The 288,358-nt window shown below is 36.0% G+C and overlaps 1 protein-coding gene and 1 long non-coding RNA gene across 12 annotated transcripts; one reads left to right on the top strand and one right to left on the bottom strand.

Moving 5' to 3' along the window:
• Positions 1-72,098: 72,098 nt before the first annotated feature.
• Positions 72,099-213,260, top strand: LOC111557341 (syncytin-1-like). Of its 9 annotated transcripts, none has more exons than XR_006594162.1 (7): positions 181,766-181,953; positions 196,599-196,811; positions 196,915-197,105; positions 203,121-203,310; positions 206,558-206,799; positions 207,199-207,435; positions 213,203-213,260. XR_006594162.1 is itself a non-coding variant. In XM_045052307.1 (5 exons), the coding sequence occupies exon 5, from the start codon at positions 203,471-203,473 to the stop codon at positions 205,208-205,210; it is 1,740 nt and encodes a 579-aa protein (XP_044908242.1). In that variant the 5' UTR covers positions 72,099-72,168; positions 107,682-107,774; positions 196,599-196,811; positions 196,915-197,105; positions 203,121-203,470; the 3' UTR covers positions 205,211-205,601. The 9 variants fall into 9 exon arrangements, 6 of the variants coding, with proteins under 6 accessions (XP_044908242.1, XP_044908240.1, XP_044908241.1 ...); XR_006594163.1 differs by having other exon boundaries at positions 206,543-206,799; XR_006594161.1 differs by having other exon boundaries at positions 203,121-203,422.
• On the bottom strand, positions 138,654-154,094 carry LOC109497444. Of its 3 annotated transcripts, XR_002740456.2 has the most exons (4): positions 153,989-154,094; positions 150,730-150,790; positions 141,001-141,041; positions 138,654-140,325 (listed from the first exon to the last, which is right to left on the bottom strand). It is a non-coding gene; the product is annotated as an uncharacterized LOC109497444 (long non-coding RNA). The 3 variants fall into 3 exon arrangements; XR_006594164.1 differs by having other exon boundaries at positions 138,654-141,041; XR_006594165.1 differs by lacking the exon at positions 150,730-150,790 and having other exon boundaries at positions 138,654-141,041.
• Positions 213,261-288,358: the final 75,098 nt, after the last annotated feature.

The raw sequence follows: 288,358 nt of genomic DNA, 5'->3' as shown, positions 1-288,358 counted from the left end.
TAGGCTTGCAATAAACCATCACTTTGCCAAGATTATACCATTTTTCTCTAATGTAGAGAGTCATGGTAAAGAAAGTTTGGTGAATTCAAGAAACAGTGTCATCAAACTACTTCACCCTAATTCAGTTATTTACTTCTGTTAGTCAAGGAATCTCCCTGGGCAGTACGAAGATACAATAACACAATCACTGCACTTAGTTTTATACACTCCATGAAATAAGTATCCTTGCACTATAATATTAACCTCAAATATTTAAAAATTATATTAGTTGTCTAATAATGAGATGGTAGATTAATAAGTAGTCAACATCCATTTTTGAAAAACTTTCAGTTACGTTAGGAGGTACTTGCTAGATACCTTAGGTTTGGGTGTTAGTGGGTGTTGTCGGCAGTTTCTACCGTGACTGCCAGTGATCGACATCTCCTGATATTTACTTGTGCCATTGTGCAATCTCTTCCCCCTGAGGGTAGGCTGGACTTAGTGGCACAGTTCTAATGATTAAAATATGGAAGAAAATATGGTGTGTCCCTACTGAGACAGGGTTACAAAAAGACTGCGGGGCTTCTCTCTTGGGTGCTCAGTCTCTCTCTTATTACTCATTCTTGGGAAGCAAAGCTCTCATATTATGAGCCATGCTATGGGGAGGCCTATATAGTGAGAAAATGAAGTCTGGCCAACAGCCAGAGACAAACTTCAGCTTGCAAACAACATGGAAATGAACTTGGAATTGGATTCCTCAACCCCTGTTGATTCCCGAGAGAACTGCAGCCCTGCTGACCACTTAACTACAGGTCCTGAGAGAGAAACTATGCCAGAACCATCCAGTTAAGGCCCTCCTGGATTCCTGACCCTCACAAACAGAGATAATAATAAATGTTTGTTATTTTTAAGCGGCTAAATTTTGGGATCATGTGTCATGCAGCAATAGATAATTAACAAGAGTACCATGTGCTATGGCATTATCTTGAATATTGAAAATATTAATCAGATGGCAGCTTATGAGATATCAGTTGTCTAATAAGACAGTATCTTAAGAGTCAACATTAGCTACTATAATTACCTTGTTAGATTTGAAAAATCCTTAGTCTATTTAAAGGAATGCTTGATAAATATCTTGGACTTTAGAGCTATTTGGAAAGCATAACAACTCATCGATCTACAACTTCCCACCAAATTCCCATAGGTATTAAAATACTGTCATATGCCAGAGCAAAAGGGCATCAACCTCTACCTGATACTAAGAAATTGTAGTAATGATTTTATTTAGGCCCATATTTGGGGAACAAATAGATTCAGGCCTTAAAACAGCATATCTATGAGAAAAGGGTCTTAATTTGGGTGTCAATGGGTTGATTGCTTTAAAGACAATATTATCCTCTGTATTTTTGTGGTGGGCCCATTTATATTCAATTTATACTTAATTATCCTTCAAGATTAAGGAGAGTTGCTTTAAAAATGTTTTTATATTATGTAATCCCATTTCTAATTTCCTGTAAGCAATCATGTAGAGAAAGAATTTTGTAACTAAGCGATATGCTACTATTTAGAAATGCTTATCAGATTACATATATTCAAATCAATCATATATTAAATCATATATTACATATATGAATCAATCATATATTCAAAATGAAAACTGAGGTTTTCAGTTCATAAATGATATTTGATCAGTGATAAATCAGCTGTAACAGCCAAAGATTTATATAGATAATGGTAAATATTTTGCTTTGTCATTTCTTTCAAATATTGTATTGCTTTATTTTGGTATGAGTTTGACTAATGCCAGGCAAAGATACACACTCATTTTAGAACTATAAATGCTGATATCCCAATTCAATACGTGACTTAAAAAAAGGAATGTAACTTTAATATCAACTATATCATTTCATGAGTTCTTCACAAAACAGTGGCATCTAGTGGTCTATAAAAATCCTCCTTCTAGAAATCCTTTCTATCTTGTCTTTGCTATTAGTTTGAATCTGGCACAAGTTGCCTATAGCTGGTTCAATTGCTAGTGAGGTTCACTAGGATTTCCTGCTGCACAGATTCAAACCTTCATAATATTAAAAGGATCTTTTATTTAGTAGTTGTATATATAACCTAATGTCCACAATGCTGTTCTTACTAAAGAACCTACTCTAATATAGGTCTTTATATGTAGATGGTGCTAATACTCATTACTCCTTAACTGCTACAAAAATAAATTGCTTTTGAGACAACAAAAGGATACCTTAGAACAAAAGGCTATAAAAAGATTCACTTTTGGAGGCAATAAAATTTGTCTGTTTATCTCTAAAGCAGAAAAGAGTAATGTAAGCTATTTTATCACCATGTGGTATTAATAGTATGGATATGCTTTCACCTTGTGCCTAGAAGTCTGGAAATGAGACCCCAACATATTCGTGTTTTAAAGTTTCTTAAATAATGCTCATTAGAAGAAGGATATTGACATTATTTTTATTTATTATGACCAACCAATCATGGCACGCACCAGTTTGGTTTAGGAAAGAAAAAGAGAATACTATAACTTATATGTAAATGTATTAGTAACAACAGTATATATTTTTCTATCAAAGTGATACTTGTATATATATTTATCTGCATGATCCGTAGAAGATAACGTGAGTCTGCTTAAAAGCTATAAATACTTTATTTAAAGCAAGACTTCATTTTTTAGGTATTTCATTTTGTTTGATAGTATTCTTGTCACTCATATGAACATTACATGTAAAACTCAGATGTCACTGTCACCGTACTCCAATCCTAAAAATGATTTTAAATAATCCTAACTGGAAAGGAACTCAGAGGTGTGTTTGATGGCAATTAAACAAATTCATATTCACATCTAGTTCCACATTTACTGCATGAAACAAGAGGAACTCTGTAATATTCTATTTCTTGATCTGGAGGCTTGTTGCATGTTATAAATGCAATGTGCCCTAGACTTGTAATTTGCATGTGCATGTTAGGCATAAAATGTATATTACATGTAAATAACATTTACATTAAAAAAACTGGGGGATGCAGAAGTTGAATTTTTAGAAAGTTCTAGGCACTGTAAGTACTATTTGAAACTTGCAGGCCTAATGGCAAATTTTTTATTGAAAGAATTATATTCTCTTTTAAAAACATCAATTTTTTCCTATCAGTGTAATTTAAACAGATTCTTAATACAGTTGACCCTTGAACAACGTGGGTTTGAACTGCATGGGTGCACATATATGTGGATGTTTTGCAGTCCTATAAATGTATTTTCTCTCTTATGATTCTCTTGATATCTCCTTTATTGTAGGAGTACAGTATATAATACGACATATAATACAATATAATCTACTGTTTATGTTATTGGTAAGGCCTCTGGTTAACAGCAGGCTATTAGTGGTTAAGTGTTTGAGGAGTCAAAAGTTACACATGGATTTTCCACCCTAACCCACATGTTGTTCAAAGGTCAACTGTATTTATCTTTATACTTTCCTTATAGAGAATAAGTCAGTTATTTATATGAAAAGTAATTTGTAGATCTTTTAACATTAACCTATCCCTAGAACTGAGAATTATTCATTTGGTTAACTAATATCAAATCAAAGTTTGAGGTTTTAAATTACTTAGTTGGGCTCATTATTTCTTGAGGTAACTTTAAGGCAAGTAATTACTCAGTAGTAGCCTACAATAACATTTAATGCCAAAACAAGTTTTCTAACAGTGGTATTTTATTTGTAGATCTGTGTAGATCTCACAACTAATTCACATGAAAATATTTTTCTCTTAATTGGTTCTAAAAATAGGAGGAACAGAAATGAAATAAGGCATTGCTGCAGGAATTCAAACCAGAAACTGTACAAGGTAAAGTATTACTTTATGATTATATATTAAGAAGTCATGTAATTCAGTTTAGTCATTAACATTATAAACATAAAACAGACTAGAAACAATATAGTATCAGGTAGTTTCTAACTTGAGAAAAATAATTTTGGAAATGACTCAGAAACTCTGAGCTGTAAATACGCATAAAATAATGAGCTGATGGTCTGAAATGTCTATTTTCGTAACATTCCACAATTATAAGCCAATTATTAATTTTAGATTCATTTTTTATATACAACTAAGAGATTGTACTGCTTGCTACATGACTTTTTTTCTTCTTATTAAAAAATTATCTAAAATTACCCCAAAGTATTGAAGCCCAGGTGGTACCTCTTGCTGAGAGAAACCATCAATTCCATTGGTGTTAAGGAGACATTAACCATCTACTCTGCTGATGCAGTTATGGGGGGTTTATCAAAAACTTTTCACGTGTCTCCTCAGAGTTTCCTGGCCTTGGCAAACTTTCAGACCCTGGGCTGCTTGCTCCAGCATAGTCACTACTGCAAACTGTGGGATCTGTTTCCCCCAGAGGGGGCCTGGGGGAGCCTCTGGTTCCCCCAGAGGCTGCCACAGAGACTAAGGAATACAACATGGAGGCACAGGGTAAGTTCTTCTCATGGGGCAAATGTGACTAACGGTTGGCAAGGGATACAAAGACAGCAGATGATTTCCTCCTCTTTATTCTTCTTGCCACTGGACTACTCCATCACATAGGCTTTCCATACATGTCCTTTCAAGGCTTGTCAAATAGTGGCAGCCAGCATAGCCATACATCACCTTTTATTCTCTTTCCAATTCTCTTTGCTCACTTCCTTTTTCTCTCACTCTTGGGGTCCTGGGATTGTACTCCCAATTAACTAACATGTTAATATACAGGTATTGTCTCAGGATCTTTTCTTTTTTTTTCTAAAGAACCCAAACCAAGATAGGAATTCTTTGAGTTCAAGCTATATAAGGAAATACTATGTTACTAATATAATCCATAAACTATCCCTAATAGTGAAATGGGATATCTTTAGTTCTAATATATAACTAACTACATTTAAATTGCAACCTCTACTTTCTCCAAATACACCTTCATATAGTTAGCATTTATTGAACTAGGAGGAATAGAGAATATTTTTGTTTTGATGGTGGTGGAGAGATACTAGTTCAGTTTTGAACATTTAAACTTGGGGTGACTATTGGACATCCAAGTAGAGTTACAGAAAAGGCTGTTGGTTTTGAGTCTGGATTGCAGAAGAGAGGTCCAGGATGGAGATACAAATGTGAGAATCTTAGCATATTGAGGTATTCTTTCTTTCTTTCTTTTTTTCCTTTCTATTTAAATCTAAGTTAACATATAATGTAGTATTGGTTTCATTAGAAGATCTTAGTGATTCATTACTTACAACCCCCAGTGCTTACCCCAACAAGTGCCCTCCTTAAGGACTAAGACTAATAAATGGAGAAGATCCCAAAGGACTAAGCTCTAGAAAACTCTCACATTTTAAGTCAGGAAATGGAGAGAAAACAGTAAAGAGACTGAGGTATTGTCCAGAGAGGTAGGGAATAACCCAGAGAGTGTCATGTTTTAGATGCTAAGACAAAAAAGAATGTTTAAAAGGAAAGAAACTCAGCTAATGAGTTCAATGACAGTAAAGCAAGGGGACAAAAAAGACTGAGAATACAGATTGAATATTCGAATGTGAAGTATGACAATGAACAGGAGATTTTGCAGTGAAGGGGATAAAGAGTTGATTAGAATATGTTCAGGAGAGTATGAGAGGAGGAAGAGTAGCTATATAGACAACTCATTCAAAGAAATTTGGTATGAATGGGACAAAAGGAATAGGATGTAAGCAGGAGGCCATGGTGTTATTGGAGGGATTTTTCAAAAATAATTTTGAGAAAATAGTATTGTTATATATACTAAAGGGAATGACTCAAAAGAGAAGTAAAAATGGATGATTCAAGGGAGAAAGATCAATATCTTTGAGGATGTGAGAGGAGATGGCATCCAGAGGACAAGTGAATCCTGGCCCACAATAACATAATAGACAGTTCACCCCCAGTAATAGGTATGAATACAACGAAGCAGATAAATTTGTACTTTACAGTTGGAAGCCTATACTCAACCTTTTCTAGTTGCCTTTATTTTCCTAATGAGATAAAGTCTAACCATTACCTGAGAGTGAGGATTAAAAAAGAAATGTTAAAAGTTTGAGAACAGAGCAGAAAGTACAAGAAATATCTAGGTGAGTAAGAGAATGAATGGTTTATGGATTTACAGTATATTAATCAGCAGTGTTAAGGATGATTCAGGTTATGATCATGAATTTAAAATGATACAAAGAAGTATGACTGGATGTTTTTCTCTAGTTATGCTCAGCTATGGATGCAATTACATGCAAGGAATATGCAGGTAATTGGTTTTAACTAGGGTTATGGCTTAGCCATACAAACAAAATTAGAAAGGGATAGGGAATTGGGCATATAGACAAAAAAGTAACTATGATTGAACATAAGATTTAAGCTAGGCAAACAGAAAGGACATAGGGAAGGTGGGAGAGAAAGAGGGTTGTATGCTCAATACATTGTAGGTACTCGTGAAAGCAAATAATTTGGGAGTTTAGGAACGGTCAGGAAGGATTTGGGGTAGTATTGAAGAGAAGGGTAAAGACTTCATACAAGTTGTTATTATTGGTACTGACAAGGTCATAGTAGCAAGTGGCTGAAGAGGATCAAAGGATCATTTGTAGGAGGTCCAGGAATTAAAAGACCATGGAACTAAAAGGATCATCTATATGGATATTGTGATCAACAAAAAATTTAATAGGAGTAATGTTGGAGAACATGGCAATGATCAAAAGAGCCAGTGATCCTTGAGGCACTGTGTGGCTCAATCCGTTAAGCATCCAGGTCACGATCCCAGGATTCATGAGATGGAGCCCTGGCTCAGGCTTTTCGCTGACAACACAAAGCCTGCTTTGAATTCTCTACTGCCCACCCCCACCCATCTCTCTGTCTCTCTGTCTCTCTGTCTCTCTCTCTCTCTCCCTCCCCTGGGAGCTCCACAGATGTGTGCTCGCTCTCTCTCTCTCTCTCTCTCTCTCTCACTAACTTAAAAAAACAAAGGAGCCAGTGATCCTTATTGAAAGAATAAGGGGTGGGGGGATGACCTGACCCTGAGAGTTACAGATAGATGCCTATAGCAAGGACAGGTAACAGGAGATACAAACTAATATATATTTGAAAGCTGGAGACTTATAGGGAACAGAAAAGGAGAATGGACTGGAAGTAGCTACGAGAAACTGGAAGGATGCCTATTACTTCTCTAGGCCCAATTTAAGAAGAGAGTGGAAGTGAAAACAGCCACCATTTGAGAAGTAAGTAAAGTCCTCAGGTTTCCATTACAGCTGGATGGTTCAATGAAGGTTCACAGAAGGGACTGAGGCTATAGAAGATTTTGTTAATAACCTACCATGAACTTCAGTGGCCACAGTGAGAAGAGATGGGAAGAGTGGAATATGAGGTCAGAAAAGACACCAGGCATTATACTCTAAATACTCTAGGAACCTTGTGTTTCTTCCGGTGTTTGACATCAACTGGTATAAGAGAATTAGAATTTAGTCTTAATATTTCCAAGGCAGAGAGTGGCAAGACTGTGAGTAGGAATTGGGGGTCTTATGAGGAATAGGACTCATACTGGACCCTCACTTTTCTCCTGCCAGAGAAAAGCACAGATTTTTGCAGGTTAGAGTCTCTCTCCCAGGGCAATCATTCCCTCTTGATTTCTGTGGGAGGAAGATTCCTGCCTGGTGAGAAGACAGTCCTATTATGAGCACAGGTCATTTAGCATCCTTTGACTGCAAATAGAAGAATGATCTTTCTTCAATCACATGGGTGCCTCCTTGACTTCTCTCATGGAAAGGAAGGGGGCTCAGGGAAAGAACACCATATTCACAAGAAAACCAGGAAGTTGTTTGTGTCATGAGTTTAACAAGTTTTACTTTTCTGTATTTCATAGTCATTATTTTTGTATGCAAAAGTCTAGCAAGTTGGGTGGCAGCTCTCTTTTTTTCATCCCTGGAGAACTTTATTATGATTGTAGAAAGTACACTACAATAAAATTATGATTTAATAAAAATTCAGAGTATCTTTTGGAATTTATTATACCATGATTATAATTTCAATTAGTTTTGACTGCACTTTTAATAAATGTATCTATTGGAGTCAACTTTCACTTTTGAAATTGATATTAAGTACCCATTATACACTAATCACGGGCCCACAAACTGCAATACATTGAAGGAACTCACAGTCTAATAAGATTACACTTTAAAAGATAATTTAATTTCCCTATGACATATTGGAGCTATGTACAAGAGTCTGTGGGGGTGGAGAGGTAAGATAGGTAACTCAATTTGAGATAATTTATTCGAATCTTTATAACAATGGTTCTCACAGTTTTTTGCCCTGGCACATTCGACAGTTGCAACACGTTCTCTGAGGTAGTGGCTTTCTATTACAATGAATTTCAGTTAAGTGTGTGAAATTATGTGTCATTTGAAAGGCAAAGGATCAGAATCTCCAAGTGGAGAGGGGCCATGGATAGTTGGTAAAGCCTTTGCCTCTCAGATCAATATCCTCTACTTTGGAGACAGTTTTCTCCCAACCTATGAGAATACTGCTTTGTAGGATAAGTAGTCTTAGAATTGGTCAAGAGTATTTTAGAGGTGTGGTTTGTGGAAAAAAATAGGAAAAGCTGGAGGTGGTGGGGGGCACAGATTGGGAGAGGCCTGTAGAAAGACATGAGATATGAGAAATATGCAGAGAATACAATATAACATGCCTTAAGTTGCATGGGTAAGAAGGTTTGGAATAATTTTTCTGAAAGTTATCAGGGATTATTGATGATTTTAAAGCAATGGCAGGATATAATTAGGCATAAATTCTCAAAAGCACACCTGGTCATAAAGGACAATTTCAAGAATGTTTAGAGAAGACATTGGAAGACCAGTTGAAGATATTGTCCATTCAAGCAAATAACAATAAAGGACTAATGAAAAGCAGTGGTAATAGAAATGGAGAAGGAGCAATGGATTTGAAAACATATAGGAAAACAATTGAGGAAGTTATGGCTTAGGTGTATGGTCAGTGAAGAGAGAGGCAGGGTAAATTCGTATTTTTTGAAGATCTACTAGGTGTTTCATGTTAGGCACTTTAAATATGTTACCGTTTGCTCACACAGATCTGAGAACTTAGTGCTGCACCATTTTGACAGAAGAGAAAATTGAAAATCATTTTTTTCGTGCCAAAGATTATCAATTAAGTAGCGGGAAAGCTAGAATTAAGCCAGATTGTTTTGGTTTCAAATTACACTCTTTTCCCCATGAAATGATAATTCCTCCAAAATTAAAAAAAAAACAATAAGACTAGCAGATTTCTAACCTGACCAGTTTGGATAAATGGTGGAGCCATTAATAAAAGTATCCACTATCGGGCAGAGGTAAAATATAATGTGTGCAGTTTTGCAAAGGATGAGTTTGAGGCACCTGTGACTTACCCAATCAGATATATATAATGAAGGCATTTGTACGTGCAACTCCGAAGATCAAAAGATACATACTGTGAATGTAGATATACAGAGTTATTCATCTGAGATTTCAGTGAAAGGGCATAAAATGATAAGAAAAAGAGACCCGGACAGAAATTTGGAGAACACCACCCTTTGACAGAGGCAAAGAGACCCACAAAGGAGACCAAGACTAATCAAATAGGTTGGAGGGCAATCAAAAGAAATTATTATCTTCATAAATAGTAAGAGAGAAAAGAGTTTCAGGAGGATTTAATTGTTGACAGGGACAAAAGGCAATAGTACCTTCAAGAAGGGTAGGGATCAAAATATTTTCTTTGGCATTAGAAATTAGGTCATCAGTGGCCCTAATGAGAAGCAGTTCATTGGAAAGATGGAAGTAAAAAATGAGTATTAGAATTTATTAGGACTACTCTTCCAAAACCAGTAAACACAGTGTGGATAATAATTGGATGTTAGAATATATGGTGTTGTTATACGTTACAGGAGGGATACTCATCAGAGATCATGCTTCCATAACACCTAATTAAATACATTAAACAAACCAGAAAAAAAGAAAAAGATAGATATTCAAAAGAAAAATGGGCAAAGAACAAGAGCTAACAATTCACAAAAAAGATTTTTAAATTTCAAGAAAGCAATTTGAATCTTTTCGGTAAGTAAAACATTGCAAAGTAAACCACAATGAGTTTCTCATTGTTGGCAAACAAATTAATAGAAATGTTAAAAACAGTAAGAACCTAACAATGAGATGTAAGATTGTATAACTTTCTCAGAGGGCATTTGGGCAATATGTATAGAAATGCAAATTTCCAAAGGTAAATTTACTTTGATTCAGATATTTAACTTTTAGCAATTTTTCTTAAATATAAGCCTATTCACATAAATGTGAAAAAATATTTAGCTGTGAGATTTTACTTACCATATATTTATATTAATAAAATTATTATAATTAGAATATCATTGCTTTAATAATGCTGATGAATTAGTGGATCTAGGCATTGATCATCAACGGCTGTTAACATTAGAAGAAGACAATACAATATTATGTACCATCTGAGGGCAACACACCATACCACCTATGAAATATTATTGCCAAAACATGAAACCTGAAATCTGGATCAAAGTACCAATTTCTAGGAAATACAATGGTAGAGGTATATGTCAAATAACACCAGTGATGATGCAATCTGCAAAATCCAGGAGAGGACAAATAATATAGATGCACTGACTTATATTTTCTTGTTCTTCCCCCTCCCCCCTCCCAACAAATAAATTGCAAGGAAATAAAATAAGAGAGGGAGTAGAATGTATTGATTGAGAGAAACTTACCATTTGCACTGCATGGATCTTATCTGAATGTTGATTCAAATAATCTGAAGAGGGAGAGGGAGGTAGGGGAGGAGAGGATATCAAGGGTTTTTGAACACTGCTTGAATATTTGATATTTGATATTATGAAGAATTATTTTAATTTTTGAGGTGAAATAATGGCATTGCAGTTATGTCAAAAAAAAGTAGAGTGGGGAATGGTGAGGGTAGAGATGAAATATGAGTGATCATAAGTTGATAATTGTTGAATTTGGGTCATGGACACATGGTGGTTCATTAAACCAATTTTGCTTAAAAACACCTACCCTTTTTAATAATATGGTTTTGATTATTTATGGCATATCCATGAGATAAAGTAATATGCAGATATTAAAATCTCCTTTATATTATATAGAATGTATAATAATATTCAGGCATTCAAATGTTCATAAAATATTAATAAATGTAGAAAAGTTATAAAGCAGCATTCAGAGAATTAACCCAGTGACACACACAGAATGGAAATAAAGATCCCCCAATTAGTAGTAATTATTTCTGAAAAAAAAATCTTGATTGTGAAGGGAAAAGTTTTTGGAGGAAAATATAGGGTCATGGGACATTTTATATTTTTAGATAAGAGAACCTTATATATTATTTATAGTTAATTTGATCAGGGACTTACTATTTATCAGACCTTGTGCTGGCACTTTATAAACTTATGAAGCATCTGTGAGATAACTATATTTATTTTTAAGAGAATCCAAGTTTATAAATTTTGAGACATTTGCCTAAATTAACTAGCTGAAAAGAGAGCTAGGATTCAAACCTGCAGTTTGACTCAAAAGCCTTCATGTTTAACCATTGCCTCCTGAGAGAGTCAGGAGCGGCAGAGACTAAAGGTCCTAGAGGGAAAAAACAAATGGATGAAGGGAGAGATCTGAATACTTACACACACACACACACACACACACACACACGCGCGCGCGCGCGCGCGCGCGCGCGCGCGCTCGCGGAGGAGGCCCTTCCATAGTAGAGGTGAAGTCATCTTTGCAGCTGAATGAGCATTAGTGCATTAGCAGAGATTTGTCAACTGGGGGGGGCGGTTCCTGGATTCTCAAAGTGAGCCTCTTTCTTTTTTGGGATCTTAAAGACAAATCAAACCTCTCAGTTCCTTGTTTTCCAGCACTACAACAAGAGTGTATGGATTTCGGTGGCAATGAAACACATTTTACCGGAAATGAAGTTGGTTTTCTCAAGCCTGTATCTTGCCAAAATGTCAGTGGCTGTTCATACAAAGTGGCAGTTGCGTTCTTTTTCTTGAATTGTGGGGAGCAGATGCATTTTTACCTAGGACCCCCTGCCTTGGGTTTGTTAAAGTTTTGCACTTAGGGTTTTGTGGAATTGAGAGCCTAATTGATTTCATTCTTTTTTCAGTGCAGGTTCATTGATATTGTGGCATGTATTAGAACTTGATTTCTTTTTATGGCTGAAGAATATTCCATTATTGTTGAAAATAACTATGTTTATTTTTTACATTTTTAATGTTTATTTATTTTTGAGGTGGGGGGAGGGTCAGAGAGAGAGAAAGAGAGAGAGAGAGAGAGAGAGGGAGACACAGAATCCAAAGCAGGCTCTATGTTCTGAGTTGTCAGCACAGATCCCAACACAGGGCTGGAACTCACAAACCGTGAGAACATGACCTGAGCTGAAGTCAGAAGCTTAACTGACTGAGCCACCCAGGCGCATTATATTATAATTATAGAACCAGACTTACAAGACTATGCACTGCTAATGAGACATTTATATCCATAAATGTTTTTAAAAGAAACAGATTTGGGCTTCCTTGATATTCTGAGATTTATTTAACTGGACTTTGAAAGCTGTGTGACAATAGAGTCTTTCTAAGGCTACTGTCTCTATGAGATAGATAAATTATTACCCTGGTATTTTTAAATGTCTTTTCCAAAGGTAAGTTGCCACTTGTCAGTTTTGCTTCTGAAAAATAAAATTACAACTTATTCACATACACAAAAAAGTGGGGTTCCAATCTGACCAGAAGATTTGTTTTTGCAAACAAAAAGTCTGACATAGGTTTTTCAAGTGGTTTAAAATTTTAGTTTATAAACCATCTTTTCCTTCTGTAGAAAATATTATGTTCCCGTATACTAAATACTGACAGATATTACAGATTCTGCATTTTCTATTCTGTTCAATTGATCCATCTGTCCATATACAATATCACACTCTACTACTTACTGTGCCTTTATTTTGCATTTTGATATTCATCTGCAAAACAAATATTGAGAGTCTACTATGTACATGGCATAATGTTTAAATATTCAAAATTTAAATATTTAAATAAATATGTAAATATTCATGGTTAATAAAACATAGACATTCATATCACCAGCCCTCATGAAGTCCAGGGATCCACAACATTTTTCCATAAAGAGATAGTAAATATTCCAGGTTTTGCAATTAATTCTGTCCCCGTTGCAACTATTCAACTCTGCCATTGTAGCCGCAATAGTCCAAACAACATATGAATTAAGAATGGGGCTGTTTTCTGACACAAGTTTATTTATAAAAACAGGCAGGGGACTGGATTTAGCCTGAGAGCCTTGTTCTAGGTTGGCAAGGCAATTCTCTGTATGATGAATTGTTAATAGTGGAAAAAACATTGTGGAGATGGCAATAGGAATTGAAGAGATTCTACATTTTGTTTTTATGTGGCTCTAGTCTCCTGTTGTTTGGGATTGAGACAGAGTGACGTATGTCTTTGTTTGCCCCAGCCAGTGCAAGTTTATGCTTCTTACCTTGGAGTAATAAACACAGTTCCCCTTTTCACCCTTTGGAATTTCCCAATTAGGATGGTAAACCGTATGGTTATCCTAAGTTTAGGAGCTAGAACAATGATCTCCCTCAATAGGAAAAGGAATCAGATGTCTATTAAGGCAAAATGATGGCAAGAACATAGAAAGGATGTAGAAAAGTTTCCTTACTGGAGAAGGTTTTCCAGAGGGCATATTAAGAAAGGATTGGGAAGGAGGACAATTCTTCTTATCTAATGGCGTCTTAGTTCAGGATGCTGTAACAAAGTACAATAGACTGGGTGGCTTATAAATAACAGAAATTTATTTCTCACAGTTCTGGAGTCCTGAAGTCCAAGAGCAGGGTGCCAGCATGGTTAGGATTCAGTGAGAACCCTCTTCCAGGATGTAGACTGCTGCCTTCTTGCTGTGTCCTTATGTGGTAGAAAGACTGAGAGCTACTTCCAGGGCCACTTCTTAGAAGGGCACTCATCCCATTCGTGATCTAATTACCTCCTAACTCCCCGCCTCCAAATATTATCTCACTGAGGATTTGATTTCAACATATGAATTTTGGGGAGGACACAAACTTCCAGTCCATAACAAATGGGGTGCATTAAAACGGAAAGAAATGGTTGGAGGATGGAATGTGAAGAAACAAGAAGAGTAAAGGAACAGAGTCTGGGGGATGCATTAAAGATACACTGATTTTTTGGATCATTATTACAGATTATTGATAACCTGTGTCTACCTTTAAAAAATCCATCCTAAAGACTTGCCTCATCCTTACTCTGAAACCAAGGCAAGTGTTCTTCTGGCAAAAGTTCATAGAGGAAGGAGCAATAGAATAAAAGAGTTTATTCCCAGAATATTTGCATTCCTATTTGCCAAATGTAGTTACTTTTCAGAAAACAGCTAGAGTTGAGACAAACATTCAAATTTAGAATTTTTATCCATACCAGGTATTTAAAGCTACACCCATTGTAAGTGTCTCCTGTTCATTTTTAGGGTAAATATTTTCTCTCTAGCTGCTGCTTCTGCTCTGCCGGCAACATGAGAGCTCTCCTTGGTAAGGTTTTCCTCTTATTCCGTCAGGCAGGATTAGCCATTCTATCTTCTGAGCTCCCCTAGGACACTGTGTCCATACATAGACTTAGGAATCGATTGACTATGAAGAGCATGATGCTTAAGTTTCAAGGTGAGCCCCTTGGGAGCCAGGGGGAGGACCTTCCCACATGCTCATGTGGTTATATGTTTTTGTGAAATTGGCAAATATACGGTTTTTTAAAACTTTAATTGAATAAATCATCTTTTTTCACTCTACCTTCTCCTACTTTGCACTTCTCTAGTATCCATGGTTCAGGGGAAGCTGCAGGCATTTCTGGGATCTGGCTAAGGGGACAGGTTAAGAATGGGGTTATAGTGAAGAACTTCAAAGTCACTTCCAAGTGCAGTTCTGTTATCATTATCCTAGCAGCTCCATGTGGAAAAAGCTTCTAGCTGTTTCCTGTGTGGGCTCACAAGCCTTGTGAAACACTCCAAAAGTGCAGATCAGAAACTATATGGTAATATGTAGGTGTCTTTCAGTCAAGTGTATTTATGTGGAAGATAAAGAATGATCAATACAGGGTCTGCCTCAGTGGCAGAGAGCCACCTCTGCTGACACCATCCTCGGAATAGCCTGCATCAAATGGTTGAGGCAGAGTGGCCTCAATATCGGACCTTTACTGGCCACGGGTCAGGTTGATAGAGTCAACTGAAGGCCTGCTTTGCAATTCCACTTATTCCTTGGCCCAATTCTGCTTTGTATCTTTCCCTTTAACTTATTAATCTCTAATAAATATCTACTCCAATCTCTGCCTCAGCATTTACTTCTGGATAATCCAACTGTGGCAATAATCTTAGGAAAATTCTGTTGAAAGATAATTTCCAGAAAATAGGAAAACGGAGCACCTGGGTGGCTCAGTTGGTTAAGCGGCGGATTTCAGCTCAGATCATGATCTCACAGTTGGTGAGATTGAGCCCCATATTGGGCTCTGCACCGAGAGCTCAGAGCTTAGAACCTGCTTCAGATTCTGTGTCTCCTTCTCTCTCTCTCTGCCCCTCCCCAGCTCGCACTCTGTCTCTCAAAAATAAATGCTAAAAAAAATTAAAAGAAGATGGTAAAATGTCTCTGATACAGATATAAAAGTAAACATACACTGAAGAATGTATTTTATTCATGATATGAGAAAGAGGCTACAAGTGACTCAAAGTAAAGTCAAAACAGTGTAAATTAATATGTAATAAAGTGGTGTCGAGATGAATTGCAAATGGAGACAAAACTAGCTTTTTCACAGCATGAAGGAAATGAATTAAATCACTTCAGGAAGAGACAGAATGTGAAATTATCAGCTACCTACAATTTATTTGAAAGATTGCAAAATATCTCAAAGACAATGAACAGGACTGGAATCTGATAACCTAGAAGACTGTAGTATGGAAGATGCATAGTTTCCTGTTGAAACACACACACACACACATACACACACACACATACACACACATCTTATTTGCAAGAGTACTTTCCATCCTACTTCCGTTTTACGATCAAAAGAAGTAACAGGTAAAGTTTAGCAAGTTCTGTTGGGATTTCAGCACACACACGGATTAAAAATACTTTTTAGAAACTCCCAAACAATAATGAAATTAATAAAAATTCAACAAAACTTTAAATAGCTGTAAATGAGTATTATTAAAAATTAAACACAGTATTAGTCTAATATTTGCTTCATTATTCAAACAAAGCTTTCTAACTGAATCATAAACCCAAGCCAGCTCATTTGAGCAATAGAAAAATATTATGATTAAATTTAGTGCCTTGTAACTATAAATTCTGAATTACATGTTGACTAAAATAGAAAATAAGCAACAATCTATGATAATACTGTCAATATGTTGGTGACACCTAGGAAGGTGGCTTACAAATATATAAAATTATGTTTGAATAGTCATCTCTTTGGGGCCCAATTCATTTGTTTCTTGCAATAGTGTTATAAATTCAGAAATGAGATCAGGTTCTGGTCTCTCATTTTCAAGTTCAATTTTAAAAGTATAAATTTTGCCATAATTGGGGCGCCTGGGTGGCGCAGTCGGTTAAGCGTCCGACTTCAGCCAGGTCACAATCTCGCGGTCCGTGAGTTCGAGCCCCGCGTCAGGCTCTGGGCTGATGGCTCAGAGCCTGGAGCCTGTTTCCGATTCTGTGTCCCCCTCTCTCTCTGCCCCTCCCCTGTTCATGCTCTGTCTCTCTCTGTCCCAAAAATAAATAAACGTTGAAAAAAAAAATTTTGCCATAATTAAAACTATTAGAAAAAAATATAAAGTCTTCAGAAATTTGTGGACTTTAAAATTGAATTTTGTTAGGTGGGCAATTATTCATTGTGGGTGTTTGATTAATATTTTGTAATGATAATGCTTAAATTTTCCAATTCAAATGTTTGAAGTGCGACAATAGATTTTAAATGATTGATGTCCTTTTAAACGTGTTTAACACTTTTAACGGTGCTGTTTATTCCTCACAATCCAGTGATGTGTATGGGTGGTTATTTGTACAATTCTTTCACTTTGAATGGAAGAATAGAGTTCTTTGTATTCAACAAGATATTTGGAAGCCTGTTCTAAAGATATAAAATTGCTCTCAGAAAACACTAAGAGAAAACAGGCTGTATTGTTCTTCCTCAAAGAGCACAAAAGGCAATCAAACAAGTGAACTAGAATGTGGTAATTATTGAGAATGTTGATGGTACCCTTAAGATTAAGCCACAGAAGATAAATGCTTTTCTGGGATGAATTTTCTGAAAAATCTATTAAGTGGGGTGGGAAGAGGATGACAAACTTCTGCTTCTACCTTGCATGAAACAATCCATTTGTGTAATTTACCAAATCATATTTCTTGATCTTACTTATAGAACATGGACATAAAATTGATTACTGGGGAGATAACAAATAGACATGAGAAAAAAAAAACAAAACAGGTAAAATGAAGATAATAAAGGCGCCATTTCCAGAAGAGCTCCAGCATTCCAGGATTGGAAGAGATAGAAACATATGAATTCCATTTAGTTTGCAAGGCAGCCTCCGACCATGAAGATGAATTAAAGACTCAGGAAACTAATGTCCTTGATGTTAATTCCCTTATAGTTGTCTTTCTTTCAGAAACTCCTTGGAGATCAGATGGATAAGACCTAATCTTTATTTCACGTTTCTGTAACTCTAAAATAAATTTCTCTCTGCTGCTTCTCAGATACTGACAATAAATCAATAATGTAAATACCGAGAATGCTAGACTTTGAAACAAAAGAAACAAAGCAAAAGCCTTTAAAATATATATATTAATCTAGAATAATCAGTACCTTAATGGCTAAACAATCCCATTACAATTTATATTTCTGGTTTTAGAGTAGGGGAGAACTTGCTGGCATGTGAAGTACCCTTGCAAGGGTCTCACATGATACATTTTTGTTGACTGACTCTATTATTGATGAAAACATCAAGGCAGCTCTTCACTAGGTTGGGATATAAAATGCTGTGACTATTTTAAATTGCCCTCATTCTTTTTAGTTTTCCAACGCTCCTACTTTTGACAAAACCAGGAGCTATAGCATGAATGCCTATGTACTCCTCAAAATTCCTATGTTTAAATCCTAACCCCCAAGATGATAGTATTAGTTGGTACCTTTGGAAGGAGATTAGGTCATGAGAGTGGAGTCTCATGAGTGGGATTAGCGCCCTCATAATAAATTGAGGCCTCAGAGAGTTTGCTGGTTCCCTCTACCATGTGGAGATACAGCAAAAGTCAATAGTCTACAACCCAGAAGAGGGCCCTCACTAGAACCTGATCCTGCTGATACCCTCATCTTGGACTTTCAACCTCCAGAAATGTGAGAAATAAAACTCTGATGTTTAGAAGCTACCCAGTGTCTGATATTTTTGTTAGAGAAGTCCAAATAGACCGAGACAGCAAGATATTTCCAGTTTATTTTACTTTAAGTTTCTTTCTTTATTTAGACAGAGAGCGAGCAGGGGGAGGGGCAGAGAGAGGGGGAGAGAGAATCCCAAGCAGACTCTGTGCTGTCAGTGCAGGTCTCAAACTCATGAACCGTGAGTTCATGACCTGAGCTAAAATCAAGAGTTAGATGTTTAACTGACTGAGCCACTCAGGCACCCCTCCAGCTTTAAATTATAGAAACAGCCATAACATAATCCCACTCTTTAAAACAGAAGAAGAATAAATTTTAGCAATTACTTCATACTTGTAGAAACCCTGTTTAGATGTCCCTCCTTTAATAAAAAAACATGTATTACCTTTAATCATCTAGTTCATACTACCTACCAGTTATGATTATTAACATGACCCATGACTTGAGAATAAGTATATGAGTATTAAGACTGTTCTTAGGTTAACACATATGCATACTTATCATAAGCAAAGTGAACTCTACTCTTTCATGTGACATAGTCATAAAGCCGGTTTATTATGTGGACTCCCACCACCACTTTAAAGTTATTCATTGGGACCATTTCCCCCCTTGCACATGGACACAGACTTGAACTGAACTATGACTTGACTGACTTCTGTTGGTTTTTGGTTATTGAAATCCCTTATGGGCATTTTCCCATTTCAATTCCAAACTTGATTTTATTTATTTATTTATTTTTAACATTTATTTATTTTTGAGAGACAGAGGCATAGCATGAGTGGGGGAGGGGCAGAGAGAGAGGGAGACATGGAATCCAAAGCAGGCTCCAGGCTCTGAGCTGACAGCACAGAGCCCAATGCGGGGCTCAAACCCACGAACCATGAGACCATGACCTGAGCTGAAGTCGGATGCTTAACTGACTGAGCCACCCAGGCACCCCAATTCCAAACTTGATTTAAAATTGAGATTTCTTCTTTTCCTTTGGCTGATTTCTTATCATCTTACTGCCATCTCTGCTGCAAATAACACCACTTCTCTCACTGAAGTATTATTATTATTGTTATTGTTATTATTATTTTAGCATCTCTTCTGTACTGGTCACTGTGGTAGGCAAACCAGACACAAATGGTTACCTCTTTCAAGGAGCTTACAGTCTGATCAGAGGAGAAAGATAATGAATATTTAAACAGACAAATATAAATGAATAAATGAGCTTTGAGCTCTCTGTAGGGGCAGCCAAAATCTGATGGTGATCTCAGCAGGTATTCCCATCCCAGTTTCCTGGAAGAAGCAATGCTGTTTACTCCCCATACTACAACTAAAACTGAGCTCTGAAATTGAAGTTTGACAGAAGGCTTAGAATAGCTTGAGTGCATCATGTGGAGTAAACAACCTCCTGCAATGAGGGGTGAATCTTAGAACCTATGGGACAAAAACTATGCACAGAGTACCTACCTACAGAGCGAAGGTCGGTTTCCCCAGTGTGAAGCTGCAGGCATTCCTAAATTTTCCAACATAGGCCCAACTGCCCACTAAACCAGAATGCAATGCCTGCCTGGAATCATGGATAGTAGGTCTAGCCTCTTTCTTCCAGGTAACATATTCTCATCATTGTGAAATTATCAAGACACACATAATGATTGATACACATCCAAAACTCAGGCTCTTCAGCTTTTAATTACACTATTCTTAGGACAAAGCTTACTCACTCCAAGTAGCCCCTCTCTAAATCTGGTGCAATTCCTTATTGTAATATTTGCTCTGTTATGAATAGAAAAGAACCCTCCTGTGCATTCATATTACAGATTTAGACCAATCTATCCTTTGAGGAAATTCCTGGGTGAAAACACAAAGATATCCCAAGAATAAATCACAATCTTCACATGTAAGTCAACCTAACTCCAAATTTGAGTAGGAAGTGTCTTCTAAATATTCAGGGACACACTTGATTTACATTTAGATGTGAAGTCAAAGCATGTGATTGGAAATGAGCTCACCGATTATCAGAACTTGTAAGAACAATGCATAGGGAATTGTTTCATCATACCCTGTCTGTTGACTATCATCAAAGGATTGTTTTTAAGAACAAAATAAATAATTTCCCCAAAGGTATTTCAGTATTCACTGTAAAAAGCAAGAACTGCTTATGAATTCTTCCAAACACAATTTTTCCAGTTCAGATCCATCCAATTTAATCCACCTGATTAAACATATTTGACTCTACACACAACTGAGACAGTTAAGGCCTGAATTCTTGTATTTTTATATTTGTGCTCTAGCATCTAGACAGTGCCTGGCTTCAGTATTTCATCAAAGCCTGAGTGAAGAAATGAAAGAATTATCCATAAGTTAAACTACTCCATAGTCTCATGACAAGGGTCAATTATTTAACCAAGGGCTCAATTTCTTTACCTATACATATTCAATACAATACTAACTGTTTGATAAGTTGTCATTGTAAGTGAGAGCTAGTGTTATTAGTATTGTTGCTTCCAGTGAATGAAATTAATCAGAATAGAAGCAGATTCATACATAGTGGGTTCCAGTCAGACAACAGAGAATCGGGCTGGAGAAAGTGTCCAGGAATCAGTGCAGGTCATGACTCGCGGTCCGTGAGTTCGAGCCCCGCGTCAGGCTCTGGGCTGATGGCTCAGAGCCTGGAGCCTGTTTCGGAGTCTGTGTCTCCCTCTCTCTGACCCTCCCCTGTTCATGCTCTGTCTCTCTCTGTCTCAAAAATAAACGTTAAAAAATTAAAAACAAAACAAAACAAAACAAAACAAAAACCTCTAGTCAGCAAACTCCCACAGACAAGATGGCAAGTCCTAAATGTGACTCTACTGATTCAGTAGGAAACATTGTGGCCAATGATATCCATACATGCTCTCTGTTAGGGAGTCTTAACTATTTTTTATAATTGTACAGCAATAGGTTCATCTTTTATGTTAGCAGACCAAAGACGTATTAGAGAGTCATTTGAGGGTGGCCTTATAGTAAGACTTTCACTTGCAAACAAGTGAAGCATCAGTTACCAGGTCTGTCATAATCTTTCTAAATTTCAGATCGTCTTTTCAGGCCAAGTTTAGTGCACTTATGAAATTTCACAGATGGTAATATGTTAGTGATAGATGAATGCTTTTAAAAACACATGTTGACAAGGAGAACATTTCTTTATGTCAAATATATTGTAGCTTCTTCTTCCTCCTACCTCATTCCAGTTTCCTCTTGGGAATGTCCTGTAAACATCTAGGATAAAAATGGATGTCTGGGTGATGGTTACACACCAGTGTTAGTGTATTTAATACCACTGAATGGTACGCTTAAAATGGTTGCATTGGCAAGTTTTATGTTATGTGTATTTTACAATTTAAAGAAACTATGTGCTGAAATAGTAGATTCCTGGGTAAGTATGATTGTACTAAATAACGAAGCTCAATTTATTTTTATTTCTTAAATACTGGATCGGTTCACTAGTTCTATAGAGGGGTAGAGGAATAATAGAGACCATCAACCAGCTTTGGCCTCACAAGATTAAGCAGTTGGGCCTTTTCTCTGTTTTTAGAGCTAACCCGGGTCCTTGAATTGCTGCATTCCTCTGGCTGAGATGGAGTGCTACTTTACATGAAGAGTTTGAAGATCTATGAAATTTTTGGTTGTTATATGCTAAAACAACCCAAACAGATTTAAATGCCAATATATTTGCTCATCAACAGATGTAGAGACCAGGTTGAATTGACATTTTTGAACACAAAGAAAAATTTTTCCTTTAGTGGAAAACTATGGATTTCTACATTCTAGAGGACACCTCTTTGGGTTATCTTATTCTAATTCTATGGAAGTGATTTTGCAACTGTGTATAGATAACTTATAACAATGCAAAATAATTCTGATCTGTAGTCACAGAAATTCTTTCCTGTCTGAGAAGAGGTTCAACTGATTCCACTCCTTCTTCCCCATCTTGTGGAAAAACCAGCTTGCATTCATTTGCCTATTTGTTTCAATATTCCTTATCTATACATGTGTCTAAGCTTTGGATTCTCATCAGACTGAGTTATAACATCTGCCAGGATTTCTCATTGACTACAAGTTAAATAAAACCCTTAACACTTGTTCAATTTTATATCTATAGGAGAATAATGATTTTATCTTTTTTGAAAATTAGGTGTTAAGAAGAACAAATGAATAAGTTTGTTTTCCTTTTTAAAGGGGAGAAAACAAGGAACTTTTTAAGTTTGTCATTTATCTAGCCTTGTGTACCAGTTAGGAAAATATTCACATCAGGAAGTTGATTCTGTAATAAAGATTATGTTACTGACTGAATCTTATCTATAGTGACCAAGTTTTCTCAAATTTAAATTTACTTCTGGAGCCCCTTTATAGTTAAAAATTTATACTATGGCTCATCTGTTACTAAAATTCCAAAAGATTTTATAAAATGAACCATAAGTACCATTTTATTATTATTTTTTTCTACAGAAAATTCCACAGCAAATAAACTACCTGAAGAAAACGTGTGGGGAGCAGATTTTGACAGGAGCTGGTTAACCAAAATTCAAACTATTTCCAATAAATTATAATTAGTGTCATTCTAAATAAAATATGATGTTCCCTTTCTCATATAAACATTTATGGATGGTATGAGAGTTTGTGGGTCTCAGTGTTCAGTGAGCAGAAGCTCATGGGGAGACATTTTTTAAATCACTTTTTAGAAATATAATTTATTTTCAAATTGGCTAACATACAGCATGTACAGTATGCTCTTAGCTTCAACAATGTCTGTAATAAACACTTTTAGGATAAATTAAATATTTATTTACAAATGTAAAAAAAAAGCCAAGGTACTATTGACTATGTCAAGAAGTAAAAATCTACATTATGTGTTTTTGTACAGCAGCTAGAAAACCGTGTACCTGAATATCTTGGGAAATATTTAAAGGCTGGCAAAGGCTTCTAAACATGTCTAGTCACAGTATGCTTTTAGCATGCTACAGCCATCAACATGGCTGGAGGGGCGCCTGGGTGGCTCAGTTGGTTGGGCGTCCGACTTCGGCTCAGGTCATGATCTCGTGGTCTGTGAGTTCCACCCCCCGTCGGGCTCTGTGGTGACAGCTCAGAGCCTGGAGCCTTTTTCAGATTCTGTATCTCCCTCTGTCTCTGACCTTCCCCCATTCATGCTCTGTCTCTCTCTGTCTCAAAAATGAATAAATGTTAAAAAAAAAAAAAAAGACGGCTGGAGACGTTGACTGAGGTAGTAAATATTGAAGATAGTCTACAGTGAACTTGATCATCATCTGTGCCATAGGAAGAACCCTTGCCAGGTCCCTTCATTCTCCCGATTTCATCAAGATAGGTATATTAGGGTTCTCTAGGGAAACAGAACCATTCAGATTTAGATATAAATACCCACATACATAAACTAGTACACACACATATATGTCATGTGCATATTTCTATCAGAAGATTTCTTATAAGAAATTGACTTACATGCTTACAGAGGCTGATAAGCCTTGAGATGTTCAAGTTGAGTCCCAAAAGAGCTGATGGATGTGGTTCCAATCTGAAGGCTGGCAGGCTGGCAGGCTGGAGCCCCAGGAAGAGCCAATATTTCAGTTAGTGTCTGAAGCAGGAAAGAACTGATGTTCCAGTTCAGGGCAATTAGGCCAAGTTAGTTCTTTCCTCCTCAAAGTAGGCTCAGCCTTTTTTTTTTTATTTGGGTTCTCAGCTGACTAGATGAGACCCACCCACATTGAGGAGGGCAATCCCTTTTATTCAGGCTACCAATTCAAATGTGAATCTCATCTAGAAACAGGGTAATGTTTAACCAAATGTCTGGACATTCTTGGCCCAGTCAGGTTGACACAGAAAATTAACCATCCTAGTAGTTTAGCATGGCTCAGGGCCTGAGAGAATTTGTGTTAATGAAATAGCTTAAAAGCATAAAGTGGAAGAAAAATCAAAATGACTGTACTAAAGCTTCAGCGAAGCTCGGTTTTAAACTAAGTAACCTTTTTCTTCTCTTCCACAAACCTCCCATCCTCCCTTCTTAGCCCTTTGCTTAAGAAACCAGGTGACCAAGGAGGCTCTCCACTCATAAGCAATTCCTGTCAAACCCGCTAGACCTTGAATTTCCCTCTGACTTTCCAGCCCTTTCCTGCAGGTGGGCTTGCAGTTTTGAAGCCCTTAGCCTGCTACAACCTCCTTTACCTGGGAAAGCAATAAAACTATTATTCTTCTCTGCACCCAAATTCTGTCTTTCGTGTTAACATATTGTGGCTCCCGAGCACAGAGGTCAGTTTTCAACAACGTTAACACACCTATTGGTTCCCAGATTCTGCCTCCCCAAATGAAACAGTTCTAGAATAATCACTTGCACACAGTTTTCCCAGAATTATCTTCTGGATATTCTAACATGCTTTGATGGCCTGGGCTTGGAGGGTATGTAGGATCGGCTGTTTGTAAACGTACATTTGATTTTGAGTGTAGAAAGTCATGTTTGCTTTCCTGTTACTCCAGAGTCTCTGGGATCTCTTATTTCAATGATTTCAGAAAACATGGACAAATAAAATAGTACTTCAGCTGTAAAATTATGTGAAGAGAGTAAGAAACACACATTTCCTCATATAAATGGAGAATTGGGACAAAAGGACATAAAATAGAATATATTGATGTCCGTGTTTATATATTTATAAACATGGATGAAAGAATGACAATATTTATATTACATCTCAATATTATTGATAGCATCTAGGAACTTTTCATAAATTGACTCATTTAATTCTCATAATAACTCTGTTTGGCAGGTTTTGTCATTCCTGGTTCATAGATAAAGCAGATTAGAGGAAGCACGGTTGGAATTGCTACCCGGCTCTGTTCAATTTCAAAAACATCCTGTTCTTCCCATTTCATCAAGTAGCCTCATTGCATCTACAGATTCTGTCTTCTCTCACTTTTTCCTCTTTGTCAAAACATCACATTTGGAAAGCACGTAAAAGCTGAATATTAATGTGTTTGTTACCTTTTCAATGTTTCCTAATCATGCAAACTATTCTTTAATTTGGAACATTTAACAAAGGAATGTATATCATCTTTAGGCTATGTATGTGTGTATATCAGAAGCGTTGTTGGTAAACTTGGTGGTTGTGAATAGAACCCAGCCACCAATAGATTAACTGGTGAAATTAAGACTCTTGACTTAAAAGCTGAGGAGAACTTGTATCCATGGTGACTCCACGAATGTGCCAACACCTGGCAAAGCTCCCTCGGAAACATCTTGTCAGCTTCTTTCAGAAACACACATAAAAAAGAGAAACAGGATAACGAGAAATCCATTGAAAAGCAACTCGTGAGTAATAGAAAAATTAAGAAAACACAATTAAACACATATTTGTTTCCCATGTGCAAGTCTCAGAGGAAGCAAAGATGAACAAAATAGGATCCTTGCCCTCAGAGAGCTAGTATTTTTATAGGGAGAGAGAAGTATGTATAGAAATCACAGTACACATCAACAGTCGTGGGAACTGTAAACAAAAACAAGTGCAAAAGGTTTGTTGAACTTGGATTGGGATGTGAATGAATGGTAATATTTCTGAGGGGGCGTTGACAGGTGAGGGCAATGAGAAATAATGTGATTAACTGCCCTGAGCCTGAGGTAGATATGAGTCGGTCAGGAATGTCACATGATATGATTGAACCTGAGCCACCACTCCGCCTGTTGCCTGGCATGTTTAAGAGTTTTAAAGTAATTTATTCTGCAATATCAAGGGCCTTCGTGTGGTTGATCTCAATGGATGTATTTCAGTTATTATTCTGATATGTCAGCATAAATCAGGGCTATAGATCATTTCCTGCATTTAGATAGGCTTAGTTCCTTTAGATTTGTTGACTCAATTTATATCTAAAAAGGTTTCTTTTCTTTTCTTTTCTTTTCTTTTTTAAGTTTATTTGAGAGAAAGAGAGGGAGAATGTGAGCAGGGGATGGGAAGAGAGGCAGGGAGAGAGAGAATCCCAAGTGTGGAGCCCTACGCAGGGCTCTATCCCATAGCCTGTGAGATCATGACCTGAGTCAAAATCAAGAGTCAGATGCTTAACTGACGGAGCCATCCAGGTGCCCCTAAACAGTCTTCTCTTATCTGTAAATACTTTCCAGTTTCTGTGTCCATCATGTCTCCTCTGAGCTCCAGTGTCACCACTAAGAGCTTCTAGAAGGAAAAAAAAGTCATTATATCTGAAACTGAAAATAATGTTCTTTCTCCTCCTCTCTCATTATAAACCTGGGATTATTCCAGTGCCCTTTTTCAAAGAAAATGCCATGATCACAGACAACTGGTTGCTAAAATCAGATATTCAGGAATCATCCTTAATACCTCTCTTTCCTCAACACCAGCAGGTCGAGTACATCCAGACTCATGTTAATATTCCTTCTAATTATCCCTCAAACCCGTATCTTCTCTCTCTCCCTCATTCACTATTCCTTAGCCACACTGGCCTCTCCTGGTGTCCACAACATACATTCCTTCTTCCTTCCTTGAGGATTTGGCATGTGCAGTATCTAACATTTGGCATTTTCTATCACGTCTATCCCACAATTAAAAATCACTCTTGATTTCAGACCACAGCTCAACTACAAATTTCTTGATGATGACATTTATAATATTCCTCATTAGATCTTTTTCTTCTCAGTTATATCTTATCATGAACTTACTTCATACATTTATCACAATTGTAAATACCAATTTCATAATTATTAACTTGGTTCATTAATCACCACCAGACTGTAAGTTACCTGAAAACAGGGAATATCTGTTTTGTACTAATACATAATAAAATTTAAATAGATACTTGATGAATGAATGTCAGAAAAAAATTAACAAATGAACAAGAGGCAGGGAGGCTGGAAATAAAGCAGTAATCTATGCTTATATTAATGTAGAAAGAGTTGGGTTTGAATAAATAGTATAGTTTTGAAGAACTATAAAATGCAAACAGTAAAATGCAAAGTTATAGTTTATAGTTATAAAAACTATAAAATGCAAAAAGTAAAAAATGCAAACATGATTATTTTTTGGATGCAGGGATTTAGGGAAAGAGAAGGATCAAGGAGAACTCCTAAATTTCAGGGTTGTTTTTATTCATTGCCTGTTTAGTGTAAGAAGTGCTTGGGGCTGAGGACAGACCAGGAAACCCCAACAGAAAAAGGATGGGGACAGCATCAGAGGAGAACCAAGTAAGGAAAAAAAGCTGAGGGAAGAGAACATTTTATGACAATATAAATATCCTGTTCCTTATCAAAATTCTAATTTATATGATATAGACTTGTGGGTTACTATTTTATTCAAAGGGTTATAGTGCATTAATATCATTTATTTTGAGGCCCCAATTGTTCCAAACATGAGCAGGGGGAGTCATTTCTTTTGGCTTCTGTGCCCTTTTAACAATTCCCCGTTACTCTGTGAGCATTTCCTTTCTCTCTGGCACAGCAATGTGTTCCAGAATCATCTTGTGCTTTTTTTCTTCAGCCTTGTTGAAATTAACCTTCTTTCTTTTTGTTTTTCTTTTCTTTTTTCTTTTTTTCTTTTTATAAGGAGTCCTGGTTTCTCTCAGTAGAGAATGGTATTAGAAATCAAAATCTTGGTGCTAGTTATACACACACACCCTCACATATGCGCTGTATAGATATATATATGTACGTATAAACACACATTTGTATTTATAGCTAGCTCGCTACCTACCTATCTAAAACCATGAGTTAATACTGATAATCTCCAATTTCTATGTAACACATAGGATTCCTTCTAGTTTTCTTCCTTTTTATACCTCTTCACTAACAGTGAGAAGTCGGACTCTCATTATTCTTAATATAATTATTAATATTATCAATCTCCCTGTATGTAACTCCTGGTCTATATATAATCTGCCACTTTCACCACTGTTCCTGCACAAACAGCTTCCTTTTCCCTACTGGGATTGTGATACTCTTTACCAGGCCCATTTCTGCATGGAAGTCCTCCCAATCTCTCTTGGGTTCTGACACCCTGAGCTGGCCCTCCTCATTCTGCTCTGGCTCCCACATTCACTGTCAGGGTACCTCTTAGCACAGATGACCTCCCTATTCTATAAGGAATCTGATATACTCCATACTGGCCCTGCTGCCCCCTGTGTGTATACTCTTCATGCCTCACTGGGGCTCGAACCCCTCCCAAGGACCAGAGCCCACATTGGTCAGACTCATCTAGTATGTTTTGGACAGAAATGTAGACAGAGGGTATGTAGACAGACTACATACTCTGTAAGCCTACTTTTTACAATATACGATTAACATTTCCTACATTATAAAATGCCCCTCTACTATGTGAATTTTATATTTCATTTTGTTAATGTCCCTATCTTTTATAGGATATTCTTTTTCTACCATGGGAATTATTGACTATATTTGAGAATATAAATGTGATTTTATAAAGACTATGTAATCCAGTGCATTACACCTGTTTTCTCATTCCTTTAGGAAGACAAATGTGCTTTAAGTAAAAATATTTGGTTTGATTCCCAGCTTTGCTGTGTGATCCTCAATTCCCAGGATCTCAGTTTCTCCTCTTAAAATGAAGACGTTCAATTCATTTTTGCATCAGGGACTTGGTGCTAGTTGTTTCCTCTGCTTGGATCACCCTAACCCTCAAATTTATTTACTCTGGCCTGTCAGGTCTCAATTCTCTGAAAAATTGGCATTTGAACAGGGATTTTTCTTTACTTCCTTTCTGTGGTGCTGAAAGCCTCAAGTCAGCTGGGAACATCATTTCATTCTTTGCTTGGCAACCTTTCCCTCATTTAGTGCCCTCCTGAAGATCCCTCCAATTTTCTCCTCACAATGCTACAGGTAACAATGTGTCTGGTATACAATAAGAACTTAATAAAACTTGGCTTTCTGAGTTGGTACTGACGGAGATGGCAAATGACATTAAACAAAAAAAAAAAAACAGCAATTCTGTAAGGACAATTCTGTATTAGCTTAATAAACAACATTGACTAAAATGTTTTGTTAGAACGAATAGTTGAAAATGGTAATGATGGCTCAGGTGATGCCAAATACCAAAAACACCCTGAAGAAAATATTGTAGTATTTGGGCTACCTAAAAATATCTAACATATAGGTCTCCTAATGTGTCTAACATATAGGACCTCCTTTAGGTCTTCTAAGTCTTCTCATAGAGAATTAGGCCTTAAAATCTCAAGTTTTCCATAAACCACAAGTATGCTAGATTGCAGAAATGTTGAAAACACACCTCTTTTCTAACTGTATTTCTCTACCTCTTACTGCCTGCTATTCATACACGTGCTATGTTCCTATTTAGAGTTTTTTTCTCCTCATCAACTCAACTCAGCATAGCCATGATAACCACAAATCTACCTCATGGCATTATTTCAGCTTTTTTTCCCACTGATAACAGCTTCATTTTCCCCATATGTTTTCAATTCAAAGTTCTGTGCAGGACAATATGACTGCCCCAGCTATCTGTGAGAAAATGCCTTAGGGCTCTGTCACACCTATTTGTGGCCTGGGGGAAATGTCACCTGGTTTATACCAATAGAGGCTGGACAGGGTGCAGTGTTGTTTAGAAAGGACAATGGTCTAGAGAGGCATAAATGGATTTGTCTACTCGAATTTCAACAATATTAGCAACAACAAAAACAGAAACAATTGCAAAGTGGAAGCACATTAATATCACAGTTATAGAGGAGATTCAGATTATATAATTTGCTAAAAAGCAACTGGACAGAGTCAAACATTGGTATTGTGATGAGTTTGATTCTTCATTTATAAAATGTTTAAGAGGGGCACCTGGGTGGCTCAGTTGGTTGAGCATCCGACTTCAGCTCAGGTCATGATCTCACAGTCCGTTAGTTTGGGCCCCACTTCGGGCTCTGTGCTGACAGCTCAGAGCCTGGAGCCTGCTTCGAATTCTGGGTCTCCCTCTCTCTCTCTCTGCCCCTCCCCCACTCATGCTCTGTCTCTGTCTCTCTCTCTCTCTCTGTCAAAAATAAATAATAAACATTCAAAATCAAATAAAATGTATAAGTTATTTTAAATGCTCTCAAGTATAGAAAGTTGCTTATACTCTGTAAAATCTTATTCATTTCAAGGACAGGATTATATGATTTGAATTTCTAGATTTTGTTTTTCAAGTTTGGATTAAAATCATCCCTGCTATATCTGGTTAACAATACCAATCTAGACCTCCTAAATTTTCCCTGAGAGAATATCTCTTACCCATCTGAAAATAGTTATTTGTGTATAAAATTTATAAATATTATTCACCTTACCATGTTGAGTATTATAAGTTATAGAAGTTAGGCAAAATCCTGATATTTGTTTGTATTTACAAAATAAATACAGGTAAATAATATTTTGTAATTCTAACAAGAATATCACTGAGTTATTTTTCTGAGGGAGAGAGAGAGAGAGAGAGAGAGAGAGAGAGAAAGGAAAGGATGGGGGTTAGAATGAATGGGGTGTAGGGAAAGAGAGACGGGGAGAGGACAGGGAGAGACAGAGAGAGGGAAGGAGAACAGGGAGAGGGAGGGAGAGAGAGGGAGAGGGAGGGAGACAGGGGGAGGGAGAGAGGGAGAGAGAGGGAGGGAGAGAGGGAGAGAGAGAATAAAGTACTAGGCTTAAGTGGAAAACAGTTGTTTTTCAACATGCATTTCAACAAATATTTCTTAAGGTTTTTAAATGTGCCTTGAGTTTTACTAAGCATACTAGTAAGGCATATTTCATCAATTAGGTACATATAACTAAAATCTTTATATATAAATCTAGTGAAAAATCAGGAGATATAATGATATTATGCATATGATGACTAGTTGGAGTGGACATTTCCTAATTGTGTATTTACCATGTTTTCCTATAGATTTCAATGTCTTAGAAGTTATCTCCTTGAGTATGTCAGTATTCCAAAATGACCTCTAGATTAGACAGCTAGAGATGTGGAGACAGGTGTCTGGCTTGAAAACACAGTATCAAGTAAACAACAAAGACGGTCTTCCAGAAGACTGCTCGAAGTCACCCAAAATTCATACACACATCCTGCTTTATGCATGCCCTAATCCAATTCTGGTTCAGCTTCTAGAAGACACTAAATTGCCAGTGTGGTCACTGGCTTTTGGTTGGGTTCTAAGATGACTTTGCCTTACCTGGTTTTACTCTAGTATTTAACAAATGGATTCACCCCATGCCCTTATGAAGGAAAATCGAGGGGCTTTAATCTCCCAGTATGAAGGAGAATTTATCACATGTTTTAAGTGCATTGCAGACTGCTTCAATTAAGCCTACTTATTTGTTTTTTTCTTTTTTAAAGCACCTATTTATTAGTTGTGTTCTGGGGTCAAACAGAAAATAAGAAAGGGTCTTTCATATTCTTTCCTCCATTATTTCCTTTTTTCTTGAGATAAGACACTCCTACTGCAGGCTTGTAGACCTTCTGATGCAGGAAACACTTGCCCTGGAGGAGGTGGCCAAGCCAGATGCGGTCGAAGGACCACAACACTGGCTGTCAACAAGGACAACTCTGCTAAGGCAAATGCTGAAATCCCTTCCCTAATAGCAGGCTTCTTTACTAAAATCATAAAAGAAACAGAGGTAAAATTATTTGCTTCTGATTATAGCTACTTTTTTTCCTTTAATAAGGATGTCAAAAGACCACCTCTCCCTATACCCCTTGTATGAATCTGGAAGACCCAAATGACCCCTTGCCCAGCCTGTGACAGGACACAAATCCTAATGAAAAGTAAGCATAGACCTCTTGATATCAGTTGAAAAAGAACAGAAATAATGGACAGACACTGATACTGTTGTTCATGACAGGAGAACTATGTGAGGAATTAGAGTACGTATTTCAGGGGTGCCTGGGTGGCTCAGTCGATTAAGCGTCCGACTTCGGCTCAGGTCATGATCTCACGGTCCGTGAGTTCGAGCCCCGCATCGGGCTCTGTGCTGACAGCTCAGAGCCTGGAGCCTGTTTCAGATTCTGTGTCTCCCTCTCTCTCTGACCCTCCTCTGTTCATGCTCTGTCCCTCTCTGTCTCAAAAATAAAATAAGCATTAAAAAAATTTTTTTGTAGGTATTTCAGCCTGAAACAAAGTTAGTCCAAGACGGGACAGTACAAGATCAATGCCAATATGCTTTAGAATGTGAAAACCAGAATAGCCAGTTTTATTTTTATAAGTGCAATGGAAACAACTGATGCCATATTGGATATTAAAGAAAAGTAGAAGGCATGAATGAGAAATTTTCAAAGAACTCAAAAAGAGTAAAGAGGTTGGCTGGGATGATGGCAGAGTAGAAGGACCCTAAACTCACCTTGTCCCATGAATATAACTAGACAGCACCACATCAGCATAAATAACCCAGAAAATGACCTGGAGACTGACAGAACAAACACCACAACTAAAGGCAGGGAAGAGGCCACATTGAAGAAGGGTGAAGATTCCCTCTGGGAGTGAAATGGACTGTCGCTGTCCTTGGTGGGGAGGGAGCTGGCAGAACACAGGCTTTTACACAGGGGAGCCCACTGGCAAGGAGGACAAATCTCCATAATATTTGCCTTTGAAAATGAGAGGCACCGAAATATCTCTCATGAGTTCTTAAAACCATGAAGTCCAGAATTTAAAAAATCAGCTGGCTCATCTCTGGGAGAGTTGGGATGGCATTAGGAAGTGGAGCTCCTACCCTTAAAGAGACCTCAGGACAAAAAGCCCATGCAGAAATAGCATAGAACACCAGAGGCAGACAGGAGGGATCCTGATTTGCTTATCTCAGAGAGTGTGGCCTAGAGAGACAGGGAACGTGGAGAGGTCCTTCCAGGAAAGAAGGAGCTGGCAGGCATCACTTCTCTGCCCCTCCCCTGTGGGAACGAGATACTCCTTACCTAACTTGTTTGCATCAAGCCCTGCCTGCCCCTAACCATGGACTTTAGCAGATCTACCTTTCCCAGTCACACTCCTTCATTCCTGAAGCTGTGTGCTCCTCCAGAAGACCAGCAAAAACCCTGCCAACACCACATCTTCTGACCTACACATTGTGCTGGATCTCTGTGCTCTGTCTGGTGGCAAAGGCAGGTCTCATTTCATTAGCAGACCACTGCACACCTTGCTGCCCATCATAGTCAAAGAAAGTCTCTGCAGAAAAATGGACTGAAGGAAAAAGAGGCCAAGACTCAACAGCAGAGCCCATGCAACACGCATAGGAGAGACTTCCTGAAGTGTCAGTCCCTGAGGAACACAGGACACTGCATTGCAGGGCACTACAGGACCTCTTCATCCTAAGACTGTTATCATTAAGACCAAGAGAAGAAACAGACACAGAAAGTCAGATGAAATGGAGAGACAGAGAAACATCTTCCAAATGAAAGAACAAGACCAAACCACAGCAAGAGACCAAAACAAAGTGGATGTAAGTAATATGCCTGATAGAGAATTTAAGTAATGATCATAAAGATAGTCAGTAGATTGGAGAAAAAAGTGGAGGACATCAGTGAGACTCTGAGCACACAGATAAAAGAAGAGCCAATCAGAGATCAAGAATACAATAAGTGCAATTAAAAATACACTCAATGGCACAAATAGCAGGCTAGATAAAGTAGAAGAACGAATTAATGACCTGGAAGACAGAGTGCTGGAAAGTAACCAAGCTGAGCAAAGGACAGGAAAGAAAATTCTTTAAATTTAAAATAGTTTTAGGGAACTCACTGATTCCATCAAGTGTAGTAACATTCACACTCTAGAGATCTCAGAAGAGAGAGATAAGGGAACAGAATATTTATTTGAGGAAATAATAGCTGAAAACTTCCCTAATCTGGAGAAGAAAATGGATATCCAGATCCAGGAGACACAGATATCCCTCCAAAAGTTCAACCCAAGGAGGTCCACAGCAAGACACATAGTAATTACAATGGCAAAAAAATTAGTGATAAAGCAGCAAGAGAAAAGAAGACAGTTACCTACAAGAGGAAGCCCCATAAGGCTACTTTTCAGCAGAAACTTTGCAGGCCAGAAGAGACTGGCATGACATATTCCAAGTGCTGACTGGGAAATATCTTCAGCCAAGAATGCTCTATCCAGCAAGGCTATCATTCAGAATAGGAGAAATAAAGAGTTTCTCAGAAAAATATAAATGAAAGGAGTTCATGACCACTAAAGCAACCCTACAAGAAATATTAAAGGGGACTCTGAGTGGAAAGGAAGAACATAAGTGAGAATATGAAAAATAAAGGCACAAAAGCAGTAAAATATATATATTTCTGTAAAAATCATTCAAGGGATTCATAAAATAAAAATATGTTTATGACCCCATTTACATAAAACATGGGGAAGAGAGGAGTAAAGAATGGATTTAAATTTAAGTGACTATCAACTTAATATAGACTTAATATAGACTTGCAAATATGCAAGAAATAGAGAAAGGAATCCAAGTATATCACTAAAGAAAACCAACAAACCATGAAAGAGAGCAAGAGAAGGATCAGCGAAAATCTATAGAAACAACCACAACCCTAGTAACAAAACAGCAATAAATACATATCTACCAATAATTACTTTGAACATAAATGGACTAAATGGTACCATCAAAATACAAAAGATGAAAGAATGGATACAAAAAAAACAAGACCCACCTAGACGCTGCCTATAAGAGACTACTTTCAGACCAAAAGACACTTGCAGATTGAAAGTGCAGGGATAGAAAAATACCTAACATGCAAATGGATGCCAAAAGAAAGTCATACCATCATTTCTGACCACAACACTATGAAACTAGAACTCAACCACAAGAAAAAGTCTGGAAAAAGCACAAATACATGGAGGTTAAACAACATGCTATTAAACAATGAATCAGTCAACCAAGAATTCAAAGAAAAAATAAAAAATTGCATGAAAACAAATGAAAATTAGAGCACAAATGTCCAAAATCTTTGGAATGCAGCAAAAGTGGTTCCAAGAGATAAGTTTATAGCAATACAGGCCTTCATTCAAGGAGAAAGAAAAATCTCAAATAAACAACCTAACCTTAAACCTAAAGGAGCTAGAAAAAGAACAACAAACAAAACCCAAACCTAGCAGAAGGAAAAAAAAAAAATAAATGTTATAGCAGAAGTAAATGATATAGAAACTAAAATAACAATAGTATCAATCAATGAAACCTGGATCTGGTTCTTTGAAAATATCAGCAAAATTGATCAACCTCTAGCAAGACTCATTAAAAGAAAAAAGACAGAGGACCTAAATAAACAAAATTACTGATGAAAAAGGAGAATTAACAACCAACACCACAGAAATACAAGCAATTATAAGAGAATATTATGAAAACCAATATGCCAACAAATTGTACAACTTAGAAGAAATGGATAAATTCCTAGAAACATATAACTCACTAAGTTAAAGCAGGAAGAAACAGAGAGTTTGAACAGAACAATTACCAGCAATGAAATTCAATCTGTAATTAAAAAAAAAAAAAAAAAAAACCTTCTAAAAAACAAAATCCAGCCCCAGATGACCTCACAGGTTAATCCTATCAAACATTTAAAGAAGAGTTAATACCCATTCTTTTCAAACTATTCCAAAGAACAAAAGAGGAAGGAACACTTTCAATTTCATTCTATGAGACCAGTATCACACTGAGACCAAAACCTGATAAAGATACCATGCATGCAAAAAAAGAAAAAAAAAAAAAAAAAAAAAGAACTATAACAGTATCTCTCATGAATATAGATGTAAAAATCCTCAACAGAATATTAGCAAACCACATACAAAAATATATTCAAAAATTATACACCATGATCAAGTGAGATTTATTCCTGGGATGCAACGGTGACTCAGTATTTGAAAAACAATCAATGTGATATGCCACATCAATATGAGAAAGGATAAAAACTACATGATCATTTCAATAGTTGTAGAAAAAGCATTTGACAAAGTACTAGATCCATTCACAATAAAAACCCTCAACAAACCTAAACAAAGTTTTAGAGAGAACATACTTCAATATAATAAAGTCCTTATGTGAAATATCCACAACCAACACATATTTAATGGGATAAAAACTGAAAGTGTTTCCCTGAACATGATAAGGATGTCCACTCTCACCACTTCTATTTAACATAGTCCAGGAAGTCCTGGTCACAGCAATTAGACAACGAAAAGAAATAAAAGGTATTCAAATTGATAAGGGAGAATTAAAACTTTCACTGTATGCAGATGACATGATATTATATATAGCAAACAATAAAGACTCCACTAAGAAACTACCAGCACTGATAATTCAGTAAAGTCACAAGACATAAAATCAATGTACAGAAATCTGTTGCATTGTATAGAAATCTGTTGCATTCCTATACAATAACAATAAAACACCAGAAAGTGAAATTAAGAAAACAATTCCATTTACAATTGCACCAAAACCAATAAAATATGTAGGAATAAATTAAACCAAAGAAATGAGAGACCTGTACTCTGAAAACTGTAAAACACTGATGAAAGAAATTAAAGACGACACAAAGAAATATAAAGACATTCCATGCTCATGGGAAGAACAAATATTGTTCAAGTGTCTATACTATCCAAATCAACCTACAGATTTAATGTAATTCTTATCAAAATACCCGCTGTGTTTTTTTATAGAATACAAACAATCCTAATTTTTTTAATGTTTATTTTTAAGAGAGAGAGAGCATGTAGGCAGGGGAGGGGCAGAGAGAGAGTGGGGAAGAGGATCTGAAGGGAGCTCTGTGCTGACAGCAGAGAGCCCAATATAGGGATCGAACTCACAAACCACAAGATAATGACCTGAGGAGAGGTCAGACTCTCAACTGACTGAACCACTCAGGCAACCCTAGAATTTGTTTGGAACCACAAAAGACCCCAAATAGCCAAAGAAATTTTGAAAAAGAAAAACAAAACTTGAGGTATCACAATTCCAGATTTCAAGTTATATTACAAAATAGTAGTAATTAAAATGGTGTGGTACTGGCATAAAAAGAGACACATAGTTCAATAGAACAGAAAACCCAGAAATAAGTTCACAACTATATGGTCAATTAATCTTTTGACAAAGGAAGGAAGAATGAATATACAATGACAAAAAGATAGTCTCTTTAGCAAATAGTATTGGGAAAACTGGACAGCCACATGCAAAAGAATGAAACTGGACCACTTTCTTACATCATACACAAAAATAAATTCAAAATGACTGAAACATCTAAATGTGAAACCCGAAACCATTTTAAAAATCCCTGAAGAGAGGATAGGCAGTAATTTCTCTGACATCAGCTGTAGCAACATTTTTCTATATGTATCTCCTGAGGCAAAGGAAGCAAAAGCAAAAATAAACCCTTGGGACTACATCAAAATAAAAAGCTTCTGTGGGGAGCCTGGGTGGCTCAGTCGGTTGAGCATCTGAATCTTGATTTCAGCTAAGGTCATGATCCCATGGTTATTGAACTGAGCCTGAGCCCCATGTGGGGCTCTGTGTTGACAGCACAGACCCTACTTGGGATTCTCTTTCTCCACCCCTCCCTTACTTGTGTGCACGCTGGCTCTCTCTCTCTCTCTCTCAAAAAAAAAAAAAAAAAAGTAAACTTAAAAAAAACAAACAGCAACAACCAAAAAACCTCTGCACATCAAAGGAAATGATCAACAAAACTAAAAGATAGTCTACTGAGTAGGAGAAGATATTTGCAAATGACATATCTGATAAAGGGTTAGTATCCAAAATATATAAAGAACTTCTACAATGACTCAAAAACCAAATAATCCACTTTAAAAATGGGCAGAAGATATGAATAGACATTTCTCTAAAGTAGACATCCAATGGCCAACAGACACATGAAAAGATGGTCAACATCACTCATTATCAGGGAAATGCATATGAGATGCAATGAGATGTCATTTCACACCTGTCAGAATGGCTAAAATCAAAATATCAAAAATAGAACTACCCTATGATCCAGAAATTGCATTACTGGGTATTTACCCAAAGAATATAAGAACACTAAAAAACAAACAAACAAAAAAAACCCCAAAAAACAAACAAACAAAAAAACCAAAAAAGAATATAAGAACACTAATTCAATGGGATACATGTAGCCCTATGTTTATTATAGCATTATTTACAACAGCCAAATTATGGAAGCAGCTCGAGAGTCCATTGATGAATGCATAAAGGAGATGTAGTATATATATACAATGGAATATTATTCAGCCATAAAAAAGAATGAAATCTTGCCATTTGCAATGATGTTGATGGAGCTAGACAGGGCTAAACGAAGTAAAATAAGTTACTGAAAGATGAATACCATTTGATCTCACTCATTTGTGGAATTTGAGAAACAAAACAAGCAAGCAAAGGGGAAAATTAGAGAGAGACAAACCAAGAAACATAGTCTTAACTATAGAGAACAAACTGATGGTTACCAGAGGGAGATGCATGGGGGGATGATTGGAAATAGGGGATGGGGATTAAGGAGTGCACCGGTCATGATGGGGGGAAAAAAAAGTGAGAGGATTAATGGGCTCTGAGCAAGGGCCAAAGACAATGTTTGCCAAGTAAACCCTGTGATCTTGAGCACATTAAAACTCTCAACATCTTGAAAAAATAGAATAAAATCAATGTGTAGATAGTAACAACAATAATAACTAAGAAGAATAAAGAAATGAAAATAATAGGAGAAATGGGGGAGACCCAGGGGATGAGATCGGTGTGTAACAGGAACTACAGAAACGAAGGGCAGAGTTCACAAAGTGGCAACTTCTACGTAAGACACAAAGGCAGAAGACTTTTCTGAGATGGAGAAAGATTTGAGTATTCAGATTTGTGGGATGAGGAGAACCCAGGCAATAAAGTTAACAAAAGCCCAAGACTTAATATACTTGGGGGAAGTTTTAGAATCTTAAAGGTGAATTGACAGACCCACAAAAAATACACATCAGGTGAAATGGTTATCTACAAATGACAAAACAAAACCAGAAATTGCTCTACAGCAATAAACACTAAAAATCGGTGGAGCAAAACCTTCACAGTTTTGAGAGAGTGTTATTTTGATACAAGATACAGATAACCATACAGTTTTCTGCTATGCGCGCTCCTTACTTTTGACTTTGTGACCTGTTAACATCTGCTATTACATTCTTATATTTTCAAGAATCCTTGTTATGTATATATGTGTCTAAAACCTTGTATTTTTATTAGAATAAATATTGAGGTATAGTTTCCTTATAACAAAGTTCAGGTATTTAAATGTACATTTGTCGAGTTTTGGTGAACAAATGCCTTTTGTTGGTAGTGGATGGTGCTCTCACTTGATGCCTGTGTTTTGCATTCCAGCAGCCTCAGGGCAGAGAAAGTGTGGGCAATGTTGGAAGCATAAAACAAAAGTTATTAAGAGTTTCCAGTTATCTCATTCCTACTTCCTTCTCTTCAGCAAAATAACCAGAGTATCTGCACCCTCCTCAGGAAGGCAGCCACTTATAACGTGTTTATTGTGCTTTAAAATTTTTTAATTTTTATTTATTTTTGAGAAACAGAGACAGAGTGTGAGCGAGGAAGGGGCAGAGAGAGAAGGAGACACCGAATCTGAAGCAGGTTCCAAGCTCCAAGCTGTCAGCACAGAGCCTGCCACAGGGCTCGAACTCAGGAGCCGTAAGATCATGACCTGAGCCGAAGTCAGAGGCCTAATGACTCAGCCACCCGGCTCCCCAGCTTTATTGTGCTTTAGTGAGGTCAATACCACCAGCAGCAAAACATAATGCCAACATATGCAGGCAAGGTAGTTAATTCTGTGTGTGTGTGTGTGTGTGTGTGTGTGTGTGTGTGTGTGTGTATGAGAAAGAGAACATTTTACCAATTATCTTACTGAAAATTTGTCTGTTATGGGTTGAGTTCGGAATATGCATTGGAATTTATATGTAATACTCTTTGGTTATAACTCTGTACCAGTGATCTTGGCAGTTGCTTTGTTTGCCATCATTAAGAAAAGGGATTGTAAGCTTGTGGTTTATACTATTTTGAATAAATTAAGTTTTCTAAGCTCAAAATACCTTGATTACAACCCTAAGGAGAGGACCCAGCTAAGTTATATTTGGACTCCTGATCTACAGAAAATGTACAATAATACACGTACGGTGTTTTAATCTATAAAGTTTGTGTTAATTTATTACTAAGAAAAAATAATATAGTGGGCATCCTCTGTGTGTTCCTGTGTTTAGTGGAAATGAGCCTAGAGTCCCCCTAGTAAGAAGAATGATGGAAAGAGTATCCAATGGAAAAAGGACAGTCTTTTTAACAAATCGTTCAGGGAGAACTGGACAGCAACGTGCAGAAAAATGAAACTAGACCACTTTCTTACACCATACAGACAAATAAACTCAAAATGGATGAAAGACCTAAATGTGAGACAGGAAACCATCAAAATCCTAGAGGAGCAAACAGGCAGCAACCTCTTTGACCTCAGTCGCAGCAATTTCTTGCTTGATACATCTCCAAAGACAAGTGAAATAAAAGCAAAAATGAACTATTGGGACCTCATCAAGATAAAAAGTTTCTGCACTGCAAAGGAAACAATCAACAAAGCTAAAAGTCAACTGATGGAATGGGAAAATATATTTGCAAATGACCAATCAGATAAAGGGTTAGTATCCAAAATCTTTAAAGAACTTACCAAACTCCACATAAATAATCCAGTGAAGAAAAGGGCAGAAGACATGCATAGACACTTTCCCAAAGAAGACATCCAGATGTCTTCTTTGTGGCCCACAACCACATGAAAAGATGCTCAACATCACTCATCATCAGGGAAACATAAATCAAAACCACAATGAGATACCACTTCACACTAGTCAACATGGCTAAAATTAACAATCAGGAAACAACAGATGATGGCAAAGATGTGGAGAAATGGGAACCCTCTTGAACTATTGGCAGGAATGAAAACTGGTGCAGCCGCTCTGGAAAACAGTGTGGATGTTCCTCAAATTGAAAATAGAACTACCTACAACCCAGCAATAGCACTCCTAGGTATTTATCCAAAGAATACAGGAGTGCTGATGCATAGGGGCACAGCACATGTACCCCAATGTTTATAACAGCACTTTCAACAATAGCCAAATGATGGAAAAAGCCTAAATGTCCATCAACTGATGAATAATTGATGAAGAAGATGTGGTTTATATATATATAACGGAATACTACTTGGCAATGAGAAAGAATGAAATCCTGCCATTTGCAGCAACATGGATGGAACTGGAAGGTATTATGCTGAGTGAAATAAGTCAGTCAGAGAAAGACAGATACCATATTTTCACTCATATGTGGAACTTGAGAAACTTAACAGAAGACAATGGGGGAAGGCAGGGGAAATGACAGTTACAAACAGAGAGGGAGGGAGGCAAACCATAAGAGACTCTTAAATACAGAGAACAAACTGAGGGGGGATGGAGAATGGGGGAGAGGGAAAAATGGGTAATGGGCATTGAGGAGGGCACTTGCTGGGATGAGCACTGGGTATTGTAAGTAAACGATGAACCACGGGAATCCATCCCCAAAACCAAGAGCACACTGGATACACTGTATGTTAGCCAACTTGACAATAAATTTTATTTTTAAGAAAGTGGGAAAAAAAAGAATGATGGGTTAAGATTGATGTATCAAATAGAATGTAGGACCTAGAAGAGAAATTAAACATTTTTGAAAATTGAAAGGAAAGGAAAATGGAAAATAAAAACTAGAATGAAAAATAAAACCCCAAGCTACATTATTAAATAAAGAAAGAGCTTTAGGACAGAGCTAGACCCTTTCACCTTTTACCGTATTTTATCACTTCTTTCTATGTTTTTTTTTTTTTTTTTTTTGACACATCCCAGCTGTCTTTGAGAGCCTTTACCCATACAGGGCCCATGATATCTACCTTATAATTTCACTAAAACTATAGTTTGTGGACTTATTTTTCTTTTTTTGGCTTGTTTTCATGTGGAAAAGGAAAGATATGTTGACTTATTACAGATACATGCTTATATGACATTCTGAAATCTTTTGGATACCTCCTCCCTTTTACCTTGAAAGATCACGAAATATTTTGCCTTTTAGAATTTCAGGCATTAGCTATTTCTTCTCTGAGGTTTTGGAGCTCAAAGTTCTACACCATTTAAAATATAATTTCTAAAATAAGTAATAAAATTGTTTAAAAATGAGCTGAGGATAATATTCTTAAAATTTTTGAATATAGATGGAGGTTCATTACATTTTTTTTCTATTTATATAAAACCTTTATACTTACAAAACAAAGAAATTGGAAACTATAGTTATGTTGCTCATGTGCAGCAGTGCATTATCTCTCAAAATGTTTAACAGGAGTTGTAATAATAATCAGGAATATTTTAAAATCAGTTACAACATAAAAAAAAGGCTTAGTCTAGATGACATCTTAGTCTTTTCCAGCTTGAGAATTTTGTTATATAAAAAAAATTTTTTTTAATTTAAAATAAGCTCTAGGGGCGTTTGGGTGGCCCAGCTGGTTAAGCATCCGACTCTTGATTTTGGCTCAGGTCATGATCTCATGGTTCCTGAGTTCAAGCCACACTTTGGACTCTGCACTGAGCAGGGAGCCTTTTTGGGATTCTCTCACTCTCACTCCCCACCGCCCAACCCCCCTCTCTGCCCCTCCCCCACATGTGCTCTCTCAAAATAAATAAACATTAAAAAAAATAAAATAAATTTAACTCTGATTTCAGAATAGCTAGTTCAAGTCAATGTTTTTTAACAACTTCTGCTTTCAAGTTTATAGCAACTTTAATGAAAGTTTATTGCATTTTCTTGAAAATAGGAACTACAGTGTCATTTGAATGAGGACAAATACATAAAATGTTACAGAATCAAAATCCAGTGAACATCTTTATTTCACTAACAATAACAGTGAGCAGAGATTTCAGGCCTCCCTTGATATTTGACATCCCAAATGCTACTTTGCCACCTAGTGGTTGATTCTGAATCTTTCTTTGGAAAAAAAAATCAAATTTTTTTTCTTTTTTATACCACAACATATTTACTACAGTCATATTTAGGATGAAATGATTCAGTTTATATTTTTGTACTGTATCTGGGTCAGCAAATATCTAAAATATTTCTGTTGAACATCAAACTGGTGCAACTTAAAATTCTTACCTTAAATGTTCCTTTGAAAAAAGTCTCTTGCTAGCTATCCTTATTTGAAGGATTAAAATAATCAAAACAATTATACTGTCTTCAAACTGACCTCTAGAGATTGGTAAAATCATATCCCCCATAGAGATATAAAAATAAACATGTTCATTTTATTTAACCTAATGACGAAACTGGTAAAATCTAACAACTAGTTCAAAGGAAAAATAGAAACACAGACACATTTATCATTCATTGCCTTGCTGTGCAACTGGAGGTAAACCTAGCTTCTTCTGTAGTGGAGGAGGGAAGTCATTCTATCCTCTTCCAGATAGACACAATTTGCATGTCTACAGACAATAATCATTTTGTATTGTTATCAGCTATCTACAATTTATAGAGTTGTAAAATAGCCTCCAGGGAATCAGATCAGATGTGAGCTACAGACATGCATGTTTTCCACTGAAAACAAAACTTTCCTTATACGTTATAGAAGTTCTGTTTTATAGATTTCTGCACTTTAGCTGACTGTGGCAATCTGTATTGTTTCAAATACAGCTTCATTATTTGAAACTAGAATCAGCAACTGGACACAGATAACAAGGAATGCCCAGTTTCTATTTCTATTGCTTGATGGACATGAAGTCTATAGCCAGTCACCTTCTCCCCCAGCGCCTGGAGTTTTAGTGAGCCCCCCATTGTTTCTGATGCAGGTGGAGAACCATTAGTCTAGAGCAGGACTTTCACTCTGGCTGAACATTAAAATCACCCACAGAACTTAAAGGATTTTAAGAGTTAGATGACTGGAAACATGGGACCTGGGAGAAATTCTGGGATGAAAGGTAGTGTTTGCAGAAAGGGAAATGTAAAAATGGTAACAATTATCATTTATGAAGCAGGAGTTAAAATACTAGAACCATCTGTGTGCTTTGAAAACATTTTGTTACTTAATCATCATAAACCACAACAAGGTTGGTGTAGAAAAACAATATATACATGTACAGGGTCATGTAGGGATGTTACCAACAGAGAAATAGGACCTTTTGGACCCTATCTCTAATTACATTCATATTAATCAAGTTCGTAAGATTTACATAAAAGCCAAAAGCCAATTTATTAATCCAAGATGGAAATGTTCTCAAAGAGGACCAGATTTGTTTTTGTGCAATGTGATCCAAGTGTTTTCTTAACTATAGGCATGGTACATGAGAAAGCAAATGATACTCACAAGTTCCTTAAAGAATGTGGATTCTGATGAATTGAATATCTAAAACATCAAGCCACATCCCACAATAATGGTGATTTTGCTGGAGATTGAACTATTGGCATCCTTTGTTTACATTGTATCAGTCTCTACATCCAGGGCATACTCACTGACTAGAGCCTGTAAGGGACCACAGCTAAACCATCCAATGGCCATGAGAAGCATGTTTCTCAAAACCAGATGCACATTAAAATCATCTGGAAGAGTTTTTGTTGTTGTTTTGTTTGCTTTTTGTTTTGTTTTTAAAAACCTCAATGTCCAGAATCCATGTCCAGAGATTTTAAGTTGAAGTAGGCCCCAGACATTAGTTTTGTTAAAATTTCCCCACGTGATTACCCACGTGCATCACTGGGTTGCAAACCCCTAACCCGGTTCTCAACCTTGGATAAATATTAGACCAATGATTCCCATAGCCTGCATCAGAAACACCTAGGGACTCATTAAAACACATATTGCTGGGGCACCTGGGTGGCTCAGTCAGTTCAGTGCCCAACTCTGGCTCAGGTCATGATCTCATGATTCATGGGTTCAAGCCCCACATTGGTCTCTATGCTGACAGCTCAGAGCCTGGGGCCTGCTTCAGATTCTGTTTCTCCCTCTCTGTACCCCATCCCCTGCTTGTGCTCTCTCTCTCTCTCAAAAATAAATGTTAAAATTTTTTTTTTAAAACCACATATTGCTGAATTTGCATTTTTAAAAGTTTATTCTGAGAGAGCGAGCGAGAACGCGCATAAGCACACGAGCTGGGTGTAGGGGGCAGTGCAGAAAGGGAGAGAGCTGTCAGCCCAGATCCCCACACGGAGCTTGATCCCATGAACCATGAGATCATGACCTGAACAGAAATCAAGAATTGGATGCTTCATGGACTGAGATACCCAGGTGCCCCTAAATTTACATTTTAACCACTTCCCATGTGATAATGAAGCAGTTGGTGCAGGAATACTCTGAGAACTACTACTTAAATAATGCCAGGATCAGCTTTTAAAACCATTGCTTTACAATTAAAGTTTTACTTTTAATCTACTTAAAACAAGGCTAAGTTATTGTTGCCTCACATTTAGGGTAGTTAAAGTAAACTATAACTTAGGGACTGTTTCTTTCCAACTGCCGGCGTCTAAGCCACACGTAGCTTAGTTATGTTCTACCAGTTCAGGAGGCCCACCTCCATCCCATTCAGACCCCTGGAGACCACTGACCTGATTACTGGGCCTGTGCAAGTGTCAGACAGGTGACCTTTGATGTCAAGGAGCCTGAAATCTCTACCCCCAGTCGTGTCAACCCCCAGTCGTGTCACCTTTTTTTTTTTTTTTTAACGTTTATTTATTTTTGAGACAGAGAGAGACAGAGCATGAACGGGGGAGGGGCAGAGAGAAAGGGAGACACAGAATCCGAAACAGGTTCCAGGCTCTGAGCGGTCAGCCCAGAGCCCGATGCGGGGCTCGAACTCACAGACCGCGAGATTGTGACCTGAGTTTAAGTCGGACGCTTAACCGACTGAGCCACCCAGGCGCCCCAACACCCCCACCTTTTGAACATGCAACATACAAAGCATCATGATCTACTGCGCCTGAAGGCATCAACAATTTCACCACATTTAACCTCCCCCTTTGTAGCTTATGGTCACCTTGCCCATGCTCTCCCTAAGACCCCGCCCCCCTCTTTTATCCTGCAGAGGAAGGGACACTCTTTTCATATCTCCTCATTTGGCTGCCTTGTGAATTAAACTTCTTTCTCTGCTGCAAACCTGCTATCAGTGTTTGGCTTTGCTGTGCATCAGGCACATGGGCCCTTGTTTGTTGGAGTTTTGCTACAGTTTTCCTTTATCACACTGCTTTAAACTTCTAAGGCTGACTAAAACCAATTTTAAAAAACTATGGTAAAATAACATACTTCACAAGATTTTTGTGATTCCTGACAAAGAAAAAATGTATGGGTATGTGTGCTCATGTGCATTTTTTTAAAATTATTTTAAATGTTTATTTTTGAGATAGAAAGAGACAGAGTGCAAAGCGGGGAGGGGCAGAGAGAGAGGAGCCACAGAATTCGAAGTAGGCTCCAGGCTCAGAGCTGTGCTGTCAGCACACAGCCCCATGCAGGACTGAACCCACTAACTATGAAATCATGACCTGAGCTGAAGTCAGATGCTTAACTGACTGAGCCACCCAGGTGCCTCTGTGTATTCTTTTTTTAACCACACAAAGGGATTATATTCATTACATATATTTATATTTATATAAATTAATATATATAAATTATATTTATATGTGTATATATATATATAAATATTTATTTTTGAGACAGGGAGAGAGAGAGACAGAGCATGAGCAGGAGATGGGCAGAAAGCAAGGGAGACACAGAATCTGAAGCAGGCTCCAGGCTCTGAGCTGTCAGCACGAGGCCCAGTGTGGGTGTTGAACCCATGGAAGATCATGACCTGAGCCAAAATTGGTCACTCAACCAACTGAGCCACCCAGGTGCCCCTCACTGTAAATTTTTGATGCTATTTTTCTAGTAGTAAAAGTTACTTACATAACTTGACAACACAAGACCGAGTACATCTTTTCAAGATTGTTTTGTGCCATAGGAAAAGTAAACCTGGGATTATGAAGTTCCAGCAAATGAGCTACAGTGGATAAATTTTAGTGCAAATTGTTGCAGCCACAGGGTTTAGGAGACTTAATAAGAATGATAATTCATGTAAAAACTTGTTACACTAAGCAGGCTATGGCCAAATTACATTATTGATATTTAATATTGTTCTACAGTTATTCTATTTTGTAGATGGCTCTTAAAAAGTTTAATAGGTATTTATTAAGGAAAATATAGCTTAGCCCTGACTTGGTTAACAAGTTGTTTGTCTTTGAGCTAGTCATTCAACCTCTCTAGGCTTTATTTGCAAGTTTGAGTGTCTTTCTGTTTACATATATGCATACATATATATCTATATATATATCTATATATATATCTATATATATACACACACACATACATTCATTTATAACATATATATTCATTGATAATATGTATTCTTAAAATATAATATAAATATCAAAGAATATTTGCTTAAAATTATAAAATATAGGGGCACCTAGGTGGCTCAGTCGGTTAAGGGTCTGACTTCAGCTCAGGTCATGATCTTCTGGTTTGTGAGTTTGAGCCCCATGTCAGGCTTTGTGCTGAGAGCTCAGAGCCTGGAGCCTGCTTCAGATTCTGTGTCTCTCTCTCTTTCTTCCCCTCCCCTGCTCATGTTCTGTCTCTCAAAAATAAACAAACATTGGGGCACTTGAGTGGCTCAGTCAGTTAAGCATCTGACTTTGGCTCAGGTCATGATCTCACAGTTCATGAGTTCAAGCCTCGCATTGGGTTCTGTGCTGACAGCTCAGAGCCTGGAGCCCATTTTGGATTCTGTGTCTCCCTCTCTCTCTGCTTTTCCCCCACTCATGCTCTGTCTCTCTCTTTCAAAAATAAATAAAAACATTGAAAAATAAAGAAATAATAAACATTTAAAAATTTAAAAAATATAAAGAATGTGATGAACACCTGTATTCTACCATCCAGCTTATGAAAATTTTTTACTAACTTCTTTAAAATTTCCATGTGTCCCTATGTAATCCCATACTTTTTCTGCTCAGAGGAAGCATTACCATGAATTTCGTGATTATCATTCCCTTGAGTGTGTTCATAGTTTTTTCACATATGATCAACAATATGTTTATTTTAGCATGCTTCGAGCATTACTTAGATGTATTCATATCATATGCTTTCTCCTTGGTGATGGGCAATTTCTTTACTGTAACCTTGGGAAAGCAGATTTTATATATAATATACTGATTAATCCTCAGTACCCCATTAGACTTCCTACCTTTTTTTTAAAATTTTTTTTCAACGTTTATTTATTTTTGGGACAGAGAGAGACAGAGCATGAACGGGGGAGGGGCAGAGAGAGAGGGAGACACAGAATCGGAAACAGGCTCCAGGCTCTGAGCCATCAGCCCAGAGCCCGACGCGGGGCTCGAACTCACGGACCGCGAGATCGTGACCTGGCTGAGGTCGGACGCTTAACCGACTGCGCCACCCAGGCGTCCCATAGACTTCCTACCTTGAATGGTATTCTGTTTTACTTCTTAGATCAGTGAAACTAGAGTTCAATTTACTTTGGCCGATATTCTCAAGGTAAAAATGGTCCACTGTTTATTGGTTTCTGATTTCCTACTTTAACTTTAGATTTTGGTCTTGATTATCCTTCAATTTCTTGTTAGTTCCTCATTGAATTTAAAAATGGGTTTTCAGTATTTTATCCATAGTTTTAGTAGTTTAGCCAAAGACTGTATTAGGCAATTGTGACAAAATCAAATTAGTTATGGTTCCTGACTTCTAGGATATTTGATCTAGACTCTCAAAAGACAGTCATGTAAAGAAACACTCAAAATATTAATTGAAAAATATGTAGTTACCTTCCATCTTCAGACACAAACTAGAATCAAAGCAAGCAAGCAAAAAGAGATAATAAGGATTAGAGGAGCACCTGGGTGGTTCAGTTAAGTGTCTGACTCTTGATTTCAGCTCAGGTCATCTCATGGTGCATGAGATCAAGCCACACATCAGGCTCTGTGCTGACAGTCTGGAGCCTGCTTGGGATTCTCTCTCCCTCTCTCTCTTCTTCTCCCCAATTTATGCTCGCTCTCTCTCTCAAAATAAATAAAAGTAAAAAAAATAATAAGGATTAGGATGTAAATTAATAGAGAATAGAAAAATAGTAGAGGAAAAAAATCAACAAAATCAAATGTTGATTCTTTGAAAAAAGGTCACACAAAAAATAAACCTTTAGCTAGACTGATAGAAAAAAAAAGGAGAAGACTGTAATTACTAGAAACAGGAATAAAAGAGGTTGACTGCTTTCAAAAACAGACTAACAGTTCCTCAGAAGTTAAAAATTAGAGTTTATGGAACCTAGCATTTCTACTTCTATGTGTATACTCAAGAGAAATGAAAACAAGTATTCAAATACTTGTACATGCACATTTAGATCTGCACTATTCGTAACAGCCCCACAATGGCAACAACTTAAATGTCCATAACTGATTAATGGGAAAAAATTTATGGCATATCCATACAATGGAATAATATTATTCAGCAATTTAAAAAATGAAGTATTGATACATGCAACAACATGGGTGAACCCATGGGTGAAAGCATTTGCTAAGTGAAAGAGGAGAGCCACAAACCACGTTTTAAAATTCTATTTGCATTACATATCCTGAAGAGGCAAATCTATGAAGGCCTAAAAGTAGAGTAGAGTAGTGATTATCTAGGCCTGGGTTGGGAAGTTGTGGGAAATGGTGGGCTGACTGTAAAAGGATATAAGATTCCTTTATGGTGTGATCAAAATATTCTAAAACTGGTTGTAGTGATTGTTGAACAACATCGTGAATATAGTAAACACCATTGAAAGTACACTTTGAAAGGGTGAATTGTACGGCATGTGAAATATACATCAATGAAGTTGCAAATGAATGCTGAAATCACCAAGGCTCAATTTCAAATGAGATATTTGTAGGTATTTAGCACCCAATCTCAGCAGAGAAGTCAACTTCATCCATAGCTATCAGATTAAATGACAAATTTTAAATAGACATATGGGGATGCTATGTGAATCATAGATGCTTAAGGGAATAACATCAGAATTTATTTCAAAACTCCACTTTGTTATTAGTTGTGGTAATTCAGATAAATTTAGTAACTTTGAAACCTGCTTACCTAATTTGTAATATAAAAATGATTTGTTTGTGAACATTTAATAAGTCAAATCATAGAAAGACCTTAGCCTAGTGGCAGGGGATAGCTTAATATTGTGAGGAATTATTAATTTCCTTGCCTCATTTATCAAATTAGTATAGACTCTGTTTTAGTGAATATAGAGGTAAGAAAAACGTCCTGGGTATATTTTCTAGCATACTCACTTGTACACAAAATACAGCTTGCTGGGAATTCACATCTTTTAAGTCATACTTGATCGCATAGAAAACACTAACAAAGCATTTTCAACCACAAAGGAAAGATGTGTCTAAATATTTACTTTCTACTCATTGGCCCATCCTTCTGTGTATGTTTTTTTCCTTTTGAACCTTGCTCTCAAACAGAGAACATTAAGGGCAGACAGCTGTTTTCCATTCTAGCAACCACCTTCTACAGCTCTTCTTTGCTATTTGAACCTATTACCCTGCGGCTGTGATGTGCCTCTTTCCCTGGAAGCACTTCAGGTACCTTTGCCTGACATGTTAGGCAGCAGCGAAGCAAAGAAACAAGGTGGCCTTAATGGTTGACTTAATGGTGTGTTAAGTGTTCATTTCTGCTGAACTGAACACAGGCTTTGGTGTGAGTGTCTAGTTTTATTGGAACGCTGTCAAACAACCTGCAAAGAGCATTACATTTTGAAGAAATCTGTGATTTGAGTGGAGTGTGAGGAAAACAGCTCAAGGGATAGGCTTAAGGTGATCACAGTCAATAAGACTAGAATACGTATTTCCTCAGCCTCCGTGCATTAAAAAAAATTTTTTAATGTTTATTTTTGACAGAGAGAGAGAGAGAGCAAGAGCGAGATCAAATAGGGGAGGAGCAGAGAGAGAGGGAGACACGGAATCTGAAGCAGGCTCCAGGCTCTGAGCTGTCAGCACAGAGCCTGCTGTGGGGCTCAAACCCAGGTAACATGAGATCATGACTTGAGCTGAAGTTGGACGCTTAACCAACTGAGCCACCCAGGCGCCCCTCCATGTATTTTTTTTAAATGTAAGCATGTGTCAGATATTTTGCCTTGAAATAATTATTTTCTTCCCCTGAATTAACATATCTAGAAAAAAAAGGTATCTAGAAATACTGGATAGCTTATTTTGCTTTGCCTCTCCATTGGAAAAAATCTGGTAATTATAAATATTTACTTTCAATTATTTTAAAACACTTAATAAGAGAGGAAAGCTATATTAATTTAGCATCTATGAGATGCCTTTAAATATTTCAAGTTCAAAATAAAATTTAAGAGTCTTAGTGTGTGAAATATATTACAAAAAGGTCCATTTTATGAGAATAATATTTAGATGAATAAGCAAGTCATGATCATTTTAGACAAGCATCCTTATCTTTGAAAACAGACTGATATATTAGTGAAATGATAACTTTAGGACTTATTTGTAATATTTGAGCAAAGAGGAAAAAAACAAGACGAATATGAGCTTGTTGAAGAGTATTAGCAATGACCTTGTTGTTATTACATATTATGGTTGATAGAAGATTAACTAAGAAAAAAAATTTTGCCATATTTTTGCTCATATCCTTACAACAAATTTCAATAATTAAAAGTCAGAACTGTCCTGTATAATTATCAAGTGAGAAGTATAAATTAAAAACACATGATTATATGCATATCTGATATATTTTTTCACTTGAAAATCTCTAATCATCTATTAAAATCCCAAAAGTTTATATATTATACCTCAAAGATTCTAAAAATATAAAAGTGTAATGGTAAATATTCTGTTCAATTATCTGATCAGAGGATTTGTATTTTATACAGAGATCTCCGTGAATAATCACTCCCTCCTCCTCAGAGGCAGGTGGAATCCTTCTCACTTTCCAGGAAACTTTCTGAAGTTGGTCAAAATTCCCAGAGAGATTCTGGGGTCCTGGAGAAGTTCTGGAATTTATTAAAATTCCAGAAAGAGTCAGGGGTTGTTATACTGGGAGTCCACAACGGGTGGCTGTCATTGTGGGACTCACAAAGCCTTGAACTAAGTACACAGCATATACCACTGGGGGACTTGGAAAAATAAATTGACAAAAAACTTGGACTGTTTTGACCATCAAAATCAAAATCTAAGTAGGTCCAGGTCAGACTATTAAAAGCCATCAGGATGTCTTTCACGACAAAGAAACCTCATGAGAGGAATAATTGACTACTGTTAATGGGAATCTCTGAAGCCACAGCTACAAGATCGATGTGCATGGGTCAAGCACCAAAAAGCTGTTAGAGCACTGGCTACCTAACTCTGAAATTCTCTTGCTAGGATAAGTTGGTCACAGAATGAGTTAGATTGACATGAGGTCACTCACCAACATCAAGAAAATTTCCATGCATCAAGTTATACTGTAAAACACCACAAAATCCCCAACCTGACACCACATCCCCGTAAGGTATTAATTTGACTCTGAGAGATCTAAGCCTTAGGTAAAGAAATGGGATGCTCACATTTCAAATAACTGAGTGCTCCACCTTCTGACCTATTTTATGTCTGGTAACTGTGGTGACAGAAGCTACAGATGACTGCAAAAAATGGCAAAATCCTACAAACACAACCTGGAATTATAAAATTATGGGGAATGTTCCAATTAGACAAGATCATTCACTTAAAAAGTGCACTTGAAAGCAGGGGTTCTGAAATCAAGAAACAGAATGGGATACCTATTTTATTTATTTATTTTTTTTATTTTTTTTAATTTTTTTTTCAACGTTTATTTATTTTTGGGGCAGAGAGAGACAGAGCATGAACGGGGGAGGGGCAGAGAGAGAGGGAGACACAGAATCAGAAACAGCCTCCAGACTCTGAGCCGTCAGCCCAGAGCCTGACGCGGGGCTCGAACTCACGGAGCGCGAGATCGTGACCTGGCTGAAGTCGGACGCTTAACCAACTGCGCCACCCAGGCGCCCCGGGATACCTATTTTAACTGACATGCAGAAGCCTCAAAAAGTCTTTAAAATTACAAAATGGCTTCATGGAAAGCTTCATCACAAAAGACTAAAAAAGAGGTAGACGTAAGAGGCACCCAAAACAAAAGACTATAAAACTGATGTGATTCTGACTACTCTCCATCCTCTTTTACTTGAGTACTCAGTCAACTTTCCTCTATCTGAATTGCCTTTCTACTCTGAAGAGACCATAAGACCATAAACCAAAGACAACCAACTCACTGGACTTAAAATAGTAATAGCTCCAAGGCAAGAAAAATGAAAATAGTTGGTCATCCCTCATTATACCGACCTAGGGGCCCATTATGAAAACCCTGGCCCCCCAAATTGGTGTCTCAATTGTAATCAGTACTGGAAAGAAATTGACCTCAAAGGTTTTGTCAACTCCTTTCACGCACACTCAAAATGCTGCCATATCTACCCTCAAAAGATGGCCTCCATATGGGCCACTCCAGAGTTGAAGGGATGCTGAGGAATTCCAAGTAGTCTTCTACCACTTAGTCCCATAAAAAGACAAGGGGAAACTAAAATTAAAATTAATAGAGAACTTTGCCAAATTCTGGTAGATACCAGGCTGCACTGTCTACTTAAATCCCACTTACTGAGGGACCTGCAGATGGGATCCTGGGGAAACGGGCTTCTGCCAAGCAAAGGGTAAGAATTCTTACTACAGTTGGCTCTCATGGATCTCCTCAGTGCCTGGTCAAGAAAGGAAGTGATAAAGCTAATCTGTATATGGGGACCCACAAAATGGACGTTGCCTCAGTAGCACGACCCACAACACAAACATAAACCTAAGGCAGCCTGCACTTCGTGAAAACACCAGTCAAGGAAACGTAACATACCCCACTCACAATCCACCAACTCATTTTTAACCAGCTTACCTTACCCTAGAGAATAGGACCTGCTAGCTTTATAAGGAAATTCCCCACCTCCTACTCTGTTTCTGTGTTGCCTCCTCTAATAGTCCAGAAAACTCTGCACTTGCTCAAAATCCCCCAAGAAGAGTGCTCCACTGCTTGTGAGGCACATAACTCTCCCCATCCACAGACTGTTTCTCCTCAAATAAAGAACATCAAACTCATTACTGAATTGTTTTAGGATTTTCATTTGACAGAAAGTAACATTTCAACATTTCATGTTGTCCCTTCCCAAACTACACTCTCAATTTGGTTTTGGGGGTGCCCGTTGTTTTTCAATCTTTTCTCTCCCAGGGAGAGTTGTTGCCATCTTGTCTCATTTGTGTCCTGAGAACTTGGCTTGACTTTCTGATTCCCTGGGACATAAAGGTTTCTTTCTCTTGCATATGCAGCAGCCTACCTGTCAGGTTGGGGGCCCAAATATAGGTCCAGACAGAAATGTGGACTGTACCCCATTTGTAGCTAGTGTCCTAGAAGCTGTTGCTAGCTCTAAGGGGAGTTATCTTTATTTATTTTGGCTATCTTTGGGAGTGGCTCTGGATCTTGAGAGGATAGTAACTTTTGCACCCGCTTTGGGGATGCCTCTTTAGTTCATGGGGTCACTCAGTGTTGCCAGGAATATTTACTATTTGTATCTGCTAAAACCTGAGAAGATATTTGAAAGGATTTTAAAAATTAGTATGGCTAAAATATCCTTGACATACAGTATTAGATAAAGGATTTTTTTAATTTATTTTTTATTTATTTTTGGGACAGAGGGAGACAAGGCATGAACGGGGGAGGGGCAGAGAGAGAGGGAGACACAGAATTGGAAACAGGCTCCAGGCTCTGAGCCATCAGCCCAGAGCCTGACGCGGGGCTCGAACTCACAGACCGCGAGATCGTGACCTGGCTGAAGTCGGACGCTTAACCGACTGCGCCACCCAGGCACCCCGATAAAGGATTTTTTAAAGTAGCTTTATGATCAGAAGTTGGCTAAATTGGAAACTGATATTCAGTGCTTGATAAGAACTTTTTAGCCTTCTTTCCTAACTTAAATCAAACTATGTACCCACAGGGTAAGAAAAACATTCTAAATATAGAACATAATAATCTTCTGATCTTTATGTTAGTTGAAGATCTTCCTGAAATACAGAAGCAAATTGAAGATAATATAGTTGGGTGAATGGGTTGATACCTTGAAATCACTGAAATTATAATCCAGTTCCTTGAGGAATTAGAAATAGCTGTCCTTTTCTTTATAGGACCAGAAGTGTGGCTTCAGCAACAACACAAAGTCCACAATTTGACCAATCCACAATTCTCCCCTATTCATTTCCTAAGGCCTCAAACTCTGGCCTTAGGAAGCAAAAACCTTTCTTGGAGGAGCTTGCATTCTTTCTCTGTGACTTGGTGATGTAAATGTTCTTCCTGGTCTTCTCTAGGAACTGAGGACCATCTCTTTGAAATACAAACTTCAGGGAGGTAATTTTTATCTTAGATTTAGAAACCAAGCAAATGAAGAATCTTAAAAGTTTTATCCACAAATAGTGAAAGATCTAAACATCTGAGCATGTTAACATATTCCATCTGCCAAGAACACAATTTGGATCCAATTGTTCTTTTATACATTAGTGAGTTTTGCATTATTGTTCCTGTCTCATGGCTAAAAACTTTAAAGTTAAAACCATAAGATGTCTTTGTATCTTTCTGTATGTTTACATCTATTTACGTACAACATAAATATGCAATTTTTTTCTACCTCCAGGGGTATTTGTAAAGAGCTCTACTCAGGTTCACATGATGTAGAATAATCTTCAATGAATGAAAGGTAGTTTAAATTTGTTGATTTAACTAAAGTAGGCATGTCTTTTTGAGTTATCAGCATTAAACATACTACTTTTATTCTACCTAGGATTACCAAAAGTAAAATAACTTCATGCTATTTCTGTTACACAATCGTCAGCAAGAAAGATTATCTGTTTAGTGCCTCATAAAATTTTCATGAACAACCAAAATGTAATTGTTAAGAAGCAGCAAATTAAATAGATGTGAGTTTATAAATAAACTTTCAACAATAATTATACTTTATCAACTTAAAAATAATTTCCACAACTTTTGGTAACTTGAATTCTTAAAGCTAGATGCTGGATATTCACTGACTAGATGATTTCCAAGTTAAAAAAATAGTTAAACATTAATCACTGAATATTTATCCACTTTTCCTTTTACAAAAGAACTAAAGATATTTGGGTGTATTAGTAAACATATTTTGTGCCACATTGAAAAATTTACGATGAGAAAGAATGTACTTCTAGAAATTATGAAATATATTTATAAATTTCCCAGTCTATGATTGTTTACCTCTCAGAATCCATAATTTCTAGTGGAAACTAAGAGTGAAGAACTCTCATTAATATGTGTAATTACACCTATTAGAAATAATAAAGGTGTAAGAAAACAATCGTGTGTAAAAAGTAGCTAAGGAAAGTAGACTTTTTTTTTTTTTTTTACATAAGGAAAGTTGTGGTGGACATGTTTTGCTGTTGTTTGCTTTTGGTAAAGGAAAAAAAGAAAGAAAGTAATTTTGTCTTAAAGTGAAATGATTGTTACAGAATGAGGAAAAAAAGGAAAAAAAACAAGACATATCTGAATAGGTATAAAAAATTATAAGTTTGTGGAAAAGGAATCTTGGGAAATGAATTGTATGTGTCATAAAACTGGCTAAGATTGGAATGGATTTAAGTTTTTTAAAAATGAGTTTTAATATAAAAATACACTATTCTTTGTTAAAAGGGAAAAGGTTTTTAGACTATTGGACTGCTCTTAATAATAAATTGTAAGTAAAGCTTTTTGTTTAGCTTTTAAGTAATCTGCTTAGACAGCAAAGATGTTGTGTCTTACCAAAATAATTTACTGTGCTTCATGTTGTCTTTATTAGGACTTTAGTAACTTACAAAAGCCCAGTCTTCTCAATATTAAAAGAGCTACGTTTTTTCACATTATGTAAACTTCTGTATTTGTTTTTAAAATCTTCTATGGTCACTTTGGTTAAATAATTATTATTTTACAATCATTTGTGGTCCTATTTAGTCGAATGATCAAACCTTTTGATATTTTGACTACTTCCCCAAATCAAATTCCAAATGGATTCCTTTTGCCATTGAAATCACTTAGGTTTCCCAGAGGATCCCTTGAAAGTCTGAAGGGATTTGTCTCTCATGTTGGGAAAGAGAGATGTTAAACTAATTAATTTGTTTTGTTCAATTACATAGGAAACATTGTCAAATAAGAAGTGATGCTTAAACCTTCTTAGGCTATGTTTGTATTTATTAACATAAGTATTCCAGAAATTGTGCAACATTTCTAAAAATATGATATGTTGGTATGTTATCAGTCATAATTCCAGTTATTGTCCTAAAAGGTTTTGTCACAAGTAACCAAATTTTCTTGTCATTTACATCATGACAAACTCTCCTCAGATCTTTAAGCCATGGCCATTTTTAAGTCTTTTGTCATTTACAGTTACTGTTTTACACTGATGCTTTTGCAAAAGAGAGATTCTGGAAAAGGACCCTACTGAGTGCACTTGACCACTGACACCACTGTCAGATTACAAGACGTCAAAGAACCCTGGGTGTAGATTTCCCAACTGAAGAAGGCCCCACCTTACACCTGATCCTGGGAAAATGCTGGAGGCCTCAAAATCTAATTGACTAGGGAAAAAAGTAGCTGCCATCAAAGTAGACTGTTTTTTCCCAAGGTGTCCTAGCAAGAGGATCCAGAAGCTTTCCTTCCTTTCCTCCTTCCCTTGCTGACCATCCTTTTCTTCTGTTTTTAATGCTCTACTGCTCATCTCTGTGGCTTATTTATTTTGTAACTGGAAGTTTGTATCTCTTAATCTTCTTGATTTCACCCACCTCTCTACCCACCACCCCTCTGGCAACCAACAGTTTGTTTTCTGTGTTTAAGAGTCTGTTTTGTGCTTTGTTTCGGTTTTTAGATTCTACGTGTAAGTGAAATCACATGGTACTCATCTTTCTCTGACTTACTTCACTTTGTATTATACCCTCTAGGTCCATCCACATTGTTGCAAATGGGACTATCTCATCCTTTTTTTATGGCTGATTCATATTCCATTGTAGATATATACCAAATCTTATTTATCCATTCACCTTTCAATGGACACTTGGGTTGCTTCTATATTTCGGCTATTGTGAATAATCCTTTAATAAACTCAGTGGTGCATATATCTTTTGGAAATAGTGATTTTCTTTGATTAAGTACCCAGTAGTGGAATTGCTGTATCATATGGTGATTCTAATTTTAAGTTTTTGAGGACCCTCCATACTGTTTTCCACGGTGGCTGAACTAATTTACATTCCTACCAAAAGTACACAAGGGTTGCTTTATCTCCATATCCTTACCAATACTGGTGGTCTTTTTGATTCTAGTCAGTCTGACATGTGTAAGATAGTACCTCATTGTGGTTTTGATTTGTATTTCTCTGGTGGTTAGCAATGTTGAGCATCTTTTCACATGTCTATTGCCATCTGTAGTATGTCTTCTTTGGAAAAATGTCTATTCAGGTCTCCTGCTCATTTTCTAATCAGATTGGTTCTCCTGGTGCTGAATTGTATAAGTTCTTTATGTATTTTGGATGCTAACCCCTTATTGCGTGTATCACTTACAAATTTCTCTCATTCACTAGGTTGACAGTTTCCTTTGCTGTGCAAAAGAATTTTATTTTGGTATAGTCCCAATAGTTTATTTTTGCTCTTGTTGCCCTTGTCCTAGATGACATATCTAGAAAAATGTCGTTACAGCCAATGTCAAACAAATTTCTGCCTATGTTCTCTTCTAGGAGTTTTGTGGTTTCAGGTCTCACATTTAGGTCTTTAATCCATTTTGAGTTTATATTGTGTATGGTGTAAAAAAAAGTGGTTCAGTTTTCCTAACACCATTTGTTGAAGAGACCTTTTCCCATTGCATATTTTTGTTTCCTTGGTCATAAATCGACTACGTAAGTGTAGGCTGATTTCTGGGCTCTGTTGGTCTGTGTGCCTGTTTCTGTGATAGTAACATACTGTTTCGATTACTACATCTTTGTAGTATATTTTTAAATCTGGGATTGTGGTATCTCAAAGCTTTGTTCTTCTTTGTCAGGATTGCTTTGGCTATTTGAAGTCTTTCATGGTTCCATACGAACTTTAGTATTATTTGTTTGAGTTCTGTGAAAAATGCTATTGGTATTTTGATATGAATTCACTAAATCTATATTGCTTTTGGGTAATGTGAATATTTTGACAATATTCTTCCAGCCCATGAACACAAAGTATCTTTTCATTTGTTTGTGTCATCTTCAATTTCTTTCATAAACATTTTATGGTTTTCAGAGTACAGGTCTTTCACCTCCTTTGTTAAGTTTATTCCTAGGTACTTCCTTTTCTTAAATATTTCACAGTGAAGAGCTTTAGGACTCTCTTGGACACCTTTTTCTTTGCCCTGGCCTGAAAAGATAATGCCATTGTTCACATATCTCAGACCATTGCGGAAGAGAGTAATCCAAGCTACAATGGACTTGGATTTGTTATGATGCTGGTGGTCCTGTAGCTCTTCGTACCCAACATAAACTTCTTCCTGATTTCCAATGCTTCAGTTTCTCTGGAAAAAGCTTCCCAGGTATATACTTCTGGGTAAGTATAGATACAGTTACATAAAATACATAAAGAGGGGGAATGGCTTAACTACCTCTCCTGCCTTCAGGATAATTTCTTTTGTGATTGGAGCTGGTTTGGGTCATGGGGACCTTGGCTCAAGAGTTCTCCAAACCATGGGAATTGTTTTGTTGCTAATAATTATTATTGGTTCCCTGATACACTGAGTTCTCTCAAAAGTTTTAAATTCATGTGGCAGCCATTGACCAGCTGACAGATGTCTCCTCTGACTGGAACAACAGAAAGGAACAGAAAAATGTAAGTGGCTCCAAGAATAGGAGGCTGACATAATCTCTTCGAATAATAAACTAAGACCCAATGAAGCAATGGTAATGGAGAGTCACATTAAGACTGATCAAAAGAGAGAACTGTTGAAATAACTTTTTAGGCCCAAGATGGAATCGTTCTTGCCTGGGGTGCCACATCAGCAAAATGAAACTTATATGACCTTATTGTACCTATTGCTTCTCTTGATAAGACAGTAAATTCAGCAGCCAATCCCCAAATAACAAGCCAATTCTGTGGCCTCTCATCCCAAAGATTGACTATGTGACTCCAGCCAATCAGATGTTTTCTTTTTGTATCTTCCTTGTTATTTATTTTTTTGAGAGAAAGAGAGACAGAGAGAGAGAGAGAGAGAGAGACAGAGAGAGAGAGAGACAGAGAGACAGAGAGAGACAGAGCAAGCAAGCATGAGTTGGGGAGAAGAGCAGAGGGGGAGAGAGAGAATCTTAAGCAGGCTCCATACTCAGTGCAGATCTCAATGCAGGGCTTGATCCCAGGACCTTGGGATCATGACCTGAGCCAAAAATCAAGCATTGGACACTCAACCAACTGATCCACCAAGGCACCCCTCTTTATTCTTTATCCTAGAAAAGCCTCCTGCCTTCCACCCTATTTTGTAGTTTTAGGGAAAGGAGACTGCTTACTTCATGAAGTATTAAAATATTTTGTGTCACATACACTTTGTCTTTAGTCATTTTTTAACAAAGCTAACTTATTAATTTATATGAGAATAAAACAAACACATATAATGCATCATTGTAAACCTGTCTCAGATCACATTCCGTGCACCAATGCTTATGACCACTCTCCATATCTGTGTGATGTTCACAGTGAATGTGGTGGAGTCAGTGAATAATTAATTAAAGTAACTACATGCTAGCATCTCATATTAGTACACAATCTGTCAGCACTTGCACTTGCTGGTCAAACAAACATTTTCCACGAGATTTTACTGAACGATTTTAGTTAGCCTTTACCCCCAAATTCAATGATTTTGGAATAGTTATTCTGATATCATTATTTTTGATGAGGTAGCTGATTACACATGACATGGGATGTATTCCAGTCTCTTCAGAGCAATTCAATTATTAAGAGCATTATAAAGCTTTTCACACAGGAATTATTTCTGTCCTAATGAAAATTAAAAGAGAATCCTTTGTGGTACTATGCAATTGCCTTCTTGTTGAAGAATGTCTAGGAATGACATCTTAATGACTTGCAAGCATGAAAGTATACAAACTCCAAATCATAATTTGTATTTAAATCCATTGACTGAATTTAAGGAACATTCCATGAGGCATACAACCTAATAACATAAGCACGACACATTTTAGCATTCATGTGCAAAAATTATAAATATGCACTCGCATTTAATAGAGCAATATGTGAATTATATACCATTCAAAATGTTTATAAACATTATAGGACTATCTCCCAGAAATGTCAAATCGTAGAGTTTAATTGTCAGGTAATTAGACCTAAACTATCCTAGGAGGGAAGCTAAATGTTTTCTCTGCAGCCCAGGTAACAATCTGAACTCTGTGAAATCTGTGCACATTGCACATACATGTGCATGTGCACATTGTGAGTAGGAAACATGGTTTGTGACAAAAATAAAGTAGTAGAACAGTCCTGCCACCCATTAACAACAAAATTTGGGTGTTGGGGTGCCTTGGTGGTTCAGTCGGTTAAGTGTCTGACTTAGCTTAGGTCATGATCTCAGTTTGTGGGTTCGAGACCCGCTTCGAGCTCTGCTGATAGCTCAGCGCCTGGAGCCTGTTTCAGTTTCTGTGTCTCCCTCTCTTTCTGCCTCTTCCCTGCTTGCACTCTGTCTCTCTCTTTCAAAAATAAACATGAAAAAAAATTTTTAAAGAAAAAAGTAACAACAAAATGTGGGTGTGTTTGCCTGGCCCCTTTCTTTGTGGAGACAGCACTACCAAACATCAAGACTTGGAAAATAACTATTTTCCCTACCAATAATGTTTTGAGAGTAGTTTTTCCAGTACTGTTGACACAATAGAGTCACTAAAAAGGACCAGGCCAACTAACCAATATATATTCTTTTTCAGTCTTGATCTAACTTCTATTGCCGAGTCAGGAAGATGTCAGCTTTTTTTTTCCTTCATTGTGAATAATTTAGGTTTTAAGAAATTTCAGTCATCCTTAATAAGGTGAATTCACAATGTAACAATAACAACCTGAAAAGATTACCTTAGAATTCATTTGACCTCACGTGTCCAGTAAATAGCTTGGCTTCAAACGTTACCCAGTGTGTGGTGCCACTAAAAAATCTCTGGATAAAAAAAAATGAAATTCCCTGAAATTTTTCTAAATCAAGGATACTTTATTACTATTCAGAAGAAGCTCAAATTTATTATTTTGGTATAGTTTATGATGAATCATTATTTTATTTATTATTAATAATTTTTAGTGAATCATTATTCAAATGTTACCCTAGTTTTTACCTAAAATTTTCTTTGCTTGGTATTATCATTCTTAACATTTTACTTATTATGAAAATACATGTCTATTAATAGAGTGTACTGCATTCACAGTGGAAGTGCCTACCTTCTTGTCTACAAGTACAGTGCAATTTTTAGCATTGTTTTGTCTAGAGTAACACAATAAGTCAACCCTAATTACTTAAAATTAAAAAAAATTTTTTTTTCAATGTTTATTTATTTTTGGGGCAGAGAGAGACAGAGCATGAACGGGGGAGGGACAGAGAGAGAGGGAGACACATAATCGGAAACAGGCTCCAGGCTCTGAGCCATCAGCCCAGAGCCCGACGCGGGGCTCGAACTCACGGACCGCGAGATCGTGACCTGGCTGAAGTCGGATACTTAACCGACTGCGCCACCCAGGCGCCCCAAAATTTCAACAGCAATGTTGTAGTTTGCATTTGTAGCTTATAATTTAAAATTACTCAGAGTGGCCACTAGATAGCAGTATAAGTCTTTGGACTCAATATGAAATACAACCTGAATAATTTTTAAGTTCTAGGTTTCATAATAGCTTTCACTAAATCTTGCCAAAAGGAAAAATCTGAGGCATATTACAGTATCAAGTATTTCTGAGTTATGTTCTACCTTGGGTTGGTATTTTCCTTCGTGAAATTAAACAATTATCTGGTAAATTTTAATTATGGCTAATGACTTCAATTTATTTCATTTTACTTATTTACTAAATATAAAGGTAGGATGTATTTATTACTGGAAAGGATACTCAACAATGTAGCCAGAAACTAAGTTGATATTCTTTAATATACACTACACTTTCAGGGCTGTCATTAAATCACATAAATTAAAATACATCGCTCATTTTAAAAATGTGTGAGTATCCTGGGGCACCTGGGTGGCTCAGTCGGTCAAGCATCCGGCTTTGGCTCAGGTCATGATCTCATGGTTTGTGAGTTCGAGCCCTGTGTTGGGCTCTGTGCTGACAGCTCAGAGCCTGGAGCCTGCTTCGGATTCTGTGTCTGTCTCCTTCTCTCTCTGACCCTGCCCCATTCCTTCTGTCTCTCAAAAATAAAATAGATGTTAAAAAAAATGTGTGAGTATGCATGTCCCAATTTTTAACTTATGCATATATTGAAATACAGAGCCTGAGACTTTTGATCCAATGACAGATAAAAGTCACTTTCCCCAAATCCCATAAAAATGATCAAAGAAACACAAATGAGCGGTATCCACGGCATTGCTGGAAAACTTAAGAGGATGTCACATGAGTGTGATAGAAGCATTGAGTTTTTCAGATGGAACTCAATGGAAATATTTTTAAAGGAGAAAGTATATATGTGCTCTGAGAAATCCAAGAACAGCAAAGAAACAGAGGCACCAGAGAAGTGAACGGACCATTCTCTCCAGCAATCACAGAGAAAGCTTGGTGTGGCAGCATGAATGGCAACTATGACAAATAAGAGAATTTAGAAACCACAGGACCATGTTGGTACACAGCTTTGTGCAATGAGTGTCTGGCTGTGGTGTTTACTTACAGATTAAAGCTGGCAAAATTTTCTCTACATTAAACAAATGAAGTGCCTTATAAAATCCTACTGTGGGTATCAGGGCTTGAAAGACATTCTGGTTATATTTAAAGTACTTCAAGACCACCACCACCACAAGTATTTAAGAAATAAAATGATTTCTTGTAACAGGAAGGTAAAGTCCCAGAGTTTAACAGGGAGATTATTCTGTAGCTGGAAGAACCGTGTTCTGTGTCAAGGAAGGCCGCAGTTTGTACTTTTGTGAGTGACAACGCTGAAGGAATAGAGGTTTCTTTAAAAGGCCAATATGATTAAGCAAAGGGAGTAAGTCCTTTATAGAAACTCTTCATGAGAGGTGCTATGCTTCAAAATGGCTTTATTTCTTGAAATACAGGATTACATTTTTCCTTTACAAACAGTTTTAAGACCTTGATTTAACAGCTTAACTATTCAGCACTATCATATTTAACATAAGAAAGAACTTTTGCTTAATTGCTTTGTCAAAAAATTTAGGTACTCCAAGAGGTTACCAAAATTTTCACGTTAGATAAAATTTTGGAAACTTACTATGTATCAAGCACTATCTTAAAGAGTTCTTCAGATTCATTTAAAAATTATTAAAAAACTCCATCGACGTAGGTAGTATACTATCACCACAAGAGGCCTCAGTAAATTCTTAGTGAGTTCCAATCCATACATGTCAGTTTCCCAATCCATGTCGATACTATGTGTGGTAGACAGAATAATAGTCCCCCGCTAAAGACGTCTATGTCCTAGTCCCCAGAACCTGTAAACATGTTACATTACATGGTAAAGAGGAATTAGATGAAATTAAGTTTGTTAACCAGCTGACTTTAAAACAGGGAGATTATCCTGGATTTTCCAGTTGACATGAATGTAATCACAAACGTTCTTAACAGAAGTGGGAGGCAGAGGAGAACCAAGAGAAGACAGCATAAGGACTCAGTCCAGTACTGCTACTTCGGAGACAGAACAAAGGGCCACAAACCTTAGAACATGGGTGACCTCTAGTAGCTGCAAAAGGCATCCAAATTCTCCCCTAGATCCTCCAGAAGGAGCACAGCCCTGACCACAACTTGGTTTTTGTCAGTGAGACCCATTTTGGATTTCTTAACTATACCTTTGCAAGGTAATCCATTTGTATTGTTTTAAACCACCCAGTTTGTGGGAATTTGTTATAGCAGCAATTAAAAACAACCTATTATACTGTCATTTTTCTCTCTCACAGACGACAAATTATCAAGTGTGTTAACACACCTCAGAAATGCCTTCCACCATCCTCCATGAGTCTGAGTTTTCCTATCAAGCTTTTACTTCCCTAAAGTCCTGAGTCTTCCCCGAAGATTTCAACTGAGTCAGGGCTTCCTGAAGTAGACCAATGAATCACAAGTATCCATGAGAAATTTAAGAATCCTGCTCTCTAGACACTGGTAACAACTATTGCTCTTCCATTTACTGGGCTCAAGTTTGACCTTCTGACTATATTAGCATCCACCATTCTAAAAAGTCTGCCCACCTATTGTGATCACAAAGTACAAAGCACCATTTATCTGGGCTGCTGGATTTTCTTGGGTTGACAGCCAAACGCAGCCACTTGGCACCCCCCAGGGTCATCAAAATTACATGTACCAAAATCATTGAGCCTAACTGTTGCCTGTTTTTATTTGAGCGCCAAGTTTGGTTAAATATCGTATTATTCCTTTTTAGAAAAGAAATTGGAAAACAAGTGACTAAATGGAAGAAACATTAGACAGAGAACGGGGGGATATGATCTGGTCCTGATTCTGTCCTAAGAGGTCTGTCATCCCTGGTGGTTATTTCATCTTTTTAAGTTACAGTTTCCTCAAGTGAAAGACAGTATGATTGGACACGAGCAGTCCTGAAACTTTTAGCCATAAAATCCTTTCTTCAGAAATCACAGGCAGATGGAACAGAGAAAAGTTAGATTCTCTGGTTGAAGGAAGGAAGGACTGGCTTGCCCTGAAACCCACTCCCTATACATTCCCTCGTGCCTGTTGCCTGGGGACCCCCAGGGCACGGCGAACACCATTTGAGAAATCACTGCATTACTGACTCTGTCCAAGTTCTTCCATGGAACAGAGCTCACGATGCACATGTGGTGAAATGGAAAGATACACAAGTTCCATTTCATTATATCGCCACCTAAGAGTAAGAATTTCATTCTTTAAAATTTTTTTAAATAAATAAAATAAATAAAATAAACATTTATTTGTTTATTTAAAGAATTTCATTCTTTAAAATTTTTTTTTAATGTTTATTTATTTTTAATGTTTATTTATAGACAGAGCATGAGCAGGGGAGGGGCAGAGAGACAGGGAGACACAGAATCGGAAGCAGGCTCCAGGCTCTGAGCTGTCAGCACAGAGCCCGATGCGGGGCTCGAACTCATGGACCGTGAGATCATGACCTGAGCCGAAGTCTGATGTTTAACTGACTGAGCCACCCAGGTGCCCCAGAATTTCATTATTTAAATAATTAAGTGAACAATGTAGTACAAATATTTTAGAAGGTATTTCTTTCAGAACCAGGTAGAATATCCTCTAGAAGGAACTGAATTTCAAGTAGAGCTTCAGAATTGAAAATCTAAATATAAAATATAGAAATGTAATAGGAGACTTATGAAGTCAAGCACACATAGCAGGTGATTAACTTCAAAAACAAAACTACATTCCTTTCGGAACCTTTATGTAACTGTAGATAGCAAATGCTCCTTACTTAACTCCCTGAACCACCAACATGAAGTTTTTCCTGTTGCTCATGGGTAGGACTTCTTAGTGCAGATTCTGACCCCACATTTGAGAAATTATAAATTTACAGATTTGTAGATTGTAAAAATCTTTGTCTTTAAATGGTCCAGATTTTAACACAGAGAACAAACATTTCCTCATTTGTTAGTACTATGAACATCATTTGTTGTGTGTATTTCCTCCTACTGTAATAACACAATAGTAAAAGGAATCTTTTTTTAAAAAATTTTTTAATGTTGATTTACTTTTGAGAGAGAGAGGGAGAGAGAGAGAGAGAGAGAGAGAGAGAGAGAGAGAGAGAGAGCGCACACGAGCAGGGGAGGAGCAGAGAGAGAGGGAGACACAGAATCCAAAACAGGCCTCAGGCTCCAAGCTGTCAGCACAGAGCCCCACACAGGGCTCGAACTCACAAACCGTGAGATCATGACCTGAGCCGAATCCGGACACTCAACCAATTAAGCCACCCAGGCGCCCTGTGAGAGGAATCTTGTGTAACTCTAAAGAAGGATTATTTAGAAGAGCCTAGGATTATTTAGAACCACAAACTAGTTAGTTATAAAAACATCACTTTGAATAAGTGACTGTATCTACATCTGTATGCTTTATCTTACAATCCCAAGGTCTGTAAATTTATTATGGAATTCTAGGCTTAAATGCATATATATACACACATACATGGCTTAGTTCTTTTGGTATTTGTAGGTAATGTGTAATATTTTCTAAAAATCGTATGCCTGTTAGACTAGCTCCATAAATGAGACATTTAAGAATTATGCCCTCTAGGCACTGCTCACTTTTAAGAACTCCATTCTTCCATGTGTGGGCCTGAAGTATAACCTTATGAATATATTAGCTTTAAGACTCAAGAACATCCATGGAATATGTGTATGTTTGGAGTAGAATACCCATTGCACACTGAATTCTTGTGCAAGTTAGTTTTAGTCATGTTAGACAATAAACATGAAGAGATTAACTAGCTGCTTAAATATTTTGAAACTTAATTGGATTTTCAAGAAGATAATACTTTTAGGTAAAAATGCAGAGAACATGGAAGAATATATCAAGACTTAGGGTAACCTAAAAGAAGGAGTTAAACATGTATACACCAGCCCACATCTTTCCGATCTTAAAAGTTCTTCAATCTGTGATGGTGCCCAATGTACAATAACACAACTTGAGTCTTTTAAAGGTCTGATTTCCCTTTTTCTCAGCCAAAAATACTGTCAGCAAGAACTTTGAGCCTTCAGAAGTTGTCTGAACCACAGTAAGGATCTTCTTGATGTCTTGGGCAAATACAGAAAGAGATGGGTCATCTTTTAAGACATTTAATATGTATTTGAGTATTAAATAGCTCCTGTTTAAAAGCTACACAATATGTACTCTTTATTTTGAATTGTTTGCATTATATTAGAGATTTTGAATCAAGTGTCATTAAAATAATTTGTAAAGTAGCTGTATATATATTTGAATATGTGTAAAAAGTTATATAGAGGATGGGAGAGGTACAAACTTGCCATCCTGGAAGAATTGGCAACTCACTACTCAGTGGTTTAGTTCCATGGATGGCACCTAAAGAGGCTGATGAAGATTAATTATGCTACGATTTCTACATATTTCCTATTAGAATAAAAAAGATTTCTGAAAAGAAATTGTCCTTTTTGTGATTATTTAGCTGAAACTCAATGGGAAAGAAAACAGAAGTATCTTATACCTGGAGTCATGGGTCTGCTTTGTATGAATCTCTAGCCAGTAGCAGCAATTTAAACTATTTTTTTCTTGTGTACAACATATTGTCAAGATCATCCTGCTGTGAGAACAATGAAAAGATATAAATGGAGAGAGATTTTGCCATTGGTGTTGTGCTTCCTGCTCATGTATCTGCATTTTAAATGCCTGCCAGTGCCTTTGAGTAAAAATATAACTAAAGCAAGACAAACAGGTCAGGAAACTGACCTACTTTCTTCATCTTTCTGCTTAACAGTGTATAGCAAGGCTTAAGAAAGTGAATCAAGGTAGTTTTAAAAATTTGAAAGTTGTAGGAACAAAGAAGAGGTACTCTAGCCTTAGCCACCATCCCTGGAAAACACACACACACACACACACACACACACACACACACACACACACACAACTATTTACATAAGACCCTGGGCAACATTTTGAATGGTGACAATTTGTGAATAATTTTCCCAAAATAATTTATTTGATTATGTCTATTTGAATGGAGAATGATTTTCATAGCAAAACTAATTACTGGTTGTTTTTCTTAATTATAGTATATATTACCAAGTTTTATCCATTTAACAAAATTTCTTAAAAGACTAATACAGGACACTGATTACCTATTAACTCATCACACAGTCTTTGCCCCCCAAGAAATTTTTGACATGGTTACCAAAAATACAGTTGCAGTCCCTACATGCTGAGATGTGTGTATTAACAGAATTCTGCAAACACTAGGAGACCATCAGTGGTAATATTTGAGTTCAGGTCTGAAGGTCTGAACTGACCAGTTTTCAAGCATTTAAATTAAGGGAACAGAACAGGCAACGTGATGGGCAATACGTTCAGTGCAGCAATGACACAGAGCACAGGACTATACAGGATGATGGGAGAAAAAACTAGATATGTGTGAGTAGGAAAGACTGAGTTTTGTAATACAGAAAAATAAACTGCTACATTATGTGTATGTAATACACACACATACATACACCTTTAGTCATTCACCTGTAACTCCTGGTTGTGGTAGGGAGTGGCTCTGGTAGGCTTGATTTTTTGGGGTCTTACGTGATGGAAGCTTCTTCATCTTTAACACATAACTTCTAAAAAATCCACGGGCATCAACATACAGCTGGAAGTCTGGCCTAGAAATGGTTTATATTGCCTCTGCCCACATTTTCTTGGCCAGAACTCAGTGACCTGGCCATGTTTTATTGCCAGGGAGGCTTGGCAGTGGAGTCTAGCTGTCTTCCCAGGATGAATGGAAAAATGATAGATTCCTGGTTCGTCTTTGCCACAGACCTGACATGCTATACTAGTGGAGACTGGTGATTTTTTCATGTGGGGAATCTCACAGTCGGATATGCTACTTACGAAGCTCACTTGAATATAGTAGGAAATATACCCTAGAACAGGATAAGACTTGTAAGGGTGAAGCTACTTCATGAAAGCTGGTGATTAGAACACGAAGACAGTGGCAGCCTCACAGGAAAATAGAGGCAAAGTATACAAAATATTCCTGAGATATAATCAACTGGATTTAGTGACTGACTAGAGACTGAACGGAGGTACAGAAATGGGTGGAAAATGAGCATTTTAGTGAGAGAATGTATTGATGGTGGTACTAAAGTCAGGAGCATGTCAGGTGAAGCAGGATCATATATGAAAAAGAGGAGCACAGTTTTAGAAATGGTAAGTTGTTAGTATTTGCAGGACAACTGAGTGGAAATTTCCAGTGGAAGAACAAAGTCATAGATCTGAATCTTAGAGGAATACAGGAGCATGCTTTTTGTGGGCATGGCAATCAAACAATCTATAGTAATGAGACCAGAAGCAAACACCAAGGAGATGTCGTGGAGCAAAAGAAGACGAATTTTGCAAATTCTAGTTCTCCTACATCTGAAAAATTAAAAATAGAACTTTCCCTGTTGGCAATAACAACATCATCTTTCTCACTCAGTTGCTGTACAGATTAAATCAATCACATGATGGCATTTAAAAGACTAGTCTCGCGTCTGACAAATGGGAAGAATTTAGTAAATGGAAGGAGCTTTAACTATAACACAAATAAGAATGATAATCACCAGTTGATTCTGAGTGCCTTTGACCATTGTGTGGGAAGAGAGAGAGCTCTACTTCCCTTCACACCTGCCTCTGCTTTTACAGATTCTGCTCCATTCTACAAGCAATGCTTTTCCTTACAGGCTACGTAAATTGTTCTGCTAGAATTTCTCTGAAACTAAAGGAAGCTGCCCCTTGCACCGATTGCAGATTCTACACAATTATTCTTCACAGTGCCGTACCTAGTGTTTGGGATTGTAATAGCCTCTCAGAATTCTAATAATGTTCTTTACCAAGTGATTGTGTTTTTTAATGGGCCAACCATGGGCAAAGCAATGAAAATTAAAGTAAAAATCAAAGCCACAAACCTAAGACAAATGTAGCAAAAGTTTTTATGGTGGTAGGAACAATAACAGTTTTCATACTGATGTATCATATCCCTCTGCCTTTGATTTGATTCCTGTGGGTGTTTAGTTAATACGGAAACAACAAACATTTTATCTCTTTTCTTGAATTTTGCTATTAGAATGACAACTATTAATGTATTTCCTGTTCTCCTAGGCTCTTCTCAGTTAAAAAAAAAAAAAGAATAGAGCTGTTTTATCATATGAGGTAACACATAAAAAGAACTAAGTTCATTTTAAGGTGCTATTCAAATTTCAGTTATTATTTTATCATTTAAGTGAATCACAGCTAGATTCATTTAAGCCAGTGCTCGTGATTTTGCCAATCTATTCAGAAGTTTCTGGTGGGTGTAAGGACTATGCCCTCAGGAACTTGTCAGCAGGGAAATAAACGGAAGGGCCTCTAACTTGAACATTATGTCAAGAGCCTGATGTGAAACAGTCAGGAAACCAACTTAGAAGCACAGCTTGACCCTGTAAGCACAGCAAGGCAAGAGGAAAGTTAAAGAATGACTGGATCATTCAGAAGAGACAGAGAGTGGGCAGAATGCCCGTCAGATAGGTTCATTCCTTCAGGAGACCAGGGACCCTGACAGAGATGGACTCTCTCTCGGCAACAGGTATCACATATGCTATAGAGATTGCTACGTCTGGTATAGCATGATGCCATTAAATATACAAATCACACAAATCACTTTTCTTGTTCTGATTACATGATCATCAAGCAATCTTTTGATTATAATTTGGCTTCTCATGGTTTTTCTGAAAGGGAGGGAACGTTCTCGTCAGAGGATGCCTGTCTTCATGTTCTGTTCCCGTGGCAGATGTATTTCTCAATATGAGTTAATAAATTAGGCAATTTAGTTACAGTTTGTTTCATGTGAGTGAGTTTGTATGAATCCCTGAGAGTCATCTGTGAGGACAAAAATTAAAGTTCTGAAGCTGCGAAATGGAAGACCAAACCACGGATCAAGGGATATCTGATCCTAGGAGGTCTGTTGGAAGAAAGTCAACAAAGAGATAGTCCTCTTTAAACATCTTTACAGCCAATATAACTTAAATATGGAGGTTGACAGCTGGAATAACTTCGGTATAGAAATATTGACAATTTGCAAGCACAGTTTTTATTCCAGCATCATAACAGCTAACACTTCTGGAACCTGAACAAAATTAAACTGTTCAGCTTAAACAATCAATGGAAGTTGCATATTTCATGGGCCTGAACACTTTTAAAAGCGCAAAGATTTATCACGTGACCAGCCAGAACATTGTGCCCAATCCTTAGTTCTCAACTGATCGCCATCTCATTCACACACACAAAAAATGATTGAAATTACAGCATTTAAAACCTTATGTTAACTACAGTGAAAACATGTATTTTAACTTCTCTTAACTATTGTTTTATCTGTCACCCATTTGAAAAATGGCACAGTGGTCTGGTAAAGATTCAGAATATCTCATAGAATTGTTTTGATCATTAATCATTTTGCACCCTAACAAAATACACTGTATAAACTTAGAAAAAAATTATTTGAAGTCCATTACTTTTATTTTAAAAAATTATTGAGGTATAGTTGACAGGAATTTTCAACAAAAAATGTTATTCTGATCATATACAAAGATAGAAAAATAAACATTATGGATGTGGTCCCTTAGTTGCACAATACTAATTATTTTTAGGAAAATTGTGTGTACCTCTTAGTCATTGCTACTCAAGAGTCCATTTTATGCAGCAAACACCACTCAAACATTCTAACAAGCGCACGCTATTATATTTTTAATTTGTAGTTTTCAGCAATTACCAGGATAGGAAAGCCAAGCCTGTGTGGTGTTTTTTGCAGGTGGTGAGTATTAATGTTTAATGCCTATATCATCTGCCAATGGCCACCAGAATATGCACATACGAATGAGAAAACTGGATATATCTTTTAGAATCACTGTGCTTGTAATTGCTCATTTTAAGATCGGGTGTAACATAAAGATGTCTTTGGTGAAGGTTAAAAAACTTAGTGAGGGGCGCCTGGGTGGCTCAGTCGGTTGAGCCTCTGGCTTCCGCTTAGGTCACGAACTCATGGTTCTTGAGTTCGAGCCCTATGTCGGGCTCTGTGCTGACAGCTCAGAGCCTGGAGCCTGCTTTGGATTCTGTGTCTCCCTCTCTCTCTGACCCTCCCTTGTTCATGCTCTGTCTCTGTCTCAAAAATAAATAAACATTAAAAAAAAAAACTTTTAAAAAGCTTAGTGGTTCACATAGTTCTACCTCTTCAAATTAATTGTTTATTGCCAAAATACTACTTTTGCCATCATTGCATACTGATTTTGAAGGAGGATATCAGCATGCGACTGCCAAAGGGGGAAAATGGGTATACATTTCAAAATGGACTTAAGGTAATTATAAAAACAGGAAGCTACAGTTACTTATTTCTCAAACATTTTTACTTGTAACAAGTAGAAATGTGCCTAACGTAAAGGTTTGGTAACAGCTTTTTATCCAGTAGACATGTGCATGTATATATATGTGTGTGTATATATATGTATATATGTGTATATATATGTATATATATATACTTGGTATCACCCTTCTTTAATGAAAAATTATGAAATTATCAGCTTTTCACTTATTGACCTTTATTGTGGTTTCAAAAATCATGTATTACGTTTCATTGTCAAAGAAAACTTTTACAAAAATTTAAAAACTGTGTATTATACTTAATGTTCTTTTATTTTCAGGAATAGGACTTGCATACACAAAAGCACAGTAATACTTGTTGTGAGCTGTTTTTATATTTCCATTCCATCAACTGAAACCTAATCCAGTGTGGTATGGATCACAGAGCCTCAAGACAATACCTGTGGGTGGTTTTGTTGTTCCTTAAAGGAACTTTGGGTCACCAAATGAGTTACTGTTTGATTCCAAACATCAGCAAGCAGGCAGTGATCTGTTGAGCTGCTTTGAATAGGGGCATATAAAGTCATTTTGTTGTTGTTGTATACAAATAAGATCAATAGCTACATTTTATCTTTTGCCTTGTGGCCAGGACTGCATTAACAGTTTTGTAGGGATGTTCGTCATTTAATTTAAAAGTTTTGTAAAAGATATCTATGCACCCCCAGAATAAAGAGGGAAACCAGGGCATCTAGAATTTAAATGGTTTTGCCCAAGGTCACAGTAGTAAGAAGTGAGTGAAATCCATTCTCATTTCAGTCTGTCTCCACAGCATGTGCTCTTAACCACAATTGCATCTTGTTACAGATCTGTTACCAATGTAGTACATACAGTAGGTACTGGTTCTGTGTGTGCATTAACCCAGATAGGGCATATGGAGACAAAGATTTATGTATCTTTTCAAATCATTCCATTTTATAGCAACACCTCACATATTAGTGATAGATACACACCAAATCTCGAAATTTCTTTCCATTATCGGCAGTATTTTCAAAGAGTTCAGAGAATGATTATAACAACAGACACATGTGTATGGAGCAAACAATTTAGGTATCTGAGGCCTGAAAAATAACTCAAACCTCCCAAGATTATGCAATCTCTTTTCTTACAAGGAACAATTCACAGTATAGTAAAATTATGGAAAAAAAATGCTCATGCCATTTAAAGTCATTTCTAGAGAAGCTAGACAGAGCATGTTTTTAGGATGCTATCTATTCTAAAACATTTAAATTGTCTCTTGGTCTAGGTTACTCTTTTGGGGGGGGAAGGGAAAAAAAAGAAAACATGGAGGATCACCAGGAAAGGAGAGCAGCGGATGAAGCAAAGACATGAGGGAAGAAGGGGAAAGTGGAAACATGTATTCTAACCCCAAGCTCTGTTTTCATTAAATCCTTGAGCCTCCAGCAGAATCCATCAGAGTGTAGGAGGGGGATTCTCAGCACATTCATTGTTCCCTACTCTCTAAATTGTGACAATGATCAAAATGCCTGTGTATAGTTCTTGACAAACGGAAAAAGAATTCTGTCATAGAGCTTCTAAACGGTTATTAGAAACATGTCTGAGTTGTACTGTCAGACGGGCTTAGAGATTCTAAGCCCTGTGGGGGAGGGATTGATATCTTTCTGGGTGAGGTTGTCAGAACTTCCTGCAACACTTAATAAAAACAGCAGTAGAAACATAGTGGAGATGGGGAGTGGGGGGAGAAAACTTCAACCCTGGACTGCAAACTCTGAACAAAATCCTGTTCCTCCTACGGAATTTCATTGCCAGTGTTGGTATGAGTTTTAAGGGGATGCTGCATTTAGAGTCTATTATTTGTGATATACATTCTGGGATCAATGTTCATGTGAAACAAATAAGATTATTCCCATTAGTGGCTAATAAAATTAAGCACTCTCTTCAGTGATATTACTCGGTGGTTGTTCCTATATGCCTGAAGTAAGCACCTGACTGCAGATGAACTGCATGTAAAGATGGCTTGTGACTGTCAGCGTATCAGCAAACCATATGGCAGATTAGACTTCTCTCTGGTAATTTATCCGAAGGAAGCCAAAATAATTAGAAATCACTCTCAATAACTGCAGTCGCACATAGCATCTCAGTCACTGAAATGAAACGGTTTTCAGAAGTGTCTGTTTTGCAGGTAAATTCCAAACGACGGGCTACAAACTAGCTGCTTGTATTACACATCATCATGTAAAATGGGGCTACAGACTGAATTTTAAACACTGAGGTTGTTTTCCATCTGCTTTCTCTATTGATTTCACTTTGAATGGTTTTGTTTTTTGGTAAGGAAAAAGCCTGATCATGAGCGTAACCAAATACAGTCTGTACCTTTCCTTATAAGGGACACCATTGGTGGTGGCAGTGGGGGGTGATAGAAACCAACCATCATGTATTCAGTATATTCTTTCCCAGTGATGTGCTGTATAATGCTGGAAATTTTTAAGTAATTTTAAATAGTTAATAGCATAAATATGAAGATACTATGGCTCAGTGCTTTTCAATTTTTTAATGTGCTTATGAGTCACCTGGGCATCTAGTTAAAATGCAGATGGTGATTCAGCAGGTCTGGGGGCTCAACCTTCCACATGCTGCTGATACTGGTCTGTGAATCACAACTTGAGTAGCAAGGTTATAGACGCTCCATATTTCATTAAGCAAATGAATGCTCACAAAAAAAATCTGACTTTTGTGATGTCTTCTTCAGTAGAAGCAATAAATGTTTTTTTCCTGCTTTTTGAACTTTGTTGAGAACCAAGGAGGATCTTCTCTAATTCAAGACCTGTATGTCACTAACTCCAAATGGCAGAATAGTCTTTACAAATGTATTAATATATTAATATAATAAATGCATTAATATGTTTGTTCTATAAGTAGGAGAACTGGGAGGCTCAGTCCATTAAGCATCTGACTTAAGTCAGGTCATGATCGTGCAGTTTATGAGTTGGAGCCATGAGTTGGGCTCTGTGCTGACAGCTCAGAGCCTGGAGCCTGATTCAGATTCTGTCTCCCTCGCTTTCTGCCCCTCCCCCACTTGTACGCACAGTGTCTCTGAAAAATAAACATTAAAGTTGTATAAAAATACATTTGTTCCATAAATATGTTGGCATCTACACTAGGTGAGACACAGGGAGTATACATGATTCCCGGCAACATGAGGCTTATAGTCTAGGCAAAGAGAGGGAATAAATACTGCATACGTTAAATACGTATTTCTTCTGAAAGAGGTCACTGAACATTAAAGATGCAAGAGGACTTAACCTAGTAAGCCTTCTCTGAGAAGTGGACATTTATTTTTTTAAAGTTTGTTTATTTGGAGAGAGAATTCACGCACCTGTGGGAGAGCTGGGGAGGGACAGAAGAGGAGAGGGGAAGAGAGAGAGAAAGACAGAGGATGAATGAATCCCAAGCAGGCTCCATACTGTCACTGCCCAGTGTGGGGATGGATCTCACGAAATGTGAGATCATAACCTGAGTGGAAATCAAGATCCAGACGCTGGGTTGGATTCAGACGCTGGGCTCAGTGGGTTAAGTGCCGGTTAAACGCCCAAGTCTTGACTTTGGCTCACTTCACAATCTCAGGCTTTGTGAGTTCCAGCCCTGTGCTGGGCTCTGCACGCCAACCTGAGGAGCCTGCTTGGGAGTCTCTCCGCCCCTTCCCCCACTCTCTTTTGAAATAAATAACATTTTAAAAATTAAAGAAAGAGTCAGATTCTTATCCACTTACCGGACTGAGCCACCCAGGCACCTTGAGAAACTGACACATAAGCTCTGAAATATACTCAGTACAGTGGTGGGGCACACTGTTGAGAAACTGAAAAATGTATCCACGTTGCTGTCCTGAGAGAGGGAGGGAGCAGTGCAAAGGGAAGGCTGGAAAGGTAGGAGAAATCATACCACGCAGACTTTGTAAGCCACGTTAAAGATTTTAGAATGAATTTAAGAGCAAAGGCAAAGTGTTTAAGAGTCTAAGCTTCTTAAGAGATACATTTTAGGGGCACCTGTGTGGCTTAGTCAGTTAAGTCTTCAGCTTCCGTTCCAGTCATGATCTCACTGTTCATGAGTCTGAGCCCTGAGGGGGAGCTCTGTGCTGACAGCTCAGGGCCTGGAGCCTGTTTCACATTTTGTGTCTCCCTCTCTCTCTGCCCATCCCCTGCTCATGCGTGTGCTCTCAATCTCAAAAATAAATAAAAACACTAAAAAAAAAAAAAAAGATACACATTTTAAAAATGTCCTTCGTGGTCATATTTACTAAACTGATAAATGGATGTGAAAGTGAGGCTGAAGCACTCTGGGTCAAAGTTGACAGTGGGGTAGAGTGATAGTTTACTTTTTAGCTGATGTGATGTGGGAAGTGAGAGAGAAAGATATCAATGACACCTGGGCAGAAACAATTTTGATGGATGGTGGTAGCATTTGCTGTGATGGGACACTCTAAAGACAAACGTGTTTTGGTAGGTAAGACATTAAGGGGTTTGGGGGTTATGGGAGCCTGTAAGCCCCACTGGATCTTGGTTCTGGATATTCCTTTTCTAGGACATGTATTTTAAGGGTACACTGGGCTTATTTTAATCAAGTATGGTACATCACACAGACACAAAAATTACTGTCATGAGGAAAAAGTTTGTATGCTCACAAATCCCTAGGAGCAGGAGGCATGGCGTACCAAGCAGGGCCAAACAGGGAAGTACCAGGGTCAATCAGGAGGCAAAAGGTTGGGGAAGTGTTATGGGTGGTTTCCTCAGAAGGCAATGGGTAAGGCAGGGTAAAGAGGTTTAGGATTTGCTAGGTTAAACATTCTCAGCCAACTGGGGGGTATATAGATTGTCTCTAGTTGTCTAGCCCTGAGGCCATTAAGGCAGAGGAATAGTGGCCTAGAGTGTAAGAGCTGATAAAAGAAGGAGTTGGGAGTATGGGCTCTCTGGATTGGTGGGTTTGTGTTTCAAAGACATGTTCAAGAGTGAGTTATTTATCATCTCTAGAATTAGCTGAACTTGGGAGGGGCAGGCCCTTTGTGTACAACCAAGGCCCAGATCTCAAAACACTAGAATACAGAAAATAAAAAGACATGGTTAATGCAGTCAACATATCCAATGGAAAGGTGGATATATGTGTTTGAAGATCCAAATGAAGTTTAGGGTCAGACTTAAGTGTAGGAACCTCAAGCATATGGATGTCATTTAAAACCTGGAGGCAATGAACACATTAACATAACCTATGGTGAGAATACAGAATAGGGAGAAGAATGTTTTGGACTGATATAATCAATTAAAGTTTGGAAAGAAAAGGAGAAATTCTCAGTTTACTGACAATGATTAGCAAGATGAGTAGGACAACGTCAGGAATGTGTAGTTTCATGGAATCAAGGAAAGGAAAACAAGGCTGGCTCTATCAATGGCATGAACTACAGATGAACAGAGACACAAGAAGTTTGTATATTCTCATGCTGATTTCTTAGGTGTTTTTAGTTTTCTTTAAAAAATTGCTCTTCAGGTAACTAAAATGACTTTTGCAATGAGGTATTTTCTCCAATCCGCTATTTGTCTTCCAGCTACAGATGCTACAATTGCTACTGTAAGTATCAAACAATTGGAACATCATTATAAATACTACAATGTAGGGTCTTAGCTTTATCACTAATACACAATGAGAATTAGACTGAACTTTCATTTATTCCTTTATGATGACGTACTATATTAATTGTTCTGAACTGGGAGAGAGAACATCAAACATCAGAATTTTAGACATGAAAGTGATTTTTTTGAGTTTATTTATTTTGAAAGAGAGGAAGTGTGAGGAATGAGCAGAAAGAGACAAAGAGAGAGACAGACAGAGAGAATGACAATCCCAAGCAGGCTTCATGTCACCAGTGTGATCTTGACTTGAGCCGAAACCAAGTGTTGGACGCACTCAAACAACTGAGCCACCCAGATGGCCCAATAATCATTCTTTAACTAGATAGTATGGCCTATCGTCATAGAAACCATGGAATTTTAAGATCACATTTTTTATTCAGTTGATTTGGAAAGGTTTAGGAGTCCTAACTTATATGATGTTTGGCTTCAATAACTTCTTTCAATGGCCACCTTCCTCTGCTGATGCAAAATCCTGTAATGGGCCATCCTTGTCTCTTTCAAGGTAGTTCTTGTAATGTGACACCTCTAAATAGTTCACAATTTTAAATTTATATCCACTCAAAAGCTACTTTCCTAGAACTCGACACTGGGGCTCACCTGACTGACTCTTCCTCTTGTTAGGTAGCATGAAATATTTGAAGACCTATCATGTCTTTTCTTCTAGTCATCCTCAGGTAACTCAACAGTCTTCTCATGGCATAGTTTCAGTTGCTTCAGCCTATCCATTCATCTGATACACTATATAATTTATTGATGTTTGTGTCTAAAGCCAAAAACAAATCTCACTGCTCTAGATGTGGTCCAACCAGTGTAGAATATGACTATTAACTTCTGTATTTTGGACACTATAGAAAGACCATTGCTGGTTTGTTGTTGTTGTTGTTGTTGTTGTTGTTGTTGTTGTTTTAATAAACACATTATGCTGTAGATGGCTTAAGCCTATACTTATCCTAAATTCCCTAAGTCATTGTTTACAGACCTACTGCCATGAATTTTCATATGCTCATTTTAGATTTTTATTTGATTTCTTTGGAAAGATATGTAAAACTTCTATGGACTCCGTTAAAGTTTATTCTGTTTGATTTCAATTACCTTTCCTATCATCCTGTCTATATCTTTTTTAAAGTTACTTATTTTGAGAGATATCATGAGCAGGAAAGAGACAGAGGCAGACAGACAGACAATGCAGAGCCCTATGCAGGGCTCAAACTCACAAACTGAGAGATCATGACCTGAGAGGAAATCAGGAGTCACACACTTAACTGACTGAGCCACCAGGAGCTCCCTGTCTATATCTTTTCAGAACTTACCATCGTTTCATACATATGCCTTCCCTCTTAACTTCCTGTCAACACTCAATTTGAGAATCATTGTTGTATTGTCATACAAGCCATTGATGGGTGAAATTTTCAGTGATGGGCCTATGAAAAAGCCCTTTTACCTGAGGTTCCTGTGATATTTGTGGAAATACCAATCAGCTTTTTAGTTCATGTTTCCCCATTCAACCAAAGTGCAACCCAACAAGCTGTACAACATTCAGCCAACATATTTGTGTTCATGAAACTATTGGGGAAATGAAGTAAATGCTTGGTTGAAACAAAAACTCCACATTTACTACCTTTCTGTCACTCATCAGTCAATAATCACCCTATAAAAATAATGTGTTGATATTTATAGAACAAAGTTGGACACAAGAATGGTGAAAAAACTGTTTATAAAAATTTAGGTATCTGGACCCTCAACTTAATGCTCCTGCACCTCCCTGCCCTATTTCACTTTGAGTGCTTAAGAAACAATCATGTGAAACGGCAACATCTCAGAGAAATGTCCAAACCCTCACTTCCTGGGTTATTATTTACTAGGTTTTCCATGTTGAAATTGCCTTTCTGTTTAGTCAGAGGTAGACTCTTGAGATGTGGGTCTTTATTTTTTTTTTAAACAGGAACAGACTGTAGTAAGGATCTTTACTACACTACTTTACACACTATAAATCTGCACTGATATTATAGCCATAAAATGTCCGGCTAAGCAAACACTAATAAACAAATCTTACTGCTTTGGCTGAGAGAAGCGTATCAAAATAAACTATTCCTACCTAATATGGACTTTATTGCCAGCTATTATACAGTGAATATTTAAACTCCATTGTCGTACCTCAACTGAGAAAGCTTTCCTGGATCAGCATTTCTTAAGCTGCATGAATCACACATAATGCTAATGTTGGTAATAAACGTCTTCAGCTACTCCGTCCAGCTAGGGTTCTCCAGGAACAATTGTCACATTAATGGTCATTTATCAAAGCCAAGTAGGAGTTTTGTAACTGGACACGTAAAAGTTGTAGACTAGATACACAAGCACATATAGATATAGGTCTATGGGTTTTACATATAAATATATTTCTATGGTTTTTCTTACTTTCTTTGGATTCCTGGGCCACCATTCAAAAAATAAAAATAGTCCTTTGACCTCAGAGTGTCCTGGCCCCAGTTAGAGAAGAAAATGATTTAAAATAGTCATTTCAATCATGCATACTCTCCAATTTAGTTTTTTGACTAGTATTTTAAGAAAAGTTAATATCGAACTATTACAGATTCACAGGAAGTTGTCAAAAAAATCTACAAGACAGTCTTGTGCATCCTTTACCCAGTTTCATTTAATGAAAACGATAGGATAACAGAAGCCAGGAAATGGATATTGGTACAATCCACAGAACCTATTCAGATTTCAGTTTTACATGCATTCATCTGTGTTGCATGTATGTGGTTTTATGCAATTTTATCCTATGTGTAGACTTGTTACCACCACACTATCAACATAGAGAACTGCTCCATAACCATAAATCTCCTTTGTGCTATTCTGATAGCCACACCCTCTCCTCCGCTCATCCCTGACAGCCACTCATATGTTTTCCTTCTCTATAATTTTACCTCAAAAATATTTTATAAATAATCATACATACAGTGTATAACCTTTTGTGACTTTTTTTTCATGCAGCGTAAATCTCTTGAGAGCCAAACAAGTTCTTGCATTTTTCAATATGGCATTACTTTTTATTGCGGCATAGTATTTTAAGGTGTGGGTTTACAAGTTGGTTAACTCATTCACCAGTTGAAGAACATTTAGACTGTTTGCAGTTTTGGACTACTGTGACTAAAGCTGTTGTGAACATTCCTGTACAGCTTTTGGGTGAACCTAAGTTTTTATCTCTCTGGAACAAATACTCAAGAGCACAGTTGCTGGGTAGCATATGGGAAGGAGAGGTTTAGTTTTATATGGAACTGCCAAACTGTTTTCAGAGGAGCTGTTTCATGGTAACATCCCCACCAGCAGTTTATGAGCGATCTAGGTTCTCAGCAGCCTCATTAGCATTTGGTGTCAAATGTAATTTTAAGGTCACAACTAGGTTGTAGATGTTTTGTGGTCAGGTGCTGTCTTACGTCACCTTAAAAACATGTTTATAGAAAGAGCTATTTTGGATATTTTGCTAGAACCAGGAATATTGAACAGGACAAAGACATGCCTCTCCTCCGGGCAGGAGCTCTGGGTCTATTTGCAAGCAGCAGCTGCAAACTCCAATGTCAGAGGCCAGGCAGGCAACATAAATGAGTAAAGCTGCCTGAGATCCAGGGCGTATGTGAGTGCGGTAGTGACTGTGGCCCACTGGCTAAAGTCACTCTGTCCCCAGACAGCCATTCTAGCTGTTCTGTTTATGTTTCCAGACATCCTGATTTTTAAAACAACAGCAACAACAACAACAAAACCCTTGGAGTTTTTAAATAGGAAATCTCCTGATTTATAGATGTGGACTCAGGTTTTGACAGACTCCAGCCACCACAAAAAGTCTTAAGGATCAACTCTGGCCTAAAGACAAGCTGAGAATTAGCATTTAGAGACAGGTAAAACCCACTGAAAAAAATTATATGTGCAGGATTGTCAGACACCAGGACAAGGTTATTTTAGATTAAAGAAACACAAAAAGCCTTTTTAGTGTAGGACTGCAGTTCTCAAACTCAAATGTGCTATGATTCACCTGAGGATCTTACTAATCTGAAAAAGTAGGTTGAGATCTGAAATGAAGACTGGGTTCTGCACTTAATTCCATACAATTTGATGCTGCTGGTTCAGAAACCACTCTTTAAGTAGCAAGCATGGGAGTAATGTGTGAGCTGAACCCTGAAGGTTGTGTAGTGTTAGTACATGCGAAACTGGGCCCTAGAAGAGAACATGGTTTTATCAGTCATAAAGGTAGGTAAACTTGGAAATATCTGGGGAACTGTAGAATCTTTAGTTTGTATTATAAGTAGTTGCACAAAAGAGAGGAGATAAGCTTGGAAAGGTATACACTGAGATGGGATCATGATATGTTCTTTATACTTAGCTTGCAAAAACACATCTAATCACATTACTATCAGTAACGAACATCCACAATTTCTATGATCCCCCTCATGATTACAAATGGATCTCTCAGTCATAGTCACCCGGTAGCACTCAGTCATGTTCCTCTCAGTTTGTAACAGGTCTTCTACCCAAAACTTAAAGAAAGGTGCATTGCATTGGGGCTCACTGGTATGGATTGAAGGTTCTGTCTACTTCATCTCTCTAATGCACTAGTGCTTGGAGACACAATTGTATGAGATTCTTGTACAAGAAGGGATACTTGCCTTTGCCTCTTAAAAAAAAGGCGGGGGGCGGGGTGCGCCTGGGTGGCTCAGTCGGTTGAGCGTCCGACTTCAGCTCCGGTTATGATCTCACAGCTCATGAGTTCGATCCCTGTGTCAGGCTCTGTGCTGACAGCTCAGAGCCTGGAGCCTGCTTCTGCTTCTGTGTCTCCCTCTCTCTCTCTGCCCCTAACCCACTTACATTCTGTCTCTGTCTCTCTCAAAAATAAACAAACATTAAAAAAATTTAAAAAGGAAGATTTTTCTCCTGCACTCCAAAGTCTCTCAGGGACTCTTGGAAACAGATACTCATTCTCCTGGTTTTGACTATTTATATCCATAGGGACTCCAACTCTAAAGGTATGTATATCTTCCTTCATTGTTCTTGTCACCTTCTCCCTCAATAAGGAACTTTACAAAGACAAAACATGAAACACTTCCTTTCTAACCAAAAAAGTCAGAGGTCATGTGTTTATTATGCAAACAGTAGATTTCAGGGGTCATTGAGTCCCACTCAGTCTACACATAAGTAAAATAGATTTCCCACATTTAAAAATAAATGAATAAGCAAATGAATGGAAAAATGAATGAATGAGTAAATGAATTTCTATTTTAATAGATGATGGTGAAAATTAAGGGAGATGAAAAAGAAAAGTGAGAAGGAACAAATGGGAGAGACCTCGGGAAGAAGGGCAGAGAACTGACAAGAAGGAGGAGGAGGAGGAGATGGGTCTAAGAAGATCCAGGCTAGAAATCATCTTTGAAAGGTTTGCAAAACTAAACTGATAAAAAACTAACTATAAGGGGAGGTTCCCCTCCCCCGCCCAAGAGAGATCAAGAGTGTAAATGGGACAGCAGGAGAGAGAATCCCAAACAGGCTCCATGCTTAGCGCATGGTCCCCAACCCTCAGATCATGACCTGAGCTGAAATCAAGAGTCAGATACTCAACTGACTGAGCCACCCAGGTGCTCCAGGGGAGGAGCATTTGCATTTCTTTTGACTGATATCTGTCATCAGCTTTATATTTGGTTCTCCTTCCACATATTAGTTAAAATAGATCTTTATTGTTCTTTGTTATTAAATAGCTCCACTTTATGAGAAGCTATGCAAATGTTACATATATAATTTTTAATGAAGTCATTACATAGTATTCTGTAATTTATTTTTACCTATTATAGAAATCCTTCCAATAAATCCATACTCCAAGTCATTATCTTTGTGTTTTTTGTAAGTTCATGGCATGGGATGCTTGCAATAGCCAGAAGAATGTGGCTCAAGTCCATCAGATGTAGCGGGTATAATTTACTAAGGGCCTTAGCAAGTGTCCTGAAATTCATCACAATGTTTGCACAGAGGCCAGGTCTCCCACAAGCTGCTCCCATCCAATGACTGAGTGTGCAAAGGATAGTTTATCTATTCCTGCTGGACATGGGTTCCTTTGATGGCTAACTTCAGCTGGAAGACTGATGGCTTTGTCAAACCTACCACAGACTGCATGGCAGTCTATGATGCTTCTACCCAATCTCCTTCCCCTCTCTCCTTTGTAGAGTCAGACTTGCTTTGTAGCCTGATAGCTTTCACAGTCCTGTCTGTGTCTCTCACAATTTTTCCTCCTATATGCACCTTCCCTAATGGCACTCCTGCCATCTGTATCTCTAAAGAAAGAGACTAAGCAATGCCTATAACATGGTGTATAAAACATTCCCTTATTGGTAAACATTTAGTTTATTCTCAAAATTTCTTGTTAATAAAGTATCATGGTAATAAATATCTAACTTGTAACTTTACGTATTGGTAGTTTCATTTTCTTAGTTTTGACTAAGTTCTGGGAATGGAATTCCTTAAAGGGTGTGTATATTTGAAATTTAAATCAATGTAGAACAATTACTATAATGAATATATTTAAACCAAAATTCATCCTAGAAAAATCTCTGGATATTAATGGAATACTTTTCTCATCCAGAAGTCATAACATAGCAAAAGTGTGGACTAAGGAAATTGATTTCTTAGTATGGTATCTATAATCTGTGTCAGAGCTTAACAATAAACCTCTGTAGGCTTATATAAAATATCAAAAAATTGACGCATCTATTAATAATCTAGAATATGGATTATTGCTACCTTCTGGTTGCTAGCATTTATTTGAAAGGTACATGAAGAAGAGATATAAAATGGAAATCATTCTTATGTTTGTTTTTATTCAGCAAGTTGTATAAGTTATTAATGTTTATGACATCTAGATGTTTGTCATCTTTAGCTGTATTTTATTCATTTTTCCCTTTAAAATTTTTCAAGGATTAGTACAACCAGAGAGTAGTTGCAAATTTCAAATCCACCGGATTACATGGTACTTTAAAAAATAATATATAAATTTACTGTGTTACATCTAGCTCATGAATATGCATTACCTGGAATCATGCATGTAACAGCTGACCATAAATATGAATTAAACAAATAGAGTGGCTATCTAGAAGAAATCATTTTCTGTGCTGTTTATTTTTCATTTTACTTTTACAATTTAATTCCAGTGTAGTTAACATACAGGGTTCTATTATTTTAAGTTGTTATGATGTTTGTTTTAAACAGTACTGGGTAGCTAAATTCTTTGATCAGAAATGAATGCTGTGACATCACCAAGGTGGTCACATAGGTTGCTCCTGACATTGCTCCCCCTCACAGGAAGAACATCTAACGACTACTGAAGGATAAGACACCACTGACAGGATCTTAGAACATTGGCCTGAGGCTGAACCACCCCCCTGTACCAAAAACCAAGACAGAGGGCATTAGGAGGATAAGAGAAGTGGCTCCACAAAGGCAAAATCACTCCAAGCCAGCATAGCATGACAGAAAGAGGTCTCCTGGAGTCTGCAGTTCCTCCAGTGAGAAAAGAAAGCCTGGGGGGGGGGGGGACAGCGAGCTACCCCAGGATCATAGGTCACTTTCTGGGAACCTCTACTCTGATCTTGCACCACGTGGGCTGCAAGGGAACCTGCAGGCCTCAAAGTTTTGGCATCTGTGAGGGAGAAGGGGCTTGCCACGACCAACATATGGATCTTGGCAGACTGAGTTCATACCTGCAGTGCCCAAGTAGTAACCCTAACCAGTGGTTTTATTCATCTGCAAAACCAGGTTAGGGGCACAATCTTAAGGAATTTGGCATAGCACAGATATGCCTAATTTGGATAATCAAACAAGGAGTTCTACCAGCCCTAGATCCCAGTTTGCCCATGGCCAGGCAAAGGGCTGAATCACAGTCCCATCTGCAGCAGAGTGCCTTCCTGCCCCATCTGACCAAAAGGGCTGGCAACAACTCCTAGAAGTAGTGCAGTGCAGTGGCACTTGAATAAAGAGGTAGGCAGACAGAACTGATCACCCCCAGAGCAAAGCTAGTGGTACCAGGTATGGAGGCTTCCCATGCTATGCACAGGAAGGGGAGTTAAATCATACCCAGGCTGACGGTAGCTCCCAGACCCTCCCAACTGAAGAGCCTGTTTGGGAAATTAGGAGTAGCTCTGGAGCATCCCCTTACACACTCCCACTCAGGCAAGGGAACTGAATCAATAGTCCAACCCACACAGTGGAGAGTATCCTGTAGCCCCATCTGACCCGAAGGGCTGGTAACAACTCCTGGAAGCTGTGTGGCCCGCCAACACTCGAATCAAGAGCGCAATGGCAGAGCCAACAGTTTTCATAACAAAGCCAGTGGCTCTGTTCAGTCCTGGAAATTGGGGTGTGGGTTGGCTTTAATTAAGGCGACAAATAAAGAGCTTTATTAGCTTAAGAGCTGCTGCTCCTGGGCAGGGGATCTAATTCATAGCCCCACTTGTCACTGAATACAGCTTTCAGCCTGTCTGAGTAGGCTAACCAGAGCACACCAGGAGCTGCATAACCCTTTCAACAGCCCTATGTACAATGGCACTTAAACAGAGAGAACAGCCCATTTGCAGAGCAAATTGTAGTCTCAACTGACCAGGGAATTCAACTCTGGCCTGATTCAGGGTCCCTAAAAATGTGTTATAAAGGCCCTGGGTGCCAACATACCGTCTGTCAGGGCAGGAAAGCTAATTCACAGCCCCGTCTCCTAATTAATAAAATAGCCAGTCCTGATCATCTAGTAAAACCATACAATCCAGTCAACCATGGAACATATCCTACAGCCTCACTTGGGTAGGGAACAAAGCCAGTAATTCTATCCAACTGGTCTCAGCCCTGGTGCTCTCCCCCATTCCCGTTGTCAGAGCTCAATCAGTTGCCTCACCCAAAGAATGCTACTAGCAACACACCCAGACACCCAACTGAACTGACTAATGAAGAAATCATACTGCCAAAACAAACCTGGAAAAGTCTGGAACAGAAGCCCAGTTACTCAAATGTGTACATCTCAACATAAGGAATCAGGTAGATATAACAGCACCAAAAGAAACTAATGAGGCTCCAACAACTAATCTTTATAAAATGAAGATCTATGAACTATCAGGCAAAAAATCCAGAATAATACACTTAAGGGAGTTTAGTGGAATTAAACACGAGAATAAGAACACAAACCTGACAACTAAGTGAAATTAGGAAAACAGTGCATGACCAAATGAGAAGTTTAACAAACAAAAAACAATCAAAAAATACCAAACAGAAATCCTGGAGTTGAAAATACAGTAACTGAAGAATTCAACAGAGAGTTTCAAAAGTAGATTTGACCATGCAAAAGAAAGAATTAATAACCTGGAGGAGAGGACAATAAAAGTTACCCAGTCAGAAGAGCAAAAAGAAAAACAATAAAAAAGAATGTAGAAAGCCTATGGAAATTATAGACATGATGAAAGAAACATTCACATCATGGGAATTCTTGAAGGAGAAGAGAAAGGGATAGAATGTATTTTTAAGGCAATAATATCTGAGAATTTTTCCAACCTGCAGAGAGAAATGGACATAAAAATCCACGAGCCTAAAAAAGTCCCAAAGAGACTGAACCGAAATAGGGCTATACCAGGACACGTTATAATTAAATGGTCAAAGACTAAGAATTTTAAGAGCAGAAAGAGAGCTGACCACAATAACATAAAACTAGAAGTAACTAGAGGAAAACTAGAAATTCCTGAGTATGTGGAAATTAAACTCTCCTGAATGACCGATGAATCAAAGAAGAAACTAAAGAGAAAATAAAAGTTTCTTGAGACAAATGAAATAGAAACACAACACACTAAAACTGTGGCATGCAGCAAAAGCAATTTTAAGAATGAAATTTATAGCCACCAACTTCAACGGTAAGAAGAAAGTTCCCAAACTACCTAACACTATGCCTTAAAGAGCCAGAAAAAGAACACACTGAACTCAAACTTAGCAGAAAAAAGAGCAGAAATAAATGAATTAGAGAACAGAACAATAAAGAAATATTATTTAAACTAAGAGTTGGTTTTTTAAAAAGATAGGCAAATTGATAAACCCTTAGCTAGACTAGCCAAGGGGAGAAAAGTGCCCTAATCAACAAAACAATAAAGAAGGAGGCATCACAATTGATTACCACAGAAGTACAGAGGATCCTAAGAGCCTGTCAACAAACAAGACAATCTAGAAGAAATGGAAAAGTTCTTAGAAACATACAACTTTCAAAGACTAAATCAGGAAGAACCAGAAAGTCTAAATAGACCAATGAATAGTAATTAGATTGAATAAGTAATAAAAATCTCTGCACCAAATAACTTCACTGGTGAATTACAACAAGCATTTAAAGAATTACAACAATCCTTCTCAAGCATTTTTAAAAAGTCAGAGAGGAAGGAGTGCTTCCCAACTTATTTTACAAGGCCATCATTATCTTGAAACCAAACAAGAATAGGACACTACTAGAAAAGAAAACTGGAGGTCAATATCCTTGATGAACATAGATGCAAAAATTGAGAAAAGTGAATTCAGCAACACATTACAGGATTACATACTGTGATCAAGTGGGATTTGTCCCTAGGATGCAAAGATGGGTCAACATTTGCAATTCAACCAATGTGACACATCACATTAACAGAATAAAAGAAAATATTTATATGATTGTCCCAATACACACAGTAAAAACATGACTAAATTCAAATTTTATTTGTGATAAAAACTTATCAAGTTTAGAAGGAATATACCTCAACATAATAAACGCAATATAAGGCAAGCCCACATCATACTCAATAGTGAAAGGTTGAAAGCTTTTCCTCTAAGATAAGAAACAAGACAAAGGTGCACACTCTCCCCACTTTTATTCATCATAGTATTAGAAATCCTAGTTAGAGCAATCAGACAAGATAAAGAAATAAGAGCTATCAGGTATGGAGAAGAGAAAATAAAATTTACAGACAACTTATTTTTATATATGAAAAGTTTTAAAGACTCAACCAAGAAAACTATTAGATCTAATCAACAAATGAAGTTTCAGTAAAATTAGCAGTTAATATTAGTAGTGTTCTATATGCTAACGTTTTTTTTCTGCAAATTAAAAAAAATAAATCCCATTTATAATAGGATCAAAAACAACAAAATACTTAGAAATGAACTAAAGAGGTGAAAAATCTCTAGTTGGTAAACTATAAGACACTGAGGAACAAAATTGAAGAAGACACAAATGGAAAGGCATCCCATGTTCATGGTTGGAAGAATTAATATTGTTAAGATGTCAATATATTAAAATTCATCTACAAATTCAGTGCAATCCCTAACAAGATTCCAATGTCATTTTTTTTCTGGAAATGGAAAAAGCACTCCTAAAATTTATGTGGAATCACAAAAGCCCCTGAATAGCAAAAGAAATGATGGGAAAGAAGAACAAAGCAGGAGGCATTACACTTCCTGATTTCAAGGTATACTGTATGGCTATAGTCATCAAACCAGTGTGATACTCACATAAAAACAGACCAACAGACCAATGGTACAGAATCTCGAGCACAAAAATAAACCCAAGCATATGCAGTCAGTATTTGACAAGGAAACCAAGAATAATAAGTGAAGGAAAGACATCTCTTCAATAAATGGTGTTGGAAAAACTGGCCAACCATGTGTAAAAGAATGAAACTGGACCCATTTTACAGCACTCACAAAAATTAACTTGAAATGGATTAAAGGTTTAAATGTAAGGTCTAATACCACCCAATTCCCAGAAGACAATGTAGGAATAAAGTTTCCTGACATGGATATTGGTCTTGGTAATGATTTTTTTTTGGGATAGGACACCTAAAGCACAAGCAACAAAATAAAAAATAAACAAGACTACATCAAACTAAAAAACTTCTGTACAGGAAAAAAAAAGCCCAAAATTAAAAGACAACCTATAGAATGGGGAAAAATTGATTTGTACACCACATATCTCATAAGGGGTTAATATTGAAAGTATAAAGAACCCATATAACTCAAGAACAAGACATGTCTCCAAAGAAGATATGAAAGACCAACAGGTACAGGAAAGGATACTCAATAGCACTAGTCATTAAGGATGTATACAAAAACCACAAGTTATGACCTAACACCTGTTAGAATGGCCATTGTGAACAAGGCAAGAGGTAACAAATGTTGGTATGGCTGTGGAGAAAAGGGAATTCTTGTGGACAGTTGGTGGAATTGTAAATTACTATAGTCACCATGGAAAATACTATGGAGAAGCCTCAAAAAAGTTAAAAATAGAACTACCATATGATCTAGCAATCGACTTCTAGGAATATGTACAAAGGAAATGAAAACACTAACTGGAAAGATATCTGCACCTCCATATTTATAGCAGTAGCTATTATTTGCAATAGCTAAGACCTAGAAACAACTTAAGTGTTCATCAATGGATGACTAGATAAAGAAGCTGTGGTATGTTTACAAGGCAAAGATAACATAATATAGAAGATCAGGATATAATAGAATTTAGAAACCACTGCAAAGTAATATTCTTTGATACTAGCATTTATTTAAGTACTTTTATATATTTTGCTAAAATGTCAAAACACTATTTCCATCGACACAGCCATACTCTGTCAGGTCAAAATTCACTATCTGGCCTATAATTACTCAGAAGGGAAAAAGAAATAACTTAAATGCCATTTTAAAGCTTGCCAATCTGATGAGTGAATCAAAGGCACTTTTTAGATCCTTTTACATCTTCTTTTTGCTAATATGGGTACGAACTGAAATGTACTTCACAATCACACTAAAAACAAAACAAAACAAAACAAATTAAAAAAACCCTTAGTTTATTATCCCTTTACTGAAAACTCTTTCATGGGAAAAACAAAGAAAAAGAAAGAAACCACAGTATCTTATGTGCAACCAGGTATGAAATTAACCAGGTGCTATTTTAACTTTTTCTGGTTAGAATGGACATAGAAATAGGAGGAAGACTTGAGTATTTTTCAGATTCAATACTGAAAGGGCAAAAATCTATTTAGGAAAAACTGCAAATCACAGATCAGAGAAACAATATCTCTTCATTTTACTCTGGTCAATTTATAGCTTTCATTTCAAATATTTTGTGGGCAGCTTAAAATCGTTTTAAAGATACCATCTAGATTACCTTATGTCTATGAAATGTACTTAGCACATAAGTGGTTTTCCCCCCATTTTAAAGGGAAAATTACAAATGTAGGCACACACTACTTCAGAAATCATTAGTCAAGAGCCTTCCCACCCCAAATAAGCCTAGTAATTTTTAAGAAGCTTAATGTATGTTATATATACCTTAAATAAATATATATATAAACACATGAATACTAACCTCTGTGCCTGCTATCTTTCCAGTGCAACTGGACTCTATTTCCTCTCCGTGTTTCTCCACTCTGCTCTGCTCCTAGGGCTAACTGAATGGATTCCATCAATGGGCTCCCTTGTCCCCTGGCTTCTGGTTAGTTTTGGCCAATGGCTTTTGAGCATTTGCAATGGGATTAATTCTCCCAGCCATAATCTAGTTAGGAAGCCTCACAGTACCCCACAAAGAAGGGTGGAAAAATATAAATTGGATCAATGTTTTGTGTTAATTGTTTACATTGATTCAATCACTCTCCAAATTCAATCATTCTCCTTCAATCACTCTCAATCAATAATGGTGATATTGATCTATCTACACATTTTATTTCAGCATCGCTATTCTCAACTGCATTTAGAATTAGTCTTCCATTATTACCAGCCAAGAAAACTTCTGGGTAAACTCCAGTGTTTGCTGCTGTTCTGTAGTCAGTGAAGCATTTATAGCTCTTTACACCTTGGAAAAATTCAAGAGTTTTTAATTTCCCTGCAAGTTCTCAAGGAGATGATTTCTTAACAGGATCCCACTGTTCATAGGATGTCACTAACCCCAAGGAGAAACAACACTTTAACATTATTTCTGATAGATGTTAACTTAAGATTTCAATTGTTCCTGGGGCACCTGGGTGATTTAGTCGGTTAAGTGTCTGACTCTTGATTACAACTCAGGACATCATCTCATGGTTAGGTTCATGAGTTCAAGCCCCACATGGGGCTCTGCACTGGGAGTGCAAAGCCTGCTTGGGATTCTCTTCCCCTCTCCCTCTGCCCCTCCCCCATTTGTGCACGCAAGCATGCATGCTCTCTCTCAAATAAAAATAAAGATTTCAGTTATTCCTTTTAAAGCAGGAATGGTGCTTTCAATATGTTAAACACAACTGGAGTGGTCAACTTTAATCAAAATAATTAAATTAACCATTAACTTCAGTCCCAAAAGTATTCATATAAACTAATGACAGTGCGTAACACTGCCACGTAGGCAGAAGCAGAAACCCAGATGCGAACAATTTGTTCTGAGTCACCAGGAGCCATGGGTGTATATGTGAAGGTATGAACAGGTTTGTGGTGACACATATAATGTATGGTGTGTAATGTACCCACGTTCAAATGTGGAATGTAGAGTGGCAGATGATGACGTGACAATGAGGAGTTACATTTTTAAAGCATCATTTTTTCAAAAGCACTTGCTAGTTTCTGCCTCTGGGCATTCTGCCAAACTGCTCTCATTTATTCCAGAGTGCTAGTCACCACAAGGAAAGTATAAAATAAATACTTGCAAGATATAGGCCTTCTCAAAAAATACTCCTTGAATGACTTGATCAAATAACATCCTTTTTATAATTTTTTACTGTAAAATTCCCTGGAAGGTTAAAATTGTTTTAATTTTGAGTTTCCTAGATATTCTGTATTTAGTTTAAGGGTTTTCTTTTTTCTAGCTTTATTGACAAATTGACAAGTTATAAGGTATTTAAAGTATACAATGTGAGAATTTTATGTGCATACACAGTATGAAAGGATTCCCTGAGTTTATTAACACATCCATCACCTCACACATTTACCTTTTTGTGTGAGAACATCCATTCCTAGAAAATTTCAATTACATAATCTAGTATTATGAACTATAGTCATCATGTTATGCATTAGATACTCAGATCTTATTCATCTTATAGTTGAAAGTTTGTACCCTTTTATCAACCTCTTCCCATTTCCTCTACCCTCAAGTGATCCCTTTTCTACCATTTCTGGGAGTTCAACCTAAAAAGTGATATATATGTACTTATATGCATATATATATATATATGCATATAAGTGAATAAGTGATAACATGCAGTATTTGTGTGTCTGGTTTATTTGATGTAGCAGAATGCCACCCAGTTTCATCCATGTTGTTGGCAATAACAGGATTCCTTTTAAATAAGGCTGAGTAATACTCCACTGATTATGCATACCACATTTTCTTGATCCATTTATCCATTGATGGACACTTAGCTTGTTTCTATATTTCTACTACTGTAAGTGATGTTGCAATGAATGAGGTAGTGCAGATCAGACATACTGCATTTAAGCAAGAAAATAAATACAGTGTCTATTTGAGATAGACTTCAGTCATGTAACATCAAAGTCACGGTGATGTTTATTCTAAATTTAAAATAGGGCACCTGGGTGGCTCAGTTGGTTGTGTTTGACTTCGGCTCAGGTCTTTCACGATCTTGTGGTTCCTGGGTTCAGTCCCCACATTGGGCTCTCTGCTGTGAGCACAGAGCCTGCTTCAGATCCTCTGTCTCCCTCTCTCTCTCTGCCCTCCCCCCTTTCACTCTAACTCAAATATTAAAAAAAATAAGATTAAAATCATCAAAATAACCTTTGAAAGGTATGTATAGATTCTTTTATTTCCCATTTTTTTATTTGCATCTGGTTCTAAAAGCGACAATTTCAATTGTGGCCTGTGTTCAGTGTTTTTGAAATTAAGGTACCTGTTATCTAACCAGCAGCAAACTTCAACATTCCCACTGCTAGAAAGATTTACTCCTTCCCTACAGCATCTGTGTAGAGGGAGCTTCTCTCCCCCTCATTTCTGAGTATTTTTTTAATGTTTACTTTTGAGAGAGACAGAGAGCAAGTAGGGGAGGGGCAGAGAGACAGTGAGACACAGAATTTGAAGCAGGCTCCAGGGTTTAAGCTGTCACACAGAGCACCACTTGGGGCTCGAACTCATGAGCGGTGAGATCATGACCTGAGCGGAAGTCAAATGCTCAGCCCACTAAGCCATCCAGACACCCCTCCTCTTTTCTGTTGAGGTAATGCCTACTCATTTTATAAGCCTCAGTTTCAGTAGATTATCCTTTAGGAATTGCCCTTTACAATTAGGCTGGATTAGGTGGCCCCATCTGTGCTCTCTCATGCCCTATGCACTAAAGATTAGTTGTGACCCATCATTTCATCTACTATGTAGTTTATAGTTTATGTGCTTGTTTTCTCAACTACCAAGTCATTAAAGATAGTAACTTTTATTTTTCTTCGTATTTCTAGTACATAGCATACTGTTGGCTAGTGAGTAATAAGTATTTGTTTCATAAATGAATGAATTTCACTTTTTTATACCAAGACAAAGCCTTAAATAGTTGCCCAGTTGAGCCTAAATCTCAGCAGAATAATGGACATTGAAGTTGTAAGAGCAATTCCAGTCTCATCACAACACTTAAACCTTTCTGAAAACCATCAGCTCTGGAAGCAGTCTTCAGAAATTGTTGCTCCTGGGGTGCTTGGGTGGCTACTCGGTTAAGCATCCAACTTTGGCTCAGGTCATGATCTCATATTTCATGGGTTCAAGCCCTGCATTGGTCTCTGCAATAAACAGCTCAGACCCTGGAGCCCACTTTGGAGTCTATCTTTCCCTGTCTCTCTGCCCTTCCACTGCTTGTGCTCCCTCGCTCTTGCTCGCTCTCTCTTCCAAAAATAAACATTAAAAAATGTTGCTCCTGAATACAACCTGTTCTTTATTTCCTTTTGGCAATTTTTTTAAAGAAAATCTGGTATTTGTGATTTTAAAAGGTACCTTGCCGGCAAAGCAATCCATTGATTAACTCTTGCTATCTTTGGTTCTGGTTGGACCTGAGAAATGGACTGTGCTACTAAGCAGATTTCACAATTAACTTCTTGATTTCATGTATTATCCACTATGTCTTAACAAAGCATAATGGATTAATGGCTTCTTTAACCCAAAGAACATTCTGGGCAAAGTATCATAAGATACAATGCCTGCACTTATTTTTCAAGTCAGGTGTGGTTGGGCATAAGGTGAAATTATGTCGTTAACATCATTTCTCCAGCTTTGTCTTTTCTTTCCAACCCACCTTCCTTCCACCTTCCTATAGGCAGGACTGGTTTCTGATAATGCCCTGGTACCATTCACAGATACTCAGTCAGGTTGCCCTCCTCCAGTGTGGGACACAATGTGGCCCCCCTGATGCTCACTCATAGTCCAGCACTGAGACCTTCAGTGTATCTTACAGCTTATGACTGTATTCCATCATTGTCAGGCTTTCTGAGACTCTTAAGAGAATATTTGCAAGACTAATCTGAATTTGTTCATTGGAGGAAGATGAAGAAAATACTCAAGTATTTACACAGTTCCAATTACTATCTTCCAATTCTATGGTTCTCTGCTTAGAGGGAAATGGTTAGTTTCATAGCCAACTATCAGGGACTCCTTTTGATCCTGAACCATAATAAACCGTTTTATACCATATCCATTCAAAAAACTATCCCTGGTTTTGATATGGGATTTTTCAAGAAATTTTAAGATAACATAGGCTTTCCACTTCTCACTTAACTGTCCTTAAACACAATTTCTTGTTCTCCCGACACCTTGAAATTTGAATCCATAGGAGCAATAATAGGTAGAAGAGGTATGATGTGGTAAAAGCGGCTACCTTTGATAGCAAAGGATACATTGGGTCCCTATTCAGGTACTGACTACTTATGTGACTGGTCAACTTTTTTTTTTAAGTATTATCTTACATGGGAGATCATAATTACTGCTTTCCCAGTTTTGTAGGCGCGTAGTGACTACCAAATCAACTTTATGGGGAAAAAAATGTGTGCAAAATGTTGACTCATTTATTGTCAATTCTACCTGTTACTCAATACCAAAAAAAATTATTCTTCCAGTAATCTTATTTTCAACTTTTATGATTTCGCCCTCCTAGTTTTAATAATTTGGAAATATTGTTTCTATGCCAGGAAGGATTTTCTCAAATTGCTCTCCTATCACAAGACACAAGCTGAGAGCACCCATGCATGTCACTCAATGATAAAACTTTACTACCCTCCCAAAGCACCTTTCATTTGTGATGGACCAATACCCTCCATGTAATGTAATTCATCTGGAATCTCCTACATTAAAAAACTTCACTTCCCTATCTCAACAGCACTTTCTATCTGCTAGATTATATCACGAATATTTCTTTTATAGATCTTTATCTCCCAGCAGGCTTTGGACTGCAACTACAGACTCGGTTGGGGTTTGGAGCTTTATAAATAGACCTAAAGCACTTGGCATAGTAACTTCCAAGTAATTGTTTAGAGGTTTGTTCATCACTCACTAACGGGTAATTTCAATAAGTGATTAAGTGTGGGCTACTAAAACACTTCCTAACATCCAGGCACAAATTCAACTATCTCGCCGTCTTACTATAAGGTTGCAGAAATGTAGACTTTATTTTTTTTTTAATTTTTTTTTCAACGTTTATTTATTTCTGGGACAGAGAGAGACAGAGCATGAACGGGGGAGGGGCAGAGAGAGAGGGACACACAGAATCGGAAACAGGCTCCAGGCTCTGAGCCATCAGCCCAGAGCCCGACGCGGGGCTCGAACTCACGGACCGCGAGATCGTGACCTGGCTGAAGTCGGACGCTTAACCGACTGCGCCACCCAGACGCCCCTGTAGACTTTAAATTTTACTAAAATGTCCTTAAGATCTTCAACTGCAGAATTCAACAAAATAGAATTTATTTCACATATGTTGATCATAAAACAGTGTGAACGATACATAATACAAAACGATAATGCTGTTGCATATTTTTGCGGTTACTGCTGGATCTAGACCTTTTTGGTATTATTTCCTGTTGCCCCAGAAAAAAATATATATATATTTTACTATTAGAAACATATTGTCAAGGGAGCCTGGGTGGCTCAGTTGGTTAAGCGTCTGACTCTTGATCTTGGCTCAGGTCAAGATCTCATGGTTTGGGCATTCTAGCCCCACGTTGGGCTCCGCACTGACAGTGCAGAACCTGCCTGGAATTCTATCTCTCTTCTCCATCCCCACTTGCACTGTCTCTGTCTCTCTCAAAATAAATTAATTAAAAAAAAAACATATTGCTTGGTAAGTTTCTAATATGGTAAACTGCATATTCATCGTACCTTTAAACATAGAAATATTCATGAATTATGTTGATTTTCCGGAGTTTTATGCACTAGAATAGTTAACTGAAGTATAAATTTTATTGATAAGAGGAATATGGGCCCTATTTTTCTTTTTCAATTTGCATCTAACCCAAAGTGAAGAGAATGTGCACACAGGCATGCTGCTGCCGTGCAGACTACTGATTAGAAGGCCCAGAGTGTGAGAAGTAGCAAGGGTTTTTACGTCCTTTGTCTAGTGAAGCCTGTCTGCATGAAGAGTTCAATGAGGTTTTTAGCATATTATTCTCATTAGACTATGCAGGAATTTCATTTCGCAAATCCAATTAATATGAATAGATGATTGGTGGCAAAATTCCTGCCCGTTACACCGAAAATTTTCATTTACTTTGCAGGGTGGAAACTACTGAAGCAGAGCTCACTGCATTTTAGGACAAATTAACTGGGGGAAAGTGAGGGAGGACAAGTGCAGGCACATTGGGTGAAGAGGCAGTTTCCCCGCAAAGGCATCACTCACTTTGTGGGGAAACACAGGTCCATTTTGAGGATGGATTGACACGGTTAACGTTCACCAGAAAACTTGGAGACACTTTTGAAGTTTACAATTCACATGTTAGTGACGTTTAGTATTTTACAAGCCAAATGAACTTTAATGTAGGTCTGGGCTATTAGCCCATTTAAAATAAAGAGGTTAAAATGAGAAAATAGGTATCTGGAATCCTGGTCTGGGAATTTTTAATTGTCAGTTTTATTTTGTTTTCTGTCCTGTTAAAGGCATATCTTTTAATAGTGAGATGCCTAGGGGCATCTGACTCGATTTTGGCTCAGGTCATGATCCCAGGGTCCTGGGATTGAGCCCCGCGTTGGGCTCTGTGCTGACTGTGGAAGCTGCTTGGGATTCCTCTTTCTGCCCCTTTTCTGCTCTTGTCCCCTGTTTGCACTCTAAAATTGAAAGAAATAGTGAGATGCATAGAATAAGAAGCAATATCACTTTGATATAAATGCAGAAAAAGTGATTAAAAAAATCAAACCTTTCAGAAACTAACAGTAGGGTCCCAAAGTGGTCTAGAATAAGTTACTTTTTAATGGATTTATCAAAATTTAAGGGTACTGGGGTGCCTGGTTGGCTCAGTCAGTTGAGCATCCAACTTGGTTTCAGTTCAGGTTATGATGCTGGGGTCGTGGGATCCAGCCCCGTGTCAGGGTTTGTGCTGAGTGTGGACCTTGCTTGAGATTCATTCTTTTTCTCTCTCTCCTTCTCTCTCTCTTCCCCCCTCCTCTGTTGCCTCTGCCCCTCTCCCCCACTTGCTCTGTCTAAAATAAAAATAATCAAATAGAGGATACAGTATCACCTACTGTAAGCCAAAAAAATAAGTTTTCTGAAGCTGAGTATTTTCTGTCTTTCATTTATAATGGAGCAGCTTTTGAATCAATGATACTGTAATTCTTCTCTAAAAGATTAACAAAAGCCCTTTGCTACAAGTGAAACAGAACTTTTAGAGAAGCTAATTTTCAAGGAATAGCACATGAACATTTCTGAAGAATGCCACAGATTCTATGAAAAAGAAAAAAAAAACTCTTAAAGGCATTGTTTACTAGGTACTCAGAGATCCTTAGAGATTGGGATGAAAGGTTAGCACATCATTTCTAGACTACCTAGATGTCAACAATATGACTGTATGTATAATTGCCAAACTCATAATCCAGCATTGAATTTTATGTTTCTTAGTTTCAATGTTATTTAATGACCTTAGAAACAATCATTCTGGTATATTCTGAATAAGAAAAATCCAGCGTTTTCCAAGTATCTCCCATGCTTCTCCTCCAATTTCCTCATTCCTTTCTTCTATGCACAGCACATACAGTTCCCAAAGCCATCTTACCCCTCAATTTTATTTTGCTCATGTAGGTTCATCAGGGTCTTGAAGCTGTTTCTGAAAATTTTGTGGTAAGGAAACACCTTATTTAAAAAGTTAAGCCCTAGTTGAGAATCACCCTAGATTCTGAGGTTAACAATAGAAATTGTAAGAAGTTATTATTTTGTACTAATAAACACACATTCCACTAAGGGTAGCTTTTATTGATGGATTATACTTACCCTATCAAGTGTAATAACATACCAAAGAGATTCAAAAGTCACTTAAGGCACAGAAATGGCTATTAGTGATATGGTTTCCTTTACCTGTGTTAAATATTGTAGATCAAACAAGGAAACCATTTTGAGATGCATGTGAGGAATATATGGAGATTTGATGTGTAGGAGGCAAAATGCCTTGTTGCTATTTGAGGAGGGCCTTATTCACAAGGGCTAGCCTTTACCAAATGGCAGTCACCACCAGTATAGTGTAATTCCTTTGCTTTTTGTTAATACTAGTTTTGCCAGAAAACCCAGAAAGTTTACTGAAATTTGACAGCAGATATGAAACAATGTGGTGACAATACATGTACTTTTTAGTAAAGTTTATTTCTTTCTGGTTGGTCCCTGCAAAATCTCAAATATTTTAGATGTTCCTAACAAGTCATTAAAGTATAGACCCATTTTAACTTATATGTGATTTTCAGGTATATCTTTGGAATGGCTCCCAAAACTATCTGCATGTTTCACAAATAGTTGCCATAGGACTAATTATAATGTAGGCATAATGACCATTTGTATTATTGAGTGTTCCATGTTAGGCACTGTTATAAACATTTTGCAGGTATTATCTGGTTTAATCTTTACAGTTGTAGGAGAAGTCATGCTATTATCCTCATTTTACAGTTAAGGATAATTAAACACTAAGAGTCTAAGGGTCTTGCTTCAGGTGACAAAGTGGCAGAATCCAGGTCTGACTGGTCTTCTCATTCTCTTAATGTCTTTCACAGAGAAGTTCTTTAAGTGATGTGCAACTTCTATTTCATCGATGCCTCTCACGTTGTGTCTCAAAAGTCAATGCCAACGCCAAAGCCATCTAGATTTTCTGTGTTGTTTTGAGGAGTTTAATTTTAAATGTAACAGACTCTTGATCCATTCTGAGTTAATTTTTGTGAAGGGTAGAAGATCTGAGTCTAGCTTGTTTTTTGTGGCATATGGATGCCCAGTTGTTCTCACATCGTTTGTTGGAGAGACCATCCTTTTTCCATTAATTGCTTTGCTCTTTTGACAAAGATTAACTATATTTGTGTCGGTCTATTTTTGGACACACTATTCTGTTCCATTAATCTATTTGTCTATTCTTTTGCCGATACCACACTTTATTGCCATAGCTTTAAGTCTTGAAGTTTGCTGCAGCCAGTCCTTTATCTTTGTTCTTTTTCTTCAATATTGTGTTGGCTAGCCTAAATCTTTTGCCTCATCATATATAAGCATTAGAATCTGTTAGACCATGTCCACAAGATAACTTGCTGGGATTATGATGGGGATTACACTGAAATTCTTGATCACAATACAAAGACCTGACATTTTCAACAATTCTGAGTCTTTCTGATCATGAAGATGGAACTTCTCTCCACTTAGTTTTGATTCCTTTTGTTGAATTTTAGTTATCTTGACATATATCTAACAAAAATACAATATCTATAAGTATTTGTTTGTATCAATGGAAAGAGTATTGTGGCTTTAATTTTAATTCCAATTGTTCCTTAGTTGTATATAGGGAAGCTGTAGACTTGTAGATGAACTCATATCCTGAAACCTTATTTTAATTGCTTATTAGCCTCAGGAGTTTTTTTTTTTTTAATTGATTTGTTATAATTTTCTACATAGACAAGTAGGTTAGCTACAAAGACATTTTTTTCTTTTCCATTTCATAGATTTTTTTTTTTAATTTAATGTTTATTTTTGAGACAACACAAGAGACAGACTGCAAGCAGCAGAGGGGCAGACAGGAGACACAGAATCTGAAGCAGCTCAGAGCCTGATGCCAGGCTCAAACTCATGACATGAGCCCTGAGATCCTGACCTGAGCCAAAGTCCCACGCTTAACCGACTGAGCCCCTCAGGGACCCCTCCATTTCCTAGATTCTTTATTTCCTTTTGTCTTATTGCATTAGCTGGGTCTTGTATGTTGAAAAGGATTGTTCAAAGAGGACATCTTTGCCTTGTTCCTTACCTTAGTGGGAATTCTTTCTAAGTATGGCATTTGCTCTGTTTTTTTTTTTTGGGTGGGGGTGGGGGTGGAGGTGGGGGTGGGGTAGAGATCCATCATATTAAGGGATACCCCCTCTATTCCTAGCTTGCTGAGTTATTACTGGGTGTTGCTTTGCTTGTTTTTACACTGAATTTATTCATGTTTTTTTTAGCACTATTTACAATTAGATTGTAGGTTGTATATTAATTATAAGTCATAAATGCAATTGTTTGGTGTGTGTGTATATGTGTGTGTGTGCACGCACGTGCATGCACGGGCGTGGTGGTTTTTGTGTTTGGAGGCAGGCTAATCCAATTTTCTCCCGACCATTTCAGAAAAAAAAAATTTTTTTTTTGGAGCATACTCTTGCTTCAAAAACCAGAGTGAAAAACATGGTTTTGAAGAGAAAGCCTTTAAATGTTTAATTTGTGTTAAGCATTCATAAAGATAATAATGGCTATGAGAATCCCCCATCATCCACCACCCATCACAACTGTTAATCATTTTCTCTAAGTGCTTTTCCATTTGGCAAATGATAGCTTAGTAGCTCTCTATGGAAATAGATAGCACATCCTCCACTTAATCACATGGAACATTTAAACAAAAAGAGACAGTTTTACCTATAGGCAAGTTGTTCACTGACATCTTGAATTATTTCTAATATGCATGAGCTTTTTACTTCATAATCAGAGAGTTGACTCTTACATGAATTCAAGAATTTTTAACGTTGCTCTTTAAATCTCTAAGTTAAAAGAAATTTTTAAAAATATATACACAATGGGAAAAGGGAACTTTCCCTGCATCTTCAGCTTGACTACTATTTTTTTTTCCTGTTTTTGGTTGGTTCTGCCTTTAGGTCTCAGTTCTGACTCCTGAGCTTCACCATCATCCTCCCAACTTCATACCCCTCCTATTCTTGTTTCTGATGCTAGATCCCTATTTCAGCTTCTTGGTCTAGGGCTCTGCTTTGGGCATCTAGAACTTAGCTTCCCTATCATTTTTAGAAAGGACATCAATATTATGTTCTTGTATACCTCTAATACCCTAAGATCTAAAAATGCTCTAGGAGTTCCCCTTCTTCTTTAGTGTCCTTTTGAGGACATTTTCCCCTCCCGCCTTTCTAAACTTCCCAACTTTGAAGCTCATGTTATTTATCAGATCCTTTACCTTGTTGTTGATTGATGCCTAGACTTCTTTATTCCTTAGTATTTGTGGCTTCTTCATTACCTGAATCAATTTCTCCAGTGATCTAATACTCTATTCTCTGTCAGCTATTCACTCCATTATAAAATCTTATCTTTGTCATTATTATAACTCTAACTTAGAGCTGCCATCACCTGATCAAGATGGCATTGTGATTAGATCTCCAAACTGAGATAACCAGTGTCAACAGCAAAATCTTGCCAAGAGAAGACTAAACTGTATACCAAAAAAAGGACTTTGCTTTCTTCAGTAAGTTTTTATAAAACAATCTAATACCTTTAAGTCAGCTTACATGGGTAATAACTTCCCTATAACAATTTCTTATCCAGTTCTGCTTCAATACTAACCCTGTTTTGTCTATAAGACCTAAACAGTTTATGTCACCAGTTTTGTTTACTTTCTCACTTTAAGAATTTTTTATTTTTATTTTTATTTTTGAGAAAGAGAGCATGAGCACATAAGCAGGGGAGGGCAGAGAGAGAGAGAGAAGGAATTCTAAGCAGGTTCTGCATTGCCAGTGCAAAGCCTGATGCAGGGACTGAAATCATGAACTGGAGATCATGACCTGAGCTGCTATCAGGAGTCAGACTCTTAATGAACTGAGCCACCCAAGTGCCCCATAGTTGTGCTCTATCAACAGATTGCTGGTAGCATTTTGTAGACTTTAAACACAACTTGTTCATGATGCTAATTTCAAGAAGTCTACCTTCTGGTGCTATTATAAGACACTCCTCCCATGCCAAGTCCATCAACCCTACAACATAGGAAACTTAAATTCATTGATCTTATTAATATTCACTATCTTTCACCACCTCTTGACCTCATTCTGTCCATATCTAGCTTCAATTCTCTGGTCATAAATACTCCCTTGTATACACCCTCAGTGATGGCAAGCCCCCCATGCTTGTCATCATATTTATTTGGAAAACTCACAAAACTCATTAAATCTGATTCTCCTGACCTCCAAACAATGAAAGGATAGCTGGTGACACACATGTAGGTGGAGCAGTCTCACTTCAAGGTTCTTCCTGAAACCTTCTCAATTGATTACTCATCATTCAGCAAGAAATTTGAAATAACCAGAAGAGAAATCCCTCAAGTCATACCACATTTATCAGCCATCAGTGTTTTAAGAAAATCCTTCCTTTAAGTAAAATTGAATTACATCATCCCTTGTCCCCTTTTACTCATTCATATTAGTATACAAACATTCTATTTCTCCCATTTACAACACCAAACAAGTCAATCTTCTCTCATTTTATTCCAGCTACCATCCCATTTCTCTGCTCTTTTTAAGAGGTTACATTGATCTTCCAAGGCAACACATTCTTCTGGTTTTCTTTCTTCCTTCCTCAGTCTTTAAATCTTATTATCTGATTTTTCTTTATAACTCTGAACATCTAGGTCCTTGATGATCAGACCCAGGCTTATGGCTTCAATTATTATTTAAATTGAGGCAGTACTGTAACTTTTATCTTCAACTTTGAACTACTGATTCCTATATCTAATTGATGACTGGATATTCTTACCTGGGTTCTTACCTAAATTTACCACGTCCAAAATGGAACCTTACATTCTCCAAGTAGGTTTCCCCCCCAGTCTTTGTCCCTTCATTTCATGGGAACTTCTTCTTTCTTAGGCCAAAAATCTTGGAATACTATGTAATTTCTCATTTTTCTATTTTACATTCAACTAGTTAGCAAAACCTCTTGGCTATACAATCAAAATATATCTGCAGTCTGAGAACTAATAGCATCCTGGTGCAAGTCAAAGAGTTTCTGGCTTTGATTATGGAAATAACTTTCTAATTAATACATTATCCACATCAACAAAGCAGCCAAAATGATGCTGATAAGCATCAGACTATTTTTCTCTTCTACTCAAAACTATCCAGTCTTCCCATCTCAGAGTAAAAGCAAAAGGTGATCTTTGTAAGAGGTCTGTGTGCTCTTCCTCCCTTAGGGTTCTGATCTTGTCTCCTATTCCTCTTTCTACTGCTTATGAGCTATTCTAGTTTTGCAGTTCCTCAAATATGCCTGATACATACTTACCAGAGTCTGTACCAGGAAATTTTCAGGTGTTATTTCTGGAAATGCTATTCCTCCAGAGAGTCAAAAGTCCATTCTGTAAAGTCTTGCTCAACATAGTCATCTTAGTAAGACCTCCTGCAATCATCCTTTCTACCAATCACAGTCCTCACTTCATCCCTGCAGCCCTATTCTGATTTATCCTGCTTCATTTATTGTAGGTTTCCATGTGCTGGAATGTAATCCTTACAAGAGTAAGGTTTTTCCTGATTTGTTTTTCACTGCTCTATCCCCAGAATCTAGAACATTGCCTGACATAATTGTTGATTTTGTTGAATAAATGTATAGAAATTAATTCTTTTAAAAATCTATATTTAGGTGTTAGACACATTTCACAAGTTACATTCTCCTATAGATTTTTCGTATGTTCAGTTGTTTTGGGCTTCCTTTCTCCAAATATACAAATTAGCTGAACATTACTTTTATTATTCACCATACTTTCAGTAAGATCACTTTGTTTTCTGTGGAAGTTAGAGCAGAATACTTCGTTATTTAATGAGAGGTCACAAATCAGGACATTAACTAGCACAACTCCATTGATCGTGTGAGCCAACCTCAGAAAAGCAGGAATAAAATGACTTCCATGCCAAAAGCCCAGTAGATAATAGAATCACTTTGAATAAAGTACTAGGAAATTTTGCACAGAATAAAAGCGTAAAAGTTTTATATCTTACAAGTAACATTAAAGTAAATGCATTTGGGAAGAATTATTTCAGGCATTTCCAATGGACACTTTTATGAGGTGCTGTTGATCAACGTTTCTAAAGTATCACATTGAGAGGTTTTATTTCCTATCACATTTCTTGTTTTAGAAGTAGTAAATAGCTATGATAATTCTTATTTCATCATCCCTGTCACATGTAACAAGCAATAATCCATCTTGTTTTCATTATTAAATATGGGTACTGAATATTGAAAGACTAGATATAACAACTCTTGTCAAAGTCTTGTTGTTACCAGGGTGGTAATTTGTCCGTGAGTAATGGCTGGATGTAGAAGAAGTATGTGTAGTTGAACTCTGCTCCAACCAAGCATCTTTTTGAAAAACAAAAAAGCAAAACAAAAACACTTAACTCTATAATTTCAAAATATGTGGTTGGTGTTTTTTGCAATTCCAAGTAAAAGGATTTTAGGCAGGGTATGGACAGACCCATTAAAATTAGCATCTTAATTGTAAGATATATGAGAAATAATAGTATAAAATAGTAGTCAGCAAATACTAAGATGGTGATAACCAAAATGAGTGAAGTTTGGAATATCCTGGTTATTGAGGTTAGATCACCAACTAATACCTAATTATTATTTGATTACAGAATGTTAAGTTACCAGGTATCTGATCTCCAGAAAGAACACCTGTTCAAGTACCTGGTTCCTCATGAATGAGTAAGCAAGCAATACTGACCGAGGTAAGTGTTCAACAGTACAGCCATTTAAGACCTTCATGTTGTCTTCATTGTACTATTCCAGTCTGTTAGCACTACTAGCAAGAACCAAATAACAAAGGCAGAAATAATGGTCACTGTTCTCCTTAAAATTACATAGGAACTCTCAGCTTCAGTAATGTTTTCATATGTACATATTCATTAATAGAAAAAAATATAGATTTCCTAAAACACAGCATCCTTCTATAGAAAATCTAACCCCACGTACAGTTTTGTACATCCAGAAAAATGTCATTCTCCTGCTTTCCAACTCATTAAATGGCAAATACTTTTCTCAATCTTCCTTATGTAATAACTGTAGTGTAAGTAGCAATTATATTTCTTTCAACATTTTATCATATTCTTTAAATGCTGAGGTTAGCACACCTTTGTTTTACTTTAGCACAAAACTGTACTACTTCTTCCAGCCTATGCTTAAAATATCTAATGCAATGAAGAAAAGTGTAACATAGTGGGTAGGTGGGTGGGGGTGGGGGGAGACCTACAAATGATTTTTACCAGTTTGGCTTCAATATGTGCCTCCACCTTTTAACTAGCTGTGGGACTTGGAACAGATTATATTATCACTCAGAAAGCTATTTTTCTCATTTTAATAAAAATGCTTAATTATGGTTTTGAGAGAATGTGAAATGATGTCAAAGTATTTCCTAAACTGTAAGGGGTCATACAAATTTCACGAGTAAGTTATTTTGGTAGATAAAAATCACCTGAAACATACGTAATTTACTTCATATAGAGTTTTATTCTTGTCCTCCTTTGATTGTTTAGACATAATTATTGGGAAAATATTTCCCCAAAATGCCTAGACAAGTATGTGCTGATTATGAAGACTTACTGGCCCTTTATTTCTGGCTGAAAATTTTCTAAACGTCTTCAAAGAACAGTGTTTTTTCTATTTTTAGCTGATTGTAATAATAGTCATGAGAACAGGTTAGGTAAATTAATCATATATGCATAACATGAAACTTTACAATTTGAGTATTTACATTAAGAAACCTTATTTTTATTTGCATGTAAATATAGGGGATTTTAGAGGCAATGATGTACAAGGCATGGATCTGTTATATAGCTCCATTACTGTCATCCTGAAGACACATCTCTGAGTCTTATTAGTTAAAATTTTGACATGTGCATACCTAGCCAGCAAGAGTATTATCTAATTACCACTTCAATGTTGCCTTCTTTCTCCTTATCTATGTAGTGGGCAGAATAGTATCCATCTGGAAGTGTTGTGTGCACAATTAAATGAGATAAAGCAAACTAACACTATTAGAAGAAAATATAGATCTTTATGATCTTAGAGTTGCCAGGGATTTAATAAAAAATGAAGGACCACACCAACCATATAAATTCCAGGTTTCATTATATTAGATAGTCTATGTGAAAAATTAAGCAGTGCATTAGGACAAGTATAGAATATACAGGAGACAAAGGAAATTATGAAAATCAAAATCCACATAACATTAAAGAGGTGTTAAACATCAGCCAAAGACAGGAGCAGAAAATTGAAAAGAAACTCAATACCTATCTGAAGTAATGCCTAATTTGTGAGAAATAAAAACATGACAAAATAAAACTCTCAACCCAGATAACTACTAAAACTTCAGATATCAGAGTTTAGTAAGAATGTATGTAAATATGAAATTTCTCAAAAGGGTTTTTCAGATATTCATTAGTACAGCTATTCTGGAGAGAAATTTGATACTTAAAGTAGTGTCTGCTTATATGACCCAACCATTCTCTAAGTAGAAGTCTTAGAGAAATCTTTACCTATGCAGTGGAAAACATGGAACTACTAGAAAATTCACTGAAGCATCGGTTATGAAAAAAAATTTGAAGAACTTCAAAAGAATCTTCATATACATTTAAAAAAAGGAATGGATGTACAAGCTATCCACGGAAAATGTAGACAATATCTTTCTCACATCATGAATCTCAAAAAACAATGGTAATTTGAAATTAATGGAACGTAGAGTTTATGTACTTTTTAAAAAGCACATATAGGGGCGCCTGGGTGGCGCAGTCGGTTAAGCGTCCGACTTCAGCCAGGTCACGATCTCGCGGTCTGTGAGTTCGAGCCCCGCGTCGGGCTCTGGGCTGATGGCTCAGAGCCTGGAGCCTGTTTCCGATTCTGTGTCTCCCTCTCTCTCTGCCCCTCCCCCGTTCATGCTCTGTCTCTCTCTGTCCCAAAAATAAATAAACGTTGAAAAAAAAAATTTAAAAAAAAAAAATAAATAAAAAGCACATATAGACAAAAATGCTATATTTAAAGAACAAGTATGATATATTGGAAGGATACATCAAACAAGATAGTGAGTGTCCATGGGTTGGGGAGGGGAAAAGGAAAGGGGGTAAGGAAGGGAAGGAAAGGGAGGGGCAAACTAGGATAAGTGGGACAAAAATAAGGCTGTAGTTAATTATGTGCTATTAGCAGCATAGGATTGAGATCCATCAATCCAACTCTTAAGATTCCTTGTGTAGGAAAGAAGGTCATTCTAGTTCCATGAGGTTATATATCTAAATACAGTGTTTAGTGTAACACTCAATTTTAATTTCATTCTTTTTCAAATAAGGTTTAGTCAAATTCAATTCTAACTTTCATTTTCTCAGTTTCTTGAAAAGTTGCTGTTTTCTGTCCTTACTAAAAGATCTAAGTTTTACTGAAGTAATAAACCAATATATGTGGGAAGTAAGATAAATTCAAAAGTCAGAATTTCAAAATATTATTAACATCTGAGTGATAAAGATGTCAAAATAAACATTGATACTGACACCCTCAGAAGTGGATATTTATTTTCTGTATTAATCAAAGTTTTTCGTGCTCAGAGAAACTCAATTTCACCGGAGCTGCCCCCTGATGGACAGGATTGAGTATCTGTTTGAGAAGAGGATGGGAGTCATGTCAACACTTTCAGCCCATAGAAAAAAGTGGAGATTTCCCCATTCTACTGAAAAGATTTCTGATTTGTAATTATAGCTTGTCACCTTTCAGCTTCTAGACTAATACATTTCCATAGGCAGGACTCTCCGTCCTGGGTGAGCTGCACTTCTGCCTTAGGAATGGTTGTTCATAAGCATGGGTCAGCAGTGTGGAGAAAATCCTTCTGAAGGCTGTAAGAATTTCTGTTCAAGTATTTTTCTTTTGAGCCTCAATAAAGAACCTCTTAATCTATGCCAGAAACTGCACAATTTCTCCAAACAGACACAGGAAAGAAAATGTTAACACTTCACAGTCATGGACTTTTACCATTTTTCACCCTCACACAAAATGGATTAAGGTACCAATAATGTCCCAATGTAAATAATAGAATTTTACCTATTAGATTATTTAACCAAATATTTACATTAGTGTGGCCAGTTAAGATTACATAGCCCACCTTGAAGACTCCTGATCTGAAGTCCAGTGCGTTTCTATTTTGTCACACAGCTACTCCAAAATATGTTGACATCCACACCAAGCTTTAAAAATTCTATAAACACACAGACTCTTCTTAATATATACCCAAATGCTGTCATTAGCTCAATAACTGGGCTGATTAGATCATCCCCTATATGTAGACAATGTAAAGTAGGACATAAAAATCTAAATATTGTAGATTAGCAATAAACTGATTTCTTTCAGGTTCCCAAATATTCCAGTCAGGGACTCCTTTGAGGACAAGGATTAAGTTATATTAGTATCTTTTCAAGAATCAAGTAAATGCCAGTTTCCCCGATATGGGTCTCTCTCTCTAATGCTTCTGACATTATTCCTGCTAGTTCATTGCCTACATCCTAAATACCTGGTTGCTGCCTCCTAATGGGTCTCACCATATAGAGGATGGCCTCGTCTATATTTAGCCCTTGTTGTTGAAGTTTATTTTTGAGCAAGACAGAGTGAGTGGGGGAGAGGCAGATAGGGAGAGAGAGAGAATCCCAAGTCAGGCTCCCCATTACCCTGGGCTCAAACTCATGAAACCGTGAGATCGTTACTGGAGCTGAAACCAAGAGTTGGATGCTTAACCAACTGAGCCACCCAAGCGCCACTCTTTTTAGCCCTTTCTTAAATCACTTTCTCAGAAGATAACTCTTGTTTGGATGTTTACACATATAATAACATGGATTTTAAGGAAGGAGTCAAAACTTGGCATTCAAATGATATCTTTTTTTTTAAAGTAAATTGGCATTACTCTGGATTACTGATATTCCAAGTGGATTTCAATCCTGCCTTTATTATACATTAATATATGCTTTCACATCTGTATCTAATCACCAGGTGTATTATATTTAAGGGTTAAATAGGTGAGCTGAATTTAATACTTGATTGAATAGAACACTGCACTTAGTCTAGGGCATGTAATCCTTAACCAGAGATACATATAAATATACATATAGGGAAGTTACTGTTGTTCAGAAAAAAAAATCTTTTACCACAGGTTTTAGTGCAATGCAGGCCAGCTGTCCTGGAAACCATTTCCCTTTGGTCATAAAAGAGAGGACATAAAAATATTCATGTCCCCACTAATTTAAAAATTTATTGAATGCCTCATATTTCAGACATTGTACTTGACACTTAGGGGATCATTAATGAATGAAACACATTAATTTATACTTTTAAAGGTCTGCCTAGAACCCTGAGAGACTTTGAGTTATAACTAAGTGCATTAAGAAAATTTAGTAAATTTTTATTCACTGGTAAAAACCTGGAAGTCTTTACCCAGATAAAACACATGCCAGCAACATGTATTCTTGTCAACATGAAATCCTTTTCCACTTCTGGGGACAAGGTGAGACTATGTGGGGCTGAGACTTTAGGTGGATGGTGTTAAGTTTTAATGTCATTCCCTTCTCCCAATTTCATCTCACATTAATCCAGAACGTCTTAGTGCTTTAATAAGATAATTCGGATTTAATGTTTTAACATATAAAACTTCATTTTTAGATGAAAAATTCACAATATTATATATTTGTAAATATCTCCATATATTTCAATGTGGATTGCAGGACATGCTGTGTCCAATGTTTAAACAGACAGCCCTCAGAAATGGCAGTGATAGGAGTACTGCCATACCAATAATGGTATTGTATGGACATTTGTTCAATATGAGGGAAAACAATAAGCTTAGCTTGGACCCTACTTGGTACATATAATTTTTCCTTCTTTAATCATCCATATTTACTCCAGAGGTTGGGATTGGTAGAACATAGGGGAAAAAAAAAGTCGTACAAGATATAGGACACAGGGCTTGGATAGGAAACATTATCCCATAGTTATTAAGTTTTGGAAGACATTAGGTCAAGATAATAGCTTCTAACCAAGAAAGCACCCAGATCAGAGCTGTGTGTGAAGGGAATGAGACAAGATCAAAGTGAGAAACAAAAATAATAATCAGAACCTAAAAGATTTAAAATGGATTAAGGTGGAGGCAACACTTCTAAAAGGTTTCCAAACATTTGAGAAGAGAACCTAAGTTTATATTACAACTTCAGGCACTAGTTTGAAGGATAATATTTTTCCTTCACTTGTTATCTATAGAGTATCTTATATTCACTCAATAGTTAATCAGTTATCCTGGATCAAATTTTTACTTGATGATCTGTGTACAAGAGCAACTCTGACTTTCTGTCCTAACAATGGAAATATTTGTTATAAGCTTGAAAGATGAATTATTTTAGTTTAAGATAAATGATAGGATGAATTGTTCCTTTGGTCATCATATTCCTTGAATTTTATGTATAATCTCAACTCTCCTCCATTATCTTAGTTCTTATCCGTTTTTATTGAGACATCTAAAGTCGCATTTCATTACCGAAATCATTCTTTTGCAGTCAATAGGATTCAGGGCCTCAGCAAGGGATAAGCTTTGGAAGACATTAAAGTTGTCTGCTGCACAGAAACTATGCATAATGAACCATGATTTATAAGATAGATGTTTAAAGCCAAAAATATTTCAAAATAAAGGGATGGGCAAATAGAGGTCAGGCAAAAATACACAAATAAAGATTAACAAGATAGCATGAAAGTGATATACTTTAAGGTTAGAAAAGAGTGATGAAAAGCACAATTTATGATGAAGCTATTTGAAATAAACTTATGGTCCCCAAACATATACAGCAAAGTCATTTTAGTCAAAGGAGGACATCACAAAAAACTTAGTATGGGTGATATTAATATACCTCTATCAACATTAGACAGATTTAATGGATCAAATACCTAATAGATAAATAACTACAAGGGCTTCTACTCGTAGCAATAGGGTAGGCTAGGATTACATAAGGTTCTTTCCAGTAGGAAGCACTTAAATGTTAGATGAACTGTGAAACCAAATGTATACAAACTTGTAAATGAATACGAGCTTGAAATAAAGAAAAGGAAATCCATAGGAGACCAAAACAAGGAGACAGCTGGTTTTATTTTCTTTTTTTTTTTCTTTTTTTTTTTTTTTCAACGTTTATTTATTTTTGGGACAGAGAGAGACAGAGCATGAACGGGGGAGGGGCAGAGGGAGAGGGAGACACAGAATCGGAAACAGGCTCCAGGCTCTGAGCCATCAGCCCAGAGCCCGACGCGGGGCTCGAACTCACGGACCGCGAGATCGTGACCTGGCTGAAGTCGGACGCTTAACCGACTGCGCCACCCAGGCGCCCCGACAGCTGGTTTTAAAAGTATGCTAGTAGGGTCCCTGGGTGGCTCAGTTGGTTGAGTCTGACTTTGGCTCAGGTCATGATCATGCAGATTGTGAGTTAGAGCCCCATGTCCAGCTCTGTACTGACAGCTCAGATCCTGGAGCCTGTTTCAGATTCTGTGTCTTCCTGTCTATCTGCCTTCCCTCCCTTGCTCGCACTCTGTCTCTCTCTCTTTTGAAAGTAAATAAATGTTTAAAAAAAATAAATGAAAAGTAAGCTAGTGATGATGCCCTTGCTTTGGAGGTATGCACTCATTTTGGTAAAAAGAGGCTTATATTTTGAGGACAGTGTGGAGCCAGGAAACAAAGCAGTAGGTTTAGAATCCATCTGAGTTTGAACTGAAAACTCTTGATAAATTAGGACCCATAAAAAATATACAATCAAAACTTGGATTAAGAAAATATGCCAGGGGCACCTGGGTGGTTCAGTTGGTTAAGCATCTGACATTTATTTATTTGTTTGTGTGTTTATTTATTTATTTAGGCAGGTTTAGGTCATGATCTCATGGTTTTTTGAGTTCAAGCCCCACCTCAGACTCTGTGCTGACAATGCAGAGCCCACTTGGGATTCTCTCCCCCGCCCTTTACCTCTCCCCTACTTGCACTTCTTGTCTCTCAAAGAAAATGTGACCAATTGGGGAGCCTGGGGGGCTCAGTTGGTTGAGCACCTACTCTTGATTTCAGCTCAGGTCATTGTTCCAGAGTCATGGGATCAAGCCCCACAATGGGCTCCATGTTGAGTGTGGAGCCTTAGGATCCATTCTCTCCCTCTCTCTGTCTCCCTCAGGACACCCCTCTCTCCTTGCTCATGCTGTCTAAAAATAAATCTTTCAAAAAAGAAAATGTGACCAATAGAACAGACTTCAAGGTGTATTACAAAGCTGTAATTATCAAGACAGTATGGAACTGGCACAAAAACAGACTCAGATCAATGGAACAGAACAGAGAACCCATAAATGGGTTCTACAAATGTATGACCAACTAATCTTTGACAAAGCAAGAAAGAGTATCCAATGGAATAAAGACAGTCTCTTCAGCAAGTGGTGCTGGGAAAACTGGACAATGACATGCAGAAAAGTGAACCTGGACAACTTTCTTACACCATACACGAAAATAAACCCAAAATGGATGAAAGACCTAAATGTAAGACAGGAAGCCATCAAAATCCTCGAGGAGAAAGCAGGCACAAACGTCCTTGACCTCAGCCATACCAAATTTTTACTCAAGATGTCCTCGGAGGCAAGGGAAACAAAAGCAAAAATGAACTACTGGGACCTCATCAAAATAAAAGCTTCCGCACAGCAAAGGAAACAATCAGCAAAAGTAAAAGGCAACCAGTGGAATGGGAGAAGATATTTGCAAGTGACATAGCAGATGAAGGGCTAGTATCCAAAATCTATAAAGAACTCACCAAACTCCACACCCTAAAAACAAATAATCCAGTGAAGAAATGGGCAGAAAACATGAATAGACACTTCTCCAAAGAAGACATCCAGATGGCCAACAGGCACATGAAAAGATGCTCAACATCACCCCTCATCAGGGAAATACAAATCAAAACCACACAGATACCATCTCATGCTAGTCAGCATGGCTAAAGTGAATACATCAGGATACTATAGATGCTGTAGAGGATGTGGAGAAATGCGAACCCTCTTGCACTCTTGGTGGGAATGCAAACTGGTGCAGCTGCTCTGGAAAACAGTGTGGCGGTTCCTCAAAAAATTCAAAATAGATCTACCCTATGACCCAGCAATAGCACTGCTAGGAATTTACCCAAGGGATACAGGAGTACCGATCCTGAGAAACTTAACAGAAGACCATGGGGGAGGGGAAAGAAAAAAAAATTAGAGAGGAAGAGAGCCAAACCATAAGAAACTCTTAAAAACTGAGAGTAAATGGAGGGTTGATGGGGGGTGGGAGGGAAGAGAAAGTGGGTGATAGGTATTGAGGAAGGCAACTGTTGGGATGAGCACTGGGTGTTGTATGGAAACCAATTTGACAATAAATTTCATACACATATATGTTAAAAAAAACTTATCAAAGTCAACACCCAAAAAACAAATAATCCAGTGAAGAAATGGGCAAAAGACATGAATAGACACTTCTCCAGAGAAGACATCCAGATGGCCAACCAACACATGAAAAACTGCTCAACATCACTCATCAGGGAAACACAAATCAAAACCACAATGAGATACCACCTCACACCTGTCAGAATGGCTAATATTAACAACTCAGGCAATGACAGATGTTGGGGAGCATGTGGAGGAAGAGGATCTCTTTTGCACTGCTGGTAGGAATGCAAAGTGGTGCAGCCACTCTGGAAAACAGTATGGAGGTTCCTCAAAAAATTAAAAACAGAACTACCCTATGATCCAGCAATTGCACTACTAGGTATTTATCCAAGGGATACAGGTATGCTGTTTCAAAGGGGCATATGCACTCCTATGTTTACAGCAGCACTACTAATGATAGCCAAAGTATGGAAAGAGTCCAAATGTCCATGGATGGATGAATGGATAAAGAAGATGTGATACACACACACACACACACACACACACACACACACACACACACACTGGAGTAGTACTCGACAATTTAAGATGAAATCTTGCCATTTGCAACTATGTGGATGGAACTAGAGGGTATTATGCTAAGTGAAATTAGTCGGAGACAGACAAATATCATATGACTTCACTCATATGAGGAATTTAAGATACAAAATAGATGAACATAAGGGAAAGGAAACAAAAGTAAAAACAGGAAGGGGGACAAAACATAAGACACTCTTAAATACTGAGAACAAACAAAGGGTTATAGGAAGGGTTATGGAGGGTGGGCTAAATGGGTAAGGGGCATTAAGGAATCTACTCCTGAAATCATTGTTGCACTATATATGCTAACTTGGATGTAAATTAAAACAATAAATTAAAAAAATAAAGAGAAAAGAAAAGTAACAAAGAAAATGTGACCAATAGAAGGTTACTTAATATTATTTGACCTGACTTGAGCATATGTATGGATGAAGGTCTCCTCTGTGAGTTTGTAGCCACTGTCCTGTCAGCACAAGGCTTATGATCAAGATGTACAGTATTTACACTTGGCTTGGGTACCACAGATTAAATAATTAACATTACATGGTTAACACAATAGGATACAACTGACAGGAAAGCATGCTAAGAACACAAACCATAAAATTCCAACACATTGGAGGAAGCAAATCACCATAAGTAAGTGTTAGCAGAAACATTAAAGAGCAGAGCAAAATTGCTAAGAATTTGAGCTAATACACTTTTAGGTTATAGACTAGCACTACCCAATAAAGACAAGTAAAGGCAAGTATTTAATTTTAAATTTAGTAGTTTCATTAAAATATTTTGATATAATTTCACTTCAAGCATAAATATTTCAACATACAATAAAATTAGATATTTTAAATATGAACTATTTGGGAACAGTGTGCATTTTACACTTTTAGTTAGTACTTCTGGTTCAGACTAGTCACATTACAAACGCTGAATAGCTTCATGTAGCTAGTGGCTACTATATAGGACAAAGAAATAGGCCGTAGGTTTTGTTAAAGTCATTAAATACATAAAAAACAAAAATAAAAAGTAGAACTTCAAGACATTAAAATACATTAATCAACACTAAATCTCAGTAACTTGGAAAAAGTTTAAAAACAGAGAAGGAAAAGGTGTTAGAATACCTGAATAGCTGAAATTACCCAGAATACAACAGAAGGAAACAAGTATTTAAAAAGTTGAAAGATAGAGAAGGTCCAAGACACGTATAATTATAATCCTGGATGAGGAAAATAGAATAAGAGAATATTTGAAGAAATTATGCTTCAGAATATATCAAAATTAACAAAAACAATCCTTTGAGAAACACAATGAACTCAAACTGAATAAAAACACAATGAACTCAAATTTCTATGGCAATTCATATGTAGTGAATTTACAGAACAAGAGACAAGAGATCTTAAACTAGAGATAACAAGGATAAAGTGAAATATTTTTATTTCGACCGTTATATTCTATAAAGTTGCTTCGAACACTGAATTAGCCCATACAGAACCATTGCTCCTCATGAAAATACAGGGTTAGATTCCTATGAACCTCTGGTCATAGCCTTTTCATCAACAGGTCAATATGTAACTTTTTTCATGTGTGTTTCTATTTAACGATATGCTAGTTAGTATATATTTTTATAAATAACTGCATGGTCTTCCAGTGATTTAAAGCCAGGAGGTTCAGAGACCGTATGTATTATGCAGCTACATTTGCCTTTGTCCTTAAAAGAAAAAGCCAGTCTCATCAGCACTCAAAAGTGTAACCTTTTGCTGTTTAACTTTTCATGTAACCTTTTTCTGTTTAACACTTAGTGGACATTTAAAAACATTTTCCATAGCTTCCTGATATGCAGAATTTTTTTTTACATTTCTCATACCATATTGCCTTTGGAAACCCTCAAGCAAGTCAGCACTAGTCAAGAAGGGTTTTACATTTCCTGGCTTTAGGTAATGTGACTGTAAACATGTTTGGCTTTCAGCCAAGAATGTTGTCTACTATGCTTTTCTAATTGTGAGGGAGGATAGCTTTATCATATAGAAGACTTTCTTTCAAAGATCCTATAATCAAGCAATGTGGTAATGTAATAGAAGTGGACCAATCGTTTGATGGAATAGAAAAAGCTCTTGATATTTACAGAAATTTAGTGTATGTAAAAGTTGGTATTGAGTGGGAAAGGCTATTTTTAAAATTATGCTGGCCCAACTGGCTGCCACTCATCTGGAAGAAAAGAGTTAAACATTTACCTTATATGACATACAAAAGCAAATTACAGATGGATTAAATACTTAAATGTACACAAAGTAAAATTTTAGAGATGTAAAATATATTTGTAATCTAGGGGCAAACGAGAACATTAGAACTGAGCCCATAAACTGAGCTTCCTAGTTGCAGATTTGTAGACTAGAGACTTTTTTTTTTTTTGAGAGATCACTTCTGGTTGAATAAGGATGTCTGGTTCACAGTACAGTAGCTTATTTCCCAGCCTCCATCACTCTTATTTATGTACCTGTGTTCTAGCTGGTTTAAAGAAGTTATCAGAGTGTCTCTCCTCCATCTGTGGCTGGCCAGAGCTCTTATTGTGTAAAATAAAATTGCCCATCTGGACCAGACTTTTGGAGTAAAGGGTGGGTAAGGATCCAATCATGCTTTTATAGTATTGAACTACCTCTGAATTATTCTTGATATTACCAAGAATAAGGATAAGAGCCCCGACACTTTATTACTCTGTCTCATTGCCTCAGGGAACAACTGTTAAATCAGAGGCAGTAAATACATGCACCATCTGATGCTGTCCCTACAGGCAAGAGTAGATCTAAGCTCTTGCTGTAGGACTGAGAATTAATAAAGAATCTGAAGACTAACAAGGAAAGGAACAAAGGAGCTAATATAGACCTTTGGTTAGCTTTTTAAAACTTACGCTTTTCTAATATTTTGATAGAAGCCAATGACAATAACTAGATTTTAAACACCTGGAAGAATTACATATTTACAGTTGGAAGACAGGTTTTTATTTTTGGAGATAGATACCACCTGATCTAGTTTTCATGAATTCAAAGTTCCTATTAACATAGTTTACTATGATCATGTAGAAATACGTTTTATTTAGAGCTCATTTTCAAGCAAAGAATAATCTTATTTTCTCCTGTAAATGCAGTATACAGATTCAACCAAAAACTTTGGAAAGTTACTTTTTGTAAGTTAATACAGAGTATGATTACTTGTGAGGACATAAACTTAGATAATGAGGGATGAGGATATCTGATCATTTAGTAGCACTTAAAGAATAGATGCCAAACGCTGCAGACAGAGCTCCTCCGCTAGAGAGCTTTCAGGTTGGCAGGGGAATCAAGGGAACTGCCTTTTTTCTCTTCTAGCCTTAAGATATTTAAGTTTCAATGTGCAATATAATAAAATGCATTATAGTTACCTTTAGTTGAAATCTAGGAATTATACAAGCTCAGGTTTTCTTTTCCTTATTTTATGCTTATAGGATCTATAATTTCCATTTTAAATCCTACTCTGAATTTTTTGATCCTTTTAATATCCTGTCTCTGGACAGTGTTTGAGATTCTTCATCCTCCTCCTCTCATAGCAAATTTGAAGGGAGGCCTCATGTTGAGGATGATGAGGACATTGTATGTGAATATTCTGGGTGCCTGAATGACTACACAGAACAGAGCTCTCCTCTGACTCAGCCAATCACAAGAGTGCATGATAAGCTTTAGTTGTATTCAGCTGATTGTTGTTTCAGCAGAGAGCCTATCCCGATTTACATGAGAACTATTGACAGCAGGGGTAAATCAGGAATTAATGGCGTTAGTTCTAAAATCAGAGCCTGAGTATACATTTTACTGTTTCTTATTACCATCACTTTATGTAAATCACTTAACATCTTTTATTTCCTCAAGATAAGAGGGAGTAGATTAGTAAGGTCTAACCGACTGCAGTTGTTGAGACAAATAGGTCCTTACAAGTGAGCTATTATTTCATAGTTGTTTCTAAGTTTCTATGTTGTCAGTTATTTCCAGGATTTTTTTTTCGTGAACATGAAACAAAATCTTCAATCTCCTAACTGAATAGTATTAATATATGCAAGATATGCTGAAATATATAATCCATGGCTGAAATATATAATTCAGGAGAAGGGAAGTAACTATCTTCAAACTGAAGAGTTTTATAGACATTCCCAAGTCAGATATTATGAAAACAAACACTAGAAAATTAATGCTATGGATGGAATTCTTCTGGGGAGGATAATGTAGTAGCAGGTGTCTCTAGTCAAAACCAATTAGATATTTTGGTTACCACAGGAATCTTAGAAATACATTTTGAGAATTTTTGCTGGGTAATAATATTAAGGTTCTTAGATCTCCTCTGTACAATGTTCAAGTGTCATTCTTCATCATGATTATACATGACATTAAATATTCTGTCAGCCTAAAGATTTATTGTAAATTTATTTATTGTAAATAAGATTTTTTTTGTATAGTTATAGATTTTAGGGTCTATGTAAAAGCTAATATTACTTAAGATTATTTGCAAACATTATACATGGATAAACCAAGCTATGGGAAACTTTTCATGAAAATGTTACTCCAAAAACAAGAAAGCTTTATTACATCCAATCCTCATACTTTTCAAGCAGGGCACAGAGTTTTGTTTTTTTCTGTCTCCTAGCAAAAGGAAAGTTCTCGTTCATTACATTGGGAAAGGAATAACACGATTGTAACTTAAAATTTTAAGGCTTCATAATCTCTTAAACATTGTCAGTAAACTCCTAGGATTTGGGGGCATTTTTCATATAAATGTGTAACTGGATTTCCAAGCAGTTTAATTTTTTTTTATTTCTTTTTTTTATTATATGAAATTTATTGTCAAATTAGCTTCCATACAACACCCAGTGCTCATCCCAAAAGATGCCCTCTTCAATGCCCATCACCTACCCTCCTCTCCCTCCCACCCCCCCATCAACCCTCAGTTTGTTCTCAGTTTTTAAGAGTCTCTTACTCAAGCAGTTTATTTAAATTACTAATTCCATTGAATGAAACTGACAAGGTTGACAAGGGTTTGGAACTGTAGATGTTATGATGGGTACATAGGCTTTCATCATACAGTTCTGAAGTTGAAAATCTGCTTAACAAAAAATTTTTAAAATAATCTACTTGGGTATTTTGTTTATTTGGCATAGCATAGAAAAACAGTAAAGGATGTGGATAGTGAACAAACTTTGGGGCCCTAATTTACCTTCCTCCAATCTCCTTGATTACTTAGGTAGGTTTTGTTTTAGGATAGCATTACTGTGTATTTTTTTCAGACAGATTTTTGGGGACTTATTTTATTGTGGCAAGGACACTTAACATGGATGTGGATAAATTAGAACCCCTGCACACTGGTGGCAGGATGCCACATGTTACAACCCTACCATGGAAAATATGCAAATTCATTAAAAAGTTAAAAACAGAATACCATGTGATCCAGAAATACCACTTGAATATAGACCTAAATGCAACAAAATCTCCATTTCAAAGAGATATCTGCACCCCCATGTTCAATAGAGCCTTACTTATAGTTAAGATCTGCAAAGAATCTAAGTGTTCATCAACAAAGAAAATGTGGTGTATAAACAATGGAATGTTGTCCAGCCATGAGAAAGGTCATCTCGCCATTAGGACAAGATGGATGAACCTGGAAGATTTTATGCTTAGTTAAATAAACCAATCACAGGAGGACAACTACTGCTGGTTTCTACGTGAGATAGCTAAAATAGTCAAATTTATAGAAATAAAATGTGGTTTCCAGGGGTTAGGGGAACAGAGTGAGGAGGAGTTGTTCTATGGATATGAAGTTTGTTATGCATGGTAAGGAAGTCAGATCTACCTGCTAAACAACATAGTGCCTGCAGTTAATATTGCTGTATTGTACACTTAAGAGTTTGTTAGATAGATTTCACGTTCAAGATTTTGGGGATGTTTGAAATGGGAATGAAATATAGCCAAAATTCATTCAGTTGCTAAAGAGAAAAGCTTATTTAGGTACAACAGTGGGAAGCTCAGGCAGTTCTTTCATCCTCCTAGCTTATTGAGCATGAGGAGTATCCCCTTCAAGTGTAATATACTTCAGCACAAGTGTACTCAAATCACTGAGAATTATCATAGTTAACATCATCAATGTGTCTGTAATAGAAGTGGTAGACATATTTTCCTTAAAAATATGGTAAATACTCAGTTACAGGAAAAGCAGGAAGTTGATCTTACAATGTTATGTGATCTAAATATTTCTACAACAGGGAACTTTTCTTATAGTTTTTGATGATATTTCCCCAAATCTGTACTCTGGGTAACTAGTTCTAAGGGATATCTGATAAAAGTGCTTTGTGATCAAGTTTAAAAATTATGTACTAGACAGTCTATAACAAGTTAAAAATATTTTAGGATATTGAGAGTTCTGAGAAGTCCTCCAATATAAATCTAGTTCATCTCAGAATTTAGGTTTACTTGGTCACACAGCCCTTTTATGTCCCAAGGATAATAACATTCAATGGACTTAGTTTCCATGGAACAAATTTTAGAATCCTGATATGTAAATTGAGTTTTATCTACTTTCCTACAAAGTTTTATTATTAAAGATTTGACCTGTCACCTGTTCAAAAGACGAGTATTAGGTACATAACTGTCACACTGTTCCAAGTCAGCATCTCCCTTGGTCAGCAGTGGAGATTCATCACAAAGTTTGGCAATTTGTTTTTTTTTGGGGGGGGGTTATTTTTTGTGGAAAAAAATTATGTTACATCTTATAATCTTAAGTAGGAGATAGTTTTCCCCGTTTTACCAAAGAGGAAAGATTCATCCTATTTCTTTCATGATTTATTCTAAAGAACTTAGTCCCTCAGTCATTGCTTCTGCATATAGGAAAACCTAACTTTTTAATTAATGAACTTATACACCTGTTAATATTTTTTTATCACTCTTCATTTGTTTTTCCACCAGTTCCATTTTGTCTCTTGCAAGGAGTGATGACCAGAACTGCACATAGAGTTTTTTTAAATGTCTTATTTATTTTAGAGAGGGTGAGGGGAAGAGAGAGAGGGGAACAGGGTGAATTCCTAATAGAGGAAGGGCAGAGAGAGAAGGAGAGAGAATCCCAAGCAAGCTCTGTGCTGTCAGCCTTTAGCCCAATGCAGGCTCAATCCCAGGAACCAGGAGATCATGACCTAGGCTGAAATCAAGAGTTGAACACTTAACCAACTGAGCTACCCAGGCACCCCTACACAGAGATTTTTCAAGCATATAATCCTATGTTTGTACAGGGTAACACTGTTTTGTATTTCCTTTGCAAAGTTCCATCTATTTCCCAACTGCAAAATCTTATTGAAAATTTAACAAAATCTCAAGCTCTGATTCATTTCCTGTGCTGTAACGGAGCTCAAAATTCCATCACACTGGAATTAAGATTCAGATTTGTTTTCCCAAATGAATTATATACTATTACTTCCACTGAACTTTAGATTTAATGAACAATCAGGAAACATAATATTATCCATTTTAGTTTACAAGAGAAATACACATCTTAAGAATCTCCTTTAACATATGATTACACCTGAACATGATTTGATATTCCAGAAAAGCACTTGTTCTGTTCAGAATTTACCTTTTACTAATCTTTTGTTTAGTAATAGAAAGTATAGAACTCTCTAGCTTCATTTATCAACCTAATATTCTTATAAAGACTTCTACGCAGGTTTTAAAACTCTAATGTAATTTGGCATAAGAACATGTTAAATTCATTTATTTGTTATTGATACTTATTGTCAAATCTTAACAAAATTATATTCAGTCTAGATTTCACTCCCCACCCTACAGTGTTTAAACCATTTTCAAGTTTGGTTTAATTTCTTGCTGAATATACTAAGTCTGTAATCATTTAATGTTATCTTCATCTTAACAAATTCACTTGTAGGATGTTCCAGCATCTGCAGTATATGAATGTAGGCTCAGGGCTTCATGCTCACAGGCTGGATGACAGGTCTGTGGAATGACCTACTTAATCAGTAAAGGAAGATGCCAGATGTTTCATTATTCTGGCAGCCACTACTAATGACAGAGGAAGGTGTTGGTATTTATCTGCTGAGCCTTTGTCACTACTAGTCTGATGAGTCAGAGCTAATCAGCACCTGTTCAGAAGATGTGCAGAGAATTATCGAGCGAAGGAATGTGTTTGAGTTTGAGGTCTTGAGGGTGTGAGAAGTTTATTTTCTGTATATTTTAGCAGCATGCATTTCTTGGGGAGATACACACTAGGAAGAGTGATGAAAGAACGAGAGGATTTTTGAAAAGAACCCATGAAGATAACCAGGAAGAGTTTCATCAATGCTTCTAAATTGCTTCTTTTACAATGGATCTCTATTCAGAAAGATCTGAGTGGGTGGACTTTGCTGTTATTTATCTCCTGAATATATCACTGTTAAATCTAAAAAGAAATTCATTCAACTTTTTGCTGGAAAAAAAAAGAAAACCTCTCAGGCAAATATTAAGATGTAAAAGCTACGTGAGAGTAAAATAATAACTCATTTTTCCAATTGTTCACAACTATTTTATCCAGTTTTATATACTCTTAACAAGAAGTGAGAGTGATTTCGGTATCCTGGGGAGATGTTTCCGGCAGCAAATATGGTATTACACTGGCCTCCTTCAGGTCCCAGATAGCCTGGACATTAAGGAGAAGTCTAAAGTCCTAAGAAGGCATGTTGCAGAACATATACAATGAAAATATTTGCAAGATTAAAGCATAACAAAAACAAATGAGGCTCCAGACAAATGTAGTAGATATATTTGTCCCTATTTCTCCCAACAACCGAAAACTCCAGGCATTATATGTAAAACTAGTCTGAGAAAACTCTAGAAGACAGAAAAAAGAAGGCAGACCAACCGGGGATCTCAGTACTCAGGGAATGACATGGCAGTTGAGTTCCCTGAGTTTTCTTTTTCCCTCACATATCCCAGACTGGTTTCTAGAGAAGCCAGAGATCCAGAAATGCCAAATGATAAAGAAATCCCAAGAAAAACCTGCTTTCTACAGCCAGAGAACTTCAAAAGGGCAGCAATGCATTGTCAGAAAAATTTTAACAATAACATCTCTACTCCCACCAAACACCACATAAAACAACCGTACCCCCACCCCCACCCTCACTCCCACCCGCAGAACCAAGAAACTAAATTCTGCCCTCATTAGGCTATAAGGAGATGCCCCAACCTTACCATCTTCCTGGTATCAGAGAGCGCTGAATGGAAAGCTGGTATGCCAGGATATCAGAGGAAGACTAGTGGAATCTCAGAACTTTCACCACCACTCAGCCATTAAAAAGGCAGGGCATCAGTGGAGGCCACGTGAGTGATAGTAATGAGGCTCTCCTTCCCACTCCCCCCGCCACCCCCACAGTGGTATCAGCTGAGGCCAATAAATAATCTAGATTTCCACCTCAACCTGTCAGTAATGAAGTAGTGCTTCCCCTCCCCCCGCCCCCGCCACAGGCAAAGGAGTCCTGCTAATACAGAAAAATTAAGATCCAGAATCTCATAACATAAAACCCCAAAAGCCCAGGTTTCAATAAAAAATCATTCATCCTTTAGGAAACAGGAAAATCTCAACATAAATGAGAAAAGACAATCAACAGATGCCAACACTAATATGAAAAGCACATTAGAGTTAACTGACAAGGATTTTAAACTGGCCTTTATAAGGGTGCTTCCACAAGCGATTATGAATATGCTTGACATAAGTGAAAAAGCAAAGTCTCGGCAAAGAAATGGAGGATAAAAAACTTGCAACACCAAGTCTCCAGCCCATACTTGTTAAATTAAAATCGCTACGAGTGCTCAGCCATCAGTAGTTCTAAAATCCCCAAAGATTCCAAGGAGCAGCCAACTTGGAGAATAATGCTTCAATCCCAGTTTCTTACAGGAAGTTGTCTATCAGGGCCACCTAGAAAATGTGTTAAAGACACGAACATTCAGACTCTAATACTACTTCAACAAACCTGGGTCTCTGTATGTCTATTAGTTTCCATCATCAAACTTAGAGATGTCAAAGTTGGAGAACAGCTGCTTTCACTAATCAAAGGGATTTGCAGGTGAATCTCCTCATTGAAAGATGCTGCAACATTCTTTACCAGAAGGAGGGAAGAGCTGCATTTACATGACCTTGAAGCAAAAAATAAAGTTTCAGCCATACTGACGAAAAAAAAAGTTTTAATCATACTTTGGATATGGGTGTCCAGGATTTAACATGTTTAACCTGGGCTGCCAAATTTAAGAAAAGAAAATCCACACACATTGAGGGCCAGTTTGAAAGTGTAGTTACAGTATTTATGGGAAATAGGATGGGAGTGAGATAAAATGTTACCTGTCGTGTGGCCCATGGGAGACAGTTCCTCTTGGCAGAAAAAGAAAATGCTCCCACATGAGTGCCTCTCTGCATTCAAAGGCATCAAGACAAAAAGGGAAGAATTTATAATCAAGATAAATGAACAAATGAATAAATGAATGAATGAAACATTTGCTAAATTACAACTTCAAAACAGAAACTCTAACAGAGAAGGCATAAAGCACTCTAAGATTAGTCTTTAAGGTGTTGCTCCCTTGTTTTATGGGAAACATACAATTGGAAATCCTCAAGGCGCTTACTAAAAATACAGATTCCTACTATCTCTGTAGGACTTACTGAATCAGAATCGGACAAATAGAACCCAGGAATTTGTATTTTTTCTTATGTGTGCTAGGGTTATGAACCTCTGATATGGGGTAATTAGAAAAGGGATTTTTAGGGTACATAGTAATAAGGAAAAATTGATTTGATTGGAAATCAATTTCCAAAAATTGATTTCTGGAATATAGTTCCAGAAACTATATTCATAGTTTGAATAAACTTTGTTTCAACTCTCTTCAACATGAGAACTTGGAAAGTAATAAAGGATGCTTAATTTTGGTTCATAGGAAATAAATACTAGGTCCATATAAAGTGTTGAACAGGGTGGGGATGGGTGGAAAAGTTATCCTTGATTCGCATTAGATCCAGTGATTCGAGAGTGGACTATATTCTGAGCCCTAGACTTCTAGATTTAAGAATGATATTTTTTCATGAGAGCTTATCAGAAATATCTTTAAGAAAGTGGACAGAGTTTCTGCCATTTTATTTTACCCATTTGCTGATTAACATTTTAGTTAGGCTCAACTTAAGTCAATAATTCCTATTATATATAATAGAAAAATTCTAAGGTTCTTAAGTAGATGTTTTTCCACAAAGTTTACCAAATGGAAAGGGAAAGAATAGTGTATATTGGAAGTACATTCCAACCTTTTCAGGACTCCAAATGTGTTACCTTCCAACCTGTATTTCTTATATTATCTGTATTAGTCTTATTATCAATAGTAGCTATGGGCAACTTGGGTCATTTCAGGGGCCATATTAAAAACCTCAGAATCATCTTTAATTTCATTTCCCCTCCTTCATTCCTCCATCACCAATCAGTTGTCAATCCAGCACATGACACATATTTCATCCCTTTTTCATCTGTCATCTCCTCTATGTTCCATTACTACTGCCTTGGGAGGTGAAGACATCAATGCCTTTGGCTAGATTATTGGAGCATTACTTCACCTTGTTTCTCAGTCTTCATTCTGGACACCTTCTAGCACATGCTATAAATTGATGTCCAAGACAGTCTTTTAAGATAAAAGACTGAAGATGTTCTTTGCCTACTGAAAAAACATTTGCTGCTTCATATTTTCGTAAAATACTGTTCAAACTCCTCAGAAAGGCATAAGTCCTTTCACAGCCCACCTTAGCATATATTTCCACTATCTTATAGCTCCGTCCCACAAAGAGTTGGAAAAGACCACATTGTAACCACAGGGAATATGTCAGTATTTCAAGCAAACACAGAATATCAGGCTTTTTACCATGGGGCTCCATGGCAGGGTCTTTAGGAGAAATTGGTCTCCCTAGTACCTTCCCAAACTATGGAGTTATAACTTCCTCCTGCAGAAAGAATCTTATTTCTTGGAGTCTTTCTATTCAACATCTATATTAATAGGAACACTCAGAAATAAATTGAGGTCATCGGGAACTAGGAGATAAGCATTTAGATGACAAAATATTGATTTTCTCCCCAAAGCTAAAGTGCTTTCATAAAAGAGTAAATAAAATACTTTGTGGACAATTTACAAACGAAATATGTGAAATTGGCTTTTTCTAAACCATGTATTGATTCGACATTCATAAACACTTATGCTTGTCAATATAGTGTGATCACTGCTCAATCTTTACAAAACTCCAAAAGGGCATAACTACCCAATTAAATTTAAGTGAAACATTATTTATGTTAGATTAGCATTATGATATGAGCTTCTTTGTAAATTTTGAACACAAAATGTCACATCTAGATGTTTTCATAGTGTTCTTTTAAGTTAATTTCATCAAAATGGAAGTACTTTGTCACATGAGTTTATCTATTTTACTTGTGTTAGTCTGATGAGAATTATATTATGGGAACAGGATTGTTTATATAAAGGCACAATCTAAACATTGTAGTATTTATATAGAAACAATATAAAAGAGAGTTGACATTTACATCACACTTGCTATATGCCAGACCCTATGCTTTGGATAATCCACACATTTGATCAAACTTGTGAGTCATTATCTCTAGTTTGATGAACTCAATAATATATGTCTCTTAAAAATGCATATTTTACATTTTTCTAGAGAGTAAAAAATACAAAATTTAAGGTGATATTTTTGAAACTTGTTACAGCCACAGAGTGGGAAGAAGTCTTTGCAAACTGCATATCTGATACAGACCGGTATCCAAAATATGTGGGAAAATCTTAAAACTCAGTAAAGAAAACAACTAAGTTAAAATTGGGCAAATGATCTGAACAGACACTCTCACCCAAAGAAGATATACACATGGCAAAAAGTATATGGAAAGATGCTTAACATCACGAGCCCTCAGGGAACTGCAAATAAAAACAATGAGATGCTACTACAACCTATTAGAATTCCTCACATCTATAACACCCAAATACTGACAGGGATGCGGTGCAACAGGAACTCTCATTCCTTGCTGGTGGGGATGTAAAATGGTGCAGCCACTTTGGAAAGTGGCTTAGTAGTTTCCTATAAAAGTCTTGCCATATGATCCACATGTTCCTTGGTATTTACCCAAAGGAGTTGAAAACATGTCCACATAAAATCCTGCACATAAATGTTTATAGCCACTTTATTCATACCCAAACTTGGAAGCAACCGTGGTGTTCTTCCATAGGTGGATGGGTAAATAAACTATGGCATATACAGACAATGAAATATTATTCAGTGATAAAAAGACATAGAAAAATTTAAATACATATTTCTAAGTGAAAAGGGCCAATCTGAAAAGTCTACATACTATATGTTTCCAACTCTATGACATTCTGGAAAAAGCAAAACTGTGGAGAGAGTAAAAAGACCAGTGGTTGTGAGGGCTGGCATGGGAGAAAGGATGAATGGGTGGAGCACAGAGGATTTAGAATAGTGAAAATACTCTGTATGATACTGTGATATGGATACATAAATATACATTTGGCAAAACCCATAGAACACAACACAACACACAAGAGTGAACCGTAATGTAAATCATGGACTTTAGTTAATAATAATGTATCAACATTAAATCATCTACTCTACCAAATGTACCACCTAATGAATGATGTTAATAATAGAGAGAATCATGTATGTGGTGAGGACAAGAGGATAATGTGTGAATTCTGTAATTTCTGCTCAATTTTTCTGTAAACTGAAAAGTGCTCTAAAAGAGAAAGGCTACTCATTAATAACATTAGTCCCAAAGTTAGTCAAAATAGAACTATAATACCTTAACACTTTGTACAACTAACATTTTTTTTCTCCTGGTCTTAGTTAACTAAGAGAATTAGATAGAAAATTTCTCCTAAGATGCATGACCCTGTTTGATCACTGCTCACTGCAGGTTCTTAGCTGCTTGAGAGCAATCTATTACTGTACCATTCTAACTTGGGGATAATCCTGTGCTTGCTTTATTTAAATGCCCCAGAGGCCAACATGTCAGAAAAGTGACAGACAGCAAAGTACTAGAACTTTGTAGCTTTCAAAATTCAGTTCAAAAATGTATATTAAATACTCCTCTTGTGATTCCTTGCTGAAGATTCTTTGGAACTAATTCTAACAGTCCCTGCAAGGGGGAAGATGTATCAGGCAGGAAATGTTCTCATTAGGATTTTCATGAGACACCCCCCATTCCCTCCCCCCCCACACTTTATGAGTTTCTTTAAAAAGTCCTGTGGATAGGGGTGCCTGGGTGGCTCAGTCGGTTGGGCATTTGACTTCAACTCAGGTCATAATCTCATGGTTTGTGGGTTCAAACCTTCTTCAGATTCGGTGTCTCCCTCTCTCTGCCCCTTCCCCTCTCATACTCTGTCTCTTTCTGTCTCTTGAAAAATGAATAAACACTTTTTAAAAAAGTCCTGTGGATATATGGGCATTTGATGTTTGGTCTTTAGGCAGGTGCTCAGATATATGGTGACCCCCACATCCTCTCTGTCAAGTCCAGTAGAATAATTAATGTTAACAGAGCTAAGCTATGAAAGCAAAGGTTTTGGTGAAAATATGTTATAACATTGAGACTAGATTAATTTGTAAGTTATTTGCTTCTGAAAATGAATCTTTTGACATTCATGATAACATTATTAGAATTACAACTAAGGTAAGTGTTTAAGGAATTATTAGACCAAATCTACTTTAAAATTAATAATATAATGCACCACATTTACCTGAATGTCTTGATTCAAAATACACATTAAAAGAGCTTTAGACTAAGGTTTTATAATTTAATTGTATACTAATGTATTCCTAGGGTCATAGATGGTTAGATTTAACTAGGAAATACAATTTGGATTACGATATGCACTTAAATTTCAAATTGGATTTAACATGTTAAAAGCAGGTCTCAAATATATATAAAGGTGATAAATATTCCATAAGGATAATTATGAGTACATGATTGAATTTTTTCAGACTATTATCAAGGATAGGTTTTTAATACCAATATTTGAGACAATAAAATAATAAAGTAAAGTGAAATAAAATTCCTCAGCACCTGGTCTTTGTAGGCCTCTCTACTGGCTGCCTGAATGTCGTTCTGACATGGCTTTCATCAAAACAAGTGACAGAGAGCAAGGAAGAAGCCTGTGAAATGGCCTATCATCACCTCCAATGTATTCCAGTTGTTACAGAGACCAATCCAGATGCAGTGTGCGAGGGGACAACCCAGGAATGTGAATTCTAGAAGGAAGGCATTACTGTGGGTAATCTCAGAGGCTGGCTACCCATGCTAAATGGTTTTCATTTGAAATAAGTGTAAAGTCTTTGGCAATAAAATACAACTAACCTAGCAGTTATAAGTAATAGCTAAAAGTTTGTGACACTCATTGTATATACCTATTCTCTATTTCACCCTTTACAACAAAATATTAAAGCTGGAAAATACAGTTTTTAATTTTAATCTTCTTAGACTCATGTAAGTGTTGACAGTATATTTACTAAAGAAAATACTTTTTCATTAGGAACTTAGTTGCAAACATCAATTCTCTTCACATACCATAGAGTTCTCAGATGGAAGTATTTTTAAATAATTGTTAATCTCCACTGTGTAGAAACTTAGATGTGACAGGTTTCAATTAATACCTTTTGATGATTCTTCCTCTTAGGTTTTAAAATTCCTAACTTCACCTGAAAAATGCTCTCAATCACAGAAAGAAAAAAATTATAATTATAGATAGATCTATTTTCTGCTAGGATTATTCAGTAGGAATTTTTCCATACGTAGGGCAAACTGACTTTGCCCAAAGAAGAAGAGAAAATATTAACAATTATCACCTTTTAAAAAACATTATTGAGGGGCACCTGGATGTCTCAGTCAGTTGAATCCTACTTTGGCTCAGGTCATGATCTCCCAGTTAATGAGTTTGATCCCTGCATGGGACTCTGCTGACAGCTTGGAGCCTGGAGCCTGCTTCATATTCTGTGTCTCTCTCTATCTCTGCTCCTCCCCTGGTCACACTCTGTCTCTCAAATATAAAGCAATGTTAAAAAAGTATTTAAAAATACAGTGATGAGATATTAAAGAGTTGTTGAGGCAAGCACTAAGAATTGTGCTGTTTGGGGTAATATACTTCGCTCTTTGGGGTAATATACTTTTGGTATTTCAGAACCCAGTTACTCTCATCTAAACTCTTCCTTTAACTTGAAAACAAAACACAACAAAATGGGGTGCCTGGATGGCTCAGTTGGTTAAGCTTCTGACTCTTGGTTTTGGCTCAGTTCATGATCTTATAATTTGTGAGTTTGAGCCCCACATGTGGCTCTGTGCTTGGGATTCTCTCTCTTTCCCTCTCTCTCTGCCCCTCCTGTGCTCTCTCTTAAAATAAATAAATGAACTTGAAAAAAAGATAAACAGGACACTTGGCTGACTCAGTTGATAGAGCACACCACTCTGGATTTCAAGGTTGTGAGTTTGAGTCCCATGTTGGGTGTAGAGATTATTTAAAAATAAAATCTTTAAAAAAAGTAAAAATAAACTCTTCCTTTAAGTTGTTATTTAAATTTCAAAGCCTTAATTAACATTAGAATTTGTGACATTGTACATAAGCCATCTTTTTCATATTCGGTAATTTGTGGTTCAAATCACTGGCCTTCATGACCAAATAGCTTGACTAAACTCTTCACTGGATCAGCTTCAAAGGACAGTTAAAAATTGATCCTTTCAAACATTTGAAGGCTTCGGTTATTTTAGCATTATATCCCCCATCTTCACACTCATAATGGCTCAGTAAACATATCATGTTTATAATTAAAAAGAAAAGATGAGTGTTCTGTAACTTTTCTGAGCAAAGGATGCTTAAAAATTCAAACTAACTTGGTTTCTTTCCCAGAAAAATGTTGGGAATGAAGTTTACCCTTAGAACTATATTAATTTTTAAAAGTATAGGTAATATCCAAAATCTAGTATGTAGGTTTCTTTGTTCTTCCTTCTTTAACAAGAGAGCAGGTCCACTTAATACATTATCATCCACTATTACCTTTCACAGCACAGCTACGGATCATGAGGTGAGAAAGATATTAGTGCCATTAAGTATTGCACTTTGCTATTACAAGCCTAAAATATAATAAGGAGAATGGTATTATCCATAATAGTTTATAGGAGTCCCTGTCCAGAATTAAGTGAGAAAATCTTCAGATTTATATCATCTCCTTCCAACACATGTACTATTTTAGAAATGGAACTGGCTCTTTCAGATTCATTAGCATATGTAAAATCAAAACAATTTTCTGGATCAGGAGCTTCACTTGTTTTACTTTTTTGATTATTTGATTATACAGTGACATTCTCTGTGTTTATTCCCCAAATCTGCAAATGTGATTTCTGGCATAGGTGCGGTTCTGTTATCAGCTGAATGTTTGCATATCTCCCAAATTCACAGATTGGAGTCCTAACCCCTATGGTGATGATATTGGGAAATAGGGGGCCTTTGGAAGGTAATTATGGTGAGATGTGGTTACGATGGTGGGGTCCCCATGATGGAATTAGTGCCCTAATAAGAGGACAGACCATAGAACGTGTTCTTTGTCTACACACAAAGAAGTCATGTGAGCACACAGCAAAATGGTGGTCATACAAGCTAAGAAGAAACCGACTATGTTGGCTCCCTGATTTTGGACTTCTAGCCTCCAAAACTGTGAGAAAATAAGTTTCTGTTGTTTAAGCCACCCAGTATATGGTGTTTTGTTCAGGCAGCCTTAGCTGACTAAGACAGAGTCCAAGAAATCTGAATAAAGGAGAGAACAAAGGTATTCAAAAGAAAGGAGAGAATAACTGCATTCCGTTCTCAAAGTAAAACATTTTAATAGGAGCAATGTATTGTGTCCTCCCTCCTTGGAATGTATTCTGTGGTTGAAAAAGCACAAAACAGCTAAAGCAAGTGGAAAATTAGGGTTGTATGGTATAGATTCAGAATCTTCAATTTTGGGTTTGGGTCTAGGACCCTTTTCTGATCAGCATCTGAACCAGTTGTGAATTATCCATTGTTGTGGACTGAATTGTGTCCCCCCAAATTTATACATTGAAGTCCTACCCCCTAGTACCTCAGGATATGACTGTTTTTGGAAACAAGGCCTTTAGGTTAACAAAGACATGAGGGTGGGCCCCTAAACTAATAGAACTGATGTCCTAAGAAGAGGTAGAGACACATGGGATGTGTGTGTACAGAGAAAAGGCCAAGTGAGGAGACAGTGGGAAGGCGGCCAACTGCAAGCCAAGGAGAGAGGCCTCAGGAGAAACCAATCCTACCGACACCTGTATCCTGTACTTCCGGCCTCCAGAACTGTGAGGAAAGAAATCTCTGTTGTTTAAGCACCCCCAGTCTGTGGTATTTTGTTATGGCAGCCCTAGCAAACTAATACACCTATGCTTTCTAATCCTGCATCACTAAGCATTAGCACAGTGTCATGCAGGAAAGTGAGTCTGAAGACAGATGGCTTGGGTTTACATGCCAGCTCTACCTGCTTCTTGTCCCAATGGCCTTATATGTAGAAAGCGATTACTAGTGGCAGCTACCTCATCAAGTCCTGAGAAGATTCATGAAATGGAATTCCATAATGCATGAAGGGAAGAGATGCAGAGGAATAGGAAGATTTTGATGGGAGATTATGGAACAGGAAAACATTGACTATGAGCTCGTTTACTAGAATATTAGATTATTAAAATAAGCATTACTATTTCATATTGTGGTCTCAATAACCAGAACAGGGCCTGGTCCATTTTAGTATTAAAAATCTATTTAGAACAAATGATGAAAGAAAATAGGAAAGAATGAAAGGAGAAAGGAAGGAAAGGAAGAAAGAGAGACCATAAATAGTAGTTGTTGGATTTAAGTGTGGAGATAAGAAATTGCATAACATGCTCATGTAGGGTAGAGAATAGGGTGTATTAAAATGAGTAAAATATAAGAATGGAAATTAAATTGGGTCCTAAATGTGTGGCACTTTGAAAAACAATGGTAGACAACTAGAGATTTTTTAATTTTTAATTTTTTGTAGGATATTATAATAAACTATTTGGATTATTCTTTTTGTAATTTTATGGATACTGTATTAATGTCAAAAGAAACTTTTGACCATCTGTTCCAAAAGCAAAACATATTGAAACATTCCCAATATATGCATACTTATCAATCTAGTATATACACATCGTACTGTAATAATATTTCATATGTGTTAAAACATGCAAATGTAAAAATGAAAATAAGAAGATAAAAGTAATTAAAGAAGAAGTTCTGGCATTCGTCTTATAGGTTATCATGCTTATCCCTCAGGATGTGTGCATTTCACTTTGGAAATCTTCAGATGTACTATCTTTCTCACCTTTTCTCTAAACTGGTTTTCTAAATATACCCAGGACAAACTTCGTGCATTTAAGCTGCTAGAACTTTGTCCACGCCACTTTCCTTTTAAAATTTAATTTTGTCAGTTGAAGCCCATCTATGAAACAAAACCTGCCCATTGAACCCTGCAGTAAGTGACTTCTGTGTCTTCTGAACAACAGAAAACACTGCTATATTATCCAAATTATTTGGTATTTAGCATAAACTGTCTTAAATTGCATGGTATTAAATGAGTTGCATTGTTTTGTATATGAATATGCCATGTCTTTCCAATTAGATTGCAGTCTTTTTCAGGGCAGAGATATTTTTTGTTTGCTTCAAGTTTTTGTTTAAATTCTAGTTAGTTAACATAGAGTGTTGGTTTCAGGAGTAGAATTCAGTGGTTCATTACTTACACATAACACGCAGATTCATCACTTATATATAAACCCAGTGCACATTTTATGCTTTTTTAAAAATCCATGGAATAGATAACTCTATTTAATAAAGACTTACTGATTGATTGTGGTGAGCAATTAACAGCATTTGTAACTCTCCTGAGCTATTCCTTCATTGATGTTTCAGTTGGTGTTCTTTGATTGAAGCAGAAACTAATTCAAACGATGGAAAAGCCAAAGGAATGACAGGGAGAACAGCTCTGATTCAAGTACAGGCTTCCTCAGGAAGATCACTCTTATGATTCATTTTATCACTTTCTGCTCTTGTACCACCCACTGAAGATCTACATTTTTAGGACAGAGAGTGTGAGATGTCTTTTTTGGACCATTTGGGCATTCCCTTGGTTTTCGGTTTAATTGATATGCCATTCTCCCAAATAAAGATTAAAAAGGGGAACAATACCAAAAAAAAATGGGGATGGGTGCTGAAGAGATATAAACAGACGTGTCATGTGCCATATTTCAGAAACGGTGATGGTATAATTGTCTACCTAAAGATGATAAGTCTTAGTTACAGAAAAATGTCAGTAGTTCATGTAGATAGCTAGACATGCAGATGTACTCTGGAAAACAGTATCTGTAGCTGTGAGCTAAAGTACTGGACAATTAACCACATTAAATATTTTTATGGGTTGCTATGTTGATTTCTTAATAAGACAGAGTAGATTTGTTCTTATTTACAATGGGCAGAACTGCTAAATCATCTGGGAAATTTATGTAACATTTCTGAATGCATTTTTATAATTCTCCAAATTATAAAATGGGAATAATATCAATATACTTAAATTATTATGAAGATTAAATAAATTAATGCATATTTAGTGCTTAACATAATGCTGGCCTATAGTAATTTTTCAGCTTATGTTAGCAATGACCATTGTGATTATAGAGGTAATATATTCATATGATCAATGCATCCCATATTTCATGTTTATATTTAAATACCCTTATAGGGGCGCCTGGGTGTCTCAGTCGGTTGAGTGTCCGACTTTGGCTCAGGTCATGATCTCGCAGCTCGTGAGTTCGAGCCCCCCGTCGGGCTTTGTGCTCGCGGCTCAGAGCCTGGAGCCTGTTTCAGATTCTGTATCTCCCTCTCTCTCTGCCCCTCCCCTGCTCATGCTCTGACTCTCTCTGTCTCAAAATAAATAAACGTTAAAATAAAAAATATTTAAATACCCTTATAATTGGCTTATTTGCATTTCAACCAGAGACCCATCTAAACTCACCAGTGATCCCATTTAAACACTAGTTCTCTTGGACATTAAATTACTTTTCTTAGAACCAAAACTTAATAAAGAATTATAAATTTAAAAAGTATTTCTTATCTTTCTCAAATATGCTTTTTTTTCTAGTGCAGGGAACTATAGAATAATATGCATTTCAGACAGCTTATTTCAAAGATGTTAAACTAACCATTACTGCATAAGGGTTTGAAAAGGGAAGGAAAATAGATTTGGCCAGATCTACCTATAGCTTCATATTAGTCACCAGTGGAAAAATCACAAATTTTCTGAATGCAAAATAGGAAGATCTCATAAGTTGAAATATTTGTAATGTTTGCAATGTTTGTAAATATTTGAAGGAGCAAGAGAAATGGAAAGGGACATATTTATCTTTGAGACATGTACATAAAGTTAAGATTCTAGAGATCTGAGCTTACAGAGCTTTAATATTAATAATAGGAGGTGTAATACTTCAGCTTGATTAAAGGAAATGCTGAAATACATGTTTAAATTGCCAAAAATGTTTCATTTTCTTTTACGTTGTCCCTGAATGGCCAGAAATTTCATTTAATTCCTTTTTTATTCTCAAGTAATCAAATTTGAAAGTCTGTTCAGTTCTGATATAATTTTGGGGTCCCTATAGTTCTCCCATGAATTACAGAAATAGCAAATAAAATGGTAAAATAAGAAAGAAATATGACTATATACTTTTTCTCTATTTGGTATAAATAGTCTACTTAGTTTAAGATTTTCATGTGTGCCATTATATGACGAAGAGGCTTCCCTAGTCTCTTCAGATACAATGTGAATGAAAAAAATGGAGGGATATTGGAGAAATAGACATAAGACACAATATAAGATATAAGTTGGAGCTTACAAAATCTTAACAAAAGTTGTTTTTTTCCCCCCTCTCTTTTTGACTAAGACATTGTCTGATTCCCATGGCATGGTGGATGCCAGGGGTCTATCAAATCTCCTAAAATGTTTTGAGCCTAGATGTTATGTCTTTTTCTAACTTAAATAGAGATCCCAATTCAATAATTCTCAAGCTCAAGCGTACATCAAGATTTCATGCTGTGTCTATTTAAAATCTAGATTTCTGTGGTCCATCTTCAGAAGATTCTGATATAGTAAGTCTTCACAGGGACTTAGGAATTTGCACCTTGTTTGTGATATTGGTGCTCTAGAGGTCACACGTGAAGAAACACTGCCATAGAGATTATGGCTTCTCTCTGCTATTACTATCACTTATTATAATTATGATTATTGTTGTTATTATTTGCCTACTAAGATATGCACCTCCAATCAACTCTATAATTTTCTGAATTAGAGAACAGTAATAATGAAGATCGAAAGCATTTTATATATTACTGTCATTGATTTTTGTATTTATATATGAATGTGAGTATTTAATTTTGGCTGTGTGTCCCAAATTTCCGTTCCATTGGCCATTAGTGGGTATTGTACAAGAAAAGAATTCCATGGTCAAATTGCTGACATAGTATGTGATAATACTTTGTCTTCTCTTAAGGCATTTCAGACACATGCCTGCACACAGAATTATGTAGCTTTGTTTTAATCAGGCTTCCCAAGATTCTGACTCTGGAATCTTCTTAGTAAGGGTCAACTATTAATATCTTGCAGAATTTCCTCACAGAGAACTAAGCCCCATCTTGCTTTCTTGTTAAGCCTGATATCTTTTCAGCAATTCAGGCTACTGCTTTGGTCTAAAAGTCCTCTCACTGGCAAGCTTGCAGCTTACATGGAGAAAGATCAGTCAGATGGCAATGTCGACAGCAGCTGAGACAAGGTGTCTTCCAAAGTAAATCCGATTATAGGAACTAAAAGATTTTCATATGGCTAAAGATTGTCTGTGACAGGTGCAGGTACTGTAAGAAGCCTTCCTTAGCCCTTCTTTTTGAAAGAGTTGGAAATAAAATCAGGTAGCCTTTGTGAGTGAAAAAAAAATAATTCAACACTTAGTGGATGAAATTAAAAATATGTAAAGTCACATTTAGTAACAACTAGTGTAGACTGGACTATGGGCATATAAGCTTTATAACCATATTTGAAGAAATGTTCCTTTTTCATCACAGGGACCTGCAAAACAATGAACAGAAATAATTGTCAATGTACACAGCATTAGATAGAAGAATATGTTGTCAAACATCAAGAGTAATATTGTCTAGCAAGGTTCTGTCTTTTGGGGGAGAAAGGTGTTAAGTTGAGAGAAGCTTTAAGAATCATCCAAATTTGTAGTGTTGATTCCTTGGATAATAAGTAAATTTCTGGTTTAGTTTTTATGTTATTCTAAAGAAAGCCTATCTTGATCATGGCAATGTATGCATTTTTGTCAGAATAAATTCATAATTCTTATTGTAAATGAACAAATTAGTATTCTCTATTACATTCCAGTCTCTCAGTTTATAGTAAATTAACATCCCTGAGTTTGATCACATCTAAGGAACTACACAATTGATTTTCTGGGTAAAGAAGTTTCAGTAAAACCCAGAATCACCAGGAAATGAATTCACGCTTTAAATGTAACCCCAAGAGATTTTTGGTAAACCATTACAAAACACATCCCAGGCAAACCCCCATCTCTCTCTTTGCTTCTCTTCAAAATGCAACATATTCAATATAAAGATTTGTATCAGAACATCAGTCTTGTTTCTAATGAGGGTATTTTTGTTGTTTGGAGAAGAAAGTAAATTTAGTTTTTGCCATTTGCTGTCAGCTCCATGTTTAACAGGCTTTATTGAAGGGATTATTCACTTGAGAATTGGTGTCTTCGTTTATTGCTTTTTCTCAGAACTCTGGCAAAATAAAGGAATAAAAGGAAGTTACACTGAGTGAATATTTTATACTCCATTCTTAAATCTTGCAAATATAATTCCCACTGTTCCTCATCTAGAATCATTAGGTTAAACTTGGCTCATTCATGCAATTCCAACGGATATCTCTGTTGGGACTCAAACTGCTTAGTTCAGTCAGTGTTCACTTTAGATGTTTTCTCTGCAGGTCATTTCCACCCAGTGGAAAAATATGTAGTTATTATAGACAATTGTAATGTGAATTAAAGTATACATAATTTTTAATACTTCCAGCGGTGAGTTCTTTCCTAGGAACTTCCTGAGATAAAAAGGTCTTTTCTGCTTTACTTCTCCCTCTAATCCAACATCCGAGATTATATAAAATTTAGAAGATTTTTAGTACGTGTCACAAAAATATTAACCCATCAGATTTTACAGGAATTTGTGAAATCTCCTCACATATAACTACAGAATAATCTCAAAACTGACTTTATCTTATTGCATTTCAATTGAAAGATTATTTCATAGTTCTTTAAATACTTTTTATTTTGTTTCCTGGTCATTACTTTTTTATTTTATATATTTTTAAGCATTTATTTTTAAGTTATCTCTACACCCAACATGGGGCCCAAAGTGACAACCCCAAGATCAGTCACATGCTCCACTGACTGAGCCAGCCTGGTGTCCCTCGTTATTATGTTTTTAAAGAGAAATATCTGCTTACTGAGTTTCCTGATGTACACATCTGAAAATTGGGAAATGAGACTGTTCTTGTTATTTCTCTTAGCTGAGTTAATGGTAAATATCACTAGAGTATTAATCAGTACTATTAGCACTGAGATTTGTGTATAGAGCAATTTAAATTAACCATTATCCCACAGATTTGCTCTAATACTATAATCAGAAAAGCTTTATAGCTATTCCAATAGGCAGAAGTCTCTCAACCCCCTCCCACTTGCCACCTGTTCTCTGGAAGGACAACTTATATATTATTTCATGTCAAAATGCAAATTCATTGCTTTCTTTTACCAACTTATAAGCAACTAAATTTATGTGGAATGAAAATTAATGTTTGAGTCAACATCTATTTACATAAGTCTTCAAAAATATGTTAAGACAAAAATTTATAATCAGATAAACTGCTTGTCAGAAATATTTATTTTGCATAATAAAATAAAACACCTGGGAAACTTTTCCAATTGATAACTTTCAAGAAAAGAATCATGAGAGCAGCAATTGAAAAAGTGTCCTTAATTTTCAAGAATAATTTTTCTTAGTGTCTTATTTAACATGGCTTCATTATCACTGTATGAAATCACTACCCTTTTAAGAAATGAAGAGATATTTAAAAATCAATGGTTAGAACACACAAATAATTCATGATTCACTTTGAAATAACTCAGGGGACTATCTCTTCAGTTATTTTTCATATGTATTTTGATATGTAATTATTTAGTACTTACATTAGGCCAAGTCCTGGGTATGGAGGTATGCACTAGAGACATATTAATGGATAACGGTCAAATGGGTTTTAAAAACTACCGGAGAAGTCAGAGTATCACACAATGATTTACACCATTCCTAATTACAAGGTCCTTGAGAAGAAGAGTGTGCTCTTTTGTAAAAACTGACAAAGAAGGATATGATTAGAAAATGGTATATGAAGAATAAATGACCTGTAAGACTTAGAGCTCAGGGAGAAATCCAGGCATGTGGAATCTTTATTCCATGTTTATTAATCATTCTAGAGCAAATCCTAAAACCCTATTATAGGGTTTTAAGCATGGAGACAATGCAATCCTGCCAGATTTATACATTTCCCCCCACATATTGTTATGGGAAAATTTCAAATATCCAGAAAAGTTAAAATCATTGTACAGTAAACTCCCAAATATCCAGTACCTTGATTCTTTAACTGTAAATATTTCACTATATTTACCCTAACCCTCTCATCGATCCATTCATTTAGCCGTCTACTGATCCACCTTATCTTTTGAGGCATTTTAAAAGCTAAGGTATAATTTACAAATAGAAAATTGTACTCTTTTTAGTATACATTTCTATGAACTTTGACAAAGCATGGTGTCTCACTGCCACCACAATCAAAATACACAATTTAGTTTTATTTTTAATGCATTTCAAAGTTTTTTGAAACATAAATACATTTCACCCTATGCACATCAGCATGCACGTGCCTGCACACACACAGATAGACCCCAGGGAGCTAAGCAGTGCCAACAAGTGGAGAATGGAGCCATCACACCAAGCCCCACCCACCTGCCTCCTTCATGCACATTCCTCAGAAGACCAGTGTTTAGTCTACCCACTATAGTGTGCTGCCAAGTTTCAGTTCTAGGGGAAACTGGATGTAACTTCACTCAGCTTTCATTCTGTTTGCTCGTTCATTTGTTCATTTTCTTTGCTTCTGTTTTGCTTATGTTATTTTTTTTTGTTCTTTCTTTTTTTTTTCTTTCTCTTTCTTGGATATAGAAAGAGCAAATTTATTTTAGTTTTATTGATTTATTTTATTTTCTTCATTTTATTTCGCTCTATTCTATTATTTAAAAACTTTTTAAAATGTTTTTATTTTTGAGAGAGAGACAGAGAGAGAGAATGAGCAGGGAAGGGGCAGAGAGAGAGGGAGACACAGAATCTGAAGCAGTCTCCAGGCTCTGAGCTGTCAGCACTGAGCCCGACATGGGGCTCGAAGTCATGAACTACAAAATCATGACCTGAGCCAGTTGGACACTTAAGTGTCTGAGCCACCCAGATGCCCCCAATTTTTTAAACTTTTATTTTTCCTTTCCCTTTTTTCCCTTTTCTATCAAGCTTCTCTCAACAAGCAGACAGAATTACACCTAGGATCTAGCTTCCTTTATTTGATTTTTTGGGTTTGTTTTGTTTTTAATTTTTTTAATTTTATTTTATTAATTTTTTTCTTCCTCCAAAATGACAAGATGGAAGAATTCACCCCAAAAGAAAGAACAGGAAGAAATAATGACCAGGGATTAATCAACACAGATAAAAGTAAGATGTCTGAACTAGAATTTAAAACCATAGTAAGAAGAATAGTAGCTGGGGTTGAAAAAAAGCATAGAAGACACCAGAGAATCCCTTTCTGCAGAGATAAAAGAAGTAAAATCTAGTCAGGCTGAAATTAAAAATACTACAGCCAAGATGCAATCTCGAATGGATGCCATGACAGCAAGGATGGACAAAACAGAGCAGTGAATCAGTGATATAGAAGATAAAATTATGGAAAATAATGAAGCAGAAAAAAGAGAAATATAAAGGTAAAAGATCATGATACAAGACTTAGAGAACTCAGTGACTTATTAAAGAGGAATAACATTCATATCGCAGGAATCCCAGAAGATGAAGAGAGAGGAAAAGCGGCAGAAGGTTTGTGTGAGAAAATTGTAGCTGAAACCTTTCCTAATCTGGGGAAGGACACAGACATCAAAATACAAGAAGCACAGAGAACTCCCATTAGATTCAACAAAACCCGACTATCACCAAGGCATATCATAGTTAAATTCACAAAATACACAAGGAAGAAAAGAATCATGAAAGCGGCAATTGAAAAAGTGTCCTTAACCTATAAGGGAAGACAGATCAGGTTTGCAGAAGATGTGTTCACAGAACCTTGGCAGGCCAGAAAGGAGTGGCAGGATATATTTAATGTTCTGAATCAGAAAAATATGCAGCCAAGAATTCTTAATCCAGCAATTAGAATAGAAGGTGAGATAAATAGTTTCTTAGACAAACAAAAACTAAAGGAGTTCATGACCACTAAACCAGCAGTGTAAGAAATTTTAAGGGGGACTCTTTTTTTAATGTTTATTTATTTATTTATTTATTTATTTATTTATTTATTTTTAAAATTTTTAACATATATTTTTGAGACAGAGAGAGACAGAGCATGAACGGGGGAGGGTCAGAGAGAGAGGGAGACACAGAATCTGAAACAGGCTCCAGGCTCTGAGCTGTCAGCACAGAGCCCGACACAGGGCTCGAACTCACAGACTGTGAGATCATGACCTGAGTCGAAATCAGACACTTAACCGAGTCACCCAGGCGCCCCTAATGTTTATTTATTTTTGAGAGAGAGAGAGAGAGAGAAAGAGAGCAAGCAATGTGGGGCATAGAGAGATAGAGACAGAGGATCTGAAGCAGGTTCTGCCGTCAGAACAGAGCCTGATGCAGGGCTCAAACTCATGACCAGTGAGATCATGACTTGAGCCAAAGTCGAATGTTCAACTGACTGAGCCACCCAGGCATGCCTAAGGGGGACTCTCAGTGGACAAAACAAAACAAAACAAAACAGACCAAAAGCAACAAAGACTAGAAAAGACCAGAGAAAACCACCAGAAACAACAACTCTACAGGTAACACAATGGCACTAAATTCATGTCTTTCAATAATTATTCTAAATGTAAATGGACTAAAGGCTCCAGTCAAAAGACATAGGGATCAGGATGGGTAAACGGAAGACAAAAAACAAGACCCAATCTGTATGCTGCCTACAACAGACTTATTTTAGACCTAAAGACACCTGCAGATTGCTACTAGGTGTTTATCCAAAGGATACAAGTGTGTTGTTTTGAAAGGGCACAGACACCCCAATGTTTACAGCAACGGTATCAACAATAGCCAAAGTATGGAAAGAGCATAAATTTTCATCAACAGATGAATGCAGAGAGAAGATGTGGTGTATATATATATACAATGGAGGATTACTTGGTAATCAAAAAGAATGAAATCTTTTTGCAACAATGTAGATGGAACTAGAGTGTATTATGGTAAGTGAAATTATTCAAAAAAAGACAAATATCATACAACTTCACTCATATGTTGAATTTAAGATACAAAAGAGAGAAACATAAGGGAAGGGAAGCAAAAATAATATAAAAGCAGGAAGGGGGGGCAAAACATAAGAGACTGTTAAATACAGAGAATAAACTGAGTGTTGCTGGAGGGATTGTGGGTGGGGGGATGGGCTAAATGCGCAAGGGGTATTAAGGAGGACACTTGTTGGGATGAGCACTGGGTGTTATATGTAGGGGAAGAATCACTGGATTATACTCCTGAAACCATTATTTCACTATTTGCTAACTTGGATGTAAATTAAAAAAAGAAAAAGGAACTGGGAAGGCAAAACAAAAAACAAACAACAAAATAAAAACAACAAAAAACAATACAAAACAACAACAAAAAAAACCCCCAAAAATCAACCTGCAGATTGAAACTATGGTAATGGAGAACCATCTATCATGCTAATGGACATCAAAAGAAAGCCAGAGTAGTCATACTTATATCAGACAAACTAGATTTTAAACCAAAGACTGTAACAAGAGATGAAGAAGGGCATTATGTCATAATTAAGGGGCCTTCTATCTCCAATTGGATCTAACAATTGTAAATATTTATGCCCCAACATGGAGAAACCCAAATATATAAATCAATTAATCACAAACATCTTTATGAGTTTCTTTAAACTCAGTGATTAATAATACCATAACAGCAGGGAACTTTGACACACCACTTACAGAAATTGATAAATCAGCTAAGCAGATAATCAACAAGGAAACAATGACACACTGGACAAGATGGACTTAACAGATATATTCAGAACATTTCACCCTAAAGCAACAGGATATACATCTTCTAGAGTGACTATGGAACATTCTCCAAAATAGATCCCATACCGGGTCACAAATCAGCCATCATCAAGTACAAAGAAATCTGTAGCATGCATATCATTTAATTAGGGTTCAAGATTTATTTAAGATTATTTCTATTTCTTAAGGTAAGAAAAAAGAACTGTGAAAAGCACAAGTGATATCCTTTCTATGAGCATGGACAAATGCATAAACCTAAATTGCAACCCCTATGAAATGATCTGAGAAGTTCAAAAAATTGTAACTATATAGTTGATAGATATTAACTAGACTTATGAAGGTGATCATTTTTCAGTATATACAAATATCAAATCATTACACTGTACACATAAATCTAGTATAATGTCATATGTGAAATGTCAATAAAAAAAGATATAGTACATGTCTATCACCCAGAAAATTGCTGTATGCTCCTTTGCAGTCAATTCCTGTTCCTACTCTCCCCTTCTCATTGGCAGCTAGTATTCTGATTTTTATTTTTTACCATGGATTAGTCCTGTCTATTCTAGAATTTCAGATAAATAGAATCCAAGAATATGCTCCATGTAAGGCTTCCTTCAATTAGCATGACATTTTTGAGATTCAGACATACTAAGCTGATCAGTTTTTTTTAACTTTTGAGTAGTATTTTGTTGTATCAATATATGACACTCTTGTAGGCTACCTGAGCCGTTTCCAATTTGGCTATTATAAATAAAGTTACCATGGACAGTCTTATACAAGGATTTTAGTAAAATATACATTTTTCATTACTCTTAAGTAAATATCTAGGATTGGAATTTCTTGGTTATGGGGGTAATATATGCTTAGTTTTATTTATTTTTTTAATCTAGACCTTATTCCAAAGGAATTGTATCATAAACTTAATTGTTTTCTTTTTTAAGTGTATTTATTTTAAGAAAGAGATGGGTGGGGAGAGAGAGTGAGAGAGAATATCAAGTAGGTTCCATGCTGTCAGCATGTTGTCAGCTCAGATCTAGTTGTGGGTCTCTATCCCTCAAATGGTGAGATCATGACCTGAGTTGAGATCACGACTTGACCCCAAATCAAGTCAGATGCTCAACCAACTAAGCCATCCAGTCCCCTCATAAACTTAATAGTTTGTAGAGTGATGTTGCCTATAGGATAGAGAATGGCCTGGAGACAGGTAAGTATAAATAAGGGAAGAGAAATGCAATGTTTGGGCATAATAGCGGCTAGTGGAAATAGATAAGAATGAATATAATTAAGATGTACTTAGGAGATAGAATCAACAAAGCTTGGTAGTGGACAGGATTTAGGGCAAGGGAGATGGATTAGTCAAGTTTCAGGCATGAACTAAAGGGTTGATGGTGGTATGATTAAACCAAGATGGAGTTTTAATGAGGTACCATGTTTAGAGGACAAGTCCTGAGCTCCATTTTAAACCTGTGCACTTTGATGTGCCCATCTTCTCTCTTGGAATAGCGATTAGCTGATTTGTGTCAATTTATACATTGTCAGAACCAGAAAGAAAAAATGAAGTGCAGCCCATTTTGCTAAGTACCAAATGGATTTGTATTTTCCAAATCTGCCCTTCCCTTGAACTAAAATACTAAGTAGTAGATCCTCACAATTTACCCAAAAAAGGGAACACAGATTTTTATTATTTCTTAATATTTAAAGCTATCCTATTAAAAATATAACCTATTAAATTATATTTATTTCAATGCCTTGGAATGTATGACGTGTTTGAAAAAAATCAGAGCACTTTGACTGGACAAAAAGATGATTTATTACATAAGACCTAATTAGGATAAATGAGGGCCATGATATGGTACAATATTTTCACAGATGGTTGAAATCACTTTGGGAAAAGCTTGGATTCAACTTCATCTATATAAGCTGCTTAGAATAATTTACATGGAATTCAAAATAAATAAGTTTATTAGCAGTTTAACGCATTAAGCATAAAAAATGCAAACACTAATTATAACTCTTGTTGAAGTTATTACAGAACTAAAACTCTTTAACCAATAATGTCAAGTAAATTTAGTCTTTAAAGAGACTTTTAAAGGTCTTTGTAATTTGTGTTTTGCTAAAAAATAATGTGACTACCTAATGTTACAGAGGATTCCAATAGAAGTGATTTTAGGTACCATCTTAGCCAGAAGACACTCTTCCAATTTAGGTATCCTTGATATAAGGTGATGATATTTTTAATAATTATGCAAGACTATATATTATATATATATATGATAATAAAATGATAAGATATGCTACATATAAAAAAGGGATCTCTACAAACCATTGAATCACTAAATGTGTTTTTAACACTCACAGTTTTCTAAATGTTGAGAAAAACAATTCAAAATCTGCATTAGCAGTTCTTAATCTCATGTTACACCACCTAACATAGTTATGTAAAATAATAGGAGTTGTCATTAAAATGTAATTAAAGATTCACTATTCATGCCAAGCTGTCAACAAGCCTCATTTTGCTTAATTATCTACAGATTTTCAGGACCACCTGTTTTCAGGAGGGCTTTTCATTTTGAGGAGGTCAATAAAAGGAAAAGAAAACGAATATTGTGCCAACCTCTTTGTCCATGATCCATTTGTTCCTGACTGAAGAGTGACTCTAGCTATCGTTAATGGTTGGTATTTCACTCTGATGTAGTGATCCTAGGCTTTTAACAGACATTTGCAAAGTCTGGCTCTAAACTAGAAAGCAAAAGAACTATTTATTTTTTATTTTTATTTTTTACAATGGCACGATTTGGTTTTATTAGTAAATAAACTTATATTTTAACACAAAATGCATATTCTTTTGAAAAATGGAAACAAACAGATGCCAAGTCACTGGGTGATGACGCCTTAGTTTCCTAGGGGCCACTGGCAGTAATCACTATGTTAAAGTTGAAAATGTGAAGTTTAAAGTGCCTTTTTCTGTCTATCCTTCTCTCTTGGCTATCATATTTTAATTAAAAAAGAAACATTTAAACAAATATGACTTAAATCCTGCAAAACCTGATATTTGGTAATAGTAAATTTGGTGATTTTTTTTATTGGCCTGTGAAAGGCTCCTATCCTATACTTCTCTCTGAAAGCTACATGAAGTTTTTATTCATTAGTAACACATTGTTTCCTACTTGCTATTACTAGGTCAAGAAACATGTGAATTTTAATTAGAAAGATTATATTAGTTTCCTATGATGTACATCAAAATATGTAAAATGATGTTTAAAGAATATTAAATGGATTATTTACAAGAGTTGACAATGAGAGAAGATCCTTGACTTACATAAAAAAATAATCTGTAGTGGCTGCATAGTCAGCATTTTATTTGTTTTTGGTTTTGTTTTCCAAAACACTTGGCGATTCAGTGGCATTTAAAAAGTAAATGTTTACAAACTTGTTAAATCACATATTGTACATTTCTTGAACCAGCTCATTTGTTATGGGGATGCAGGGTAGGACAGTGGTTAAGAACCAGGCTGTAGTGCCAAACTGCTTGGGTTTGAATCCCAGCATTATCATTTTCTAAAAATGATCTTGGACAAGTTACTTAATCTCTTTCTGATTTGATATCCGCATCTATAGAATAAAGATAAGATCAGTCCCAAATGCTTAACAATGCTATGAGCAAATAAGGACACAAAAAGTGGCTGTTCCAGGTAAGAAATGAAGTCTCGGCAAGAGATGAAACTCCATGGCAACAGGTCCTGGCCGCAGGTCATAGCACTTGCATTCATATTGGGCATGGGTGGTGAGTAGGAAAGGATCACCTCTTTAGCCATCCTGTCTGGAAATATTTTTCTGGGGCCACATATTAATGAGACTGGCACATTCAGGCAGGGAAAATGGAGCTCAGCTTGAGACCAATGGAGTGCTGGGGATAAAGTCTGAAAAGGGAGTTGAAAGTGTATGGCCTCCTGGTTATGAGAATCCACCCCAGGAAAAAGCAAAAGACTTGGGCTGGTATGACAAGTGAGTGTATGTGTCAATGCACTCACAAAATGAAGGTTGTTTTAACATTATCTACTACATACCAAGCACCCCGCTGAGAACTGGTGAGACAAAGCAGAACATGCTAAAGGACCAGGAGTTACCCTGCAGGGGAAGGGATAGACATGTACACATAGTTAGAATACAATCTTGCAAACGCAAACATACAATCTGCCAAAAAAAACTTCGGAGGGTGCCATTAGAATTTATATCATGGGGGTGCCTGTGTGGCTCAGTCAGTTAGTGTCTGACTTCAGCTCAGGTCATGATTGCATGGTTCATGGATTCCAACTCCATTTCGGGCTCTGTGCTGACAGCTCAGAGCCTGGAGCCTGCTTTGGATTCTGTGTCTCCTTCTCTCTCTCTCTGCCCCTCCCCTGCTTGTGCATGTTCTCTCTCTCTCTCTCTCTCTCTCTCTCTCTTTCAAAAAAAAAAAAAAAAGAAACTTAAAAAGAATTTATATCACGGGTCATGCATTCAATTTACATATGTTTCCTTCCATATCACCTTATTAATGAGAAAAACAATGACTTGAAAGAAAAACAGTTAAAATATCTGACTACCAATACATATGGTGTTTAATTTTAGATGTCCAGACATTTCTACTCGGAGACCAAGGCAACCTTAACATTCCCCTCACCTTGACAAAACTTTACCCAGTTTCTTTCCTGACTCTAGGTTCCAACTTCCCTTTCCTTGAACATTTACTTTAGAAAACTTGTAATTGTGAATCCTTCCTCTGTCCCTTTGAGATATAAGTCTTCTTAGAAAGTTCTTGCCACTTATAGAAGCCAGGGACGTCTTTCTCAAAGACCTGGGAGCCATCCTTTTGAAATAAAATCAAGGAAGATAACACCCCAACTTCTATTCTATGTAGGACCCTACCAACGGAGGAGAAAGTTTACTTTTTCTTGGGGGTAAAGCTACTTAGGAAGTGCAGATGGCTTATGGTTCCCTCACCTCAAATCCCAAAAACTCTGCCCTTTTTGTCTCTGAGAACATGAGTGTCCTCATTTGGTCTGTGCTTTCTCCTCTATCACTGGCAACAGTATTAGAATAAAATCAACTTCTGTTTGCTCATCTTGTCCAAGTTGATTTTTAACAGTGACCAATACATTTTGTCAATGTTCCTTTCAGAATTTCTTAAAATTCACCATGTTTAATTTGCCTATCTTTTGGATGCTGCCCTATGTGATCCTACTTCCTCTTTTTTTGGATGAAGGATTTCTCTCTACTGAAAAACATCCATTTTTTCCACGCGTGCTCTGATTTCTATACCCTCACTTTTTAAAAAAAACTTGGCTCATTAGTCCTTCATCCTCTTTCCTGCAACACCGATACCACTAGATAAACTAGAACTTTACAAGCAGCTTATAAATGTGCTTTAGTATTTTCTGCTTTTCAAATAAAACCCTGTCTTGATTCCCACCACTGTTTTGTTTCACCATTCACAGAACAAACTTCTCAAGAGTTGTCTACACAGTGAATCCATTAATTGACCTCCTATTCACTCCTCAACCTTAACCCACTTATAACTGGCTTGTGCCATTTGTTCACTGAAACTGCTGTTGTCAAGATCATCAGTGATCTCCCTCATATAAAATGCAATGGACACTTGTCAACAGCTTTTGACACAGCTGGGAAAATTTTCCATCCAAAGATGGAACGTTCTTCTCTAATTTAAATTCTACCTTAGGGCGCCTGGGTGGCTCAGCCAGTTAAGCGTCCGACTTCAGCTCAGGTCGTGATCTCACAGTTCACGAGTTCGAGCCCTGCGTTGGGTTCTGTGCTGACAGTTCAGAGTCTGGAGCCTGCTTTGGATTCTGTGTGTGTATCTCCCTCTGCCCTTCCCCCACTCACACTCTGTCTCTCTCTCTCAAAAATAAAGAAAAATATTTAAAAAATTAAAAAAATTCTACCTTAATGATCACATTCATTATTGTGCCTTCAGATACTGTTTCATACCTGTAGTCCCACCCTCTCTTTTGGACTCACTATCCGTATAACCTCTTATTAACAAAACAGTTCAATTTAGATGTGTTACAAATATCTTAAATATAAGACATCCAGAATCAAACTTTTTATTTCTTATCTTTAATCCCTTCTTCAAATATTTTTCTCTCAAGTCCATTCTTTTCCAAGAATGACAATACCATTTCTATAGTTTCTCAAACTAGGAGCTTGGGCTCATTCTCAATTATTCCCACACAATCCTCATACTTAATTTAATTCACAATACCTGTTCATTAATGCCTTCAAAATATATTTCAAATCTGTCCATTTCTGTCCATATCTATTACTGAATTCTAGTGTAACCCATCATTTCTGACCCGTTTTTCATAGTTGCCAACCTTTAATCAGTTTATTTCCACATAGTGATCACACTGATATTTTTAAAATAAAACTGATCATTTTATTTCTCTGCTTTAAATTTCTCAATGGCTCTCCCTTATGTTTAGAATAGAATATACACTCCTATAGAGGCCTACAAAGCACACCTTGCTCCCCACCTCCATTAGAGTAAAAACTAATTTCCCAATCTTATTTCTTTCTCTCTCTCTTTTTTTTCCCATTTCCCTGTGATCGCCGTGTGTCAGCTGTACTCTTCTCTGTTCTTCTTTTAGTTCCTATACTCACCCCCAGGGCCTTTATACATGTTGTTACTTAGATCACTCCTCCTCACTCCCCTCTTTATTGTGCCATTAGAAGCTATACATCTCTCTAAATAGTTGTCTCTCTCAGTTATATCTCAACTAGTTCTCCCTATACTTACTATCATAGAAAATTGTTCACTTTCTTTATGTCATATGTCATGATTTGTGATTACTCTCTTTCTGTTTGTTTTGTTTGTTGCCTGTCTAGCTCACAAATCTGAATTGCCATGAGGTTTGGGACTGTGTCTGCCTTGTTAAATAGTTAAACACCAAACTTCCCATTACCTTGAAGATACTCAAAACATTTATTGGCGGAATGAATACTCCTGTCAGAAATCCCTTTCTGGCTCTGTTGTGTGGGTGATATTTGCATGTATGTGTGTGACCAACATGGACTCAGAGTAAGAGGATATAACCTTTGGTTCAGAATGTTCTTGCTAGTTCTTTGATTTTTAAAATTAGAAGTCACTGTAAAGCAAGGAATGCCTTTGTCTAAAGTACTTTCTGCTTTTAGTGCTCTTTAAAACCTGTGCCTAACCAAGTTCTATTAAGAGTACATTTTGTAAAATTATCCTGACTGAATGCAAGTGGGCAAGGATTGGGCTGAGTTTGGGTGTTGTTCTGCGGTAATAATATTTTTACTACGTACCTGAGATTACATGGGATGCACATTCACAGCCACAGCTAGTCAGTGCTGCTCTGTGGCACTACTGAGATTGTAAACAATAAAGAGACCAGAATCCGAGCTTCCCCTGAAAGGAACAGGAAACAAAACCTACTTAGCACAATTCTTGGAAATTGTTCCCCTGGAGAAAGCAGATGCTGAGGAACACAAATTAGTTATTAGAAGAAATTTATTGTACAACACATGTATGAGTGTGTTTATATACACACTTAAATGTCCAAACATAAACCCCTTAAATAGCTGAATTAGATCTGAAATCACTTCTATTAAGTACTCAACATTATATTCTATGATTGAGCTATCAGCTTCAGGAAAGTTTATTATTATTATTATTATTATTATTATTATTTCTAGGATGAGTTATTCTTTTATCTCTTATGTGGCTGAAACAGAGTGGTTTTCTACAATTGCTCACAGGAATAATAGGCTCTGAGCAACAATACTTAACACATGTATTAGGTTAAGAAAAATCAAGTATAATTATATTGACTTGAATGTTTATTCCCATTTTTTATTGTATGGCTCAGTGAACATATATGAAATGATGGTGTGAAAGTTGTATGCAGCTGGTTTTATGTTTGCTTCTCAAAATAAGTATTATCTTCAGATTAGTTTTCAATCCTCAGCTGGTCTGCAATAAATTCTATAAACTCAGAAAAAATAAATGTCCTATTTTGCTTAAAGGTTTTCTTACAGTCCAGGTCTGAGTTGGGTGTTCATTTCTCTGTGTCTCATAATGATTTAGATATGTATACTTTATTGTTATGTTTAGTCCTTCATTTGTTTTACAAGACCAAAGGCAGCAAAAATAACTTTTATTTGTAGGTTTTTACTGCATAAAACAGATGCTAAATGAAATTTTAAATTTTAATGGTGGTTGAATAATATTTCCACAAAGAAGTTTTTTGCTTTTAAAAGTTCATTATTTGTAATAATATATACATTTCTAATTACAGTATATTAATATACAAGGTTAAGAAACTAAAATTGGGAAAATTTCTAATCATGTAAAGGAATGATTTATACGAAAATGAACAAAGCTCAGAAAAATTTTGAAACATAAGCAATTAAATATAAAATAATAAATATACAGTAAAGACACACATTATACTTATATATTATGCTGGTAACCAGACTGGGAATCTTTTTAATAATAGAAATGCAAGGGAGAATATAGAGAAAGAGCTATTACTATAATCTGTTGATAGAAATATGGATTTTTTAAACCACTTTTAAAAGTAATTGAGAATTATGTAATAAAAATCCATCAGTGATAAGCACAAAGATTATTGTTCAAAGATATTCATAGTGTTCATTGTAGTAAATCCTACTTAGTGGGGGAAAAAACTTAAATAGCCAAAATAAGACTTCAGATGCTCTAAAGTAGAGTTTGCACTATTTTAGTATTATGTTTTTGAATAATTTTAATGACAGGAAGTACTCATCAGTTAAAGTTATGTTAATAGGAACCATATACAATTGTGTGTGTGTGTGTGTGTATGTATTGGTACAGCTTCTAAAAATTATATGAAAAAGAAAACCTTCCGGTTCAAAATTGCAGAATGATTTTTTTTTTCATTTATCACTGCTCCACTAGAGCAGTTGTTAAATGAACATAAAGGAAATAAAATAAAATAATTATGAATTCAAAAGACAAAGGAAACAAGAGAAGGAATGACACATGAAAAATACTGGGAGATAGAGAGGAGTTGGTTAAAATTTAACTTTTGGCAAAATGACAGACAAATTACTCAGAGGGACCGCTTTGTAATGGAACAATTAGGTCCTTGATATGATACATTCTATTTCAATGGATTGCTGAATTTCTTCACAGAAAACTATCCACCCCTCTTGAGAAAACAAACAAAATAAAAAGAGCACACTCACACACACACACACACACACACACACACTCACACAAATCAGTGATCTGGGACTGAGGTTGGGAGCAATGAGTAGATTTGAAAGCAAGATTCCATGAGTTTGGAAGCTGCTATTAACATTGAACTAGAGGCTGGGCCTCGGGCAATGGTGAAATCATTGAACAAATATTTTTATCTCATATTGAGGAGCTGTACATTTTGGGAGCTGTACAGTCATCCCAGATTGGTGGCATTCCCTAGATCCTGTCAGAAGCAAAGACCCTCAATTTAGGATTCAGATTTCTGGGACACCTGCTGGCTCAGTCGGTGGCACATGTGACTGTTGATCTTGGGGTGGTGAGTTTGAACCCCATGTTGGGTGTAGAAATCACTCAAAAAAGTAAATAAACTTTAAAAAAAGATTTCTTATAGATCAGATCATCCAAGAAACTCATAATTAAAAACCACCAACCACAAAAAGAGACAAGCCACCACAAGTAGAGTCAGAAGAGGAATATTAAATAACAGATTTACTCTCACACATTACATATATTGAAGTTTACAACTATAGACTATAGAACAAAAAGTAAGAAGTATTTAAATAAACAAAAGATTGAATCACAAAGATTAGAGGAAAATCAGGTATAATCAGGCAGTTAAAAGATCATTAAATGAATCTATAGAAATGCAAAACACTATTGTTGATACTCCAAACCTAAAGAATAGGTTAAAAAGTATTTAATTCAGCCAAAGAGGAAATTCATGATCATAAGATACATTTGAATAAATTAACCAGAATTTGCAATTTAGAGAAATAAAGTTATGAGAAACACTGAAGAGAAAGTAAAATACATAAAGAATCATATGAAAAGGTCTGACAGGACTTTAATAAGAACAGAATAGTTTTCAGTTCTGACCAAATGGACTAAACCAACTATAACCTGTGTTTTCCACTAATCATAATGAAAAACGCTGGATAGACTACAAAAAGTATATGAAGACTCTGAAAAATAAAATCAGGCAGATTAGAAAGGGAAATCCAAACTCAGAGAAGCAACCCTCAAGGGCAAGAGTCCTCCATTTTTTATTTATAATTTTCTCATGGCTCTGCCTGAATGTGGGCATGGACACAGAACTTAAAACAATATAAATTTATTATCTCACAGTTCTGTAAAACAGAAATTTGGAATAATGGGGTGGAATTCTCTGCTCTGGTTTTCACTGGACTAAAATCAATGTGTTAGCCAGTGTGGGCTTTTATCTGGAGGCCCTGGAATAGAACCCTCCTAGTACTTTATTTCAGACTTTCTCTTCTGCTGTTAAGAGCTGATGTGATTTCATGGGCTCATCTAAATAATTCAAAATAGCATACCCATTTAAGGTCAAGTAATTAGTAACCTTAATTACATCTCATAGTTTCCAAGGATTAGAGCACGGGATCTTTGGGAAGCCATTTTAGAATTCAGTTTATCACACTTCACAGAACTATTAAAAGATGATTCTTCTATTCTCTGAGTTTGCATAAGGTTATAATTAGCTATTTCTGGAATATTTGATATAGTTCACCTGTAATAAATTCCTGCCCCCATGTTTGCTTAGTGGAAAGGCTTTAAACTATTACGTTTCTTTAAAGTTAATAGGTTAATTCAAAGTTCCTATTTCTTTTTGAATAATTTTGGGAATTTATATTTTTTAAGCAATGTATGCATTTCTTCTAACTTCTAATTATTTTGTACAACTATTTTATTATATTATTGAATTATCTTTCAATATCTGTTATTTATTCATTAGTAGTATATTATCCTAGTTATTCATTATTAATACATTATATAGTTTAAGATATTTATCTCTTTTCTTCATCCATTTTGAGATACTTTTCAATTTTATTGATCATCTTGAAGCATCACCTATTAGTTTTTTTACTCATTATCTTCTTTTCAGAATTAGTTACTGTATTTATGTATATTATTTCCTTCTTTCTATTTCTTTTTGGGCTTATTCTGCAGTTTTTCTAACTTCTCAAGTTGAATTTTAGGTTAAACATTTTTTTTTTCAGTCACGTTTAAAAAATACAGTATGTCCTTGATGTATATTTTCCAGCTTTTGAATATAGAAAGGATAGGGGTGCCTGGGCGGCTAGGTCAGTTAAGCTTCCGACTTTGGCTCATGTCATGATCTTGTGGTTTGTGAGTTTGAGCCCTGCGTTGGGCTCTGTGCTGACAGCTCCGACCCTGGCGCCTGCCATGGATTCTGTGTCTCCCTCTCCCTCTCTGCCCCTCCCCTGTTCATGCTCTGTCTCTGTCTCAAAAATAAGTAAAACATTAAAAACAATATAATGAATATAGAAAGGATAGGTAGCTATTAGATAAAAGTTAAATGTGTTGTTTGAATATTTCTATCCTTGCTGATATTTGTAAAAATAGATTTAGTCATCTATTTCTTAAAAGTTCATTAAAATGTTCTGCTATTATTATGAGTATCTCAAGTTTTCCTATAGTCCTTTTAAGTATTTTGAAATCATTTTATCATACATAAAATATGACATTTCACTTCTCAAACTTTCTAGTAATAAATTGTTACCCTCCCTTTTGCTATCTCTTATATTAATTTATGCCTCAGAATGACTTCATCTAATAAAACTGAAACCAAAGACTTTCCTGGAGTATTTTCTTTTTTATATAATATCATCTTCAAAATTTTTTCCTTTTGCTTTAATCATGCCTATGGCATATATCATATGGACATTTTTCTTAAAATTCTGTATATAATTTTTTACTATTAGCTGGAGTTTAGTCCATTTATACAGATCATAACTACTCATGTAATTTAACTCATATCTAATATGTGCATTTATATTTCTTTTTCCTGCTTTTTCTGTTTCTTTTTTTTTTGATTAATCACATCTTTAAATCCATTTATTTATTTCAATACTTGCAAAAACTATGGAATCTATTTCTGTTCTTCAAGTGTTATCCCAGAAATTTTTGCACGAATATTTAACTGAGCAAAGACTTACATTAGTCAATATCCTCACCCTGTGGATTTGCTCTTTCATCTTTCATTCCCAGCTCAGAAAGACTTTAAAAGGGATTATTTGAAATTTTTGGCAATTTTTGCTGGGAAAGGTTTTTATAATTTGTTGGAACCAGTAGCCCCCAAAGGCAGTAATATTTACTGTGAAAGAAATCCTCATTTAAAACTTCTTATAACTTGTTAAGACAGACATTTTAACACAAAATAAAGAAGGATCATGGACCAGGTAATATGTTTGAAAACCAAACAAAATGGAAAAATACTAGAAAGATACAAGATGCCAAAATTTTCCAAGAAGAAATAGAAACCATGATTAGATAAATAAAACTTAAAAAAGAGAAGAAGAAACAGAATCCTTTATACATAAATTCTACCAAAATTTAAAGGAATAACTAATTATATGTTATATGACTGAATGCAGAAAAAAATTATTTCTACTATCAAATTCCTATTGTATATTAATTTCTTTGTTAGTTTAGTCACTTCATTTTAGGTCAGTGCCTTATATTTGGAGATTTTTTAAAACCAATCTGAGTCTTTTTTTTTCTAATTTTTTAAATGTTTTATTTATTATTTTTGAGAGAGACAGAGCATGAACAGGGTAGGAGCAGTGAGAGAGGGTGACACAGAATCCAAAGCAGACCCCAGGCTCTGAGCTGTCAGCACAGAGCCCGGAACAGGGCTTGAACTCACAAACCAGTGAGATCATGACCTGAGCTGAAGTTAGACCTTAATCGACTGACCCACCCAGGTGTCCCTGAATGTCTTTGTACTTTATGAGTATAAATAATAAGTTTGTAGTTAAAACACACACATACACACACACACACACACACACACACACACACATTTGTTAATGGTCCTATTCCAGTTTTGGAACAAATTATTTCACAAGATTAAGGATAGTCCAGATATTTGTCCACTTTCTAACAAATATTCCCTGATCTGTGATCATATTTTATAATTGTTAGAAAAGGGTTATGTGATCAATGAATGTTCTCATCCACTTAAAGTTATTGTTGTAACTAATTTATCATCTTCCTTCACAAAGCTAATCTGATTAAAGTTATTTATAGCACTGTTGTGATTTTCTCCAGTCGACATTAGTACATTCTGAAATCATGGGTACCCGGGTGTGGATGCTAATCTTTGTGGTCCTGATCAGTTACATGTTGAAGCTAATCCAAAACTGGGTTGTGAGGGAAATCTTGGTTTTAATCTTAATGTCATGATGCCTGGGTAAAAATAAATTTTAAATTTACCTTTTTTCCTCATTCTTTGGGACAGTTTAAGTGCATTTCTGTTTTCTAAAGGATCAATATCATTTACCTAGCTAGCCCATTCTGGGGGACAAAACTTCCAAATATGTGATTGATTCAATAACCCCTGGTCTATTTAAAGTTTCTAACATCTTAGGGTTGAATTTTGGTCATTTATCTGGAAAATAATTAGCAATTCCACCTAGATTGCAATTGTTATGTATAATTTTTGTAGAATGAATAAAAGTATTGTCATGTTATTTCAAATATTTTATAAATAGGTAGTTATTTCCTTATTATTATTTTTTTAAGTTAACACACTGTATTTTTTGAGTTTTAGGCTGACAGAAAAATTGAGCATATACAGAGTTTCCAAATATCCTTCCCCCAAACAAATCCCCTACTATTAACATCTTGAAATAATGTGCTACATTTGTTAGAGCTAATGAACTAATATTAATACATTATTATTAACCAACTCCAGAGTTTACATTAGGTTTCACACTTGGTTTTGTGTATGCTACTGTTTTTGACAAATACACAGGTATCTCTACATGTGATTTCTTCTTTTTTATTATTATGTTAGCTAGAAGTCAATTTATTTTATGAGTTTATATAATAAACTGCTTTTTGTTTTATTTGTTAGTTCTATCACTCTTCTGTTTTCTAATTCTTCACTCATGTTTGTCACTGTTAAATTCTTCTAACACCTTTCCTAACAATATTTTCTGCCTCCTTCTATTGAATATTCAAGTCAATTATTTTTATATTCTTTGTTAGTAATGGAGACACTAGGCTAAGATATTTTCTTTTGAGCTCTTTTTAACTATATGCCATGAGTTCTGATATATAGTATATTCCTTATAGTTATTTTTGTTTATTATGCCATTTGTTTCTATTTTTATTTTAATTCCTAGCTTTAGTTCACTGCAACCATAAATTGATCTAATATTTTCTCACATTTTTGAAATTAGTTGAAATTTTATTTGTGACTTATAATGTGGTTGGTCTTTGTAAATGTGCCTGCACACTTGAAGAAAATGTAAATTATTATTGTCTAATGTATAAAAGTTGGTTTTATTATTTGATTCGATGTGGATGTCATTTTCATAATCATTCTTTTATTGTGATGATGGATATACTTGCTCTTAGGCCTGTTTTCATATTTTTGTTAGAATACTTCTTTTGTCTTCAACATTTTTATTACCAATATTTGCCTTTCCCTTTTCTCTTCTGTTTCTATACTTAAATTTATTCAATTATTATTCAATTCTTACCATATTTCCATTACCATGGTTTTCCCCTTTCTCTTTCTTTTGTTTTGACTGGAATTCCTTATCATTTATTATTGCCAAAAAGGGCTATATTTATGAATGCTGTATTTCCTGAATTGTTCTGTACTCAAAATTGCTAACATAAGTAGAAAGGCAGATGTAGGACATGCTTTGGTATTGGCTAAAGCACAATTTTTCCATTTATCATATTTACCCTCGTGCCTGGAGATGCCTACAACTTCTCTGAGCTTCACATGTACATAAAATTATAATGTCGAGAGGAATATGAACAGCTCTCCTCTCTTTCAGCAGCAGCCTCTCAGGAGAAAGATAACATTCCCCCAATATCCCTATCACACTCTTTGCATGTCATTGAATCAAACTGTGTTGCATGCCCATGGCTGAACCAATTGGTTTTGCTAGGAGAAGAGCATGTGATAATTGCATAGAACAGATGTACTGAATATAGGTGATAACACTGACTTCTAGCAATATGGGAGCCACATGGGGAGGGATGGCTACTTAGAAATATAAGACACAATTTGGAAATAGGGAAGTGGATGCTGGTTAGGGAACCAGCAATACCTCCATGGTATTTTCTTTTTGATTGTTACCCTGCTTTGAAGGTGAGCATTCATTCTGCACCAGCTATTAATTGAAGCTTAGAGATGGCCAGAAGACTGTGCAGAGTAAGAAGCCAGCTTACATTTAGATATGGTATTCTGGTCATTTTCTCACTACCTTTACTAGGTATTCTGCCCTTGGGACAGTGTCTTTTTTTTCCTCTTAGAGTTCTGTGTCACCTTGCTTTGGGACGAGCAGGTACATGGTGGTCTGGTATGTGATGTGACTGTATGTGCTTTTATATTTTGTTTTAGTAGTTATTCCCACCCATGTGACTGCAGAGTGGTTGCCACCCACACCTTGATCCTTTGCTCTGCCACGCTGACACTCCAACAGTTGAAAAGAGGCTATATCTTTCATTTTTTTTTTTGTTCATCTTCACATTCTTTCATAGGCTACCATCTTGAATGTGGCTCAGGTACACTCCTAAGCTGCATGTCCTATATGTCCTATGACCTTGCACTCTAGAGTAAGTGACTGCTGGTTTGGTAATTCAGTTACATTCAAAGTATGGAATGGAACTATTATACTGCAATTTTCCAATTTTTTTTCAGTGTGCATATTAGTTTCTAGGAAACTCAGTATTTAATACTAACTCCAATTTAAATGATGGAAGTATCTTAACTAAATGACGGTTCCCCTGCATTTCCTTTAATGGCAAGATAATGCTTCTAAACTGCACTCAGCCATCTAAAATCATGCATTAGGAGCCTGACTATTGAATGAAGAATGGTACACATAGGTGACTAGGCTTCCAACCTCTTCTCACTTTACTTAAGATCCCCAAATTGCAGAAACATTATTAAGGACATTTTCTGTGAGACACATTATATTCATTTCCCCTAAATTAAAAAATCCTGTGACAGCTCATAAAACTATATTTCATACTATAATACCAATTTTTTTTAATGTAAAAATTCAAGAATTTTTCTAGAAGTGAAATAAGCTAATTTGGAGAGTAAAATGTTTCTTTGTGAAAATAACTTTATGCAAAACTCCTTATATGAAATATTTTTAAATGATACACTATAAATATATGAAAAGAGTTGTGTACATAAGGAAAAATAATTTTATAATGCTTGGATTAATTTTCTTAAAGTATTATTTCACTTAAATGTTTAATTTTGCAATAGTTTTCAGGAATTTGAGGGGTTGAAGCAATGAACGAAGCAGGTCATCACAATGTTATTCTACTTAGAAGGTGCATCCATCTAACCTCCCATAATTTTTCTAGAGAGGCATATATGAAGCAAAGATGTATTATTGAGCATTAATTGTTAGTTGGATGATTTGTATCAACATGCCATAAATGGCTAAAGAATAACTAATGGCTAGCTGAAAACTCTGAATTTAAAAAAAAAAGACCAAAGATTTTGGTAAATGCGAAATAAAAAAATATCACCAAAACCTCAAGGTGGCACTTTATTCTAGAATTTGGTGTAAGCTACATTTTACTACTTATTCAGACATGTTTCCAGTTATTAACTGAAGCTTTTCAAGGAACTTAGACTGCAGTGCTTTATCTATAAAGGCTAAATAATGATTAGTTTAATGCCTAGGGTATAAACAGTGAGGTACACTTCTAACTGCAGGATATCAACAAGTTACTCTCACCTTTCTAGATTTTTTAATTAATATTTTACTTGTAATTTTATGAAAAGAGTGTGAGTGTGTGCATATCTTCAGGCACATTGTTTTTTAAGGGAATATGAACAGAAACAGATTGTGTGCCATAGCCTATTATATAACCTTATAAGCTTGAAAAGATTACAATCATAGTTTTTGTGATTTTTTTGGTGTTTCATTACAGCAACTTTCCTCACAAATGAGATAAGACCTACATTTTAATTTTCTAAAAGAACTGCTAGATCTATGGATACAAAAGTGAACGCTCAAGTCTACTATTAGATTGATGATCACACTTTTCTGTAGTAGAGTTTTATAAAAATGGAATTTCTTTTAAAAATAAACTCTTTTTTAGTCTAGAGAAGAAAAAGGAAAGTTTTTCAAAGGAAACCTGACCTAGACTCTGAATAACTTTTGTATAGTATTTCTTTCTGGATAGTAACAAAACACATTTCTCTATTTTTCCATCCTGTCTCTATACAGTCATCTCAGAACCTTATGTTTTATTTCATAACCACAGACCTACGGAACCCTAAGTGTTCCTGAACACTAAGCCACAATATTATGTTTTCATCCAAAACCCAAAGCCGGTCCCCACACAATCTCCTTTGCTATCTCCCACATTCTCTCCTTCCAAATGCCTCCCTCAAGCTTCCCAAGATGGCACGGGCTGGCCTCACTTATAACCTTCTCTCCATTGCATGAAACTGTGTTAGGCATCTTCTCTCCTTTTCTATAATGTCTTGGAGATTATGTTCCCTTGAATTCACCAACTGAACCCATTCTATGAACTGACCCTGGTAAGTTTTTTCTTTCACTACAAGAAATTGCTACTTATATTAATAACCAACATACATAGAATGCCCTCCCCCGACAAGTTCTCATTTATGCTTGGTGAGTCCCTATTCATCCTGCAAAATCCAGCTCAAATATTACCTCCCGGACTTGGCAACCAAAGATATTGGTAGTTATTTTTCCATATGGTTGTAACATTTGTTCATCATTCACCGTGTTTCTTATAAATTTATGAAGTTTTTTTTCACATTTCAATTTTATTTAGTTTACTTACATAACTCATGCAGGTTCACCTTTTAAAAATCAAACACTGCTCAAAAAATTCATTCATAGTTATCTCCTCACTGATGCTATTTTATAGAGTAAGTCCCATGTATAGGGACTATCTCATTAGAAAACAATTTCTTACCAACACAGACAGAAACAAAACAAACCCTACAGAGTCCTCTCATTAAGGTACTTAAAGAATTTTAGTCAGTATGTTGTGATATAGTGATATAAATGAATAATCTTCTATATTTATATTCTGTAAGTACTTTATACTATGTCTAACAGATAATAGTTACACAATACGTGTGAAATATTATTCTATATCACAGGTTTTTTTAAGTTTTAACACAGTTGGTATTTTAAAGCTTGAGAAAAAAACCAAACTATACTATGTTTAATGAGCTAGTTTCCGTGTGGGGTTAATTATTTGGATAGAAGCATTTAGCATTATTATTATTATTATTATTATGGCCTTAAAAGATAATATAACATGCTAGGAAGCTGAAGATACTATTGTCTGGAGGTAAATATCATTGAATAACCTCAAGCGTTTAGAAAAACTCAGTTGGATTTTGTAAATAATATTTCAGTAGTCACCATTTGGGCACTGTTTTAAGACCTATTATGTCTAAAAAATATGAATAGACATTTAGTTTCAACAAGAAATAAACTTAGAGAAAAACAAGATCTTTGTGCAAAATTTATTTTGTCATTTTAAAGCTGCCAAGAGGAAGGCAAAATGATTTGTCTCCTCTAAACAATGCCAATTACTGCTTTGCAAACAGAAATGGCAAAATACTCAGGAAACAATTGGGGCTGGATTAATTGCTGGACAACTGCCATCCCTGCTTTATAATCTTTATTCTTTCAGCCATTGTGACTGAATGCTTATTCCTCAAATAGTTTCTGATCACCCATCCCTGTAAAAGTGCAATAGGTTACTGAGTTTCAAAGCTTTCATTTCTATGACTTTGTTAGGAGTTAGTCTGGCATGAATTTTCACAGAACATTTAGGAATATTTTAACAGGAATGCTCACTAGAATTGATGAGATCATTATTAAATTTCAAACAAACATGCACCTAAGTGGACAACGCGGGATGTGTGGAAATAGATTAAGATGCAGAGGTCAGAAGCTGGGCTTTTTAGTGTAGGCTTCACTGAAAAATGCTGGTCCCCAATCAGTATCCATTTATTTGTCTTCCCAAAGAGTTTGATCTCCCATCCACATGACTCTTCTGGTTCAGAAGCACTGTCCCCATCCTGGGCTCTCAGAATGGGCTTGATTGGTTTAAGGGCAAGCACCAAGCATTCTTATATCCATTTGAGGACATGTGATCCAATTTGGCTTAAGGAAATACAAGAAGCAGTTGAGGGAGGCTTCTGAAAAAGGATTTTCTTTCTCTTAAATGAAAAATGCCAGAAGAGGAAACATCTTTCGTTTTCTTTGCACATTGTGTACACACTTGAGGCTCTGAACTCAGCAATTTAAGAATGAATTTGTGCCTACGTATATGAGTGCAGAGAGTTCCTTACTGATCATGCCACTTTGAAACAGATTTTCCTGATGCTTTACAGGAACAGGTAAATGTAAGCACGTTTTACTTACCTCATATTTAATTTCTCTTATGAAAAACATTTCAGAGGCATATGGGGATTGTAACTCTTCATTCAAATCCTCAAATTATACTTTTGTTTTAGCAAATAACTACAATTTTCCTCACACAAGACCTTTCAGACAATATTGTACTTCTTTGTATATTGATTTCATCAGACAATTAAAAATTGATTTGTTATGTGATGGTAGTATTTATATTGTGTTATCTTTTTTCTATCTTATGGCCAATGATATCCATATGTAGGAATTATGATGACCCAGGGAATGGTATACAAACATATTCTTGAAATAATTGGATGTTTTCCTCTTTTATACAATATTCCTGATACTTGCACCTAAAAACTTCGGAAAGCCTGGGTTTGATACTGTTCAGTGCAAATTTAGGTTTCCCACAAGTCCAGAAACTAGGTGAAGGCAGAAAAAAAAATTTCATTTCATTAAGTATTTTAGTGAGTTATCTACTATAGGCTAGACATGGTCTTAAAACTGAAAAAAGGGATATGAAGAAGAGAGAGATATTCTTAGCCATTAAGAATAATATGTTCTAACTTATGTAAGCATATATATATATATGTGTGTGTGTGTGTGTGTGTGTGTGTGTGTGTATTGAAATAAGTAATGAAAGTACAGATTAACCCAACAAACCCAGATTCTAGTAAGTGCTATGAAAAACAAAATAAAAGGGGTGGTGGGATAGACAAATGAATGGAGGAGGAAAGCTTGATATGGAATAGTCAGGAAGGCTCCTCTGAGGGAGAGGGAGCACCTATGTGAATAGCCAAGGGAAGAGGAAGTTTCTGCAGAGACAAGAAAGTAAAACGAACCACGAAATGGGTAAGAGCTTGGCATTGTCAAGGAACAACAGATTTTGAAAAGGGACATGGTATGCAAAGGATCAGACATTTGGTTATAGCTGCAATAATAAGCCATTTGGAGGTGTAAAGTGGAAGAAAATGAGATTTATATATTTTTAAGATAGTTAATCTTGCTATTTTGTGGAGAAGGGATGGAGGAAGCAAGAGAAGATACAGAAGAGCCACTGTGGAGGCTGTCACAAGGTCCAAATACAGGATGATGATTTAGACCTTTATGTTGGACCTGGTGCAACCACTCTGGAAAACAGTATGGAGGAGCCTCAAAAAGTTAAAAATAGAGCCACCCTACAACCCAGCAAGTCTACTACCAAATATTTACACAAAGAATACAAGAATACTGATTTGAATGGACACATGCACCCAGATGTTTATAGCAGCATTATCTACAATAGCCAAACTATGGAAAGAGCCCAAATGTCCATTGACTGATGAGTGGATAAAGAAGATGTGGTGTATAATAGACAGATAGATAGATAGATAGATAGATATAGATAGATATATGCAATATATATATACATATATATGTATATAGACAATGAAATATATATTATTTATCCATTAAAAAGAATAAAATCTTGCCATTTGCAATGACATGCCACTTAGCTAGTGTGTTATGCTAAGTGAAGTAAGTCCATCAGACAAAGACAAATACCATATGATTTCACTTACATGTAGAATTTAAGAAACAACAGATAAACATAGGAGAAGGGGGAAAAAGAGAGAGAGAGAGGCAAACCATAAAACAGACTCTTAACTATAGAGAACACATTGAGGGTTGCTGGAGGGGAGGTGGTCAAGGGAATGGGCTAAATGGGTGATGGGCATTAAGGAGGGCACTTGTTATTATGCACACTGGGTGTTATATGTAAGTGATGCATCACTAAATTCTACTCCTGAAACTAATATTACACTATATGTTAACTAACTAGAATTTAAATAAAAACTTGAGGGGCGCCTCAATGGCTCAGTCCATTGAGTGTTTGACTCTTGATTTTGGCTCAGTTTATGATCTCATGGTTGGTGAGATGGAACCCCATGTCTGCACTGTGAGCACAGAGCTAGCTAGTAAACAAACTAAAAAATTAATAAGTACAAACTTAAAACCTAAGAAAAAGAGATTTGTATGCTAGCATAAGAGAAAGATAGTAGTGATGGAACTAAGATATACTTTGGAATTAAAACTTTAGGACTTGCTGATCAACTGAATTGGAGTAGAAAAGAAAGGAAAAATTAAGTTTGGGGATAAGAAGGGTACATAAAAATAACATTTGCTATATTTAAGATATCTAGCTTTAGAAAAACTAAAAAAAGAAAGAGGTGGAATTTTTGCTGAGGTGATGTTACATTTAGATATCAACTAAGGGAGTATTGATATCTTCATGATATTGAGTTCTCTTTAGGAACAAGCTGAACAAGCTTGCAGCTTGTTCAAGTCTACCTTTAGACTTTTCAGAAACGTTTCAACTTATCCTCATTTACATTTTTATATTTTGTTACATTTCATCAAAAGTATTTTTTTAATCTGTCTGAAATAGGTTCTCCTTTCTCATCATATCTTAATTTTCAATCATATTTCACTAGCTTAGTAAATAATTTTATTGTTTTTATAATACAGTAAAACCTTGGTTTTTGACCATAATTCATTCCAGAAACATGCTTGTAATCCAAAACATTGGAATATCAAAGCGACTTTCAAGAACCATTGTCTCAGTTGTGATCATGTGGCATTAGTGTAATGTACTACTTGTATTGCAAGACATCTCTTGTTTATCAAATAAAAATTGATTAGAAATGTTTGCTCATCTTGTGGAACACTTGCAGAATAAGTTACTCGTGATCCAAGGTTTTACTGTATTTTTTGGGGAGGTTTTGTAGGCATGATCAAATCATCTGCAAACATTTTTACTTCTTCCTTTCATATTATATCTCTACTCAGTACGTTTAATTTTAGCAATTGATAACCTAATGCTATTAATGTTATTAACAGTGTTTTTGTCTTGTTTCTGATGTGGACTGCCTTCAAGAATGCCTCCATTGTTTCACTGTTATGTAAGAAGTTGACTGGCAGACTGAGAAATAATTATTTTATCATGTTCATTGTATATGTACCAATGTTTATTGACAGTTTTTCATCAAGAATAAAGAATCATTTTTAATGTTTTTATTTTTTTTAGAATAAAGAATCATTTTTATTTGTCACATGCATTTTCAGCATTTCTGGAGATACTTTCAGGATATTTGTTCTTAATATTTTATGATGTTAATATTTGATGCAGATATTTGATCTGCTAATATGAGTAATTACATTAATGAACAATACAGTACTGAAGGGTGCTTACACCCCTGTTTTAATATTATGTATTATTATGTTTTGAATATTTAGAATTTTTTTCACATCAACTTTCACAGGTGAGAATGACTTTGATTTCTTTGTGCAACTTTTATCAGGTTTTGGTATTTACAAATAATTTGGAAATTTTCCTTTTTTGTTTTGTTTTGTTTCGTTGCTGTGGTTTAGAACAATTGACAACAGTATTGGGATTACCTGGTCTTTAAAAATTGGGGAATTCCATTATGAGTCCATCATAATCTGTTGTTTCTTGTGCAAATAGATCTTTGATAATTTTTTAAATGAAAATTGGTTTCTTCTATCACTAGTGAGGTCAGTTTAAGTAAATTATTTTTTCCTAGAAAATTACCTATGTCATGTAAATTTAAGCATTTATTCATGAGATTACCTACTAGTCTCTCAGGATTAAAAATAATTGAATTGGTGTTATTTTCTTTTGTCATCTCTGTTTCATTATTTTAGGTACATATGTTCCTCATTTCCTTCATTTTCCTAATATGGTGGTGTAGTAAAATGTCTCCTTTTGCTATTTTTTTAAAATTAGATTATTTATCACTTTTTGCTCATTATTTCTTTGCTTTCTTTTGGTTTCCCTCCCCTACCTCCTGACATTTGGATTGAATATTTATTATTTTCATTCTTTTGCTTTTAGTCATATTAATTTTTAATATGAATTTTCCTGTGCATTATTTTATATAAATTCCATAATTTCTGGTATGTATTATTTTACTTATTGTGTTCTATTTTAATTTGTACTTTACATTACTCCATTAGTTATTTTATCAAGGCCAGTTCATCTCCATGTAAAATATTCTAATTTGATTTTAATTTTGGTGTCATATTATGATTCTATTGCATTGTAGTCAGAAAATGTTTGCTTTTAAACTTCTTGTAATTTGTTGAGGTATTCTTATTTAAGTTTATTTATTTTGAGAGAGACAGAGTGTGGGAGGGACAGAGAGAGAGGGAGAGAGAGAATCCCAAGCAGGGTCCACACTGTCAGCACAGAGCCCAATGCAGGGCTCAGACTCATGAATCATGAGATCATGACCTGAGCCGAAACCAAGAGTTGGACACTTAACCAACTAAGCCACTCACACACCCTATTGGGGTACCCTTTATGGCCTAAATAATTTTTAATTTTCAAGATTGTTTCATGTACAATTGATGAGAAATTATATTCTTTATTATTAGGATACATAACAAATTATATACAAATAAATATGAACTATAGATCCTCACATAATACTTTTGTTCTCAACCTATCTTGGACTAAGATAGTTTTACCGTATTAAAATATTTTTTAGTGCGTTTTTAATACATCTTCTGTAGAACTTTATGAAAGTTGTTGGTATGTTATGTGCCATTTAGAGATTCATAACGCTTTTATCTTTACCGTGATGATATAACTGTAACATAGAGCTCTTTTCCTCATTTAATATTTTTTAGGCTGAATTATACTCGGTCAGATATCAAGTTGCTGTCCCTGCTTTCTTTTTTGTTTTTCCTGTTATTCTTGTTTCCATTCTTTGATTTTTGTGTCAGAAAACATGTTTTCAGGTGGTACTTTTGCATATGATATAAAGTTTAATTTTGCTGTCAGTGTATCTGAAATTGTATTTTTTAGGTAGGTGAGTTAAGCCTATAAACATTTAGCAATTAAGACATTCACTATGTCATCCACATTTTAAAATTTTTGTCTTTCAGTATTAGAAAAACTTGTTATTTTGGTTCTAATGTTTACCTTTATGTGAATATCTCTGCCTCCATTTTCCTTAGGAATATATGGGGCCTTTTATGAACAAATATAATATCACGTGGTAGCTTTTCCTTCTCTTTCTTTCTCTGTCTTCCACCATTTCCACCATTTAATTTTGGTCAATCGTATTATCTTTCTTAATGTTTATATTCTTATCCTTAAATGTACTTGTGATGGATAATTTTATGTGTCACTTTGGATCACAGGGTTCCAGATATTTGACTAAACATCATTTCTGGGTGTGTCTGTGAGGACATTTCTAAATGAAATCATCATTTTAATCAGTGGACTTAGGTAGTTTGCCATCCCTAAAGTAGCTGGGCTTCGTCTAAACCATTGAGGGCCCGCACAGAACAAAAAGTTGGAAGAAAGAAGAATTTGGCTCTTCCTACCTGATTGGTGAGCTGGGATCTCAATCTTCTCCTGCCCTCAGTGCTCCAGTTCTCAGGCCTTCAGAACCAGACTGGAATCTACATCATCAGCCATGCTGTCTCTCAGGCCTTTGGACTCAGAGATTGCACAGGCTTTCCTGGGCCGCTGACTTGCCATTGGCAAATCATGAGACTTCTTAGTCTCTGTAATTGTGTCAGCCAATTCCTTACAATAAATTTCTATGTACATCCTGTTGGTTCTTCTCTAGAGAATTTTGACTGATACAACAGTACTCAAATGTTTTCCTTTGGCTCCCAACCACCACCTATAAAGCAATGACTTACAATACTCTTTTTTCTTTTTCTCTCCCTCTTTCCTTTTTAAAATATACAATATATGCAAACTATTTACTCTCAGCCCCACCTTTGTTTTAGTGTTACAAGTATAATTTTACAAATTCAATACTCAAAACTAAAATTTAATACAGAATGTCTTCAATCAGCTCCTAGATTGCTCCAGCAATCTAGAAGATTGCTCAGGAAGGCCTCATATACTTGAATTCTTGCCTGTTTAACAGTGTTTTCTTGTAATCTTGATATTTGAAAGAAAACTTGCCTGGACACAAAATTATTGGCTCACATTTTCTTCCCCCATGTATCTGGTAGATACTGCACCATTATATTCTTGCCCTTAAGTTTCCTCTGAAGGAGTCTGATGTCAATATGATTTTTTTGTCAGTGCATTGATCTGTGTTTGATTAGAGACTTATAGTTTTTTTTCTGCTATCTTTAAAATCTCATGATCTTGGTAAGCTAAGTGTTAATGTTTAGCATCCCAAGGCAACTTTCCCAGGTACACTGTGCACAGTTTCTATATACAAATTCAGGTATTTAAAAAAAATTTTTTTTACATTTATTTATTTTTGAGAGACAGAGACAGAGCACAAGTGGGGTAGGGGCAGAGAGAGGAAGAGATACAGAATCCAAAGCAGGCTCCAGGCTCTGAGCTGTCAGCACACAGCCCAACGCAGGGCTCAAACTCACAAAACATGAGATCATGACCTGAGCCAAAGTCATACACTTAACTGACTGAGCCACCCAGGTGCCCCCAGATTCAAGTATTTAAAAAATGAAGATTTCCTGTATTCTGATTAAAATATATTAGTTTTGTTTTTGTTGTTGGTGTTATGTTTTGCTCTTTTTTTTTTCTTTTGGTATTCCTGCTGTATGTACACTGTATTCCCTTTGCTGTTTATGTGCCTTCAATCTTCTTTCTCTTTCCGCCTTCTATATTTTTCTCCCCAACTCTATTATTTATTTTTTTCTCATTTATATCCTTCCTATGTTATTTCCTGTCCTTTAAGTAGTTTATATTTTCTTTTGGGGACCTTGAAATTTAATCTTAATTTATAAATTAATTTTGAATTATCTCCAAGTTTTATCATTTCACATTTAACATCATCTATTATCTATTTCTCATTACTGATCTCTTTTTAAAGTTTGTGACCACTATCTTTTAGTGTTCTTTCACATCTACAATTTCTTTATTTCATTTTTAATTCTGGGAGAAATCCTACTTCTAGGAACGTTTGCTTTTGTTGGTTTATGGAACTGTTTTAATTCTCATTTTAGCTTTTTGTTTTATAGGATGAATGCCATGATTTTATCTTTTTTTGCATGTCTTATTTTTCTGGAGTAGTAACTAGGAGGATATTCATTTTTTGTGAGGCACACTAGGAAGGTTGCTCTTTCATATTCTCACATCAAGGACTCTGCTTTTGTTGCAATAAGGAATGGCAGTTTTAATATATTAAATCATTATCTAGTGGTGGGGTAGTTTGCATTTTTATATTCTATTTTGTTATTGTAGGATACTTGTCATCAACTGCTTCTTTTCCTCTCTTTAAAACCAGCTATTGACTCCAAATGAAATCACTGCTGCAGAAATCACACACCATCAGATAATTGAAAGACCTGATGAACCTCCACAGGGTATAGTTACGTAAAACTTTTATAAAGGGAAAGGACACATTCAGCAGGAGAGAGAAAGTGTAGACATTCATGGATAGGCCAAGATGTACAGGTGCAGACCTCCAGGGTCCTACCTCAGTCACACAGGATGTGCTTCATGTTTCGTTTGTGAACCACTGAGATACGTCCAAGATACTTCTGTTTTATCTAAACCAAGGAGCAAATTTACTGTGGAGTCTTTTATACCCTGCTGGTCACATAGCTAAAATCAGGCTTTATAATTCATTAAGCCAGATGTAACTATCAATCTATATGCTTTCACTAACCAATGTCGATAACAAGCTAGCCCAGCATGTCTCCAGTAGAATTTGACTTTACACACCACATTATAAATCAAGAGCTAGTCTATTTCATCTTTTCTTTGGCCAAAGGTTAGTCCTAGATTTCCAGGTTTCCCTGGAGATAAGCTTAGAGATACCCAGGCAAGCTGCAAGGCATCCCTTTGAGGGAGTTTAACAACTCTCTTCCTGAATACTTTCCTAAAATTGTCTTTTTAAGCCTCTTCTTTTTGTTCCTGTTGCCTGTGCTATGATGTTAGAAGCCTGAGAACTGCTCTCTGTAGTCTCCACTCAGGGTGAGGTTCTCTGTTTCTGAAGATGAACCCTTGGTAACATTTCCTGGATTTCACCACTACTGCCCACTACCCACACTTCTGATTAGCTCCCAGCCGACTCACATAAAACTGTGGACTCTGGTACCAACTCTGGTCTCTGTTGCATATTTCCTCATAAATTTGAATTTGTAATATTCCTTATTCTCTGGTTATGCTGTAAATATAAATTATTGGTGTTTTAATTTAACTTCTCTTAATGGTTATGGTATTTTGGAAAAGGTGTGGAATGATTGGGATCTATACAGATTCCGTTATTATAAAGTAGCTTGGAACTAGCTGTAGTAATTTTTTAGTATCTTCAGGAGTTAATGCTACTTCAGTGAAAATAAACATGTCATGTTTTGTCACATTTTTTCCTATAGCCATGGATATGCCAATCTTCTCTCTTCTGCTTTTCACTACTCTTTTCAATTTCAGAAAATTTCAAAATTTAAACTACTTCCCTAAATATTTTTTCTTTCATTATCTAACATTAGTTTTCCTAAAATGTCCTTCCAGATTCTGGTTGGGTGATTTCCATAGGAATGTGTATGGATTCATTGCATTGTGTCCCAATCAAAAGCATTCACTAATTGAACAAATGATGACATCCTCACCTCCTTTAAGTAATATCCATTCAGAAATTACCTCCCATCTTGAGAAAGAAGAACAAGGCTAGAAGTATCACAATCCCAGATTTAAAATTATACTACAAGGATATAGTAATCAAAAAGTAGGTAGTGGCACAAAAACAGACACATAGATCAAGGGAACAGAATATATAGCCCAGAAATAAACCCACAGTTAGATGGCCAGTTAATTTTTGATAAAGGAAGCAAAAATATACAATGGGAAAAAGAGAATCTCTTCAACAAATAGTGCTGGGAAAGCTGGACAGCCACATACAAAAACTAGACCACTTTCTTATACCATACACAAAAATAAATTCAAGATGGATTAAAGACCTGACCGTGAGACCTGAAACCATAAATGTAGGCAGCAATGTCTTTGACATCGGCCTTAGCAACATTTTTCTAGATATGTGTCCTCAGGCAAGGGAAACAAAAGCAAAAATAAACTACCAGGACAATATCAAAATAAAGTTTTGCACAGTGAAGGAAACCATCAACAAACAAAATGGCAACCTAGTGAATGAGAGAAGACATTTGCAAACGATATATCTGATAAGGGGTGAATATCCAAAATACATAAAGAACTAATACAACTCCACGCCAAAATACCCAGAAATTATTTGATTAAAAAGTAAGTAGAGGAGGGGCACCAGGGTGGCTCAGTCGGTTAAACTTCTGACTTTGGTTCAAGTCATGATCTCACAGTTTGTGAGTTTGAGCCCCGTGTCTGGGCTCTGGGTTAACAGCTCAGAGCCTGGAGTCTGCTTCAGATTCTGTGTCTTTCTCTCTCTCTGTCCCTCCCTCCACCCTCAAAAATAAATAAAAAACATTAAAATTTTTTTTTTAAAGAACGGCTAGAGGGGCGCCTGGGTGGCGCAGTCGGTTGAGCGTCCGACTTCAGCCAGGTCGCGATCTCGCGTCCGTGGGTTAAAGCCCCGCATCGGGCTCTGGGCTGATGGCTCGGAGCCTGGAGCCTGTTTCCGATTCTGTGTCTCCCTCTCTCTCTCTGCCCCTCCCCTGTTCATGCTCTGTCTCTCTCTGTCCCAAAAATAAATAAACGTTGAAAAAAAAAATTAAAAAAAAAAAAAGAACAGCTAGAATCAAAAAGACAACAAATAACAGGTCTTGGTGAGGATGTAGAGAAGAAAGAACCCTCATAGACTGTTGGTAGGAATGTAAATTGGTGCAGCCACTGTGCAAAAGTGTATGGAGGGTCCTCAAAAACTTAAAAATAGAAATAGAAATATCATATATTCTAGTAATCCCACTACTGGGTATTTACCCAAATAAAACAAAAAGACTAATTCAAAAAAGATAAATGCAACCCTATGTTTATTGTAACACTATTTATAACAGCCAAGATATAAAAGCAACATATCTACATCCATTGGTAGAAAGATGGAAAAGGAAAATGTGATATACACATACGTATGAATATTACACAGTCATAAAAAAGGATAAGATATTACCATTTGTGACAACATGGATGGACCTAGAGAGTATTATGCTAAGTGAAATAAGACAGAGAAAGACAAATACCATACGATTTCATTTACATGTGAAATCTAAAAACTAAAGAAAACAAACAATGAATCCAAAAACACTCTTAAATACAGATAACAAACTGGAATGCCAGAGATGGAGTGGATGGGGATGGGTGAATTTGATAAAAGGGATTAAGAGGTATAAATTTCCAGTTATAAAATCAATAAGCCATGGAAATAGAAAGTACAGTATAGAGACTATAGTGAACAATATTTTACTAAAGTATGGTAACAGATGGTGACTACACTTACTGTGGTGAACACTGAGTAATATATAGAATTGCTGAATCAACAAGTTGTACACCTGAAACTAATACACAATTGTATGTTAATTATACTTCAATAAAAAGAGAAGAAATTACCTTCCATCAGACCAAGATTTAATCCAAGCCTGTTCTAAATGTAAGGCTGCTTCCTAGCACTTCCCAGAATTGCTTCTATATCCTTCTTGCACCTTCTTTTAGAAACCTAACACTGTAGGGGTGCCTGGGTGGCGCAGTCGGTTAAGCGTCCGACTTCAGCCAGGTCACGATCTTGCGGTCCGTGAGTTCGAGCCCTGCGTCGGGCTCTGGGCTGATGGCTCAGAGCCTGGAGCCTGTTTCCGATTCTGTGCCTCCCTCTCTCTCTGCCCCTCCCCCGTTCATGCTCTGTCTCTCTCTGTCCCAAAAATAAATAAACGTTGAAAAAAAAAAAAAAAAGAAACCTAACACTGTAAATACCCTGGTTTCATCCCCTCAGTATACTTCCCATACTTACCTCATTTCAAACAACAGCTCTGTCAATTTGAAACAATAAATGATGTATAAATAGTCTATGTCTATTATTGAAGACTTTATTTCTAAAATATGTTCATATTTTATGAAACTGCTTAGTTTTCTATCCTAATTATCCATGGGAGTTTTCCCAGTACCTCTCTGGCACTCCGAAAGTTGTCTTCATTGGCTTCTTGTATTCAAACTGCCTCTGAAGGCAAATTTGGACTCTTGAGGTCTTCCCACAAATGGTGGTCCATTCACCTGCCATGATACATGCCTTTTTCCTAGATCCATCCTTAACAATAATTAGGAATGTTCATATATCTTCTCTATGTCTAGGCTGGCCAACTAGATAGAAATTTTATCCTAAGCAAACTCCCATCCTTGAACATGTGTTCCATTATAATCATTGTTATTTCTCTTACTACTCTTATATGCATTATAAGAAAAAGAAATACTGCTTTTAAACCAATCTTGTGTGTCCTTGAGAAATGCTAATTTCTAGAAGCAAAATACAGGCATACGCTTTAAAATTTTTCTGCTTAGCATTGTAATTAATGCCATATTTTTTCTATACCTCCGTTCAAGATTACTTGTCCAATAAGGACCAAAAATGTGTCAGTCTTGTGTTTGAACTCAGTCTCTCTATGAAATCCACAAGTATCATAATTTTGTCGATTTAATTTGTGATCATATAATAAGAAATGTGGATGTGTCACAGTGGGGATTTTAAGACAACCCTGATAATTTAAGAAGTAAATCAAGTCATATTCACGCTTTGGCCTTGGATACAACTTAAATCAAAAGAGAGAGAGAAATACTTTTGGCAATACATACTAATTGTGCAGCTCTTGAAAATGAAAAGGTAATGTAGAAATGACTTCACTGGGCTAATATTCCCCAGCCTGCTGTTTTATCCAAGACACACAGTAATGAGAGCAATGTTCCTTTTCATGACCAAATGATAGAAAGAGCCTAAGTAATTAAATGCTGTCTAAAGTGAGAAATGCTATGGATCCTGACTTCTCAATGTGGGGGTCTAAATTCCTTTGATAGGTCTTCCAAGGTACCTAAGAGAGCCCCTCCTAACTTCAGGGTCTGTTAAATACTAGAAGTTTCAGAAAAACTGAAGCCTTCATAGATTTCTAACATCAATCTTTTGCTTATTACACAGAATGTAAGTGATTTTTGTCACAGCCATTTCTGCAACACCAAGAACAGTGATTGGCATATATCAGAGGCTTGGGGAATGAATAAATTCAAGGGAGGAACCACTGATTGTCTTTCCAAAATAAGAATCATTGTGTCACGTTATGAGTTTTTAATTTTAACTGAAAAAAATTACTTAATATTGTGATTGAAATTAGCCTCATGAGGGGTGCCTGGGTGGCTCAGTCAATTAAGCATCTGACTCTTGACTGGCTCAGGTCATGGTCTCACAGTTTGTGGCCTCACAGTTCTGAGCCCCACATCGTGTGGAGCCTGCATAGGATTCTCTTTCTCCTCTCTCTCTCTTTCTCTCTCTCTCTCTCTCTCTCTCTCTCTCTCTCTCTCTCTCTCTCTCTCTCAAAATAAATAAATAAAGTTAAAAAAAAGAAATCAGCTTCACGAAACTGGGGTTATACATAAAGAACGAACTTTAAAAATGTGACCTGATGATTCCGAGTCTATCATCATCTCCACAAGAAGGTAAATTTCCTTTCCCACAAGAATGTGGGAATGTGGTAGAGAAAATAAACAGAGGGTGATTCTATTTCATTATAAGTAATGGAGGAAGTATCTTCAGCCCTCTATGGTAAGATAAAGGGACAAAGGAATAACTTGTACCATGTTTTGAGGCACATAATAAGTTTTCCCATAGACCAGGCACATTTAGTTGGTTGGGATTTGAACCATCATTGAAAATTAAGTCAATAAAATGATTAACACTTCACAGTTCAGCTGAAGTGGCGTAACACAAATTTTATGAAATGGAATTTTTGTTAATAGCGTTATAGCACCATTTCTTATGATTATAAAGAATCACTTCTGAATTTAAAAGCAAGGTTATATACAGCTTTGCAAACAGCCTCAGATTATGGTTACTATAGTAACATTTACCATGGTTAATACTGGAGCTGCAGAGATTATTAGCTAGAGATTTTAACCTTGGCACAAAGTCCTTTTAAAATGAAAGTATGAAACACACACTCAAAAAATAAACGTCATTTACCACATGCTTTCCTCACAATTGAGGCTATGCTGGGAAATAGATATTTAAGAGAACATAGTGTGCTGGTGTAACCTTAATAAACATATATATTCAAGCAGTTCTTTCTTTATGTAGAGAATACTAATCAGCAAAAAAGAAGATACATAGGTAAGAGAAACATATTTGGGAGCTGTAAATGACTATCTATATATTAAGTCCACTATCAATTTTCAGATGGAAACCAAATAAAACATACATTAAATGATTTGCTCAATATGAAACAGCCTGCTGGTGGCAATACAAAAGTCTAGAGCACTCTCTCATTCCACCATCCTCTCATTTCAACTCTAAGCAAAATCTATCATCTGAATAAATCCATTGCACGTTATAGTTGTCTAGAGCCCAAGCTGCTGGGGCACATAGCTGGATCAGTTGGGAGCTATTTCCTCTCAGTCCTTATACCCCTCTCCATCTAGCTCCAAATAACTGCTGAATCCTGCCTGTTAACACTTCCAATTTCTACTCGTGGTTTCCATTTTTCTCTATTCCCATCACCACCTCAACATACAAGCCATCGTTGAATTCCAAAATTATGATTACAGAACACTGCAAACATATACCAAAATACAGAGAACAGTATAATGAAGACCCTCATCAACTATCTTTGATAATTCAATAGTTACAATGTAATTGGTTAATCTTATTTCATCTCTATCTTCAGTTACGTTGAAAGCCAATCCAGATACTACTATATAATTTCATTCATAAATATTTCAGAATGTATCCATAAATATTAATGACTCTTTAAAAAGCAATCATAATACCAATAATTCCATAATACTATCAAATATTCAGTAACTGACACAGTTCCCCAATTCTCTAATGCATTTGTTTCACAGTTTGATTGTTTGAATTGGGATCCAAATAATAATAGTAATGCCATAATTGTTATAGAGTGATATATTTCCAAAGTCTTTTTTAACCCCTTACAATTACTTCTTGCTTTTTAGTGTTGTTTTTGTCATTGTTATTGAGGAAACCAGGCAATTTGTCATGTAGTTTCCCACAGTCTGGAGTTTGCTATTACATCCTCCATCATATCATTCAGCATTTTCCTCTTGCCATTTATTTTTAATGAATTTTCAGTGGAAGTAGAATCTTGATTTTATTTATGTTTGGATCAAGCAGTGCGGTGGTGTTCCAAAGCAGGCACATCGTCTGCTTTTCTTGTTTTTATTTATGTTAATGAATTGATTATCATGGCCTATATCCATTAATAAATTAGGTACGGCAGAATTGTGATATTCTGGTATAAACTTCCAGTTATAAAATAAAATAAGTCCTGGATATGTGCTGGAAGCCGAGCTAACCAGCCTGAGTGGCAAAGCCCGGGCTGTGGATGGATTGGTGACTGCAAGGCGGCCCGCCGACAGTGAAGCTTCTTGCACTCCCGCTTTTAGGTAATTTGGCCTTAAAACTACCTGGGGTGTTGTCTGTTGGGGAATTGCCCTCGGCAGGCCCCGTGGGAAAAGAACCATTAGGGAAGAAAATAAGGTTCCGCAAGAAATTGTGCGGCCTTATGTGTAGCCCTTGCCATTCCCCGTGGAGACTCCTCTACTTGCGGGAAGGACAGCCTCGTGCAGTTGCCAGCGAAGGCGGCCAACGAAGGAGAGACATAGGGATCCGAAAGCCCCACTCCGGTAACTAAGGAGTGTATCTATGGACACAGGTCACTCTGACCCCTGGGCCCACCTGGCCCCCAGGAGGCATTCCAGATGATGATTGAACTTAGTCGGTTAAAGTACAGAATGGTTCATTGGTTCCCAGGTGCATTGTCTCTCTGAGAATGTATAAGGCGTGGGTTTCTAAGGCCCTCTTGGCCCCCTTCCTGGCACCTCGGACTCAGGCGAACACTTTTGTTCTTCAAAACCACGAATGGTTCAGGGAAACAACTAAGAGGTCATGTCCCTGTAACTGTTGCACTTGAGATGTTGAGAGATAAATGACCTTTCGTGAAAACAGCAAAGCAAATACCTTATAAATTATAGATAAACGTAGATACATAATAAAAACAATAAAAAAATTAATCAATAAGCAAAGGGCAAGAGGGAACGTTATGACAAAACAATCATGTTATTCCTTATTGGGTGATTATACAAAAGAACAATTTTAGACTTAGGTAATGTTAGAAAAACACAGATGACGTATGTTACAAGGAAATCACTAGCAAATATAATGCCACATTTACTGCAATAGATCGGCCAGTTCAACACACTGCTGTTGTCTGTGTACATTTTATTTTTGTTTTGTTTTATTTTCACTTTTTCGCCGACGCCGTTCATCCTTTGGGAACCCCTGGACCTGCTGGAGCTGGACTCCGGCAGATATGTAAAGTACAGCACAGGCAATATTAGTCAGTAATATTGTATTAATGTTGTATGGTGACAGATGGTGACTACATTTCTTGTGGTAAGTGTTGAATAATGTAGAGAAGAGCCAAATCATTCTGTTGTTCACCTGAAACTAATATAACATTGTATACAACTATACTTCAATCATGAAATTAAAAAAAATAAAAATAAAGTTTAAATTAAATGAAAACCAGAGGATACGGTTTGTAGAGGGAAGGTACAGAGGGAACTGCCAGATTCTTTTCTTTTATTTACTTGTTTTCATAATACTGATTCAGTTTTCAAGTGTCTACTAAAATTGATCAATGAGTTTCTTATTTTGATTTAGCATTGTTATTAATTTGTCAGTTTAATCATATTTGATGTTTTTTAATACTTTCAATGTATTATTCTTAGGGGTGCTAAAATTTTCTGATTTGGGGCTAGTGGAGCTCTAGTCAGGTTGGCTTCTGGTTTTTTAGACATAATGCTAGAAGGCTTTGATGGCTTGCTTCCTTGCCTGTTTAGAACAAGAGTTTCAGTCTAATGTTGATATTTCCTGCCCTAGACATGGAATTAACTATCTTTCTAAGGAGGCTGATTTCTTTTAGTGAAAAGTATTGGATGACAAAATCTGGGAATTAGGAGAGCTTATTGTTACCATTATGATCATTATTTCTAGGCTGTTTCAATGGGTAGAATAATAACATTTTTCACACTGATACTTCCAAATCAAAATCAGAAGTACATGATTTTTACATGCATTCATTGATTGCTTTTCATCCATGTTGAAACTCTTGATTTTCATCTCTACCACCATAATGGCATTTAATGTATCTGACACCACATACAAACAAACACGTTTCAGAGTGGCAATATCAACATTACCCCCCAACAATATGGTTATAGAAATCGGTTTAAGGTTTTGAAGCCATTTTTTCTTCATCCTTAGGTATAATTCCACCAAGAATACACAGACAAATTATTGTGTTTTAGGCCCACTCATAATATTAACTCTCTCTGTGGTTGATTAGTACATATATAGGCTCACCTGTTTTTAATTTGCTTTTGCTTTTTGGAATTTTTTAAAACTCAGCTTATTTTTGTAAATATGTAAAATAGTCATATGTGTACAAAATAAAGTCTACACAATATGTTATATTAAGGAACTCTAACTTCTGTCCTTGCTTTCTCCTTCCTATGGCCTCTCTTAATATCTATAGGCAATTGGCACACTTATTTTACTACAGTGGATCTACACTGTCAGGGCAGGTAGCCCTTACATTCTACACTGCCTCCCTTATGTCTTTTGATCTTAACATTGTTAGGTATATACACTCTTTTGCTTAATACCGGTCCTTATACTAGTCATGTTGGTTGTTTGAATCATGTCCTCTAGTAAATTTCCTAGGAGTGCTCATAGAACTATTTTCTCTGAGTTGTGGTTTTCCTAACTGGTACTCTGCAATCTTTATTCTTGATTCTAAGTTTGGCTGGTATATAGGTTCCACACCCAGTGTGGGTCTTGAACTCACAACGCTGAGATTAAGTCATGTGCTCTATCAACTGAACTAGCCAGGAGCCCCTGTGAATTTCTTAAATATGTTGTTCTTTTATCTTTTGGCATAATGTGTAGCTGAAAGTTAGGTTTTCTTACCATTCTATGTGACTTTTTGCTTGAGTAGCCAAATAATATATTTTCTTTTTTTTTAATTAACAACAGATATTATAGCATGTGATTATCTTGGCTACTTTGGGTCTGTTTCAAGGTTCATGGTCTCAGTATTTAATTTCAAATATTTTTTTTAAATGGAAGTTTTCAAGGATTTATAATTTTTATTATTTGATCTGTTCCATTCTCTATCTTTGGTATCTATCATTGTATATCAAGTTCCTGTTGCTACATTATTCACTCATTGTTGACATTTAACAATGTCCATCAAGACTGTGATAGTCCAGTCTCTACAAAAGTAGCCTAAATTATGTACTTTTTTGTGCTGCTACATTATTCCATTTTTCATGTCAGAAGTTGAATTTTATCTCAATATTTCTCCCTACAATTTTCTCTTTAAAAAAAAATCACTTTTCACTTCACTCTGTTCTAATGGATCTACTGAACCACCTAAGAGAATGGTCTCAGGAATGAATTACCCTAATATATTTTAATATTTCTCTCCCACAAGTTTTATACTTCTGATGCATATTAGTTTGCTTGATATTCTATGCTTAAAACTACTTAAAACACTGAACTGTGCTAATATAGGTAATGATATTAAAATCAGAAATGTATGCCAAATATTGCTTTAAGGCATACTATATTTTTCCTAGCACACATATTTGAGGACCTAAAAAACATAAAAATTAAGGAATCAGTTTGAATTTTTATAAGTTAAAAAAGCTTTGAAAGCATACTAAAAGAAGTGATGGTATTTATTCATTATAGAAGTCAAATTAGTTTTCCTTCAGAAATGAAATAATACACTGCTCTTTGTATTTTCCTTTCTTACATCTGTATTTTTGTCCTGGTTTATATTTTTGGGAGGTGGGGACCCAAATGGGTGCTCAATGCCAAGTGTATGCTATAATTAAAGCATGGGGAACATTTAAGCTTTCTCTGATCTTCCTTCCTTCCCTCTTTGTTCCTTTTTAAAGTTTTATTGGTGTAGTCATAAAAACTGATTACAATGAAAACCTCCTTTCCATCTTTGGTATGAGGCTGCATATTCTAACCTCGTTGCAATCCTAAAATATGGCTCCAGTAAATGCTTTTGCAACCTTTTTCAAATATTAAGTTCAAAGTGAAGATGTTCTTACATTCTTGAACAACACTTTTAAGATTTTTTTTAATATTAAAATATTCAGGGGAAAATATTACATCAAAGTAGAGGCAATCATAGTATAATATGAAGACTCATGAGGAATGAATGTACTTGAATTCTTAAGTGTGGCAAGTCAGTTATATATTAGAAATTAGACAAAATAAGAATTTAAGGACATCAAAAGGAATTCTAAAACATGTGATGTATAAGGACATCAAAAGTAGAGGATAAGTGGGTGTCTTTATCTGATAAAGGTATAAAAATGCTCTCTTTGCCTAAAAGATTTGAAAGATGCCACTTTCAAATTATTATTACTCTGGAAATATTTACTAGCACTGATTTATTAAGACATGTTTAATATGTAACTGTTCTAGCACTAACACAAAAATAAAGTCCTCTAGAGATTTTGGAAAAACTTTTGGCCAAAATACATAACCAGATTGGGGGGGGGGGGAGTAAAATTGAGCAACTTTTTGAAAATCCTTGAAATGATAGTTAACATTTAATTTAAGGAGGATTAAATTAATATGCACAAATTCAGTCTGAGAGGGAAGTAGGCCTAACATGTAGCCTGGGTGATCTATGCCTCTCCCATGTAGCTTTCTTCCCTTCAACCAGGAAAGCCACAGTAATTCCAAAGAGAGGGTAACTAGTGCTCAGACAGTTGTGTCTGAGTACTATTCCCCGCGAAATGAACTAGAGTCCTTAATGAAATGCTTGATTATAGATCTTTGGCATGGAAACAGGAAAGTGAGCTGGAATATCTTGTTGTTCTAGAAAATAAGAAAATGTTTAAAGACTAATAGGGCTATGCTAAAAACAAATGTTATTGAAGAATAAAATAATATCTGAATAAATGCAGATATCTGCCATATTTTTGGAGTAAAGACTCAAACCAATCTATACATTTTATGTAATTCCTATCAAATATAACTATATAATTTTAAACATAACTGGACTGGATGACTTACAGCTTATGTGAAGTAAAAAATGAGCACTTTGAAAAACAGAGCTGTGATATCTTGACCTGACAGGAAAAAAAAAAAAGAAAAGAGAATACATCTCATAAAATAATAACAATTTGGATTGTTTAGTGGTCATAGAAGAATTAAAAAATAAAACAGAATATCCAAAAATTAATACTATAAATATGGGCATGTAAATAAAATTCTTGGGAAATTAATTATATGTGGAGGAACATCCCTACATCATACCATACAATAAATTCCATGTAGATTTATTTATACTTGAGAAAAATGGCTAATATTTAATGTATATAATAAAATATATATACTATATATATTAGTATATATATTTTACTATATATATACTACTATATATACTATATATATAGTATATATACTATACTTCTAATAGTATAGTAGTATAGTAAAATAATATACTATTAGAAGGAATATTCTGTTATTAAATGAGAAATATAACAGAATTTAAGGAAAATAGTGTTTTGAATTTATGATATAACAAAAATAGTGGTGTTGAAAAAATATTTTAGCCTTTTTATATACAATTCAAAGTATCACATACATAATAAATATCCAATTATAAATGACAGGAACTTCTTCTGTGGAGTTCACAAACATGATTTTTCAAAAGGTCTCACACAGGAGCACCTGGTTGGCTCAGTTGGTTAAGCACTCATCTCAGGTCACGATCTCACAGTTCATGAATTTGAGCCCTGCGTCAGGCTCTGCGCTGACAGCTCAGAGCCTGGAGCCTGCTTCAGATTCTGTGTGTCCCTCTCTCTCTGCTCCTTTCCCACTTGCTCTCTGTCTCTGTCTCTCTCTCTCAATAAAATAAAATAAAATACAAATATAAATAAATAAATAAATAAATAAATAAATAAATAAATATAAAAATTTTTTCTAAAAAATAAAAAAAAGAAGGTCTCATACAGTTGGATGGATATGCAGCCCTTTTTAGACATAAATTCCCAGCTGAACATTAGAGGAATACCCACACACAGTTGGAGATTCCTTTGGATGACATTGGTGAAATGGTCTGCAGGCAATCTATCCCATCTTACAGCCTTGGCAACTTTGTTTCAGATAGTTTTTGTTTCAAGTCTTGCCCTGTCTCATTCTTCTAATTGGCCCTCTACTCTCAGCTACTCTTCTGGCATTTGACCTCATGGATTAATTTCCCTAACTTTCCTTGCTTAATGTTCTCAGTTAGTTGAAGCCAGGGGACCCACCAACTGTTAATTTGATAATATATATCCTTGAAACAGACCTAGAAAAACCCTCCACCCATGCACTAACACCCACAATACCAAACACTTGAGCTCAGACTTACATTGGTCACACCTGTATCACAGTCTAGCCCCGGGTAGGCCAATTCTCCATGGAGGAGCATTATCCACCTTAAGAGTTGCTGAAATTTATTAGAGAAAGTCATACAACCTAGAAACTCTCAATTCATGGCCACCAATCTCAAAAGGACCCTAACATGCTCCAAGCAATCTCATTACAGCTCTCTATTGCTTTTCTACCCTCACCAATGTTCAATACTTTCTGCTTTCTCCTCAGTCTCTCCTACCTCATTTCCCACTCATGATCCAGTTTTATATTGAGAAAATAGATGTAACTAACACTAATTCATCCTCTTACTGTTTGTTCTATGTGTGTGTGTGTGTGTGTGTGTGTGTATTTATTTTTTTCTGTCTTTGTCCTATAACCACAGAAGAATGTTTCTATGCCAATCAAAAACTAAAACCAGTGCTTGGTCTCTGAATCTCGTCTTCCTTTTCTTTCCTAGGACTTGGCTCTTCAACTTACCTATCCTCTTTCATCAACCACTTCACCTTCTTTTCTCATTCCCATTAATATTCAAATATGATCAGCAGTTCTGATCTTAAAGACAATTCCTCCATTGAGCCCCCATTTCCCATTTTTCTGTTCCCCTTCATGGAAAAGTATAGAGAATGAGTTGAGAAACTCTCTCCACTTCCTTAACTCCTTTTACTACCTAGACAATACTTTTGTCTGTGGAACCTCCAGTCTAGCTCAGGTCTTACATTATCAACTCTCAGCAGGATTGCTATTGAACACATCTTTCTTATTTAAACTTTATTCTTTTATTTTCAGTGACAACTCTCCTTGTTTATCTTTGATCTCTCTGGCTACTCCATCTCACTTTGCTTTGTGGACTTGTCCACTACTTTTTCGCTTCTAAATGTTGGAGTGTTCTAAGAATCTGTTTTGGATACTCCTTTCTCCTTCTTTAACACTAGGTAATTCCACTGTTTTTTTTGTGTGTTGTTTTTTTGTTTTGTTTTTAGTTTTAAAATATAGAGTATGCACTGAAAATTTTCAAAATTATATCAATATCCCTGAACTCTTTCTGGAGCCAGAGTACTATATATTCAACTATCTACTTGACATCTCTCATTATATATGTAATAGATAACTCAAATATAGAGCATTTAAAATAGAACCATCTATATATGTCTTTTTCTCCTCTCGTAGTCTTTGCCATTAATAGTAAATGATGTCATGCTTCAGGCATGAGAGTTTTCCTTTATTCCATACCTCAAATTCATCATTAAGTCCTATAGAAACAACCTACAAACAATAACCAAATCTTTCTAGATATCTCCGCATCTTTATACCATCAATTTGGTCCAAGATACCCTTATTCCCACTTGAGTCATTATAATATTTTCATAACTGGTCACATTTATTGCACACCTGCAAACCCCAATTGATTTGGCACAGAGAATCTAGCTTGTTCTCTGTAAATAAATATAATCATGTCATGTCTCAGCTTAAAACTCCTTAGGAACTTCCTTTTGGATTTAGTCTTAATGTTCAAAATCCTTATCATGACTTATAAATCCTAATGTGATTTGACTCCTGCCTACATTTCCAATCTCTTCTAGATTCTATATTGTTTATTTCTGCTCTGATCTTTATTATTTCTCTTCTTCTGCTGGGTTTAGGCTGCCTTTGCTGTTCTGCTTCTAGTTCCTTTAGGTGTGCTGTTAGATTTTGTATTTGGGATTTTTCTTGTTTCTTGAGATAGGCCTGGATTGCAATGTATTTTCCTCTCAGGACTGCCTTCGCTGCGTCCCAAAGCGTTTGGATTGTTGTATTTTCATTTTCGTTTGTTTCCATATATTTTTTAATTTCTTCTCTAATTGCCTGGTTGACCCACTCATTCTTTAGTAGGGTGTTCTTTAACCTCCATGCTTTTGGAGGTTTTCCAGACTTTTTCCTGTGGTTGATATCAAGCTTCATAGCATTGTGGTCTGAAAGTATGCATGGTATAATTTCAATTCTTGTAAACTTATGAAGGGCTGTTTTGTGACCCAGTATATGATCTATCTTGGAGAATGTTCCATGTGCACTCGAGAAGAAAGTATATTCTGTTACTTTGGGATGTAGAGTTCTAAATATATCTGTCAAGTCCATCTGATCCAATGTCTCATTCAGGGCCCTTGTTTCTTTATTGACTGTGTGTCTATTGATCTGTCCATTTCTGTAAGTGGGGTGTTAAAGTCCCCTGCAATTACCACATTCTTATCAATAAGGTTGCTTATGTTTATGAGTAATTGTTTTATATATTTGAGGGCTCCGGTATTCGGCGCATAGACATTTATAATTGTTAGCTCTTCCTGATGGATAGACCCTGTAACTATTATATAATGTCCTTCTTCATCTCTTGTTACAGCCTTTAATTTAAAATCTAGTTTGTCGGATATAAGTATGGCTACTCCAGCTTTCTTTTGGCTTCCAGTCGCATGATAAATAGTTCTCCATCCCCTCACTCTCAATCTAAAGGTGTCCTCAGGTCTAAAATGAGTCTCTTGTAGACAGCAAATAGATGGGTCTTGTTTTTTTATCCATTCTGATACCCTATGTCTTTTGGTTGGCACATTTAATCCATTTACATTCAGTGTTATTATAGAAAGATACGGGTTTAGAGTCATTGTGATGTCTGTATGTTTTATGCTTGTAGTGATGTCTCTGGGACTTTGTCTCACAGGGTCCCCCTTAGGATCTCTTGTAGGGCTGGTTTAGTGGTGACAAATTCCTTCAGTTTTTGTTTGTTTGGGAAGACCTTTATCTCTCCTTCTATTCTAAATGACAGACTTGCTGGATAAAGGATTCTCGGCTGCATATTTTTTCTGTCTAGCACCCTGAAAATCTCGTGCCAATTCTTTCTGGCCTGCCAAGTTTCAAAAGAGAGATCAGTCACGAGTCTTATAGGTCTCCCTTTATATGTGAGGGCACGTTTACCCCTTGCTGCTTTCAGAATTTTCTCTTTATCCTTGTATTTTGCCAGTTTCACTATGATACGTCGTGCAGAAGATTGATTCAAGTTACGTCTGAAGGGAGTTCTCTGTGCCTCTTGGATTTCAATGCCTTTTTCCTTCCCCAGTTCAGGGAAGTTCTCAGCTATTATTTCTTCAAGTACCCCTTCAGCACCTTTCCCTCTCTCTTCCTCCTCTGGGATACCAATTATGCGTATATTATTTCTTTTTAGTGTATCACTTAGTTCTCTAATTTTCCCCTCATACTCCTGGATTTTTTTTATCTCTCTTTTTCTCAGCTTCCTCTTTTTCCATAACTTTATCTTCTAGTTCACCTATTCTCTCCTCTGCCTCTTCAAGCCGAGCTGTGGTGGTTTCCATTTTGTTATGCATTTCGTTTAAAGCGTTTTTCAGCTCCTCGTGACTGTCCCTGGTCCCTTGATCTCTGTAGCAAGAGATTCTCTGCTGTCCTGTATACTGTTTTCAAGCCCAGCGATTAATTTTATGACTATTATTCTAAATTCACTTTCTGTTATATTGTTTAAATCCTTTTTGATCAGCTCATTAGCTGTTGTTATTTCCTGGAGATTCTTCTGAGGGGAATTCTTCAGCTTGGTCATTTTGGATAGTCCCTGGCGTGGTGAGGACCTGCAGGGCACTTCCCCTGTGCTGTGGTGTATAACTGGAGTTGGTGGGCGGAGCCGCAGTCAGACCTGATGTCTGCTCCCAGCCCACCGCTGGGGCCACATTCAGACTGGTGTGTGCCTTCTCTTCCCCTCTCCTAGGGGCGGGATTCACTGTGGGGTGGCGTGGCCCGTCTGGGCTACTTGCACACTGCCAGGCTTGTGATGCTGGGGATCTGGCGTATTAGCTGGGGTGGGTAGGCAAGGTGCACGGGGGCAGGAGGGGCAGGCTTAGCTCACTTCTCCTTAGGTGATCCACTTCAGGAGGGGCCCTGTGGCAGCAGGAGGGAGTCAGATCCGCTGCTGGAGGTTTAGCTCCGCAGAAGCGCAGAGTTGGGTGTTTGCGCCGAGCGAGCAAGTTCCCTGGCAGGAACTGGTTCTCTTTGGGATTTTGGCTGGGGGATGGGCAGGGGAGATGGCGCTGGTGAGCGCCTTTGTTCCCCGCCAAACTGAGCTCTGTCGTCCAGGGGCTCAGCAGCTCTCCCTCCCTTTGTCCTCCAGCCTTCCCGCTTTCCGAGCAGAGCTGTTAACTTATGACCTCCCAGACGCTAAGTCGCGCTTGCTGTCAGAACACAGTCTGTCAGGCCCCTCCGCTTTTGCCAGCCAGACTAGGGGGCTCTGCTTGGCCAGCAAGCCGCCCCTCCGCCCCAGCTCCCTCCCACCAGTCCGTGGAGCGCGCACCGCCTCGCCGCCCTTCCTACCCTCTTCCATGGGCCTCTTGTCTGCGCTTGGCTCCGGAGACTCCATTCTGCTAATCCTCTGGCGGTTTTCTGCGTTATTTAGGCAGGTGTAGGTGGAATCTAAGTGATCAGCAGGACGCGCGGTGAGCCCAGCGTCCTCCTACGCCACCATCTTCCCTCCTCCCCCCAATCTCTTCTAATAGAACTATCCTCTCGATAAATATATTCTATCCCTACTGTCCTCTTTGCTGATCTTTAAACCTATTGGTGTCATTTCCGGTTTATGGTTTTTCCACACCTTAATACTCTTTCAGAAATGTTTTTTGCAAGACTATATGGCTGACACTTCATTCAGGTCTAAGTTTAAGGCTGATTCTGACTGTCCATCTTCATTCTACCCCTTTAATCTGACTCCCTGACTTCGCTTGGTATTGTGAATAAAACTGTTTAACAACTGGCAGAAAGAAAGAAAAAAAGAAAGAACACTGATATGTAGTATTTGCTGATTTCCATGGTGTAAATATTTCCATAATGGCTAATGTCACCTACCAACATGACCTTATTGAATGAATATTTGGAAGAAATAGACACAATCAGTTTTCACAAGCAGATGCAAGCCTTCAGAATATCACTGGACTACTACTGGTTAAGAACTTTACTCACCTACTAACTTAATTAATGTTTTATCTAATACCCATTATTAGTAAGGCATAGAGCTTGGGGATCTCTTACCAGGTCTATGGTGACATAAACATAGAATCAGAGGGAATCAGATGATGTTCAGACATTGTAAAACCATAATAATTGTTTACAGTCCTATAAATTTGTTTTCTAATTCAAAAATTCCATTCACTTATTTGAATCTTTTGTATATAAATAGAAATGGTTTTAAGAAAAACAGCCACAGAGAATCAATCTATAAGGAAATATATTAATAAAATACAGATATCTTTTTTTTTCCTGGAAAAACAAATCTCAAACTTAACCACAGCTATTCCAAACATAAGGTAAAATATTTTTCCAAAATGTACATGTTTGTAGATCTGGGATGTCATTCCTCTTCATAGTGTGAACATAAAACACTATGTAAATAAAAAGAAATCAAAACTCTCTTTAATTGCAAATGCTTTGTGTTTTATGAATAGAACCCTAGAGTGTTGTAGCTGAAAGATTTTCTTTTCCAGAAATTTTCAGTACAATTCCCTCATTTTACAGTTGAGAAGACAGACCCCTGGAGATCAGGGCTGATTAAGATACATTGCTTGATTGCAGCAGAATTAGGACTTAAATTACAACTAAGGGCCCATTCCTGACACCAGGGATGAAATTATTCCTGTGAAATGGCTCTTCCTTATACAGCTCCCTAAAAGTACTCAAACTATCTTGTGTTTGATTCAAAGAAACTCTTCTACTTTCTAAGGGCAAGTCATTAACTTGCCAAGTATTTGGCTGTCTTTCTTATTTCCTATATGGGAACAAAAATGGGTTTGTTTTTCGGACAGAAAGGAAATGACTTGTGTTTAACTAAAAACATGCTTTGTGAAGATGATGTTGACAATTTATTAGCTATAAGCTATAGTAATTTGAACTGGGGAAAAGATGTTTAAATTAAACAAGAAGTTCCAGCTAACCTCCAGGAAAAACATAATCAAGGTAATAAAACATTGAAATCAGATGATTCAGATGATCTATAATTCATTCATATACGAACTATGCAGTTAGTGCCATCTGCATGGGTAGTACTGAGGTACATGATAATGTTATGATACTTCCCTGTATTTACATGTTTTGTAGTCTAATCCTCTTGAATTTGAACATGTTTCTAAGCAACACAAAATGGAAGAAGTGATAGGACACTGCTAGTTGTGAGAGTTCTGGGCTTAAGCTTGGCAATATCTGCTTTTGCACTTTGGGGACAGTGTACCATCATGCACAAAATTCAACTACTCTAAGACGATGATGCTGTGAAAAGCCCAGCCTAATCACATGGAGAGAGCTCATGGAGGGGAATACAAGCCTCAGTTAATAGCTTTAGCTGAGCTTCTAACCAAGAGACAGTTTCACTTTGCCCTCACCTTATAACTGAGGGTATCTAGGAGTTGAGCCTGGCACCAGTCAAAGTAGCCTAACTGATGCCAAGTAAAGGGGAGATAATCTGTTCCCCTATAGCCCTGGCCAAGTTACAGGATTGTGAACAAATAAATAAAATTATTGTTGTCTTAAGACACTAAATTCTGGGGTGTTTTTGTACACAGCGACAGGTGACAAGAGAAATTTAAAAACCTGGTCTTTGATTGCCAAAACCCTCTTACCTAAAGATCATAAAGAGAATAGACCCATAAGCAGTGCAGATGAGTAGACATTCACCTATTGAAGATAGCCAGAGAGAGTTATATGGTTGTTTAGTTTTTACCTAGGAAACTAAATTTTAACTCTAGACAGACCACTGTACTGTTTTTTTTTTTTTTAATGTTTATTTAGTTTTGAGGGAGAGAGAGAGAGAGAGAGAGAGAGAGAGAGAGAGAGAGAGAGAGAGAAGCAGAGAAAGAGTCAGACACAGAATCTGAAGCAGGCTCCAGGCTCTGAGCTGTCAGCACAGGGCCCTACATGGGGCTCAAATCCATGAACTGTGAGATCATGACTTGAGCTGAAGTCAGATGCTTAACCGACTGACCAAATCCATGAACTGTGAGATCATGACTTGAGCTGAAGTCAGATGCTTAACCGACTGACCCATCCAGGCGCCCACAAGGAGATTATATTTGGTAGAATGTGGAATATTGAGAACACTTTCCACTTCAGCGTAAAAATGAAACTATTACCCTGCTTCTGTGATATTTTAAATTCTATTTTGCCAAAAACTGAAAAGAAATTTTATTCATGACCTTCAATTTATTTTCTTTTTTGAAATGGAAAACAATGGTAACACTTCACTATTGTCCTCAGAGGAGCCATAGTCAATAACGGTTTAAGTGTAGTTTCCAGTTTGATGTGAATGCAATTCAAGATATTTCATTAGAAAAAAGTATTATAAGAGCTAGCATGGTTGATTTATGCTGCATGGTTTTATCATGCAAAAATAGAGATTTACTTCAGTTCAAATCTGGTAATAATAATGAATTTATTGTTTACTATATTTGTAACTGTAATAAGATAATAGGCTGCATCCCCAGCAGGATTATAATTTCTACCATACGCCCCTATAGCACATTTAGATATGACACTCAACTGCATTTCCAATCAGCTTCACAGATGAGTTTGCTTCCAGAAAAGCACATGCATTCAATTTAATTTTTAGTAATCTGTGCCTTCATGAATTCCAATAAAATCCAGTTAACAACAACAACAAAATTCTCTGTGAAGTATGATGTTGTTAACTGTCATACATTAAAATATACTTTCATATGAAGAATTTTTGGCAGAATTATTATCATTTTTTATTTTGGTACTTTGACCCATTGTACATATTCACAGAAATTTTACTTATCACCACCAAGAATGTGTTTGATACATCGGGCACTGGGTTTGCTTCATTATTTTAAATAATTCCTTTAAAAGCTTTACAATTTCACAAAACTGTTTATTTGAAATGTGACATTGCTGCTGTCACCCTCCTTGAGATACTGAAATCTGTCAAGCAGCTTATATATGTGCTGTTTTAATTTTCTCGATTTATATTTCCTTTTCTTTGAAAAATATGTAAGATGAACATTTTATTACTAAACTCTAACCTGAATTTTGGTCTTCGGTCTATTTTTTTTAATCTTTTTTTCCCTTGCAGGGAACTCAAAGTTCAAAGATCATATTAAAACTTAAGCAATATTTTTCATCAACAACTTTGCCTCCCCAAAATTTATATTAGAGATCAAAAAATGAAAGGGTGAATCTATAAAGAAATACTAATATTTAAGTGGATCTTTAGTATAAGTTTTTAAATGAAATCAATATTAAAGATAATTTGTCCCCATGGCAGGAATATGTGGGCCATTCTGGACCATAATGAGTGGTTTGATCAAGTAAAATCTTTATGCATTTTCTGTCGAGATTCACTTGTGCTGTGTTTCTATGAAATCCACACATTTCAAGTAGAATTAGAAGGAAATATCAGCTAGAAATCCTCAGCAAATCCCTTTGTTTTTAGGGTCAAAGTATTATGTACATAATATAGACAATCCACAGATAGGTTCTTTGCCTCAATAGTGGTAAACTGGGCAAAAGTGCCAGGCAGAAGCTTAAGGAAAGAAGGTATGCATCATCAAGACCCAAAGATTGCTTTTAAAACCTGACATGCTATTAAGTTTTATGAGATTACAGTTCAGAGTACATACTGAGATTAAATGTTCATTATTATAGTCATTAGGAAATATAAAGGACTGATGGGAAATGTAAATGTAGATGGAAAGGATAAAGATGTTCTAAGAGATATTTTACAATTTTTTTCCTCTTTCATACCACTTTAGAATCTGAATGGTTTTTCTAGAGGAGAGAGTAGAGCACAACTAGGTTCATACTCATTGAATCAGATCATGATAGAAAATGTGTCCTTGTGCCAAAAATACTAATTCTTTCATCTGCATTTTTAAACAACTTATGGCATTTTTTGTCTTCTACATTTGTGTCATTATGTATCAAAAATAGCAAGTTTATATAAAGTGAAAATATATTTATTTTTGAATCAGGTATGATTGTCTTCCTAGCTAATAGGCTGAGAAGCAAATATATATTTAATTCTGTTAATTTTTATAAGAATTTCCAACTCTTAATCTTAAAAGTAATATTTGAAAATTAATAATTTTCCTAACTTCTGAAATACAGAATTTAGTCATGTAAAGATTAAGCAGATCCATTTTCTGCAGCTTGGGAGAGTGACTACATTAAATGACTTCCTGATTGAAAAAAAAATTAAAAAAGGGGCACTTGGGTGGCTCAGTTGGTTGAGCAACCGACTTAGGCTCAGGATATTATCTCACAGTTTGTGAGTTTGAGCCCCGCGTTGGGCTCTGTACTGACAGCTCAGAGCCTGGAGCCTGCTTTGGATTCTGTGTCTCCCTCTCTCTCTGACCCTCCCCTGCTCACGCTCTGTGTCTCTCTGTCTCTCAATAATAAATAAACATTAAAAAAAATAAAAAATAAATAAAAAATAAAAACGTTTGATAAAATATTTTAAAAGCCTTTTAAAAGTCAATGTTGAGCTGCTAAGATATTAAAAACAACTCATCCTTAAGGGCATTTGCTAAGAGTGATCTTAAATTTTACTTTTTGTTCCCAAGATATAGGGAGAAGGACAAAGAGAAGAAGCCCAAGAGCCGCCCTTTCCACAGAAGAGAATCTAATAGCAGACAAACTCACTCCTATAGCTGGGACACTAAAAACCTATAGCTTACATGAAAAGGAACAAGAAATAAGCCTGCTTCTTTAAGAATATAAGTGCTGAAAGCAGATCTGAGACAAAATAAAACTTCTGTGATAATTCATAACCACAGGTCAGTTCTCCAATGGAATACGTTTATCCTAACTGGTCTAAAAAATACTAAATAAACAAAAACTCAAGCTGAGATTTCAGTTTAAAGTATCTCTACTTTATAGTGTCCTAGGAACCTAAGAAAAAGCAAATTGAGATCCGATTTGGGGAAGCCTGTCTTCAAGCCAGGTTTCAAAGAATCTTCACAGGAAAAAAAAAAAATTCCAAGGAATAAGAACGTCGCATGAGACTCATGAACGATGGGGCACCTGTGTGGCTCAGTTGGTTACGCAACTGACTTTTGATTTTGGCTCAGGTATGATCTCACAGTTCCTGAGTTACAGCCCTGCATCCGGCTCTGTGCTGACAGTGGGGATCCTGCTTGAGACTTTCCCTCCCTCAGTCTCTGCTCCTCCCTTGCTTGTGCTGCTGATCTCGCTCTCTCACACACACAAAAAAAATAATAAACGTAAAGAAAAAAAGAAAGAAGAGAAAGAAAAACTCATGAACCAGAAGAGAAAAAAATATACTGATTTTTAGAGCCAATGGGGAACACAAAAACCAGACAGCTTAGTAAAAACACACATATTATTCAGAGACTTGGATATCAAACAAAGCATAAATTAAAAAAGAAAAAGAAAAGACACCAAACACTAGCTATACTCAAGTAACATGATTTTTCATCTAGGAAACACAAGAGACACTACAGGTTAATTATTAAGCTACTGAAAGAATTTACCATTATTGCTGATTTTAAAATTGTTATTAAAGAAGACCTTGCATTAAAAAAAAAAAAAAAACTAGTTAGGGGGATAGGATGGTGTCAAGAAACAGAACATGTTCATATGACAAAAATGGCTTTGAGGAGAGTGGAGAAAATGAGTTTCTGTAAATAATGATGAGATAATTACTTTTCCACAAAATTGAGTCCTTGCCTCAAATCACATGCAAATAAATTCTGGGTCATTTCATCAAAATGAAAGTCAACCAACTGGATGTTGCCGCTTGGCTTTGGCTTTGGCCTCTGGTGGTTCGTTTTTGGGGTCTCTCGAACTTTGGGCATTACATTTGGGAGCTCGTCCGGGATACCCCCAAACCCACCAGACCCCCAAGTCAACGGGTCATTCCTGAGACCGATCGGTAAGTGAGCCGGCTCTGTCCGTTTCTGTTTGTTCATTTCTGGCTCTCCCGCACGGGATCTGTATCAGTGACTGACACAGCCCTGGCGGACGCGCTATAGGGCAGTCAGTCGGGACCAGTAGGAGACGTCCTCTGGAACCCATCTGGGGCACCATTTTGGCCCATCGGAACTTTTTGTTCGGGTTACGGACACCCGTTCCTTATCTGGTCCCTTCACCAGGGCACTTTCTGTTTGCCGCCGCGCTTGCGATTAAACGTGTCTCCTCTCCTCTGCAGGTATATCCGGCTCACTCCCGGAACATTAACTAACTTAACCCATCTACTTCTTCCTACACAGACTATGGGACAGAACCAGAGTACACCTCTCTCCCTTCTTCTGGCTAATTTCACGGATGTCCAGCTAGAGGCCATAACCTAAGCCTGGACATCCGCCGGCCGAGACTTATCACTTTCTGCCGGTCTGAGTGGCCCACTTTTGGGGTGGGCTGGCCTACCAAGGGCACTTTTTGTTTGCCTATAATTGCTAAGGTCAAGGCCAGAACCCTCCTGCCAGGAAAGGAAGGCCACCCAGACCAGGTTCCCTATATCCTCGTCTGGCAGGATCTTGTTGAAAACCCTCCACCCTGGATGTCCCCCTTCTTTTCCTCAGGGTCCTGTAAGATTCTCGCAGCCCACTCCATGTACCCAACCAGGCCGTGGACCCCCTCGGCGCCCCTATGTCCCATATTGCCCGACAGTCAGGACCTACTATCCCTAGACCCTCCACCCTATCATCCCCCTCCCCTCGCACCCCAGGCCCTACCCGCAGCGGCCGCCCCACCAGTCGCCCCGCTGGTTGCCCCCCAAGGGGAACCAGGAGGACGGGAAGTGGCCGCTGCGCCGGGACCAGGGAGGCAAGGGGCAGCAGCCGCGCCGAGCCCTATTGAAAATGAAACCAACTGCGAAGGGCCAGCCGGCCGACCTCCTGGGCGCACCCAGCGTGAGGCAAGCTCTCGCCTCCCCGACTCCACTGTGGTCCTACCCCTGCGGGAAATAGGACCCCCGATGAAACGGGCAACCCCCGACTCCAGTATTGGCCCTTCTCTACCAGCGACCTTTATAATTGGAAAACCCAAAATGCTCGGTTTTCTGATAACCCTAAAGATCTCATAGCCCTCCTAGAGGGCATAATGTTCACCCACCAACCTACCTGGGATGACTGCCAACAGCTTTTGCGAATCCTGTTCACCACGGATTCAACTTGAAGCGCGGAAGCTGGTTCCCGGGGAAGATGGTCGACCCACTGTTAACCCTGACCTCATTAATGCAGCATTTCCCCTGACTCGGCCTGATTGGGACTACAACGCAGCAGAAGGTAGGGGACGACTGCTCATTTATCGCCAGACTCTAATGGCGGGTCTCCGGGCTGCAGCAAGCAAGCCCACTAATTTGGCCAAGGTATACTCGGTAATACAAGGTAAAACAGAGAGCCCTGCAACCTTTTTAGAAAGATTAATGGAAGCCTTTAGGCAGTACACCCCCATGGACCCCGAGGCCCCCCGAAAATCAGGCCGCAGTTGTGATGTCTTTTGTAAACCAGGCTGCCTCTGACATCAAAAAGAAACTCCAAAAATTAGAGGATCTAGAAGGAAAACAGATCCAGTACCTACTCCGCATTGGTCAGTGGGTATATAATAATCGGGATGCTCCAGAGGATAAACAGCTCAAAGCCACCAGGGAAATGACTAAAGTCTTAGCCACCATAGTTCAGAAAGATCAAGGGCCCACAGGAGAACAGAAAACTCGCCCCCCCAGGCGCCCCCTAGACAAAGACCAATGCGCCTACTGTAAAGAAAAAGGACATTGGATTCGTGACTGTCCCAAAAAGAAACAACTGCGCTCGGGATCAGAGCCGTGGCAAACCAAAGTGGCCCCCATCCTATTTACCCAGGACTCAGAATAGGGAAGACGGGGCTCAGACCCCCTCCCCGAGCCCAGGATAATCCTACAAGTGGAGGGGACTCCTGTGCAATTCCTTGTGGACACAGGAGCACAGCATTCAGTACTCACTAGCCCTCATGGAAAAATCTCTGATAAGTCCTCCTGGGTCCAGGGAGCTACAGGAACTAAAAAATATCCTTGGACCACCCAACGAACCGTGGATCTAGGGACAGGAAGGGTAACCCATTCCTTTTTGGTTATTCCAGATAGTCCCTGCCCCTTGCTGGGAAGAGATCTCCTCAAGAAAATGGGAGCTCAAATTCACTTTCAGCCCGGAGGGCCTAAAGTAACTGACTCCCAGGACCAACCTATCTCGGTCCTCACCATACAACTGGAAAATGAATATCGGCTTCACCAAACTCCACCCCTCCCAGAACAGGATATTGGCTACTGGCTCCACTGGTGTCCCGAAGCCTGGGCAGAAACCGGGGGAATGGGGCTAGCAAAACATCACCTGGCTCTATTCATAGAAGTCAAGTCAGGGGGCGACCCCGTGAGGGTCAAGCAATACCCCATGTCAGCAGAGGCCAGGCTGGGCATCACCCCACACATCCGCCGTCTCCTCGACGTCGGAATCCTTACCATGCCATTCGGCGTGGAATACCCCTTTGTTGCCTGTGCGCAAACCTAACAGCGGAGATTACCGGCCAGTGCAAGACCTAAGAGAGGTCAACAAACGGGTTATGGACATTCACCCTACCGTGCCCAACCCTTATACTCTTCTCAGTACCCTCAGCCCAGACAAACAATGGTACACTGCCCTTGATTTAAAAGATGCCTTTTTCAGCCTGCCTTTGGCCCCCAAGAGCCAAGACATCTTTGCGTTCGAATGGGCGGACCCGGAAAGAGGCATAAATGGACAACTCACCTGGACCCGACTTCCACAAGGATTTAAAAATTCCCCCACCCTATTTGATGAAGCCCTCCACGAAGATTTAAGTAAGTACCGGAAATTAAACCCAAATGTGTCTCTCCTACAATATGTAGATGACCTCCTTATTGCAGCTGAGACCTGAGAAGCCTGTCTCGTGGGGACGAAAAACCTCCTACAGACGCTGGGGAACCTAGGGTACTGCGCATCCGCTAAGAAGGCCCAAATCTGCAAACCTGAGGTAATATATCTGGGGTACCTGCTAAAAAAAGGACAAAGATGGCTTACTGATGCCCGGAAAGAGACTGTCCTCCGCATTCAGCGACCCATCACACCTCGACAGGTGAGAGAATTCCTGCGGTCTGTGGGATTCTGCCGGTTATGGATCCCAGGTTTTGCTGAAATGGCCAAACCCCTTTATGCAGTCTCTAAAAACCAACCATCATTTGAATGGTCTGCGGAAGCTGAGCAGGCATTTCAACAGATAAAGAGAGCCTTCCTATCGGCCCCAGCTCTAGGACTGCCCGATATCTCTAAGCCTTTCCACTTATATGTGGACAAACATAAAGGCATAGCCAAGGCAGTGCTAACCCAGCATCTAGGTCCATGGCCCAGACCAGTGGCCTACCTCTCAAAAAAACTGGACCCTGTAGCCGCAGGATGGCCCCCTTGTCTCTGGATAATAGCGGCTACAGCCCTAATGGTTAAAGATGCCGATAAGCTGTCCCTAGGCCAAGAGTTACATGTCACCACACCCCACGACATCGAAGGAGTGCTCAAGCAGCCCCCCGATAGGTGGATGAGCAATGCCCGGATGGTCCACTATCAGGGACTCCTGTTAGATCCCTTGTGGATCACATACACCCCTCCCCGAACTCTAAACCCGGCCTTGCTGCTACCTGACCCTGACCTGGACTCCCCGCTCCATGACTGCGCCGACATCCTAGCTCAGATCCGTGGAATAAGGGAAGATCTACAGGACCGGCCTTTACCGGATGCTGAGGTCACCTGGTTCACTGATGGAAGCAGCTTCGTCCATCAAGGACAGAGGTATGCAGGGGCAGCAGTGACATCTGAGACTGAAGTAATATGGGCAGAGGCTCTGCCCCCAGGGACTTCTGCCCAAAGGGCAGAACTGATTGCCTTGAAAAAGCATTAAAAATGGGGCAGGACCACAAAGTGACTGTATATACAGACAGCCGGTATGCCTTTGCCACAGCCCATATACATGGACAATATACCGTGAGAGGGGACTACTCACTGCTGAAGGCAAAGATATCAAAAATAGAGAGGAAATTCTGGTCCTATTGGTCGCTATTTGGGCCCCTAAGAAACTGGCCATAGTACATTGCCCGGGTCACCAAAAAATAACTGATCCAATCTCTCCAGGAAATAACCTAGCTGACCAAACTGCACGCCAGGTAGCACAAAAACCCATCCCAGTATTACCTGCGCAGCTACCAGACCCAGGGCCCCGAGATTTACCCCCACAGCCTGAATACTCAGAAGATGATCTTATCTGGATACGCAGGCTCCCAATGACCCGAGTTACAGATGGATGGTGGCGGGACTCCAGAGACCGCCTTATCCTTCCCGAAAAATTGGGCCACACAATCCTGACAAAAATACACCACTCTACCCACTTGGGGCCCCGAAGGCTTCAAGATCTCATCAGACAATCCAAACTAGTGTTAAGAAACATCTCTGACCAGACAGAAAGAGTTGTGACAGCCTGTTCTGCATGTCGACTCCAGAATGTGCACCCACACATCACAGTCCAAGGCCACCGTAAAAGAGGAACCCTACAGGGAGCCCACTGGGAAGTGGACTTCACCGAGGTAAAGCCCGGCAAATACGGCTATAAATACTTACTAGTGTTCGTAGACACCTTTTCAGAATGGACCGAAGCCTTTCCAACCAAGAAGGAAACGGCGCAGATTGTAGCCAAAAAGATCCTAGAAGAAATCCTGCCCAGGTATGGTTTTCCAGTAATGATAGGGTCAGACAATGGGCCTGCATTCGTCTCTAAGGTAAGTCAGGGATTGGCTTCCGTACATGGGGCAGATTGGAAATTACATTGTGCCTACCGGCCCCAAAGCTCAGGACAAGTAGAAAGAATGAATAGAACATTAAAAGAGACCCTTACTAAATTGACTATGGAGACTGGTGCTAATTGGGTAGAATTACTCCCCTACGCTCTGTACAGGGCTCGCAACTCCCGTACAAGTTGGGCCTTACACCCTATGAAATCATGTTTGGCAAACCCCCACCTATCATACCTAATCTTAAGTCAAACCTCATTTAATTAGACCAAGATAACAGCCTCTTGTCTTCTCTCAGGGCTCTACAGAGAGTTCATGAGGCCGTGTGGCCTAAACTAAGAGAACTGTATGAGACGGGGCCCCCACCCACTCCCCATCAGTATCGTCCAGGAGACTGGATCCTCGTCAAGCGACACCGGCAGGAGAACCTTGAACCCAGATGGAAGGGACCTTACCAAATCATCCTGACAACTCCCACCGCCATCAAGGTAGATAACCTCCCTACCTGGATTCACCACACCCACATTAAGCCTGTGGACGACCCGCTGTCTGACCTCGTGGGACACATTGATAGAAATACTACTTGGACTGTAGACCGGAGTAAGAAAAACCCCCTCAAACTAACCTTGCGCCGTGCCTCCCCCAGACATGTTCCAGATAGTGACCCTTGTCCTACTAGCCCTCAACCTCAAACTCCTGGAGGGAGGACTAAATGCCCCCGTTGACAAACAGAGATTGTTACAAGCTCTGTATGGAAAGCCCTGTGATTGCAGAGGTGGCGTAGTTAGCACCATTGCCCTGCCACATAGTAAAAGAATAGTAGCTGGCTCTGTAGGAAGAGGGGGTCTACAGCGAAGCTACACTCAAACCCAAGACTGTGGGACCACAACCGCTTACTTAACCCAGACCTATGACACCACCGGACTCCAACAACAGCAGTGGTTATGTGTTAACAAACCCAAACCCCTGCCCCCTATGACAAAATGCCCTTGCTCCACTTTCCAAGAGTCGATGCACAGCTCTTGTTATGACTCCTATCAACAATGTATAGGGCCAGATAACTCCACCACCTACTTTACGGCCATCCTACAAAGTAACAGGGCAGCAATAGCCAGTGATAACAATATGCAACTTCAAGCTGGCTGCTCTGGCTCAATTGGAGCCGCCATCTGCTGGAACCCCCGAGCCCCCATACATGTGTCTGACGGTGGAGGACCCCAAGACGCTGTTAGACAGATTGAAACGCAAACGAGGCTTAAGGACCTCGCAGAACATATGTATCCACAGCTTAATTACCACCCCCTAGTTCTCCCTAGGCACAGCCCTTACGAGTTAGACCCTCAGACAATGTCTATCCTAGAAATCACTTTCTCACTCTTAAACATCTCTAACCCGACTCTAGCCCAAGATTGTTGGCTTTGCCTACCCCAGCAAACTCCCCGACCCATCGCCATCCCCACTGAAGTTGATATCCACATAACCAATGACTGCTTTCCCTCTTCCCTACCTGACCCCTTCCCCGTTCAATTCATTAGCCCGTTCAATGCCTCTTGCTTTATAAATAACCTTACCTCCCAGAATAACAGCATAGATGTAGGGATCATATCTCTTGCCCAATGCCACCAATACATCACTATCAACTCCCCCTTATGTAGTACCAACACCACCGTTTTCGTCTGCGGAAATAACCTAGCCTACACCTATCTTCCCCACAATTGGACTGGAGTATGCATCCTGGCCACTCTGCTACCAGATATCGACTTAGTCGCAGGAAAAACCCCCATGCCCATCCCTAGTCTGGACTTTGTAGCTGGCAGATCCAAACGAGCTGTGGCTGTTATCCCCCTCCTGGTAGGCCTAGGAATTACAGGCGCATTAACTACCAGGACAGCAGGATTAGGAGTCTCCATACACTCCTATCTGCGACTCTCTCGTCAACTAATTGACAATGTCGAAGCCTTGTCAGGGACAATCCAGGATCTGCAAGATCAGCTAGATTCCCTAGCAGAAGTGGTGTTACAGAATAGAAGAGGGTTGGATCTGCTAACCGCAGAACAAGGCGGCATCTGCTTAGCCCTACAAGAAAAATGTTGCTTTTATGCCAATAAATCAGGAATAGTTCGGACCAAAATCAAACAGCTCCAAGAGGACCTCGCACGCCGACGAAAAGAACTAGCCGAAAACCCACTGTGGTCAGGACTCCACGGGTTTCTCCCCTACCTTCTTCCCCTTTTGGCCCCCCTACTATGCCTCCTCCTCCTTTTTACCCTTGGCTCTCTTATGATCAACAAAATAATAGACTTTATCAGGGACAGACTAAACACCATTCAGATTATGGTCCTTAGGCCACAGTATCAGCCCCTAGACATGGAAAGTGAGCTTGATTAGGTAATACTGTAGGACCCAAGATTGGTTCCTCAGGTACTTGAGAAAGGGGGGGAAGGGGAGGCCTAGGCAAACTGAAACTTAACCAGCTTGTTCCGCTTCTATACAATTGCTTGGCGCACCCGCGTATTCCTGACCAATCGTTAAGATACCCGTACCCCTAGTTGTGGTATGATCTAAAGGCGGGAACCAATCCAATTCTGCTAAGTGTTCAAATTTAAATATCAACCAATTGCAGCTCTGTAACTGTGAAAAATCCCTGCTTTCCCCATAACTTGTCTGTACCTGTCTATAAAAGGGCTGTAAAAACTTCACTCGGGGCCTCTTAGCGTCACCGGCAACGAGTGCGCGGAGGACTGGGTTCGAACCTGCAATAAACGACCCTTGCCGCTTGTCTTTGGCTCTGGACTCTGGTGGTTCGTTTTGGGGGTCTCTCGAACTTTGGGCGTTACATTAGGAGATTCTCAAGCAGCTAAATTTTCTAGATGCCAAGTGGATCCTGCTAATCAGAGGACTTTGTTCAGCAGAAGCTTTATTGTTCTTTTTGGCTGTTTTTCTCTGGTCAAACCAAATGGGTGGAGAAGTGCATCTTTTTTGTCTGCCTTGGCTAGCCTTACAAGTAGCTTACTATAAATTCATTTTTTTATGCTTTCATTTTTTGAGAGAGAGAGAGAGAGAGACAGTGTGAGCCCAGGAGGGGCAGAGAGAGGCGGAACGAGGATTCAAAGTGGGCTCTCATGCTGACAGCAGGGAGCCCAGTGCTGCTTGAACTCATGAACTCACAAACCCTGAGATCACGACCTGAGCTAAAATACTATGCTCAACGGATTGAGCCACCCAGGTGCCCCTATAAATTCCTTTTTGTCTGTCAGATAGACTTTTCAGTACTTTATAAGGACTTAATTATCAAGAGTTGGATATACCTCATGGTCCAATCCAGTTCAAGCCTTAATCTTCCCAATCGTCTCTCTCTCTCTCTCTCTCTCTCTCTCTCTGTCTCTCACTGCAAATTTACTAAAGTGTATATTACATATAATAAAACTCACCCCACATTTTAAGTGTACAGATTACTAAGTTTAGGTAACTGTGTGCAGTTTTGTAAGCATGATCACGATACATTACAAAACATTTACATTACCTCAGAAAGTTGCCTCGGGCCTCTTTGAAATGAATTCCCTTTCTCAATTCCCAGACCCAAGCAGTACTGATCTGCTCTCTATCATAAACATTGCCTTTTCCAGAATTTCATATAAATGGGACCATACAGAATATAATGTTTTACCACCTTCACTTAACAAAGGTTTTGAAATTCGCCTAAGTTGTGTGTATCAATAGTTTGCTTCTTTTCAGCCTACAAAGGTCCACCACCACCAACCTAGCTCTCTAGGCTGTTAGGAGCTTGCCACCAGTGTTCCAGCTGGGCCAGTCCCCATCCTCTGAGGAGGTAACATCATCCTGACTTCACTCCCAGTCACAAGATCGATCAGCATCCATCCACAGACAAGACACCACTGAGAAAAATCCCAGAACCCAGGGATAAGACTGAAGCACCCCCCTGCACAGCAGACACCAAGACAGACCATATGATAAGGGTAAGAGAAGTGGCTCCACTCTGGCCCCGTCGTCCCTCCCCCAAACCGGGGCGCAGCTCTGCCTCAAGGCTGCTCTGGACCTACCTCGTCACAAGGGGTTAAAGAGAACCAGAGGTGGACATCCTGTTTCCCCAGCGCTGCAGGACGCTTCCCAGGGGCCCACTGGGTCTCGCCTGGGACGGAATCACTGAGGGAATGGGCGGGAGCTGACGATGGTGGGGGTGGGGCTTACAGCGGCCAGAGCCCAGAGCGTACTTACAGCTGTGCCTGGGCAGAGATCCCAGCAGGTGTCTCTGCTGGTCATCCCTTTTCCCCAGGGAGCTTGGTTGGCAGAGTTCTGCCTAATTCAGGTCTCTAGTCAGGGCCGTAGCAACTCGTTTTACTGCTGCCCCTTGGCAGGGAAGCAGATTTGGATCCTCTAATCCTACCCATCCCGGAAGTCTGGCCAGAAAACCTGGGCAGTTGCAGAGCAAAGCCAGGCCCGCCCTCTTGCCCAACTGTTGAGCACGGTCTCTGGTCCCACATAACCTGGGAACCTGAACAGCGACCCTGGGCAGCCTTGGAACACAGCCCGCTGTACCACCAAACCGTGGAGCCGTCCACAGCCTACCCAGCAGAGGAGCCCAGCCTATGAAGGTATGTTGGTAGAAATGTTGGTTGATACAACCAATTTGTAAAACCATGTGGCAGTTTCTTTAAAAGTTAACCATATACCTCTATGTGTGCCAGCCATTCTACTACTATGTATGTACTAAAGAGAAAGTATAGTTTCCATAAATACTTGTACATAAATGTTCATAACAGCTTTTTTCCTTGTAATTGCCAAAAACTAGAAAGAGCCCAAATATCCATTAACTGATAAATGGGTTAACAAATTGAGGTATAGCCATAAAATGCATTAAGTCACTAATAAAAAATAATGAACTAACTGGAAAGAACTCTAAAGGATCTGATATTTTACTGCATTTGCCAGCTAACAAGCTAGAGTCTCCCGGGTCAGAGACAAAGGACTTTCTTATGCACAACATTAGCAATAGCAGAGTAGCACAGTTCCCTTAGCGCCGGTTCCCTTAGCGCCGATTCCCTTAGCGCCGATTCAAGCAGGACAATGTGAAGATGGCGGATGCAATACAGTATGTTACAGAACAATGACCTCAAGCTCAGGGACTCAAGTATTTTATACTAGGCAATAAGCCTGCTTAACCTTACCCTGTAGGAAGGCAATATCTTTATCATACTGGACAATACACAAACCTGCCCTTTGCTCTGGAGGGAGACTCGCTATCTTCCAAGTCTCTCCTCTATTCAAATATCCCTGCAAAGATAATCCAGAACAAAAGCAGTTGGTGACTCTGCTCACAAGACATGTAGAAAACATGGGAGACCCATGGAGGATTATCTCCCAATAGTAATAACATGGATGCATCTTTAAAAAAAAGAATACGCTATGGGGCACCTAAGTGGCTCAGTCGGTTGAGTGTCCCACTTCAGCTCAGGTCATGATCTTGCAGTTGGTGAGTTGGAGCCCCACATAGGGCTCTGTGCTGACAGCTCAGAGCCTGGAGCCTGCTTCAGATTCTGTGTGTCCCTCTCTCTCTGTCCCTCTCCCGTTTGCACTCTCTCTTGCTCTTTTTGAAAAATAAAGAAAAACATTAAAAGAAATTTTTTAAAATATGCTGAATGAATGAAGCCAGACCAAAAAAAAGGGGGGGGGGGCATAGAGGGCATTGCATAGTGTATCATTTTATTTGTAAAGAATTATAGAAAATGCAAACTAATATATGGAAGCAGAAAGCAGGTCAATGGTTGCCAGGGGATGAAGAAGGAGGGTAGGGAGGGATTACAGAAAGGCAGAGAAGCTTTTGGGAGTGAAGAATATCACAAATACGCTGATTTAGTGACGCATTCACTGGTGTATACCTATGTGAAAACACAAAATTATACTCTATAAATTAGTTTATTATATGTAAACTTTACCCCAATAGTGTTGTAAAAGAACACGCAGAAGTCATTCGCTGTCTTTACTTCCTTTTAAATATTTGTGAAAATAAAGAGTAATAAAATTCCTGTCTGCTCTAAAATTCCTTGAATCTACTATCAAATTGCATATGGGGCTGACACAGGAATCTGCTCATTGCTTGTACATTTAGTAAATTATCTCTCACTTCACTTAATTAATACATGGATTTTCAAGACATTTAAATTTATAATGAGCGAGGAGGCTGAAAATTTAATGATATTAGAGTTGATGATTTGTAATGGAGTTTCTGAATTCTATTCTACATTTACCTAAAACAAGTTTATCATCCTTTGTCCCTGAGTTAAAGTCTGTAATCTCTGACAATTTCAAGGAAAAACAAAAACAAAAACTCCTAAGAGGTAATGGAAGCATACTTGAGGAAACGCATTTAACTGAATTAAGATAGATAAAAATAACTTTAGAATTTGACAGTAATTTGAAGATTAAGTCCAAAGTTCTTTTTTACAGTTTAGGAAAGTGAGACCCAGAGAACTGACATTTGCCAAAGGGAAAGTAACTTTGGTAGTTACAGAGTAAGGATTAGAGCTCAGAAGTTCTGATTCCTAGGTCAATATTATCTCCATTATACAAAGTTTCTACTCCTGGTAATAATATGTATATCTTCATTTTTAGGAATACATTCTTCTGTATTCCTCCCTAAATGAAAACAAGGCAATTACATTGCTTGAAAAAAAATACTCCTCACATAGTAATTCAGAAAATCAGTTCAGGTGGTGTAAAGAACAACTTATTTTTCTACCCAAACAGTAATTGAGATCAAAGTGTTCTCACGGTAGCTTATTTACTTCTGTGACACTAATTGCGAGCAAAGAGAGCATGATTAAAGTGGACCTAAAAAATACGTTAGTTATTAAGTAGTTAACCTGTCTTCCAATCTCTTTTTTAAAATGTTTTCTTAACAATTTTATAAAAGGCACCATTGACTCCTTGACATGCCACATAATTTTTTCTTGCAGGATATATTGCCCAAGAACATATGTACACACACAGATACAAGAGTTAAAAAACATTTGGACTTTGATGGCTCTACAAATTACCTTGCATTTTAGCAGAAAATCACTTATTGGAAGCCTTTTGTTTGGCATGGTTTTTCTTAAACCAACAAACACGACACTGTTAAGTGGACCTTAACAGATGGAGCAGATGGAGGAGCGACAGAAGCAATAAGGGAAAGCAGGAGGGGAAGCCAAAGAGTCCTGGAGGCAAGAAAGAAATGCTGAGGACTATTTCTAGTTTGGGGCTCTTTATTATATTTTTATCAACTTTCATTTACACATCTAACTTACAACTCAACTCAGGATTTTGTCAGAAGGTACCGACGTAGCTTAATAACTCACTTTTACCTTATCAAGGAGGCTTCATTGTTTTACAGTCTAATGATTGAGGAGCCATGAGCAAGTGTGTTCAGCTTGTTAAGGATTTTAAGACCAGGTTTTAGGGATCCACATAAAATAGTACATTCCTTATTATTGGGAGAATTCTGATGTACACCATCTGTTTCTCCCTTTATAGCTATAGGTATTTTATGTCTGGAACCCATTCCTTTATACATGGTATCATCCTCTTAGCCATTTATGTGTCCTAAAACTGGGGAAATAGTTTGCCTTTTGGAATAGAAGTCTAGACAAACTAATATCTGCTGGCATTAATTTCTTTGTGGAATGCCAAGGACTACCACATGAATCTCAGGTATAAATGAACTCCATAGGGAAAGGATTGTTCTGATGTTAAAAATGTGCGAGTTATTTTACATTGAATTATTATATAACTAAAACATAATTTCAGAAATCATTAATCAAGGCATAGGGCTTTTTTTTTTTGGTCATTGTTGTTATTTGAGCTTTATTTATTTTGCTTTATGTTTTAGATGATAAAAAAAGTTTGAAAGATATATTTTGAAAACATAACCCAGTTGTCCTTCAATGTTCAAACATTATTACCATGGCTAATTTTTAAAAACGTGGTCAAATTAGCACCACCCAGATATAGCAGAAATCAGAATTTCAGATTTTGTTCCAATGTTGGCAATGATGCTGTAAGTAACCCTAATATGTACATTTTCATCTGTTCTCAATAGTTAATAGTCTGTTTTTCCACTTTTGCTAAATAGAAGTATATTTTAGTTTATGACACATTTCCTGTAAAGTAGTTTGGCCAGTTGAAGAATGCAAGATGAGGATGACAAAGTAAAGATAATTATGACTAAGAGTGAGAATGAGGAAATTCTAACAATTCAAAGGGAATTCATTTACTCATCAGTTCTGAAAAGGAATACCTTCATACATTTTGTGTGTGTGTGTGTGTGTGTGTGTGTGTGTGTGTGTGTTTGTGTAAAGCCAGTGGTGGTCAAAAAAGCCTACCACACTGCCACTAATTATCTTAATATAAGCATGGTTTATTGATCTGAATCAATTTGGACATGGATTGTTAGCCTTGTAATAGTGGCCAGCTTACCAGAATGTCCACTAGACTCATTGTCACATTGCCAAGAACAAAAGAAAGTGAAAGAATGGGGCAGAGAATGAGTAACATTTGAAGCCAGCATCTGCAGAGTTGGATGGATATCACTAGTTGTCTGTACATCAAGGATGATTATTTGGAAGGAAGCAGAATGAAGGCAAAGGAGCACATAAAAAGAGGTGTAGGGGCACAAAAAAAAAAAACCCAATTTTATTGGCATAAGCAGTATCATAGAATGCATAGGCCTAGGAAGTTAACATCCGAGACCTGAGATTGAATCTCGCTCTGACACTTATAAAATAACACTGAGGAACTTTGTATTTATGTAAATACATATTGGCAATTATCATTATTTTCCTTAAGGGGCTCTGCCTTTTAGTTAATGAAATATATTTATTCAGGATTAAAATAATGTAGTAATGCTGACATGAAATTAATTTGTAAGTCAAAACCTGGTTTCTACTTCCAATCTACTAAAACGGTAGGTGGATCAAAGTTTGAACATCAGCTAACAAAGACTGCAAAGTAATGTCAGAATGCCTTGATCATTTCAATTAATTAACCAAAAAAAAAATTTATTCAAAACTAGTGTGTACTTGGCATCATTACAAGGAAGGAACAATTATATTTCTACGTTTTATCCCAATTGGAAATAATCATGCTTCTTCATGCAGATGAGACATTTTTTTAAAAAGTCTTGTCCATTTGGGGCGCCTGGGTGGCGCAGTCGGTTAAGCATCCGACTTCAGCCAGGTCACGATCTCGCGGTCCGTGAGTTCGAGCCCCGCGTCGGGCTCTGGGCTGATGGCTCAGAGCTTGGAGCCTGTTTCCGATTCTGTGTCTCCCTCTCTCTCTGCCCCTCCCCCGTTCATGCTCTGTCTCTCTCTGTTCCAAAAATAAATAAACGTTGAAAAAAAAAATTAAAAAAAAAAAGTCTTGTCCATTAAACATGTCATTTATAGAAGTATTTCTTTTTTATAGCTTTTCTTTAAATAAAAGGAAATTGTAAAATCCTTTATGTTGTTCAGTTCATTAATTATGGATAATTTGCCCTTCTGACCACTTTTACTTTCTGGAAACAAAAATAAATGCTTCCCTATATCAATTTAGAGGACAGAAGAAAAGCTTAGTTCGCAATGTAGATTCTTCTAAAATTTTCCCCATAAGTGTGATTTACACATTCTAAAATTAAATTCTTTCAGGCCAAGTTACACAATGATGCTACTAAGTACAAAAATGAGATTACACTAAGAGCTCTAATGGTATTTTAGAGAGTTCACAAGTTCTGTCATGACTGCTTTATTACATACATTAATTCAAGATTATTTTACCCACTTGGGAAGCTCATTCCCTTTTAACATATGTTTCTGATTCAGCCGTAACGCCACACTGACCAAGCCAATGGACTCTTCATTGATGCTTTACAAGATCCTAAATATCAAAGCTGCATTGGGGCGCCTGGGTGGCTCAGTCGGTTAAGCGTCGGACTTCAGCCCAGGTCACGATCTCGCGGTCCATGAGTTCAAGCCCCGCGTCGGGCTCTGGGCTGATGGCTCAGAGCCTGGAGCCTGCTTCTGATTCTGTGTCTCCCTCTCTCTCTGCCCCTCCCCCGTTCATGCTCTGTCTCTGTCTCAAAAATAAATAAACGTTAAAAAAATTTTTTAAAAAAAAGCTGCATCTACCACAAATCAGTAAAAATTACTAATTTTATCAGAAAGAATTATTTTGTTTATTAAGTGAATATTTAATACTTTCTGTCAGCACTTTTTAAGTTCTGGGAGCTGTTAGAGTTATGAAGAAGAATTAAACACTGACCTTACTCTTAAAGTTTTAAAGTTATTTTGTTGCTTGGTTTGCTTTTATTTCATTTTAATTGTTCGTTTGTTTTTGTTTGTTTGACAGAAAGAGTGCGCAAACAGAAGAGGGGCAGAAAGAGAAGGAGAGAGAGATCCCAAGTATGCTCAGTGCTGTCAGCACAGAGCCTGACACTGGGCTTGAACTCACGAACCATGAGACCATGACCTGAGTTGAAATCAAGAGTGGGCTACTTAACGGACTGAGTCACCCAGGCACTGCCCCCCTCCCCCTGCTTTTTTTATTTTTAGAGAAAGAGAGAGAAAGTGAGTGGAAGCAGGGGCAAAGGTGGGGGGAGGGACAGAGGCACAAGGAGTGAGAGAGAATCCCAAGCAGGCTCCAAGCCCAGCCCGGAGCCTGATGTGGGGCTCTCTATCTCACAACCCTGAGATCTTGACCTGAGCCGAAATAAAAAGTCAACCTATTAACCAACTGAAACACCCAGGTTCCGCAGTTGGTTTGCTTTTAGAGGCTAGTGGATACGAAGCTCATCTTTACAACACAGTTGATAAGAGCAATAGAAATGCTTTGCATAAGGCACTAGGTGTCACAATATTGGGGTGGTAGATACTTCCTCATTGGAGATATAGGGTTGAGAAGTATTTTTAAAGCATACTTACAATATGTAAGTATAGTCTTATAACTACCACTTATTCTCTGCTTATATGAGCTCAACTTTTTTAGTAGACTGGGGGTAGGGGAAATGTGGAGATGTAGGTCAAAATGTACAAAGTTTCAGTTATGCAGGATGAGTAAGTTCTCATACCTAATGTACAGAGGGGTTACTATAGTTAATAATCCTGTATTGTGTACTTGAAATTTGCTAATAGAGTTGATCTTAAATGTTGTCATTACCAGAACAACAAAAACAAAGGTAATTATGTGAGGTGATGAATAATGTAATTAGCTTGATTGTGATAATCACTTAACAATGTGTACCTATATGAAAATATCACATTGTACACCTTAAGTATATATCATTTTTATTTGTCAATTATACTTTAATAAAACTGAAAAAAATTAAAAAACTGAAAGTGGATACAAAAATTATTCTACAAAACCCTTTTTTTTTTTAAAAAAAAAAAGTACACTTTGCAAAGGAAAAACAACTGAGACACAGAGAAATTAAGAAAATTTCTCAAGTGTACACAACTAATAAAGGGCACAGCCGATGGCTAACCCATTCTGCAAAGCCGTTTGAATATTCATTCTTCTCTGAATAGTCAGCAGTGCCTTTGAGAAACCAAAGATCCCAACAGTTCTCAGGTCAAATGGGATCAAAGCAGTGGATGAATAGAAAAAAAGCTTATTTGTACATTCCTCCTGGTCTTGTAATTAACACAGTCGCTCATCTTTATTACTTGGAAAATGTAGCAAATGTGTTGACTTGGCAAAACAGGAGTATGACACAGAGAAGCTCAGCTTTTTGTTGCTTTTATTTGCTTTTGTGTATGTTGCTTTTGTTGCTTTTTTGATGTTTGTTAATCAAATGAAAGTGAATTTATGGTCCACAGAAATATTTTAAGCATCAGTAAAAAACAATTCTAAGATAGACTCAGATCCTACTTTATTCCTACTCTGTTAAGGTAAATAAAAATTATTCTGAACTGTTCTAAAAGAATTGTGATACCAATATATTTTTCTCTCAGCATACCCAACAGGCAAGTCAGACTCATAAAAAACAAGACTGTGGGCCGATCCATTTTTATACTAATTTATAAGATTTATTAAATGCCAACCACACTAACATTATTAAGGGAAATCAAAAGTACTGAAATAAAACCCTTTTGTTAAGGAGAATAAAGAAATAGCTCTTCAAAGTACAACTTAGAATCCTTATTTATTAAATCAGTAAAACAAATGGAAAATAAGCAATGGTGTATGTTCATTAATTCTATGGAACAAAGTACACATTGAGGTTTACACTAAAATCTAATTTAAGGATAACACATTTGATTCTTGTACTCAACATGATAGGTTTATTTTAGACTATAAATTACTCTTTAATGATATCTGGTATCTTTACAGTTGAGGGTTTTGATACTGTTTAAAAAAAAGAATCTTTATCAAGTGCATTGGAAACCCTCCTGAAATTCTACGTATAATGAGATGGCACATAGTACCATGCATGAGGAATAAAAAAAGGTGTTTTTTCAAATCTACTCCTTCAAGTATGTAGAAAAGCATACATCTTCCTCAAAGTTATGGCATCCCCTTAATTCTTCCACACCTTGTTAGGTTGGCATATCATGTGGCCAATTTTTAAAGAGAAGACTTGGAATCTTCACTCTCTTGTACATATACCACAGTGTGTTTGAGTATAACAAGAGAGTATCATTAGTCTGTAAGAAGACAATATGTGTGTGTGCTTTTATTTTTAAAATTTTTATTATTTTTAAAATGTTTATTCATTTATTTGGAAAGAGACAGAGAGTGTGTGTGTGCATGAGCTGGGGAGGGGCAGAGAGAGAGGAAGACAGAAAATCCCAAGCAGTCTCTGTGCTGTCAGTGCAGAGCCAGACATGGGACTGGCCCTAGCAACCATAAGATCATGACCTGAGCTGAAGTCAAGAGTTGACCACTTAAGTGCCTGAGTCACCCAGGTGCCCCTGTCTGTGCTTTTTTAAAGTTATCATCCAGTTTAAAACTTATTCCCAGGATTAGAGCTCATTTAATCCACTACCCTCAGTTTATAGAAGAAAAAACTGAAAACCAGAGGGGACAAATGGTCCCAAATCATAAATCTAACTATTGATAACACCAGGGTTAGATTTGAGATTCTAAAGTTTTTACTCCAAGATGACTTTCCTGAATTAATTATCTCTTAATTACTTGCTACTTATTTTTCAATATAAAAATGTGTCATAAAAATAAATCATCCAAATAATAATAGTGTACAAAGAAATACCTAATGTATTAAAAACACTTTTGTACATTTCTCATATTTCTATCATACCTGCTTACTAGTTGAATGGCATATTTATGAGGGACAAAATACCTGATACTCTGGAAAATACAAAAGAAATAGGATCATTCTTGTTACTGAGTTTACAAATTAAATAATATTTGAGAATAATTTTTAGATGTATCATTAAATGCTAAAATGTATATACTACACTTGGATGGTTAATGCTAACACCTGTCAGGATATGCAACTGATCAGAGTTTGGTTTTTCAGGGACGATTTTCTCAAACACAGAGGTTCTCAAAATGTAGTCCCAGGACCAGCAACATCAGTGTCATCTGTGACTCTTTAGAAACACAACTCTTATGTCCCCACCTGAGACCTACTGAATCAGAAATTCTGAAGGTGGAACCCTGTACTCTGTTTTTGATCATGCCCCCAGGAGATTCTCCAGTAAATATCAATAGAAAATGAAATATTTAGTCTGGGAAAGAATAAAAATAATTTTAATTTTTTAACTAAAAAATTTAATGTTTCTGCTTCTGCAAATTTTACTTTGAAATAATTATTTCAGATTAGAAATATTTTGTGTTAAAAAGAGATTATATAGGAATGTAGACCTCATTCAAAACTCAATTAACTTACATGCCTTCCTTATACTCTAAAATATACATTGAAGAGAAAGAGGTAGTTCACACAAGAATTTTCAAAACTATCCAAAATATTACACTTAGAGAAATGTCCAGGAAATAGTAAAGATATAATTTTCTGCACATTTTACATCAATCTTTATAGAATTAAGCAGTAACTATTTTTAACCACTAATGTTTCTGACACACTAAAAGAAACCCACCTAACTTTGACATATATTTGTCATAGCATTTTTTTTAAGAAAAATAAAAAGTAATCTACATTAGGTTTTTTGTTTTTTGTTTTTTTCTTAATTCCAAGCTAAGTGGGAAATTTAATATATTGGATCACCAAATTAAGAAGGAAAGGATTTCTATTTTGTAAAATATAGTATGCATTATGAATTTCAATGCTTTCTAATAGTTTCTCTATTTATGATCATGTGAGTAGCCACCCCACAGTACTGTGAACAGTTGAAGTGCATAAAAGGCATTTAGCTCTTACCAGAGTGAGATGAACCATATGCTTGAGTTAATTAGTTCTCTTTGTTCCTGAAATGTTTTTCCTAACTCCTTTGTCATAGTTTTGTCACACTCTGTTCTTTCTCCCACTTCTTCACAGCCCTTCACACAGCTGAAGAAACATATTTTAATGAAATCCAGGTTAAAATTTAAAATGTTTCCTCTGAGAAAAAAAAATTAAACCTACTTGTTTGTAAAGTTGGTATTATATAGTTTTTGGTTAAATGTAAAACATTCAAGAATATTAACAATGTTACAATTTGATTGGGCAACGGTATATTTTCCAAATTCTGTTTGCAATATATGAATGAGAAAGTTTTAAAAAGTTATTAAACCAAGCAATTTTCTTCCTGATATTAAGTGGTAATACAACTTTGATATTTTCATTAAATCCACAGCATATTTTAAAGTCATGAAGACAAACTCTTGAACAAATGTAGATTTGAAGCGTCTTCTGTAAAGAAATGTTAAGAACTGGGGCGCCTGGATGGCGCAGTCGGTTGAGCGTCCGACTTCAGCCAGGTCATGATCTCGCGGTCCGTGAGTTCGAGCCCCGCGTCAGGCTCTGGGCTGATGGCTTGGAGCCTGTTTCCGATTCTGTGCCTCCCTCTCTCTCTGCCCCTCCCCCGTTCATGCTCTGTCTCTCTCTGTCCCAAAAATAAATAAAAAACGTTGAAAAAAAAAATTAAAAAAAAAAAAAAAAGAAATGTTAAGAAGGGCCTACATTTCTAGATCATCCCACTTCCATCACTCATGTGGAGACTTTGGGGAAGCGAGTGAATACATTACACTGTGATTTCTTCGGTTGTAAAATGACAGAACAATAGTAACTTCCTCATTGTATGGCTATGGTGAATAAATGGAATTATGACCTATGGCACACATCATAAATTGCCTGGTAATGATGCAGTTTTGGAGTGATGGTGGGGATCCAGAGCCAACGGCCAAGAAAGAATTCTCGAGATGTCTTTGGTTCAAAAAGGTGATTTTACTAAAGCACAGGGACAGGATCCCCAGGCAGAAAGAGCTGCCCTGGGGTTGTGAGGAGTGACTGATAACATACTATGGGGTTGGGGGAGGTTAAGGCAAAAGGGAGGTTTCCAAAAGAACTTTCATATGCTAAAGAAGACCTTAGCTACTAATAGGAGGCCTAGTTAACAACAAGCTAAGGTTGTTTTTCCTTCTACCAAAGCATTAACGTTAAGATGGTAGGGAGTTCCTGGAGAAATGTTATACTCCACCTGTCTCAAGTATTTGCCAATGGGCTGCAGGTTCTAAATAAATTTAATTGTATTTATATTTTCATCTTGCTTTTGTTCCCCACATCACCATGGAAGGGAGGGAGATGTTAGGAGTCCAGGAAATTGAATCTATAGGTTTCTGGAGGTTAGGCTATTGATAAGATTGCCTTTTTCTCATAATTTATTAAGATATTTGTAAACCATTGGTTTTTCCCTTTCCTTTGTTCTTGTGCAGCCAGGAGTGCCTGAAGAATGGGGGTCTATGGGCTGTGGGGTGTTAGCTTGCCTTATGCTTCCTCATCAGTACAATGTATTTTTATAAATGTCTGCTACTATAGATAACTAATAATAAGACCTTATTCATTGGTTATAATGTTAAGAAAAGATTCTAGTGATCAGGGAGCATTTGTTTATCACAACTTGATGGACAGTGGCTATTGTTTTCTGGTGGGTAAAGGCCAAGAATGATGCTAAACTTCCTGTAATGCACAGACAATCCCATAACAAAGAATGGTTTGGCTCTAAATGCCAATAGTGCTGAAAATAACTAATACTGTAGTATAACATGGCTTGATAGTAAGTTCTACATTGTGCTTTTTGAAAGCTCTTCTTAAGTAATACAGGTTCAGTAACATAACTGAAAACCAATAATAGACATTATAAAGCAATTAAGCAAATTATAAGCAAATAAAAGCATTTTATATAAAAATTTTATAAAGCAAATACAAGCAAATAAAAAAAGCAAATAAAAGACATTATAAAAGCAATTCTACTGACTATGTGTATTTTTCTAACATTAATTTGATAGCATAATGGAGGGGAAAGGTCACTAAAAAAATCCTTGACTCCTCTCTTCCTCTCCCAGGACACACCCAATCTATCAGCAAATTTTGTAGGCTCTGTCTCCAGAATCTGGCCACTTGCCATAACCTTCACCATAACCACCTTGGTCCAAGCCACCATCATTTTTTGCCTCCTAACTAGTCATCATCCTCTACCCATTCCCCTTATATACTGCTCCATAGGAAGATTCATTTTCACACTTTGCTTTTTATATTTATAATGTAAGGAAAAATAAGTTCCTGCTCTGCTAAAATTCTGGAATTGTATCTTATGTCAGGGCCCAGAAGAAAAGGGGAAAGTGCATACAGTGACCTAGCAGTTGCTGTTACTTGAATACTCCACCCAACTCAGGCATCTTGAGCTTTCCACTTGATCTTTCCTTTGCTCATCATATGCTTCTTCCTAACATTCACATGGTTCATTCCCTCCCTACTTTGCACATGTTATTACCTTCTTAGTGAAGCCCTCCCAGACTATCATGAAAACTGCAATTTCAAGTCCATGATCTATGGTGCTTTTTCCCACCAGCAGCCCAAATTCTGATTCACTGCCATATTTTTTCAACAACAGTTATCATCTGGCATATTGTATATTAATTTGTTAATTGTTCTCCTTATGTAAGAAAGTAAAATGCTTTAGGGCTAGAATTCTTTTTTTTTTTCCCTACTCTGTTTTGTTCATTGCTTTTTCTCTGAAGCCTAGACAATGCTTGGCATATGCCAGGATTAAATCAATGAATAAACATAATCACTACAGAGGAATGCAAAGGATAACATCTGCAATGTCGTAATTTAACTATAAACAGAACTACACTGTTGAACCCTATTATTCTCCACTGAAGAGCAGCATCATAAATAAAAATTCAGTTTGAGCCACAGTTTTTAACACTCCAGTAGCATTTTTATCTTTATTTTTTAAAATGACAGTTTTTTATGTTCATTTATTTGTTTGGAGATGGAGAGAGGGCACGAGCAAGGGAAGGGCAGAAAGAGAGGAAGAGAAAGAATCCCAAGCAGGCTCTATGCTGTCAGTGCAGAGCCTTACACAGGGCTCCCTCTCCCAAACAGCAAGATCATGACCTGAGCTGAGGTCATGACCTGAGCCAAAATCAAGAGTTGGATTCTTAACCTACTGAGCCACCCAGGCAACCCTCTAGGAGCATTTTTTTTTTATAAAAATTTTTTTTTCAACGTTTATTTATTTTTGGGACAGAGAGAGACAGAGCATGAACGGGGGAGGGGCAGAGAGAGAGGGAGATACAGAATCGGAAACAGGCTCAGGCTCTGAGCCATCAGCCCAGAGCCTGACGCGGGGCTCGAACTCACAGACCGCGAGATCGTGACCTGGCTGAAGTCGGATGCTTAACCGACTGCGCCACCCAGGCGCCCCTCTAGGAGCATTTTTTAAAAGGTTAAAAATTAAAAAAGAGAGAGAGAGGTGAAATTAATTATAATATAATAATATATTTTGTTTACCTGACTATGTCTACAGTAGTATCTTCTATGTCTTTATACCTACAAACATCTCAGTTCAGACTAGCCACATTTCAAGGTCTCAATAGACACGTGTGGCTAGTGGCTCCACACTGGACTCCAGAACAAGAGATAAACACTATTATTTGGTGGGCCTAAGCTTATGTCCACTAGTAGAGAAAATAATACTGTTATACTCTGATGAGCTTTATACATGTGTTTAAATAAATATATTAAACTAATTTTAAATTAATGAGATTTAGATAGTAGTATACTTTTTTACTATTTATAAAATATATATGCCAGAATTTACATATTTTAACAGATTTGAAATTGAAGAGTGGCCTTTACCTTAAAGTTGTTTGCTTATATTCATATTAATATAATTGAACACTCAATTGAAAAACACTAGTGATAGGCTGACATAAAGCCATCCTTCCATGCCAATTATGGACCTTCCATAGGGAGCAAATTAGATTAAGCCAAAATGTAATTTGTATATCTTCACAAATAGGTCCCAGTGATTTCTTGTAAAACCACAGAAGAAAGTCTGAATACTTTTTCATGTAACAATTGATAGAAGTTTTGAATATTGAATATGATGATCTAACTTTTCTGTTTAAATAGACTGTCTTTTGAACAATTCCTTTTATGTTATGTTGTCCTCAAACTTTACTTTTCTTATCCTTGTCCTCTGAATATGCTTGAGTTTACTGATGCTCCTTTTAAAGTTGTAAGAACTGGAGTAAGGCAAATACTCAAGATCTCACTCAAATATATTATCTTTTCCTGGGTCAAATTCTGTCCAGATTCCAACCATTATTTTATCAATTCTCTTGCCCACACCCTCAATACTCTTGTCCCTTTGTTCTAACACTCTATCCAGGTTAACAGCTCCATACCCCTAATCAGATCTAACCGCTGACCCACTTTCTATAATCAGGCTGCCAAACACTAACTAACACAGTTAGAAGAGGGCATTCCTCAGTGATGCACATGGGCATCACAATATCAGAAGTATTTTTGAATCCTTTCAACTCAATGTTATTGCTATTTTTTCTACCTTCTGGCAATCTGGTAAAGTGATAATCACAGCTGGGTTGTCTTTCTTAAATTATGAACAATACTAGGTGAAGAAGATAACTGGAAAAGTTAAAAGGTCACTAGAATTCTTTTTTAGGGTCAACCAAGGGGCAGCTTTGTGGAATGAGCAGACTTCTAGGAGTCAAGTGAACTTGGAAGATTACCTCTCTGTCTGGCCAGTGAGGTCTGTAACATTGTTCATCATCAGCTACCATATTACTCCTCTTTCCCTCAGTGTCCTGACCCCTGAAAGCAGAGATTGGTAAAACAACCTTCCTGGGCCAGCCACTCTCAGGTCTCAAATCTAATAATATACTTAATATTTTGAATCTCTAATAATGTGAAGCTTTGGGAATGACTGTCTACTGACCCAAGATTTGCATTTCTTTTCTGTTTATTTTACCAACAATTTAAGCCTTAAAAGTTATAAGGCCATCTCATGATTCCTATGTAAAATACAAGTATTTTATTTTATTTTAAGTTTTTGTTTTATTTCCAGTTAGTTACCATACAGTGTTATATTAGTTTGAAATGTACAATATAGTAATTCAACACTCCCATACATCATCCTGTGCTCATCACAAGTGCAATCCTTAATCCCTATCACCTATTTAACCCACTCCCCCATCCATCTCCCCTCTGGTAACCATCAGTTTATTCTTTATAATTAGGAGTCTGTTTCTTGGTTTCTCTCTCTCTCTCTTATTTTTTTCTCTTTGCTTGTTTGTCTTGTTTCTTAAATTCCACATATGAGTGAAATCATATAGTATTTGTATTTCTCTGACTGGCTTATTTTGTTTAGGATTATACTCTGGCTCAATCCATGTCATTGCAAATGGCAAAATTTCATTCTTTTTTGTGGCTGAATAATATTCCATTTTGTGTGTATGTGTGTGTGTGTGTGTGTGTGTGTGTGTGTATACAGTTTAAATTTCCCAAAACACTCCAAAATATTTTTAAAAAGAAATTAAAAAATAATTGTATACTATTATTTTACAAACCAAAGTTATAAATTTATATTGAAACCCATCTATACAGAAGTGTTTATAACTTTGGACCCCATTTATAGTTCATTTTAATGAGTAGGGTATAATATTAAATAAATAACTCTTTTAAAATCTAAGTCACTTTCATAGAGCATCTATTACTTTCCAGACACTTCTGCTGCTGACTTAAAGGTAAAAAAAAAAAAAAAAAACAGAGTCACTAACTTATAACCTAAGTTTACAATTTAGTAAATGAAATAATATGTAGAACACATACTTTTAATACCAGGCAAACCTCACATACTGTAATTGTCACTTGCACTTGAACCATGAAAATCATTCAACCAACCTATAGGAGATTGAGAGGGGCTTGATAGATAAAAATGTCGTTTTGAGCTGATCTTTAGGAGATTGGAAAAGTCAGAAGCTGGAGTGGAAAGAAAGGAGTCTTCTAGTACAAGGAACAGGGCAAGAAAAAACAGCAAGTGACAAGGAGAAACATACTTATGGCTAGAAGACAGTACTTTATGAATGAAGTAGGGCTTGGAGGGAAGTAGCAATAGATAAATGTGAACTGTTAATGGAGAGTTATAATGTCTGAATAAGTTGTTTTTAGGGTTACCTTAGAAATCTGATTTTATTTAGTAAAATAGTGAGAGATCAATTTAAGCAGTTTTACTGAGGGATATACTTCTTTTTCTTAAACACCTTGTTATTTGAAAAATTCATGCGTATATAAATAAGAAAAACTATACCATGCACCCATCACTCAGCTTCAACAATGGCCAATTTATCGCTAATATTGTTTCATTTATACCCTGCCCCTACTTCCTCCACCCTCCAATCATTACAGATTATTCTGAAGGAAATCAAAGAAATGATATTCCATTTGTAATGTAATATAAATACATTTTGGCATTTATTTCAAAAAGGTAAGAATAATAGCACAACATTGCCATCATCACATTTTAATAAACAATGACTACTTAGTGTCAAACAGCCACTTAGTATTCATACTGCAGGAATTGTTTACTAATTTTTTTATTTTCTTACAGTTTGTTTGAACTAGGATCCAAATAAAGTTTATACATTGCAGTCAGTTGGTGACTGTATCCTCCTATCTCTTCTATTTACTTTGCAATTTATTTTTTAGGGAATCTGGTTATTTGTTGTGGATTTTTTTTTTCCATTCTGAATTTTACTAAATCAATCTGCGTGATTATTTAACATTTTCTTCCATTGTTCCCTCCCCCTCCCCTTTTTCTTTGCATTACAAAGCAATTCCAGAAATCATCCATCAAGCTTTCTGTAACCATGTGGTCAGACGTTGCTGCAGAAAATCACAGTGGGGCATTTTGTGTTCACCACCACCAATACCAAACAGGTACTCTTCAATGCCCGGTAGTGTCAGTATCTTCTTCTAGTAAATATAGTTTCCATGATATGCAGTGCATTTTATACCTTTTATGAGTAATTTTGACTTTTCTATAAGGTGTATTTTTATTTGATAATCCTGTTTCATATTTTTTTCTAAAAGAACTAAAGCCGTTAAATCAGAGATCCCACATCTTCCCGTAACCAATTCTTGATTCTGGTTGTATCTGTTCCATTCTTCTTTCCTCATATTGACAGAAGTGAATGTGTACATGTTGTCTTCTTTGATTAGGAACAGCTTATAAATCTGGTACCTCTGTAGTTTTAGTACTTCTCACAATTTACAAAATGTACTTATTTCTTGATTATTTATTTTATGCCAATATTTCCAGCTATAGGCTAGAAACTCTGTGGGAAAACTTTTTTTTGCAGGTTTCATTCCATATTCATGTCTCGACTAGCATAGTGCCTCTTCTATTATAGTTACTCAATAAATAGTTGTTTAATGAGAGTATAGAACAATGACAGGAAAGATAGATGCATAAATGCATGGATTGAGTGATGAGTGAATGACCAGAAAAATAGATGTCCACAAATACAAAACCAAAATAAAATAAAACAGTATGTGTTATGCAGGATAAAAATAAGTGTAACCTATTCTCATTTCTTTTGACTTCTTTTAATGTCTTGAATTGATCCACATATACAAACCGTCTACCTTAGGGAAAAAGAAATTCTATCAGCAACTACTATTCTCTTCTGACATCTTAAATATTTGGAAATTGTACGTTACAATGCAAAATGATTAGGGGCACCTGGGTGGCTCAGTCGGTTGAGCGACCGACTTCGGCTCAGGTCACGATCTCATAGTTTGTGAGTTTGAGCCCCTCTTCGGACTCTGTGCTTACAGCTCAGAGCCTGAAGCCTGCTTCTGATTCTGTGTCTCCCTGTTTCTCTGACCCTCCCCCACTCATGCCCTGTCTCTCTCTGTCTCAGAAATAAATAAACATAAATTTTTTTAAAAAAATGCAAACTGATTTATTGAAAGTAGAAAAGACATTAATTCAAGAAGTTGTATGCTTTGTTCCAAGATTTTAAATGTTATTTTATATATTTTAAATGTATTTTATATATTTTAATTAAGTGAAATATTTGAAGCTACACCTAGAAGTTTCAGAGATGTTTCTCTTATTGAAAGAAAAAATGCACATAGAAATGTTCAAATAAAATTCACTTCTTTATAAAGTTGCTTACACTGCTATTTTCTGCTTTTGAAAGTGCACATGGACTTTCATAATTCTGCAATTGAAATAGATATGGTAATTTTATGAATTTATTGATAGATAAAAATAATCAGTCAGTGCTTGCTAGGAGTACAATTTATACAGACACAGATATTTCAAACTACTATTGTATAACCTGAAATGAATGCCTCCAGTTATAAAAAGATGAAAAATTATACATTCCAATGATTTATGCATTTGTATTTGTGTATAAATACAATTATGTATGTATGTATACACTTTTAAAGATTTATGGATTTAGTATTTCTTCATTCTAATAATAAGTAGCTTTTGACAAATGCGTTCATTTGTCTTTACCTAATGAGATTATCATTAGACCAGAGGCCATCATGGTTCCTAGAACATATATACTTACTGAATGAGATAAATAGACATTATTTCAAGAAGGAAAAAGAGGAATTACTTGGTTTGTGATCAATACTAAGCCACAAGTATAATTTTTATGCTAATACTTAAGTGGATTGACTAAGTGCTCACAAAATATTCTATGATTGATAAAAGGCCTGAAGAGGGAATACTGAAATAACGTTTTCAAGGAAGTAGATCCAATCACTTCATGTCTATTGCCTCAATACTATTAATGTGTTGTGTAATAGCAAATTATTTCAGTGACTCTCTTTAGACAAAGGTATTCCAAAGAGTCCATGCCCAGTGCCCCGGTGACTTTTTGTCTTTGACAACTTAACATACATGTACCTATTCATTCACATTCACTTCAATATCAGCATGTGACGCTTGGTATTTCATATTAATCTGATGAATGTGTTAAAACAAAATGAACTTTTACTCCATTACAAATAAAATGTTCAATTTTTTTTCATTTTTGAAAAATGCAGATTTTGGTTTTTTTACATTATTTTTTCATTTAAGTATACACTGATAAAACAGTTAGAAGACTTCTAAATAGTTTTATTTTATTCATCTGATATTATTTTTCTATCTTGCAACTACTGCCCTATGAAGAATTAATATCTCAAGACCAAATGTGGGATATATATTATTTTCAATAACTCATATTGCCTGTGCATAAAATAAAAATGCTTAATACAAATCATTTCTTTTAATCTTATGTCACTTTTTATTAGCTATTTCCCCTTTTTAATTTTAGTTGCCAAAATTTTTACAGATACTGTAGGCAATTAAGGAGACCCATCTCAACTCACAAATTGTATGTTAAACAAGTATTTTGAAAAAGTGCATTTAGGTTTTTTATACTTGTAATTAGTGATCATATTTTATCCATAAAACAAGAGATTTCTTAACATTTTCAAATTTTATGAAAGCAAAAAGCAAAACAAATAAACAAAAAATTCTGTTGAGGCTTCACCAATAATCTTCACTTTTACATGGGTTAGAAAGTGTATGTTGCTTAATAAGAACAACAAAGTATCAGAATACAGATAAAGTATGGAGATTAAAGGAACAAATCATCTTCCTTTCTTATGTCAGGTTGATAACACAATTGGTAGAGCATATGCCATCTAGATGTGATTATGAGTGAGGATCCTTTCTTCTGCATCCCAACGATAAGTAGATGCCAGCTTTGAGACTTTACAGCTTTTGAGACTTAGAAAGGCAGAAATACATACCATATTAATTTTAAAAAGGCATGACACTATTTTATTTATTCTACTTTCTAGTTTATCTATAACCATACACAGAATCTATTTGGCTGGATATAGACCTGTGTTGTAATTTTTTTAAAACATTATCCAGGTTAAAATGTCAAAAATTTTGACATGTTAAGTGACAATGTAGCTTCAACAATCATTTTGCTACTAGAATCAATACTGCTGTATTTACAGTTTGTTCTTATGTGTTCTAAAATAAATTTAAAGCATATGTATTTATGCCTGCAACTATGCATTCTAACTTAGTGTTAAAATTTTTACCCATTGTTTAATATATTAGAAATATTTTTGAAAAATAGTGGCTCAGTCTACATAGATATTTAAGAAAATTAGTTTACTGACAAGTTTTCAATCCAAATTCTTTTATTGTAAGAAAAGTATTTCTCACAGGGAATCAAAAACTCAGCAAATTGAGAAAGACCTTAGAGATCACATAGATCAAATCCAACCTTCCTACAGCTGGACTGGCAGTCAGAATTAGGACTTCAGAGATATTGGTGAGAGTTGGAGTACTCACACCTTCCTGAGCATTTCATTCTTCATTCCATTTTATTTTTCATCATGAAAACTCTTAACAATTATTTCATTAAAGCTTTTATATCTCTCATTAGTATTCTTAAGGCTGCAGCTGAAGACTTTTCACCCTAAATTATGTGATATGGTTTCAATATTCCTCTTCTGTCCAGGTTTAAAATCAAGTATAACAGGCCAAATGTGTGCACATATTAATTCACTATTTTGGGCTCATATGAGTTTTGTGATCAATGGAATCTGCTAAGTCTTTGGTATAAATAGTGTTTATATCAAATAGTGTTGATATAATGATCCATTGATAAAGAGAGAACTTTAAAGATAAATATTTACCTCCTATTATCCACCAGAATAAATTCCAAAGCAATTTGGAAAAAGAAAAGCAAAGCTGAAGGTATCACAATTCCAGACTTCAAGTTATAGTACAAAGCTGCTGTAATTAAGATAGTATGACACTGACACAAAAAATAGACACATAGATCAACAGAACAGAATAGGAAAAAAAAAAACAGAAATGAACCTACATATTATGGGAGAAAAACAGTTTCTTCAACAAATGGTACTGGGAAAATTGGCCAGCTACTTGCAAAAGAATGAAACTGGACCACTTTTGTACATAATACACAAAAATAAACTCAAAATGGCTTAAAGACTTAAATGTGAGATCTGAAACCATAAAAGTTCTAGAAGAGAACACAGGCAGTAATGCTCTCTAACCTTGGTCAAAGCAACATTTTTCTAGACACCCCTTCTTAGGCAAGGGAAATAACAACAAAGGAAATAATCCTCTGCACAACAAAAGAAATAATGAACAAAACTAAAAGGCAATCTACTGAATGGGAAAAGATATTGCAAATATCCAAAAAAAGATATTAGTTAGTATCCAAAATATATAAAGGCTAAGAATCAAAAATATACAAGGAACTGATGCAACTCAACACCTAAAAAACAAATAATCCAATTAAAAATGGACACGGCACGTGAACAGACATTTCTCCAAAGAAGACATCCAGATGGCCAACAGACACATGAAAGATACTCAACATCACTCATCATTAGGGAAATATAAATAAAACCATAAGAAGATACCACACCTGTCAGACTGGCTAAAATCAATAGCTCAAGAAACAACAAATGTTGGTGAGGATGTGGAGAACAAGGAAGCCTCATGTACTGTTGTTGGTGGGAATGAAAACTGGTGCAGCCACTGTGGAAGATGGTATGGGGGTTCCTCAAAAAGTTAAAAATAGAACTTCCCTATGATTCAATAATTGCACTACTGGGTATTTACCCCCAAAATACAAGAACACTAATTCAAAGGGATACATGCACCCCTATGTTTTTTTGCAGCATTTATTTACAATAGCAGCTATCAAGTTTCCATAAATAGATGAATAAAGATGTGGTATATACAAACAAGGGAATAAGGGAATATTATTAACTCATTAAAAAATAATGAAGTTTTGCCATTTGCAACGACATGAATGGAGCTAGAGAGTATAATGATAAGCAAAATAAGTCAGAGAAAGACGAATACCTTATGGTTTCACTCATATGTGGAAATTAAGAAGCAAAACAAAGAAAAAAAAGAAAGAAGGAGACAAACCAAGAAACAGACTCTTAACTACAAAGAAGAAACGGAGGGTTACCAGATGAGAGGTGGGGATGGGTGAAATATGTGGTGGAGATTAAGGTGGACACTTGCCATGATGAGTACTGGGTGTTGAATCTCTACAGTGCACACCGGAAATGAATATAATGCTCTATGTTGACTATGCTGAAGTTAAAATTTTTTAAATTCCAGATAAATTAAGATCAAAATGTAAAAAAATAAAATATAAATGTGAATCTTCTAAAATTATTAAAGGAAAAGAAAATATAGCAGAAAACATTGCTGATCTTGGAGGAGTGGAGAATTGCTTAAACCCGTAAAAAAAAACAAAAAACAAAAGTGCTTTATAATGGAAGAAATTGGTAAGTGTCTTAAAATGCCCTTGTACAGTTTTGATATCGAGATTCTATCAGCCTCATAAAATAGTTTGGGGAACTGTCTCTAATAGGGTGTGTGTGTGTGTGTGTGTGTGTGCTTGAATTAATAAGAATGGCTAGTGAAGCCATTTGTACTTGAAAGGTAACTCCTACCTTCCTCTTACTTTTATGCAGGATGCTGGGGAAATGTGAGAAATTTGTTATGTTACTTCTTACAGGGATTTTGGTATATTTTAATTTATATTTTTTCCTTGAGCCATGTTTTTTTGTTTGGGGGGGTTGGTTTTTTTATGTTCCTACAGCATTTTAACTGTCATTTGTTTTAGTGTATGTATGTTCACACAGTTTATTGGCATAAATTAAGTTATGGTCATATCTCATGATTTTTAGTATGTAATTTACGTATAGTTATGCCCCTCCTTGTTCCCTAGGTATTTATATAAATTTTTCTTATTTTTTAATTTTAAAATCAATCTTGAAAGATGGTTGCCTATTGCACTATTTTTTCTGATTTTCAAAAATTTTGTTAATTATTTTTTTCTTTTTTCTTTCATACATTAACAATTTCTGATTTTACCTTTTATTCCTAATTTCTTTAGGTGCATTTTACGAAGTTTTTCTAATTTCTTAAATTGAACATTAATAACTGATTTTCATCAATTTTGTTTTTTTAAAACAGAGTTTTCATTGCTTACAATTTCTAAATATTTTCTTTCCATTATGATTATTTCTTTTACCCTGATATCTTTAGGATGTTTTTATTATAGTCATCTATTCAATATTTATTATTTGTTTCTTGCATATTCCAATTTCTGCTCCTTTCCCCACTCCATTTCCTTCATTAGATTAATTTTTATTTTTTAGACGACATTAAATTTCCATTAAGAATAAAAGTAGAGGAACTAGTATAATGGAAGTTTATTGAATAATTAATCTAAATTAAGCTAATTAAATTGATCTAAATTGTAGAAACATGTAAATTCCCTATTTCTAAGGTATTCACATTTACTTTGCTTATTAAATAATGTTGTAAAAGAGTTTTTATTGTATTTATTCTCTTATTCAAGTTTTCATCATATTATAATATAGCCAATTTGATAAAAAGTTTTTCAAGAAAGGTAATGCAAAATAAATATCATCATCCATTAGTATTTGAATGATTGTCACTTTTTTATAATCATTACAAAGTGCACCATACTTCTAAGAGAAAAAGCAAAGATAGCAAAAGTCAAGAAACCAAGCTGTTTCAAAGTTATTTTGCTCCTAATAATTCCAGTCAGAGATAAGGGTTGTGTGCACTTCTGATAAGTACTACAGTAAAGCAATTTCCCCTGACACTTCACATAAGAGAGCAATTCAGTTAGGGTGACACGCTTCCTATTTCAGAATATTTTATTTTAGTGATGTTGGTATTTATCTGAAGCAGGGGATAATGCAAATAACTTTCTTTCAATATTTTGAACTAGCAGTATTTTAAGTAACAGTTACCACTGTGCTTTGAGGGAAAAAATAATGCACATTTAGGCTGTGCAAATAGAAGTTAATAATTTTACATCTTAATTTATAGGCAAACATTTTAATTTCCTAAAATAGCTCATAGTGTTTATACTCTTCAGATATTTGCAGTAATTACTTAAAATATTCATTATATAATTTAGTGCTATGTTTTCAATATAAAGATTAATTGCAAGAATAGTATACTTTTAACTTTTGGATGTAATATAGAATTTGTAGCCTCAAGTTTCAAGTCAAAATTCAAAGTAAAAGTATATAATTCTGACTATTATTACAGATAATAAAAATGGAAAGTAATAGTGATTAATAGGCAGTATTACCATTTGTAACATAATGCTTCCTTCCATAAATGTTTCACACCATAAAATATAGTAAATTATATAGTCAATTATATTAATTTATGTAAGTTATTTCTGACTAATACTTTAGAAAATAGTGTATGGTATATTATCTACTATATTATCTTCATCATATACTCTATAAAATCTGACTCAGAAATAAAACATTTAAGTACATTTAATTAAAAATATGCTTATTGAGGGGCACTCAGATGGCTCAGTCAGTTAAGTGTCCAACTTTGGCTCAAGTCATGATCTCACAGTTTGTGAGTTCCAGCCCCGCATCAGGCTCTGTGCTGAAAGTTGGAGCCTGGAGCCTGTTTCAGATTCTGTGTCTCCCTCGCTCTCTGCCCCTCCCCCATTTGTGCTCTCTCTCTCTCTCTCTCTCTCAAAAATAAATAAACATTATTTTTTTTAAATATGCTTATTGTTTCTTGCATGCAACTTCCTCCAGATTATGCAGCACCTTTACACAGAGCATTTATGCCAAACTACAGGCTATTGTTGAGGCTCAAAATTAACACAGACTACCATGGAATATTAATTAAAAAAACACATACTTACCTTGAATCTATAAGACATTGTTAAATTGTTAATTTTCAGATAATTTAGTTGAGGCATAGCATTTCAACTCCAACTCCAGACACTTAACTGGCTTAGCCATGCAGATGTCCCTCAAATATTTGTATTGTTGAACATATTTGGAATATAGTTGGGAATAAATCTTTTCCATTTTAAATGAAGTTAAAAAATCCTGTTTTTAAAAAATCACTTACTGTGAAGAAAGAAGTATAGCATTTTTTTCAGTCCACAGTAGCAAACTTATTGAGAGTCAGCATTTTAATATGGTCATGAAGGTCTAAACACTTAGAGTAAGCTTTCCAAATCCCAAAAAAGAGAAGCCTAGAATGTGTTAATCCCATTCTGTCAAAGACCAGTCATTCCATCTACCTGAAGGTGACCTAGAAAATTCTACTCTTAGTTACTTTTTTTGCTGTAATACTATAACTGCATTTTAATGGATGCCTACAACATAGCAAGGCAAGTATCTTTATGGGAGAGGGTCACTTAGCAAACTTATTAACCCTCAGGGCACCAAAAAAGTAGTCACTATTATTTACTGTCTGAGTTCAAGGGGCCTTTTTTATTTATATTTTAAAGTTATTTTAAAAATACTTATATTATTTTTTAATGTTTATTTATTTATTTTGAAAAGAGAGAGAGAGGGAGCAGAAAGAGAGGGAGAGAGAGAATGCCAAGCAGGTTCCACGCTCAGTGTGGAGTCTGACACAAGGCTCAACCTCACAACCGTGAGATCATGACCTGAGCTGAAATTAAGAGTCAGACACTTAACCGGCTTAGCCATGCAGATGTCCCTCAAATATTTATATTCTTGAGCATATTTGGAATACAGTTAGTAATAAATCTTTTCCATTTTAAATGAAGTTAAAAAATTATTTTGCCAATTTTATACTATAAACATCCAGAAGGTAGGATTTTGCTTTTTTCACTGATGCATTCCAAGTGTTCAGCAAATCCCTGTCACTCAATATATAATATATATATGTTTAATAATATGTATAATATATATTATATATATAATACATTTTAGGTAGATGTATTATTGAAAGAAGGAAGAAAGATGGAGTTTCTGAAAGAATTTAAATAACTGATTTATTTGTTAACCTTTATAAGAAATCAGATATTATTCTTTTCTTAATATTTTTACAATTTGGGTATAAATGGGAGTATTATGTGTTTTCAAAATTTGCTTAATACAATCACTAGGTAAACATACACTCTCAGATATCACTTTGGTGTCCTGTATTATTTTCCATGAACTTAGAAGTAGCATTTTCACAGGCATTTTTGTCTGGTCGTGTATGTCAAAGTAACCTAAAAAATTTTTTTAAGGTGTCTTCAATTTTAAGGATACTTCCAAAATAACTGTGTAGATAGAACCATATGGCATTAGTTTATATGCAAATTTTTAAGACTATGTTTTTTCTTCTTTTATTCTGAGAGAATGTAATATCTCAGACATGCTCTTTGTGAAATTTCACTGTATGGCCAGCAATTACATTATACTTAAATTCTACTGTTCTTTTTAATAAGAAAATCCATGTATGCTAATAGCCAAAGCATGCATCTGTTATTTGGCACTTATAAAGTTCATCAGAAGCACTTATATTTTATGTGTCATTTGGGATGTTACCACATTAGCCCTGATTTACAAGTATCATCTATCAAATATAACACCTGCAGCAACAAAAATATCACACAAGGTCACTTTTTCTTTTAATATCTCTGTTGCAAGTGTATTTGTTTTATGAAGTTTCTTACTGGTAATTTATTATTTTATTATCAATACTTTATCAGTAAGATAAGTCCACATCTTCATTATGCTCAAAGGGCCATATATATATATATATATATATATATATATATGTATATATATATGATATATAAAATATAAATATGTTTATATGCATATTTAATTTTTTTCTAACTTTGGTTATGTACACTTAGTATATCTATTCATATATTCTCTAAGTTTTCTAGAACAACATTTTGAATGCAGGTTCTGAGAGATTACTAAAATCAACCATTTTTGGGTTACTGTATAATGATTTACTGAATGCTATTAAATGGGGGGAGCACACTGAGGTTTTTTGTAGTAGGATTTTGTACTCATGTGTTAACTTTATAGAAAAAGTATTGTGGATGTTAAAGTCTACAGGGTAAAATGTTTTAATGACTTAAGGAATCAATGGAGAATAATTTTAATAAGCTTTCCATGATTGATGGTGGGTGAGAATATCTCTCCTTGAGCAATGGTACTATAGTGTAGCTCAGAGGCTTAGTGTCATATAGTCTGGGAACCCAATCTTGGAGAAGTAGCTCTTCTTATAGTAGACCCACTCTGTAACCCTAAATTGGGTTGTATTGACTGTCAGTAATTGTAAAGAATCTAAGATCTTATCCTACTTACAAGCTGAGAAGTTATAACTTTTACTTTTCATGGATGCTGATAGAAAATATGAGACTCTAGGTCACAATAAAAGGAATTTATTATTCACAGCATAGCAAGAAGTAAAAACTTCATGTTCAAGACAATTCTCTTTGTCCCTCAAGTCCCAAGCATGATGTGGAGTAGCCCAGATGGATGCTGCACACGCAATAGGAATTATGCACTTAAATAACTTAAATCTCTTATGGTAGGCAATAGACTTGCATGACCCTTACTCCAGAGGGACAAAGGCTCCTAAGGCTGTTTGCTTCCCACACGTCTTTGATAACATAGTCAGTGCCTCTAATTCCAAATTGGGCAGAAATGGCAGAGAACCATGGAGAATTATCTCTCAACAGTGAGTACCTTAAATATTTTCTTTCCTTCAGGCCTCTTGTCTTTGAAGGTATGTAACTTTCAAGCTATTATCCGGAAATGAGTTTTCTGTAAAAAGGGTAGTGAGTTTCAGAGAGATGAACACATGGCCCCACTTGTAAGAGTTATCTTTTTCAGGTTAACAAAGGATCTCTTTATTAAAGGTATTTATTGCCTTTGCATACTAATATGTTTTCTAATTTGAAGAAAATAAAGATTTAAAAAAGGATGGATCTTCAAATAGGATGACTTTACTGGTATTTCAAATGTTCTCTAACAAGTTTCTTACTATGTCTCACTAATAATGAATTCGAGTCCACCACTGATCCTGTCACCATCGAGTTCAAAACAAAGCCTGGAAGGAGCTAAGGAAATTATCAAATAACTCCACAATATGACAATGGTTTTGGTGAATGGCTGTTATTGTGAAAATACGGTGAGAAATAAGACATGACAGCTTAATACTTTATAACATAATTCAGGAGATAAGATTTTTAAATATGAGAAATTGAATAAAAATATTAAGTAACAGATTGAAGTGGCAATGTTATAAATAACCATGTGAAGAATTGTTAAAGCTCATGTTAGCAAACAAGCTTGACGCAAAGAATTCACCTGGGAGATTAGTGGTAAAAATATATACATACTGTTGCAGTTAGCTCCTAACACATAGTGGGCCCTCAGTATAAATTAATTGGTTACATGAATGGAAAAACAAATGAATTGCATGCATTATCTGCATTAGTGACCCAAATTGTCTCTTTTTTCAATTAAGAGGCAAGGCTTAATTGGAGGCTCTACAGCAGAATTTCCTAGTGGTTAACTATGTACTTATTTCATATCTGTGTAGGGATAGAACTCATTCTCCATCCCTCCCTCCATCCTACCCATCTTCAACACACCTTGCTTACTTGTGAAATGTACATCTAGGGTTAGTTAAAAAACAGCAGATTTTTCTCTTTTCTTTCCTTGCCTCCCCAGGGGGTGGAAATCTTTAAAACAATATAATTAAGAAAAATATTTCTTAAGAAATTTCTTAAGAAAAATCAAACAGCATGAAAGCCACATTGTAATGGTCACCATATTCCCCTATTTCTCCAATATTTCCATTCCCAAAAAAGTGAGAACTAATAATAGTTCTGTGAGCATATATTGTAAAAAAATAAAATAATTTCATAAAATTTGCTCTAATATTTGCATTATTCATCTATTAGCATAACTTGGAAGTATTTTCATGGGGTTATTCAGTTTATAACCTACACAGTACTTTTTTAAATTAATTTCCCCTAGTTTTGTTGAAAAATGAATGACATAATCATGTATAAGTTTAAGGCATGCAGCGTGATGGTCTGATTGCATAGATTGTGAAATTATTACCACAATAGGTTCACTTAATATCCATCCTCTAATGTAGATACAATAAAAAGAAACAAGAGGAAAAGAAAAAAAAAAGAGTGGGGAATTTTTTTCTCCTTGAGATGAGAACTCTCAGGATTTACTCTCTTAACTTTCCTGTATATCACACAGCCATTTTAGCTATAGGCACCATATTGTACATTACATCCCTAATACATATTTGTCTTCTAACTGGAAGTTTGTACCTTTGACCACCTTTCTCCATGTGCCCCTCCCCCACCTAACTCACTTCCTCTGGTAACCACAATTCTAATCTTTTTTCTATTTTTTTTAATTTTTATTTTATTTTATTTTTTAAGATTCTACATATCAGTGAAATCATACAGTATTTTTCTTTCTCTGTCTGTCTCATTACACTTAGCATAATCATTTCAAGGTCCATCTATCCATCCACATTTTTCACAAATAGTAGGATTTCCTTTTTTTATGGCAAAATATTATTTCATTATATAAATGTATGACACAACTCTATTCATCTGTCAGTGGACACTTAGCTTGTTTCCATGTCTTGGTTATTGTAAATAATGCTGCTATGAACATGGGACATAGTTATTTTTGAGTCAGTGATTTTTTTACCCTTGGATATATTGCTAGAATTGGAATTGCAGGATCATATGATAGTTCTGTTTTTAATTTTTTGAGGATACTCCCTACTGTTTTCTATAGTTGCTGTATCAATTTACAATCCCATAAACAATGCACAAGAGCTCCCTTTTCTCCACACCAGCATTTGTTATATCATGGTGGTTTTTTTTTTTTTTTTTTTTTTTTTTTTATGATCTTGTCTTTTTGATCATGGCCATTCTAACAGGTGTAAGGTTATATCTCATTGTGGTTTTAATGCATATTCCCCTAATGGCTAGTAATTTTGAGCATCTTTCCATGTATCCGTTGGCCTTTTGTATATTTTATTTGGACAAATGTCTGTTGAGGCCGTTTGCCCATTCTCTAATTGGGATATTTTGTTATTGTTGTTCTTTGTTATTGAGTTGTATGAGTTATTTGTATGTTTGGATATTAACTCCTTATCAGACATATTGTTTGCAACTTTTTTCCATTCGATAACTTTTACTTTGTTGATGGTGTCTTTTGCTGTGCAGCATCTTTTTAGTGTGATGTAGTCTAACTTGTTTAATTTTGATTTTGTTGCTTGTGCTTTAGTGTTATATTTTTAAAAATGGTTACCAATATACATGTCAAGGAGTTTTGTGGGGCTATGTCTCTGCTTCCTTACTTGGGGGAAGGGGTTGCTGCAGGCTACTCTCAATTTTCCAGACTTTGTGATTGGGAGGGGTCAGGAGCTACCTTCAGCCTTGGCTATGAATTAATCCTCCTGCCTAGCATGGGAAGGCTCCATGCCCAGTTCTGGCCTTGCTCTAGGGGCAATCAATACTATCTGTCTGTCTCTCAGCTGGAGTACCACTGGGCCACACAGCTTCATGAGTTGTCAACAGTCCTTCTGGTCAGATAGGGTTGGAAGATATTCTCTACTGCAGGTGGAGCTGTGACTCACACCTTGCCTGGACATGGGCAAATTCGGCTCTAGGGCCGGCAAAACTTCTTTTTGAGGATCTGAATTAAGCAGATCTGCACTCCACCAAGTTCCCTAGTTAGAATGCACACCCAATTTGACTCTACAGATGAGCAAAACCACTGGTTGGAATTACTAGTGGGGCCGTGCAGATATGAATTAGGTCTGCTAACATTCATGTGCTGATTGTCGCAAGCCCTTTCCCCTTCTCTATTATAGTCAGCATCCCAATGAATCCTGCAGATTCCCCTCCATCCCTGCAGTGCAAAATCAGAATAGGGGCTCCCACAAAGCAACTCACAGTACTGGAGGACGTTGGTTTTCCTCCTAGGGATCTCTTTCCCATCAGAGGTACCAGAAGGTCAGGGAGATTTGTCTGCATGGTGCGGTGCTGATCTGCAGGAGAGGCAGTACAGTCAATGTGTGGCTGTTTCTCTTAGCCTTCTAATGTGGTCTGTCTTGGCCTCTGTAGTGAGGGGGATGCTTTAGCCTCACCTCCATATCCCAGCACTCTCTCAGTATATTTTTCTTGAATAGCTGTTAGTGGTTCTTCTTATGAGTGAGAGCAAAGTTGGAAATGACTTAATTTTGCCATCCTGGTGACATCACTTCACACAGTAGTTCACAGTAGAGTTGTTAGATATTGCATAAAATTAATTTTTCATCTTCACAGCATTTCAACATTTATAATTTCTAACACAAAATAAAAATGTTAAATAATCAAAAGGGTGAGATAACCACTTTATGAAAATTTTCTAGCCAAGAGGCTGTTAACACCTCTATTCCATTGTTTTAATTTATAGTTTCCTGTTAACCAATGGAATTAATATTAATCTCAAAGGCCTAATGGAAATAGCTACTCCGTTTTCTGTGAATTACTTGTTTACATCTTTTTTTTTAAATTTTTTTTTAACATTTATTTATTTTTGAGACAGAGAGAGACAGAGCATGAACGGGGGAGGGGCAGAGAGAGAGGGAGACATAGAATCGGAAGTAAGCTCCAGGCTCTGAGCCATCAGCCCAGAGCCCAACGCGGGGCTCGAACTCATAGACCACGAGATCGTGACCTGAGCTGAAGTCGGACGCTCAACCAACTGAGCCACCCAGAGGCCCCACATCTTTTTCTTAATACACTTTGCAAATATTTTGTTCCACTGAATAGTTTTACTTCTCACTTTCTATAATGTGTATTTTAATACAAAATGTTAAATGTTTACACAATTAAATGCATTAATCTTTTCATTCGTAAATAATCCATAGACTTTCTAATTTAGCAATGCCTTCTCTCCCTTAACTTGTAAGAATATTTACTCATATTTTATATTTATGAGTCATATTTATAAATATAAATGTATTAAACTAGTCTTTAAATTTTATTTTAGTATGCAAATATCAAGAATGTTGATTTGATGTATGATGTAAGGTTATCATTAACTTTTCTCCAAATTGACAATTATACAAATAATATAGATTTAATTATATATATTTTCCTGCCTATTTGAAAACAACCATATACTCTGAATATATATGTATGTGTATACCCCTTCCTTCCTTAATGATTTCTTGGTCTATTCTCATAAAACATCACATTACTCCATTGTATAGTTTTATATTTTGTTATGACATGAGGTAGAGTAAAGCTCCTCTTCATTATTTCCTTTTCTGAAATACCATCGGCTATTCTTATAAATTACTTTCTGTGTGAACTTTAGAATAAACACCTTGGGATCTATTCCTAAACCATACATGTACATGCATGCATGCATATACACACAAATAAATATGCATCTTATTAAGATATTGAATGGGTTTTATCGTTTAATATGACCGATTAATCCCTTATTTTATATTGAATCTTTTTCATTTTAAAACATGATCATTTTCTCCAGTCATTCCTTTTGACTTTTAGTAAAATATTTAACATCTCTTACAATGACTATTTGCAAGTATTTTGTCATTGTCAGTGCTATTTTCATTGGGATATTTCCAGTGCATTTTCCAGTTGTTGATTGTCATTGTTGTCAACAGGAAAGATGCTGATTTTTGTACATTACTTTTTTACTTTACACATTACAAGATTATTATATTAATTATAACAACACTTTTTTGATTTTCAGGAATTTTCTAGAAATGCAAGCATTTCTTTTGCAATTCAAGAGTTTTGTCTTCTCTTCTCCTTAGTCAATTTTTAAATACAATTTGTTATTCTTGTATTAACTGGGGCTTCCAGAAATAGGCTGGGTGTAAAGGAAGAAAGTACATGTGAGAAGTGTTCAACTATTGTGACAAATATGCATCTTTCAGGTATAGCTATGATGGCACACCAATTTGTGGTTGGCTTAGTGAATGAGCTAGATTCAGCAGAGTGCAGTATAGAAACCAAGTTACCCATTTCTATTATTCATTCATTTTATGGCAACAAAGTCTTTCAGGTCAATTTTTTTTATTTCTGTTCCTTTTTGTTTTTTTGTTTTAACTTTTGAGCACTTTTTAACATTAAAACTCAAGCCTATCATTATTTACAGTATTTTTTTTCATATACCTTATACCTAATGCAAATATCCCAAAAAAAACTGTCACTGCAAAACAATTCTACTCAATAAATTTAGAAAAATTGATATCTTCACCACCACAGATAAAACACTATTATTATATAGTAAGTAATCTTGGTTTCTCATTGAAGCATATAAGATCAGTGCTGATTTCATTCTAAATTCAGGTGTGACTAAAACTCAACTAAGGGAAGGGATCATAACAATTCCAATAAAGAAAAACCTTTTCTTCTCCATATCTTATATTCTTAGCAAATAATTAAAAAAATTATTATAGTAGGACCCAGACTTATTATTTATTCTGATCCCAAACTTTAGAGAAAGGATCAATAGAGCATGGTATAATGAACTAGAACTACTTTATCATTTTTTTTAGCATTTTTTACCATTTTACAATTCAGATGACTGTATCCACTACTATAACACTTTTATATCTCAATTTATATTTTAATATTAAAAGACAAGCAAAATTCCTCATAACAATTTATAAGCAATAGCTATCTTTTTTCATTTTCCATAATAATTTTATAAAAATTGTCATTATTGCTAAAATTAGTTTTTTAATATTTTTGTAAACTTTATTATTTTTGTTGCATTATTTCTTTTACAATTTCTGAAATTGTATAAGCAGAATAATTGTTTAAACCTGTGTTGGTCCAATATGATAGATATTATTGCCAGTGGCTATTTAAGTTTAAATGAATTAAAGTTAAATAAAATTAAAACCTCAGTTCTTTAGTCTCACTAACCGTAATCAAGTGGTCAATAACAACTTGTGTCTAGTGTCTGTGAGGGATAGCACAGATATAGAACATTTCCATCATCACAGAATATTCTATTGGGCAGTGGTGGTTTAGAGTATGCAAAACTGGCATGTGTATAATTGTTGCTTATTATATATTGATGTATTTTTTTTACATTTTAAAAGTTCATTTTAAGTTTTATAGAGATGAAATTCTTTAGATCATTTACTGTTATTTTAGAAATAATTACTGTTTTAAATTTTAGTCCCTTTTAAAAACTACCTAGAACTCTCTGGGTAGAAGTTGTTGAAGAACCTTAAAATTAGAAACATCAGGATTCAGAAGAAAAAAATGGGGAGGGGAATATCAGAAAGATAATAAGGAGAGGCCACTTTACTCTTTCACATAATGGTATTGGTTCTTTTCTTTTTAAGTTTTTACCTTAATTCAAGTTAGTTAACATATAGTAATATATTAGTTTCAGGTTTACAATATAGTGATTCAACAATTCCATACATCACCCAGTGCTCATCACAGAAAGTACACTCCTTAATCCCCATCACTTTTTTAACACATACTCCCAACCCTGTCCCCTCTGATAACTATCAGTTTGTTCTCTATAGTTAAGTCTGTTTCTTGGTTTCTCTCTCTCTCTTTTCCTCTTTGCTTGTTTTTCTTTTTTCTTCTTAAATTCCACATATGACTGAAATCATATTGTATTTCTCTTTCTCTGAGTTAGCTTGCTTGTCATTATACTCTCTAGCTCCATCTATGTTATTGCAAATGGCGAGATTTCATTCTGTTTTATGGATGAGTAATATCCTGGTGATATCGGTTCTTAAACTACTTGGATCCTTTACTCATCTATTCATTAACTCCACAACTATTTACTAAGCCCCTATAAATGTCAGTCGTTATTACAAATGCTAAGGATACTGGACATAAGCAAAAATAATATGTATAGACTGCTACATGGCACTAGGTGTTAAAGCAAAAAAAAAACCCCAAAATTGTAGGGAAGCCAATAGGTATTTGGGATTGGAGAGGAATTCTTATCTTAAATTGACTGAGCAGAAAAGACTCAAATCAAGTGATATTATAGCAGGGACCTAAAGAAGAACCTACTGTGTTAGACTCAAGAATATTTTTGTTGTAGGCATTATGCTAGATTTTGGAGTCACAGAGAAGAAAAAGTCTTTTAACAGATCCTCAGGAAGATCTAGTGAATTTCAGGGAAGATGATCAATGACAACCCATTGCCATCCAACTTCCTAAGTAATATTTTAGAAATATGTGCATGTAGCAATGTTTTCTTATCCACTAGCTAGTATTTTCCCCCAAAGTGAGTAAGCCTTATTAACAGTATCAAAAATAATAATCCATTTCCTTATTCAACATTAATTTTAACAGAACATACCTAATGTTAAATAAAAAAATTTAAAAATCTATTAGCTAAAGTTAACCCTATTCTGCATAATATAAACACTTCTAACTACTTTTCATTTTTTGAAGTTAAACCATCTTCCTTTCCAGTGGGATAAGGTAACATTTGTTAAGGCTAATAAACATAGAATCTAAAATTTAATACATAAGCCAAATTTATGTATGTCATCCTTTCTTTTGTCAAGTATATCCTAGTAAATAAAGGTGATAAAACATGGAAACTTTTTATAGTGAATCTGATCCTACTGACAGGATTTATTAATTTATAACCGTTTTACAAAAAAATGTGAATTAACTGAAATTTTCCTGTTATTATTATCTGATTATTTTTTAGTAACTCCACAAGTAAAGTATGTTATTCAGAAATTTGTATTTTTGAATTTTTGTTTTCTAAATTGAGTTTTAACAATCTTAAAATAAAAACAGATATAATTTTTCATGTACTTCATGATCGATGCCTTAGAAAACTTACATGGAGAGAGATAAACACATCTATTAGTTATCTTCAATTAACCATGAAATAAATAAAAGGCAGATATATGATTGATTACTAAAAAGCTTTGAGTAATTGGGTAATATGGCAAATGTAATGTTATATGTTCATAGAGTATAATCTAAGAACATGATTTTATTCATATAAATTAATTACAAAGCAGTTGAAATTAATATGACTTTTAGGTAAGGACACAATGTAAGGAGTTTTAAAGATAGAAAACATTTGAAAATAAAGGATTCCTATCATTTTTTATATGACTATAAAAGGATGTCTTACTCTACTAAAGTTAGAAACCATTACTTGTTTTGGATGAGACTTATAAACAAAAAAAAATGATATTTATTTAAAGCCTGTGTTTTAATTAAGCAAAGCTTTCAATGTAAATTAATTCAGCCTAGATTTTAGTCATGTGTAACATCATATAATTTTACTGTTATTTCTACAGTCCATTAGTTTAAAATTGATTCAATTTATGCTAACAGTTGAGTGATTAAATAATTTCTGAGGAAATTTTAATTATCACTGTGGCTGTTTTCTAGATATAAATTAAAAGGTCTTATACACAAGTGGAATTAATAAAAAGAGATTTTTAGAAAATTCAGAATCTATAGTGGGAACAAAAGCTATTTATGTTCTATTTACAATTTGTATATTTAGTTCTCCTTATTTTTAAGTTATATATTGGTGTTGGAAGAAGAAAGATGACTTGAGGAGTCACCTATTTTATACCCATTACTTTGAGAGTGGCTTTCTACAGGGCCTTTGCACATACTGTTTGCTCAGCCTATAGTATTTTATCCTTGAATGTTAGTGTGTTTTTCTCCCTCATTTAAATCATGTTCCAGCTAAAATACCACTTTTTAAGAAAGGATTTTCCTGATGACCCAAATCCCTGATGCTGCTTTACTTTTCCTTATAGCAGTTGCTAACATTGCAATATTCTTTGCTTATTTCTGGATATTCAGTCTCCCTCAAACTTTGCCAACACTAGCATGTAATATCCATGGGAGCAGGGTGTCTATTTTGTTTAAAATATGTATTCAGGGCCTAGAAGAGGGCCAGGCATTATAAAAGATGCTGTCAAATATCTGGCAATGCATACATGAATAAATGATTAGCTCTATATTTTTTAATGTTTATTTATTTATTTGGTGGGGAGATAATCCCAAATAGGCTCCCTGTGTGCTGATCTAAGGAGCCAAAAGTGGGGCTCAGTTGGGGGGGGGCTCTACTGGGGGCTGGGTTCCATGGGGGTCTTGAAGAAGGGAGAACTCAAAGTTGAGCTCCACAGGTAGCTTGATGCTGGGTTGGATCCCACAAATGATGAGATCATGACCTGACCCAAAGTCAAGAGTCAGAGGCTTAACACCCTGAGCCACCCAGATACCCCAATGATTAGCTCTGTATTTAACTACCTCATGATGTTTCTCTATAGGCACAACTTATCTTATTGAATTCCATTTTAAAGCAAATGAATCATACCCCAAAGTAACTGACTAACAAACTCAATTCTTTCTGTAGTTTCAGGAAATAAAATACTGGATTTAGTTGCATTGTGCTGATGACAATATGTTGATTTAAGATTGTTCATACCTAGATATTCTTCATGATATCCATATATCTAAGTTATCAAAGAGTGTCTTTTAGTTTCTCTCTTAATTTTCTTTATCCAATTTTCCATATTTTTCTAGGTCTTTCAAAATACACTTCAATAGTAATAGTTTCTAAATTTGGTTATAAGCTTAGGATTTTGTTTCCCAAAGCCATATTTTTCCTCACAAATTATTTCCAAATTTTACTGTGTAGATGGTTTTGAGTTCAAAAACCCTTCTCTATGAGTTAATCAAGTATTTACCTGCCAAAAGATGAGCCTATTTTATGCAAATTTTTTGCAATGATGTTCTACATGTTCAATTTCTTGACATAAGAAATGCTTTCTTTAGAATCTTGAGGACTTCATAGTCAAAATGTTGGAAGTATGGTAGAGTGAAAAAGAATGTGTTATTTAATTAAAACAACCTGAGCTAAAATTTCAGCTCTTTCACTTTATAGCTTTTGAGAATCAGTGCCTACATTTATATGGAGTGTGAGAAGGAGTGCTGACCACATGCCAGGCTGTTATGACCCATACAAACACACATACACACACAGTCAATGTAAGAATTTCTCAAAACAATTCCTGTTACAAAGAGAACACTTAATACATTTAATACTCTTTCTTTCCTATCTCCTCCCATTCTTTAAAAGTACCTCAAAATAGCATTTTCTCACTGTGGTCTTAAGTCTCTTCATAAGAAATCATTTCAAATTGATTATGACATATAACTTTTAACATCTATCGCCTTATTTATTTATTTAATTTTTTTATATCCAAGTTAGCTAGCATGTAGTGCAACAATGATTTCAGGAGTAGATTCCTTAATGCTCCTTACCCATTTAGCCCATCCCCCTTCCCACAATCCCTTCAGCAACCCTCTGTATGTTCTCTATATTTAAGAGTCTTTAATGTTTTGTCTCTCTCTCTCTCTCTGGTTTTATATTATTTTTGTTTCCCTTCCCTTATGTTCATCTGTTTTGTCTCTTAAAGTCCTCATATGAGTGAAGTCATGATATTTGTCTTTCTCTGACTAATTTCACTTAGCATAATACCCTCTAGTTCCATCCACATAGTTGCAAATGGCAAGATTTCATTATTTTTGATTGCTAAGCAATACTCTAATGTACATATATATACCACATCTTTATCAATTCATCCATCAATGGACATTTGGGCTCTTCCCATACTTAGGCTATTGTTGATAGTGTTACTATAAACATTGGGGTGCATGTGCCCCTTCGAAACAGCACACCTGTATCCCTTGGATAAATACCTAGTAGTGCAATTGCTGGGTCATAGAGTAGTTCTATTTTTAATTTTTTGAGGAACCTTTATAGTCTTTTCCAAATTGGCTGCACCAGTTCGCATTCCCACCAGCAGTGCAAAAGAGATCCCTTTTCCGCATCCTTGCCAGCATCTGTTGTTGTCTGACTTGTTAAGGTTAGCCATTCTGACAGGTGTGAAGTCATATCTCATTATGGTTTTGATTTGTATTTCCTTGATGATGAGTGATGTTGAGCATTTTTTCATGTGATGGTTGGCCATCTGGATGTCTTCTTTGGAGAAGTGTCTATTCATATTTTTTGTCCATTTCTTCACTGAATTATTTGTTTTTTGGGGTGTTGAGTTTGGTAAGTTCTTTATAGATTTTGGATACTAACCCTTTATCTGATATGTCATTTGCAAATATCTTCTTCCATTCTGTTGGTTGCTTTTTAGTTTTGCTGATTGTTTCCTTTGCTATGCAGAAGCTTTTTATTTTGATGAGGTCCCAATAGTTCATTTTGCTTTGTTTTCCCTTGCCTCTGGAAACGTGTTGAGTAAGAAGTTGCTGCAGCTGAAGTCATAGAGGTTTTTGCTTGTTTTCTCCTCTAGGATTTTGATGGCTTCCTGTCCGACGTTTAGATCTTTCATCCATTTTGAGTTTATTTTTGACTATGGTGTAAGAAAGTGGTTAGGTTCATTTTTGTGCATGTCGCTTTCTAGTTTTCCCAGCACAATTTGTTGAAGAGGCTCTCTTTATTCCATTAGATATTCTTTCCTGCTGTGTCAAAGATTAATTGGTCATATATTTGTGGGTCCAGTTCTGGGTTCTCTATTTTGTTCCATTGATCTGATTGTCTGTTCTTGTGCCAGTACCATACTGTCTTGATGATTACAGCTTGGTAGTATAGCTTGAATTCTGGGATTGTGATGCCTCCAGCTTTGGTTTTCTTTTTCAAGATTGCTTTGGCTAGTTGGGGTCGTTTTTGATTCCATACAAATTTTAGGATTGTTTGTTCTACCTCTGTGAAGAATACTGGTTTTATTTTGATAGGGATTACATTGAATAGGTAGATTGCTTCACGTAGTATTAACATTTTAACAATATTTGTTCTTCCTATCCAAAAGCATGGAATATTTTTCCATTTTTTTGTGTCTTCTTCAATTTATTTCATAAGCTTTCTATAATTTTCAGTGTATGGATTTTTCACTTCTTTGGTTAGATTTATTCCTCGGTATTTTATGGGTTTTGGTGCAATTGTAAGTGGGATCAATTCCTTGATTTCTCTTTCTGTTGCTTCATTATTTGTGTATAGAAATGGAACCGATTTCTGTGCATTGATTTTATATCCTGCGACTTTGCTGAATTCATGGATCAGTTGTAGCAGTTTTTGGTGGAATCTTTTGAGTTTTCCATATAGAGTATCATGTCATCTGCGAAGCGTGAAAGTTTGACCTCCTCCTGGCCGATTTGGATGCCTTTTATTCCTTTGTGTTTTCTGATTGCTGAGGCTAAGACTTCCAATACTATGTTGGGTAACAGCAGTGAGAGTTAACATCTACTGCATTTACTTTAGATCTTAGTCTTAGAATAAAGGTATTATATTACCTTAATTTGCTTCTCAGAAGAATTTGTTTCCTAACATTGAAAAGATATACTAGAAATTATGGCCATAAAACTTAATACAAGGCATAGTTCTCCCTTTAGAAGTGAACCAAAACCATAGAAAATGGGAAAGGAGAAAGGAGAAGTTGGGAAGAGACAGAAAATTAAATGGAAGAATAGTGTAACATATAATCTGCCATTTACATTTTTAATGTGTAATGTAAAATATAATCTTTCATATACATTTTTTAAATTATGAGAGAAAAATAGAAGAATAAATACATGGATGGATAGTTATATGTGTGCCAAATGAACAGAACAGTGAATTAAGCCAGTAAAATTTTGTAGAGTGCTATAATGTTTCACAGAGAAACTGAAATTGGACTAGCCTAGAAGAAAAGGTTCAAATGGATGTAAAGGAGACAGAAGGTCATTTCAGATTCAGAATAAAGTGAAGAGATAAGAGTTCCAAAGCTACCTGTAATAATTTTTTTTTTCTATCTTGAGGTATTTCCTATAGTCTAAAGTGGTTCCCCAAACTACTGTAATATGCCAAGTGAGCTGTAGCCTTAATAGATAAACACCCATGTCAGATCAATTCCCTACAGATGAATAAAGGATAGGTTTCCTTATCTTTCAATTAGAAGGTACTACAATTGAGAAACAGCTCTACCCTTATGAGCCTACAAATTAGCTATATTGGAAGAGAACTTCAATTAGATATTGAGGTCAAACATTCAGAGGTGTGTCTCCTTAGAACTCCTGCTCCTCCCCGGTCTGGAATTCTGACCTCAAGATATACCTCTGCTCCTTCCCCAGGCTATGGTTTTATTCTGTTTTCTTACCCCCCTGTACATGGGTTTTCTTCAGTGCCATACCAGCAACATTGTGTTTGCTCTTATCCCTCAAATTAAGTATTTTACTCCATAGAGAAACCAGTCTTTGTTAGGTTTGGGTATCAGAGTAAACCTTGTCTCTTCTATTTTCTGGAAGATTTTGCATAGAATTAATACAATTTCTTCTTCAAACGTTTAAGAGAATTCACCAAGGAAGTCATGTAGGCCTGAAGTTGTCTTTGCAGGGAAAGTTTTCAAGTACAGATAGTTTCCTTAATAGTTGCATGGGCTATTCAAGTTATCTATTTCTTCTTGATTGAATTTTGATAATTTGTGGTTTTCAGGGAATCTGTCCATTTCATTTAAGTTGTTGAATTTTATTGCCATAAATTTTTTGTCATATCTTACTATTTTCTAAATATCTGTAGAATATTTATTGATGTCACCTCTCACATTCCCTTTGATGTCTTTTGACCCACAAATGATTTTAAAACGTTTAGGTTCCAAATATTTGGGAATATTCTTAAATATGTTTTAAATATTTAAATCTCTTAAATATGTTTTTCTCTATAACAATAAAAGAGATCCCACACAGGTAAGTACATTTTTTTCCAAGCCATTTATTTATTTAAGGAACTGAGTTAATCATTCTGTAGCATGTTCACACAATCTATATTTGACTTATTGCTCTTTTGATACTATTCAACATGTCTTTTCTTTCCTTTATATTTCCTGGGATTAAATCTAAAAGTTTGTAGATTCAGGTTCAATTTTTGGCAAGAATAATTTGTAGGTGGTTTATTATCTATCTTTATTATTACTTCATGGGCACATATAGACTGGTTTTTTCCAAGATTTGTGTTTTCAGTTGTTAGCCAATCCATCCATTATTAAGTTTGCTAGCAACATTTCATGTGATTTTTATAGTATCCAGTAAGAACTGTTACCTAGATCTATTATTTAATTTGGGCTTAAAATGATGATTTTATAGTTATTTTTTTCCAATATTAGGTGGACTTCTATAAAGGAAATTAACCTTAGCAAATATTTGGCTACCCTATAACAGTTTATATTATAAAATAGTAATAATTTCTTCTTTTATTTGCCAATTTGCAAAATAATGAGTTACTATACCAGCACCCTTCAAAAGTAAAAGTATAATTTAGCCTCCAAACTGAAACACTTGTGAGTGAAATAGGCTAGTATTAATAATCAACCTAACATTGAAGCCCTGAGTGGGTCAGTCAGTTGGTTGATTGTCTAATTCTTGATTTCAGCTCCGGTCATGATCCAGGGTTGTGGGATCCAGCCCTGCCTAGGGCTCCCCACTGAGCATGGAGCCTGCTTAAGATTCTCTGTCTCCCTCCTTCTGTCTTTCTCCCCTGCTCCCACACACTCTTTCTCTCTAAAATAAAATTTTAAAAAATTTTAATTAACTTAACATAGTAGTCATTGAGAATGTTCCAAGCAAATCTATCCAAAGGTGATCCATGAGCACTTTTTAAAATTCACTGATTCTTATGTATTTTGTCTCACTTCATTGAAACCATTATTCTTTTTGATGCCCCAATTGCTTTATCTTTGACCATGGAGAGACATTTCACCTTGGCTCCTGTGTCCTTTTAAGATGATCTCGTAGTCTTGGATAGATTCCTTGCTTTCTTAGACAAGATACTTCATGTTCATCTTATATATATATTCTTCCTCCCAGATCTGGAAACAGTAATTTTTCAAAGTAGCCTTGTTTCTTTTAGTGAGTTATGGTGTGATTGCTCACTAAAATAGCTATGGAAGATGATTGCTTCCATCTTGTCATTGCTTTTATGCTTTCTCAATAAACAGAGCTTGGAAAGATGCGTTTTTTAAAGGACAATTAACAATAATAAGTATGCTGACATTTTTAAATCAAAAGAAATATTATTGGGATTTTACTCAATTTATTTATTTTTTACTCGCTTTTTCTTTTATTCTAAAAATATTGATTACATCTTTGCTTTGTATATTGCCTATATTGTTCTTTGTAATATATGTTCACTTAATACCAGTATTTTTACTGACAATGACTATTTAATTCACTCTTAATTTCTTTGGTGTTATTTTAATCCTTAAAAGTATCCCAATAACAGTGTTAGTTAAAATGCTGTGTTTTTAAATCATGTGAAACAATTCTTGTGTGAGTGGTTATGTAGTAACCAAACTTATGTGGGACTTGGGGGTATTTTTTAAAATTGTATTTTATAATTTATTAAAAACATTTAAAGTTCCAAATTCAAAATGATAAAACAAGATACTTTAAAAGATTGTAGCTTTTTATCACTTTTAGCATGCTTCTATTTTTGCTAGCCTCCCCAAAAGTGACATTACTAAAACCAAAGTAATGCTGCAATATTGAAACTAGTATTACAATGCTTAGTGACATATCAGCACATGAAGGTATACCTCTAATATGGAATGACTATCTTAAGTGTCTCTGATCTCATTCTAGTCACAAGCAAGCTTTTTCCTTGTCTAATTTACATATTTATATATGCTATGCTAGTTCACCTAAACTGGGCATTGTCAGGTGTCTGCTTTGGTATGCAAATTTTACGCAAATCTCTGTAGTATTTTAGATACCAGTCCTTAAATTTAGGTTATTTCATCACAGTTCTTTGTACAATGGCTGAGTTCATCAGCACATTTTTATTTTTGTTATGTCCTATTCTGACCCTACTGCTGTTGTACAGATTTGTAGAAACCAGAAGCTACTGATGTATTATTCTCCTTTGAGAATAGGCGAATGCTAGAGATGCTGGAAATTCCATTTTTAGAGCTGTTTCATGCAAAGGGTCATATGCTATAAAAATAATGTCTCCCAAGAAACCCTCATCCTGAAAGATTCAGCTACAAATGTCTACAATGAAACTCTAGAAGTGCGGGAAATGATCTGTCCCTACGGCATAGCTTACTCTAGTAGTTGAACCTTCACTTTGTTTCATGAATTTTTTTCCAGTTCATTTTAGATGATGGACAGAGAAAATAATATGTCTCTAAAAGAGTTAATATTGTGTTCATTCCTATAGTGAAATAAAATATTCTGCAAAAGATGGCAAATTTCAGTTTAAGAAATGTTATAGTAAAGAAAACTGTCAATTTGTTAACTGATTAATATTCAAAATTATTTGACCACAGAATTTTTTGCTCTTCTATATCACATATTAATATGACAAGGATTAGTGTTCTATAGAGCACATACATTTTTTAAAGGCTGCATTAAATGAAGTTCAACAAGTACATTGATGGTAAACCTTATCAGAGTTTTTTAACTGCTCCTATGAACCAAGAATTCTCAAGTTGGAGTATATTATAGACCATCTTCCAAAGTTTTTTGTGTAAGAATCACTTTTCTACATGATACAAAGTGTGAAATATTATTTGGGAGGTGTAATCATTCTTAATTTTCACAATTTATTTCCCTCTTTCTTAGAGAAATTCGTATAATTTCTACATCATGAAATGCAGAGAAATATTATTATATTACTTATCCTAATCATTATTAATACATTTAACTGTATAAATTGAGGTGCATACATCCAGAATTCTGCATAAGTCATAAATGTAAAGTTCAATGAATTTTAACAATCTGAGCCCACCTGTGTAACCAGCATTCAGCTCAAGAAATAAAATATTACACTTATCTATTAAAGGAAAGAAAAATACACATTTCCTCAGACCTTCCAAGGCCACTTATTTTCTTCAAAAGAATAGTAAACAGTGGGGTCAGGAGAAAATTCTATAGAAATACCGCCAAGTTGAACTAGATGAACTTAATCCTACACTGCAGAAATTAGAACAGAGGTTTTGCTTATCAACTCACCAATAGTCACACTAATGATCCATACTCCTTCCCAAAGCTTTAGATCTAAGAAATTGTCTAACAAAAATGTAGAGTGAATACTATAAGTGAAATCCATTCAACCTGTCTTTCAGCAAATGTTCCATGCGCTATGGCTACATCCCTCTGTTCCCTGATCTTTGGTACACTGACAGTGGGGTTGGAGATGTAGTGAATAATAATATAAATAGACTTGTCCATAGAAGTGCTAATTCATGAGAGAAAGAGGAAAAATGACTGGTAATTACAGACAATATTCATGGACAGTGGTGGAAGTGGCAGGCAGGGACAATTCTCTTTGGAGCAACATATGCATCACTTGAAAAAATGGCTCTTCATTTTGTGTGTGTGTGTGTGTGTGTGTGTGTGTGTGTATGTGTTTGTATCTGTAATTGTCTTTTCTGTCTGTTTTCGTGGTCATTTAAAGTTATTTGGAAAAAGCTGATGAGGTTCTCTCGATTGTCACTATTTTACCTCACCACTTAAAATAGCTATAAAAAAATTGATGTCTACTATGTTCCCACCATTATGTTTCTGTGTCAAATTATACCATCACTAAATCTCACCTTTACACTGTAAAGTAGATATTATTAGTCCCATTTTATTAATGAAGAAAACCAATAGAGAGGCAAAGCACCTTGCCTTAAATCGTACCAATACTACATTGAAAAACAAGTTTTAACTCTAGCTACATCTGGCACAAAAATCAAGGTCTTTGCACTTCAACATGCAGACTATAAAATCCTTTAGGTTCTATATTCGTGAGAGCAACACTGTGAGATGGGGATTGTTTTCATTTCACAGAAGGGCAATAATAGAGCTCAGGTTTGAACCCAGGTCAGAAGATTATGGGAGCATTACTCTTTCAACTAACCCAATAGCATATACATGTGCATATTTCTCTTTTTAAATTCAACTTTATAAAACCTTTTTCTGCTAAGTTAAAAGACTTACTATATCAAAGAAAAGGAAATATGCTGCTAACTTCCAATATAAAATGAAAACTCACAGTTTGAAATGGGAAGAGGGCACTAACATGTCTTTTATTTTTAAGGTGCAGCCCAAGAAATGGTTTCTTGGGCAAGGAAACAGAAGAATAGAGCTGGATTTGTATCATTCATTTTTGTTTCTATGATTGACAACATTAATATTTCTATGCTGCAGTTAAGGGATGATGTTCCCTTTCTCAGATTTTAATATGTATTGAGATTAAGAGAAAATGTAAGTACATGAAAATAAGCACCTGATAAACATTAAACATAAAATTACATCAGTTAGCATTATGTACCCAAAGATAGATATATTTACAGAAATGTAAAACACATTTTAGTGCAATGAGAGAGAAACATTACAAATTATACCATTTTTGTTTTAACATTTTAACCTTAATTTTCTGACTCATCTGGGGGAATTGGTCTTATATTTTCTTTTGTTTGTTTATTTGTTAGTTTGGAGAGAGAGAGAAGGAGAGGCACAGAGGGACAAGGAGAAAGAAAATCTTAAGCAGGCTCCACACCCAGCATGGAGCCCCACGTGAGGCTCGATCTCATGACCATGAGATCATGACCTGAGCCAAAGTCAAGAGTTGGATGCTCAACCGCCCGAGCCACCAGGTGCCCCTGGTCTTTTATTTTCTTAATTGCTTTTATACTTCATAAAGTTAACATGCCATTAAAGCAGCAAAAAGCCAAAAATGTTACTGATTTTGGACCTTAGAAAGTAATGTATAATTGAAATATACACACAAGAAAAAATGATTTTTCTGTAAGATGAATGTTACAATAGTTATCAGTAGACTCTTCCTAAAAAGGGAAGTTAAAATATGGCATAAATTACAGTTCTGTTGACAGAACTGTTTTGTGTATCAACAAAATTGACTTAGAAGTTTCACAATTTTATTAGCCTTACTCAGGTATATTTCCATATAAGAAATTGTACCCGTCTAAAGTGTATAACTAATTGTGATAGAGATATACACTGTAAAACCACTGTCTAAATCAAGATACACATTTACACCACCTCAGAAGGATTCCTTAAGTCCCATTAGAGTCCAACTCTTCCTCTGCACCCTGCCACAAGCAATCACAGATGTTTTTGGTTACTATAGATCAGTTTGCATTTTCTAAATATTTATAAATGAAATCAGATGGTATGAACTCTTTTGAAACAGGCTCCTCTCAGCATAATGACTTACAGATTCATACATATTATTGTGTATATCAGCAGTTCATTCACTTTTATTGTTGAGCAGTATTCAATTGTAAAGATTAAATCACATTTTATTTATCCATACATCCATGATGGACATTGGAGTTGTTTGAAGTTTTTGGTTATTTTGCATAAACTGCTATGAATATTTGCATGTCAATCCTTTGTGTGGTTATGTATTATCAATTATTTCAAATAAGTAACTAGAGTAAGTAGCTGGGTTATTTGGTAGGTATATATTGTTGTTTTTTAAGAAACTGTCAGTTTTCCAAAGTAATTGTACCATTTTACATTCCCACCAGGAGCGCATGAGAGTTTGTATAGCTGCACATCCTCACAAATAAGTGAAATTTTTAACCTTTACTGTTAGCATGCAGGGGTTACTTTTTTGTTTTAATTGTAATTTCTCTAATATTTAATGATGTTGACATTTTCATGTGTTTATCTGCCATGTACATGCCTTTTTTGTGAGGTGTGTGTTCAATCATTTTGAATCGTTTTATATTAGATTTAATACTTAAATTGTACAGTTGTTATTTGTCTTCTATTACTGGTTTTTTAAATTCGTCTATGTTCTGCATATAAATCCTTTGTCAGACACATGTAGTGTGAGCATTTTCTCTACACACTCCACAGCTTGCCTTTTTATTTTTTAATAGTATCTTTTGAGAAACAACAACAAAAGGAATTTTGATGAAATCTAATTGATTATTTTTATTGTTTCTGTTTCTTATATTCTATCTAAATTCTTGCCCATTCCAGGTTTCCACAACACTGTTTTGTTTAGTATCATTATAGGGCCTTAATTTTTGCATATAGGACTATGTTCCATATCAAGTTAATTTTGGTGCATAGCATGAGGTAAGGATTGATATTCCTTTTTCTTCCATAGATCCATATAATTGTTTCAGCACTATTGGAGGTCTTTTCTCCCCAGTAAATGGCCTTGAAAACTTTATCAGAAATCAGGTGACCATATATACAGGTTGGTCAATTTCTGTACTCCCTACTCTTGTTTAATTGATCGGTGTCTATTCTTTCAACTCTACAACATTGTCCTGATTACTAGAGCTTTGTAGTGAGTCTTTAAATCATGTAGTATGGATCCTCCAACTTTGTTCATTTAAAAAAATTGCTTTAGCTACTCTTGGTCATTTATATTCCCATAGAAAATTTAAAATTAGCTTGTCAATAGTTTTTTAAAATGCTTGTAGGATTTATTGGCATTGATGTGAGAAAAATATAGATGTATATATTAAAAATTTTAACAATATTGCATCTTCCAATCCATGAACATGATATATACATCTTCATTTACTTAAGTCTTATTTAGTTATCTCATTCCAGTTTTATTGTTGTCAGTGTAGAGTTCTTACATGTATTTTATTAATTTGTTACTCGAAAAACAGTTAAATAACAACTCAATGTTTTGATATTATTGTAAATTGAATTTAAAAAATCATGTTTCACTTATTGATGGCTAGTATATAAAATCCAGTTGATTTGTATATATTAATCTAGTATACTCCCACCTTCTAAATTTGCTTAATTCTATTTGTTCTTCTGTATATTTCTTAGGATTTTCTATAGAAACAATTGTGCCATCAGCAAGTAGAACTTTATTTCTAATTCCCCAATCCCTCTGCCTCCTATTTCTGTTTTAATGTTTTATTTCAATTGTTACATCCTCTATTACAATCTTAAATCAAAGCGTCATCAACTACCATATGATCTTAGAGGGAAAGCATTAAATATTTTATTACAAAATACAGTGTTAGCTGTAGGTTTTTATAGATACTTTGTATCAAAGAAAGTGTTTTTTTTATTACTACTTTACTGAACATTTTTATTTTGAATAGATGTTGAATTTTGTCAAATGCTTTCTTTGCACGTATTGATATAATCTTGTGATTTTTGTTTTCTCTTTTATTAATAAAAATATTTTATCATCATGAAATAACCCTCTTTATCTCTGGTAGTTCCTTTTGTCCTGATGAATCTTTTTATCTGATTTTATATTTATCTGTTATATTATATATTTATCTGATTTATATCTACTATTATATTTACTTTTAGGATTGTATATATTTTTCCATCTCTTTACTTTCAACTTACCTATGTTTGTGTATTGAAAGTGAGTCTCTTTTGAATGGCATATATTTCATTGTTTATTTATAAATTTTTTTAATGTTTATTTATTTTTGAGAGACAGAGACAGATCATGAGCATAGGAGGGACCTAGAGATGGGAGACACAGAATCTGAAGCAGGCTCCAGGCTCTGAGCTGTCAGCACAGAGCCCGATGTGGGGCTCAAACTCACAAACTGAGAGATCGTGACCTGAGCCAAAGTCAGACGCTTAACCAACTGAGCTACCCAGGTGCCCCTCGTTGTTTATATTTTAATTTTTTCAGATGATCTGTGCCACATATATGGAGTGTTTAGTCCATTAATATGTTATGTAATGCTAACATAGTTGGATTTTGTTGTACACATTTACTATTTGTTTTCTTTTTGTACCTGTTATTTTTTGTGTTGCTCTGTTCCTTTTATTTCTTTGAATAGTTATTCTCATTATTTGAGTAGTTTCCGGATAGTGGCATTATACATAAGCTATTCAAATAATACATACACATGTGTATTGGTTTTTTATATATAATTTTGTATTTTTTAATGATTTCTCTAAAGGTATGTTATGTACCCTTAACTTTTTACATTTTAATTAGAGTTGATATTATACACATTCATGTAAAGTATAGAAACCTTGAAATTATGTTGGTTTATTTACCTTCCTTGATATATTTTATGTTAGTATTCATATATATATATGTATATATATATCAGTATACATTATAAAGTCTACAAGAAAGTTTTATAATTTTTGTTTGAAACACTCATATATTTAAATGCAGTGAAAAATAAAGAAAAAGGATATGCATTACCTCCTGACTGCCTAAGTTTCCATCTAGTCTTTGTTCTAATTTCTATAGTTTCCATTTTCAATTATATTTTTATTTGGCATTTTCTAGTTCTATCTAGTATTCCCTATGTGTCTGCTGAGACTTCTATTTTTTTTTTCATTTTTTCCACATGCATTTTCCTCTACCTCATTGATTATCTTTATAAAAACTGTTTCAAAGTCCTTGTTTGAGAATGTAACTTTAGTAATATCTTGAAATTGATCTCTGTTTATTTTGTTTTCCTGTCAGAAGAATAGATCACACTGTATTGATTCCTCATATTTAAGTAATTTTGGATTATATTCTGGAAATTGTCAGAGTTGTGTTGAGGCTTCACATTCTGTTATATTCCTATAAATTAAAAATTATCTTCCTTATGATAAAATTGCAAATTCTTCTTGCCTGTGGAAAGCACTTCAACTCTGAGTTTCCTCTTTTTATGCTTCACCACAAGCTGCTTTAAGTCTTCCTTATGCTTGCATGGTTCAGTGGTTAGCCAGGGATTTGGAAAGAGTTTATATATAAAACTTAGGACTAATTCCCTTCCAGGATTCCCTTGTCACCTTCTAGGAGTATGATTGCTCTGATTCTACCTTTTGGTTCTTTAAGGTAGAGATAATGTAGGTTTCTACGTGTGTTTTAACTTTCCTAGGTCACACTGGGACAGTGGCCTGCCTTGAAATTAATTTATAAAAGTGAGAAACACCCCCTGATGTAACCATCTTTTAAGTTTTACATATTCTCCAAAAAAATATACAGGTTTTTCTCACTTTCAGGTTTCCAAAAAGTTTTTCCTGATTTTATGGTTATTATCTTTGAAGTGATTCATTTTTTGGAAGCATTTTTGATATACTTGAAGAGGAATTCCTTGGGATAGAACAATTTAATTCTTTTCTCAGAAGGCAATAATATGTCTCTTGGATAGATTTCAAAACATATGGCACTCTGTAAAAAGATTATCTGAGAGATTAGATGATTATCAAACACAAGATTTTCAAAAAGTAGGCATCCATAAATACAAAGATTTACAGCAATGAATTAAAGAAAAAAAGCAGAGTTAGAAAAATCTTAACCCTAAAATAGCATTAATTTTTTTCCAAGTAGATATATAGCTTGTAGTTTTATGAACTGGATTTTGCTTTGGTCGTTGCCTGTACCCCTTCCAGATGGCACAATATAAATTGTATGTCATATAGACAGGAAAAGAGAGAGGCAGACTGTCTAAACACATGGCTCTCAAGAATCTAATTTCTCATAACTGATAACATGTATAAACACAATTTCCTCTTCAGTTAAAGTTGTGTCCATGGACTCCTTTTAAAGAATAATTTCATGTTTTATCAGATGCATATCTAGTCCCAAGAACTGTATCAACAAGACTGCTTCCTTTCAGTTAGCCATTATATTCTATGACTATGAATATTTTATTCATGCAAACTAAAATTCCTCATAGGAAATACGTTCAGAATTTTGATCCAGAAGCTGAAATGAATATTTTCATTTATTTTGAAAATCAAGTATGGATAAGTTACAGATGAAACAAACTCCTTAATGCTCTCTATTGATTTATTTTTTTCTTCTATCACTTTAAAACTAAACAATGTCTTTAATAGCTTGTATTTTTAACAGTGAGGGCCTATTTCTTTGGTAATACGGACAATTGAGTATTTTAGGCAATTGATCTTGAATTAGATTTGGTGAGAATGCCAAAAAAGATGTTATCTGAAGTCATATAGAATAGTAGCTGATCAAGAATCCCATAGTTGAACAGCATGTAGTACAATGAAATTGGTTTCCATTTGAAATATAATAACTGTGTTATAACTGTGAAATATTACCTTTCTATCCTTTCATTTACCTCATTACTAAAATGGGTATAACTATTAATTTATCTCAAGATTTTTTTTTTTGAGATTTAGTGCTTGGATGAAATTCTAACTTCAATTGGTTATGAGTCATTTGATATTAAATCCAAATTTCTACTCAATCTTCATTTAATGAGAGAAAAGCCATGTTAGAGACTAATGGTAATAAAATATACCTCAATGACTAAAATTTATAAAAGTAATCTGTAACATTTCATGCATTCTTTGGAAAAGCTGGGTAGTATTGAACCTTTATGTATAGAAAATGGAGTGGTCATTAAACTGTCTAATCTTTGTTGATGAAACATGGCATTAGGACTGTAACATATCAAAGCAGAGAGTTATGTTTCCAATTCATATTTATATTGTGTAATAATGGAAGAAATATTGTTGTATATTAGACTTACAGTCCATTTCATTTCTGACAGTAGTTTGAAAGAATTTTTTATGAGAGAACATAATGAAGCCTTCTGTTTTGAAATCTTCTGACCTAGTTATTATTTCAAACATTACCAATTATTCTCCTATTTTATCACTCTGTGTTAAGGTTCTAGACTCAATTTATTTATAGAACATTAGAATAAAAATATAAAGATTTTTCTATTACATTATATCCAAGAATAATTTGTTAAGAAATATTTCCAATACCTTTTCTAGTATCTAGAAACTAGATACTAGTTTTCAAGTATCGAGATACTAGAAAAGGTATTGGAAATTTTAAATTTGTAAATTTTAAATTGTAAATTGTAAATTTACCAAGGATTTTGATCATTACAGCTTATCAGAGGACTAACAGCCAGAAAAATAGAAGTGAATTAGATATTGTGAGATAAACACAGAATTTATTTTCATTAAATGTCTTATATTTAAAGCTTACTAAGCTCATAAAATGCAGGCAACATTTCTATAGTTTTCTATCTCTTTATAAAACAAAATGTGTCCTCGTAATTTTTTACTCATTATTAATTTTCATAAACCTTCAGTTTGAAGGTTTATAAATATCCTTTGCATTGTAGTCTAGTTGTGTGTCTTGATAGAACAGAGCGTATATTTTCCTTCAAACCATTTCTTTAAAAAAGTAAAGTGGAAAGTGTATATTTCCTTAAGCTAGAATAGCATCCACCTGAATGATATCTTTGCAGCTGAACTTGCTGTTAGGTTTGCTGTGCTCAATGCTCACTGGTCTAATCAGAGACTCAGGGTCTACACCCAGGGAGAAGCAACTGGCCAGGACACTGCCTTCACCAGCAAGCTCTGCAGAAGGCAAGGCAAGTACAACTCTCTGAGACTGGGGATGTGCTTAGAAACTGCTAAAATCAGCTGAATGGTAAAACATCTCAGATGTGTTGGAGGAAAACAATAAACCATCAAGATAAACAAGACATCATTAGAGTGCTTGATGGGCATTTCTTGAATAAGATTTTGAGCTGTAAATACTGTGTGTCTACCTCTGCCCATAGGATACAAATGAATTCTGTAATTTGGTAACAAAGTGGAAGAATATTGCTTTATTCTCCACCTGGTTTCCTGGGGGGGGAAATAATACTAATTCAAAGGGCAAATACTTTGTTAAACATATTTCTTTACCAGCAACCCAGCATAGTTTTCAACATTTAAACTCACACATTGCTATTTTATTCTAATATCTTGAGGCTAGTGTTTGGGAAAAGGTGCTAATAAAAACAGGTTTTCCCTTACATTCTCCTGAATAATAAGCCGGCAGTTGGAACACTTTCCCCATAAGCCCAGTATGCTATAACAAGCAAATATTTGGAGACCCATTAAAATTGAGCATACTAATTTAGTCCCCTTAATATATTCTGGTTTTGTTTCTCAGTTAACTAAGGATGTCCATGGTATATTCAAAATAGTGCCTATTTTTAAAATACATATATTTTAAAAAACAGTATCTGTTACCATATATACCCCCCCCCCAAAAAAAAACACAGTAGAGAAAAGAAAAACAAATATTGCACAATTAAGTATTGTCACAGAATGGATCATATTAGTATCCCAGAGACATGAAATAGCTGTGAGGACTTGTATTGAAAATCCACTTGAGGTGATGGTATGGAATGAGTTTTTATTGTCTTGCAAGTTTTAAAATAATATTTGAAAATTAAATAGAAAAAAACGATAGTCTTTAAAGAAATTCTTCTAAAGTTATGGAATTTCAGAGTTTAAAATGAGTGGATCATAGAGTTTTATGTGTGTTTGTGTACCAACTTCTCACATTTCATAGTATACACTTATAGAAAAAATAACGCAGAGAAGCAAAGGAGTGAGGGCACAAAAATATAGGTGTCAGAACAATGATCCTAATCTCAACTATTTGGTTTTCTCTATACCACACGTTTTAATGAGGAAAATTTAGATTTTCTTTTTTTCCTTTCTGAGATTAATACATGAGTTTTGTACAGTATTAAACTGGCAAAATATGTGAAAATTGGACAGAGCATTCCTTCACTCATTCCCTTCTTAAGGCAAGTATGTAGATAAGATTGAAATAACATATAATAACATCTAGTGAGATACAGTTGGACCATGCATTGATTAATTGATAACATTTGATGAGCTGGCATTTCTCTGATGAATAACGTAAACATAAAAAATAAAACATATTTCCCACTGTTCTCAGTTCTAGATACCTTTGAATTTTTCAATATATTGCATAACAGAGAAATCTTATTTCAAAAATAATTTTGATGTATGATTTTTTTATATTAATAGTAAGTACTTTAATCAAAATAATGGCATGTTATGCATTCATAGAGTACAGCAGACATCATAAAGAAAAATAGTAGCAATCCTTGCACCATTGCCATTATTTCCTCCTTCTTCCACTGCACATAGATAAAATCTTTTAGTCATTTCTCACCCTGCATTATTAGTATACATTTCGCCAATTTCTTGCTTTATGGAAGGTTAATGTTAGTTATGAACTCTCCTTCACAGAAGCCAAGAAATTTATCACTTATGTTCCATCTCTCATTATCCCCTTCTCCCAATATGTTGATAATTTGATAATTATTTAAATTATTTTATTTCTTAGTTGTGTAACTTTATATAATTTGCTTACATGTTTTCTTCATATGCCATCAATTACCATCAAGCTCCCATCTAGATCAGATAAGGTGTTCTTAATCTTTTTACTTTTACGTCTCATGATACCTGCCACCTCTCTTATCAGCACCTTAGCTTGATAGGGTCACAAATAATATATATTATATTCCGTCTTGTGCTCTCAAGGTGGAATAAAACTAAAAACACTTTATTTGTATTGTTATGATTTTGTAACATTATTAACTGCAATACTAGTTGTATTTTAATGTTTTTATTTATTTATTTATTTATTTATTTATTTATTTATTTATTTTATTTTATTATTTTTTTTAGAGAAAGAGAGACAGAGCATGAGCAGGGGAGGAGCAGAGAGAGAGGGAGACACAGAATCTGAAGCAGGATCCAGGCTCTGAGCTGTCAGTACAGAGCCCTAGGCCAGGCTCCAACCACAAACCCGTGAGGCCATGACCTGAACCAAAGTGAGAAGCTTAACCAACTGAGCCATCCAGATGCCCCAATCCTAGTTGTATTTTAAAATAATGTTTGCTTTCCTAGTGCTTTCTCCTTTTTCCCTCTTGTGCCTTTCTTTTCTGTGGAGCCTTTCCTTTTCCTCTCTACCTCTTTCTTACTTCTCATCTTATTTTGTCCATACTTGGTCCCTTGTCTTCCCCCAAACCATCCCCTATCTAAAAGCCAAGAAAGAGAGGGGCACCTGGGTGATTCAGTTGGTTAAGCATCCGACTTCACCTCAGGTCATGATCTCGTGGTCCGTGAGTTCGAGCCCTGTGTCAGGCTCTGTGCTGACAGCTCAGGGCCTGGAACTGCTTCAGTTTGTGTCTCCCTCTCTTTCTGCCCCTCCCCTGCTAGCTCGCTCTCTCTCTCTCTCTCTCTCTCTCTCTCTCTCTCAAAAATAAACATTAAAACAAATTAAACCAAGAAAGAGAAATGAAATTTAAGTTATGAAACTTTTAAGTATGATTGAGTATTCAGATAGCAAAATAAAAACAGCTGACTGTTTTCTATATCTAGTATAAAAGGTTATACATTAAAAAAAAATTTCTACCATTGACAAAACCTCTCACCCATCCCACAGTCATGCCATGTTTTGATAAAGAAGTTTTATGTGGACAAAAACCTTCCATCATTAATATGTTTTGATTGGGTGTGTCTATCCATTCATTTAAAACCCTATACACAAGTACCCCAGTACAGGGAGGAATACTGAAAGGCTCCTTCCTTCTCGCAAGAAGGTAAGTTACATAATTCAATAGGAAGATTATTTTGAAAGTTCTGTGTCAAACAGTTTAAGAGGGAGATTCTGGATCACAATCAGATATGGTGACGGTGTGAACGGCAACCTGACGTGAGCTGGTAGCTATGGGCATGGAACTGGACAGTGGAGTCAATTCAAGCTCCCTTAGTACGACTTCTTTGCTCACTCTCAGATCTGCAATGGTTCTCTGTCTCTCTGAAATTTTTCCCAGTGTCCAGCCCTAGCATAATTATCCCTCTTCCTTGTCACTTTTTCTGTTTACCTCTCTTGGAAATCTTACCAGAAAATTGGATGATTCTCCTCCCTAGAATCCTCACAGAAAGGAACTTACAAAGAATAAGTTCAAATCTTATGAAATGAGGTGGTGGGTGACAGGAGCAGTGGTCCCTATCAAAATGCATTTTGTAGTGAATCTTAAATTAAAAGCATACATTTTATTTTCTCTTCAATGTTTCTTCTTTTTGGTTTCTTATTTTACTGGGCATAATTTAACATGAATTCTTGATGTTACATTCTAGTTCATGCCAGCTACATTATTCTAAGTTTCTGATTCAGCACTGTTTATTTTCACATCTTGAAGATATTTCTAAATGCTTTAAAGATAGTATTTGATGCACTGGCTGATTGAGTCAGTGCATGACTTTTTTTTTCTCACATTAACTTAAATGCACTTTGTATCTCATTAAAATAAATTATTCATATGACTTATATTTGTACTTTATAAGACTATTCAGCTTACTCATGAAAAAATACTATCAAAGAAATCTATAGTAGTTTGATTATAGGAAAAAAGATCATTTCAAATGTATTGTTAAAAATCACCTATTAGCAATTTTGATCTCTTATTTTAAGAAATATATGAGGCAAAATATTCTCAGAATAAGAACATAAATGAAAGAGCACATAGGTGGGTCAGTTGATTGAGCGTCAAGACTCTTGATTTCAGCTCAGGTCATGATCTCACTGTTTGTGGGATCAAGCCGCATATCAGGCTCTGTGTAGACAGCATGGAGCCTGCTTGGGATTTTCTGTCTCCCTCCCTCTCTCCCCCTCTCCCACTCATGTGTGCTCTCTCTCTCTCTCTCTCTCTCTCTCTCTCTCTCTCTCAAAATAAATGAAATAAATATTTTTAAAAGGAACATAAATGAAAGAGAATTGACAAGTTAGCATCCTTTATATCTGCATTTATTGAAGATTGCAATGATGCCTTATGGATTGAATAGTGGTTCTCCATAATATATGTTCCCTCAGAACCTCAGAATGTGACCTTATTCGAATAAGGTTTTTTTGCAGATTTAATTAAGGTAAATATTTTTTTTTTTAACGTTTATTTATTTTTGAGACAGAGAGAGACAGAGCATGAACGGGGGAGGGACAGAGAGAGAGGGAGACACAGAATCGGAAGCAGCTCCAGGCTCTGAGCCATCAGCCCAGAGCCCGACGTGGGGCTGGAACTCATGGACCACGAGATCGTGACCTGAGCTGAAGTCAGACGCTTAACCGACTGAGCCACCCAGGCGCCGCTAATTAAGGTAAAGATCTTGAGATGAGATAGTCCTGGATTAGGATGGGTCCTAAATCCAATGGCAGGTGTCCTTAGAAAAGGAGACACAAAGGAATGTAAAGGGGAAGGCCACATGAGAAGAAGGAGGTAGAGACTGTAGTGATAACACCTACCAGCCAACAAATGCCAGAGATTGCTGCTAGTCACCACAAACTAAGAGAGACTCATGGAAGGCATTCTCCCTCAGACCCTCCAGAAGGAAGCAACACTTTGACTATGGACTTCTGTCCTCTAGAATTGTCAGAGAGTAAATTTCTGTTGATTTAAGCCACAAAATTTGTGATGATTTTTTATGGAAGCCCTAGGAAACTAACATATGCTTTTTGATTATTTATTACCTTATATTAATAGTAGCAATTTAAATTTTTAAATTTATTTTAGAATTCTTAAACAGAATTATTGCTTAACAGAAATTTTCACTCTAACTCTGGTTAGAGTGAATATTGACAAAAGCATATCATTGTGCAATCACCTCCATGGACAAGACACAAAGTAGTTCCACCATTGCTCACTATAAACACAAAACACAACAAAACACTCTCATGCCACTCTTTTGAAGGCAAATCTCTTTATCCATAATACTTGCCAATTATAGATCTATTCCCCTTCACAACAATTTTGCCTTTTCCAGAATGTCATGTAAATGGACTTATGCAGTCTGTAGAATTTTGGGTTTAGCTTTTTTCACTAAGAATACTACATTTGAGATTCATCTATACTGGTGAGCATTTCAGCAATTTATCCTTTTTTTTAAAAATTTTATTCCTAAGACAAATGTGCCACAGTTGTTATTCATTACTTAGTTGAGAGACAGTTATTTGCAGTTTTTGTTGATTATGCATAAAACCTGTATAAATATCCATTTTTTATAAATATAATTTTTTTATTTCACTTATAAATATCTAGGTCATATGATACATATATGTGCAAGTTTGTTAGAAATTAAAAAATGGTTTTCCTTAGTGGCCATATCATTTTACATTTATATCAGCAGGATGTGAAAGTTTTGGTTGCTTTATCTCCCCATCAGCACTTGATTGTCATAAGAGATATAAATATAGGCTTGTACGCACACATGTACAATAACAACTACAACATCAGATTAGGGGCCCATTCTACATTCTATTCCAATATGACCTCATCTTAAATAATTAAATCTGCAATGATCCTATTTCCAAATAAAGTCACATGCTCAGGTAGTGGGGTTAGGACTTCAATGTGTCTCTTTTGGAGGGACATAAATCAACACATAACAAGTATGAACACTGATAATTTGCTTCTAAAACCAGAGCATGACACTCTTAATTACTACATTTCATTGCCTCTATCTCCTTAAATTATACCAACAAATACTCTTCTTCACTAATGACCTAAAGTATGGTTACTGGGTCAAATTTGACTTTTTGTTTATTAACATTATGTAAAAGACAAGGGTGAAAACAATGTCATCCAAATACAAACTCCCTGATGATTTTGTTTGATGAGAGAATAAAATTAGTAGAAGTTATTCTTTCAAAGCTCATATAACTGAAGACAATACCTTTTTGCTTCTCCATTGTTCATCCAGGGCAGCTCTCCCCCTCTTTTGCAAAAACTTCTACTTCTATATATCTATAACACTCTGCCCTTCCTAATTACTATCATTTACTTTTGTCCAACTTACCCAATTATTCACCTTCAGTTACTGAATACATTGACATCAAATCCCTACTTTTCCTGTTTGTTCCACCTCCTACTCACAGCCTGGTTGGTTTCAAAATCCATGTAGAAAATTTAAAAAAAAAAGTAGCTTTGACTTTATCATCATTAATAATCTTCAACTATAGTCCATGTTTACTACAAACTTCATAGTTATACCCTAAGATGTCACCCTAAAGTCTTTTATCAGCCAAATCCCACTTTCTGACACAATCTTTTATGGTCTTGCTTTCTTATTCAACTATTTATTAATTGAGTAGTTGTGAATTTCCACAGGGCCTTCACTTTATTGGCCTTTTTTCTCCTTTTCATTTTGCTGGGTCCTTAGTTTACTTCCTGTTGACTTAGAGGTTAAGGTCATGATTCCATTACCTATCATTTTAATCATTCTTTTGGAAATCTCCTAACCCCTGTTTCATTATTTGTTTTTAATACACATACACATCTTCTGGTAAAATCCCAGTTTTAAATAAAATCTGTCTTATTTTTTATATGATTTCACACATATCACTCTATGTGAGAGAATAGAAGTCATACATGGGGAAAATGAATTTTATAGTGATTATTCACCTTAACTAGGCTCCCAATATATATTTGCCTTGATATTTTAAAATATTTACTCTACTTTTCCTGTTTCTAAAGGACTATCCACATTAACTCATTTTCTAAAAATTATGGGTAAATATTTTGAAAGCATATTAACTAAACTATAGAATTTTAAAATACAGTGGTGAGTACTCAGGTCAATTTTTGTTTGGAGGTTTTTAACTGATGAAAGAGCAATATCAGAGCACCAAAGTCTTTTAGGGCACCAGACAATATATAAAACTTAAGTTTTGGTTCATCTGCTATACTGGAGGAAGTACAAACTCAGGTACTGACCAATGTGGAGAGTCTTAAAGAGAACTTCCTTATATTATCCTGGGGCATAAAGGTTACAATCCCAGGAAAAGACCAAACCAGGCCTAGACATGACTACTAAGTACCCTAACCCCAGAGACAGTAGGAAAGTCTGTTTGAAACTAAACAATGCAGGGGAAGTAAAGGGAAAGGAAAAATATTTTGCAGACATTATGGCCATAGAACAATGGTGCAATGGGTTTTCACCCTAGCTATGTACTTTGAGATATTTAAGGAATTCAATCCATGAACGTGTTTTACCATCATCTCCAATAGTGAGTTCCCCTTAGGCATCAGGCAGAAACAAATTTAATTCCTTTCTGGGAAAAGGCATAGTTAATTTTGGCCTCAGGTTACCTCTAACTTTCTTGGGCATCAACTACAATCAGTTAAAGATTAATAGGTAATTAAAGAAAGAAGATGCATCAGAAAGAACCAGAAAAATCAAGAGGAAGCAACATGAAACTCGCTGAGATAATCAAATTATAAAACACATATTTTAAAATAACCTTGGTCACCTTATCTAAATAAACAAATAACATTGTAAGTTGCTCTAGAAGCCTTAAATAAAAAGGATAGGCTCAAGAAAGTCAACAACATATCATACTGTGAAAACCAAAAGGCTTTTATTTCTAGCAGTTGGAGAACAGACTGAGTAGAAAATCTTAATTTTGAGAAAGCTTCAAAACTTCAAGTCTCAACTGTTACTCCTCTTATGTTAAAGCCATGACTCTAGTTGGGAAACTATGGGACCCTGATAACCAGAATGAGAATATTGGAGTGCATATGTCTGGGAAACTTGAAACCCCACATCCCCCTGAATACTTCAGGCCAGATGGAGTAGCCCACTTCTCTGCCTTCCCAGAGGCAGGCAGCACCCCACCTTCTGTCCTGAGATGTACTTAATTTTGCTGAGAATATATAGAAGAAATAAAAGCTAAATAGGGTTGTATATTAAAGAGGGCATTACATATGTTGGCAGGAGAAATTAAGTACTGTAGCAAATCAGATGCTGCATCCAGAGAGAGGTCTATGTCATGTGAGCCAGAAAGAGCTTGACAGTGCTCTTCTGAGGTTGACAGAAACCAAGATGCTATCTTATCTTTTTTTAAATTTTTTCCCTTTTTCCCTTTTTATCTCCACCAAATTGGAAAAAATAAAAAGTTCTAAATCCTTAGGAAGTGAGTCATTTACATCCAAATTTATCTTACCTGAAAAGCTAACAGATTTGAGGCCTTCCCTTCCTTTCAGGACTATGTCTGGTTATATCCAGGAAAGTGCAAAGATTTCATTTTGTTTTCAGTGATTTTTGGAACAACAACAAAAAAGACATAAAACGGCTAAATATTATATTGCATGATAACAGTATATGAGAGGACCACTAAAGAAAGGATGAAATGATGATGTTTATACTTTTTTAAAATTCGTGGCAATTTTGTCTAAAACTAACTTTAAATGAAATATAATTATACAGAGGGGGAAAAGTCATAATAGTTCAAATCAATCTCTTGAAACAAACTGATCACCCAAATCAAAAATTCTACTTTCATCTCAATAGAGGTTGATTGCATTCTGGTGTTAGAATTATTGACACAACCAAAATAACTACAAAAACTGTGTGTGATTTCTAGTTAAAACAAATAGAAATAGCTCTTTGACTTTGTAGGAGTTATTCAAAGTCTTTGGAAATCAATTTGCCCAACTATAAATGACTATTTTGGCAAAATACTTTATAAAATCCTTTCCAGCTTGAATATTTCATGTATTTTTGATGTTTGGAGTCCAATGTATTTTATTATCAAATTCAAAAGAAAAAAAAGTAAATCATTAACATTATTGTTAAAAAATAATTCAGAAACCCTTTTTGGCCTTTTCATGATCTATGATATAAAGTTCAAACTCACTTGAACCTCCCATATTGTGTAGTTCCAAGACATTATTGCCTCCTCTAAGCCTCATGTGGTCTATAAAGTAGTCAACGATGTAGTTGATATGTATTACATCCTATAGTGTTTCTTCTTTTGACTTTCCTCTATTTTATTCTCTTATTCTCCCCCCCCCCCACTTTTTTTTGGATGGCTTTAATCCCATACTCATCTGAATGTTGAATTTTTCTTTATAAAAGTTTAGATCCAGTGTCAACTCCTTTGTTAAACCTTGCTTAGTCACCCAGAAAAAATGATATTTCTTTACTTAATGCTTACTAATCTGAATTTTAATCTACAATATAACTCATTACATTGTCCTATGATTTTGTTGTATGTGTTTGTGTTTTGCCTTCTCTAGGAGAAAATTCCTTTATCGTGTCTTAGGCATGCAATATCCACCTGATGTCAGCCCCATCATTCCCCAAAGGGTAAGAATTAAAGAATATTCTCAGATTACACAGTGATCTTTAGGAAGGAAAGAAAAGCTAAGAAAGATTATTACAGTTTCATCTAATGCATACTCATGACCTAAATTGTAGGCCAGGTACAGGATTGATAGGTCTAATTTAGTCTTAGGTTGTATTGCATGATCAACTCTTCAAATGCTTCTAGATGGTTCACCATTGGAAGGCTCACCACTAGCCATAGTTCTGATCTAGAACTCTGGCCATATTCCTCCGGATGTCTTGACAAAGTCATTTCTCAAGAACAATAGGTTAATTATTGTGAAATGAACTTCACCAACTTAAGAGAGCATGATAATAAAAAAACAATAAGATGCTTGAAATAGAGGGCACCTGGGTTGGCTCAGTCAGTTGGGCATCCAACTTTGGCTGAGGTCATGATCTCACAGTTCATGGGTTCGAGTCCTGCATCGGGTTCTGTGCTGACAACTCAGAGCCTGGAGCCTGCTTCAGATTCTGTGTGTGTGTCTCTCTCTGCCCCTCCTCTGATCATTCTCTCTCTCTCTCTCTCAAAAATAAATAAACATTAAAAAATGCTTAAAATAGAATTTGTAAAAAGAAAATTCTGGGTTCCATTAAAGACAAAAGAGAATTCTAGGACTTGAGCAATCCAAAGCAAAGGCTTTATAAACTATAAGACATACACAATTGTTTATTACTTTGTATAGTTGTTCTTTTTATCCCTTAATATTTAGAATTAATATTTAAAATAGGAGAACATCAAACCTAAAAAGCACCAGAAAGATACTTTGCATATATAATTACTATGAAAATAACTGGAAAAACTATAGATTGTTTGCTTTATATTTGACTACATAACTATTTGAAACAAAAAAAAATGTTAAGAACTAATACAATGATGAATCCTGTGAGAAAGAAGTATATTAATTTTTGCTATTTCTTTTTGATATTAAAAATGAGGGTGAATTTTGTTTCTTATTTATAAAAGTTCTTTGCTTCAAATAGTAATTACATAATTTACTTGTGACTAATACAAATTGTTAAACCATTATGGTTAATAATATATGTTAATTAAGAAGAAGCATTAGTTTTAAGCTTAATTTCTACTAAACATTTTAGTTGTTTATGTAGATACATTTCTCCATAGATTTATTAACATTATTACTTCCCTATTAAATCTTACAATATACCCAAACACCATTTTATCATACAGCATTATTTTAAATACAGGTAGTGAAAGTTAATGCTATATATAATGATATAATTCAGTTCTTACCCATTTAAATGTGTTGACATTTAGGGAGCCTGGGTGGCTCAGTCAGTTAAACGTCTGACTTTGGCTCAAGTCATGATCTCACGCTTGGTGAGTTCGAGCCCTGCATCAGGTTCTGTGCTGACAGCTTGGAGCCTGTAGCTTGCTTTGGATTCTATGTCTCCCTCTCTCTCTGCCCCTCCCACATTCTCTCTCTCTCTCTCTCTCTCTCAAAAACTAAACATTAAAAAATTATAAACAAATAAATGTGCTGACATTTACACTAAGTTACATTTTTTTCTTACGGAGATGGAAAACAGCAGGGAAATCTGTTTAAGCAAATTTTTTACTATCATCTTGTAGAATTTTGTACAATTTTGTTGTACAAATAGTGTTATAAATTAAAAATAAATATAATTTATTTTTTATGCATATCTAGAAAGACCTATTCTTAGAAATCATCTGGTCTCAGTGGTGTGCAAGGATCTCTTCTAGATGTTAGGATACAAGCTAATAAAAGGCTCATCATGTAATTGGAAATATGGGCTATAAATTTAAAGAAAACATAAATATTACAAAATACATTTTTATAGATACCGTTAATAAAATTATTTATATAATTATTATTTCTATAATAGGGACTATAAAAACTGTATTTTTAAAGTTGGATCTTGAACTCCTTCAGAATGGGTTAGATTTGTGTAAACAAATGAGTAGGGGGGCCTTTTAGGCAAGTAAACCACACATTGGAATGTAAACAGTGGTTCAATGGATAGCAAAACAACTCAAGTACAGGGTGTGTATAGGTGTTTAGTGAGAATTACCTTTGAAAGGGAGAATGTAATACTTTTACATTTCATTAATGCTATCATTCAGTGATTTTTTTCTATGCCTTGTGAGTAGAGAAATAACATGGTCATGCTCCACAAAGCTTCTCAAACTTTAATGAGCACTCCAATCACCTGGGAATCCTGCTAAAACACAAAGTTCACAAGTTCTCAAGTACAGCCTGAGATTTCACCTTTCTAACGAGTTTCCAAATGATGCCAATACTGCCAATTCCCAGAGCACTCGTTGAATAACAATGTTGAATGGACAGCTGCAGAGCCTGGAAATATGCTAATTTGAAGTCTAATGCTGGAATCCTGATACATGGCAAGGAAGGTTAGTGGTAGTAAGAAAGATTACAGAATGTCAGAAATGTTGCAATGTTACAATGGAGGACAACATAATTATATGTCAGTTATACTTCAATTATTTTTTTTAGAGATCCAAAAAATAAAAAATAAATAAATACTCCAAAAAATTAGTACATTAAGAGATTTGTCTACACATGGGAGGATCATTGAAAAAGATGAATTCATTTGTTTTTCTGTTTATAGGATTGAAAGCATAATGCTAATTTCAAAACAAATGTAAATTCTGAAGTGTAATATGGTCTGGAGAGAACAAGTATCCTTTTAGACTTTACACTCACATTAATGGTGAAACAGTGGTGGACATGTGCACACACCATGCCAAGTGAAGCTACGAAGCTGTGAAGTAACCTGCACACTTCTGTTTTGAGATGATAGTTTCAGTCATGGAAGCAGTTGAAATCATCCAGGAAGAATAAGCCACAGAAATGGAAGAATGAACACATAGGGCTAGATAAACTCAAAGGAAGAGAAGCAGTCTGAGATGTAGGTAAGAAGTCATGGAAGTTAGGAGGCCTTGGTACTTTGTACTTTGGGGCCAGAATGTTATCAGTGAACTGAGATCTGTAGGGCAAATACCTTCTTTTAGTAATGATGAGACTATAGAAAACTGAGAAATGTCCAAGTTTAATTGAAATCTTCTGAGCTACATGTCTTAAAAGGTATTTTCATTTACCTAGAATATTTTCAGTATCTATAAAATTTTGTTGCTAACTATAAAAATATTCCTCTTACTTAGCCTTTCTTGTGTAACCTACTTGAAGGTATTCTCTCCATCTTCTTATCTGTACTATAATTTGAAACTTTCACACTTCTCTATCATGACAAATAGATGAGGCTGGTCAAAGGATTAAGTGCTCAGCACGGTGTGTTTGCTTCCTTAAGGATGAAACTTGGGGAATTCTCTCAGAGTTTTACATCTTTCGCTCATATATGAATCTGAACTAATACTAGGGTGAGCTTACATATATTTTCTTATTCAATGATGATGAGGAACTCAGCTAAGATATTTAATTATTTCTTTAATAATATTACCTCATACACATAAGAGACATTATAAATCCTTTTTTTAATATATATTTTTTAAATTTTTTAAAGACTCAGAAAGCGTATGTGAGCAGGGGAGTGGGGCAGAGGGAGAGAGAGAATCCCAAGCAGGCTCCATGATCAGTGCAGAGCCCAGCATGGGGCTCCATCCCATGGCTCCATCCCATGACCCTAGGATCATGACCTGAGTAGGAATCAAGAGTCAGATGCTCAACAGACTGAGTCACAGGCACTCCAAAGTCCTTTTTTAAAGTCAATTTAAAAAAAAAAAAGCATTTTTTAGGGGCACATGTGTGGTCTAGTTGGTCAACTGTCTGACTCTCTTGATTTCATCTCAGGTCATGATCCACATCAGGCTCTCTGCTGTCAGTGTAGAGCCCTTTTAGGATCCTCTGTCTCCCTCTCTGCCCCTCTCTCAGTTGCTCATCAGCTCTCTCTCTCTCAAAAATAAACATTTTTTAAAAAGTATCTTTAGATCCTTTGTATTGCTTCTCTAACATTTTATTTTCCAATCACCTTTCATCATCATATTAATTTGAATAAATCATGTGTTTGAATGTTACTAACACCTATATTTTAACTTTAAAGACTAGTGTAGTATTAAACCGAGAAGAGTACAGAGTCCAGTAAATAAATTGTGCCCTAATCCAAAAGCAGCAAGGAAATTAAATCATAATTTGTATATGTTGTTCCTATTTCTACCTTTTTTTTTTTTCCTGGCTAGTCTTGTATTACTTATCATTTATACTTCAATTTTTTTTTAATTTTCTGATGATAAAATCTACCCAGTAATGCTTACATACTTAAGCACTATAAACACTTAAGACAAAAGACATGCATATCACTTTAAAAATTATTCACAGGTTTGTATAACAGTTCTCAGTATGATAGTGTCTTAAAATGTACGAATTCTATATTACCTAATTAGGTAATGATGAGGTGAATTAAAGGCTTTAGTGTTGCTTTAATAGCCTTTCCTTCTGAGTCATGTTGTTGATGCCTAGTGGGTTTGAAGCAGTTAGTATTTTTGGAGAAGAGACCTGAAAATAAAGCACAGCTGGCCCATGCTCATGATGCAGTTAATTAAATAATGTAATAAAAGCAGCATTGAGAAGTATAGAGTCAAAGAAGGAAAGAGTTAGTCTAAATAAGTTGTCAGTGAAAACAAACTGAAGAGAGATAAAAATCAGGTAGTAGGTAATGGAACTAAAGGCAGAGTACAAACACAGAGCAAATAGAATTGTAAGAATAAGTTGAAAACAGAGATAAGCAGAGTTCTAAGACCTTCGTGCTTATAATATAGGGGCTATTTATACAGGACAACTGCAGTGTTGATTATTAGCAGAGTATTGGAGATATTAAGGGTGCTGGGTTGGTTCAAACTTGATATTATTTTTGTTATCAAATAAAAGAACATGTTTAATATAAATTTTTGTTGGTTGTCATTTGGCAAAATTATTACAAATTCAGTTGAAAGAAATAAATGGAAGGGTGCCTGTGTGGCTCAGTCAGTTGAGTGTCTGACTCTTGGTGATTATGGCTCAGGTCATTACCCCAGGGTTGTGGGATCCAGCCCCATATTGGCTCTGTGCTGAACGTGGAATCTGCTTAAAATTCAATCCCTCCCTCTCCCTCTCTCTCTCTCTCTCTCTCTCTCCCTTTCCCTTCTCCCTCACTTGCACTCTCTCTCTTCTCAAAAAAAAAAAAAAATATATATATATGTATATACATATATATATATACATATATATATAAATGGAGATTACTGTTATGAAAATTTAAATAAGATTAAATAGTGAAACTGTGTATTGGGAGGGTTAATAATCATCACAATGGAGACCAACAGACTGATAGACCTGGAGCAGGTTTCTGGCTCTGCTATTTGTTAACTTCTAGCAATGGCATCAAATTCTGAGGGACAATGCATGAATTAAATAATATAATGAATGAACTACATTGGTTTATAGCTACATTGTTCTTTCTTTGCTCATTTGTTTATTTGTTTGCTTGGTTTTTGTCAATTTGGCTGGGCCCAGTGCCCACATGTGTGGTCAAACATTACTCTGGATGTTTCTATGAGGGTGTTTTGGATGAGATTAACATTTAAATCAGCAGACTTTAAATTAACATTTAAATCAACATTTAAAGCAGATTGCCTTTAAAATGTGGGTGGGCCTCATTCAATCAGATGATGGCTTGAATAGAACAAAGACTGACCTCCCAGGAGCAAGAAAAAATTCTGTAGCTGACAGCCTTGGGACTTGCACTGCAACATCAGCTCTTTTCTGGGTTTTCAGGCTTATGTCTGTTGAACTTGAAATACAATATGAGCCCTTTCCTGTATCTTCAACCTACTGGCTTATTCTGTAGCCTGGATTTTCCAGCCTCCATAATTGATTGAGCCAATTTCTTTAAATAAGAATTAGATTCAGGGGCGCCTGGGTGGCTTGGTCGGTTGAGCGTCCGACTTCGGCTCAGGTCATGATCTCACGGTCCGTGAGTTCGAGCCCCGCTTTGGGCTCTGTGCTGACAGCTCAGAGCCTGGAGCCTGTTTCAGATTCTGTGTCTCCCTCTCTCTCTGCCCCTCCCCTGTTCATACTCTGTCTCTCTCTGTCTCAAAAATAAATAAACGTTAAAAAAAAATTTTTTTAAAAGAATTAGATTCATAGTTGGATATAATGGTATTTATTTAATTCTGTGAAAAGTTATTTTTGAGCACACATAGGATTTTCATAAAAAGACTTTAAAAATTTTTGTACCTTAAAGTGATAATGACTCTTTTACACTCATGTAAAAGAGATGGTGGGTCATGAATTGGAGTCTTTCACGGGGCCTTTTGGAGGAGAAAGCAGATGGATAAGTACAGCAGTACCACAAGGAATGGAAAAATATAATAAGAAATATGACAAAGAAAAGGAAGTCTGTTTTTGATGTATTTAAAGTGTCAGATCAGAAAGGCATCTTATCTTCATTTACTTCAACTCCCCATTTTACAATAAAGAAATTGAAATTGATAGTAGTAGATTTATCCAAAGTCACATTGCTAGTTAGTGACAGAAATCAGAGCTCATAACTCATGTTCCAGGGTCTATACAACTACTGCTAAAAAGTGAATTTGGTAGGGCATATGTCAATATTGCACAATATCAATATTTTCTTAGCATAAATAAAACTTCTTTTATTAATTTTTTTAAACTTTTTTTGAGAGTGTTGTGCATGCACGCACACACACACACACAAACACATAGGAGCAAGTGGGGTAGGGGCAAACGGGGAAGGAGAAAGAAAGGGAGAGAGAAAGAGAGGGGGAGAAAATTTCAAGCAGGCTCCACACATAGCATGGAACCCACCCAACAGAGGGCTCAATCCAATGACCCTGGGATCATGGTCTGAGCTGAAATCAAGAGTCAGACACTTAACCAACTAAGCCACCCAGGAGCCCTATGAAAAAAAACTTTTAAACTCATTAATACCTTAATAAGGTATGCGAATTTTTACTTCACCAAGACATGAATAGAATAAACATCCTCTTCCTTTTCCTATGATAAAAGATAAACTATATAATTTTAAGGATATTAAAAATATAATTCCATGAGATCATCCACTTCACTTTTCTAGCATTCTAGCATGATATTTTATAGTTCATGTTAATGTCCAAATCAAGAACACCATCTAAAAATCTTTTCCATTCGATTACAATGCAAATTCTTTAACAGCAGTAACCTTGTTTGTCTTTTAACTACTGTGTTACTAATCCTGGGGATGGCCTGGAACTGAGTAAGTTGTCAATAAGTATTGTTTAAATGGACAAATGAATTAATAGCCATAAGTTCAATGCCATAAAGAAACATAGAAATGAGTAAAACACATTCTTAGAGATGTGAAACTATCACTTAACAGAAAACAGCAATTTTATATTTCGAAACCAGTTAAAAGCCATTTCCATCAATTTATAAACATAGTTGTTTTAGACAAACCCTTAATAAAGATCTAGAAAGAGGGACTTCTTTAGCCAAAGTAACATAGCAGATAATTTTAATTCATGTAATTTATTTTGGAAAAGCATTAGGGTGTGTAGGAGAAGTGATTGCAAGAGAGAATATTTATTACATTTCCTGGAATTCTAAGAACTGAGAAAATAATAGGAATGAGCCTCTTTGTCTTTGGAGCTTGAGAATAGTCTTATATCCAAGGAAAGTCACAGACTTTAGCAACAGGGATTTGTGAAAACTTTTTTTTAACTGCTTCGCTACAAATGTTTTCCTTGTTTTTTCCCCCACTATACAATGGCTGACTGTAATCTCCTATTATTTTTGATCTCATAACTTTGGCATGCACATAACTTTGGTTTATTGTGACTCTTCTCCATGTTATTCCTTATTAGAACCTTATAGTTACTAAACTAACAGCTAACTGAGTCAGCCATTTGCTATTCCTTGGTTCAAATTTTAGTGAGAATCTTTGTTCCAGCTCTAAACTGAAGGTTACTGGTTGGGTTACAATTGGCTATTTTTATTTATTTATTTATTTATTTATTTATTTATTTATTTATTTATGTATTTATGTATAAATGTTTTAAGATTTTTTTTTTAAGTAGTCTCTACACCCAGTGTGGGACTTGAAGTCATAACCCTATCAAGAGTTGCATGCTTTCTCTACTGACTGAGCCAGCCAGGCACCTCTAGAACTGGTTATTTTTAGATAGTTTCCTCAAACATGGTTTAAACATCTGTGGTGAGAATGAAGGTATTAGAATACTGTGACACACACAATTTCTCCTACTTTAACAGATGAGGATTTGGCCAAGGTGGATTCCGTTTGGTAGGGCTGTAAGGAGGGAAGGCACAGGGATCCTTCTAGGAAAACGTTTTCCCAATTTTACACATCAGAGAACTGAGGCTGAGAAAAGTAACATATCTTGCCATGGTTGCAAAGTTTTGAGGACTTAGAAAATTGCCGTTTCCATATCATGCTTTCAATCCTTACACCAATCCTACTCTTGGACAGGTTCTCTTCTCTCTCTTTACTCTTATTTTTTTTTTTGAGTATTTTTTTTAATTATTTTTTTTGAGAGAGGGAGAACACACGTGAGAAGGGGAGGGAAAGGGACGGGGGGCGGGGGCGCGGGCAGAGTAGAAGATCTGAAGCAGGTTTTGTGTTGACAGCAGAGAACCCAATGTGGGGCTTGAACCCATGAACCATGAGATCATGACCTGAGCAGAAGGCAGACATTTAACCAACTGAGTCACCCAGGGGCCCAATCTCTTTACTCTTCTATAACTAAAATCTATTTTGGGGTGATTACAAAATGTGTATTTGTGAAGTGAGTTGGAAGACAAAGACAGAAAGGTAGTTAAAGGAAGAATAAGAAAGGAGAAAAAAAGTGCATCTGTGGCTGTGATAACAAGTTACTCTTCATAGGTGAGTCAGCAATTCTAGTTAGAGATCACCCACTTAAGTGTACTTCTCTTAAGTGCATATAGTTTATAATTCTTCCTATAATCTATTCAGATTGTGTACTGCTATTTAATATTTGGTTGACTTCCTCAGAATAATTTGGATTCCTAAATTTACCAAGCAAAGTTAACCACTTCTATATAACATCACACTTACAATTTTAAAACTCCATGAACTCAAAAAGTATATGCAATAAAAGGAACGTGGTGATGTGTAATTATATATGAACCTTATTCAAAGATACCATCCAAATAGAAATTTATTTATAAATCCATAGAACAAGGTTGCTAACAATTTGCTTAACAAAGGACAGATACGCACAGGAGAATAAAGGACAGGAAGTCTATTAAAACTGGTAAGTAGGGGCGCCTGGGTGGCTCAGTTGGTTAAGCCTTGGACTTTGGCTCAGGTCACAATCTCATGCTTTGTGAGTTTGAGCCCTGTATCAGGCTCTGGGCTGACAGCTCTGAGCCTGGAGCCTGCTTCAGACTCTGTGTCTCCCCTTCTCTCTGCCCCTCCCCTGCTCATGCTCTGTCTCTGTCTCTCAATAATAACTAACATTAAAAAAAATTAAAGAAAAATAAATAAATAAAAACTGGTAAGTAAACAATTTAGCTGAAATTATCAGCTGGGAGAGTTGACTCCTTGTCAAATCCAGAGATTTTAATCTTTTATTTATTTCTGAATTTAATAAATCTGAATTTATTCTTTTAAAATTTTAGGGGAGTAGAATGGTTGGCAAAAATATTGCTTACAAATTACATTAGGTAATTTTTTTTTCTGATTCAGTTTTCAACATTTGCTCTTCAAGCACTTAGTAACAAAATGTGCTTCAGAAGCAAAACCCCAGTGTCTTACAATTTTATTAAGTGTTTTCAGTGAATATTTATTCTTACCTTTACTTATTTTCTGGCTGAGATATCAAGAAAGAGAAACAGGAAAATTTCCCATCCAACTTGTAAAAGATCAACATAGGACACAAAAAGAAATGAAGAAAATAAAAATTTAACTTTAAAGTCATTTGAGTATGTCCTATTATCAGCATGAAATTGGGAGAAGAGGAGATAAAGTATAGATATGTATGAGTTCAGCACTCAAGTTAGTTAATTTCTAAAGTTTACTTGACAGTATCTTTATTTTTGTGAATTAATTTAGCTAACTTACAATTAAATCTTAGTGTGCTGGTTTACTGTGAGGGTGGTAAACTTACAAACTGAGCAGTCTGGCTGTTTCTTTTATAGAAACTTAAAATTCCGATAAAGTTAATGTAAAAAGTAAATCTATTCTACAAGATTTGCACTTTATATAGCATAGCCTTTTGGAAGAAAACAGTGCAATGTATAAAATGTTATCCAGTTTAATTTTGTTTTAGTACAGAAAATATGTTTTGGATAAAGGAAGTTATGTTTATGCTTTTTCAGTGATTAAATGTCAAATTAAAGACACAAACCTCCTTCCATCCAAAACAATAAGTAAAATCTGCTAAACATTCCTCTATGACCTCTAAATAGCAATGTCATTGGCTCTATTTTCAATTCTTGAAACTCAAGACCGGAAAGAAATAAGAGAGAAAATTCATTTTCACAAAACAACCCAATCGTTAGAAATATAGTATAGTACAATTGCCTAACCTATGAAAATACTCTATGAATCAAAGAAATTGTGACTATTTAAATGAAGAAGTGTTATTGACAATAAAGATATTATCTCTTATGAGTTTTAATCCCTGATAGGGAGTTTAAATTTGACTGATGCTCCTTTATATAAAATCTCATGTGACTAATGTCCCCTCTAGGTCCTCTACTATGATTTTGAATATTTTTAGAACTTGATCATTGTAATAAGCCCTGGGATTTTAAAGACTCAGGGTAAGTCAATGACATTTTAAGCTTCATCTGCTCTTTTTTTCTTCATGTTGCCAGTGCCTTTTCAAGCATGTTTTATCTTTTCGGAGTTCTGTAATAAACTACCAAATAAAATCCATAGAATTCAATAACCAATGTACCAAATATTTTTAACAAGTTAATGAAGGCAAAAGTAGCATTAACTCAAAATAATTTTTCTTCAGTGAGGGATAAATTATTTAAATTGCATTTTAATCATTTCCAGAAAAGTTGGCATACTAGCTGTGAATGAACAGAGCCATGGAAAATGAATGTAATACTATCAACAGTTCATGGCAAATGACACCTCATTTATGCTCCCAGGTTAATCAATATGTTATTCATAATGCACTGATGTGTAAGACAGAATACATATGATTTTAACCATAGAAACACTTCAAGATGTGGTTAGGTGTTAAAAGTTCACTACAAGATTGTTTACTTCTGAATCTTTATGCATAACTTTCAAAGTGAGTGTACCTAAGTATTTAATGTATTTTTTGAATGCTGCAATATAAAAATAAGCAATCTTGCTCAGTATAAGTCAAGATTTCTGTGGGAAATACAAGAGGAATAGTAGATTCAACATTTACAGAAATTAAGGTAGTGGAGTTCAAAGAAAATGAGAATCAAATATAGATGAGTGCAAGTCCCAGAAGACACAGGAAAAAAAAAGGAATATAAAGAATGATGAAAAATGGAAGAAAAATAAAAAGAAGTATCACAAGAGGTTTATCAAAGAAGGAAGTCAAAGGATACTTTTAAAGGTTTATTTTTTATTTCATTCATTCATTCATTCATTCATATATATTGATGTCTACCATGGGCCATTTTTCCAGACACTAGAGGTAAAACAGTAAACAAACACAAAACCCTTGTTCTTATCAAGCTATCAACCTTACAGTCTAATGGGGGGGGGGGGGAGACAGTAAACAAATACGTAATATGTTGTTTCTCCCTGGTTTTCTCTTATCTCACCAAATATTCTTTCTCCTCTTTTTGTTACTTGTTGCATTGTCTTGTTTCACTCATCACTTCTAAGTAGTTGTATCTCATCATACCTCTTTGCTCTTCTCACTCTCTGCTCTTCCATCATCATGATTTTAATTAGTACCAATTTACCTATGATTCCCACATCTACACCCATATTAGATATTAATTCTAACACCTAGCCCCTTGTATATTGTCGCAGACTATGAGTCTAGACTTCTCTCTTGTCCAGTAAGAGAGTGGACACAGAATCAAATAGGACAGAGGCTAATGTCTGGGAGGCGACAAGAGTCCCAAACAGGAGTTTCATCTCTGTATTTACTGAGCTCACAAGATATTACCCACTTGGTAAATGTGAAGAAAACAAGATCTTACATAAGTGAATGTGGAGAAAACAATCAGAGAGTAATCATTAACTTGTGTGTGTAAGAAGCACAGGGTCTGTGGGGCAAGTGGAATTTGTGATCAAGGCACATTGGCGCCAGATGGAAAGTAATTTCCTGCAGATGATATAACAAGTTACTTGTGACCCCATTACAATATCTCGCTAGCTAATCTCCAGCGTTTTTGCCCATGGTGGTAGCTTTCCACCCTAAGATTTTCCTAACTCTTTATGTAAGTAGAACCTATTTCCCCACAGTACACAACTTCCTCTGGGACATTTCTATTCCTAGGCCACAGCTGTCTTCCTCCTTGTTCCCATAATATTCTGTGAATATTGTTATAAATTCACTTGTGATATTTGTTAGTAATATGAATATGTTGATGTATATAGCCCATGCAAAAATTGTGAGCCACTTGACTTAACAGAATGTGTTTTGTCATCTTTATATTTGCAATATCTAATAGAGCATTTGTAATATAGTATGCACATGAATTCATCATAAAATAATGACAATTTTCTACATGACTTTTCAAATCAGATATATCATAGATTTTAAAAATTTTTTCTTTTAACTTAAAAGTACAATATTTTAAATAGATTCAAATCCAACAATTCTAGCTCAACCTAATAGTGAGATGACTTCAACGGAGGGAGTTTTATCTCCAGAGGAGTCTCTTTGTCCTAGAACTCCGATAAACAGCATGGAAATCTTTGTTATATAGATATTTGTTCCCTTATTCCTATTAGTTTTGGTGCTCTTCAAAGAATCTGTTCAATGCAAAAACATTTCTATGTAATCATTGGAGACTTAAAAAACCACATTTGGATGATCAAAGTAAGAACTTTAGGGTAATTTTAATTATGATTAATTACCTTATAGGAGGTTGTACTATTCAAAGCATTTTCACATTTGTTATGCTATTTAATACCTACAAAATTTATTGCAAAATTCTTTTTAATATGCCTGAATAATTTAAACTATTTCCTGTCAAAATATTGAGACTTTAGTAAAAAAAGAAAATATTAAAACTATTACATGTTGGTTTTGGGAAGCCTGGCTGGCTTAGTTGGTGGAATAAGCAACATTCGATCTCGGGGTTGTAAATTCGAGCCCCATGTTGGGTATAGAGATTACTTAAAAAAATAAAATATTAAAAAAAATTATTACATGCTGGTTTCTAACCAACATAATACACTAAAAACTTACATTTTTAAATATATTTTTCCTCTTTTCCATAATACACAGCATACTTAACAGGTTTAACTTATTCTTATTATCCTCTAGTGTCTAGTACAATATATTATTATTTCTTAATCTGTGTTTGCTCTACGATCCCCATAATGATGTATGAATAACAATATCTCTTTTGCTCCAAAGAAAATTTGTCTTTAATTTTGAGGCTTCATATTTTTTCTGATGACAAAAAAAATGTATATTGTAGAAAATTAAAAAGAAAAATACAAATGAGGAAATAATGACAAAAACCTCACTATTATTATGTCATTATTATTACTATTCTTAAGTATATATTTCCACTCATTTTTATGCACAAAGAATATAAACTTTATTTAATCTTTGTAAGTAAATATACTTTATTTTAAAAAGGGGAATGATGATGTGTTTCTTATTTTATAATCTGCTTTTTAATTTATCCATATGTTGAGAACATAACGTTAGTAAATATTTTTATAGAACATAATGACAACAAATGGCTCCAAAAATATTGCTTTATCATATTTAACAATGCTTATAAATGTCCTAATGCATATGTCTTTGTGTGCATCTCATTTTTTATCTTCAAATCCATTACTAGATGATGTATTATTGAGCCAATTGCGATAAGCATTTTTAAGCTATTAACATTCTACCAGTCAGGGTCTCACTAGGAAAATATAAAAAGAAGACTAAAGCAGTTGAGGTCATACCTTTCCAGTGAATGTTTGTATGCCATTTGTTCATGTGCTATTGAAAGTATAGTAGTGCCCCCTTATCCATTGGAGATCCAATAGATGCTTGAAGCCATGGACAATAGAGAACCCTCTATATATTATGTTTACTCCCATACATTCATACCTCTGATAAAGTTTAATTTATAAATTAGGCCCAATAGGAGATTAACAATTACTAGTAATACAATCAGACAATTTTAACAATGTACTGTAATAAAAATTTTATAAATGTGATCTCCCTCTCTTTCTCAAAATATCTTGTCCTGATATCAAAATCACTGTTCTGATAACGATGATGAGAATATGAGATGATAAAATGGCTACATGATGAAATAAAGTGAGGTAAATGACACAGAAATTATGACTTTGTATTAAGCAACCATCAACATTTTCTGATGGTTGGTATGTCAGAAGGAGAGCCATTTGCTTTTGGACTACAGGTGACCTCAGGTACCAAACTCACAGAAAGAAAAACTGGGGATAAGGGGGGAACTACTGTACATGTTTCCAGATTTGTGAAATTCTAATTTCTTGAATCCCACTTTTAGAATAGTCCTTATCATGCTGTGTTACATTTGCTTTTGCTAGGGTAAGCCCCTTGAAGCAAGAGATTCTCTTCTTATTCTGAACATCATTTCTTAACACATAGATTGGCACATCATAAGCATTATAAAATGTATACTGAAAAAAGTTCCTGGACAAGTAAATGTAATATAAGCCAAATACTAAAATGACTGTAGAAACAGCAACAATAGTAATAGTGTTTCCTTCCGTATATTTTTATTACAGGAACACTTCTAAAACTCCATGAAAAAGTATAACTAACGTATATAAAGTGGTTCCAATTCCCAATAGTGATAGGAAAGCTTAAATATATCTAAACTTAATGATACATTTTTCTGGCTTTAGTGTCTTGCATCTCATCTGGAATTTACATAGAAACATTTCTTTTTTAAGAGTTGATATTTTTCTATGTATAGCCTATGTTCAACACTTTATTTAAAAAGTAGAATAAAATCATTTTAATTTTAATTAGTCATCCAATGCCTTACTCATTGCAAATGTTTCAGATCGGATTATAGTTCCTAAAACAATAAGTGTCTTCCTCCACCTTGGAAAAATGCCTACTCTCTGAGTCATTCTGATTTATGTTTCATCTCATTTGTGATCAATATGGAACATCAAGTCCTTTCTCTCAATGGAAAGATTTTTATTGGTTAATTCTCATTATAAAGTTAACATGATTTTACTTAAAAACTTATTTTTGGTATTGGATACAAACAAAAAGGAATAAAGCTTTTGTATTTCCTACCTTTTTCTATTTTTCAAAGTGCAACTCAAATTCAAGATTCTCCACAAAAATACCCCCAAATCATATTTATATCTCTCTTAATTGTGTGCCTTTGGCAGTAGTAATTTGTGCACTTATTGGAAGTTTAACATATGTTGTTATGCATTATTATTTGTTTCATAGATAGACCCCACAGAGAGTATTATTTAATTTAACCTCCTGTGCAGAAATGAATCAACATAACGGACTGGAGACAGCTATCATTAGAAGAGCTTGCTTGCAAGATTTGCCCTTGGCTGATATCTGGGAATTTGGCACTTGTCTCATACCCTTACTTATAAGAATGGCTTACTGGCCTAGATGGTTTATACAAACATTATGATTTATAGTGCGTATCTACTTTCTATCCAAAGGTCTGGAATTTAAGTACATGGTAGACAGAAGGTTGACTCCATGACTAGCCTCCAACAGAAAAATTAGGTGCTAAGTCATTACTTGACTTCTTTGGGCGGAACAATTGCATATGCTCCTGCATTTTATTACTGGATTAAAAAAAGTATGCTCAAATGAAGAGAGGAAGCATAGGAAAGCACGTGCATGAATTTCTCTGGAGTCTATGTCTCTTTACTTTGGTGATCCTATTGTGTGTCTTTTCACTGTAATAAATCTCAAACATATGTACAACTATATGCTGAATCTTGTGAGTCACGCTAGCAAATCTCCAATTATTAAAATGGTTTTGGGGACCCCCAACACACTTCATTACTACTAAGTCAATCTATTACTTATGGATGCTATCAGAAGAATAATACCCCTGCACATTCCACAAAACTGTAAACATCTCAAACACAGTAAACATGCTTTCAAATTTCTTTCATGCCATCAACACCAATTATACACTTTTGAATACTAAATAAAAACTCAATGACTCTCCTATTAGTTTCCTGTGGCTATTATAACAAATTACCAGGCATTTGGTAACTTAAAATATGCTTTCATACTTCTGGAGACCAGAAGATGAATATCAGTATCAGTGAGCCAAAATGGGGGCGTCAGTAGCTCCAAGCTCCCTTTGAAAGCTCTAGAAAATAATTTATTCCTCACCTCTTCCAGCTTCTGGTGGCTACCAGCATCCTTTGCAGTTGCTATCACATCATCCAATCCCTGCCTCTGGGGTGACATTGCCTTTTTCTCTTGTATCTGTGTAGTGAAATCCTCTGCTCCCCTCTTAAAAGAATACATTTAGGAATTGCTTTTATAGCCCATCCTTATAATCCAGGTTAATCTCCTCATCTCAAATTCCTTAAAATAATCACATCTGTGAAGTCCTTTTCTTGTCATGTAAGGGTAACAATCACAGGTTCTAAAGATTTGGACATGAATATCTTTAAATGTCCTACTTAAACAAGAATATTTTAAAAGTTATATTATAGGGGCGCCTAGGTGGCTCAATTGGTTGGGCATCTGACTTCAGCTCAGGTCATGATCTCACGGTTCATAGGTTCGAACCTGGCATCGGGCTCTGTGCTGACAGCTCAGAGCCTGGAGCATGCTTCAGATTCTGTCTTCCTGTCTTCAGTCTTCCTGTCTCTCTGCCCCTCTCCTGCTCATGATCTGCCTGTCTCTCAAAAATAAATAAATGTTAAAAAATTTTTAAAGTTATATTACAAAGATAATTTCAATGGGTAATTTCAATGAGATCACTAAAAAGTAGAGAAAAACATTATGCAGTTATATAGTTGTAAATAAGTAAATTCTTTTACTACTTCCTTTATATGTTGCCAGAGCACATATAAACCAAAATACATATTTTAGATAAAAGAGATAAATCTAAAATCTGCAATAGAAAGCACAAGTATTTTGTAAACTTTTAACAAAATTAGCAGTGCAGTCTTATAGAGATTGAAAATAAAATTTCCTGAAACATAAAATATTTGTTTCTGTGGACTCACATAGAATATGGAATGCTCATTAAGATAGTCAACATTATTCATTCTTCCTTATCATAAGTCAAAAAACAATAAGCAACACAGTTTTCTAATATGTAGCTTGGGAGAACACTGCTGTGATGGATAGGAATACACTAGAAGGGAAAATATGGGGTGATTTATCGACTTACAGAAATTTACAACCTGTTGATTAGGGAATTCAGCAAACACTAGTCTTCTCAATACCTGTGTTTCGGACCAGGCAAGATCCTCTACAGTGTAGAAACAAAGGGGGAAATGGGCATCAAAAAGGTCTCTAACTTAAGGAAATGTCTGCCTCCTTCCCTTCTTAGGAATACATCTCATACATATATAAGTATTTTTAAATTAAATAGTTCCAGACACAAATTAGAATTAGCAATTTAGTTTACCCTCATATCTGAGTTTTAAATTCTCTATGTGGTTTTTCACACATTGGTTTAAAACAACACTGTTAAGCTATTTCTGGCTCATTTACATTTCTTAATTGGTAAGAAATAAACTTATCTATTGATCACTTCCTTTGCTTATGAAGTCAGAATTTAATCTTTTACTACAAATAAAAATGTAACTAAATCAGGTGTGGCTAGATTTCTGCAATTTAAGTGATAGATGTCAACATTATGACCTCTTCCTTTGACAAAACTTTCTGTAGAGTCCATGTGATGCAATAAGGCTCAAGAGCAGTGTCAAGATTCAAGGTATTAGTGAAGTGTTAACTCTGGGACCAAATCTAGCTCCCCTTCTGTTTTGTAAATAAGATATGAGTAAATACAGACATGCTCATCTATTCACATA

The sequence above is a fragment of the Felis catus genome, chromosome A2 (assembly GCF_018350175.1).
Source record: "Felis catus isolate Fca126 chromosome A2, F.catus_Fca126_mat1.0, whole genome shotgun sequence".
Classification (NCBI taxonomy): Eukaryota; Metazoa; Chordata; class Mammalia; order Carnivora; family Felidae; genus Felis; species Felis catus.
The sequence above is the reverse complement of the archived record's forward strand: the minus strand, read 5'-3'. Positions and strand labels throughout refer to the sequence as shown.

Coding starts and splice junctions, on each gene's coding strand:
- LOC111557341 (XM_045052307.1), top strand. CDS start 203,471: ATGTTCCAGATAGTGACCCTTGTCCTACTAGCCCTCAACCTCAAACTC.